Source organism: Crotalus tigris, unplaced genomic scaffold (genome assembly GCF_016545835.1).
Source record: "Crotalus tigris isolate CLP2741 ecotype Arizona unplaced genomic scaffold, ASM1654583v1 scf7180000024470.1849372, whole genome shotgun sequence".
NCBI classification, from domain to species: Eukaryota; Metazoa; Chordata; class Lepidosauria; order Squamata; family Viperidae; genus Crotalus; species Crotalus tigris.
The window spans coordinates 551,114-838,687 of NW_024100641.1; the positions used below are offsets into that span (position 1 = coordinate 551,114).

The 287,574-nt window shown below is 41.3% G+C and overlaps 10 protein-coding genes and 3 long non-coding RNA genes across 27 annotated transcripts; 6 read left to right on the plus strand and 7 right to left on the minus strand.

Moving 5' to 3' along the window:
- Positions 1-8,418: 8,418 nt before the first annotated feature.
- NODAL (nodal growth differentiation factor) lies at positions 8,419-14,151 on the minus strand. The gene is made up of 3 exons (XM_039332964.1): positions 13,848-14,151; positions 9,392-10,212; positions 8,419-8,571 (listed from the first exon to the last, which is right to left on the minus strand). The coding sequence occupies exons 1-3, from the start codon at positions 14,134-14,136 to the stop codon at positions 8,419-8,421; spliced, it is 1,263 nt and encodes a 420-aa protein (XP_039188898.1). The 5' UTR covers positions 14,137-14,151.
- A 5,979-nt stretch (positions 14,152-20,130) lies between these two features.
- Positions 20,131-44,249, plus strand: ASH2L (ASH2 like, histone lysine methyltransferase complex subunit). Of its 6 annotated transcripts, none has more exons than XM_039332972.1 (17): positions 20,131-20,278; positions 22,519-22,588; positions 23,179-23,324; positions 25,312-25,400; positions 26,314-26,408; positions 28,393-28,488; positions 28,717-28,812; positions 29,994-30,069; positions 31,516-31,533; positions 33,550-33,643; positions 35,293-35,510; positions 36,720-36,887; positions 38,257-38,450; positions 39,795-39,887; positions 41,059-41,157; positions 42,611-42,670; positions 44,033-44,249. In XM_039332972.1, exons 1-17 carry the CDS (start codon positions 20,142-20,144, stop codon positions 44,138-44,140), a joined length of 1,857 nt encoding a protein of 618 aa, XP_039188906.1. In that variant the 5' UTR covers positions 20,131-20,141; the 3' UTR covers positions 44,141-44,249. The 6 variants fall into 6 exon arrangements, with proteins under 6 accessions (XP_039188906.1, XP_039188908.1, XP_039188907.1 ...); XM_039332973.1 differs by having other exon boundaries at positions 20,191-20,242; XM_039332975.1 differs by lacking the exon at positions 20,131-20,278 and adding an exon at positions 20,439-22,012.
- A 2,817-nt stretch (positions 44,250-47,066) lies between these two features.
- On the minus strand, positions 47,067-55,634 carry STAR (steroidogenic acute regulatory protein). The gene is made up of 7 exons (XM_039332980.1): positions 55,471-55,634; positions 52,604-52,717; positions 52,347-52,474; positions 51,907-52,065; positions 50,900-51,084; positions 50,292-50,385; positions 47,067-49,190 (listed from the first exon to the last, which is right to left on the minus strand). The coding sequence occupies exons 1-7, from the start codon at positions 55,532-55,534 to the stop codon at positions 49,074-49,076; spliced, it is 861 nt and encodes a 286-aa protein (XP_039188914.1). The 5' UTR covers positions 55,535-55,634; the 3' UTR covers positions 47,067-49,073.
- Positions 55,635-65,335: 9,701 nt separating this feature from the next.
- On the plus strand, positions 65,336-81,339 carry LOC120303442. Its single transcript, XR_005555463.1, has 3 exons — positions 65,336-66,624; positions 66,903-67,008; positions 81,211-81,339. It is a non-coding gene; the product is annotated as an uncharacterized LOC120303442 (long non-coding RNA).
- On the minus strand, positions 74,312-145,851 carry LOC120303440 (G protein-coupled receptor kinase 5-like). The gene is made up of 16 exons (XM_039332979.1): positions 144,865-145,851; positions 107,218-107,313; positions 105,333-105,445; positions 97,497-97,574; positions 96,511-96,611; positions 95,092-95,184; positions 94,915-94,978; positions 85,160-85,300; positions 84,308-84,498; positions 81,419-81,456; positions 80,610-80,699; positions 79,284-79,492; positions 78,281-78,418; positions 76,845-76,982; positions 76,422-76,553; positions 74,312-75,400 (listed from the first exon to the last, which is right to left on the minus strand). Exons 1-16 carry the CDS (start codon positions 144,914-144,916, stop codon positions 75,311-75,313), a joined length of 1,764 nt encoding a protein of 587 aa, XP_039188913.1. The 5' UTR covers positions 144,917-145,851; the 3' UTR covers positions 74,312-75,310.
- Positions 133,218-138,795, plus strand: LOC120303443. 2 transcript variants are annotated; one of them, XR_005555464.1, is made up of 2 exons: positions 133,218-133,283; positions 138,367-138,795. It is a non-coding gene; the product is annotated as an uncharacterized LOC120303443 (long non-coding RNA). The 2 variants fall into 2 exon arrangements; XR_005555465.1 differs by lacking the exon at positions 133,218-133,283 and adding an exon at positions 133,681-135,118.
- A 2,890-nt stretch (positions 145,852-148,741) lies between the features above and the next one.
- On the minus strand, positions 148,742-156,179 carry LSM1 (LSM1 homolog, mRNA degradation associated). The gene is made up of 4 exons (XM_039332992.1): positions 155,268-156,179; positions 153,660-153,728; positions 150,460-150,575; positions 148,742-149,297 (listed from the first exon to the last, which is right to left on the minus strand). The coding sequence occupies exons 1-4, from the start codon at positions 155,311-155,313 to the stop codon at positions 149,127-149,129; spliced, it is 402 nt and encodes a 133-aa protein (XP_039188926.1). The 5' UTR covers positions 155,314-156,179; the 3' UTR covers positions 148,742-149,126.
- Positions 156,180-156,830: 651 nt separating this feature from the next.
- BAG4 (BAG cochaperone 4) lies at positions 156,831-166,176 on the plus strand. 3 transcript variants are annotated; one of them, XM_039332987.1, is made up of 5 exons: positions 156,831-157,388; positions 161,161-161,262; positions 162,145-162,363; positions 163,383-163,625; positions 164,580-166,176. In XM_039332987.1, exons 1-5 carry the CDS (start codon positions 157,239-157,241, stop codon positions 165,066-165,068), a joined length of 1,203 nt encoding a protein of 400 aa, XP_039188921.1. In that variant the 5' UTR covers positions 156,831-157,238; the 3' UTR covers positions 165,069-166,176. The 3 variants fall into 3 exon arrangements, with proteins under 3 accessions (XP_039188921.1, XP_039188920.1, XP_039188922.1); XM_039332986.1 differs by having other exon boundaries at positions 156,899-157,388; positions 162,145-162,399; XM_039332988.1 differs by lacking the exon at positions 156,831-157,388 and adding an exon at positions 157,526-157,775 and having other exon boundaries at positions 162,145-162,399.
- Positions 165,270-200,169, plus strand: DDHD2 (DDHD domain containing 2). Of its 4 annotated transcripts, XM_039332983.1 has the most exons (19): positions 175,097-175,136; positions 176,098-176,188; positions 177,803-178,021; positions 179,422-179,612; positions 181,709-181,798; positions 183,464-183,584; positions 184,308-184,397; positions 187,064-187,196; positions 187,804-188,012; positions 189,052-189,119; positions 190,155-190,277; positions 190,978-191,073; positions 192,377-192,493; positions 193,863-194,018; positions 195,617-195,719; positions 196,474-196,647; positions 197,282-197,444; positions 197,866-197,987; positions 198,753-200,169. In XM_039332983.1, the coding sequence occupies exons 3-18, from the start codon at positions 177,811-177,813 to the stop codon at positions 197,945-197,947; spliced, it is 2,127 nt and encodes a 708-aa protein (XP_039188917.1). In that variant the 5' UTR covers positions 175,097-175,136; positions 176,098-176,188; positions 177,803-177,810; the 3' UTR covers positions 197,948-197,987; positions 198,753-200,169. The 4 variants fall into 4 exon arrangements, with proteins under 4 accessions (XP_039188915.1, XP_039188918.1, XP_039188916.1 ...); XM_039332981.1 differs by lacking the exons at positions 175,097-175,136; positions 176,098-176,188 and adding an exon at positions 165,270-165,407; XM_039332982.1 differs by lacking the exon at positions 176,098-176,188 and having other exon boundaries at positions 175,048-175,136.
- Positions 200,170-201,859: 1,690 nt separating this feature from the next.
- On the minus strand, positions 201,860-210,244 carry PLPP5 (phospholipid phosphatase 5). 3 transcript variants are annotated; one of them, XM_039332990.1, is made up of 7 exons: positions 209,970-210,122; positions 208,742-208,850; positions 207,642-207,732; positions 206,815-206,878; positions 205,298-205,422; positions 203,935-204,105; positions 201,860-202,862 (listed from the first exon to the last, which is right to left on the minus strand). In XM_039332990.1, the coding sequence occupies exons 1-7, from the start codon at positions 210,044-210,046 to the stop codon at positions 202,693-202,695; spliced, it is 807 nt and encodes a 268-aa protein (XP_039188924.1). In that variant the 5' UTR covers positions 210,047-210,122; the 3' UTR covers positions 201,860-202,692. The 3 variants fall into 3 exon arrangements, with proteins under 3 accessions (XP_039188924.1, XP_039188923.1, XP_039188925.1); XM_039332989.1 differs by having other exon boundaries at positions 209,999-210,105; XM_039332991.1 differs by lacking the exons at positions 201,860-202,862; positions 203,935-204,105 and adding an exon at positions 204,118-204,258 and having other exon boundaries at positions 209,999-210,244.
- A 20,257-nt stretch (positions 210,245-230,501) lies between these two features.
- Positions 230,502-243,854, plus strand: LOC120303425 (extensin-like). Its single transcript, XM_039332953.1, has 3 exons — positions 230,502-230,540; positions 233,633-233,732; positions 239,301-243,854. The coding sequence occupies exon 3, from the start codon at positions 239,311-239,313 to the stop codon at positions 241,441-241,443; it is 2,133 nt and encodes a 710-aa protein (XP_039188887.1). The 5' UTR covers positions 230,502-230,540; positions 233,633-233,732; positions 239,301-239,310; the 3' UTR covers positions 241,444-243,854.
- Positions 231,785-233,649, minus strand: LOC120303426. Its single transcript, XR_005555458.1, has 2 exons — positions 233,180-233,649; positions 231,785-232,048 (listed from the first exon to the last, which is right to left on the minus strand). It is a non-coding gene; the product is annotated as an uncharacterized LOC120303426 (long non-coding RNA).
- A 1,815-nt stretch (positions 243,855-245,669) lies between the features above and the next one.
- LOC120303423 (major prion protein-like) lies at positions 245,670-253,636 on the minus strand. 2 transcript variants are annotated; one of them, XM_039332951.1, is made up of 2 exons: positions 253,485-253,636; positions 245,670-248,761 (listed from the first exon to the last, which is right to left on the minus strand). In XM_039332951.1, exon 2 carries the CDS (start codon positions 248,748-248,750, stop codon positions 248,028-248,030), a length of 723 nt encoding a protein of 240 aa, XP_039188885.1. In that variant the 5' UTR covers positions 248,751-248,761; positions 253,485-253,636; the 3' UTR covers positions 245,670-248,027. The 2 variants fall into 2 exon arrangements, with proteins under 2 accessions (XP_039188885.1, XP_039188886.1); XM_039332952.1 differs by lacking the exon at positions 253,485-253,636 and adding an exon at positions 253,281-253,432.
- Between the last annotated feature and the right edge of the window lie 33,938 nt (positions 253,637-287,574).

The following is a 287,574-nucleotide window of genomic DNA, read 5'->3' on the forward strand; positions in this document are numbered from 1 at the left end:
AATAAACATTAATGTTTGAGTTGGTTGAGTTTTATAGTTTTAAAGTGATTTTGTATATATTTTAATTTTTGATTTGAGGGCTGGCCAAGATATGGTTGAAAGATGAGCAGCCATATAAATGTTTTAAATAAATAAATAAACTCGGTTTCCAAGGTGGATCCTGTTTATGGGCGCAACAAATTGAAAAACTGAGACCAAGATGGAACAAACGCTGTTGGTCCCTATAAGATGCAATTCGCTCACTGCTCAGAGGCACTGTTCAATTTCTGCTTGCTGCCTTGAGTGAAAAGTAAAGTACTGTAATAAACTCAAACTGGTTATTAAAAAAACCACATAAACTGATGAACTAAAAATAAACTGAGGTATGTTAGAAAGATCTGACATTTTTGCGATAGATTTCAGTTGCCCTATTCTGATCTGAATCTGAATATTCTGACCTATTCTGAACAATCAGTGGAATGACTTGCCTTCAGAACTTGTGGGTGCTCCAACACTGGAGATTTTTAAGAAGAGATTGGACAACCATTTGTCTGAAATGGTATAGGGTTTCCTGCCTGAGCAGGGGGCTGGACTAGAAGACCTCCAAGATCCCTTCCAGCTCTGTTATTCTCTTGTCTGAGATTCTATAAATCTGCCTTCTGAGACAGATTCTTGGTCCATCTGGAATCTACCATCTCATCCATAGCAAATATCATCTCAGCAATAGGGAATAGCTACGACTGAACCAGGTAGCACTGGGATATGAAACAGACTGTGCTGTTAAATAGGGTTTCTTACGAGTAAGAGTTCCAAACATCTATTTTAGCTGGGTTAGAAGATGAATCTTCCTCCCCTACCCCTTACCAGTATAAATTGGGTAATGCTAACTTGTTCTTGCTGTTGTAGGAGTCAAAACCAAATTAGAAGCTGGAAGGTAAAATGTCCATTTCTTGCCATAACAGACCTCTGGCAAAAGATATTTGTAGATGCTGCTGCAGGTAACACTTGCTTAATATTTATGGTTTACCTGCCCTGAATTTTAAATGTCTAACCTTAGCCAATATAACCTATTTTAACTATGTTGTGATTGCTTCTAAGCTTCGTCAACCTTGCTGTGTTGGAAATACATTGTTGCTGGTAGCAACCAAATCAAATCTCCAGTGTTTTCATTCTGGCAGTAATTGTTGATGCATTTCAAGCATCCAAGCCTAATATGGAGAACCCACAGGTTCGTATGCATAGCAGATGCTTCCATATTATTATCATGCCATATATCACTCATTCTTCTACTTTCTAACTGCATTTGTGTGCCAAATTTGACCATGCTAAGAAAGTGGCAGCAAACATCAGTAACTACTGCAAGGAAGAGCACCATGGAAGAATCTTCTGGTCTTAGCGGCTGTGGTTCCATCAACAAGATCTAGTCATCTGAAGCTGTGGTCATCAGAAGACCTGGACTATTGAAAATATGAAATGTGAGACCAAACTTATTCCATACTCTTATTTTGGATAATCCTTATCCTATACTGAATTCATAAATTGCTACCTTTCCTTCTCTCAGTATAATCTGGGTACTAGGCATGGAATATAAGTTAATATTTTTTTTACGTACCAGATTTTTACATGACATGCAATTGTATTTCTTTAGGAATAATCATCTGCCATATTGTCTACTGATTAGCAATATCTCCAAAATTAATTAATAAAAAGAATTGAGAAACTTTTCTAATTTCTTATGGTTGAAGAGCAGACTAATTTTATCTGCTGCTCTTATTTTCTGTTCTGCCTCCTAAATTTGTAAAATCTCATCTGAGACCCCAAGAGCCAGCAGACATGGTACAACTAAGCAAGATATTACTCAACTATACATTTTAGATTTTTTTTAAAAAAAAACAATCATTTTTAAAAATTGCAATAACAATATATACTCATATATTGATGAAATGAAGAACATTTAATGTAAACAGAAGAGTTTAGTTCAGATCAGGTCTGCTAGTTCAGACAGGGAAAAATCTCAGATATCTAGTTACGTGAGCATGTATATTATGGATGTGTTAAAAACTTAACAGACAGACAGACAGATGATAATATGGCTGCAAAAAGCAAGGAAAAAAAAGACAATTGGATCCCATGGCAAATCAGTTTTTCCCCCAAATTCCTCCCCTAGTCTGGATTCTTTAGATGCTTCAAAATTTTTGAGAAGAGTGGGGCTATACTATTGGAAAGAAACAACAGAGCTGAAAATGCCTCAAGGGAGAAAAGATGCTAACTAGCATTTAATGGTTTGTTCAGCCTTACAGACATTCCTTTCTCTGTGGGTTGATGCAGATTGCTCCCCCTGCTGCATGTGAAAGCAAAAGGGTCCTCTGGCCCTGTAGAGTTAGCAGCCTCTCCTTAGCACAGCCTCCTTTTGAGCCAGGAGGAGTGTCCTCATCTCTATTCAGATGCAAAGATCAAATCTACATTTCAAACATTTGCCCCAGTGCTACGTGTTCCATGCAGCAGAGAACACTTTGCACCAAATCTAGCTGGCTTTTGCCCACGGCATAAATTCATAAATTTAGCTGCCTTTTTTTTATTGATTGGAAAGATTTTCTGACATTAGTTCAAGAGATCAAGGAGATAGAAAGATCCACTGTCTGGATTCCTGCCTTTTCTTAAGCATAACAAAGGGGCTGACTTGACTTGAGTTTGCGGTCAATGTTGGCACAATGGCTATAGAGCTCTGCCAGTCTTGGTTCAAAAACAGACCACGTGTAAGCTAACCCAAGGGGATGTGTGAATCCAGTCAACCAAGCAGGCTAGTATTTTATCTCTCTGCAAAATGTATTAGTTTTTTGGGGGGGGGGTGAAAAAGGAATTTTGTTTGAAGATATAAAGGCACAAAGGAGCCATGTGTCCTAACAGTTAAATTCATAGAAAACCTTCATAGAAGGCTCTTGTGCTCAGTAGCTTTTTTGGCAGTGGTGTGTGTGTGTGTGTGTGTGTGTGTGTGTGTGTGTGTGTGTGTGTGTGTGTGTACAGCTCTGAAGACATTATTCTGTGTTCAATTGGTTCAGAAAGGCATCTTCTGGCAATGCTTAATCCCTAAAAATCAAAAATGAAAGTCACCTTTGAGTAGAGCTTTACTCCTGTTGACTTCATGATATATCCATGTAGTTTTCTTGCTAATCATACAGATGTGGCTTGTTATTTCTTTCTTCCAGATTTTTTTTTTTAGCCACATTCATGATTTTCCTGTAATCTCCCATCCAAGTACTAACCAGCTCTGACTCGTATTAGCATTTTTTTGATATTAGCCAGAGAGAACTAAGTTCAGTGGCTCAGTCTTCAAGAAAGTTGTCAAGTCTTCTTGAGAAGTAAACCTCTGTGTGGACTCTAGCTCTTCGGAACTCAATTGGTGGAGTGTTCTACCAGACAAAATGTATTCCTAGTACAGCTTTCTCCATTCTGGGAGACTTCACAAGCGTGGTAGAAACATAGGCTGTGTTCTCATCTTCCAATAAATGAGGAGGATTGCCCCACGAATCAGAAGATTAAGATCAGTAGGAATAATTCAATATTGTCTTTGAAACATTGGTAGTTTAAGTATGTAGGACATTCTTTAGACCAAGTCAAACTACTGATCATCCTAGTTTGTTACTGTCTACACTGCTTTCCACAATTTTACTGCTCTCTAGTTATATTGACCTACAATGTCCATCATTTCCCCCCCCTCCCCATCAGCATAAGCACCATCTCAAAATTCTAGATAGGATTCTATCCTGGATTGAGTTGGAGATGCTATGGATTGAACCTGGGACTTTCATCTTGGAAAGAATCAGCTTGAACTCCTGAATTATGGCCTCTCAAATCATATGGTTGACCCCCACTTGCTCAGAAAACATGTTTGTACCCAATGGAAACCAACTGGAATTGGCCTGTGTCAACCAACACCACCACCACCTTGAAGATAAAAGGAAACATATGGGCTCCTCCAATCACTGTGATCTACTGGTGTGGCTTAGCTTTTTTTTCCTGGGCTGGCAAGGTGGGTGGCATCACAGCCTGCCTTCTTCTTTAAATCACCGTATCACATATGTCTTTGCCCTTGGTAGATGATGCTTAAGGTGAGGAGGGAGAAGAAAAGTTAGGTTCACTCCTCTCTGAGAATCATTTGGGGCAACAGCTTCTGCAAATGAGTCTCTAGTCACCCTGTAATTGCTGTAGGGTCACAGCAGTGTGAAACTTTGTCTGCATATGAGGCCAGTGCTATTCCTCCAGGTCTGAAGGCTAGCCTCAGGGGTGAGACCCAGACAAGCTTTGTTTATCTACATGGGCAAATGTGGATTGGACGGCAATGATCTCCATACCATTAGAAAAAAATACCACACACACAGACACACACACACACACACACATATCCTTATGCTCAGAAGATGGCCCCTTCCTGCCAAATATTAATCTCCAGAAACCATGTCAAGAAGTTCGGAAGGAGCATCAAGGACGGACCACACAATATTAATTATGTATTATGGGTGGTTGATAAGTTAATACATATTGTCAATACATTTGCACTGATGTATTTATTTGTCTGTACGTTACCTATTGACCTTATTCATACAACACATTTACTCTGGTTACTGAATTAACCCTAACCCAAGTTTATAGAATATATTGAACTATAATAAAACGGGGAGAGTCTGTACAATGCAGTAAAAACGTAACGAAGCTTAAAACTAACCAAACTTAACATATAACATGATTCCTGTTGAGAGGCTTTTCCCTGACTTAGTTAAGTGTGACCTAGGCTTCCCTCAAACATATCCAAAAAACAGCAAGAGATAAAATTTGACATCACAGACTCTGCACTACAAGATTATTCATGAGTACAGTACACTGATCTTGTAAGTTCCATCTGATCTACAGCTAGGAAATTCCATCTTGGATCAAAGCAACTCACCATTAGGACTCAACTGGCTTTCCCTGTCTAGCCGCAAAAAAGAAGGGTGGATTTTGACTCTCTCTACTCCATCCTCATTGATTAACAATCCAGTTATCCAGAAGATTCAGGGACAGTCCCTTTCCACCATCCTCTGAACATGTCTATATTAGGATATTAGGAGTGGGCACTTTCGTAATGCAAAGTTTTTCTTTTCTTGTTTTTTTTCTTTTTTTCATGCAGGGAAAATATTTAGTGGAGCATACTCACTAGGTTTCCTTGGCCAACCGTAGGGATGTGAAGTGACCTTTAATTTACCTTGTTTCTTGTCAGGACAGTTAGCAGTTTAGAAGCATGAATGATCGTTTTCCTCCTCATAATGCAGATTGGATCCCAGTGTCTGAATCGCCACCTTGCAAGATGATAAGAAGACTCCCCTGGGATAGCTGGGATCCTTTTTGCTTAAACAAACATCCATTACACAAAAGACCTCAGACTTGCCATCAAAGGCCATGTCCCAAAGGGAAGAGAAATATACTCTCCATCTTTTCAAGGAGAGTGTAGGGAGAAAGCTGCTTGCCATGCCTGTTTATAAAAGAGTATAAGATCCAGAGGTCCTATTGTCTAGAATGGATTTCTATCATTTGTTATAAGTTCTCTGTTTAAAAAAAAATCCATGTGGAGTTTTTTTTTTGTTCTAATTTGGAAGGCAGGGTGAAGATGTTGCTTGGGTTGTCATTGTAAAAAGTTCTGTTGCAGTTTCTGAGAGATTAAATCTCTAAACAGGGCGGGGAACATGAGACACCATGCAGCACAAGGTCTACCATACTGGATCCTGTACATATGTCTATTCTGAAGAGTGAGAGCTATGGCTACTCTATGGTTTGCTTGTTAATTCTTATCCTACTTTTCCAGGAGAAGTTAATGGGTTTATGTAATACCCTCTCTTCTAGTTTCAGCCCTACCACAATAGCTGCATGGTTTGTTGGGCTGAAAAGGATCTCTGATATATTTCTGGGGTTACAAACTGTCCATCCATCTCTTTACTGTTCTGTGAAAGTTCAAGTGGGAATTGACTTCTAAAATCCACAGATGGATAAGATCTTTGTTAAAATCAAGCAAAAGTAGCACCAGAGGATCTGCAAGCTTCTGAGTTCTCTAGATTTATTGTACACCACCCAGAATCCCTCTAGGAGGGAGACAGGCACTTCATAAATGTGATAAATAAGGAAATAAATACAATTCCTTTTTCCAGCAATATGTTACAGGAGATATTTCTTGGACAATATAATGCAGCAGTCCACCATCATTTTGTCCTTTTTCAAAGGCCAGAGATAGGTGGGGTGGAGAGGTTGAAAATCAGCAGTTCCCAGTCCTAACCCAAAACAATGCAGGAGTGAGGAACGTTTTACTCTTGATAGATATCTAATGCTTCTACAGTATTACCATTGCTGGCTGGAGCTGCTAGAAACATTGGAAAAGGAGGCATGACAGCCTCCCATCTCTCTAATTATAAGTCTGATCAGCAAAGCACAGCTAATGGAGGCATTGTTTGAGAGTTCAAGGATTGCCTGTTGCTGGAGGTTCTGACCTGCTTTCAGAATTCTCCATTCACTGAGTATTCCACTTGTTTCTTTTGTAAATGGAAAGTCAATATTCTATGATTACTGAACACTCTTACACCTGGTTGGTATGTTTTTGGAGAAGGGAGGAATATGTTTGTGTGTGTGTGTGTGTGTATGCTAGCCTTAAAAAAAAAACAACCAAAGGAATGTGAAATAATTATTGGCAAGAGGCTGTGGAAATAACTTTTGGGAGAAAGGGATGGAATGGAATATTCCACAGGAGGACACTGAAGACTGCTGGGTGGACAGGAAGATCTTCAAAATGCAACATTGGGTATCAAGTTTCTCTTGTTCAGCCCAAACCCCATTTGTCCCTCTTTCCTGCCTCTTGCACTGCCAAAATATATTATTATCAAAAAAAAGAAGCAGCTTTTATTTTTCTGCTTGGCATTTATTTTAGAGCAATAATGTCAACGATACAATCTGATGTTTTGTTACTACAGATTCTGTTACTAGCACCAACTACTATACCCTTGGTTATTCCGAATTATTTAAAATACAGCCCATACAACAATCCTGTCCAAATACATATAGTTGATCTAGGCTCTCCTTAATTGTTTCTAACTATCAGGAAACTCCCTCTTAAACAAGTAAGAGTTTTTTGATGTGTCCATTGAAGTGTAAAATCTGCCTCTCGTTTCTCAGAATATGTTTTCAGTCACTTGAAGCAGGGATTGAGAATTTCTTCTGGATTTCTCTCGATCAAGATCTGTCTGTTAGTTTGACTGGGGAAGAAATCAGAGGATGGTTTTGCTCATATCCTTGTTCCCTGTGGCATGTGGCTTCATTAATTTGTAAGCTCTCTGGACACACTTGCTTCCCAAATTATAAAAGTCTCATATGAATGGTGAGGGATTCCCTTGCTGTTTCAATCACATAAAGCTAAAGATTTCTGGAGAGACTATTAAAATAAAAAAAAATAAAAACAAGTACATTCACCCAAAACAACCTTGTAACTAATCAAGTGCAAGAACATCATATTACATCTCCTAAAATGTTACGGAAATTTTATTTTCCTCTAAGGGAAATTTCAAAAGCACGTATTCTCTCTCCTCGGTTCGAAAGAGGTAAAATAGGCAAAATGCAGGGACATATTTTTTCCCCATGCATTGACTCATGCCAACTTTCTGAAAGGATCACTTGCCTAAAGATGAAGCTATAGGACTTCTGCTAGATCAAATGGATTGTCCATGAGATCCAGCATACAAATGATCCCATCGGGTGTTTTTAAAAAGCCCAACAGATAGTTTAAAAAGCCCCCAAACAGAACAAAAACCAATAACCTCCTTGCACACTTATTCCCCAGCAAATGATCCTCAGAATAATATCAGTATGAAGGCATCACAATCTTTAAAGCTTAGGAATCCTTGACTAAAACAACTGCCATATTTGTGACCCAACATGGGAGGATGTAGAACAAATACTGTGTTTTGGGGTTAGAGTTGGGGAATCACAGCTCCATTCTCTGGCAGAATAAGTTCCAGGTATTAAGAGAACCTAGAAAGGTTTCACTAAAATAGACTCTTGGTGTGCTAATAAAGTCTTACATGTTTTCATTGGCCATCCTTATTTAATTTGAACATGCTTTGAATCTAGTTTTCTTGTAAAAATAGAAGTGGTTGATGAAGCTCTCTTGCAGGGTGAGTGTTGCATTTATCTTACTTATCAAATGGCTGAGGCAAGCCCATGCGCCTACTTCAACTCCTGGTCTGGTAAGGATGCTGCAGAGAAGACTTTAGAAGGACAACTTGATCTCTGTGTGCTGAGGAATATACTTCTTGAGGAATGTGCTTCTCCAGCAAAAATTCTTTGGTCCTCTGCCATAAAATATGTACTAATGGGATGTTACTTGCAGAAGGCTCCCATTAGTCAGCCAGCAATAGCCCATAAGCATCAGTTGCAGCCGCATTCTTCAATTACCATGTCTTCATGGTGACGGACCCTTATTCTTCCTTTCTCATGATACAACATGGACAATGGACTTAACCTGATTGGAGCACAGGATGGGCAAGGTACTCGATTAGGCTGATACACCTTCAGCAAGCTCTGTGAAACAGAAGAGGAAATCATGAGCATCATCTGTAAGAGTAAATCCAAGAGAGATCAAGAGGATTTGCTATTATGAACTGGCAGATCCTGATTTCAATAAGAGAATATTTGTAGCTCAGGATTAAAATAAGGGGTCCTTGGTGCTCTCTGAGTTTGGTGGTTTTCTTAATTACCTAAGCTAGGTAACATCATCAGTGCTAATCTGATGATGTTACCTAGTTTGGGTAATGAAAGGTCTCTAAGAAAACAACGAAGCTTAGAGAGCACCAAGCACTCCCTGCCCCCAATCCTGATTTGTCATGATTTCAGAATTGACCAAGACCCTGGGTGGACTCTGATTCACATGAGGAATCACCAACACATTCAGAAGGCTCAGCCATCAAAAGTGGAGTCATATATTCCATTTTAGACAGCTATGCCAATCAAACCAACAACTGCATTTTTATCCAGTATGATCAATGGGAAAGGATGTTTTATTTCTTCCAGCAAACTTTACTTGTTCAATGAATGGTTGTTCTGGCTTTATTTATGCTGAGTGGTGTGGATTGCAGATCTTCAATGACATGTTTTGCATTGAACAAGCTTGAACAAAGCATCCTTAAAATCTGCTTCACAAAGCAACAAGGGGGGCCCTTACTTCTAAAAGTAAAGTGGAACTTCTAAATGTGAATCTATGTTATAAACTAGCATGTGCATAATTTTAGACAAAGGTCACACTACTACTGCTTCGTAAAAGCTTGCTTTTCCAGTTCCTTTCCCAAGAACTGGGGAGTATTACTCTACCAAGCCCCATGGTCTCTCACACACTCCTTCATACCTGAACATAAGCATGATTTGTTGGTTTAAAGGTCTCATCCACAGGTGATGGACATTCTCCTTCACATCGATACGCGTTATACTTCTTGGGATGTACAATCCAACTTCCAAAGCCAGTCTTATCAAAATCCACCATCATATCAACTCTTTTGCATACAAATCTGCCTTCCTCTGCCCATTTGGAGGATTGGAGAGAAGTCAGTTTAATTCTTTGTTTTTGTTTCCTGTTCCTACGATGGCGACGTCCTCCAGATTCTTTAGTAGTGTTGTCAAACAGAACATACTTGGACATCTCTACAGTTTTAATGAGACTTGAACTCTGAGAAGGCTCCATGCGTTCCTTATCTTTGGAGAAGATCACCAGGAGTGCTCTGTCAGGCCCATTGTGGACGAAATGCTTCTTGTCCTCTCTAGAATTATTATGGACACGCTTATCCTGGAAGGCACCAGCTGTTGGGTTACTATTGTCCTCAAATATATTCCCCTCTTCCCACTCTTGCTGTGGGACTTCTGGAATCTCAATGCCTGATGGCATCCCTTGGTGGAGCCAAAAATGTAATAAGCCAGTGATGTTGAAGACTTTCCAGGGTGAATGGTTGAGGGAGAGGCTACTCACAAACGAACCTAAGAACATCCTATCTGTGCAAGTCTGATTCCCATAACATGTGTGGTTGTGGCTGTGATAAATGTGCACAGTGATATTTCTAGTTTGAGAGAAGGTCAGCAGATGAACCCGGAGCTGTGCCAGCCTGATATCATAGTTGCTGGAGATGGAAGTCATGTCAAAGGAGAAGTCCCAGTGATCTCCAAATTGGAATGAAGCTGGAAGACAGCAGAAGGATAGTAATTACAAAATAAAGTTCACACTTTGAAATGTTAGCATCGATTCCAGAACTACTCCAAAAATATCATGTAGGAAGACATTTCAATGAGAAATAAAATCTATGAAGGCAAAAATGTAGTGTTGGAAGAATCTTCGGCTCTGTTCAAATTTGTAATTGGGATACGATTGTATTTATTCACATAATGTCTCCTCTCCTGGATCAAACTTGGGGAAATATTTTTGCTGACTGTTTGCATCCAAAGATGATTGTACGCAGTGCAGTTTGTAAGATCCATACATTCACCAATCTATTCATGCTACTTTTCCTAAAAGTTTTCAGTTCTTAAACTAAGTGACAAATTAGTGGTCAATGAAAAGAGAGTCGCCTGGTGCCTTAACCACTGGATCAAAGCTTCATATCCAAAGCTTCATATTCTCAAAGCTTCATATCCTTCCAATATTCTCATCACTTAATGTTCATCACTGCGGCTCAAGATTTACTGGAGGAGTATGTTAAATGAATACCTTTTGATTGTTAGCACATTTACACAAAACTATAGTTCCAAACCCTGTTTATTGTATGATCCTAGAAAGCCACTTTAGTAGTTAAAACATCAGGGTAGAAAACTAGAGACCTCAAATTCTAGTTCTGCTTTAGGCACAAAGCCAACTGGGTGACCTGGGGCCAGTCACTTTCCGTCAGCCCTAAGAAGGAGGCAATGGCAAATCTCTTCTGAAAAACTTTGCCAAGAAAACCACAGGGACTTGCCCAGGCAATCCTTGAAAAAACACACCTGATTGAACAAAGGGGGGGGGAAGCTAATTATAGTTCATTTATAAATCATGCTTAAGCAAGGACCCAGAATCCTCCTTATTTAAGTTGAGACACTAAGATCAAACAGGTTACTGTGGGACCCAGTGGAATACTTCTCTGCCATCTTCTGCTTCTTAGTTAAACTACAGTCAGGCTAGAAAGATCAGAGCATGTTAATCCATGCTTTTGTCTCGCCAAAAGAGAATGAGGCTTAAATACCAAGGTAAGCATATGGATTCCATGATCATTAATAACAATCAAGGCACTTAGTGTGCATTCTCACTTATTTGGGAATTTAAGACCCATTGCACAAAACAATGCATTCTTAATTTGCTAATTAGCTCTTCTGGTTGGCATCTAAGAGAATGAGCTGCAAATTATGCCTCCAACCTCTGCCCGACACTGGAAAAGTTGCCTAGTAGCCAAGCCATTAACTTTCAACTCAAGTCTTTGCAGAGAGCCACTTTGTTGTAGTGATTAAAGCATCAGGCAAGAAACCAGGATGCTGTGAGTTCTAGTTCTACCTGCTGGGTGACCTTGAGCCAGTCACACTCTCTCAGCCCTAGGAAGGAGACACTAGCAAATCACTTCTGAAAATCCTTGCCAAGAAAATTGTCCAGGACTCAAAACTGACTTGTCCAGGAGTCAAAACTGACTCAAAGACACAAACACACACACACACAGCAGTCTCTGCCTCTCCAAACTCACAATATGGGAATAACAGCAATAGTCTGTTTATGAGGTTGTAACAAGAAGAATAAATAAGATATATAAGACATAAAAGGCAAAATAAATGTGTTTAAAATGCTTTGTGAATTGTTGTGTTTCACAAATAAAGACATTGGTAGCCTGTAATTAAGGCTTACAAGGAAAAAAAACTTTTATAAACAACTAATATTAACCTGGGTCCTGCCAATAGCAGCTCCATACACCTCTGCAAACTACTGCTCACACCCCAATGTCTTCCAGTTTAATGTCTTAATGTCCAATATTGATTAAGTAATTGATTAATTGGGTTGTGGGTGTTCAAAGACCAGATCTCATTAAATGTCAGTGAAATCTGAATTCCACATCCTGGGTTGCTTTGATCATTCCTTCCCACTCCTTGTAACATCCTCGAAAAGCTGTAATCACCTATTGCGAGTTATTTTAAAAACGTTAAAGTGGAAAAGGGATGGAGGGAAAATTCATTATTTTATAGCATCACAGTGGGCTTTGGACTACTGAAGTGAGCAAACAAGAAAGGCCAGAAGAAAGTTAGTCTTTCACACATCTGAGAGAGAGAGAGTTAGAAGCACGAGTCTCTCTCTGTGTTAAGAAATCCCAGGACTAACTGAGTTACATCCAATCAAAAGGATCAAGGGATGGCATGGAGATTGGTCATTGGTCATCTTGATATTCCCCAACTGGAGAACATTACTAAAATAATCATCACCCAGCATCAGTACTCCGTTGTTCATTGAAATTGATGAAAGGGCAGTTATTGCAGTGAATAGCCCTTCCATTAATTGCCATGAAACCCAATAAGATTAATTTATATTTTACGTTTCTAGATCACCCTTCTCCGTCAAGCCACAAAACCAGCTTCGATTTTCTACCAATGAATCCCCCCAATTCATACCACCACATTCTGAGTGGTGCAGGGCTGTGAATATATCTTGCGTGTGGGTTTCCATAAGGGGGTGATACACATGGAACCTGTTCGTGCTATTCCTATGGGCTTCTATAATATTAGGCTAACATGGGTTCGGTTATCAGTAGCCTAGAAACACCCAACACCCAACTACTGTAGCATGAACCAACTTATCAGGCGAAGGAGTTACTTCAAGACAGCCATTCTGCTTTCTGAACCCAGGGTTAGGCTTGAGCATAAGCGCTTTGAAGAATGAGTGTAGAGACACGTGAGAAGGACTCTATCTGTGGAACGTGGAAACCCAGTCATGTTTCTGAAGTGGACTTGCCTGGGCTGTCTTAGAAACGGGCGCATTTGGAAGTCAGTGTCCCCTCCCTTTGAAAGCAGCGAAGGAACCTGCCGATCTGCTCCATTCACTTTCACGTTAGTGTCTCCCACTCGACGCCTGCCTTGGCTCTGGGGAACTATTAGCTGCAACTTTTCAGGACATCCTTCATGAGCTACCTGCATCTATATTGGCTCTCTTTCCCCCCCCTCCCCACAATACACAAAGGAGCAGAGTTTTTCACTTTGGTACCCCATTCCCACCCATGGGTATCTGCAGGATGTCAAAAGGATCTGAAGGATGTGGATTGGTTCTCTTTTGCAGACGGCTGCGGGAGTGGGGTGGGGAGAGAAGTTGGGGTGGGGGCTGCAATCCACAATGAGGAATAGGGGACGGGGGTCTGGAACCTCACAGTCACCGCTATCACCCTTTTCTAAATACAAGCGCAGCCCAGTCCTGTTATCCCAACAATAATAGTAATAATAATAATAAAAGCGTCAATTGCAAAAGGCGGCCTTACTACGAACTGCTTCCATCCTGCGACGATATCTGTAATACCATCAAACATCCACATCTGCCTATCCCAGGTCCTGGGTAAGCACTCCATAGGTAGACAAAATGCCAAATCCAGTCTGAACATCTGGCTGACTGTGCGATGATTAATAATAATAATAATAATAATAATAATAATAATAATAATAATAATAATAATAATGTAAGGACTCGATAGATAGACAAAAATGCCAAATCCAGTCTGAACATCTGGCTGACTGTGTGATGATCCAAAATAATAATAATAATAATAGCAACAACAACAACTTGTTGTTGTTATTAATTAGATAAAGAGAAGCGCGGAACTTACTTCGAGCCACCAGGCTGAGGATGGAGTCGGATTCTTTCAAAGCCGAGGCTTCGGCGGTGGACTGACCCAGGTGGCTGCCGGCAAGCAGGGAACGGTAGAGGTGCAGCATGTATACCGGGTACCTGGGCGCGGCTCTGGGGTGCCGGAGACGGACGCGGGCTGCGGCGGAGGGCTCCCCGGCTCGCTGCGGGAAGAAGCCAGCAACGGCAGGCTGGAAAGTGGCCAACAGGTTGAGGAACGCCAGGGTCAAATAGACCCGCTTCAAGATTGAAGTGAATCTGGAAGACATCTCCGGAGCGGGCTTGGCAGGAGAGCAAGAATCTTCTCTCCTCTCCTTTTACTTTTTTTCCTTTCCCTTCTTTTCCTTTCCTCTCCTCTCCTCTCCTCCTATTTTTCCCCCTTTCCTTTCCTTCTACTTTTTTTCCCTTTCCTTTCCTTTCCCTTCTGTAAAACTTTTTCTTTCTTTCCGTCCTTCTCGCGAGCAACTCCGAGCAACTTCTTCTTCTTCTTCTCCTCCTCCTCCTCCTCCTCTCTCCAGCCTTCGTTCCCGCAACAGCCCGCCGAAAACTGGGCGGTTTTTATACCTGGACTGCCTAATCTTGCCAGCCTTTGATGTCAACAAGCTGTCAGGATTTCGACGTGCTCCACACGCTCCCTATTCTCATGCAACTCTCCCCCCTGCGCTGCGCCCCCCCCCCACCCCGCCCCATCACCAGGAAGGGGTGACGAGAAGCAGCAATTAATTACCCTTCCCCTCCCCATACATCACCCCAAGCGGGATGCGAGCGAGGTGGTTCTTTCACAGTTGCTGGAAAAGAGCCAGGTCTCCGGCGAGTGTCCTTCGCTTCACACGGAGAATCGGATGGGTCCTTGGGGGGGGGGGGGGGGCTGATCTTGTGTTGCCAGAATCGGAAAGCCCGGATCTGAAATGGGAGCCGTTTTGATCCTTTTAATCTCAGGGAAGAGGAGAGTTGATTTAATTCCTGCCCCGGGGAAGAGACCTTTGATCATGTTATGTTATCGATTATTTTTTTTTTTTCATTATTCCCAGTCTATCTAAGCTATCTAGTTTTGCCTGGATTCTTGATATGTACATTTGTGCGCGTCTGCATTCATTCATTTCAGACTTAAAAGTCTCACCTTAACGTGCTTCTTTCTTAAGGGAGTCTTAGACTTTTGCAATAAGAAGAACAAAGAGTTTTCTGGTCGTTTAGGGATTAAACGGTTTATTATCTCAGATGCCTCCCTTTCATCTGATAAAAGTGATGATTAGCCCTTAAGATTAAGCAAGACTTTTTCTTTCTCTCGCCTTCAGAGGAGGTGGCTGCACACTTCTGCTTCCAAAGGCACCCTTCTGATTTCTTGCAACATCAAAGAGTTATTTTAAAGCACAAGCATTATATTTGCTTATCATGGCATTTATGCCTGTGCTTTTTTTGACCTGCTGATTAAATTGCTGGTCTTTGAAGTACTGAAATAATCATTGTGCTGTATTAAACCTGGAAAATGCTATCTTTTTTTGGGGGGGGGGAACCCTACAATTTTTCTAAATGTCACTGGTGTGAAATTCCCAGTCAGGTCTCAGATTGGTTCAGACCAAATTGAGTGAATCCAAAGAATCTACTTGAGTTCTTTCACTGAATGCATATCTGAGACTGTTTATTTGTTGATTTATTTACCTGTATTTATTTTATTGCTTTATATGTTGCTTTCAATCTGGAGGTTCCCATATTTGTCCCTGCAATGGCTAAAATGATCCTGTGACTTTCTATAGCTCTAAGTGGACTTCAGATTGGGTTTTTTTCCTTCCTTCCTTCCTTCCTTCCTTCCTTCCTTCCTTCCTTCCTTCCTTCCTTCCTTCCTTCTTCTCATCCACCTTTATTTCTAGTTCAAGATCACATCAGCTCTTTTTTAACTGAATGGACTTTGCTTGAATAAAAAAATGTAAACAGATTTTTAAAGACCAGTTCATGTTAAAAAGAGCAGCTAACCTGATTTCCTATAACAGAGCACCTGTGGAAAAGACTGCACGTAGTCTGATCTTATGGCCATGACATGTGGACATCATGGCTTCCTTTCTTCTCCCTCCCTCCCTCCCTTCATTTTCCTTCCTTCCTTCTTCTTTCTTTCTTTCCTTCCTTCCTTCCTTCCTTCCTTCCTTCCTTCCTTTCATCTACCTTTTTCTTTTCCTTCTGTCTCTCAACACAACTATTATTTGTATATGTTCTTTTATTTCACCAAATAAGATAAAAATTGGGATTTGGGAAATCTCAGCAGTATTTGTCCTGATCTTCCTCTCCAGATTTCTTATTTCAACTTTTTTTATGGTAGGTTTTTTACTGCCACCAAGTGGTTTTACAATTTTTCTCCCTTTTTCAGCCAAAAATCATTTTCCTGCATATTACTAAATTACTAAGCACTTGTAGTTAATCTGAGTTGATTCAAAACAGGAAAGCACATATTTGTAAGTGCTTTGGATTCTATTCTTCCTTAAATTATCATAATCATACAACTGCAAGGTACTGAAGTTTTGTTATATGGTATTAGACCACAACTATTACCAACCACACATTGAAGCACTGCTATACATAGGATTGTGACTAAATAAACTATGAATACCTTCATCTAATTCTAACTGACAGAAGGACAAGCGTTTAAGATTTACTTATACATTTATTCAATTTATATAGCCGGCCATCTCATACCTATGATCCTGAGCAGCTAATGAAAAATAAAATTGGATTTTAATATATTCAGCTCAAGAAATAGACCAAAGGAAAACTGGTACCTAGTGGTAGAACCATACACTAGTTTTGGTAAATTACCCATAATTTTACAGACACTCACACACACAGTTTTAAACAAGAAAGCAAAGATGAACACAAACTAATATAAAGAAGAAAAAAGAAAAAGAAACTAAAAAAGCGAATAACTGAAATATATTTTTCAGTGATCTGTGCCTATTAACAGCGGCACTATAGTTACTATTTTTAATGAAGCTCCATGTTTGATGAGTTTTCCAATAACAGACCAAGGAGAATCCTGTTAGCCCAGTATTGATTCCCTCCTGTTACTGGAAGGCTGAAGTTTTTATTTTCTCCAAAATGCAAAAAAAGTGATTAGGGTTTGGTTCAAAAGCTGTTGGCAAAAAACTGAGTTGCTTTGCAAGAAAGAAGAGACTGCTGTCCTAAGTGCTGAAAAAGTCAGAAAATCCAAGTTTAATTATTTTAACCAACTTGAGAGAAAATTGAGAAATCTGATGATCATTTTAATCTACATGGAAGCAGGTTGCCATTTTAGCTTTTTACATGGCAGGTTTTCCAGATGTCAGCTAACAGCATTCTTTACCAAGAGCTGTGTGATCCATGATACCAGATCCTAAACCTCCACTATTTCATTTGAGCTGAATATATTTCTAAATTATTAAAAAAATATATGGGCAAAAGTTTTTAACTGCTTTGTTTTAGAACTAGCTGTTATAGTTTCCTGTTTGCTATTACTCAAGTTTTCTTTTGAAGCCTTCTCAAAAGGGTTCTTTGCCTTGAATACAATGTATACCACTTCAAAGTGAAAAGATCAAATTAAATTAAATTGTACAGATAAAATATAAGGGTCAGTCCCTCCTTGTTGCATAATCTGTTTGAGGGTTTTGTTTCAGAAGCACTTCAAGTTTCATTCTGAGCACTTTGAGTCTAAGGAACATGTTTTACACTCAATTATCATACCTTGATCATTTAGTTTGTAAAACAAGCTTGTACTTCAAAAAGTCTTACTATCAGGATTCAAAAGCTGCTGAAAATAATGGGAATTATTTATCAGTAACTTCAAAGAGAAACTTAACATATGAATAATTGGTTTAGTTTTCTTAAAAAAGAAACAGCTAGAGATAGGGAGGCATTTTTAGAAGCCACAGTTTTCAGCTTGAAGAACTGAGGGGAAAATTAATTTCATGAAATGATGCTCAAAGAAAATGCATTTGTAAAATGTATTTTTATAGAGAGAGAATTTACCAACACTATGTTATGTCCTGACAGAGTGCACTAGTGGGTAATATATAGCTCTAAAAGTCTAAAAAAAAGCACATGTTCTTAATAATGTAATATTTTTAAGAATATGAACAAATATATATAATGCAGCCTTCCTAAAAATCTTGCCAAACATTCAAGTCCAAACATTGTACTAGAACTTATGGAAATAGAGTATATGTTTGGGCTGTCTTGACGGGGAAGATTTTTAGGAAGACTGCATTACAAAGTAATTCCATAAAATATGTTCCTGTAACTTGAAATAACTCATCTGCTTTTTTCTTTCCCTCACATAGTTATAGTCTGATTTTTGTGTGTGTGTAAACAAAGGCATTTATTTAGACCCCAGCTCCTCCCTTAAAATGTAAGGTTTTTATTTATTGTTTTTAACATTTTAACATATTAAAGATTTATATGATATTTTAATTGCATGACTGTAAGCCGCCTACAATCTCCTTGGTGAGATGGGCAGCACAGAAGTCTAATAAACAAATAAAATGTATATCTTTGCATTTTTGTAACTATATATGAGACTGAGGTTCTCTGAGATATGTGGATTTTCTGGCCAAATAGAAATAGAATTGCTGTGTAATTTTAATAAACATGTGAAATGATGCAGTGCATATGCAAAGAGTTATAAATGAGTGTTTATGTTCTTAAGGCAGTAAAGTAAATGCATATTTGATGAAAAGACAACTGTGGTTTGCCTGTAAAGTTTTCTTATTTTTTTTTAAAAAAAAATAAAGCGGGAAGTATTTAAAATTGCTAAATATTTTATATTATAATGTATAAGATATGTGTAATAAACAGAGTGTGCTGTTGCAAAGATTTTAAGGTGATGTATCCTTTCTGATTGAATTGCCAAATGTTGCTTTGAAATTGGCTATGGAGTGATTAGTTAATATTGCCTAAGATAGTTAACCATATAGTTAACCATATTCTTCAGCGTGCCTGGCTGAGGAATTCTGGGAGTTGAAGTCCACAAGTCATAAAAGGCCAAGTTTGAAGGCCCCTGTCATAAACAATCCCACCACATACAGAGAATGTCAAATGAAAACAGTGAGAGACCGAAATGCAGTGAATGGGTTCAGCAATAATACATTATAGCATCATAAGCAAATCTAGACAGCATACTAAAAAGCAGAGACATCACCCTGCCAACAAAAGTGCGTATAGTCCAGGCCATGGTTTTCCCAGTTGCAATGTATGGCTGTGAAAGTTGGACCATAAGAAAGGCTGAGCGCCAAAGAATTGAGGCCTTTGAACTATGGTGCTGGAGAAGACTCCTGCGAGTCCCTTGGACTGCAAGACGTTCAAACCGGTCAGTCCTAGAAGAGATCAACCCCGACTGCTCTTTAGAAGGCCAGATCCTGAAGTTGAAACTCAAATACTTTGGCCACCTAATGAGAAGGAAGGACTCCCTGGAGAAAGGCCTAATGCTGGGAAAGATTGAGGGCAATAGAAGAAGGGGACGACGGAGAATGAGAGGGCTGGATGGAGTCACTGAAGCAGTAGGTGTGACCTTAATTGGACTCCAGAAAATGGTAGAGGACAGGAAGACCTGGAGGAATGTTGTCCATGGGGTCGCGATGGGTCGGACACGACTTCGCAATTAACAACAACAAGCATCATAAGGGTAAAGCAACAGATCAAAACTATTTTGGAGTTGAATGGCATCAAGCCAGAAATAAAATAATGACATAAAAATAAAGCATTATTATATATGAAAGGAATAAAGGAAAATATTTATAGCTCGGGATTGAAATGAGGGGTCCTTGGTACTTTCTGAACGTGTGTTTTCTTGCAGACATTTCTTTCCCCAACTAGGTAACATTATCAGTGCTAGTCCTATATATGCCCCATATGATAGTATAATATATGAAACATAGGATAATATGTTACAATAATGCTACAATGCAGTAATGTACTATAGCAATATAATGAATATGCTGCTGCATAATGATAGGATAATTAAGGAAATTAAAAGCTATTGTGTTATTACTGCATAAGATGATCCCAATTCCCTCCCCCCCAATTAGGTTTAAACTAAGAATAGAAGATATTAAGGGAGCTAAAAGTTTATGAAACACTATATAACATTTCCAATACAAGTGTGTTACTTTCAAGTCATCAAAAAAGTGGTATTGCCCCTTTAAGGAAAAAAAAAGTGAAGTTGCCCTTTTAAAAAAAGGGAGTAGGAGAATCAGTGCGAATAGCTCTCGCGAGATTACGCACCAATAATCCCACGAGAGGTGTTTTCTAGTGCAAGATGGCGTCCGCTGGAGTTGGGGCCTCAGCACCGGAGGATGGAGGCGACGGCGAGGCCACACCACCCAGTGTTCCGGAGCCGATGGCTGGGGAAGCTGCGGGGTCAGCTGAGCAGGGGACAGGGGACTCGGAGACCGGGTGAGGGCTGGCGATTATGGCGGGCAAAAAAGAGCGAAATTGGAATCTTCATTTCTATTGGCTAGGAGTCAAAAATAACCAGAGGGCACTCCTATTGGCCGGAGGTTTCGGATCCGCTTGTCATTGGTCGGAGTTTTGACTTTCCGCCCAATGAATTCCGTCCGGCTTCTTTCTCCCCGCCTGTCGAATCCCGGGCTTTGCAGGAAAGCTTTCAATGGCGGGATGTATCGAGCCTGTGCTCCTTCCAGATGTGGAGACTACAGTTCCCAGAATTCCTAGCCAGCTGCAGTTAGGCCGCCGTCTCGTTGAATTTAGGCCTTTTAAGTCTCGGCTGTTGGGTGGTGGCGACTCCCCAGATTCCCAGCCAGCCAAGACCATGCCTTTGAGGACATGCAGACCCAAGACCTCTGTAGAACAGGGGTTGGCTATAGTCAAGCAGCTGCATTCGCCTTTTGCTCCCCTCTGAACTCTCATCTCTATTAATTCCAGTCACCAGACATTTTGGTTTGCTTGCCTCTTGTGTTCGTTGAGCTGCAAACCATGATTTCCGACTAGATATGTTGCATGAGCAGGCATGCAGCATATTAAGTATTTAAACCATGGTTAAACAGATTATGGTGTAGCTTGTTAAATGACAGCAGCTTTGCTGTTTCCTATTCTGGAATCAGGTTTTGATATTTCTCCGGCATTATTTCTTTCTGCTTCTTATATTCCTCTTAAAATATGTGGCTGGTGCTGATTAGACCATAACTTAATTCCCATCCTATATTGTGCACCCACTTCTTATTTAGTGGCTACTTTGGTTGGTGACCATCCACAAATAGGATGGTAACAGAAATTCAGTTTCCTACCAACGTGCAAATTTATGACTCAATCCATGCATCTGACTACAAGAGTGAGTGTGAATGAGACTGCAGCTTGTCTTTGTCAGTCAGATGTTCACCTGTCACTAAATGAGGAATGATTGTAAAACAGGTTGATTCCAGCTCTCTTGTTAAAAAGTATGAGGTTATTAGTGATGGTGCGGGGACATCTTTCTGCTTAAAACCATTGAGAATTGCTTCTGAGCAATTCACTGAGCTAAAAGGAAAAAGTCTAGGATAAAAGACATTGCTTCTCTATTGGCAAATATCAGGTTAGATCTGTTGTAGTTACCTGACTTGAGAAGTGATATAGCCTTTTTAGTGTGGTTTTGATAGCTGTTTTGGATTATAGCTTTCTACTTGGTTAGACATGTAATCTGGTCCTTGGAGAATAGTTGAGAATAGATCCACTGGAGTACATCATAATCTATTCACGTTCTGAGAACCAAACTTAAAACAATCTTTCCAAAGCTAATCTGTATGACAAAATTATGATGGGGATATGATTATACGAATGGTTACTACATATGCTTTAGTGAGAAAAAAAGTGAGATATGATTAAGTAAAAACATGCATATTTGCCAACTAATAGTGTTGCAAATTGAAGTGTCTCTCCCACTGAGCCCTCCTTAACTGCTCGGCATAAATCTAGTGAATAGAATTGCTTGAGGTGACTCAGGCCTTCCTTTTTAGGAATCATTGAAAAAAAATTCTTTTAATGAAGCTATGCTTTGTACAGCTAGAAGATCTACATTTTCCTGAGTCAAGGAAATCTTTGTCAGAGCAGATTCAACCCTGGTATTTCTGGTTAATAGGCTAAGATGATGGATAAATATCGCCCACACCTTCCTGAAACAATATTTGCATAAAGGTAACAAAAAGCCACCAAGATCAGGATTGAAGGAATTGCATAAATGTCTGTATACTTTTTCCCAACAGATTTTTTAAATCCAATCAACTGGAACTGCAAATTAACAATGTTTACTTTTCAAACTGAAAATAAAAATGTGATCACTTCCAATTTCCATACATCTAGTAGAAAGATTTTTTTTAACACACATCAAATTAGCATCCTATAATTTTGTTTTGTTTTCAAGAAAAAGAAAAAGCTATATCTCTAGCTTTTTAACAATAACATTTTATTAAACTATTTGATTACTGCCTGTTGGTAATGGGGGGGAAGGGAGGTTGTTTGCTGTAAATATAAAAGTAAACAGCTGTTTGGAATATTGGGGTAGAACAAAAGCACATAAAACTCCAAGTTCAGTTTAAATTTAAAAATGCTCAGTGCCAGAATCAATAGATTCATTTTGTTAAACAATTAAAATTAATAAAACAAGTTCTAAACCTATAATAATGACTTTTACTGTCTTTCAGGGGTGATGCATCTCTAGCTGATGTCACTGCTACCCTGGAAACAGAATCATCCAGTGGAAAGGATGCCTTGGTGTGTAAACAAAACCTGTTCTGTAGATATAAAGCATGGTTCATGATTGATGTGGGTATGTTTAAAAAAATCTAATAGATGTATGCAAATCGGAAGTGATCGCAATTTTTTTTCAGTTTGAAAAGTAAATGAAGTGTTAATTTGCAATTCAAATTGATTGGATTTAAAAAATCTGTTGGGAAAAAATATATCGATATTTATGCAATTCTTTTCAATCCTCTAAATCAATTTGAAGGTACCTGATTGGATTCCTAAATCAACTTAGGAATTCAGTTTGAAGATATATTTTAATCAGATTGAATATTCAAATCAAAGCTCACATAACTATTCTAAATAAGGCCGACTTGACAAAAATGTAAAAATCAGAATCAAGTGTTGGTTTTGCAGCTGTATTTAGTACCACGATATACGTCCTGGATTGTAATAAAAAATGTGAAACGAGATAGCCTAAAGAAATCTCAGCCATGAAGCTGAGCAGGTGGGGATACAGTGGTTCACCTAGGGAGACAAACATTTCATGCTTACTGGGAGGAAAATATTTTAACTGATCTCGGTGGCTTTTTGTTACCTTTATGCAAATGTTATTGCAGGAAGGTGTGGGTGATGGTTCTGAAGTCATGGATAACCAGACTAGCTCTGTGGATGAGGATAATGGAAGACAACTTGGAGAGATTGAACTGCAATGTGGGATTTGCACCAAGTGGTTCACCGCAGAAACATTTGGGATTGATACCACGTATGTAGTAGTAGCATATTAATAGACTCTCTCTTGATCAGGGACAGAAGTTCAGTAGAGTAATCAAAACATTCTCTCCAATCTTTCCAAAAGAGGGCAGCATATGCTTATATCTGAAGCTGGTTTCAAATAATTGGTGGGTATTAGTTGAATTTGAAACCTCCCTTATTACATAAACAGGGCTTAGTTTCATTAACACTTTATTTAAATAATTATTTACAAAAACAAAAGCCAGATTGTTCACTTTATTTTGTTGTTTAGCAATAGACTATTGGCAATTACTGTATGTAAAAAACAATTACTGTATATAAAAAAATAACAATAGACTATTGGCAATTACTGTTTATAATATAAAAAATAATAAGAATAAAAAATGGTTCCCTATTACATTGCAAGAGATATTTAGTAGAAGAGAAATGATAATACCCGAGTTTTTCAGGTAGCGTTCTTTAATTGCAAGAGCCAACATCAAATGGCTTATGAGCCAGGCTTTCAAAACTTTTTCCAGTTCTTAAACTCTGCCACAAAATATTGGAAGGCTATTTTAAAATGTCAGTTCTGTGATTCAGTTGAATATGCTTAGACTTCATTGTGACTGCTTTGTGATTCTCATGTGCCTGAATTTAGATATCATCCTAAACCATAATCCAATTTGTAAGGCTTTGGCTTAGTGTAAGTCAGATAGTGGTGGATTATTTAATAAATTGTGGTTATGCAGAACATGATGTAACACAATATTATAGTTTTTAAATACAGACACACTTCTCGCTAATAAGCTGTTTCTGGCTGAAGACCTTCCTTTCCTATCTCTGCTGTATTAAGAACACTAAGACCTGTGTATATTAATCAAAGCAGTTGTGCTGTGTAAATTGTAATGCTTAATTGAGGGGTCCCCAATCCCTGGGCCATGGCCCACTACCAGGCCTTGAGTTGTTTGCAAATGGTGGGCTTGTTGCCACTTGTGGAACCATCCCCCCCCCCTCCACAAAGCCGGAATCCCTGGCTTAATTCATTTGGTTTTGACTATGCTTAGCCATTTTAGAACATCCAAGTATTTGCGGGATGAGAATTTACATATTATCCTTTACATTTCCATGAAAGTTTGAGGCTGCTTATTTGCAGCTGTTTCTCTGAAAAGTTTGACAGCCTTGGCTAAAGCTGAGTGGAGAAATGCTGTTTTGCTGGCTCATTGTGAACAAATAATCCTAAAGCTGTAAACATCTATTGAGTTAATCAGCAAAATGATAGGACATTTAATCTTTACAAAAAGAAACCCAAGGGGTTTTTATGAGCTGTCATCTACAGGCCAGTTCTTAGTCCAGTACACATAAAATAAACAGACTGATGTCATGGGTTATACTCTACCTATTTCATGATTTGAAACCATTCTAATCCATCTGTATAGAGCACCTCAGGCAAAACTAGAGCTAAGCAAGGATTGACTTCAGATGTCCCAATAAAGTGAAACCCTGAAAAATCCCTTGTGTCATTTGGTAGTTGGATTTATGATGTTAATAAGGGTGTTTCTCACTGACTCCAAATATGATGGTTGACTTGGAGGCTTTATGTTCAGAGATCTTGACTTTGATGTTCAGATTACAAAAAGGACCCGAACAAACTTATCTGTTTTTGTGCTAATTGTCTCTGTGTATGTCTATTGATGAGGGAGAGAAGCAGTCAGGTGTTAAATTACTAAAGGAGTCAGGTTGTGTGTTTACAGTTTTCCTCTATTATTTGAGAACAGTGGCGTTTGGGATGTATTTAAGCATTTAGTGGGTGAGTTGGCTTTTATTTCCATGTACGTCTTCAGGTTTTTTTTTTAATTAATATTGCCTCCAGGTTTATGCACGAGGCATGGGTGAGTAGGCAAAAGTCTTGCAATATTTTTTTTTGATAAATGGCTTAATCTGCCCAAGTGTTACTTTACTAAGTGTACATTTTTCTTCCATCTGATTTATTGAGAACAACCACTGAATTGTTGTTTCAGATCCTGCCTTCCTTTTATGACTAACTACAGTTTCCATTGCAACATTTGCCATCACAGTGGGAATACATACTTCTTAAGAAAACAAGCAAGTAAGCTGGTAGAAGAATGTTTCTATACCTGTTTTTTTTCCCCGCATTCACTTTTGTTTTTAAGTTATAAACTTCAAGAGATGGAATTATCTGCAGCACTCTTAATCCTTTTATCTCAGGAGTTATTAAGCCATGCACGCTGTATAAAATACCTGAAATTGGCAATATTGCAGCTGAAATTGGCAATATTGCAGAGGCTTCATAGATGCAGAGGAAGCAAAGTCCAGCTTTGTTGGGTCTGTGTTCAAGCTCTGACTGGCCTATTCCCTTCCCTGGCTTTATTGGTTATTCATTTTGGAAAATATTAAGATTTGCAGGCAGTCCTTGCTTAACAACAGTAATTGGGACTGGAGTCAGTTCTGCAGTCCCCATCATTAAATTAATCACCATTGGTTATTAAATGAGGACCACACGTGACTATATCTTATGACATCCTACTAGCATCCACTTTCACTTTACTGTTGGAAGCTGGCAGGAAAGGTCACAAACTGGTCTTGTTTCTGCAGGACTCTGCAGTGGTCAGAAATGCACATGCTGGTTGCTGGGCGTGCGGGTTGTGGATTGTGATAATTTGACTGTAGGGGCACTGTAACGGCCAGCCCTTTGAGGACCAATCATAAGTAGCATTTGTTCAGTTATTACCTGGGGACCACCTATATCACCAAAACCCAAAGGAACATAAAGATTATCGAATTTATCTGATTCAAGATTGTAGCTCTCATGTTAGCTCTATACACAGTCCCAAGATACACAGTTTCATCTCTTTCTCCTTTGCCCATTATTAAACCAATGTTGAAATTTCCTCCATAACATTTTTTTTCACTCACACCTCTCTTAACTCATGATGTTTATTTCAGACCATAAGAGTGTTATTGAAGAAGCTGGTCTCCTTTCTGTGTCTCTTTTCTTAAAGATTTAAAAGAAATGTGTCTTAGTGCCTTGGCAAATCTGACTTGGCAATCGAGGACGCAAGACGAACACCCCAAAACCATGTTCTCAAAAGACAAGGTACGGATCCGTTGTTTCTGCTCTGATCTTGGACCTCTAGAAATCACAGAGGACAATTTTGCTAGCGGTGGTTGAAAGAAACCTACCAGAAATCTCCTATTTATGTGATTAAATATTGCTTTAGTGTTAAAAAATATTTATCTGCTGCTTACCATGGTTGGGCGTCATTCAAAGCCATTTAATAGAATAACTAGTGCAATTTAAAAATATATCCATGGAGCCAATGCAGGAAGTAGTAAGGTCGTTTCTGAGATGAACAAAAGTTTTTTTTTTTTCCTAAAAGTTTGCAAGAGCTAAAATTCTCAGAACCGACTTCAAGAGCACTTTCCTGGTATAGAGCACAGAGAGAAGCCTGATTTGGTAGCAAGGATTCTTGGGATGGTTTAAACTTTTTGCCCTCTGAGAATTGAGTCCGTTGTGCTTTCACACGAATGAGAATAAGCTTTGTACATTTTGTTGAATGTTGAGAATCATTTCAATGCTCCTGAGGAGAGGCCATTTGATCAGCCGTGCTCTCTCATGCCACACATCTCCTCATACAGAAAACTTAAAATTTTCTTCTTGGCAGGAATGTATGTTAGAAAAGCATTCAGTCACATATCCTGCTGTTGATTCAAAATGTGTGTGTGCGTGTGTATGAAAGAATGTGTGATGTAATGGTTAGGAATAAGGAATAATACTTCTCAAAGTAACCTTATTCAAAGGGCTCTAATGAAGAAAAAGATAGAAGGAAGAATGAGAGTCCATTTCTAGGGAAGATGGGTGGCATAAAAAAATTAATATATTAGTTGAATTGTGCTCTGTGAGGAAAGGCAGAGTATACATCAATTAAATCTTGGTGAAATATGTACCTTCTATGTATTTGTCACCCACTCAGAATTCCAGATTATCTCCATGAGTTAAGGAAACTGCCTTTAGCTCTGTCTTAATTGTACCTTGTCTTTTGGGCGGCAAAGCAAAATGATCTTTTAGATCTGTGCATCCATAATAAACTTTACTGTCAATTTAACAGAATAATGTGGAGTGTTGTAGTCCAATTTCCCACTCATCCAGGAAACCCTACACCATTTCAGACAAATGGTTGTTCAATCTCTTCCTAAAAACCTCCAGTGTTGGATCACCCACAACTTCTGCAAATTTCTCCTGAGTTCTAGGTTGGTTCTCTCCTTGATAGGTTTCCATCCGTTGCTTCTTGTCCTGCCTTCAGGTACTTTGGAGAATAGGTTGACCCCCTCTTTTTTCTGGCAGCCCCTTAGATATTGGAACACTGCTATACTATTAGCTCTATTCCTTCCTGTTAAACTAGGCATACCCAGTTCCTGCAATCATTCTTCATATGTTTTAGCTTTCAGTTTGCTTCAGTGCATAAAGCTTAACCCTGTTTATAAATCTCTTATAATAAAAAGTCTAGCTATATCGTAGGTCAGACATGTAAAACACAAGGATGCGGCCCGCGAAGTGGTTTCATGTGGCCTGCGAAGCAATCCTGGAAACAGTGAGGGAACGGGCCCCCTCTGCCTTGGCCCTGGCCCAGGCCAGCCAGGAGCTAATGTACAATTTTATGGTGGCCATCTATGCTGAAATGCATTCAGTCTTAGCTCCATAAGCCTCCCCCCCTGCATGGCCTGAGAGGAACAGCGAGGTTCCTCCAGTGGACCATGCCTTGGCGCTTGCCCTGGTCCCACCCCCTTATGCCAGGGACCCTCAGATCTATCCCACTCCTGCCCAGGCCCCCACAGGCACCCTTGATGCGAACGATGCCACGCCCACCCAGCAGGCCACACCCACTCCATCCACGCCCACCCAGTAGGCCGCATCCACCCTGGCTATACCCACCCACCCCCCTGAGGGCAACCACAATGCTGATGCGGCCCTCAATGAAATTGAGTTTGACGCCCCTGTCGTAGGTGATTGGTTAAACTTGGTAAATTGCCTTGGCTGTGAACTTCCCTGTCATTATTATATTTGATTTTTTTCCCAACAGGATATTATACCCTTTATTGATAAGTACTGGGAATGTATGACAACAAGGCAAAGACCAGGAAAAATGACTTGGCCAAACAATATTGTAAAAACAATGGTAAGTCAAGATGAGCAACGCTGCCATTTTTCTTACTGATCAAATTTGATTACAAATTGAGAGAAAAGCATTGGTGAGTAGACGAGTTAATCCGTTTTGTTTTGTAGTTCTCACTGAACTACAGAAGCTTATATTATTCAATTTTCGACCCTATGACTAGCATTTGATCTTCTCTGAATAAGCAGTTTGAATTGTTTGAATCGATCTTGTTTGAATGCTTCATTCTAGTGTAAAGAAAGAGATGTGTTTTTGGTGAAAGAGCATCCGGATCCAGGTAGCAAAGATCCGGAAGAAGATTACCCCAAATTTGGACTCTTAGACCAGGTATGTCGGTGATACAGAACATCTTCCAGCATGCTGGCAAAATTTCATGGCAGGGTAAATATCAATCATACCAAGTAAGACTTTCAATTTGGACTCTTTCTGAGTGATGGAAGGTTCTAGGAAGTTGGGAAAGTTCCAGTTGGACAAATATAACCCAGAAGATTACAGTTTTGGGGGGAAAAGAGAAAAGTAGCCATTTGAGCAGAAGCAACACCTTTGTTGCTTGCTCCTGGGGAGGAAAGCTATGGCAAATCTAGACAGCATACTAAAAATCAGAGACATCACCCTGCCAACAAAAGTACGTATAGTCAAGGCCATGGTTTTCCCAGTTGCAATGTATGGCTGTGAAAGTTGGACCATAAGAAAGGCTGAGCGCAAAAGAATTGAGGCCTTTGAACTCTTGTGCTGGAGAAGACTCCTGCGAGTCCCTTGGACTGCAAGGCGTTCAAACCAGTCAGTCTTAAAAGAGATCAACCCCGGCTGCTCTTTAGAAGGCCAGATCCTGAAGTTGAAACTCAAATACTTTGGCCACCTAATGAGAAGGAAGGACTCCCTGGAGAAGAGCCTAATGCTGAGAAAGATGGAGGGCAAGAGAAGAATGGGATGGCAGAGAATGAGGTGGCTGAATGGAGTCACTGAAGCTATAGGCGTGAGCTTAAATGGACTCCAGAAGAGGGTAGAGGACAGGAAGGCCTGGAGGAAGGTTGTCCATGGGGTCGCGATGGGTCAGACACGACTTCGCAACTGACAACAACACTTTTGACTGGTAGGGAATTGGACACTAGTCTGGCTTCTCCTGCCAAAATGTCTTTCTCTGAAACCTGGGGTAAGGCAAGCTCACATAGGCTATTTCTTTTCTTCGGGCCAAAGGTTAACCTCTCAAACTGTTGCTGGAAAATTATTTGTCGTTGTTCAGTGATTGGCTCACTAGCAGGATGCTAGTTTTTTGGAATGATTGAAATTGTTTGCACCTAAGAACAGACCATTTTTGTCTGCTGTAGAATTTACTGGGGGGAAATTCCATCACATAGTGGCATTCGTTTCTGAGAGAACAGGAACTCTGAGATATGGGGTTTGTTGGTAGCTTTCAAATCTTAGCTAATTAAACAGTTGGGAATTGGAAAAGCGACTGAATTTTTTTGTTTGCTTGTTTAAAGAAATATCCTTTGCTTTCTTTTTAGGACCTTGCTAATATTGGTCCTGCATATGATAACCAAAAACAGAGCAACACTGTAGCTACTCCCGGAAGTCTAAATGGTAAGTTTGTTTCATATTTTTTTTCCTGAGGTGAGGAAACATGAATTTAAAATTTTCAATCCTCAGACTCTGTAGTTGAACATATTTTCTTTATAAATCCAGATATAATTAAGTTTACATCCACTGTTTATTTTTGTTTTTTGTTTAGGTTTTTTTTTTTTTTGGTTCTTTTTTGTGTGTTCTAGCAGTAAACAATTAAATAAATGGTTAAATTTAGATTGCAGTCTTATGCCCGATAGCTTGAAACTTCCAGTGTATTAAATGGGATAAGCTCCCAGTTAAGTATTCATAAGAATACATCTTTATTGAATTAATTTTAGATTAGAAGCTATGTTAAAGAATTCTTTCCGTATTTTGTTTACATGAAAAGGCATACCATATGTGTACATGGGCCTAAATCTGTGTTATTTATTGTAAGAAACTCTGTGGATTCGTTTTCAGAATTGGAAAATGTAATTTGGCTAATAACACCCCCCCCAAATAAATTATTATTAACAACAACAACAATATAATAAAAACTAGAAAAGAAGTCTGGCAAATTTAAAAATGCAATTTTAAGTTGAAAAAAATATTCCAGTATTTCATTCAAGCTTGTTACTACAGATATTTTTAAAGCATGAATGTGTGGTTGTGCATCTAACTTACTCTCGCTAACTAACTCTATGGAGGTTCTCATTCGTGCAGGTCCTGGTTGTCCCAAAGGTGCTTTTATTCTAAAGGCAACTGGGCTTTCAGATTTTTCTTTAAGACTTTTGGTTTCTCCTCCAAGAACCTTCTTCAGTTCTTGGATGAGAAGCGAAATGTCTGAAAGAAAAATCGGAAAGTCCAGTTGTCGTCCAAACAAAAGCACCTTTGCGAACAGCCCTGTATCCAGAACTCATCTGGAAGTGTGTTTGTGCTTCTAAAGATCCTCTGTTGATTTAAGTGGGACTTGCACAAGAACCTCAAACTTCACCTAACCCCAATCTAAGGGTAATGCAAATAAAGGAGGCTCAATAAAAATCGATTTCTCTTTAATTATTATTGGATTCAGTTGCCATTGCAGATAAGTCCCAGGCAGGGGATAAAAAGGCTGGCTGAGAAATAAAATCTTTCATGGTATCGCTGGAGATTTCATGCTTCCTCAGCAGCTAGAATAAAGACCCCCCAGCACCCTGGAACTGAAGGAGCCTGGTTGTTCCATCTCTCCTCTGCTTAGCCTGTTTTCGTGCGGGCAGTAAGAGCAGGTTAATCCCATTCTCCATTTCTGAGATGGAATCCAAAGAGAAAAGAAACAGAGAATTTCTCAGCCTTTTAAGGAGTTATTAAAGGAATACCCAAGGACTTTGGTTTCTGAATAGACACACAAGGCATTATTGTTTAATTTCCATTTCATGCTAGTGGTGTTTTGTTTTCATGCCATAACTTTCATGTTACAACAATGTGGTGCAACTTCTGTTCTTACAGGTGGAGCCTCTTTGGGAGGTGAATATTTACTTTTCAGCTTCCTAAAACTTAAGTATTGTGTGAAAAGCCTTCTCTCTCCTTTCCTCCCCCCCTCCCCCGTTTTTGTTTCGTTTGGCCAAATTGTCGTAGAAACTAAGTATAATTAATTAATCCCAAGCCTCTCGCATTAACTTGTAAGCGGAACATTTTTAAAAAAATTTATATGAAGCATTTACAGTGGTTAAAAGCCATATTCTCCATTTCATTGATTACACAAAAACTTTGAATTTTTGATCCAATTTAATTGATTGATTTGGTTTCTATGGAAGAGGTTTGGATGCAAGTATGTAGATGTGTAACCTCGCTTCTTCCTGTTTAAAACCTTTCTTGAGCTTTTTGTGTGGCATTAAGCTTGGGTAAGATAAATGTTGGTTTTTATCTTGAGCTAAGGGTAATCCTCGATTTATGGCTAATCACGTAGCAACTGTTTGAAATTATAACAGACCTCCTCCAAGAAGGTACTCCTGTCTTAGTCATAATATTTGGATGATAAAATTCAGTGTCCTCATGTTACCCAGATGTCAGTAGTAAACAGTTCGAGTGTTTATAGTCTGCCGAAGCCCCAGATCAGTTGTTCCATGCTGAAGTTGAAAAGGTTGCTTAAGCCAGTCTGGAAATAGTCCAACTTCATCTGATAAAGAATTTGTTGCCTGGATTTAGGTAGGAAGCCAATGCTCCCGAGATGCAAAGAGAGAGGAGCCATTTATTTATTTATTAAAAAAATAAGCATACCTACCTTGCAATAACAAAAATAAAAATCTGTACAAATAGTCTTCAACTTACAACAGTTTGTTGAGTGACTGTTCGAAGGCCCTGAAAAAAAGTCGATCGTTTTTTCTCACCCCTAGCAACCGTTGCAATAGCTGCATGATCACGAGATCAAAATTGAGACACTGGTTCACATTTATGACGGTTGCAGTGTCCCGGGGCCACGGGATCCCCTTTTCTGACTTTCTGACAAACAGAGTCAATGGGAGGGCCAGATTCAGTTAACCAAACGTGTTGCTAATTTAACAACTGCAGCGGTTCCTTTGACAACTCTGAGGAGAAAGTTTGTAAAATGGGGCAAAATTCACTGATCAACTGTTGCTTAGCAGCAGAAATTTTGGGCCAAGTTGTAGCCATAAGTCGAGGACTATCTGTATTTCAAATTAACTGGTGGTAGTGCAGAAGACGGTACTCCCTTTAAAGGCTGTGTTCGTAAACCACTGGAAATCTGATTTCATGCCTATTACTTTTGATTTCATGCTTATTACTTGCTCTATGCTACTATTGGAAGGCAGCTCTCTGTAGTCCACCAGCACGCTTGTCTCTAGTTGACGAGAAGCCAGGAATCCAGAGCCTGAACAGATCTACCTCTGCTACTCACTAGCTGCACACATCTTTTTACATTCACATCAGTCCTGAATTACTGTTCCTGCTCACATTTGAGTTACACGTTACAGTGGACCCTGCTGTTCAAAATAGCTTTCAGATCCAATAGGTCTGAAGTTTAGATTCTCAGTATTTTCCCAGATTCATTTATTGATGATATATAGACGCATGGGTGCACATATTTAGGAAGCAAGTATGTGGCTAAACTGGAGAGAGAGAGAGAGAGAGAGAGTCACATGGGCAACACAGTAATGTTAATGAATGATGATAAATCAGTTGCCTATTTTGCAGAAAAATCTTGTGCTTTGGTTTTCCTATCTTCTAGACTTTGAGTGGATGGATGCTTGAGCTGGGCTAGCAGCTGTGTGACTAAATGTCTTCTAAGTCTAATTAAGTCTCAGTTAATTATGGTATGGTATGGTTATCTGATTTACTGTCAGACCAGTGACAAACATGATGGTGCTGCTTGTGTCTCGCTGAAAATACTTTTGATTCCCAAGTTAGGACAGGCCAGGAAGGGAACCAAACACACACTGGGTTCAGAGATACTCAAGGGGATTAGGGCCAGCTCCCCAATCATATCAGTAGCTGACACACGTTTGTGGTGTTTCTCTTCCCAAGGGGGTCTTGTGCCAGGAACCAGTGGGAAAGGAAGGGGGGCCAAACGCAAACAGCAAGAGGGAGGAACTACAGGAACAGCCAAGAAAACGCGGAGGTAAGTCCTAAGAATTTGGTGGATAAGGAAAAGGTGGAAAAGGAGAATAATTCATATCCTTCTGTGTGCAGGTAAGTCCTGACTTGCAACCATTTGTTTAGTGGCTGTTCAGAGTTACAAGAGCGCTGAAAAAAAGCCGTCTTGCGACCATATTCCACATTTATGACCATTGGCAGCCTCCCTTGGGTCATGTGATCAAAGTTCAGTGGCAGCTGGATCATAATTATGGCTGCAGGGTCCCTGGATCATGTGGTCACCTTTGGTGGTGTTCTGACAAACAAAGTCGCTTAACAACTATGGCAAGAAAGGTGGTAACATGGGACAAAACTGAGCAACAAAAATTTTGGGCTCCATTGGGGTTGGAAGTTGAGGATTACCTATATCAGTGATGACGAACCTTTTAGAGACCGAGTGCCCAAAAACCGGCCCAGCCCCGCTCTGCCCACCCGCAGGGCCACTCACCACAGATCGCCCAGGCAGCCTTGCAGTGCCATGGTGGCCACGCCCTCCACCCATACCCCGCATCTGCACATGATGGGGCGCGAGGGCAGGGTCTTGCCCCTGCTGTCCGGCTGCCATGTGTTTGGCTGCGCTGCTCCGCGTGGGGGAGCCTGGGGGAGCCTCTCCGGGCAGGGTGTTGGTGAGGACGGGGTTGCGGGGGGAAGCGGGGCTGGGGCAACGGCACGCGTCCCCACAGAGAGGGCTCCGAGTGCCACCTCTGGCACGCCTCCCATAGGTTCGCCACCACTGACCTATATTGTTATGCATTTATTGCCTTTCTGCATAGTGTTTCTACCACGGGGGAATCACTTAGCGCAGGTTTTTCAAACTTGGCAACTTTCAGGTGTGCAGACGTAAACTTGCCCAGTTTGAAAACCACTGAGTTAGCTCGCAGTCCAGAATATCAATGTACACTTTCCTTGACTCATTTGTAAACTGTGTTGATGTGGAGAAAAGATGACCATAGAAATGAAAGAGCAGGCATCTGAGGGACTTTCCAGCAGGCGTGTACCTGTCTGAGCAGAAGGTTTAGCAAGAGGAGGTTTTCTTACAGCTGCTGTCAGAGACCTGTTTAGGCTGTCTGTCTGCCACTCCTCACATGGGTTGGCAGCAGACTAAGGCAAGCGCTGCCTTGTGAGTTTTGATCAGCCCTTCCATTTCAAGGGAAAATATTGAGACTCTCCTCCTCTTGATCTGTACTACTTCGTTGCTGCTGTATCGTGTTTTTATTATTTCTGCTTTATCGTAGATCAGGGGTAGGCCACCTTGGCCCTTTTATGACTCATGGATTTCAACTCCCAGAATTCCTGAGCCAGCATGGGGGCACTATGGCTCCTTCATGACTCGTGGACTTCAACTCCCAGAATTCCTGAGCCAGCCATGCTGAGGGGAAAGGGAGGGGTTTCCAAGCTGACCCATGCTGGCTCAGGAATTCTGGGAGTTGAAGTCCATGAGTCATAAAAGAGCCGAGGTTGCCTACCCCTGCCTTAGATACTTGGCCACATTGTGGTACACCTAGAAGGGAAGGAATAAATTAAAATTACGATGGTGAACAAGACTGATGAATCGAAAGGATCTATTCCTCTCTCTTTCATTGCTCGGAAGGCTGAGAGAGATCTGCCCCTGACTGATGCCTTTTGCTTCCACAGTGATCCTTTGTTCTCTGCTCAGCGTCTTCCACCCCATGGCTATCCGCTGGAGCACCCTTTTAATAAGGATGGGTACCGTTACATTTTGGCGGAGCCGGACCCCCATGCTCCTGACCCAGAGAAGTTGGAGCTAGATTGCTGGGCGGGAAAGCCTATCCCTGGAGATCTCTACAGAGCCTGCCTCTACGAACGGGTCCTCCTAGCTCTGCATGACCGAGGTACCAAGCCGCTCGATCTCACTGGACATTCCCCGCACTCGGGGAACTAAGAAGCCGTTAACTATGCAAAACTAGATTCTTAAAAGCGAGGCTGTTTTGAAAAAAAAAGGAAAGGAAAGCCAGCCCTTTGAAAGTTGTGTCACAGATTTTGGCAATGTGATCTTGGGATTTCAGTAAAAAGAGTAGGCAGATCACAGAGCTCTACCCCCAAGGGAGCGTAAGATAAGATGATCTTATATGTGAAATTGTATGGAAAAGTCATGGGGAAAGAAAAGGAAAAACAGCAAATGGATCATCACAGGAATTCAGGAAAGTACCATATTTTCCGGCGTATAAGATGACCCCCAACTTTGGCGCCGAGTCGCATGCCTAGAAAGTCATCTTATACGTCGGAAACTACCGTTATTTCCGGCGTATAAGACGACTCGGCGTGTAAGACGACCCCCAACTTCGGCACCGATTTCAATGCTTTCGAAAGTCGTCTTATATGCCAGAAAGTACGGTATGTATGTTTGGAGATGGTATTTTAAAATCGCAAAGCAATGTATAATTAAAAAATACCTTGGAGTGATGGCTGTAATTAATGGATATGTTTGTACTTAAAAAAAATATCCATAGTTTAATTCCTGGCATTTCCAGGGAATAATAATAATAACAACAATAACAACAACAACAACAACAACTTTGGTATCTTGAAGAGTAGCAGAGTTCTAGAGAGCCATTGCAATGGCAGGAAGATCAGTCTGGAAATTTCCTCCAAATAAAATAATCCAGTACATTTTGTTTTGCCTCGTGTAGGATAGATTGCAAAAATATGCATTTCTTCTTTATATCGGAACATTTTCTGACTGATGCCATTGACTTTCTAAGAATCATCCCTTGGAACAAAAGGAGACTGCCAGAGTAGTCTAATGCGTCGTATTTGGAGTCAGGATTTGTCAGCGATGGCTAATCAGCTAATTGGCCAACTGAAAAGATCAGTGTGATAAAAATAAGAACTAGAAGTTCCCATCGTACGTTGTTGGCTGCCAATCAAAATACACTGTGGTGTATTAAACAAATTGGGCCAGGAATGTGTGATAACAGCAGAGAGGCGAGCGGTGATACTTTGAGACTTTCTGTTTCTGGGGTTTGCTTCATTTCTTCCTGAATTCACTCACACAGTGGTTTATCTTTTTTTTTTTTGCTTTCTCCCACCCCTTGCTGCAGCTCCTCAGTTGAAGATCTCAGATGACAGGCTGACAGTCATTGGGGAGAAAGGCTACTCGATGGTACGAGCCTCCCATGGGGTGCGAAAGGGAGCTTGGTATTTTGAAATATCCGTGGATGAGATGCCACCTGATACGGCTGCGAGACTTGGGTGGTCTCAGCCTTTAGGTAAGCCTGCTGCTCCTCCTTTCATTAGTTTGCGACCTGTCCCTTTCTTCCATTGAGGACCTCATGGTAGGTTGCAGGCATTGGGCAAAGGGGCTTTGTCACAGGCCCTTTCTCCTTATCCATAGAACATAGAATCATTTCACAGTGGCCTAGAGGTAGAGTTCTCACCTCACAATCAGGAGGCTGTGAGTTTGATCCTAGTTAGCGGCAGATATTTCTCTGGGCACTATGAAATTGTCTGCTGCGAACACCGCAGAGGTGTCAGGAAGGGCATCCAGCCAGTAAATGCTCAGCTCCTTTCAGTTGCCCCGACTCTACCCCGATGCAAGGGATTACATAGAACAATGATGGCGAACCTTTTAGAGACTGAGTGCCCCAAAACTGGCCCCGCCCCAGCTCCACCCCCTGCCCCGCCCCCACCCCTCCTGTCCGCAGGGCCACTCACCGCCTCCAGGGCCTGCTGCAGATCACCCAGGCAGCCCAGCAGCGCCATGGCGGTCACACCCTCTGCCCGTGCCCTGCAGCATCAACTGCGCGATGGGGCGTGAGGGCAGAGTCTTGTCTACGCTGCCTGGCTGCCATGTCCTTGGCTGTGCTGCTCCGCGTGGGCCACGCTCGGGGGCGACTCTCCTCCAGGGGGGCTGCTGGTGAGGAGGGGGTTACAGGGTAGGCAAGGCTGGGGCAATGGCACGTGTGCCCACAGAGAGGTCTCCGAGTGCCGCCTCTGGCACCTGTGCCATAGGTTTGCCACCACAGACATAGAACATAGAATCATAGGGCTGGAAAGATCTCAGAAGTTTTCTAGTCCAACTCCCTGCTCGAGACCTTATACCAGGGGTAGGCAACCTTGGCTCTTTTATGACTCGTGGACTCCAACTCCCAGAATTCCTGAGGCAGCATGGCTCAGCTTGGAAACCTCTCCCTTTTCCCTCAGCATGGCTGGCTCAGGAATTCCAGGAGTTGAAGTCCACGAGTCATAAAAGAGCCAAGGTTGCCTACCCTTGCCTTATACCATCCCAATCAAATGGTTGTCCAGTCTGTTTTTGAAAATCTCCAGTGATGGAGCACTCACAGCTCCCAGGAGACAAGTTTGTTCCATTGATTAATTGTTCTCACTGTCAGAAAATTCCCCCTTATTTCTAAGTTGGATCTCTCTTTAACAGGCTTCCCCCCCCCTCCCCTCCATTACTTCTTGTCCTGCCCTCAGATGCTTCGGAAAACAAGCCGACCCCCTCTTCTCTATGACAGCCCCTCAAGACAGTCCCCCCTTCCTAATCCTTCACCTACCCACCCCCAGATAACATTTTGAAGTATCGAGTAAACAAATGCAATCAGGTATTTGACAAACACAACGTTTGGTTTTCTACAGGAAACCTTCAAGCTCCCCTGGGCTACGACAAATTCAGTTACTCCTGGCGTAGCAAGAAAGGGACCAAGTTCCACCAGTCCATCGGCAAACACTACTCATCCGGTTACGGCCAGGGGGATGTGCTCGGTTTTTATATCAGCCTTCCTGAAGACACAGAAACAGCCAAATCCCTGCCAGATACCTACAAAGACAAGGTGGGTCTTCTAATTCAGCCTCGTTTTAATAGAGGTGGCTGGGCGTTTTCCGTAGGATGCCATAAGGACTCTGGAATTCCTCACTGGAATTCTAGAATAAACTGGGAAACTAACAGGGCAGCATGTCTTAGGATTGTAAGTTATATAAGAGAACTGGCATAGGTACTTTAAGTATGTGTAACTTAAGAAGCCTGTGTACCTAGGCAGCTAAGTATTTATTTAATTTATATCCCACCTTTGTTATTCCCAAGGTGGCAAACCTATCTAAACTGCCTTCCTCTTAGTGTCCAGATGACAGCCATTCTGAGGTGACTTGGCCCGCGAAGAGAGTGCCTGGCCCAAGGTCACCCAGCCAGCGTTCATGCCTAAGGCAGGCCTAGAACTCACAGTCTCCTGGTTTCTAGTTTGGTGCCTTAATCACTAGACCAGTGGTTCTCAACCTGTGGGTCGGGACCCCATTTGGGGTCGAACGACCATTTCACGGGGGCCGCCAAACAATGCAGTCCGCCATTTTTTCCCCCCTTTTCCTTAGCTGTGCTACTCCCTTTTATTCTATTGGCTTTTGAAAGCCAATAGAGCAGACTCTCTTGAATAGAGTCTAATTCTATTGGCTTTCAAAAGCCAACAGGAATTGTCCAGGCTGTCTCTGCCCTGCTGAGCCCGCCAATAGTCCCATTCTGCAAACGGTGCTGCACCAGTTGAGTAGTCCTCGACTTACGACCGGTTGAGTAGTCCTCGACTTACGACCGGTTGGGGGGTCGCGGCATTAAAAAGGTTGAGAACCACTGCACTAGACCAAGAAGTGGGTTTCTTCATGCCTGGTGCAGGAATCAAAACTTGGCCATCCCTGACAAATATCTTCTTGGATATGGAGCTCTCTCTTCAGTCTGCAACAAACACTGCAAAAAAAGAGAGGTTTTATATTGTTTTCATTAATCTAGGAAGGATTGATCAGAAGACTGCATTGTAAATAAATAGCAAGCAGGAATGGAACCAAGGGCTGCCGGTTTTGTGGTTTTGTTTAAAATATATTTCTATCTTGACTTTTCAGGATGCAGATCTTTGCAGTGTACCTTAAAGTACAGCTCATATTTGCAGCCCTTGATATTTGATAGTTGCCCATGTTCTTTTCTTTTGCCCACTGCAATCCGTGAAGGTTTTTACTCTTGCTGACGGTGGTGGCTTTGGTTTACGGACAGCAAGGAACAAATCCCTTGCTGAATTGTTGAATTAATCAGTTGAAGTCGCATTTGTGTCCGATAATCGGCAGTTGCGTTTCTGTCTCACCATTGTTTTACAAATGAATTTCTGGCTTTGATGTCTTCTCCCCTGTGCCCTCCTTAGGCTTTGATCAAGTTCAAAAGCTACTTGTACTTTGAAGAGAAGGACTTTGTGGATAAAGCTGAAAAAGGTTTGAAGCAAGCTCTGGGAAGCCAGGTAAGTTGGCCTTTAGCAGCCGAAATTGGGCTGCTAAAAAGAATTGTATGTCATAGGATTGGAAGAGGCCTTTTGCAGCTTTGGGTCTAATACACTGCCTTGTTGCAGAAATTCAAAATAACCCCCCTCACATACACACACACACACACACCAAAAAAGGAAAAAGAAAAAAAGGTGCTCTGGGTCATTCAGTGAGATCTCATTTGGAGACCATACTAAAATAGGAGAGAGAAATTGGAGCTGTTCAGAAATGACTAAGCTGCAAATCCTGAGAGTTCCAGCTAGTGTGGAGGAATATGGGAAGGCCAGTGATCTATCAGGAGAACTGCACATTCCTCCTTTCTGCCTTAAATCACAGTGCAAATTTATGAAAGGCATCTGTAAAAAGCCTGTATCAGAGTCAAGTTGCGGCTGGATGGAGTCTCCCCATAAGATTTTTGTTTTGTCCCTCTGTTCAAGACCATGGCGAAGAGATTGTATATTTTCACTCAGATATCCTCAACAAGGGCTGTTATTAGACTAAAAAAATGGTAATTTCTGTGGACAGCCTGTCAAGAGCTTTTCCCCTTAGAAATGCTGTTTGAAAATATACTGTTCAAAACTTTGCTTGGGTGTTTTATATGATGTGTAATTTAGTTTTGAAACGTTTGTGGGTTTTCTTTTCTCCTCTGGCCCTCCCCCCCTCCCTGTGTCTATTACAAGAGCTTAAATGTTTCTCTGATTATTTTAAATGAACTTTGGGAAAGCTGAGGATCCGGAATAGTACTTCAGCCGCAGAAAGAGCTTTTGTCAGCTGCATTTTGGAGATGCCATAAAGTTGCCCGTTGCACCTCTCTAGTCTTGGCAAACTCTTAAGAAAGTTTTCTTAAGAATTCTAGTCTAAGCAAACTCCTAAGAAAAGTTTTCTTAAGAACACCAAAAATGGTGTTTCCATTTTTATAGAATGCAAAGAGTCAAATCTTGTGGTTCATTTATCGCTTGGATGCTGTGCAGAAGCTCTCCTTTGCATTTTTCAGGAGACCACAGGGTGTAACTCAAAGGGCCTATATGCTGTGTGCCATTATAGCACAACAAGTGGAAGAAAGGGCATTTTGCAGGTCAAACTGAAATCTCCCCAAGATTATAGTCACGCTCTGCTCTTTGTGGTGATAAATGCTTGTCGTCTTTTTAGATAATCTTCTATAAGAACGGCACCAGTCAAGGAGTTGCATACAAAGACGTTTTTGAAGGTGTTTATTTCCCTGCAGTATCTCTGTACAAAGGCTGCACGGTATGTAGAAGCTGTGGGGCACAGCTCTTTCCAATGTGGGGGCTTTGGGGCTTTGATATGCTGGGTGAAGGCTTGACTTTGAAAGCAGGCTCATCCTAGCCCAAGGATTGTGGGTCAGTGACACATCTGTTGATGCCAGATTGTGCCTGCCCCCAACCTCCCCAGTTCCTATCTGCTTGCAGAGGGTTAGTCGATGGGAGGTCATCTCCTCTGCCTGCTCATCATGGGACTGAAAAGACCACAATAGCCCAATTTGAATTAAGCATGGGAGCAAAGGGTGAGCGCATTGGGAGAAATACTTGCCTAAGTCAGCCTTGCATTTATCAACAACAGCCCAGGAGCCGTCTGAGGTCGAGAGAGCTCAGACTGGCATGTAGACTAAGGGGAGAAAAATAGATAACAGTTTCTCCTCTGCAAATTTATCTGGCTAATAGGAGAAAGAAAGGGGGAAGGGAATTTCTTTTCGGCATGTGCAGAAATGCACATTTCTGGAGGAAGGCTGTTAATACGATTTGTCACCAGAAACCTTTTTACAGCTAGTCCTTGACGTTGTTGTTGTTAGTTGCGAAGTCGTGTCCGACCCATCGCAACCCCAATGGACAATGTTCCTCCAGGTCTCCCTGTCCTCTACCATCTTGTAAGTCCTTGACTTACAACAGTTCATTTAGTCAGCATTCTAAATTACAACAGCACTGGAAAAAGTGACTTATGACCATTTGCCCCACAATTGTGACCTTTGCGGCACCCCCCCCCCCATGGTTATGTGATTTACCTTAGGATGCTTGATAACTGGTTCACGTTTACGACGGTCGCAGCGTCCCAGGTCATGTGATTCCCCCCCCCCTTTTGCGACCTTCCTGACGATCAAAGTCAATGGGAAAGCCAGGTTCACTTAGTAATTTAATTACTAATTTAATAAATGCAGTGATTCACTTAGCAAATGTGGCCCAAAAAACTTGTAAAATGGAGCAAAACTTCCTTAACAAATGTCTCACTTAACAACATAAATTTTGGGCTCAGTTGTGGTCATATGTCAAGGACTGCCTGCAATAGTTAAGAAAAAAAGCTTACATTTTATTAGGCTGATAACTGAAAAGAGAGTTTGCTTGCAACAAACAGAAATAGGAGTGTCTGACTTTTATACCATTTTTTATAGTTGTGGAAAAATTTGCAGCACAGTAACTTTTTTTCTGTAATTCTTTACAAAAAAAAAATCCCTGTAAAGCTACATGTAGATCTCCTCACCCCCCCTTCTTTTTTTTTAAACTTGATCCTTTTAAAAAGAAATTGTTTTATTTGGGGTAAAATTGTCCCTCAGTCTTTTCCATTATAATTTTCCAGCTGCATTTTTTTTCTCCCAATAACACCCGTTGAAATATTGCAGGCACAGGAGGCAGTACTGAGCAATGCAATAATTGTAAATAAGCAAAAATAAATCTTTCCTCTTCCATAGGTTTCTATCAACTTTGGACCCTATTTCAAATATCCGCCAAGAGATATTAGTTATCGCCCGGTAAGCAAGCCCATGATCAGAATGATGTGTGACTTTTGATGTAATCCAAGGTTTTATATGCAAGTAATCCGTAACATTTTCCATGTAAATGAAAGCCTCACTTTCATTGGGCCAAATTAATTCTGTTTCTAGTAGGAATAACACATGCACATTGCCCCCTGTATAAAATTATACAGATAAAGAAATAAGTTTGCCAATCTAGTTATGCAATGACCATGTATAGCTCCTGAAGGTTGTGTTCAGTTGGCTAGGCATTTATCCTGACAGCAAGAATTCCTCTCTTTTTTTAAAAAAAAGAAAATGCTAAAAATTCACACCAATTGCTAAATTGTCTGGCTGCCTATTGTCTCACTCACAGCATTCAGACATGCTGTTTTAGCCTTGGACAAAAATAGCTGTGGATATGATTTGATTTCCAATTTAAAGGAAGAACAAGCCCTATTCCACTCTATGACTGTTTTTTTCTCGAGCTGTAATTGACAGTAAAAAGACATTCTCCCTCTTCACATACTTAATTTGTAAGCTAATGCATAAGCTTGAAATGTAATCAAACACCCTTCCGTATTCCTTTTGTTATTTCAAGAACAGGCCAAATGAGACTTCTGTACTAAAATTCTCTGTATTTTGCAACCAGAAATTGTTAAGTTAAACCATTTCTGCTGATAGTAAGTTAGGCACTAAAAGCATCGCTAAGCAATGTAGCAATTCCATCAACTTAGAGGGCACAATCTAATAGGCACAATCCATGTTCTTCTAGCTCTTTTTCTGCAGAGATGAAAAATCACTTTGTTTTTTAAAAGGAAATTTAGATATGTAGGGCTATGCAGGAGCTATCAGATTAGAATCAGCTTTGCAAAAGGCCCTGCAATATATTGCCGATGTGTTATGATTACTGAGTGCACAACTCTTTCAAAATGCCTTTGTCCTTCCACCAGGAAATGGGTTATAAAGGAGCCAGGGTGGCATAGTGGTTAGAATGTAGTATTGCAGGCTAACTCTGCTCACTGCCAGCAGTTCGATGCTGACTGGCTCAGGGTTGACTCAGCTTTCCAACCTTGCGAGGTTGGTCAAATGAGGACTCAGATTGTTGGGGGCCATATTGCTGACATTGTAAACCTCCCAGAGAGTGCTGTAAAGGGCCATGAAGCGGTATATAAGTCAAAGTGCTATTGCTATTAACAGGGTCCCCGCTCTCTCATCCTTTGAAATCATGTCAAGAATTGCACTGATTGGCTGACTCTTAATATTCTGTTGCAGAATGTTATTCGTCTATTATTTAAAGTGCGCAGATGCAAACTAAATTTTAATTGCTTCGTACGTACTAAATCAAAGCAACTCACCCTTTCTTCTCCTCTTCTGCAGGTCAGTGACATGGGCTGGGTCGCCGTAGTAGAACACACGCTGGCAGACGTCCTGTATCACGTGGAAACAGAAGTGGACGGGAGACGTAGTCCACCTTGGGAGCCTTAAAAGACGCGGTGTATTTATTTTTTATTTTTTACAAAAAGAAAAAAAAATAACACGCTTGGTGGTGGCAGAGCGGGAAAAGTAATAAATGTCTCTTTTTTAAGTTTCTAGATTTGTGCAGCTCTTCGGTCTTCCTTTTCATTATTATTATTTTTTAAAATTTTTCCTCCTACAGGCAGAGCAAGCAGTAAAGTCAGTGAGAAATAAAGAGTTTCTTCAAGATAAGCAGAAAATATACTTCTTTCCAAAATGACTCCTAAGAGAAAATGGAGCTTTCTCCCCCACCCCCACAAAAGGTAAAATTGACCTTTTCCAGGTCAAGATCTAGGGATATCCTGCACTGCGGTTGATAACAGAAAGATGCAAACTCTACTGTTATCTTTTTCACCTCTGTCTTTGAAATGCATTAAGGGGAAAAAGTAGGTACGAAAACTAAATAACAGAGAAGTTAAGGAATGATCAATTTAGTCTGTTTTCCATTAAGCAAAAAGAAGGACTACAGTTGACTTTTTAGCAGTATTCCAATATTTGAGGGGTTGGCACAAAGAAGAAGCACCAGAGGGCAGGACAAGAAACAATAGATGGAAACTAATCAAGGAGAGAAGCAGTGTGGAATTAAGGAGAAACTTCCCAACAGTGAGGACAATTAACCAGTAAAACAGCTTGTCTTCAGAAATTGTGGGTGCTCCATCACTGGAGGCTTTTAAAAAGAGACTAGACAGCCACTTGTGTGGAATGGTATAGGGTCTCCTAGAAGACCTCTAAGGTCCCTCTAGCTCTGTTTTGCATGTATGTATGTAAGACAACAATGTCTTGATGGGACAAACCCCGATACATTTATTACTGCACATTTTTTTTTATATCACAGTGCATTGGTAATTTTTAGTTTCAGTTTTAGTAAAGAAACAAAACAAAAAACGACTAAGTTAAAAGCAAATAGATTGAAAAAAAAAAGAATAAAAATATGGGACTGCATTCACCCATAGAGAAAGGTAATTTGGGGGAGGGGAAAAATATTGCTAATTTAGCTAATAAATTGTGGACAGTTTTGATTATTTTTCTTGGCAGGGTTTTTAAAGTTCTTTAATTGGGTTAAATTTTTCAACCAAAGCAGTTTTCTACACTTGAAATTGAGAGCATATTTACAAATATGTATTTTACTTTTCCTGTGTTTTGCAAGAACAAACCTGGCAGCTAGCAACAGGGGGTTGAATTAATCTTTTAATTGCCCCTGTTTGGGGTTTGGAAATGACAATAACGCCTATCCAAAAGGTTTATTGTGAGAGCTTGTGGACTGATTTGTTTCAAATTTCAAAAACGTAGAGATAATTGAACACACCAGATTGAACACACCCACACCAGGGTGGGTGGATAGGCAGGCAGGCAGGCAGGCAGGCATAATTTTATTAAACTTAATATAAAATACAAATGAAAATAATGAACAGGGAAATGGTTAAAGGGAAAAAGGAAGAAAAAAGATGTAGTGGGAAAGAAAAAAAGTGATTTCCAGTAAGTTATATAGTAGAGTTATAATCTCTGCTTTTTACTTCTGTATAGTTAGTGAGTACAAACTATAACAACAATCTATTTGGATCATCAAAATCCAAAGTCAAAAGTTTCATTTTCTTCTCTTTTGAACAGGAAGCCTAGAAGCAGTTTCCAAGTGAAGACAGAGCTAGATATATTTTTCTCCTTAAATCAAATAGTTAACTTCGCCATCTTTGCCATTTCTATCACTTTTTTTTCTATTCCCTTTGGTTTTTAAAGTGAAATTTAAGCAGATAGTGCTCTTTTGAACAAAGCACACCACAACATACTTTATTTTTTTAATTTTTTATTCATACAGCGTAAATTCACGAAATTATAACCACAGAGCGGCTGCTTTGTTAGATCTAAAGCACTAATTTAATTTGTATATACCTTTGTGTTGTTCAGATCACAGAAAGTACTTTTTCACGTATGTTAAAATGCATACAGGTGGTCCACAACTTACAACAGTTCATTTAGTGACCGTTTAAAGTTACAGCGCTGAAAAAAGTGACTTGTCACATCCCCGTGGTCACATAGTCAAAATTCAGACACTTGGCCACTGACTCGTACTTACGACGGTTGCAGCGTCCCGGGGTCACGTTGATCCCCTTTTGCGACCTTCTGACAAGCAAAGTCAATGGGGAAGCTAGATTCACTTAACAGCTGCGTTACTAACTTAACAGCTGCAACGATCCACGTAACAACCGTGGCAAGAACGGTCGTAAAATGGGGCAAAGCACCCTTAATACATGTCTCAGTTAGCAACAGAAATTTTGGGGCTCAATTGCGGTCGTAAGTCGAGGACTCCCTGGAACTATGTGTTAGTACGCCAGATTCTCCACACATCTCAGACTAGGTTGGTTGGTAGATTGAAGTAATGGAAGCTATGAATCGGAAACATTTCGCAAATCTTAATTAGAATAAATAATTAAATAAAACGCCTTTGCAAACGAGAGGGAGGGAAAATAAATATTGACAGACTGGATTTTGTAGATGGCTGTGGGAAAGTCTTCCTGGTTTGAATTAACCTTGCTAGTGACCCCTGAGGTAAATGAAGTGACATGAGACACGCCTTCTTAACACTTCAAACACAGGTTTTTGACCATTTAACTAACATTTATCCTTTTCTTCTCTCCAACAAGGCGAGTAAAGACCAATCTCTGATGTAAATGTTTGTTATGGGGACAGATTTGCCATTGGTGATAATTTGGCGAGGAGAGGGGCAACATATGGAGGGAATTAGAATAAAGTCATTATTTGGTCTGCTACAGATGCTGAATTAGATTTGGAATGGTTGGTAATAAACGATAGCACAATTATGGTTTTCTAATAACACCCCCTCTGCCCAAAAATCCCCCAAGCAAAATCCTATTTGCTATTGAAATAGTGCAGAACAGACTTTTTTTTTTTTCCAGATTCGTTGCAAGCAGAGACTTAAGCTTCTGCAATACATTACAAGGGCAGAATAAGCGGAGTTCCGTAGCAAGTAAACAGCAGTGTTGCAAATCCTTGAAACTGACTTTGTTTTCTATTGTGAAATTTTGGAGGGCATAATTGTTACATGGCTTTTAAAACTTAAGCTACCATCAGCTCTGATGTTTATTATTATCAGACAAGGACTATCTGCCAGTTTTGGTTGATCTGGGGGGAAAAACAAGTAACTTTTCACCCTTCCCTTTAGACTAAAGCTCAGACAAAATTGAGTAGCATGTTTGAAAAGCCTAGGACGGAATTGGCATCAAGAGTTAACAACAGTGTGCATGTATTCCAGTGTTTTTTCAAACTCCATGCAGTCTGACAAATTCTGGGAATCGAAGTCCACATAGCCTAAAGTTGCCAAGTTTAAAAAATACTGGTCTATCTTACTTGCCAAGGATGGGTGAATTATCTTCATGCTAATCTTTGGAACTTCCCATTTTATCCGTCTTCAAAGAAGAAAATAGGAAAAGGTGGGAAACAATATCTGATTGATTTCTTGGCCCTTCAAAGGGCAGCAAACAAATCAGGCAGAAGATGGAAGGGATGGGAAAGATCTACTCTCCAACAATAATTAGGCAGTGACCATAATTTAATACTATGCATAGTTTCTCTTCCCACGGCACACTTAAACTGAATTCATGAAGACTTAATGTTCTGTGAAAATATGAAAAGAACATTAGTTGACCAGATCAACTAATGGAGTTAGATTTAAAGTCAGCTTAAATAAAGCCAATATTGCAGAATTCAATTAACTCCACTTAAGTGTACAGTATCATAGGAACTAGTGACCCTTGAATTAATCTTTACCTTGTCCTAGATTTAGGAGCCATTCCATAGTAGTCAAAAATAGAAAAAAGAGACAGGTTGGGCTCCTGTCAGATCTTCCATTGGTAGTGATATCCTGGCATGGAAATAGGAAGTTGCAAATGATGGGGGAGGATATGACAGCTGCCTCTGTAGCAGCTTTGGGGGGGGGGGGTTGTAAAAAAACGGCTGCCAAGCTGGGATGAGTCAAGATATTAAGAGAAGGTGATGGCCAGCATCTTTTAACTAAGGCATCACTCTGGACATGATACTTTTCCCTATAAAAGTATTTTGGAACAGCCTTACTGCAAGTCAGACTGTCTGCCTAGTTACTTGTTGGCATAATTCTCCAAATCCTGCAAAGCTTTCTCATCTCTTGGTTCCTGTCAGTTGCTTAAAATGAAGAGGTTACAGATCAAACCTGGCATGTAGCCAAGATAGATTAACCCACTCCAAGCACACTGCATAATAAACCCGGCATAGAGAGTCCGTGCAGTATGGTCCAGGTGGAACAGTAATCTGTTCATCAAAGATGCTGGCTTTTTCCTCTTTTAGTCTTAAACTCTAGTTGTGTCCTATTGTAGCCTATCACTTAGCCAGGGGTGTCAAACTTAGCCAGGGGTGTCAAACACAGGCAGGATGCGTCATGTCGAAACCGCACTCACCCCATTGCTGGCAGTGAGGAAAAAGTCACGACACGTTGCGACACATCACGAGACTTTGCGAGTTTGACACCCCTGACTTAAGACTCAGGCAGCCTTCTCAGTATAGTTTACCTTGCGTTATGCATTTCAGAATTTAGAAGACGCAACTCCTTGCCCATCAAGCAATAGCTAGCCTTTTGAGTCCCAGCAAACTGCCACCATTGATATCACTTGGTATCACCTTCAGCGCCTGCTACCTGAGGCGGGTATCTTATTCTGCCAGAGCCCTGAACACAAACTTTGTGCACCTCTTTCTAAGGAAAGGCTCTTAAACCTAAGGATGTAACATAAACAGGAGAGAAGAGTGAAGTTCAAGAGTGGTGTTCATCAATTCTCTGGGATACAGTCTTCAGTCAGTGATTCGTTAGTGGGCTGAAGTCAGACCATCATTCAGGAAAAATTTGCCAGGAGGGAAAATTTTAGTATCTGAGGGCTTGCGCAGATGTAGATTTGGTCAAACGATTCCGGAGGTGGTTAGCAAAATCCATTTGGGTTTGAGAAAGAACTTGGTTGATTAGTGTCTTTGGAAGCCATCCCTGGAATTAAAAAAAAAGGGGGGGGGGGATGTTAAACCAGGTTGCTCTGCAGTTAGAAATAGACTCAAGCTCCATGTCAAGAAAAAGAAACTTAGTAGTTCAACAGCTTCTGTAGAGCTACAATTTGGGGAGTGAACCTATAAATTTCATAACTTTATTAAGCCTGCATTAAGGACTTTTGTGTTTCTGGCCTGAAATTTGTCATTGACTTAACAATTCGTTTAGTGACCGTTCAAAGCTACAACGGCACTGGAAAATGTGATTTACGACTATCTTTCACAGTTACGACCTCTGCAGTGTCCCATGATCACGTGATCAAAATTCAGATGCTTGGCAGCTGGTTCGTGCTTACGACCGTTGTGGTGTCCCAAAGTCACTTCATTCCCTTCTGCACCCTTCTGACAAGCAAAGTCAATGGGGAAGCCAGAGTCACTTAACCAGGTTACTAACTTATCAGTTGCAGGGATTCACTTCACAACTGAGGCAATAAAAGATAAAAGGGACCAAAACTCACTTAACAAATGTTTCACTTAACAACAGAAATTTGGGGCTCAGTTGTCGTAAGTTGAGGACTACCTGTACTAATAAGTTTTAGCTATGAAAATAGAAGGGGAGTTTATTTCTTATCCAATTCTCCATGCAGATATTTAATCAAATTGTGAATCCATATATCTTTGTACTTGGTGATTCTCTTGTTAGTGGAGATGTTGACATTGTTCACAGTTGCAAATAAGAACAAACTTTTGGCACTTTTTTTTTCCCCAAGGGAAGAATTTTTTATTTTTTTTAAAAAATCAAAAGTATAATATTTACACAAAAGGAAAACTCATCTCCTCCTATTCCCAATAACTCATTTTAAAATGGGACAGTTGCAGATAGAGGGCTTTATATATAATCTTCCTTATTCCTTTTAATGATGATGGGGGGGGGGGAGAGGGAACTACCATCCGTTCAGGATTAACTTTCTTGTAGACAATACAAATATCCCCATTTAAGCTGTGCACTGCTGTAACACCACAAGCCATTGTAAGATGGCATGGAAGTGTTTTTGTAAAAGTAATGGGTCACCACGATTCAACCTGGTTTGTCCTATATCTTTACCTTTAAATCAATGCTGAGAAGCCAGGTTAACTTGGTTTGTGAGGGATTTCCTAGAACTGGATGAAGAACCATGCATGTGGGACCATTTTCCGCTCTGCGGAAAAGAAAGAAAACAAGTTACCCAAGAACGACAAGGAATAACCCCGCCACAGTTCAATTCTTTCTTTGCTTACACTCAACAGACAGAATCTTGCCAGACTAAACTCTTACTACTACCATCCTAATAGATATATACCCAGAGAGATTCTAGGGAGTGGCTATTCTAACTCTCTTCCTTTGTCTTTGATCCAGCTCTGGTCTGTGTTGCCTCTTGTTTTGGCTCCCACCTCCTCCTCTGAATGTTCTCCCTCCACATCACCTCTCCTTCCATTGATACCATCAATATGTTATAGCATATTTTAGCACATCAGCTGAAGAGAAGACATCTCATTAGTAACCATATTGTTACTAAGTTTGAGTCTTCGTAATAGGATGGCCTTTCTTACCCTGATGCTCTCTAGATGTCCTGTATTTTTTCAGGATTGCTGAGGAGGATTCTGATACAAGGACCTAGAGTTGGGGATCTGTTCTGTAACTGAACTATGTAGCTTAGTAAAGGCAAGGGGTACCTGATAACTCCTTTTTGTTCTGGCATGGCGGTGTAGGTGGTTGACATGCCTGCTAAGAGGCATGTAGAACCACGCCGTTTGGAACACCGGACGCTGACAAAGTCTCGTGGACCAATTACGTTGCCAGGAGTTGGCGCTGAGGTCTCATGAGTGATCACGGTATCTTTGCCAATCTTCTGGAGAATCTATGAAAAGATGGCTATTTTAATAACAGCAACAACAACATTACATTTGCCTATCCCAAGTCCTTGGGAAGGACTTAAGTGGATAAAAATGCCGAATCTAATCTGAACATCTGGCTGATTGTGCAACGGACCATTAAAAAAGACAAAGCGAAATTTTTATGGAGAAAGAAAGTTGGTGCATTTCAAAAATATAGAATGATTTCAGCTTTGGGTAACAGGTTAAAGAGTCAACGCCACGGAAGAGGCAATAAATGTATACTTTCATCTGTAGAGAAGGAGACACTACAAGCAAGTTTCTCTTGCCTACATTTGGGAGCTGTTTGTTTGCGTACCCCAAAACTAACTCAGAAACGGGGGCATCTCTGACTACACACAATCAAAATAGTGGAGGAACCTTTCCCACAAAATAGTGAGAGATAGAACACATCGAAAGAGTGTAGAGTAACTAATGTTCAGCTCAACCCATAGCTGTTGGCAAATTTTATTTTTGCACTTTCCCTTGCTCATGTTACAAGTAGAACTTATTGTACATCAGGGTTTTGAACTTGAGATTCTCCAGATGTTGCTGAACTACAGTCTCCTGCCACTACAATCCAAGCCTCTGTGGTCAAGAATGAAAGATGCCCAGAATTATGGGGAACGGAATCTCCCAATCCCCACTGAATATTCTCCAGCAATTTAACTCTGGGTATCATTTTTCTTTATTACTATTCTCTCTGAAGAATAATTTTGCTTCTAAAAGTTTTGAAAGGGCCACGTGCTTAATAATCCTTGCAATTTTTCTTCCTTTCCAAAAAGGGTCTCTACCTGCAGAAGCCTTACCTTGATTTCTTTAACATTCGGATTCCAGTCTCCCATCTGTTCCATCTTTTCCACTAACTCCTCATAGACACAATCTAGGGGTTGATCAACTACTACTTCAAGCTGGAAAACCTTCCCTACGTCAGGCAACACTTTGCTCAAGACTTTGTCACCATTGCCCTGTAGGAATAAACAATTTAATTGGTAGGTATTAATGGGATACACAGGCATCCCTAGCTTACTACTATTATAGGCTGTACACAGGGTCATCCTTGAAGCCCCAAGTTCCTCTGGCTCAGCTAAGAGACCTAATTAAGTTGTACTTAACAGATTTCTGTTGCTGCTCATAATGCTACAGCCAGCCATTTCTTACTCCGTTTCAACATTTCTACTTTACAGCAACCTAAAATTTGTCACTATCTCTTAATCATAGTCTCCTCTTGGAGAACTGTTAAGCGTACCATCACCGCCTCAGTTTTCCAGCCGCTTTTATCGCCAAGAATATTCAGAGACTTCTGGATAGCTTCCTCTCCTTGCTTGATGTAGGATATCTCCATGTCACTGAAAGGGTTCTCCTCCAGCCTCGAACCTGCACAATTGAATTAGATTTTAAGAAATAGAAATCAAAGAAATCACAATCTTCTGTCATCACTGCCAGCACACTCAAAACAGGGAGGTGCTTTCTGGAAAGAAAAAAAGGCAATTCTATTCTACTTGCCTAGAAGAGAACTCCTTCTGTGTACATTGTTGATCCACTGGGTAGGGCCAAGCCTGGAAAATGCAACTTTCTTCAGTTCCTGGACAATGGCTACGGCTGCTTGCCTCTTCAAACCTAAGAGGAAGAAGTCCCAGCATTTGTCAACGCTGCTAATATTGAATATTCTTGCTTTGACAATATATGCAGAACTGTCTGGTATTTTTAGAGTTAAATCAGGTGACAGTGAGAGGGGAGGCGAATATAAGGAAAGCCCTATAAGGAAAGCCCGGGGGAAAAAGAAACAGAAGTAAATCTTTGCCCTCCAAGTTAATTGGAAGATGTGAATCACGACCCCAAAATGGACGAAGGGAAATGCCTGGAATGTTATGTGCAAAGGAAGGGAAATTCAGATCTTAGCATTTCCACCATGCCGTGCTGACATCTCTGTAACACTAATAAAGGCTTTTTAGGTTAAAAAAATGCCTGAAGGTTCTTTGAAGTGTTTCGTTAACCAGACACATGGCAGCATTATTGGGGGGTGGGGGAAGGAATTCTCCACTGAATTCTTCACCCCCTTCCGGAGTCTACAAAAAAACAAAAACAAAAAAAACCATCCTGGTATCCTGTAAATGTGTTGAGATTACAACACTTACCCTCCCCAGCCAGTACAGCTTCAGGGATGGGCAATGTGTGCTGTTGGTTGCACGTCTGTAGAGGGCAACCACAAAAAGCTTTGATTTTGAATATGGAGGAATTTATTCCTGCACTGAAGAGCAGAAGATTCTGTGCCTCTACTTGCAGAAAATCCATCGGCTTCTTCCTGCTTCCAAGAAAGGCTGTTTGCACTTTAAACTAATCGTCTGCACATTTATTTGGATAAAAGTTCATCAGTAACTTGATATTCATTCTTCTGCTTGTTTGTTTGTTTATTTTGAAATAGTAATACAGTATAAGGAGAAGTCCATACAATTTTTCTGTCTTCTGTGTTTGCAGAAGGTTTAAATTGGTTATTAAATTAGTCTTCAGCATGGTAGGATTGTTGTTCAATGCACAACTAAACAGGCTTAGTTCCATAACGGGCCATAAAAGTTTCCCACCTCTGATCGAGATAATATACAGCTGAGTACATAATGGTTAACACCGAAAAGAAAATGAATGCACCATGGTTAGGAAGAGGCACTTGAGTTGCTGAAAAAGGCATGGAAGAGTATGTTCAGATGAAACAGCCCCCTGCTGAAGCTTAGCAGATTTGGTCAGTGCCCAGATAGGAGTCTGCTTTGAAATCCTTCATTGATGTCATCCTGAGATTCAGGATGGATGAAAGGTGGAATATAAACATTCCAGATGAATACCGTATATGCCGGCGTACAAGGTGACCCGGCGTATAAGACGACCCCCGTCTTTATTGCCGAGCTGCATTCCTAGAACGTCGTCTTATACGCCGGAAACTACCAGTATTTCCGGCGTATAAGACGACTCGGCGTATAAGACGACCCCTGTCTTTGGCGCTGATTTTAGCGCTCGCGGAAGTTGCCTTATACGCCGGCATATACGGTACATCAACAAACACAGTTGCCTTAAGTACAGCATTTCTCATTCCTGTTTTTGAGCCATTCTTTGGCTCCTGGTAGTTCTTATGTGCCATATTTGACCAATTGTAGGGAAAGAAGGAAGGCATTTTTCTAAAATACAAATCAGCGGTAATTGCAAGACTAGCTAGAGGCTTAGAAGGAGATAGAGTTGGTTTTTCACCGTCCTCAATAGTCCTACAATATTTTCCCTTCCAAGCTGCTGATAGCCTCAGAAGGAGAGACTGCTTCTTGGCACTACCGTTGACATAAGTGGCAGTCCTCAGCACCTGACTTTGGAAAAGCCTTGCCATACTAATCACTAAATCCACTGATAGCGAAAGCAGAACTGGTCTCTCAGTGGTTGTTGTAAGGGCGGAGGAAAAAGAAAGAAATAAAACGTTTCACTGCCAATGCACAAATTTTAGGGTATTAATAGGCGGGAAGTGTTTGCCCTCAACAACATCACGCAAGGTAGAAAGTAACAGCTGACACTTTTCTCCACTAGAAAACCTGTTTCTGAATAATGCAGAACCACTATAGTCGTGTGCATCTGAGGGGCTATTGTAAGTAAAGGTGCTGACTTAGTGGCAACATGGTCTGAATTGGCAAAATATTTTTCTGTTACTCAATTTACACATAGCCTTGTTGCAGTTCACCTTGTGTCCAAAACATAACACCTGGACTATGATAAATTGGCAGCCAGAAGAATGCAAACAGTATTCCCCATCATATTCATTCTCTCTTATTTTCTCTCCTTGCACTCCAGTTCACCTCCACTCCAGCTGGATCCTAACAATCTCCCAAACTAATTTGAAAAGGGAAATACTTTATGCTCTTGCTTACAGCATGTTTCTGTCTGTGCTACTGCTTGATAGAACAATGCACAAAGGTAATCCCAGGAACTAACAGATTAGCATTTCAACTCCGCCAGGAAATCTTTGCAGGCTGCAGGAACCCATGCTGCCCATCTGGGAAAAAAAAAACTAGCCTTCCATCAACTTTCCATCTTTGAATTTTATCTATTAGCTGGGCACAAACACCTATCGATTTGGCTTGATCTGTACTGATTTCCAAAGCAAAAAAGAGTATGGGTGCTTCATTATGGCTCAGGAATAAAGCATTAGTTTTGGTTGGAGAAAAGATCGGGATCAATCATCTCAGCCTAAGTGTCTTCCAAAGAGCTATTAAACTTGAACTGTCCGCCTGAACCATTCCAAAAAACCTATCCTGAATTTGGCTACTCTGACTTCAACCACAGCCTCAAATATTGTCTCTAGTCTTCTCTTGCCATTCAAGAGTTACGTGATGCCTCCTTACCTGTCATGTTGTGCAAGTGTCTGTAGGAAATGCCGGCGCAAAGCTTGAATGTTGCTGGCAGCATCACGAGAGTCTTTCAAAGTCTCAAAGGAGTCCCCGATTTGGATTGCTACTCCTTGTGTCTTTGAGCTCCGGGAGTATGGTTGTCACTGGAGGCTCTGCTGGTCTCCACCCTTAAATACAGCTGATGAACGATACTATTTTGTCAGCTGTGAGATAAGGAAAGACATCACTTACAGTAAGCTGGCTGACACCAAGGCCAATCTCGTCCTCTCTCGAGTTGGGGGGGGGGAGGTAGGGACAAGTGGCAGGCATTGAAATTGCAAGGAAAGCTCCACCCAAGGAAAGGTTCCACAATCCCCAAAGGGTTTTAAGCCAGCTTATCTTCTTTTGAAGATTGCCAGATGTTTTCCAGCCAGGTTGTGCTTCAAATCAGTCCTACCAACCAAAGCTTTTTCTTTTTTCAGCAAAAATCCACTTTGGGTGCTTCTATGAAGGTGTAACAGGTTGAGGAATGGAGTATAGTGATCGGTAACTAATTCAGGACCAGAGTAAACAGAGGCAACGAATTAAATTCCTGTGCCAGATGCAGTTCACTATCTAGAGGTGTCAGTCCAGTTAAAATTCAGATTAGGTAAATTGCAAGAGTCCTTCCATTAAAAAAATAGGATGATTCTGTTATTCCATGTATCGATGTGTTTTTGTTATTTAAAAACAGTATACCCCAAGTTTATAAAGTGATCCAGGACAAATAAAACATTGTCAGAAAAATAAGTATAACCGTGATGAAAAAAAATGTAATAAGAATGGAGAGACACATCAAAGAGCTGGCAGGACCTTGAAGATCATTATGTTCCATTCCTTGCTCAGTGTAAGATTTGCAGAAAAAATTAAAAAGAACCAAACAGAGGCCATTAATGATTAAAAAGCAGGAATGAAAAATCCGAGAACACGCTGAAATTGAACAGCAATTAGCCCTAAGCATCTAGAGGCCTTCGACGGAGACCAATGTATAAATGTCTCAAATCCTTATCATTATTTACAGAACAGAAACACAACCCGAATACAATGCTGATGCAACAGAGAATTATTCTGTGCCATCTCTCAAATATCTGGAATGTTTTTGATCAGTTTCCCTTAGTCATTAGATGTGGCTTTCAGGAGAAAATCAGCATTATTGAAAAACCTTTCTGTGACACAATTTAAAAGGGCAGCCTTCTTAAAAAATAAATAACAGAACACCTTAGTGGGATGAAACTTTGTGTTTATAATGCACTTCCTGATTTACTCTGTATCATCTGCTACGATGATCATCTGCTCATATGATAAGAGGACAGGAATGATTAAGGTAAGATCCTTCACTTTTCTATTACTGTTCTATGAGTTACTCTGCCACAGAAGCAGGCAGTTCCTATCAGGCCTTAGAAGATACTGTACCAAATGCTAAGGAGACTCAGTCCTGCTTAAAATCTCAGACCAAAACAAAACAAAACAAGATATTCCAGAAGAAGTCAGTCAGTGGGAAATTATAGCCAGTTTTATGACTATCATCCAGGACTGAACTCAATTTAAGGGAGCCTTTTACTTTATTCTATTTAAAATCATCAAGTAAACTTATAGTTTCATCAATTCGTAGGAAGAAGACAAAGGCAAATCATTTCTGCAAGAAAACTGCATGGACTTGTTGTCATGTCAAGACTGATTCAAGTCTTCAAAGAATCAAGACGGACTCAAAGGCACAAATATTTTAATCCTTCTCATCCCTAGTGCCCCCTGGCTGGACACCAGAAAGGATGACCCCGGGATGACCATGACAGATCTGAAGGAGGTGGTGCAAGATGGAGGGATATGGAGAGTGCTGATCCATATAGTGGTCAAGGGTCAGACACAACTGAACAGCTGACAAAGATGATGACGTAGAGCAGGGGTCTTCAAACTTGGCTCTTTTATGACTTGTGGACTTCAACTCCCAGAATTCTTCAGCCAGCATGCCTGACATAGAGCACTGTTTAAGAGGTTGGATTGAGACCAGGAAGTCAAATTCAAGAGTTTCTTGACCATGACCTGATAAGACCAGTCCCTAGCTTCATCTGAGCTACTTTATAGAGATTACTCCTGGGAAGATAAATGAGAGAAACTCCAGTGACACCATTTTGAGTTTTCAAGAGAAAAGACAACACGTACACATGATTAAAAAAAAAAATACTGACAAAGTTTAAAAAAAAATAACACCATGGCTATGACTCTTTCATGAGGCTTTGTGGAAAGTACTCTAACTGTATCACCACTGAATTCTAGTTGTGTGCCTAATACAAATGAATTGGAAGAAAAGTCTCTTGGAGATGATATATTGCAAACTTTCTCTCTGGATGGTATGTCCAGTTCTGTGATGGCTTTGTTTTAGTTCCCTCTTAAACCTCTGTAGGCAAAGAGGGCAGTGTGGTAAATGTGTCATGCACATTGCATCACTTTATTATACTGTTCCTGGTTTTGTTTAGGTAAATATGGCACTGGGGCAATTGTGCAATCTGTATTTTTTGTAATGTTTGTCTATAGTTGCGTTGTGTCCTTTTTCTAACACGCTGGTCTTCAGGGATGGCCAAACCATGATGGCTTTCAATGATAATGGAGACAATAATTGCGGGGCAGCTAAGCCAGGAGGTGTTGACTCCAGGTCTTAAGGAATAGACTATTCTGTCAGAATTATATTAAACATTTAGAAATGGTCCTTCAAAACAATACATGTTTGAGTTCAATATGTATCTCCCTTGTGAAGAGTTTAAATGCCAATGCTGTAAGTCTTTCCCCTCCCAAACCACAAAGTAGTTAAAATGCTTTAGCCTAGCTTGTTTAGTAACTTGGTCTGTATTGTTAGCTATGATTCAGACTGCCTTGCAAACCCCAGAATATTTGGTTAAATGGCGAAGAAGTATGGTGGGTGCAGGGAGACACACTCCTTCTTTGACAGTAAAGAAGGGAAGGGAATGCTATTGATGGGACAGAAGAGATAATCACATTTTCCCAAAGTGTGGATATCGGATAAAATATGATTTCCCAGCAAGGAGAGCCTGTCTGGATCTCCTTGACCTTCATTTTATTTAAGTGAAAATAAAACGCATAGACATTACAAAATCCAGAGAGACGTTAAATTACGAAAAACCCATATTAAGTCTGAGAGGCAGAGTGTTTCAAATGCAGATGGTGTGACTTGCCCTGCAGCATACCTTGACCTTGTTTAGGCAGGGGATAACTTCCATGAAAAATGTTAGAAGATGGTCCACAAAGTGGTGGGAGAGGAACGGAGGGTGCAGGTGTTGAAGCAAGTATGGATTTTAGAGGGATTCCTTCCTAAATGAAAGAAGAAACACCAGCCATCTCTGAAAACTCTTCATCTCTTCTATCTGTGAAACCAGCTGCATTATCGTTCTCAAAGGGGGGGGGGGATGCCGTGCAGGAGATGATAACAGTCAAGGATAAGCTGACATTTCCTAGTGAGTTACAACTGTAGGGATGCTCTTTCCCAAAAGCCAGTCGATCGGCAGTTACTTCCTTTGACGTCAGCTTGCGTGCTCTTTTGCTGGAGTGCTGACCTTCCAGGTTACTGTTGCAAGAAGGCAAGAAAAGGGGGATTTCTGTTGAAGGCTGACAGCTTTGCTTTTTCTACAAGGCAGAATCTGGGCCCAGGAGCAAAGCCATCATCGAGTGGTTAAAGATCCATCCTAGGCATTTTCCTGGCTATTTCCGTCCATGTTATATGTACTTATTAATGAATGGGAGTGCTGCTTTTTCTGATATAAATCTCCTCCTCCTCCTCCTTGCACCCAGCATGTATTCCAGCACACACCATCTGTAGTAAAGGAAATATAGATAAATTTCCATTGCTTGCTTATGTCAAAGATACTTTGATGTAAAATTTAGTTTCACTATAGAGCAGTGGTTCTCAACCTTTTTAATGCCGCGACCCCCAACCGGTCGTAAGTCGAGGACTACTCAACCGGTCATAAGTCGAGGACTAGTCAACTGGTGCAGCACCGTTTGCAGAATGGGACTTTTGGCGGGCTCAGCAGGGCAGAGACAGCCTGGACAATTCCTGTTGGCTTTTGAAAGCCAATAGAATTAGACTCTATTCAAGAGAGTCTGCTCTATTGGCTTTCAAAAGCCAATAGAATAAAAGGGAGTAGCACAGCCAAGGAAAAGGGGGAAAAAAATGGCAGACTGCGTTGTTTGGCGACCCCCGTGAAATGGTCGTTCGACCCCAAATGGGGTCCCGACCCACAGGTTGAGAACCACAGCTATAGAGCTTGTTGTCATCAGATCTGGGGAAGGCATCCGTTTCTAGGCTGATCCAATCACAGAACCAAGAACTGGATTCAGTAAGCCGTTGTTCTATCAGGCTGGACTCTTCTGATGTCCGATTCTGGGGTGGAGATAAATGCGGAGCAAGTCAACCATATAGTTGATTTTAATTTATTTGAAAATAATTGTCATAGCAGAGATAAGGGGGTCTTAAAGTTCATTTCATCTAGTATGCCTTGTTCATACATAAAACCCACTGTTTTTTCTTCCCTTGTAAATAACCTTACAGCATCTACTTAAAAAAAAAACCTACAGAAATTAAAAATTCTTTTAGGGCATTTTCTTTCTCCTCTAGGTAATGGAGAACATGTAATCACAGCCAGATGCCTATTCAATGTTTTAGACTGTAACACCCATTATCCTCAACGTTGGCCAAACTAATTGAGTTTTAGTCCCATATTCACTGAAAGATCCAGGCTGTCAAGTGTTTATTTGTGGGCTCAGGAAATACTTAGTTCAGTGCCAGGAACTTTGGAACTTTACTGAAAAGTGTAAAGGATACCCACCTACCCCCATAGAAACTGTTATTCAGCTCAAATCAGGATTTCACATGGTCAAATTAATCTTTTTCTTTTAATTGAAGGAAACAAAATGAATCAGTTCAAGAACATTCTCAATGGTTATGTCAGCATTTTGGGTTTCCTTTGTATATTCCTGGTTATTGAGTCATTGACTTCAGCGTGGCCAAAAATAGAAAAAGAAATAAATAAATCAACATAAAATATAATGAAACTTCAAAGGGCCCAAGGACAGAGCAATATTTTATTCTTGCACTGTGTCTCAAAACAGAGAAAGCAGTGGAGGGAGGGAGGGAGGGAGGGAGGGAGGGAGGAAGGAAGGAAGGAAGGAAGGAAGGAGGAAGGAAGGAAGGAAAGAAGGAATGCATGCTGTAAGCCCCTTATATCCAGGGAATGAAGGAAAGAGCCCTGGATGCTACACTCACATGTTTGAGCTGGGCCATTTAATACATCATTACTCAGCACCAATTATTGCTTTCTTGGATCCTTTCTTTTGATATGCTCTTCCTTTTGACTCAGGGAGTTAATCATTTTCAAACTTGCACTGTTAGTCAATAAAAGACAAGTCCTTGATGTGTAACCAATGGAATTTTCCCATATGAAATTGTTAAATGTCTATAATGGTTATGATATCATTTGTTGCAATGTACTTGGGTAACAAATGTTTTGAGATGAGATTGATATGAGTGGACTGGGTAGAATATGCTACTGCAACAAAGAAACATTTGTCCTGTTCCCATCTTGCTTTTTTGATGTGAGGACAGCTTATAAATTAATTTTAATCATTAGAACAATCATGAGCATCAGACACAAGATTAATTTATTTGACTGTGTTGATTGGGAAAAAAGTCTGATTTGCCACTAATTTGGAATTTCTTGATTCAGGAATGTACATCTGTTTATATATATAGATTTGAAAAAGAGAATGCCTTGATTACAGAGTTGGCTACAAAGGATTTGTCTTGTACAAAGGCTCGGTCTGTTAGGGAAAGCAATAAAAAAAATCAAAAGTAAGTTTTAAAATGGATTTTTGAAAGAGGACTTTAATGAGGTTTTTCATGTTAAAAGAAAGGGCAGGCTATCATGCTACCTTCCCAGCAGAGAAAGTAAAATGAATAGTTTTATACAGCTTCAAAAATCTGTTCCCAGCTTTATTTGTCTACTTTAAAAGATGTAAAAATCTTTCTATAGTTCAGTTTGACTCTAATGCCAGGCAGGGTGCAGAAAAAAGTATTTCTCTTCACTTCTTCTCTGAGCCTTGTTAAACTGGAGATGCAGGAAATTTCCCCTGCAATCTTCTGCCATCTTCTACAACCAGTGCATGGACTAATCGATGCCATTCTTCCTTTGCACCTTTCTCAAAATCGAGTCTGCCTGGTGAATGATGCTCTCCACTTTAATTTTGAGCATCCTGGCTTCTTCACTGCCTAAAACCATTTAACCAGCTTCTCCTGCCTTTTGCAGCCTTCTGCACCAAGGACACCATATCAAAAGCAAACCTCATTTTCTTAATATCCTGCCAGGTCTTTAAGGGAGTCAGAAAAAGAAAAGAGCTAGAATTTGTTCAGGTAGGTGGACGGAGATCAAACATTGGAGCCGGCTGATAAAAAGTCATTCCATTCCATCAGCTATAGAAGCAAATTGCAAGGACAGCTGCTGGAGCTTCTTGTACTATCAGTTTGATAGCAAGATCTGTTAAGATGAACTCAAAGCTTTTGGCAGGAGTGAGAGAATGTACAATTCCAGCTGTGCAGATGTGGAAAGATGCAAATGTTGTTCAAGGCTTGGGCATTCCTTGACCCATCATGCATATAATCAGGAATGGACCAAGGCCATAAAAGGCCTCTAGAGCTTGCAAGTTGCAATGGATCCCCTACTAACTCGGAACTTAATATTTGTAGTATTCTCTTGTGTGCAACAAAGAACTTTAAAGCCATAGCTATACATTATGATTAGATTTACACATCACATGATAACATGGTTATTTAATCATGGTTTATTGAATGAGCTACAGTGTCAGGGTTCCCACTTGTTGCTAAGCCATAATGGGATTTGGAAAACGTTCATCCAATAGATTGTGTGAATCTAATTTTAAAGACCAGGAAGCAACAGAATATTTAACTCACACATTCTTACTGAGTATAGTTCTAAACAAGTTCCAAAAGAAAGCAACAATAATTACCAAAAGCTGAAACCAGCTAAAATAATGGAAGATGGCAACACATACTTAGTACGTGATTTTAAAATGCAGAGGGAAACAGAATAAACCCCAGCTTGGATCAGAACATTCATAATGCTAATGGCAGAGATTGTTCTAAAGTTGCTCTCTTCCATCTCAGGGCCCTTGAGATGCTTTGAATGTCATAATCCCCAACTAGCATGCTTACAATGGACTGTGGGATTTGAAACTCAAAATGTCTGAATGGCACCAGAACGAACAAGGTTAATTTACTCTTTGTATGTAATAACATGTGAAGGAAGAACCTCCCTTGTAGAACGGAAGATGTACAATGGAAAAGATGATCTAAGAAGATCATCCATATATTAAACACTGAATATTCCAGTATCTCCTGTCTTGCTTTTCTTTGGCTGAGGACATGTTGCTTGATGTGTCTTGTGCTATAGTTCTTATAGATTTTCTTCTCAAATTCCCTCAGTAGCCCTCTAGGTTTAAGTCCTCTAGGCAAGAAGCATAAAACTGTGTGTGTTTTTTTTTAAAAAAAACAACTAAATGCTGTATCTGAAAGATGGAAAATTTTGATCTGGCCTGCAGGAATCTGATCAGACTTTCTAGCATTTGATAGTTTCCCTCTCTTGTTTTATAGTGTCTGTGGATTTCTCTTGAACAGTTGGGGAAAGGAGGGAAGGACAGAGAAGTCTTCTGTTTGGCCAAGGATGTGGGGCTGCCTGAAGAGTGGAAGAGAAAGAAGGGAACAGAATGGATCAGATTCATGAATTGGATAACATAAATTGCTGAAATGAGTTTAGAAGAATTACAAATTATAGCTGAGACAAGTTGGGGCAAGCACTTTCCCCTCCGAACATCCCCTGGAGTTCAAATTGATGGCAGCTAAATAACTTTCTTGGCAAATGAGATGAGTCTAACTACTATACATCCCATTTAATAGCTGATTTTTTTTCTGATTTCAGCTAGATCCAGAGAAAGTAATGCTTTATTAGAGTCATTAACCAGTGAAAGAAAACTATGAGACAGCAAATAAACATTAAAATTCCAAAACTGTAAAACTGGCTTGTTGAAGATACAACGTATTTTCCAAATAGTCAAACCAAACATAGCTGCCTTAACAAGTAGGAAATTAAATTACTCTAGTTCAGTGGTTCTCAACCTGTGGGTCGGGACCCCATTTGGGGTCGAACGACCATTTCACGGGGGTCGCCAAACAACACAGTCCGCCCTTTTTTTTCCCTTTTCCTTAGCTGTGCTACTCCCTTTTATTCTATTGGCTTTTGAAAGCCAATAGAATAGACTCTCTTGAATAGAGTCTAATTCTGTTGGCTTTCAAAAACCAATAGGAATTGTCCAGGCTGTCTCTGCCCTGCTGAGCCCGCCAAAAGTCCCATTCTGCAAACGGTGCTGCACCAGTTGAGTAGTCCTTGACTTACAACCGGTTGGGGGTCGCAGCATTAAAAAGGTTGAGAACCACTGCTCTAGTTGGAGAGTAACTATTGTAAATAAAATGGATCTGGTGACCAGGAAATCTGACTAGATGGGGAATTAATAAATGCAGCTGGGCATCTTTATGAGAAGAGCAATATAACAAATGTGAGTTAATGTCTCAAGAACTCTCCCCCACCATTATTTCTACCTGCCCAGCCTGATCCATCAGGAGTGTCAACTAGTAGGGCCCAAGAGAAGACCTTTTTCTGCCCTGGTATCTATCCTGGGGAACATCATTCCATCTTAGATTAAGCTAACCTTGCTGACCTTGCACAAGGCCTGAAAAAATTGGTTTTCTGCCCAGTGTGATAAAGCCTATCTCTTGGGTTTGTTGTGCTGGACATCTATATGAAAGAACTAAATCAATATAAAATCCTTCACAGAAGTAAAGTAGGCACCCTCAAAACCAGCTTTTGGGAGGACAGGAAGGAAGGAAGGAAGGAAGGAAGGAAGGAAGGAAGGAAGGAAGGAAGGAAGGAAGGAAGGAAGGAAGGAAGAGGGAAGGTGTCGCTGGTGACTAAGGATTATGGGAGCTGTGGCTCCTTGCCTAGAAAACATGAGGTTGACAAAAACTATGCAAGGGCCTCAGCATATTGTGCTCGCTGTACCAATGACCTTCAAAGCCATCATAACAGCACTGAAGGAAAATTTAGCATGTCCCAATGGACCGGGCGGGTCATTCGCCTTGACTGAGCAGTCCAAGGCTGTGTTAATTTAATAAACCAACAAATAAATAAAACTGTGATCAAGCAACAACAGCCCCCCCCCCCGCTTTACAGCCACACCTATATCCATAAAGCTTCCTTGTTTACAAAGAAGTAAACTGTATAAGAGTTGAATGGGAAGCAGCACAACTCTGGATGAACTTGCTTGGGAATAGACGCGTTTCTTCTGTCCTTTTGTGACCATAACTCATTTATATAATTTAATGATCTATATAGTTTCATGTATATTGTTTTAATAAATAGAGCTAAAGCATAGCTTTATTTTTGTATATCTTTTATTGTTATGTTTACATCTGCTGCAGATCGCCTAGGCAGCCCAGCAGCATCAACTGCATGATGGAATGTGAGAACAGAGTGTGGCTGCCATATGCTGTCTATGCTGCCTGGCTGCCATGTCCTTGGCTGCGCTGCTCCGTGTGGGCCACACTCAGGGGCGACTCTCCTTCAGGGGGGCTGCTGGAGAGGAGGGGGTCACGGGGGAGGCAAGGCTGAGGCAACGGCACGTGTGCTCACAGAGAGGGCTCCAAGGGCTGCCTCTGGCACCCGTGCCACAGGTTCGCCACCACTGACCTATACCCTCACTTCTTTGTAGGTTTATGTTTTATTTTAAAACTTTATAATTTATTTGATCTTATTTTAATGATTCTTCCACTATTTTAAAAAAACTTTTGCAAATGAAGATGAGGGTGATTCAAAAATCCTTCCATGTTTTTTTTTTTTTTGCCATTTAAGCAGGCTGGACAACAGGAACCAATAAATCTTGGCCTACTAGACAATTTGGCCTTGGCTGAAGATCTGCCTACTATTAAGAAGAAATGCTTGACCAAAACATTGGGAAATCCGAAAGCAAGATAAGTCATTTTGGGGTCCTTGAGCAGACACGGCTGGGTTGTGGAAGGCTGGTTTATCAATAAAATGTGGAACTCTCATTCCAAAATAGGTTGACTAGCCACTTCCATGCTAATTGCATGCATACATACATACTCATGTATTCATGAAATAAAAAGATAAAAATCCAAACAGTGAAAATTTTAAAAAGGTCTCCATCTGGCACCAGTGAGAATATAAAGGAGGCATCTGAGAAGAACATTCTACCAACTGACTCTGCTGCTCTGTCAGTCCTTTGGTCCTTCCTCTCACCTCAGACTATGAATTTAGTGAAAGAAGAATTCAGATAAAGGTCTTTGGATATGCAAAGATATCCAGTCTGATCCTGGAACCCAAAACATGCAGAGCATTTCAGATTTGTGGCAAAGGGACTCCAAGGACAGGACTTTCTCTTCACCCAGGAGAAGACACTCTGGCCCACAGGAATCCCTGCTGGAAACCTTGGGATTGCTGCTGCAGATAAAATATCCCAAAGACACATTTCTTTCAAGATTGCAGAAATGTAGGTCGCTCCAGGCCATGGTCTTAAAGGAGCTATTTCCCCGAGTTCCTTCAAACATTTCATAGTTATTTCAATCTGTATTACATAGCAGCTCATTATACCGCACCAGTCTATGACTGTGTTGAATCTACAATATCTATTTGTATCTCCTTGTGTATATCTTTCACCCCAAGTCTCTGAAACTCTAAAGAAATCAATGTCATTAAAAGAGACCATCACCTTTAGATCACTTTGACCGTCAATGACTTCACATAGACAAATCAACAAATTCTTAATGTGGTTTGCCATGGCTTTTTTTCAAGATTATTTTTTTGTTGTTGTTCCCAGTAGAGTCTACACTGATATTCCTTGGAGGTGTCTCATCCCATTATTCATTATTCCTGACCCGGTTTGACTCCAAGCTGAGATAAACTCAGCCAAATGCTGCCATCTGCCGTTCCAGTCTTCATACAGGTCCAATCAAAGAAGGCACTGAAATAATTAACTGTATGCTAATTTTTATTTTCATTTATCTGTTCAACAGCCAAGATAAATTTATTTTTCTAAAGTAGCAAAATTTTGCTATATTATGCAATATCTTGGCCCACCAAGGGTTGCCAATAGTTATTGTTGTTGGGGGGTTAACTTTGCTTTTTCCATTCTTTCTCCATGTTGTTAGGAGTTAATTTTGCTTTCTCCATTCTGTTGAGCATACTTATATTGGTCAATAACGTTTCTGTTTATCTAAAAAAAATAATACATTTTCTTCATTATATCTGTCTCAGGATAGAACATCTTCCCTGCCCAATGAGATCAAAGTAAAGTGAATGAGGATCCTTCAAAAGGCTTTTCCATAATTAAGCCAGAATATAAGTTGCACACAGCTTACCTGTGAGTATCTACTCATCAGCTTAAAAAGCTGGTCCTTGACATTTCTGCTTGAAGTGAATTTTATTAAATTCAATGCCATTAGTTCCATACATAGAATAATAAACTAGTTACACATGTTTTATATCTCCTTTCTTTTCTTCGGATAAGGCAATCTTTGGAAACATTTGTTCCTGTAGAATCTTTAGATAAACATGCTTATAGGTACTCATTTAAATGGCCAACTAACTTCAGTGAACTTATTCCTTAGCTCATTAACCTTGAATTTCTTAAACAGAATTGAACTCAGGCAGAAAGAGACAGTGAAGACAGCTGTTGCAACTTTGCCACAGTTTCTGAAAAAGAACCTTCCCCTTTTCTGATCCATTATTCTAATTTCCTGAATTTATTTCTAAGATGTAAGCAAGTACATCAGGAAAAAAAAATACTTTTTTTGCTTCACCTTGCATATTTTAGAACTTTATCAAGGCTAAGTTCACTCATCTATCTTGACTCTGCTCCTAGCCTTAAAGTAAATATTAAATTCTTGAGGTCCTTTAGGGAATGCCCTAAACTGCAGATAATTAGCTATCTTTTATCATTTTTACTACTGTCAGGCTGGCCTTGTCCTTAAATCACAGTAGCAGTGGTAACAGTGGTTAATTTTAGGCTGTATTCTTTTTTTAAACATTTTATTAGTTTTCTGAGTTTACAGTTCGTAAGTGCTTAGTAAACAACATGTTGTCTGGGTCCATTTGTTTTACATAACAACACATATTAAATTCCTAGTCTCTACCCCGTTTTTCTAGCCATTGATAAAATACATCCCATACTTGAAAATATTCTGTGTCTTCCTTTTCTCTAATCTTCAGTGGAACCTCCAAGAGACATATAGGGATGGTTTTCTCCTGTTTGGAGTCTCATCAAACATATAACTTCATACACAAGAACACAATAGAGCAGCTATACATCTCTCCAGTTTGAAAGCTTAAGAAAGAAAGATAGACTTATACTCCATTCTAAAGACAGACTGTATATATTTTTTTCCCTGAAACAGTACAGAGGACAATACTGTATACTGTCTTCTCAAGTTCAGTAGCCCGTGAGTTCAATCCCTATTAGAAGAATTCAGTCTCATAAACAGATCTGGAACTATGTACATCTGATAAATCTTAAGCAGGTTGAAACCAGGGATGTACTCTGCCTCCTAGTGATCCATATACAGTAAGTAAAAATCTTATGCTTCTCAGTAACCAGATACTATACAGAACTTCCACTGGCTGCTGCATATATCGATGTTATAAAAAAACAAAAGCATGTTTAACCTTCAGAACATTAGGGTTTTAAGTAATGAATATGGGTATTACTTCATTACCATCCCTTTTTAAGTGTATGTGTCAGTCATGTTTGACTCCTGGTAACTGCTTGGGCAATTCTTTCAGTTTTCTTGGCAAGATTTGTCAGTATCTTCATGACCCAAAATTACCTAGCTGGTTTTCAAGGTTAAGGCAGGACTAGAATTCACTCCCCGACTGCTCTTTAGAAGGCCAGATCCTGAAGTTGAAACTCAAATACTTTGGCCACCTAATGAGAAGGAAGGACTCACTGAAGAAGAGCCTAATGCTGGGAAAGATTGAGGGCAATAGAAGAAGGGGACGACAGAGAAAGAGGTGGCTGGATGGAGTCACTGAAGCAGTAGGCGTGAACTTAAATGGACTCCAGAAGATGGTAGAGGACAGGAAGACCTGGAGGAACGTTGTTCATGGGGTCGCGACGGGTCGGACACGACTTCGCAATTAACAACAACAACAACAAAGAACTCACTCGAACTCCTGGTGATTGGCCCAAAGTCACACAATCATCTTTCATGCTTAAGGCAGGACTAGAACTCACCATCTCCCAGTCTTTAGTCTGGTGCCTTAACCACTAGATCAAACTGGCTTTCTTGGGTAAATTCAGAGAATGCAACTCTTTTTGGTGGAGATTTGGTGTATATGTTTATTCAGTGCAGATTACACACAGCCCTGGGAATAAGTAACAAGAAAAAAACAGCAACCGTAGTACATATATACTGTATGAAATTTTAAAATTGGGAAGAGAAGAAATCCCAGTTGACTGACCGAGATAATTTTCCCCCCTCTCCGCTCTGGTTTCCTTAGACTGGAATAGGGACTTTATATTAGAATAAGCTTTGATTCCTTTCTCTCCTCCCACCTCCCTCCATATACCCAATAATAATAATAATAATAACAATAATAAAAAATACCCCCAATGCATCAGGGGCACTTTTCCAAACATGGCTTGGCTTGCAGCTTTTTTCAAGTTTAAAAATGTACATCCAAACATTCAACATACAAATATTTACAAATGTACAAAATAAAAACCCGAGAGGTCAGCCCAAATGCTGCAGGATCAGAAATGAACAGTGTAAAAAAAGGAGAAAGAAATAAAAAGCCAGCGTTAAACCAACTCCAACAACCCTGATGTACAAAGAAAAGGCAGATACAAAAAAGTCTAAGGGTCTGAAGTCAAAAGGGTCACTAGACCCACAAATATTTCCTCCTTTTGTGCTTCCCAGACTGAGAAGGCAATAATTCCTTAATATTCTGCTTACAGTCCTTTCACGTTTTTTCCTATTTGGTTCACTTGGATGAACCAATCTATGTGATCCTCACATAGATGAGGATCACCCATCACACTAGGCCATTGTACAGCCACAGCTTATTAAATAAGCTACACCTGGCTGCAAACACAGCTTACAGTAAAACTCCAAACCAGCCAGCCGTTTTATGGCTTGGCGTGATGTGCGAATCACAATTTCAGAAAATAAGATTTTATTCTCTCTTTCTGATTTTGGCAGAAAGTTGTATTTTGTTTCACCCATTCCTTGTCTGTAGCTACGTGTACATGAGAAAGAGGTCTACAATAAAGTATGTGATGGGGATTGACCTAAGGGATTTTTAGGCAGAAGGCTCACAATATGTGACCATTTTTGTTCAGGTACAGCCCAGCAGCAGCTGACCTATTTTAGACCAAACCTGTAGTTGATTTAATAGACTGAATTAACATTAAATGATATAAACACTGTTCATTGGATGACCTATGATCTATAGAATCATTTCCCTTTCTATTAGTTAAATTTTTGGAAGAATACTAGGAGTCAATATGTCAAGAGATTCTACTATTTCGATTAGCAGGATCTCCAAAATCTTGTGCAATGCGTAAGATTGGCATTAATCCTGAGATAGCCTTTCCTTCTACTAGAGCAGTGGTTCTCAACCTGTGGGTCGGGACCCCATTTGGGGTCGAACGACCATTTCACGGGGGTCGCCAAACAACGCAGTCTGCCATTTTTTCCCCTTTTCCTTAGCTGTGCTACTCCCTTTTATTCTATTGGCTTTTGAAAGCCAATAGAATAGACTCTCTTGAATAGAGTCTAATTCTATTGGCTTTCAAAAGCCAATAGGAATTGTCCAGGCTGTCTCTGCCCTGCTGAGCCTGCCAAAAGTCCCATTCTGCAAACGGTGCTGCACCAGTTGAGTAGTCCTCGACTTACGACCGGTTGAGTAGTCCTCGACTTATGACCGGTTGGGGGTCGCGGCATTAAAAAGGTTGAGAACCACTGTACAAGAGGGCAGCGGGCAACCTACAGGTAGTCCTCTACTTACATCCATTTGGCAACTGTTCAAAGGTAAAACAAGCACTGAAAAAAGTAACCTACAACTGATCCGACTAAGAAGAGTTGCAACATCCCTACAATCATCTGATCAAAATTCAAGCGTTTGGCAACCGGCATGTATTTATGACAGCTGTAGCATCCTGGGGTCACGGGGGTCACCACTTGGGACCTTCCCAGCCAACTTCCAAGGACTAAACTCCAGGGGAAGCCGGATTGGCTTAAGAACTGTGGCAAAGAATGTTGTACAATTGGGCATGACTCATTCAAGAACCACTTTGCTAAGCAATGGAAGATTGAGGACTACTTGTCCAAAGCCATTTGGGCAATAGAATCTTATCCACCTCTTTAAGAAGGGGAGCAGGCATGGATGAGATCATTATTAGAGTATCATGTCTGCCTGAAGATGCTGGATTTGGACTGGCCTTCCTTCATGTGGAAAAGCTATATGCATGTCTTTTAGTATGAGCACCACGCACCCTGCCTCAAGTATACTGTCAACACATGGCAGAGAGGATAAGCTATTTAATCAGAGCAGAAAGAAAGATCAACGATATCTAATCTAGCCTCTCCCATTATGGTAGACCTTCCTGCTTTAGACTGCTGATAAAGGCTCAACAGTTAATTGGTTACCCCTTGGGGTATTCCATTGTACCTTTTCCCCAAATACTTGCCCAATCTGGCATGGAACCTGCCCATAGATCTTTACAACAACCTGAGCAATTTTCTGCCTGATCTGTTAATATTAGAGCAGAGGTTCTTTCTAGAACCTCTGTTCTTGATTTCGTCAAAGCAATCCAAATCCATTTATTCTTAGAAAAGTAGGGTCCACATCTTCTGCTTGGAACTTCTTTGGATTGGTTCACACAATCCTCCTAAGAAACCAACCCAATCTTTTTCAGGAGGCAGCTACGGATCCATCAGCCCACATATGAAATTTGCTCAGGGGAGGGAGGCACCGCTTAATTTCTGGAGCTGAATTATATATTAAGAAAAAGAAATGGAGGGAGAGTCGGCTTTTGCACAAAAATGGAAGGTGGAAAGAAAGCTTGGTCCTGTTTGCTGCTGTGTGTTTTCTCTAGGCAAAGCCACCCACCCACCTGTGCGGTTCCGTCTCTTTGCAATCATCTGTTGCTTGACCTTTTAGAGAAATGGCATTAGACAGGCACCTGGAAAAAAAGCAAGCAACTTGGGGGGGGGGGGCAGATGTAGCACTTATGTTTTTGGAAGGGCCCTAGTGGGCAGAGGACGGATGCAAAGTGGGTGTGTGGGCCCTATGCCAGGATTTTATGCCTATTTATTTTTTGTACTAACATAAGACTGTTTTGTTTAAAACAAGAGCTCATTCTACAGATTTAGTTAGGGGCAACTGAAGTTAGAGAAGGCACTGAGATTCCAAAAAAGTAAAAGTAAAGGAGTGGAAAAATGCCAATAGCTCAGGAAGTTCAGTTGTTTACCTTGGGCATTAAGAGAAGTCTTTATTTCCTTGATCACGATCCATATCTGTGCAGTTTTTAAACAATCGCGTCCAGAGACAAAGACTGCAATTTCTTCCTAGTTCTACTATGTTTACCATACAGTTTAATAAAAGCCAGGCATCCATCCAAAATATCAGCAGGGTGACATTTGCACAGGAGGAAGGCCCCAAGCTCTCCCCTATCTCTCTAGCCTCAAAGAGCCTCTGGTCTTCCTTAAAGAGTTGAGCCTCCAGAAATCAAACTTTCTAGATGGGGCTTGCCAAAACTTGGGATTTAATGAACAGATGAGCTTCATTCTTTGGGCCAAGCTGCTCAGTGGGGCTCAGCTTGTCAAGGGTGGGCCCGAATTTTCACACCTGCCGCTGGAGGACCAGAGGGCAATTCCTATGCTGAAGTCTGACTGCTGAGAAACCAGCTTGCAGAGTTTCCCTGATATTTCACCCAGAAAGTCCTTCCTATTCCAAGGACATCTCTGCCTATTTAAAAAAGAAAGTACCAGACTGAGAGCAAGTCTTTCCCTCAGCAGGTCATGCAACAGCCAAGTGATAAGATAAGACAGAAGGAATTCTGAGTAAAAATAGACCTATCTCCCCCCGACCTTAGCAACATGTGATGGCCTTGGCAGATTTAGAGCCAACCCCTTGCAAATTACTTTGGAAGGGAGAGCCTCAGAATTTGGGAAGCTCCCTGTGGTTATCTTAGAACGGATGCATTGTTTTGGTCTCAGCCTGAGCCACAGAAAAGAGCCACAGTGAAAGAGCATCACACAGTGGCAACTTGAAGAGAAAGCAGCAACTTTGCCCACAGATCCAGTATCCTATCCTTTAGAGCAGGGGTCTTCAAACTTGGCAACTTTAAGATTCGTGGACTTCAACTCCAAGAATTCCTCAGCCAGCCAGAGCTGGGAGTTGAAGTCCACGAGTCTTAACGTTGCCAAGTTTGAAGACCCCCTGCTTCAGAGCTTCCTATGATCATAAATACAAATGGCACAATTTTAAAAGAAGTGAAGATGGGAAACAGAGTCAAACTGGAGCGCTAAAGTAGGTATATTATAAGCTAAAGAAAATCTAGCCCTATTTAGAAGTAGAAAACCTATAGTTGTTAAAAATGACAATTTCCAGCAGGGCCACCTAGGAAGGGCTAAAGTAAGAGATGCTGAGAATTGTGCTTCGCCAGCCTCTGGAGAGCTAAAGGTACCTGAACTTCCACGCTGTTTTTCAACACAGGGACCTGTTTCCGGCTTTGGGTTTGGAGAAACGTGGGAACAAGGTTCCCTATAGTGAGTCTTCTACTTCCTCTCCTCTGTTGTCTTTTCCCCTTCTCTTGCTTCTTTTCTAAGTCCAGAGAGAAAGGCTCTCCCCATTCATTTCTCTCTACATCATCCTTTCTATCATTTTCAAAGAAAAGAAGCAACGGGGATTTCCAATTATTTAGCAATAGCAGCAACCAAATGACCCTTTTTCCCTGAAATGAAGCACATTAGGGCAGGGGTCCCCAACCCCTGGTCGGTGAACCGGCATCGGGCTGTGACGTGCCAGAAACAGGGCCACAGTCATCTCCCCACAGAACCAGTCCCTGGTGCCCAAAAAGTTGGGGGCCACTGCATGAGGGTAATCAAAATCGGCCTTTTGAAGACAGCACTGTGACCTCAAATTCCATTTCTTTTCTGAAAATACCCTTCCTTTTTGCTAAGCTTTTGGCTCCAATTGGTTGGTTTCATTGACTTTTGTATCAGTCCTGCCCCAGCCTAGAGGAAAAATTAAAATAGACCCAATGCACTTGAGTCTTGTACTTGGGGTAGAGGACTTTCTTTGAAAGCAGAAATCCAGAATATTACAGTTTAAAACTTTAACCCAATCTTTATTCTGCTTTTCTACTTGCAGAGAAGTTTTATTTTCTAACGCAGAGGAGTGTTTTAAAAGACAATTGTCCACCTGCAGCCTGGTCTTTCCATTATCATCCCATTTGGATGTTGATCTTTTGGGAACCAATCAGATGAAATCATCTGGTTCCATCGTACTTGCGCATATGATCGCAGTCAGGCTAGACCCTGCATCTGCTTTCGTTCATCAGGATCCAACTAGGCAGGGTGAGAAAAAGGAAAGGTCATGTGAGGATGGGGGAAATACAAAGGCATAAAGGAAAAGAAATAAAATAAACAAGTAGACAGGCCTATGGAAACAATTGTAATAAAAGCTAAAATATGTAGGATTTTAAAAATACATCTTCAACACTGCAGGTTGAGGTCAAAGCCAGGGTTTGGGAACACTGAAAGACTTTCTGCAGGCTGAGATATCATCCATCTCTCTGTCTTTTCCTATATTGAGTGCCTCTAAAGCAGCGTTCTGCACCTGGGGATTTCCACGCTTCCTGGATTCCAGTTGACCCTGCCCAACCATCTGGTCTAAAGGCTGTATTGCTAAGGGATGACAGGTGCTGGGCAGTCCAGCGCAGGCTAGAGGATGATCAGCCAAGAAAGAATGTCCTAAAAGAAAGACAATCAATTGTTCTTCAACTTTCTTTGTCTTCTTTGTCTTTCCAATGGCCCCAGGCTCTAGAACTGATGGTGAGGGTGGGAGAGATCCTTGGAAAAAAACCCTGAATGAACTCCAAGGAGTTAGAAGTTCCATACACATCCACACACAAACCAACACACATTTATCCGTGAGTCTCTGGAAATGCCAATGCGAGAGTGGGGAGTCTTTCTTATCATCCCCATTGCAACTGTGTCCAAGCTGTGTGTTTTCTTATTCTCTCCAGTTGAAGGCTCCAGCCCTCACCTCTGCCATCTCCAGATATCATTGGTGGTTCTTTCTGTTTTTAAATCCTTCCTTCTCGGGTACCTCTCCCCAGTTGATCTCCCAGGAAAGCTGGGTCAGGAGGTGATGAGACAAACAGAACGGGGAGAGCCGTCGATGCTCCCTGTGCAGTCAAAGTACAGAAAGATGAAGGAAGACCCTGTCAACGAGTAGCAGCCAAGGTTCTGAACAAGAAGAGTCTCCGTGTCCCCAATCCACATCAGCACCAGGAGGGGGCAAAGGTCTTCTGGCCCATTGGAAGGCTGTGGTCCTTCAGTTCCCAGCAGTCACAGAGCCTGGCCCAAGACGGGGACTCCCACGTGTCAGCCTAAGGCAATCCTGAGAAGGCAAAGGAGGAGGCCTAGTTCCAGAGGTCAGGAGGGGGCCTGTGCCATGGACCAAGCTGGCGAGGGGGCTGCCGACAAGTTGGAATGTACACTGGTGCTGATGGTGAAGTCACTTGGCTATCGGGAAAAATGAAGAGAGGGAAAAAGGTGAGTGTGGAGAGGAAAAGTCTGCTATTTAGCATGACTAACAGGCAAGCTCTCTCTCATTGTTTGTTCTTGGAGAGGCCAGCAATAAAACCCAAGGCTTTATCTGTGCCATGCAGTTGCTCAACCACAGAGCTACGGATCTGCCACCATTCTTCAAGCAGAAGAATCCAAAGACTTAAGGAACCCAAGAAGCTGCTTAATTCAGTTTTGGGCCACTGTTCCAGAATTCCCCCACCACAACAACTTCTGGACATGTACGGACTTCAACTTCAAGGATTCCCCATCCAGCCTGCAATTGCTGAGGATTGATGGAGTTACGGCATAAATCTGGAAGATGCCCTGGTTGGAAAACAATGATTTAGACAGTGTTTCTCAACCTTGACAATTTTAAGGCATGTGGACCAACTCCCAGAATGCCACAGCCAGCAATGCTGGCTGTGGAATTCTGGGAGTTGAAGTCCACATGCCTTAAAATTGCCAAGGTTGAGAAGCACTGATTTAGACTAATATTGACCAGGCTGACTGGCAACAGCTTTCCACAGTTTCAGGAAAGATAGAACCCCAGAGATCTAACTTGGAAACTCCTGCAGTGCTTTATCATTGAGCCACATAACATTCCTCCAGTCTCCTGTCTCCAGCAGAGGTCCTATATTCCAGGCTTCTCCAATCTGAGTGATTTCCAAATGTGGGACTTCATTGCCCAGAATTCTTCAGCCAGCATGGCCATTGCTGAGAGTTCCAGGAATTGAGGTCCCCACATCTGGTGGGTGGCCAGTTTGGAGAAGACCCATATGCGTGTTTACCTGGAAGTATATCCATTCAAAAATAAACTTCTGACACACAAAGTGCATAAAGAATATCTTGAAGCTGAAGGTACAACACTGCTGCATTGCTTACTCAGGTTAAGTCGTACTGAAGAACATTAAGTATGGGGTTGGCAGCTGCAAGGATATATAGCAAAAAAAGGGGGGGGAACAAGATTGGATCTTACGTTACGCCGGAAGAGCCGTTGCAGGAGGGTACGCTTGGGTGGGTCAGGGAGTTGCTTCCAGTCCAGATCCGGGGATCGGGTGCCATTTGGTCCAAAGATGTTGAGATCCTTAAAGCATTCTGTCTCAATCATCTAGATAAAAAAAAGAAGTTACGTTGGTAAGAACGGTGGGGAAACAAGAGTGCTATATAATAAAATCCTTAAAACAGCTGGACAGCATGGACATTTGGGACAACTGACTCCCAGCTCTAGTGCCTCCTTAGATCAAGAGGCTTTGCCAATGATCTTCTCTTAGTTTAGAGGTGGTGTTCAACTACTATACCTCAGTCTCTTCCCTGATTTGCACAGAGTCCCTCCACGAGGGAGATGGGCAGTTTTTAAATTTGATCGATAAATAAATATTTGCAAATGTCCATTCCTTACCTCGTTCTGCCAGGGGATTGGGACACAACCGGTGGCAAATTTGGCATAGAAGTCATTGTCGGTTTGGTCTAAGTTGACGCCCTTCACAGTGGAGAATTGTTCAATGTCCAGTACGTCCTTACAGTACACAGCCCGAGGCTAAGGGAAAGACAAGGATTCCAGTAAGTTTGTCATCTCTAGGACCTACATATCCAGATGTGCAAGTCATGTGCAAGAAGAGACGGATCTATTCCCTTTGAAAGCCAAAGGAAGGACTGGGACTAAGAAGCTGAAATTAAAAGACAGACGATTCAGAATGACCATTAAGAATAGTTTCCTGAAGATAATAATAAATAAGCCATGGCAGAATAATAGTGGAGGATTCTCCTTTAAAAGGGGTGGGGGAGGGGGGGCTGGAGGGCCACATGTTGGGGATGGTTTTATAAATTCATGACCTCAACTGTGAGTTGAACCAGAAAACTATAAGGTCCCTTCTAGCTCAGTTCATGATGCTAAATCTAACTAAAAATGCCTACAGTGGATACTGAGGAATCCTATAAGATAATTTCTATTCTTTTATTTAGTTTATTTGGGACAGATTTGGAATTGTAGGGGGGAGGAGCTGGTGAGGATGATGGATAAAATATGTGGACACCAATACTATGTCAAAAAGCAGAAGAAATCTGACATGATCAGGGTGAGGAAGAGGGATATGATATTACCCTTTCAAGATCTGAAGGATTCCCATAAAGATGATAGCAAAGAGGAGATCTCCATTACTGGAGAGAAAAAGAAGACAACTAAAAGCCTGAAGTATCACAGATTTGACAGGTCATGGTCCAAAGTTACAAGAAACTTCCTGCCTCCTTTTCATTTTGAAGCAAACTAGAATTTGCTACATTTGGGGCACCAAACTGTGAATCCACAATTGTCAAAAACCAGGGGATTCTCCTTTGCTGAAGCAGGAAACTCAGAAACAACCTAAAATAGATTTAACCTTAATTTAGAAGAAAAAAAAATCTCAATACAGAATAACAACAGCAACAACAACTGGAGAAAGAGGAAAGCTTTGGCACTGGCTTAACGCCTCACCCCTGCAGATAATATACGGTATTTGCTCATTTATTTGTCTATCTGTCTCCTTGACTGCTCTTTAGAAGGCCAGATCCTGAAATGGAAACTCAAGTACTTTGGCCACCTAATGAGAAGGAAGGACTCCCTGGAGAAGAGCCTGATGCTGGGAAAGATGGAGGGCAAGAGAAGAAGGGGATGACAGAGGATGAGGTGGCTGGATGGAGTCACTGAAGCAATAGGCGTAAGCTTAAATGGACTCCAGAAGATGGTAGAGGACAGGAAGGCCTGAAGGGACATTGTCCATGGGGTCGCGATGGGTCGGACATGACTTCGCAACTAACAACAACTCCTTGAGTTCCTCCCTCTTATTTGTAAGAACTTACATCTGGCACAAAGGAGGGCTTCATAATGCCAGCTTCCAGTCGCTTGAAATTGATTGTCCTGAAGAATGGGTGCTGCCTCACCTGGACGGCCCCCTCACCTTTGCTTCCAAGCCGCTGTTTGGCGTCTTTAGTTAGGAGCTGAAGAGGGGAGGGGGAGAAAAAAAAGAACTTCTTGTAAGTAAAGCCTGTGACAATGCTGAACTCAGAACTTTGTAAAGCAGACTTTGTAAACCAAGCCCAAGTTGGCTGTTTCTGCCATGGAACGTAAACCAAGTTGGTTCTCAAACCCACTTGAGTCCAAAATATTTGGTCCTGTAAATACAACTTCTTATAATGAAAAGAAAGTGTCCGTGCAGAAGAAAAAGGACCCATCCACTTTATCAGTCTTTTTTTTTAAAAAAAAATATATGATCAATGTCAACTTGATTTTAAAAATTGAACCAATAGAAATGAAATAATGGGGACTCCATTAAGGTCTAAACATGCATTACAACAATAGCATGTCATGGCTGTGATCAGAAGCACCCCTTGCTGCTTCTCTTAATGTAAAATAATTATTTATACTATTGCTTTTGAAAACCCCTGCAAAGTGGGAATCTGGTATGCTTATGTGAGTAACATTTGGGACTGCTTGACTAAATACACTCTATCCAACCGAGCCCAACCATACACACTTGTGCACCTGTATATACACACATGGACACAAGTTATTTATGCCCAGTTAAGCAGCTTTGCCTGGCCGATCTTGGCTGATCACAAAACTCTTAGCTGGTCCTTACTTGACAGACCAAGCAGAATTCAACTGAGAAGCTGAAACAATATCCCAGCAGAAGACAATGGCAAACTACTTTTTGATAGTGCCAAAACGGGTTCATGTAGTCACCCAGAGGTGATCTCAGCTCCAGGGATGTAGGATTCTCCATCTGATACTACAGACTCATGGCAAAGATTCCTGCTTATTTTCTGACTTTCTCTTCTTTGTCATCTTTCTCTCATCACTCACCGACTTGCAGATGGCTTTGGCATCTTCAGAGAACTTGTCTGAATACTGTTCGTGGTCTTCCTGAACCCGCTTTTCCACCTCTTCTCTCTTCACCCGTTCCTTGCGGGCCCGGAATGGTGACTGGCCCTCAATCATCTCATAGATGAGGCAGCCAAGCCCCCACCAGTCTGGGCTGAAGGAGTAGCGCTCATTGTTAATTACTTCAGGAGCTGGGGAGAGGAGGAGAAAGGTGGAGAGAGCACAGAGACAATAATTTCACGTAAAGCACTTGATCAGGTGGCAAATTATGAGAAAGAATCTTCTCTAATTTGCTTCTTATAAGGGGAAGGAATTAAATGTGTTGCTTTTTTAGGAGTGACTGGTTGCAAAAGTGATACAGGATTTGACCTGGTTAGTTCCTGAATGAGAGAATGTCTAGGTTTGTAGTCTTAATTGGAAAGCTTAAAAAAAGGCAGTAACAAACCATTTCTGGATTGATAAGATTTTGTTGGACTCTTCCCCTTATTTTACTTATAAATGGCCTATACATGCATAACAACAGAACCAGCAATAATAATACAGGCAGTCCTTGATATACAACCATATGTTTAGCAACCATTCAAGTAGCACTAGCAATAGCACTTAGACTTATATACAGCTTCACTTAGACTTATATACCGCTTTATAGCCCTCTCTAAGCAGTTTACAGAGTCAGCCTATTGTCCCCAGCAATCTGAGTCCTCATTTTACCGACCTCGGAAGGATGGAAGGCTGAGTCAACCTTGAGCTGGTCAGGATCGAACGCCTGGACTGAGCCGTGAGCCTGCAATACCACATTCTAACCACTGTGCCATCTTGGCTCAAAGTTACAACAGCACTGAAAAAAGTGACTTGCAGCTGGTCCTCACACATACAACTGTTGTAGCATCCCCACAAGTCACGTGATCAAAATTTGGGCACTTGGCAACCTTTCCAGCCAGCTTCTGACAAAGTCAATGGGGGGGAACCTGGATTTGTTTAACGACCACAAGATTCACTTAAAAACTGCACTGACTTGCTTAACAACCATGGAAAAAAAGTTTGTAAAATCGGGCATGACTGATTTAATAGCTGCCTTACTTAGCAACAGAAATTCTGGCCCCAATTGTGGCTGCAAGTCAAGGACCAACTTGCAGTGATAGAAATTTGATTTTCAGTCTAAAATAGCTCCTCTGCCCCTGTTTTAAAGTACCATGTCCTCTCAGCCTGTGTGGTTGGACAGACCCCAAAAGAAGGTCCACGGATTGAGCCAGCTTTCTCCTTGAGTCAGCAGTATAACAAGACCTGGAGCAATTCTCCAACACATACCCATATAGCCCACAGTTCCTACACGGCCACGGATGGTGTCACCTTCGGGGATCTTAATGGCCAGCCCCAGATCTGAGATCCGTATATGCCCTAGATAGAAGAAGGGAGAAGGGGATCATAGAGGATATGAAATTACGATGGGGATCCTGTGATCTTTCATGATGGATACAGCTCTGAGAAAGGCAGAAGTGGCCGAAATTCTAATCTTCACAAAAATGTGTCTGCGTTGTTGTAGAGGCACTAAAGTTCAACAAGAATAGAATAGAATAGAATAGAATATAGAATGGAAAATAGAATAGAATAGAATAGAATAGAATAGAATAGAATAGAATAGAATAGAATAGAATAGAATAGAATAGTTGAAAGGGACCTTGGAGATCTCCTAATCCAACCCCCTACTCAGGCAGGAAACCCTATGCCATTTCAGACAAATGGTTGTACAATCTCTGCTTAAAAACCTCCAGTGTTGGAGCATTCACAACTTCTGGAGGTAAGTGGTTCCACTGGTTAATTGTTCTAAATGTCAAGAAATTTCTCCTTAGTTCTAGGTTGCTTCTCTCCTTGATCAATTTCTATCCGTTACTTCTTGTCTTGCCTACAGGTGCTTTTGAGAAGAGCTTGACTCCCTCTTCTTTGTGGCAGCCCCTGAGATATTGGAAGACTGCTATCATGTCCCCCCCCCCTCGTCCTTCTTTTCATTAAAGATTATTCAAATGAAGGAAGATCTGTGACCTCTGACATTTGTAGATAAAAGTGATTCTGAAAGTCTATAACAGGAACAATTCAAACATGTGACCTGTGGCACTCACCATCATCATCCAGGAGACTGTTCTCTGGCTTCAGGTCCCTGCAGGGGAGATAGACACACAATCCAGGATAAGAACCAGGTAACCAGTTTGAAAATCAGTTTGGTCTAGCAGTTAAGGCACCAGCCTAGAAACTGGGAGATTGTGAGTTCAAATCCAGCCTTAGTCATGAACAACAGCCAGATAACTTTGGGCCAATCACTAGGAGACCCTGTGTCCTAGTCCCCCCCCCCCCGAGGCACGAAAGCCAGGTGGATGATCTTGGGCCAGTCGCCCTCTCTCAGCCCAATTCACATCAAAGAGTTGTGGGAAAAACAGGAGGAAAAAGGAACATTAAATATGTTCTCCACCTTGTTAAAAAAAATAACAAAGGCAGGATACAAATAAAAATAAAGAAATTAACTGGGAAGGGGGCTTCCAGAACACTTGAAGCTTACAAACATAACAGACGGTTTGATTTTTGTCTAGGCACCTTCCAGTAAAATTACTTCCAAATATACCTCTCTCTCATCTTTCAAAGCCCAGAGGACTAGCTTCTAACTGGGACAGTCCTTTTCCTTTTTCAGTTGTTTTTAATAGCCTTCCTTGGGACATTTCCTGGTGGTTTGCTCGCTTCGTGGTAACGTTTATCTCGAAAAAAGCTTTCCTCAGACTAGTGTTCTTTTAGAGGTGTTTGATTACAACGCCTTCAACTCTCCTGCAAGTATGGTCATGTTGATTCAAACTTCACTTAAGCTAGAGTGCGGTTAGTCTGATGCCGTATTGCTGAATAAACATGGTTAAGAAACCATGGCATAATACAATGGCTAAATCCATGAAAGGAATGTTTGCACATGTACAGACAGGTAGCTGCCAAGAATCATCCACATGTCCTTTTCCCTTTTCTTCCCTTTACACGACTAGAAAAGAACCCAGAATTTACAACACCACTTGTCTGGTTGGCTACTATGTGCAAATCTGAAATAATTCTTTAAAATAGATTCCTGTCAATTATTAGATAAGTCAAGTCACATATACTGGCTGATTTTGCTGGCTTGTTCAAGAAGACAGAATATATTTTAAGTTAGAATGATCTTGTCTAATAATACTCAGGAATTCCCTTAATTCTTTGCCAGGGACTACATGAAAATGAGGCTCCTTAATTTCCACATTTGAATTAATTTGTATTTATTTTTGTATTTGTACTATAATGCAATGCACGTTACTGTATGCATTGCATGATAGTACTTTTCAGATTTTATTGTTTTATCGCAGTAAAGTGCTATGGGATTTTTTAAAGAAATGAATATCTTTTAATAAGGGAATATAAATAATGCAATACAATTTTTTTCCCATTTGCTAAACACTTTCTGGTCATTTTCGTTCCATTTGGGACCAGATGAGTTGTGCACATTATTGAAGATAGGTTTTAGGCAAATCAAAGCATGATTTTATTATACTACTATTTGTCTACTCTAAAATAAAGCAATTTATGATGTTAAAAAAATGGGCGAGGGTGTTCTAATGCACTGGTTTTTTTAATGAATGTATGCGCCCCTTGGACTGCAAGGCGTTCAAACCGGTCAGTCCTAGAGGAGATCAACCCTGACTGCTCTTTAGAAGGCCAGATCCTGAAGTGGAAACTCAAATACTTTGGCCACCTAATGAGAAGGAAGGACTCCCTGGAGAAGAGCCTAATGCTGGGAAAGATGGAGGGCAACAGAAGAAGAGAATGAGGTGGCTGGATGGAGTCACCGAAGCAGTAGGCGTGAGCTTAAATGGACTCCAGAAGATGGTAGAGGACAGGAAGGCCTGGAGGAACGTTGTCCGTGGGGTCGTGATGTGTTGGACACGACTTCGCAACTAACAACAACAACAACAATACACACTATATTGCCAATGACAATCACTAGGAGACCGCAAGTTCTAGTCCCACCTTAGAGGGACTCACAAGAGAGGCTCTTGCTGTAGATCAAATATAGAGCAATAACACAATATTTCTAGATCGTATGTTTGTACTTCCCCTTTACAAGGAAGACGAAAGGCCAGGGAACACTCATGGCTCCTGTGTCTTGGCACCGTAGAGACACAAGAGGGAGCTAGTAGTAAACTTGGGAGAATCCCAATTTATGTAGAAATAAAAAATATACTTAGAGAGAAAGGTTAATAGAGTGTGTTTCTCCCAAACAGACCAATTAGAATGCAGAACACTCATGGGTGTGGAATGCTAGCTGCTGGAGAAGGGGGGGGGGGGTTATGAAGAAGAGGAAGGGAGGAGTGGAAATGGAAGGTTTTGGGTTTTTTTGAAAGAGGTTGTGATTGTCTACTAAGCTCAGTGATCAGAAGCACCACCCTCTACAGCATTCTGTTGCAGTTTTCACCGATGAATGTTATCCAGCACTAAGTCTGAGTATTACAAAGCGATCTGGGAAAGCTTTGAATCTCAAAGAGAGAGATGATCACTATTACGAAGGTGCTTTCAAAGGTATACAGATGGACACTTGATTTCAAATCTATGAAGATTCATTTGGTCAGTGACCTCAAATGACAGGCGGGCGACTGTTATGCAGTGAGTGCTACTTTAAATCTCAGAGGGGTAAAGGACCATGCTGGGATGTGGCATTCCAAAGGGTTATAGAGACAACTGGATCCTTTTGTCTAATCCATTATGGTTTAACACATCTCTCCCTCTGAAATTGTTGGTTACAACTCCTAAAGAATCCACATGGAGTGTGCCAGGTAGAGTGACGTTGGCTTAGCAGTTGATTCCCTCTGCCATTTGATAACTCAAGATTTAATCAGATGAAGGATGATGATCACTTCTCCATCATGCCAACTGTGTAACAAGGGAGACTTTACCATAGCCCTTTTTCTACCTTCTTGGAAACAGGAAATAACTCCATCCCCTCTCACCTGTAAATAATGCCCTCTCGGTGCAAATGTTCAAGACCACAGCAAATCTCTGCAGCGTAGAAGGTGACACGCTCATTGTCAAAACCCGGGTTGCCCATGTTGTAGATGTGAAACTTCAGGTCACCTCCATTCATGATTGTGAGGACCAGGCACAGAGCATCCTTTGTTTCATAGGCATAAGCCAAACTGACCTGTTGACACAGATGAAAAGAAGGAGCAGTTGACTCCAGATATACTCCAGAATTCTGCTTCTACAGTGTCCAGCTATCCAGAAACACATAAATAGCAATCATCTTCCGCCTGTTTACCCCCTTCCACAAACATATGACATTCAATAGTTTAGGAATACAGTGAACTGCATTATTTTCTTATTTAATAGAGCTGTGCATGCTTTGAGAATGAATCTGTTGATGTCTTCCAGAATGCAAGTTCAAGCTAGTCTGTTACTCATTAAAGCAGCCACAATTTTTTTTTCTTTCAGATGAGTGAAGTCTGAAAAAATGATAGGGCTACTTTAAAAGTCACACGGGTCAAGTAATTTCTAGGAACTGGAAGTGTTATTTGGGTACAACATGATTTGCCCAATTAGATCTGGAGAAGATACATGTTAAAACTGGTCTGAGCTGCCCTAAAACATACTTGCTATTATTGCTTTTGAATTGAAGAAGCTTCATTTAATTATCAAGGTCAAAAACTGCAGCTAACCAACCAGGTCGAATCTGATACTGTGAAATTCCCCTCAGAATGCAGAGCCAAATAGCATTAGCAAACAGAAGTCTTTTGATATTTCAGTCTTCTAAAGGCCAAATCCCAAATGGAGTTGTCAACAGCACAGCCAGGACTTTTGCTCACCACAAATCGGCTGTTGACCTTCTCCAAGATCTGCTTCTCATTCAGAGCCATCGCCTCCCCTTTCCGCTTTTTGATGCGCTTCTTCTCCAGCTTTTTGCAAGCGTACATCTTCCCTGTAGCACGCACTTGGCATGCACAAACCTAAAGGCAAGAAAAGGTGGGATTGTCAGGGGCACATTTACTGGTTGCTAGTGACACTACAGTAGTGTTACTGATGGAAGCCCTACTCTTTTAAAGGTACCAACAAATTCGGAGTGCTTGGGTATGGTTAGGAGGGCACTGATTTTTCTAGCCTGCCCTATCTATGTTTCCTGGTAAAATACATGGGAAAATCCCATTGGAGGAAAATTCCCCTTAGGGTTAGGTCACCACGAACTCCTAGAGCAAAATGGACGTCACCAACAAATTTGGAGTGCTTGGGTATGGTTAGGAGGGCACTGACTTTTCTAGCCTGCCCTATCTATGTTTCCTGGTAAAATACATGGGAAAATCCCTTGGAGGAAAATTCCACTTAGGGTTAGGGTTAGGTCACCATGAACTCCTAGAGCAAAATGGATGTCACCAACAAATTCGGAGTGCTTGGGTATGGTTAGGAGGGCACTGACCTTTCTAACCTGCCCTATCTATGTTTCCTGGTAAAATACATGGGAAAATCCCATTGGAGAAAAATTCCACTTAGGGTTAGGGTTAGGTCACCATGAACTCCTAGAGCAAAATGGATGTCACCAACAAATTCGGAGTGCTTGGGTATGGTTAGGAGGGCACTGACTTTTCTAGCCTGCCCTATCTATGTTTCCTGGTAAAATACATGGGAAAATCCCATTGGAGGAAAATTCCACTTAGGGTTAGGGTTAGGTCACCATGAACTCCTAGAGCAAAATGGACATCACCAACAAATTCGGAGTGCTTGGGTATGGTTAGGAGGGCACTGACGTTTCTAGCCTGCCCTATCTATGTTTCCTGGTAAAATACATGGGAAAATCCCTTGGAGGAAAATTCCACTTAGGGTTAGGGTTAGGTCACCATGAACTCCTAGAGCAAAATGGATGTCACCAACAAATTCGGAGTGCTTGGGTATGGTTAGGAGGGCACTGACTTTTCTAGCCTGCCCTATCTATGTTTCCTGGTAAAATACATGGGAAAATCCCATTGGAGAAAAATTCCACTTAGGGTTAGGGTTAGGTCACCATGAACTCCTAGAGCAAAATGGATGTCACCAACAAATTCGGAGTGCTTGGTATGGTTAGGAGGGCACTGACTTTTCTAGCCTGCCCTATCTATGTTTCCTGGTAAAATACATGGGAAAATCCCATTGGAGGAAAATTCCACTTAGGGTTAGGGTTAGGTCATCATGAACTTCTAGAGCAAAATGGACACTGCCAACAAATTCGGAGTGCTTTGGTATGGTTAGGAGGGCACTGACTTTTCTAGCCTGCCCTATCTATGTTTCCTGGTAAAATACATGGGAAAATCCCATTGGAGGAATATTCTACTTAGGGTTAGGGTTAGTCACCATGAACTCCTAGAGCAAAATGGTGTCACCAACAAATTCGGGTGCTTGGGTATGGTTAGGAGGGCACTGACTTTTCTAGCCTCCCTATCATATGTTTCTGGTAAAATACATGGAAAATCCCATTGGAGGAAAATTCCACTTAGGTTAGGGTTAGGTCACATGAACTCCTAGAGCAAAATGGAACACTGCCAAAAATTCAGAGTGCTTGGGTATGGTTAGGAGGGCACTGACTTTTCTAGCCTGCCCTATCTATGTTTCCTGGTAAATACATGGGAAAATCCCATTGGAGGAAAATTCCACTTAGGGTTAGGGTTAGGTCACCATGAACTCCTAAGCAAAATGGAGTCACCAACAAATTCGAGTGCTTGGGTATGGTTAGGAGGGCACTGACTTTTCTAGCCTGCCCTATCTATGTTTCCTGGTAAAATACATGGGAAAATCCCATTGGAGGAAAATTCCACTTAGGGTTAGGGTTAGGTCACCATGAACTCCTAGAGCAAAATGGACATCACCAACAAATTCGGAGTGCTTGGGTATGGTTAGGAGGGCACTGACTTTTCTAGCCTGCCCTATCTATGTTTCCTGGTAAAATACATGGGAAAATCCCATTGGAGGAAAATTCCACTTAGGGTTAGGGTTAGATCACCATGAACTCCTAGAGCAAAATGGATGTCACCAACAAATTCGGAGTGCTTGGGTATGGATAGGAGGGCACATTTTATTCTTGCATTTTGACATTTCCTCTTTACTCAAAGTTATAGAGTATACAATAATACTGATAATAATAATAATAGCAACAACAACAACAACTGGAGCACCACTTGAACATCATTGGCATTGACAAATTCGCCATTAGTCAATTGCAAAAGGCGGCCTTACTAGGAACTGCTTCCATCCTGCGATGATATCTGTAATATCATCAAACATCCACATCTGCCTATCCCAGATCCTGGGTAAGGACTTGATAGGTAGACAAAAATGCCAAATCCAGTCTGAACATCTGGCTGACTGTGCGATGATCAATAATAATTAATAATACTTAATGTCATTGTGAGTTACACAATGACAATAAAGATATTCTATTCTATTCTATTCTATTCTATTCTATTCTATTCTATTCTATTCTATTCTATTCTATTCTATTCTATTCTAAAGCTCTTCCTCATTGCTAAGTGAAAATCCCAAGTCTTCCTTAAAGGTATAATAATGACTTCAGAATCTGGCATGTAGTCCAGAGGTTCTCTAAACATCAGATCAGAATCATCAAAGATCTCGCTTTCCCTATCAAAATTCCCCTTCAGCCAAGCTACTTATTATACATAAACACAATGGTTGCTTGCCTTGATAATTACGTAAAAAACACTTGAAGATATATATATCTTCATGAAAACAGCTTTAGATAAGCAAGAAGGCAAAGCAGGACAGGACAAAGTTATCTCTCTTTGATCTAGCATAGATAACTCCTCAAGAGATCTTGAAGGCATTTTTTTGACTAGAGGGCAACATCTGAAGGATGAAAGCTGAGATCCATTCCCACCAGCCAGTCAGAGCTGAAGGAGCTTCTCAGATGATAAGCCAAACCTCTTCAAAGAAAAGCAAGGAAGTCCAGTCAGTCGCCTTTTGAAAAGCACCTTTGGGACAATCATGATCTGGATGACTGAGAATCTCCATAGACAATTCATGCTCACGAATTGGTCACCTACATCTATCCTGGTCTGAAACAGCTTCTGCACATGCAACAGTGAGCCTGTCACGCTCACTGCTAGGAACTGCTATGACGATTCGACAGGCAATAATAGAAGGGTGATAGGTAGGCACAGCAGACACATTAGTCTGATTCGTTTTGATGAAAACCTAACCCGTACGCGTTTCAGAAACCTAGACCCAAAATGCAGCCCACTTAAATGATACAATTTCTACCTTCCAAATATGTCTTCATCTGTTCATAATTCAAACAATGCCTCCCTCCCAAAAGCAGACAGATTTGGAAAAGGGGCGTTGTCTTACCTGAACGCCTTTTCTCAGCAGGATGATGTAGAGTCCAAATGGATGGGTTCTATGACGGCCTTCCTGCCTGGCAGACTGGGTAAAAACTTCGGCCACACCCCTTCCTTTGGGCGTGACCCCAGTTTTGACTTAGGCGAGAAACTTTGTTGGAATTAACCTTGCAGCTCTTTATTATATCTTTATTATAACCCTGCCTAGACCTATCCTCTGGGTGGGCTTGGACTCTACATCATCCTGCTGAGAAAAGGCGTTCAGGTAAGACAACGCCCCTTCTCCAGCAGGATGGCTGTAGAGTCCAAATGGATGGGACATACCAAAGCCCTCATGTCCCCCTGGGAGGGAATGTCTAGGCTACCGAACTCTGAGCAGATACGACTTGTTGAAGAACTCTTCTGCCAAAAGCCGCGTCTGCTGCTGCTAGGGAGTCTAAACGGTAATGTCGAATAAAAACCGAAGGTGAGGACCAGGTTGCGGCCCTGCAAATCTCTTCCACCGGAGCTTGCGTTAGCCACGCCGCAGATGTAGCTGCGCTCCGAGTTGAGTGAGCAGTCACCTGAGTGGGTGCTGGCAAATCCTGTGAGACGTAGGCCTGCGCTATGCAGGCTCTGATCCACCTGCCTATGGTGGAAGGAGATACCTTCTTTCCCATAGTTGCTGGTTGAAAGGACACAAATAATGCTTCAGTCTTTCGGAAAGCCGAGGTGCGTTTCACGTAGAAACACAGCGCTCTCCGCACGTCCAGCTTGTGCCATCTGTGTTCTAGTCTATGTTTGGGTCTTGGACAGAAATCAGGAAGCGAAAGTTCCTGAGATCTGTGAAAGATGCTATTTACCTTCGGAATGAAGGTCGGGTCTGGTCTAAGAACGACCCTGTCTTTGAAAAAGGTACACAGATCCTTCCTTACTGACAGTGCTGCTAGTTCTGAGATTCTTCTTGCTGAAGTAATTGCCACAAGGAAAGCTACCTTCAGTGATAGGTGATGGAGTGAGCATGTTTCAAGAGGTTCGAAGGGTGCTGATGTCAAGGCTAGAAGGACCTTAGGCAGGTTCCAGGACGGGTACCTGTGTATGACTGGGGGCTTTGTGTTAGATGCCCCTTTTAAAAAGGCATTAATAGCTGGATGCTGTGCTAGGGAAGTTAAGTTGTCGCAGGAGAGTACAGTTGAGAGGGCCGATATCTGTCTGCGGATAGTATTGACTGACAGGCCCTTATTAAGACCCTCCAGTAGGTAATCTAGGATATTGGGAATAGATACTGCGGTCGGGTCTAGGTGAAGCGAAGCGCACCACCTACAAAATCCCTTCCACGTAGCGTCATAAATCCTATTAGTGGACGCTCTTCGTGATGCCTGTATGATCGATATCACCCCTGCAGAATAAGATTGTTTAGTTAAGCTTTGCCGCTCAAATGCCAAGCGGCTAGTTGTAGCCACTGGGGATCTGGGTGTACAAGCTTGCCCTGACTGAGTTTTACCTTGTCCGGGGGGATCCTCCACGGAGGTGATATCGAAAGGTCCACGAGGTCGGCAAACCACGGGCGCCGTGGCCAGTGAGGGGCAATGCAGACCATTTCTGCGCCCTCCAGGATCATCTTGCGTATGGTTGCCGGTATTAATGGCAGTGGTGGGAAGGCGTACAGGAGTTGCGCCGGCCACCGGCACCTGAGAGCATCCGTTCCCTCCGATCCCGGGGACGGGAATCTGGAGAAGAACCTGGGGAGCTGTGTGTTCTTGTGGTTGGCAAATAGATCTAGGTGCGGTTGTCCGAACCTCCGGGAGATCTCCTCGAAGAGAGCCGGGTCCAGACGCCATTCCGACTGGTCCACCTTGGCTCTGCTCAGGGAGTCTGCCTGGGTGTTTGTCTCCCCTGAGATGTGTTCCGCTCTGATGGAACTCACATTGGCTTCTGCCCACCGAGCCAGAGCCAATGCTTCCTTCATTAGTTCCACTGATTTCGTTCCTCCCTCCTTGTTTACATGCGCCTTGGCTGCTACATTGTCTGTAAGCACGAGGACGTGCCTCCTCGTTACTAGGTGTGAGAAATGACGGAGGGCCAGGTGTATGGCCCGGAGCTCTAGCCAGTTGATGCTGTGTGACAGGTCCTTCTGACCCCACTGGCCCTGTGCTATCTGGGTCCCCAGATGGGCTCCCCATCCGAACAGGCTCGCATCTGTCGTGAGCGTGACCCTGTTCGGTTCCCTGAATATGCTCCCCTTGAGTGTCATGGGGGATAGCCACCATTTTAGTGATTTCATCACCTGTGCTGGTACCGGCACTCTCCTGCTGGAGGTGCTGAGGTTCCTCCTCTGGTAGGGTAGGAGGAACCACTGCAACTCCCTCGAGTGGAGCCTTGCCCATGGGATGATGCCCATGCAAGATATCATCTTCCCCAGGAGCTTCGAGAGTTGTAGCAAGGGCACTCTCCTGATCTTTTGAATTTGGTGGATTAGCTTGGATATGCTGATCAGTCGCTCCTGGGAAAGGAATACCCTGCACTGTGACGTGTCTATCACCGCGCCCAGGTGTTGCAGTCTCCTTGAGGGAATGAGGTGGCTCTTGTTTAGATTGACCGAGAATCCGTGCCCCTGTAGGGTTCGGATCGTGGTCTTGAGATCTGCCCTTGCTTGTTCCTGAGATCTGGACTGAATCAAGATGTCGTCCAGATAAAACTGTACGCGAACCGGCATCAGCCTGAGATGGGCTGCTATTACAGCTAGGATTTTGGTAAATACCCTTGGTGCTGAAGATAGTCCGAAGGGTAAGGCCCTGTATTGGTAATGCCGGCCCGCGTAGGTAAATCTGAGGAATTTCCGGTAGCTGGGATGGATGGGAATGTGTAGGTACGCCTCTGTGAGATCTATTGAGGATAATAGATCGTCTTCCCTGACGCTGGCTAGGATGGACTTCAATGAGTGCATCTTGAACTTCCTGTACTTTATGAAATGATTCAGGCCCTTCAGGTCCAATATTGCTCTCCACCCTCCTGATGTCTTTGGAATAACGAAGAGGATGGAATAAAATCCTCTTCCCTCCTCTTCCTTTGGTACCCTCTCTATGGCTTGAATTGACAGGAGGTGAGCTATGGCCGAAGTTATCAGCCTCGTCTTGTGTACCTTTCTGGAGATGGGGCATCTGATGAACCGGCTTGGTGGGGGAGAACAAAAGTCTAAGGTCAGGCCATGCCTGATCGTTTCCAAGACCCAGGCGTCGGTGGTGGTCTGCTCCCAGACCTCGATGAAGTTTCCTAACCGACCCCCGATGGGAGTGTCCTGTTTGGCGTCACTTGGTACGCTTAAAGGATCTGCCTCCCGCTCCCCTATATGGGCGTCTGGACTGGAACTGGCCTCTGGCTCCCGGGCTTTGGCGATCCTGGGTTCGATCCTGTCTCGGATAGAAGGATCGTGAGCCTCTGGGCCAGTCCCAGGATTGCCCTGATCGAAAGGGCTGTCTCCATTCCCAGGGGCTTCCTGGGCGGGAGCCCTGTCTCCGGAAGTCCTGACTGCCTCTCCTGTCTAACTTCTTTGATGGATGCACTAGGATTTTTTTCTTGTCTCTGCCTTCGCTGACGTGTGGGTCCAGAATGGAACCAAACAGGGCTTCTCCACTGTATTTGGACGTCGAAAGACGCCATTTGGACCTCAGGTCTGTCTTCCAATTTTTGAGCCACAGTAGCCTTCGCGAGGCCACTGTGGCCGCAATGGACCTTGCCGCATACTTTGTTGCGTACAGTGAAGCGTCAGACACGAATTGAGAGGCCGCGAGGAGCTTGGCCAATGTTTGGTGTACTCTGACCTGGTCTGGAGGCACCGTGCCTTGCAGTTCCCTCAGCCACATGATACTGGCCCTCGCGAAGAATGATGATGAAGTGGCTGCTCTGGCCGCCCAGGCTGCGGCCATATGGGAACGCCGGAGGGAGTGTTCAAATTTCTTCTCCTCAGGTCTCAAGACCTCCGCCATGTCTCCTGGAATCGCGGAGGTAGAAAATAATGAGATCAAGGGGTTATCTACAGTGGGAACCTCTAACATGTTAGAGAAGGAGGGAGATAGGTTGAAAAGCTTTCTTTCCGCGCTGTTAGGTGCCGGTGGGCTCGCAAGTGAGGACCATTGTTCCTCCAGCGTGGTCATAAAGACCTCCGCACATGGGATGTACTTATCCTGTGGAACCTTTTTGGCAAATAGAGGATTGGCCTCCTTGCTTGTTGAGGGCTTCTCATCCTGTACTGATGTTAGGTTGACTGTGGAAACTGCCTTTATCAGGAGTGATTTTAGGAGCGCTGGGTTAAAGAGGCCAGAGCTTGTCGCCTGCTCAGGTGCGGTCTCCTCGTCCTCCGAGAGGGGCATGTCTGACATGTCCAGGTCTACTGAGTCACCCTCTCCCAATTGAGAGGAAGTTTCAGAGATGCTGGTAGGGGGCGGCCTAGCCCGTCCCTTACGGGGTGTGTGAAAGGCCACTTGCCCCTTAGAAGCCATGAACTGGGAGAATGCATCCTGCATGAATGCATGAAATTGTGCCGACCATATGTTCTCCTGCGCCTTGTCGTTGGGGTGAGGCGCTGGAGTGTGGTCGGGTGAAGAAGCTGGTGAGGAGGGATTGGAGGAATCTAACTGTTCAGTTTCCCCAGGAGGAGACCAAGTCTTGAGCACTTCCTCGGCAGTAGGTTCTGTGCTGGGTGCCACCCCTGGGACAGGGGAAACCAAATTTGTCCCATTGACATTGGTTCTCTGTGCTCTGCTAATTTGCCTTTCTAAAGCCAAATGTCTCCTCAAAGCCTCTCGCTCAGCCGTTTTGGACTGTCCCTTCTGAGAAAGGTGCTTTGTTTTAGCTTTCTTCTTCCCCCCCACCTCTGATTCAGAAGATCTGCGTTTTTGTTGTTGCTGTGGGGGGGACAATTGAGGGACCTGTGTGACTGAATACGAGACATTGTCTGCCATTGTGCCAGACACCCCGAGTAGGCAATGCCTGGAAAGGGGGAATGAGATACGCAGATCAGATGCAGATGCTTGGGGCTGTGCCCTCTTCTGCCTATACAAACAATGGCCGGACAGACAGGAATCTTTGGACAGAAGATCCTGCAAGGCAGTGACTAAAGGTCACTATAGGAACAGTTAGGAAAAGAAAAAATATTCCTCCTCACCTCCTCACCTAGTCCAGACAAAAGTACAGTTTATATCTCTCTCTCCCCCGGTCTGTGGCTGTGGTAGCAGACCACGCTCAGAACTGATAGAGGTTCTAATCTTTTATTCCTCTTCCTTCCTCTTGCCCAAGTGTCTTAATGTAAAGGAAAAAAGCGGCGGCTAAACTGCTTGTTTAAAATGGCGAATGGGAGGAAGCCCCGCCTCCCAATAGTAGCCGGATGAGCCACGAGGCTCCAACAATGGCGGGTCTTTAATAGCCAGCAATAGGGTAATTAACCGGCTTGAATGGCTCTTTTGTCCTTAAGGGGGCTGTGCCTCTCCGCTGGGGGAGAAAAAACGGCGCTGAGGCTCTGCCGGTCGGTTTGGGCGCGCTGCGCTTCTCGCGCCGCTCAGCTGATCAGCGCTCTGTTTTCCCGCGCCGCTCAGCTGTTTGGCGCTGAACGGCGCCTCAGCTCCTCCGCCGGACCGAGTGGCCTCCGTGCCACTCAGCTGCCCGGCGGGTGGTCCGGGAAATGTCCCCGCGCCAAACAGCTGTTTGGCGGGATCCGCGGAAGATCCACTGACCGGCCCGAGCCCCCCTGGCTAACCGCCCTGGCGATCCTCTCACCACTCCGACGATCCTGGCTGGGAGGCGTCGGTGTTCTATTCCTCTGCCCGGGATCCCTGCCTGCTGCAAAAAGGGGAGGAAAAAAAAAAAAAAACTGGAAGAGGATATTCTTTTCTTTGTGAAAACTCTTCTTTCCTAAGAGCTGCTTCTCGCACTTCTACCAGGCTTCGAGACTGAGTCAAAACTGGGGTCACGCCCAAAGGAAGGGGTGTGGCCGAAGTTTTTACCCAGTCTGCCAGGCAGGAAGGCCGTCATAGAACCCATCCATTTGGACTCTACAGCCATCCTGCTGGAGAACTGCTAATTATGTTTGAGGAAGTTTGTGGACTGATACAGAAGAAAGCTAAAATAGGCTTTAAAAAAAACCACACCTGAGCAAATCTGGCAAATTCACCCATCCCTAGTTAGAACTGAAGCCAAAGAGACAATCATAGTGAATTTGAGATTACAGGAATCCAAAGCTACTTCTGACCCCAGTTCAAGCTGTCACCTACCTCTCCGAAGCCTCCTTTGCCCAGAATCCGGTATTGCCTGAAGGTGTCTTTGGTCACGGATTGCCTAAAGATATTAAGAAGATCACATTGCATCACTGAAGACCCATTCTTATCAGCAACAGCTCAGCGAATGAGTGGGGTTTCTTGCATTCCAGCTACTCAAGGTTATTGTCTTACCTCTCGAGGTATTTCCACTGGAGGAATCTGTCAAAATACATACTGTCCTGGTAATTTGTGAAAGGGGCACCACTCAGGTATTCGTGCAGGCGCCTAGGAGATAAGAGGAATTGAAAGTGGGTGTTTTTCCCCCCTATGATTTACGAAGGAAACTTCTTTGTGGGCTCCCAAAGTGATGAATATTGGATGCTCTCCACTGCAGTGTTTCTCAGCCGTGGTGACTTTAAGATGCATGGACTTCAACTCCCAGAATTCTCCAAACAGTGTGCTACCTAAGGAATTCTAGGAGTGGAAGTCCAAACATCTTAAAGTTGTCAAAGTTGAGAAACACTGCTATATATAAGACCAATGGGTTTGGGGGTTTTTTTTGGCTTTAAAGCTACGTCTGCCCATGATGGTCCACCTTGGAATTCATTGGCGAGAAATACAGTTCAGCCTTGATTGGTGATCAAATGCAAGATGCATCACTTAGCCAGGTTCATTCATCCCTAAGCCAAAATAAGGTTTGTTTGAGATTGATAGCAGGATTATGGACAATTGTCATGGTGTGTAAACCATGATTTATTCCCTAGTGTGACATATGGATTCAATAAGCTATGATTTATGCATGGCTAAATAAACTTTTGTTTGATGCAAAATGCCATTTAGAAAATTATTGAATTAACTGGCTACAAATTGGTTAACAAACAAAAAAAATCAGCTTTCTTCTGTCCGATGCCTTCATGTAGCTGAGGAATAGGTAATTAGCAAAAACTACACTAAGTAATTTTCTTTGAGTTCATTGTAAAAGGAATGAATTCAGCCTCCCATTCAGCTCATACACACCTTTCCTTCACTGGGTACACATTTAAAAAAAAAAGAGTTTGAGAATTATTGGCTCTTTTATATGACACACTAAGCCCCAAATCATTTCAATATAGCATTTGTGCAAACTCAGCCTGTGTGGTTATGAATTATTGTAGTGTATGAACCCAGAAAACTGGACAGCGTTCAGTATGGTTAACTATGAGTAAGTGTGTCGCATGAGCGTATTAGCCACATCTAGCCACATTATTTGAACCCAACAAATTGTGGTTATTTTAATTACCATCTGACTTTAAAACAAGCCAACGTCAACCATGATTGATGCAGCTATCTTCTTTAGAGCAAATTATGGATAAGGTAACCATGTTTTATCCCAATGTTCTACGACTGGGCACCCTCCACTCATACATTTCAACTCCCATAATTCTCAGCAATGGTCACTTGGGTTGGAACTCTGCGGTTGGTCTACACATCTGGAAGGGTTCCTAGTTTGGGGAAGATTGGTTTATCATGCAACAAATGGGACTTCTATGCATCTATGCATACAAGCTTGTCCTGACCAGAAACCACCCCCTTGCCCTTCTCGCTTATAGATCTCTAGGGTGCAGTACTTACTGTACACAGCTGCCAAAGAGGTCCCTGCAAGGGCTTCTCTGCAGGTCTTCTATGCACTGGTTCACAAGAAGTTCACCAATTTCTGCCATATAGCCCAGGGACTAAACTCATACACATAAAAAGAAGGAAACCAGCCATAAACAAATGCTTAATAATTCTTAATGCCGGTGAACCCTCTGGCACATTAGATTTCAATTCAGTGGGGTCCTTGGTGGTGCTCTGATGATGTCACCTAGTTTAGTAATTTGCACTTGGTGCTTCTTGGTTTAAAGGATTAGCCGGTGACATCACATTGCCAAGGGGACGCACAGTTGGTGGCTCCTTTCATGCCCCCAGCTGGAGCAAAAGATGAGAGCTCACCCCACCCCGTGGCAGCACTTGGGTCTCAAACACAGGTTTGCTAACATCCAGCCCAGAGTCCCAACCACATGAGCCATCATGCTCCTTAGTTTAGTAATGAAATGTCTGTAAGAAGACCACCAAGCTCAGAGAACACGAAGAACTCTACAGCTGACCCCTGAGTTACAAATATTCTCTTCTGTCAGTAGATTTCAATTCTTATTCTTCTCTGCCCTTCACTCTCTACTTTGACTCCTCCTTGGGGTAAAATAAACACTTCCTAAATGCTTCTGAAGTCTCTGCTCTCGGTTCATAGAGCAGCCTTCTCCAGTTAGTCGTATTCCGTTGGCTAGAAGAAGGGCAGTTAGAATTTAGCCAACTAATTGGGGAAGTTTCTTCTGGATTACTCAGTGTTTGGACTCTTAAAATCAGGGATACTCTAAAAGCCAGGATCACATCCTTTGAAATGATCCTGGCACTTTTACCCAATCTGGCTGGAAGAAGAAAAATGGGGCAATCCCAGAGAAAGGAAACGTAGGTTCCTACAGATTCTAGCATTTGTTAGCTACACTTCTGGAATTCGAACCACCTTTTCACAAGGACCCTATCAATCTTCACCTTTCATATTCTGAAGATGATATACTGACCTCCTTGTTGAAAAACTGCCGCATGATCTCTTCTCCCATTTCCTTGCGCTTCTCATCTGGAGAAAGCTCATATTCTGCCTGGGAAACAAGAAAAGAGGGTCACCAAAACAAGAAGCTCCACCTGAAAAGGACATTATCCTGGAGGCCAAAGAGGACATCTATCCCACACATCTAGGGAAGCACTTCTTGGTTCCATCAGGTTTTTTTGTTTTGTTTTGTTTTGTTTTGTCAAGCCTGTATGTTTCTCCTCATTCTTTGCTGGCTCACAAACCACATGGCTCAAAGCTAGATCACCCACTCGGTCCTTGAGGTCTTTCAGTTTTTTCCTTTCATTTTTAAAAGGTCAAGTTGCTCTTCACAGAGAAGAACCTGGAGTGACCTCTGTCCTGATATAAAGTTGTGCGTTAACAGATGAAACATTGATGCCTTTCCTTCTTGCTGGTTTCCAGAATTGCCACATTTCCTGAGTTGTGATGTTTTCAGGTGCAGTTCTGGAGAAATGTTTTTTTTTTTCTGTTTTGCATTTAAATAACCGGCTTGTTGGCCAGCCACAGTCGTCAAGAAATTCCACACCCACAGATGTGTATTATTGCATCAGCTATGTGAATGGGCTTCTCTATTTCTTCCCCTTGCCCTCTGGTTGCAGCGCTCTTGCAGACAAAGGAAATGGACTGTTTCTTGATTAACTTGAGAAGAAGCCAGCACCTCTCCTTTTTCTCTGAGCTCAAACAGAAGTCATCAAGTACTAACTGATTAGAGAACTAGTAAAGAACAAAACATGACACGAGTTACTGTTGTGAATTTAAGGCTGCTTTATACTGACAGTGTTCACATTGTGCCCACTGAGGTACGGCTTATCCAAGGGGCTTAGAAGGTTGTGAGAATCAGCCTATTTCTCAGACTTCTGGGTGGGCCAACATCTACTCTTAGCAGCAATTGTCAGAGTCAGATGATGGACAATTGACCAATATTCTCATTTTATCAAATGCAAGTATGGATTGGTATATTTATATATGGAACAGGAGAAATTTTTTTTGGCATCTTTACAAATAGGTGTATTTTGTATGCTTCCTGGAATGGGTCAAACTGCAAGCATTTTTTTTATTTTCAATAGTGAAAAATAGTTCTAGGTTTGCTTTTCTCTAGTATCACATTGTTTCAGTGTCTTTTTCCTTAATATGTTGACCTAACTGCATATACATGGAGATGACACAATGGACTGAAAACAGCTCTCTTTTGGCACAAGTTGTCCTATATCAAGGATATAAGCAACTTTGGGGATATTGTGCACCAGATGCCAGATGAGATTTTCACAGCCCTGGTTGACTTCAGGGTATGAGCAAATAACAGATGGGAAAGCATAAATACTAGAGATTTTTCCTGGGGGAAAGGGGATGTTTATAGCTCACTAATCAACAAGATGCCTGGAACTATGGATGGAACACATTTTCGCGACTGGTTCACAATGACAACTGTGATGAAACGCATGCGGATGTTGCTAAATTGGTTTACTTGTATAAATACAAGTAAATATAAATCGGTGACTTGAATGTCACCAATTTTCCATACTTATTTGTGCTAGAGTCTCAGGGGGAGGATGCGGCTTGGTCTAAAATAAACAGAAAAGACAAAAATACAAAGTAGTTGGATCAAACTTCTACTAGGATGTTCTACTGACTACCAAGACTAGCCTATGATCTTAAGACTTCTTGATCTCTTCCATCCAAATACTAACCAGATCTCATCCTGCTTAGTTTTTCAAGCTCAGCAAAGATGGGTTAGGTCCTTAAGCATCCAAGGCATCTGAAGTTGCTAAGGAATGAACACCCTACATCCTCCAAGACCAAGCATGGCCTCAAGAATGGACCTTTACTATTTCCTCAGCCTGACTCTGAAATAGTCATATTGCAAATGTCTGGGAATTTCAAGAAACACGTCCTCATCTAGCTCAGAGCTGATCCAGGACAAGACTGAAGAGTGACCAGGAACTGTGGACATCCTAGCAGGCTCACATCCCACTCAAAACAGTAGGCAAAGTGACTATGTTCTGTTAGGCTGGATTGTGGGATTTAAACGTGGGGGAAAATAAGGAACTTGAGGTTCTCATGATAGAATGGTAAAGTATTATAATCTGTGCACCGATGCTACTGTATGAATGAAGAAATGCTTCGTACTCAACCCTACCAAGAACTAAGCGAGGATTTTTGCATCTCCCAGTGTGGACTTATAAAGGGAACTCCTGGAACTGAAACCTGAAGCCAAAAGTGTGGTCCTGCATTCAACTCTGCTTCTGGATTCAAGCTTAAAGTCCCTGTCTGTGATTCCCTTTAGCCCCTCCCCCCACATTCTTTTGGTCTCTCTCGTGTCCCCTCCCTCCCTTTCCTGGCTTATTTCCACAGGACCACAAGCTGTTTGCCTGACAGTGGAGAAGAGCACACATTGCTGCTATTAAAAAGTCTGACCCACAGATTCCCTCCCCATTGTTTTGGAACAGGGTTTGCTGCTAAGCAACCAAAGAGAAACAAGACTCCTCATCTCACCCCAATAGTGGGGGGAGGGGGGGAGAGGCAGGTAAATTGGCCAAGCATGCAGCAGACGGAACCCATTTCAGCAGACCATGGCGACAACGTCAAGTATGAAAGTGCTTTCAACCGTGGGAGAAAGGAGGTGGACCTCAAGTGGCCAATCAAAACAGGTGGATACAGGTGAATTTTTTCCCCCTCTGCCTTTAATAAATTGCCCTAACGTCCCTCCAACGTTCTTAAAAACAGGAAGATCCAAATTAGAAGGTCCATGTCACTGGGATGACTTGCAGGTCATTGCTATTCTCAAGGCTCAAGTGACATCTGTGTTTTTGTTGCTGGACAGGCTGCTGGGCCATGGTCATGAGAAACGAATGGGAAAGCATGTCCAACAATTCCCTAGAGAAGTAGCTGGATGATCACCATTTACATGGGTGCTTGAGGAATGCTCCTCCATATTGCTACTGTACAAGACTCTCAGCTGTTGGAGAAGCAGGAGAAGAAACTTGGGTCTGGGGAGGCTTTGAGGAAGGGAGAAGAATGGAAAAAGCCAAAGACTGAGTGGTTAAACACCTTGTGCTGTTGAGTCACAAATTAATCATGGGATAATGATTTGCTAGAAGACCCCCAAATCTGCCACAGATTTGCTAGAAGACCCCCAAATCTGCATACACAAGGTAACTTGATGATGGATGAAGCCTGGCCAGTGAATGAACACATACAAAAACAAAACAAAACAAAACAAAAACAGCAGGAAGTACAAGGAGATGGATCTATCAGCCCACCCATCAAATTAATTATTTTTAACCTGCTCCCCTTCCCCAGGGCACAAATTAAAAGAGCAATGACACACTTCTGACATAAAATAACATTCCGTCATCATCATTAAAGAAAGGAATTGGAAACAGCAGCAGATAAAAGCTAAAATCTGATGAAAAGCTAAAACACCCTATCATGGCATTAAATTTATTAACTAAGAACACATTGAAACTGCCTTCAGGAAGGCCATAAACGATGGAGCACCAATGATTTTTGGGCAAGCTATAAACAATGCCTCTGACATCCTATTACAGGTGTATCTGGATACAGACCGGAGCCTCCATTGATGAGGCTTCTTCTAGCAGCACCCAGCTATTCTGCCAGTTTTATTTTCTTAACTGCAATGGCTTCAAATTTATAAGTCCAGTGCATTATGGGTTAAATGCAAAAACACAATGGCAGATGTCAAAATAAAGATGGCAATCTCTGTTAACATGACAAGTCTTTGTGCTATTGGATGTTGAGATGGGAGGCATCTAAGATGGCATCCTGTTAAATCCACCACCAACTTCAGACTTAGCACTGCTCTCTATAAACATAGTGAGTTCATACAGTGTGATTTGTTTGGTTTAAGATTATCATGCTTTGTTGTTGTTAGCTGCGAAGTCGTGTCCGACCCATCGCGACCCCATGGACAACGTTCCTCCAGGCCTTCCTGTCCTCTACCATCTTCTGGAGTCCATTGAAGCTCACGCCTACTGCTTCAATGACTCCATTCAGCCACCTCCTTCTCTGTCGTCCCCTTCTTCTCTTGCTCTCCATCTTTCCCAGCATCAGGCTCTTCTCCAGTGAGTCCTTCCTTCTTATTAGGTGGCCAAAGTACTTGAGATTCAACTTCAGGATCTGGCCTTCTAAAGAGCAGTCAGAGCTGCCTAAAAATAATGTATTTAGACTATGATCCACGGATCTGCAATATATGTACATTCAGCCAGTTGCGACTTATTCAAGAAACCATGACTAAAGGACAATGGGTGAGCCCAGATAGCAATTTTCAGATGTGAGATGGACAAATGAAAAAAAAGAAGCATGTTGCAGTTGGAAGGCTTTTTTTCTGAAGCAATTCTAAACCCAGTAAAATTCTAAACCCAGTAAAACCATTTCTGCAATACTCAACTATTATATTAAATCAGTCTGAAGATATTTTGGTCTTATTCAGATTGCTCACTATTGGATAAGAATCTAACCTTGCACTTATATTGGATAAGAATCTAACCTTGCTTCTTGGATGAGAAGTGAACCAACTTCTTCCTCAAAAAACAAAAACAGTCCCGTTGCCTTTGAAAAAACACCTTTGAGACCGTTTTCCATAGACATTTTGCCTTGCACTAATACATATCAGATGATTCCCTATTGTTTGTTGAAAAAAACTCCAGCAAAGCGAATTGAATAATCCTATTCTGCACTTCTAACTACTGAAAATGCCGGTAAGAAATGGTAAAGCTGACTGCAGAGTGCTATGCTGCAAAAGTTTTCTGAGACCATAATTTTAGTCCTAGTTAGACCACTGAAAAAGTTAGCTTGGGGTAGTGGTTAAGGCACCAGGCTAGAAACCAAGAAATTGTTGCCTACTCTTGTGTTAGGCATGAAGCCAGCTGAGTGAGCTTGGGCCAGTCACTCGCTTTCCACCCAAGGAAGAAGACAATGGCAAACTACTTCTGAAATCTGGCCAAGAAAACTACAAGAGCCGAGGTGGCGCAGCAGTTAGAGTGCAGTACTGCAGGCCCCTTTAGCTGACTGTGTTCAGCAGGTCAGCGGTTCAAATCTCACCGGCTCAAGGTTGACTCAGCCTTCCATCCTTCCGGGGTAGGTAAAATGAGGACCCAGATTGTTGGGGGCAATGTAAATATATATATATATATATATATATACACATTGCTTACTGGTGTACACCGCTTAGAGAGTGCTTGCACTTAAGTGGTATATAAGTCTCATAAATAAATAAATAAATGGACGTGTCCAGGTAGTTGTCAGGAATCAACTCTGATTCAAAGGTGCTGAAAGAAACCTAAGGGGCAAAGAAAAAGCTCTACCTGCTGTAAACAATATTAAGGTTGTTCGTTTGGCATGATAAAGCAACCAGATTGTTGAGTTTGGAGATAAAGGTGTCACCTAGAATCTCTAAAAGCAGCCCAATTCCATTATAGCAACCATAGCATTTTAACATTTGGTACCTGGAAGTTCTTACTTTCCCCTGCCTTTTTTGTCTATTTCTCCAGCTCTGTATGGAGGGTTTTTTAGACCACAATTCTGAGAGCTTTCCAACTTTTGCTATTATATAAGCTATTCTGGTAGCTTTTCATGCTATAAAGGTTGATTAAACACACACACACAAACACACACAAAACCAGGGACAGATTTCTTGGGATTGTAGCTGTATCCATTTCTATTAACCTGGAAACAAGAATGGGAAAAAACAGGGTGCTGAACTCTGAAAAATGAAAAGCATAAATCCTTCCGGATCCTTCAACACGCCTCTTAAAGCATTTGATGCTCACCAGTTTTAATTTCCTTGAGAAAAGATCCCCAGGCCCGGTCAAGTTCCTGAACCGAATTTAAATAAACAATGACTTTTTATCACTCAGCCTTCTGCTGGCTGAAAGAGTCCAAAACTTACAGAGGGATTGGTTTCCAAGCATGTGTTTCCCATTTTGCAGCCAGCTGACCAGATCGGCATTCCTGTCACTCACATCCAACAAGCTTATGAAAATAAGAAAAAGGTTCAACAAGCTGCCTTCCATTCAGAGGAAAGGAGAGGGAGAGAGGAGAACAACTTGAATTGCATAAACAGTTTGGTAATGAGAAACACAGAGTCTTTTATGAGGCTGATGTTCCTTCTTCAAAAGCATCTGAAAAGGCTTCCTGGCCCAGGAGCCAAAAAGGATCAATTTCTGATTGTAAATTTGCTTTAGTTCAGGAGAGACTGGAAGAAGGAACTTGAGAGAGGAAAATGCATGGAAGAAACCCTAAGCTATGATTTGTTCTGCCTGAGGTTAAGATGCTTTCAGGCTGAGCAAAATTTTCAAAAGAAAGACAGGAGTGGGGGTGGCAGCCCACAAAAACACCAGGATAGTATTTCAGATGAAGCACTGACTTTTAAATTACACGTCATCCCAATGGCATTTTTTTGCACCGTTGACTTTAGAGTGGGTTGAAAAAAAAACACACCCGCCTTTCTGATCTTCTCCCAGAGGTCACTCGGCAAGAATTTGGGATTTTTTCCCCCCCCCCCACCGTCCCCTCTTTAAAAAAAAAAAAAGTTGTCTTCCCTCTACAAGAAAATCAAGAAGGCAGTACTGACAGGAAGAAGGTTCGTAAAAGACACAGAAAATTAAAAATGTCGGCGTCAGAATTTTGGCGAGCAGAATATCTCAAAAGAATGACTGATTTTGTCCTTCCTCTTTAAGTTCCAAAGCTTACTTTGGAACTAAAAAGTTATAAATACATATCCCTATCTAGGAAGGGATTTCCCACAGAGAAGTTATTAAAGCAGCCGTGTGAATAAAGTCATGAAAGTTATTAACTTGTTTGCTAACTAGTTGGGAGAAGATGGATGGGAAATTCCAAGCCCTCCATAAGAGACCACCTCCTCTCTATGATGGGCAGAGATGAAAGATATTTTTTTTCCCTTGAAGTTCCTCAAATATAAGACCATAGGCTTCAGATAGAAGCTTGGGGTAGTAAGTGAAAGATTTAAGAATAAACGAGGTTGTAGAATATTTTTTATAGGTACGCCAGAGTGTGCACTATGTGGTTTACCTTGATATGTGTATGTGCTTGTGATGTGGGTGTTTTCTGAGTGTCACTGCCATAGCTTCTGGGAAACAGATATTCTGAAGTCTTGTGGGAGTGCCAATACATGTTTTGGCACCTCAGTTCCATCCCAGTCTTCTTACTAAGCTTTTTTATTATTATTTCATCATTTTGCCTGGTGATAAACAGCCACACTGGCTCATGCAGGCCTGGACATGAATAGCTTCTTAGGTGACAGCCATTTTACCATGAGAAACACCCATGATGGATTCTCCAGCTTCCAGCTGGTTTCAAAGGATGAAGGATCAAGCTGAAGCAAACTCTCCAGAGTGCTTGGGAAGGACCTTTGTCCTCACACGTGCCACTAAATCCCACTTTTTTTCAGTGGAGACCCCTAAGATCAAACCCACAACCAACTGCATGTAAGGCAGGTATTTTGCAGCCAGCTAAACCATTCCTGATTGGAGGAGGAAAGCAAATGAACATTATTTATTTAATTAAACAGCAGGTCCACCTAGCTCAATGTGGCATTTGATGTCAAGGATCCTTTCCTGTCACTCTTCCAGACTCGAAGTAACCAAGGATTCCATCAACTTTGCTGCTGAGTTATGACATTTCATCATCAATCTATTGCCTTCCAAAGTTTGGAGATACTTTAAATAGGAGTTGTCAAAAGGGATCTCGTTGTCCCTTAAGGACTGACAGAGCAGAGCCAGACACACTTCAGAAACTGTGTTCGCCTTACCACAGCATCCAGGAAGTGGATACACCGTAAGAGTTCCAGCCGGGTCTCACAAAACTGTCGAAAAAGCAGTCGGCCGATGGGTTGCTTGTCACACAAGCTGCTGTAATCTCGTTCTACAAAGGAAGACATGGAGAAGGAATTACTGTCACTTGCAAGTAGACAGTTCTGGGCCATGGGCCTCTCAAGGGGTGACCTTCTTACTTCAAATGCAGCCAATTGGAATGGTATTTTTTTAAAGCCGGGGTGTCTGACTTTGGCAACTTGAAGACTCGTGGACTTCATCTGCCAGAATTTCCCAGCCAGCATGGTTGTAAATATTTGTAGCTAAAAATGCACACAATTCCCCAAAGAAGAGGGCTATTTTTAGATTTCAGATCAGATCATAGTTCATGAGATTTGGATTTGGATTTGCTTTGCTCTGAAGCCAGAATTATCTGAATGTCTCTCAAACAATGAAACCAAGTCTTGTTATGAGTTTGAAGTCCATGGTGTGTGCTAATTCAGACATGATTTTAAACCACAGTGTGCTTAACACTGGTTATTAAAATAAGCAATAACTCTAACCCATTAATTATGTTTTCAAAATGACAATGGCTGGACTCATTCTATAAGCACATAACGACAAGCCACATTATTGTTTTTAGTGTGATGTGTGAATACAGATGATGATGCTGGAGATTATCATTACACACCTGAATTCTGAGCATATGAAAGTAGAAAAGAAACTCTAAATCCTACTTTGCCTGTTCAGCTACAAAACTGTTCAGCTTTGGGATGATGCCTTAGCTCAGTGGTTCTCAACCTTTCTAATGCCGTGACCCCATAATACAGTTCCCCATGTTGTGGTAACCCCCAAGTGGGTGTGGCCACCAATAAGAGGGAGTAGGACAGCTAGGGAAAAGGGAAAAAAATGGTGGATAGAGTGGTTTGGCGACCCCCGTGAAATGGTCATTCGACCCCAAATGGGGTCCCGACCCACAGGTTGAGAACCACTGCCTTAGCTGATCCCGAAACACCAATTCTTCAAGCAATCGCATCAAACAAAGAGGACATTTTTCAGGACATTTCAAAGTCCTGAAAAATAAAACCTGGATTCTCACAACTTGCTTTTCAGGTACTGAGAAGCCAGTTCTTTTTTGCACTTAGGTGCTCATGGTGCCTTCCATATCTGGTTATCACAATCACGTCCTGCCCATCTGCCTTTGCCCAACTCCTTTGCATTCCCCATTTCACAAACTTTCCCTCAGACTCTCTTGCAAACATACTTTCAAGTAGTAGGAACATGTTCTCATTTGCATCCCAGCATGTTCTTTCTGGGAACAAACTGAAGTATGAGAAGATGGGGGCAGACACAAGAATCTCTAATAGTCTGCAAGGACCTGGGAGAACAGTAAGCTTACTTAAAGTCAGAGATCAGGCCACACAACCACCAAGGATATTAAATTACTCTTTATGTTGATTCACTTTAAAAAAAAAAAAAAAGCTCACAGACGTTGTTGGAAAGAGATGACTTGAAGATGATTCGATGCATAAAAATCACACAATAAGCATGATGGAAGTCATTTCCAACTTCCCTCTGATGATCAGTATAGTACGGCAGTTATGTGTTGCATTAGGAGTGGGAAGACCTCTCCCCCTTCAGTCATTAAGTCACAACGACCTTAGTCCAGTAGTTCTCTGTTGTTATCCCACTTTTATTTTTCAAGTTCAAAGCCTGGCACCTTTTTGCGTGGGGTCATTTACAGGTCAACCTATGTCCAGATGTTCAGCAACCCATTTGGCTTTCCATTGGGAATTGATGATATATGAAATCCTACTTTGATGAGGCAAGGGAAGCTATGCTCATTACCAAGAGCCGACTGGTTCCGTCTCATGCTGCACTTACCCAACCCTTTCCGCAGCTCATCGCATTGGCTGATGTGGGGGAACTTAAGGATCTCTCTCCATTTCTTGCTCCTTCCTTTCCGTTTTCCTCCACCTCCTGCGAATCAGAGAGAGGAGAGAGAAGGAGAGAATGATGAACGTGAATAATACAATGACTTATCATGGGTTGATTTTCTGACTCTGTTTTATCTTCCTTTTAGGACGGCCAGGATGATGTTGATTCCCTTTGATTCGTGCAGTGCAGCACAATACCAACCTTAGCAGTCAATCCCATCCATCCTAAATGAGAAGAACATCTTGGCGTGATTTTTTGCTCAGCAGAGTGCTATTATTTAACCTAGTTATAATGGATCAAAGATTATTTCTTATCATGACGCTTGGGATTGTGCAATGATCTCTTTAGAATTTGCAACCTCCCTTGTATTCCCATGGATCAATTAAACCCAAAGGAAAATGGTTGCACAAAAATAACCTAAGGGTGAAGTAAAAAACAAAACAAAACAAAAACGTCTTCCTCGATGGAAGAAAACCTTCAAAAAACCGAAACTCTATGATTAAATGCAAAGCAAAGACTGACTGCGAGTGTCAGACAGCAACCCAGAGAATTCAAAGAAGCAAGTTACATTATCTGACACATTTCAACAAATCTGTTTGTCAGGTGCAATAACCACAAGCTCCTTTAAAGTATTTTTACTGACACATACAAGGTGGCCTGGACAGACTAAACAGGACTTGGCATCTGCCAGGTTTTTTTTTTTTTTTTTAATTGGCATGAGGCTGATTCGTAGAAACACCCAGCTCTCTGCAATTTACAGCTCTTTGTAGGTCTACTTTCAAACAAGGGGTAGGCAGTCTGTATTCTCTTCCCAGATTTTATCTAGCTGAATAGGCTAATACGGTGTTTTCCACCTTGGCAGGACATTTAAGATGGGTGGACTTCAATTCCCAGAATTCCATTAGCCATGGAAATTTGCACAAACGAGATTTGGAGAGCAACAGGCATCAAGTATGTGCAACTATCTGAATTACGGATGAGGGGAAGAGTTTCTCTTCAGACCTTCCCATGAAAGGGTCCTGGAACTGGATAAATGGCAATTTCAAGCAGAGATGACGTGTTAATTCCCACTGCTTTGCAATATATTATTTCTCCTTGGTTTAAAATAATGCCCGAGTCAGGCTTATGATGTGGCATGATCTCAAAAGTGATGAACTATATAGTCGAGCTATTGTTCCACCTCCAGAGGCTGCTTCACCATGGAAACTGGAGTGCACTTATAGTTCTGAGTGCTTGAATGAGAACATAAGTGCTTTACTGGATGAGATCAAGGTCTTCATGGTCCAGCATTCTTGGTCAGAATCCCAGGGACCAGAAAATACTAGACCAGCCTTCCCCAACTGGTATCCTCCTTGTAGATGGCTCCAACATACTTAAAAGACACCAAATAGTCATTAGATCATTTGTGAGAAGAAAACCGCAGGGGTCCATCTTGAACCTATGGCTTGCTAATATAACCTACTCTTCACCTCTTGCTTGTCTCTACGCTGCTTGTCAACATTCCTCTCTACTTCCGTAACAAGTTAAAGCTTTTATATTTTTGTCCTTCTGTATCAGCAGACTTCCAGCCTATTGTGGATAGCTAGGCAGCACTCTGCACAATACAGAAATAGAAGATTGTATCTCACTGTATAGGTTGTCCTGACAGATTCTGCATGAGATGACATTTCCCATTGCACAGACACGGTTCCACTTGGAAGAGAAGTTAAAACAAGCCTGGTCTCTGAAATACTCCTTCAAGGAGTGTCTTAATCAAGTTAACCCCAACTAACGAACACAAGGAGGAAGAGTTTAGGTATCCCAAGCATTTAATACATATTATCTTGATCTACTTATAATAACTAAGACTATGTAAGGCATTTGAAAAGGGCGCTTGCTGTGAGTGTTGGCATGAGTGAAACAATCTACCCCCAAATATTCAAGTAGCCATATTTTTAGGAAGGCTCAACAAGGCTTCTCTGATTGTCCAGAAGTGCAAGTCCACGCACAGTTAACTTCTTTTTGGATTGCTGGCAAAAACAAAGCAACAATTCCTGTAAACTTTTACATAGACAACCAATAAAATCCTTTGAAATGTTTAATTGTTTGCAAAGAATGCAGCTGCTTTAACAAATTGAGGAAGGGTGCTTTTATTTTCACTAATGCAGTTAGGAAAGTACTCTCATATTTTACAAGGAAGATTCCCTCTATATCAGTGGTTCTCAACCTTTTTAATGCCGTGACCCCCAACCGGTCGTAAGCCGAGGACTACTCAACTGGTGCAGCACCGTTTGCAGAATGGGACTTTTGGCGGGCTCAGCAGGGCAGAGACAGCCTGGACAATTCCTATTGGCTTTGAAAGCCAATAGAATTAGACTCTATTCAAGAGAGTCTATTCTATTGGCTTTCAAAAGCCAATAGAATAAAAGGGAGTAGCACAGCTAAGGAAAAGGGGAAAAAAATGGCGGACTGCGTTGGTTGGCGACCCCGTGAAATGGTCGTTCGACCCCAAATGGGGTCCCGACCCACAGGTTGAGAACCACTGCTCTATATTGTCGTGGTGGCTGAGGCCATGGCTCAGGTTGCTAAACTGAGTAATTCTGATTCACAAGTAAGAGGGGAATCAAGAATCTTCATCAGCTTCCTGCCTAAGCAGGGGGTTGGATTTGAAGACCTCCAAAGTTCCTTCCAACTCTATTTTGTTATTCTGACATAAATCTAATGAAACAAATATGGATTGGAAAGCTCATTACCCAGCTCCTACTGGATTCTTTGGTGAGATCTTCTTTTTTTCTGCTTCTTATATTTCAAAGCAATTTCAGGGATCAAAATGCTCATCATCGTCTAATCATCTAATATGCTGTTAGCCTTCAATAAGATCAGATCAGATAAAAATTGGGAGAGAAATATTGGTAGACTTTCCTTGCATAAATAAATATGCCTTAGTTTGAGGCTAGAAGAGTATGGCTGGATCCTCACATATTCATAAATGATGGTCTGTTGAGTAAATCACCCTAAATGATTTACAGATCCCACTATACTATAAACCATACTTTTCAGACTACACTGGCTGGCTTTCCACAACACAATCAACACACTCAACATCTGTGTCCTTGCAGATGATGACTGCAATTCCCAGCAGCTTTAGAAGGAAGAGTTGGAGTACTTCAATGACATCTGGAGGGCCACTGGTTGCCAACTGTCTGCTAAGAGCCAAGGTGGCACAGCAGTTAGGGTGCAGTACTGCAGGCCACTTTAGCTGACTGTGTTCAGCAGGTCAGCGGTTCAAATCTCACCGGCTCAAGGTTGACTCAGCCTTCCATCCTTCCGGGGTAGGTAAAATGAGGACCCAGATTGTTGGGGGCAATGTAAATATATATATACATTGCTTACTGGTGTACACCACTTAGAGAGTGCTCGCACTTAAAGCGGTATATAAGTCTCATAAATAAAATAAAATAAAAATAAATAAACCCACGCCAAACAAATTCTATCGTGACCTAGCACAATGGGTGAGCCAACGCCAATGAGAGCCCAATGTATGGCATGGCTGAAAATGAAATAACCCTGTTCTCATGCAACTGACACGGTACACTAGGACTCATCCTTATCTCTCTCAGCCTCACAGTTGTGATGACAAAAAGGGAATAGGAAACCACGTATGCTACCATGAGACTCCTAGACAAAAGGACGGACCCAAATGAAATAAATAAGAGAGGAAGGAAACACAAACCACTTAAGTGCTTGTTCTTCTAATGACAGCTGCTTCAGGAACTACCTTCTAAACTTTTCTCAGGGTTTTCAAGGCTCCAGGAGGGGCTGCTCCATTCCTGCTCTTGTAATAAATCTTTTCCCTTTCATAAAGGATGTCCCTTCAGTAACCTTGCTGGACCAATTCCAAGAGCTGAAGAACTTCACTTTCAGAGCCGATTCTTGGAGCTGAAGACCAAAGGTGGTTCCCACTTCCGCCATGGACAATGCGTCCCTCCTCTGGTCTCACCCATTAATGGCCAACAAGCTTCCTTATCTCATCGGCTGCCGTCGGGAGACTCCCGTCTTGTCCAAGACAATGCTCTTGCATGGACAATGCAGACGCCTGAAGTTTAGGAAATTCCCCGGAACGACAGTCCACCCACAGCATGAAGCCACCACTTTCTCTTTCTTACAAAACATTCACATACATCCTACACATAGTCCTCAATGTACAGCCACAGCTGACTCCCAAATTTCTGTTGCTAAGCGAGGCAGTTGTTGTGTCTCATGTTATGACCATTTGCCACAGTTGTTAAGCAAAACCCTGCAGTCATTAAGTGAATCTGGCCTCCCCCATTGACTTTGCTTGTGTGCAAGCTGGCTGGGAAGGTTATAAATGGTGATCACATGACCCTGGGACAGGGCAACGGTCATAAATATATGCCAGCTGCCAAGTGCCCAAATTTCAAATTTCAAATTAATTAAATGCAAATAATCTGATCGTTCTTTGTGCATTTGGTAATGTTGCCTTCTGTCATGATAAACATTGCACTAAGAAAGCACATTTTGGAATAGTTTTGCATCCAACATTTTTGGCAACTGCGTGTGGAACCTTTCCTTTATGGATTAGAGTTGATTATAAATCTTATCAGTCAATGTGTGTGAAAGCTTAGCCAACAGTTTGCTATTTACTCTATTACCGTGACTTCGAATCTAATTGCTGTTGTTCCTCCATTTGCAAAATAAATTAGCTTGACTTTATGTAATTTCATCCAGTGGAATTCAAGCACCCCTAGTTAATTGCAACACTCTGTTTGCTCGGCTGCATTGCAAGAATACAATAGGAAAAAAAAATCCCAAAGTTTTTCTAGGTAGTGAAAATAATGTTATTGTTAGTCCCTTCCTTCTCTTGTGAAAATTAGAGCGTTCTTTATAAAATACATCATAGATACAAAACCACAAATCAAACTAGCAGGTGCCCCTTTAGACTGTCAAACATGGATACCAAACCTTTTGTACATCCAGTCATATTAAAACCTTGGCTCAGCCTCAACATTGGACAGCATGTTTTAGGTCCTGTAATAACCTTCTTCCATCTGCTCTGCTAGATGGCAAATCCAATAATAGACCATGCCTTGGTAGACAAGTAATCGTTGAAACTATTAGATGTGTCCTCTTATTTGTTTGGAACATATTTCATCACTCTTAATGCATCTTCCTGGGCATTCAAACAGTTGTTAGATTTCTACCTTTTCACACAAAAACAACTTGAAACTTTGTGCTTACAGAATCCGTTGGGATATTTTTGTTGCAAACGGGATAATATATTTTATAGTACTTAAAAATAGGAACACGATTACTTTAATGCTAAATTTTATTACAGCGGGAAGGTTGCTGATTGGGCAATATTGGAAGAAGGATTCCTTGCCTACCATAGAAGAATGGTTCCTTAAAGTTTCTTATTTATCAGAAATGGCAAAAATTTCGGCTTATCTGAAAGACCGTTCACAAGAGAGAGATATCTCGGTGTGGAAAAGATGGGTAAATTTTGTACAGAATAAATATGGGATCAGGAAGTATTATTTAGCTTTTGAATAATTTATAGTTTAAAATGGGTATGGTTGGATTTGTAGTTTCTACGTATTGGAGTTAAAGTACTTTAAATTTTTTGGATGTATGTATAATGGATTGATGTTCATTTAATTTGTATGGTTTTTTTTTTTTGTTTCTCTAACCCTGTATTCAGCTCTGGGAAGGAGGGGGGAGGGTTATGGGGTGGGAGGGGGGTATTTTATTGTAAAAAGTTTATAAAATTTTCAGTAAAAAAAAATAAGAACACGAGACTGACGAGAGGTGAGAGAACCCAATGAAAATCATATTCACCTTTATTTTGGGAACGGAAAGGGTTTTAAACAATGTTAGGCAAACTGAGCCCCCCCCCCCCCACAGATATTTGTATCTCTCCAAGAAGGGATAAATTCATTCCCCAGATTGTGGCCAACATCTGGGAGTGACAGATTCTTTGCTTTTAGTCATCTGAAATAGATATCAATGCTGATATCTTTATGGCTGTTATCTTTAAGGAGTAACACTCAACATATTTTAAAAGCCTACTGCTATGTGTTTAATATCACCTGCTCTTGCAGCAAAACTAAGAGTTAAATTCCATTTTCAGATAATTAAAAAAAAAGAGAGAGAAGAGGGCAAGAAAAATAGCCATCAGATCCACATGCTGAGAATTATCACTCATATCTGTTCCCAGGAGAGAATCAACTTGCAGGCTGACAAGATCTTCCGCACCTCTTCCTCCTGCTTTTATTAGGACTCCAACACCCATCAGCCACAACCAGGCCCAAAAGACTGATACTTGGGTTGCCAGGTGCGGAAGATCAGACAACAGCTTCATTGTGTTTCAGTCTATTTATTAGAGCACCAGAATGGAACAGAACATAGCAATCTGTCTGCACTGAAAAAAATTGCTAATTACCTCTTCCAAAGCAATGTTGGAAGTTATGATTCTGGAACCTCCGCCAGAATCACCTGGTTTATTTTGCCAAGAAGGGATATTCAACGCAGAGGATTCAGTAGCTCTGCTGAGGGACACCTCAAACTGGAAATGCCTGAATACTGGATTTGTTTATATATATATATTGCTCCTAGAAGCACAAAGCCGAAAACACCAGCCTGAAGATGAGGAATGAGACTTCGTCGAAACGTCGCCAAGACACTTCCAATTTGACGCGGGAGAAAACCCGAATAACCAAAGATCTACATATATAATATATATATATATCAGCTGATCAACCAGGGCCGGCAGCGCGATCTAGGAGCCACGTGCGGACAGCTACCGAACCCATTTAAACCAGCTTGTCAAAACGATCTCTCAGCCCTGAAGATGTTGGGGAGTTTTCCCAACGAAAGCTTGGCACCTTTTAAATATAGTGAAATACTTTTAATAAAGTATTTTTACTTTTAATTCTCCCAGTGATCGCGCATCTGCACTAGCTATTCAGCGATTTCTATGCTTAGGAGCAGGGTTATATGTTGTGAGGTGTGGTTTTTTCGTGTGTGTATATTTAATCATTATATACCATCCAGAAACACCTGTGTGAGAAAGTAGGGAAGATTTTTACTCTGCTGGTCATTGTTGACTATGGGATGGTGGTGGTGTTCCTCTGTGTTTCAAGGCCATTGAGACAGCGCTGTCCAAAGACATTTCCATGGTCATCTGGCCAGCATGACATCATGGAGCTTTGTTACCTTCCCACCAAAGTGGTTCCTATTCATCTACTTGCATTTTGTATGCTTTTGAACTGCTAGGCTGGCAGGAGCTGGAGTGAGGACGGGAGCTCACCCTATCATGTGGAGCTCAGATCTTGTACCTGGACTGCTGGCTTTCCAGCCAACGAATCTAGTGTCTTAACCGCTGAGCCACCATGCTACCCACCTATGTGAGAGGTGACCAATTTATTTGGGTGGCTAAACAAACAAACAAACAAATAAATAAAACTGTGACCCTTCAGAAATTTTGGAACCCAGACTCGCATAGGTTAGCAACAGTGTAATGACCAACAATCAGGATTCACAGAAAGTCATTACACTTGGTTTCCTGTGTAGAGTCATCTGCTTTGCTGTTTCCTTTTCCTCCTCCCCCTCCATCTTAATCTTCTTCTACTTTCCCTGTATGGCTTCTAGCTTAGTATCTTGATGTAGTCAGATGTACTTAAATTGTCAAGGCTAGATATGGAAGCACCTGTATTTATTCCTCTGTTCCCACAAACAGGCTTGGGTTAGCCACCTTGAAATCTTCTGTTAGTTAAGCCAAACAAGTCACTGGTCCATAGGCGGAATATATGCAGGGAGGCCGAATTTGCTATTAACCATTCCAAAGGAGCACTGAACAGTCTTAGGGCATCCGAATGGGAATATAATCTCCAGAATTTCTTGATTCTCTCTTGTCCTAGCAAAGAGCAAAATACTCATTGGTTTTGGCCTTTGGGGAAAGTGAAGCCCCAGACCTCAAAACAGACCTCAAAATCCAGACCTCTGGATTTTCAGAATGTTGCAAAAAAACAAAGCAACCAACCCCTCAAGTATAATATTCAGGATTGGGTGTGAGAGAAGGGATGGAAATCCCTGGATCTTTTAAACTTAGAATTATTCAAAAGATTCAGAGGCTCTAGTTACCACTTATGCCTGATAAAAGTGCTTTTTTCCTTCACTTTTTTTGGCGGGTGGTGGTGATGGTGAGGAGTCTGTTGGGGAATGTGTGTGTGCAGATGGGAGATGTATGGATTTGATTTTCTTCCCTTGCTCCCCCTCCTGTTCCCCTCCCTTCACAGCCTAAATGCTTCACTTATGAAGTAATCCCTGTGGAGATATGACATCAGCACTCCTGTGGACAGCTCAGAGCCGGTGGCTGGCCAGGCAGAACTTCTTCTGTTGAACATTTCCCATCCAAGAGAAAGCGCCTTATGATGTCAAGGTAAGCCAAGCAGGAAATGCCGACCCCACGAAATACACATGGCTCCATCACCCCACCGATAGGGTCTGAGAGCAGCACAGCTCTTCACAAAACTTGTGGAGAGTCCTTGTAATTCGGAGCCCTCCAGGGACTAGGCCGGGCAAAGGCTTCCTGTTGGAATCAATTCACTTCCTCTTCTATGAATTAGCTGAGCATCAAGAGTTGGAATGGGCTCCTTTCAGTAAATACGCAGGACAGTCCTACGCGCCTCTGCCTGTTCTGTCTCACTAAAAGCTACTGCATCTCACACCAATGCAGAGTATCCACTGGAATGCTGGATTCAGAAGGAATGCATTAGTCTTGGGAAGGGGTCTCAAACTTGGCCACTTTAAGACTTGTGAAACCACTTCTGGTTCACTACTTTAGTGGACTCCCCAAAGACAGGTAATTAGGGCTTGTAAATCATGGCTTATCTCTCCACCTGCTGTGCATATCCAGATACCATGCATTCTTTCCTGGGTTGTCTTGATTGGCTAAAAGGGGCTATCATTTTTTTTGCTTTTTTGGAAGCAAACCATGTCCAGGATCATTCTCATTCTCTTTTGATCCTGGCCCTCTTGAAAGAAAGCCAGTTAGTCATCAGCGTAAATAGGATAAAGATTTCCAGCTGCAGTTTGGATTAAATCAAGCCTCCTTTGCCAGATGAAATTGAAAACAACCCACTACGTCAGTTTTGCAGTGATGAAAAAAAAAAAAGAAAGAAGAAAAATCTAAGACCAGCCAAAAAGCGCTTGGAAGCCTCCCATCACCGTATTTTCCAACCTGTAAAGGAGTAACACGAGCTAAAAGGATTTGGCTGGAAAATCCCAGTCTTTGGCTTTCTTAACTCTACTTACGCATGGCAAGGTTGTTCAATGGACGTTTGGACTTCCTCTTCCTAGCTCGCAACAATAGCTGGACCCAGGCTTGCCAACTTTTTAAGAGCTCTTCTCCTCCCCCAAGTCTTACCACCACCACCCATCTCCTCAAGGTCCCTTCCGCCCCTCCGCTTTAATAGAAGCCTGATAAGGATCTTATTAAGAACTATTCTTACCTCATGTCTGTCGTCAGCAAGAATTCTTGATAAGAACATAGACGTCTGGACATTCTTTTACATATTTCAAATTGAGGTTTTTTTTTTTTTTTTTTTTTAAAAGGGTGGGAAGGGTGGGCAGGGTGATCTCTGCCAGGTTCCATTTCCTCTTTCTGTTCCTTGTATTGATTTTTTTTGGGGGGGGGACACAATTTCAGAGTAACACAGGGCTAACCCAGAGGAAGACATAGTCATCAACAGATGCTAGTGGTAGGGATCAATATGTTCATTGTGTTGACAATTGTATACGCTGAAATAAACAGACCTCAATATGGGGTTTAGCAGACTGTATGGACTGAGCTACTACTGCGTCTGATTGAGTACGCTGGATGAACCCACGGTGCTTTTTCAACCAATTACAACTAAGCAAATTGCAAAAAAACCCAAAACCCATTTCAATAGCTCATCAAATTTTTATTAGTTTATCAGGTTATAAAATGCAAAGGAAAATGTAAATAATGGGAAACTAGGAGAGAAAAAAGGGAAGAGGAGAAAGTGTAAGGTAAAAGAGGAAAAAAGAAGAAAAGCATTGAAATCTGACTCTTTTTAGCATAGTAGAATAAGATAATAACATTACAGCCTCAGCGTTTTACTTTTATTATTATTACAGTAATAATAATAATAATAATAATAATAATAATAGTAGTAGTAGTAGTAGTAGTAGTAGTAGTAGTAGTAGTAGTAGTAATATGCTGAGACTCTAGAAAGAGTACAGAGAAGAGCAACAAAGACGATTAGGGGACTGGAGGCTAAAACACATCACGAATGGTTGCTGGAATTGAGTATGTCTAGTTTAACGAACAGAAGGACGAGGGGGGACAGGATAGCAGTCTTCCAGTATCTCAGGGGCTGCCCCAAAGAAGAGGGAGTCAAGGCAGGACAAGAAGCAACGGATGGAAACTAATCAAGGAGAGAAGCAACCTAGAACTAAGGAGAAACTTCCTGACAGAACAATTAACCAGTTGAACAACCTGCCTCCAGAAGCAGTAAATGCTCCAACACTGGACGTTTTTAAGAAGAGACTGGACAGACATTTGTCCGAAATTGTGTAGGGTTTCTTGCCTGAGCAGGGGGTTGGACTCAATGACCTCCAAGGTTCCTTCCAACTTTATTATTATTATTATTATTATTATTATTATTATTATTATTATTATTATTGTTGTTGTTGTTGTTGTTGTTGTTGTTGTTGTTGTTGTTGTTGTTATATACACTAGCCATTTCTATAACAACAAAAACTTTTATATGAAAGTAGTCCTTGACTTATGACTGAGCCCAAAATTTCTGTTGCTAAGGGAGACATGTGTTAAATAAAATTTTGCTCCATTTAACAACCTTTATTGCCATAGTTATTAAGTGGATCAGTGCAGTTGTTAAGCTATTGACATGGCTGTTAACTGAATTTGGCTTCCCCATTGACTTTGCATGTCAGGAGGTCACAAAAGGGAATTATATCATCCCGGAAGATTGCAACCATCTAAATTTGAGTCAGTTGTCCAAGCATTTGAATTTTGATCATGGGGCTACTGTAGCGGTCCTAGGTGTGAAAAACGCCCATAAATCCCTTTTTTCAATGTTGCTGTGATCACTTTGACCGTCACGAAATGAATTGTACCAAGTCAGAATATCTGTACATCCGCTCAGTCCTGTCTAGTGCAAATGGAGTATTTTCCAATATCTCTAGTAGGAAGAACTCTTTCTGTCAGTATGATTTGATGATAATACAGTTTTTCACCTATAGCGTATTGCATCTTTTCCCAATTTCACACCTTCCTGGTGTGTAGTTATACACACTTCCAATGTCCTTGGCTGCAGAATTGTAAGAAATATAGCAGGACAGGGAAATCTGTTGTTTTGCTTTAGCATCCAGAAAATATTATCAAGCTGCCTGGTATATCATTAACTTATTCTAACCTGGCTAACAGGATTGAGAAGTAACTGATGAAAAAGACTTTCTTGGCTGGAGAGGCTGAAAACTGAGATCAACCACGGGGGTTAATACAGGGAGTCCTTGACTTATGACCACAACTGAGTCCAAAATTGCTGTTGCTAAGCCAGGGGTCTTCAAACTTAGCTCTTTTATGACTGGTGGACTTCAACGCCCAGAATTCCTCAGCTAGCATGTCTGGCTGAGGAATTCTGGGAGTTGAAGTCCACCAGTCATAAAAGGACCACATTTGAAGACACCCCCGTGCTAAGCGAATTTTGTTAAGTGAATTTCGCCCTATATTACGACCTTTCTTGACACAAGAGGTTAAGTGAGACACTGCAGTTGTTAAGTTAGCAACATGGTTGTTAAGTGAATCTGGATTCCCCACTGACTTTGCTTTGCAGATGCTTTGCAGAAGGTTGCAAAAAGTAACTGCATGATCCCGGGACCGTAAAGATGAATCAGTTGTCAAGCATCTGAATTTTGACGATGGGGATGCTGTAACAGGTGTAAATGTGAAAAATGACCATGCCACTTTTTTTCAGTGCTGGTGTAACTTCAAGCAGTCCTTAAATGCACTGTGGAAAGTTGAAGACTACCTTACTAGGTTGAGAACTCAAATACTGTTGGCCAATCTGGGTTTTAACCCATTAAAGTTGGGAGATCCCTGTTGAGAATAAGCGGTCTCTAGGTTTTTGCACTGATGTCTATACATAATACTGCAGATTAACTTCCTCATCCCCATTCAAACTGTCAAAAGCAGTGAATAGAAGCCAAGGCTTCTATTGATTATGATTAATGTAACAATTAAACCCAACTGAGGAAGCGGCTCACAGGTGGACCACCGCAGATAATTTTAACCCCTGTTTCTTTTTCTACATCAATTCTTCATTTATCACTATACTGTTCCCTGTGAACCTTGGCCAACTGCCGAAAGGGTAAACACAACAGCAATGCCACGGTACATCGCTGAGGTCCTACAGTTTAGCTAGGTTGGAATAATAATAACAGAACCCTTGATAAAGAGCTAGAAACTTCAAAAGCTGAATTTACAACATTGTTGTTTCTGACAAGGAAGTTAAAAATGGAATGATAACAAGCAAAAAGGATCTGTGTATGACTCTTTACGTCTCTCCTCATGCCTTGGAGCAAAGCAGATTAATGGTCTGTGTCAATGGCCTGCTGGGGACGTCAATGCTAACACCCACATTTAGTTCTTGGCAGAGGAATAGTTGTGGAAGTTCCCTGGCTCCCTTCCCAGTGATAAAGCAGCGTTATCAGTGATCAATGCTGCAGTTAATTTGGCAAACTCAAAGAAGGAAGGAAGGAAGGAAGGAAGGAAGGAAGGAAGGAAGGAAGGAAGGAAGGAAGGAAGGAAGGAAGGAAGGAAGGAAGGAAGGAAGGAAGGAAAGAGAAGGATTTCCACACACCTCTTGAGTTAGCGCTGCCCAAACAAATGAAAAGGCAGAACTACTATATAGAACTTTCTCCCTGATATTTCATTAAAGGAATAAAAGGCTGATCTGCTGCCACCATTTTGGCCTTCCAAAAGGCCTTGAAGACATGGCTATGTTAACTAGCCTAATGGGGACGTGGCACGTCGGAGGTGACTTAATGGAATAGAAAACACCCCAGTTCCTCCTGGTGCTCTCTTTGCTCCCTCCATCTCCATCCTGCTTAGTTTTAAATTTAATTTAATTCTTAAATTTAAGATCTTTATCATCCAACCTTGACGATGCGAAAGCTTTCAGGTTGGGAAGAACAGGGATTGCATATTCCTACTTCCAAGTGCTGCCAATGCCTCCTGCCTACGAGAAGGCTAAAGTCAAAACCCAGAGAGACCCACATTACTCATGTCTCTCCCACTCGGGTGTCCCCTTGCTATTACTCTTCATATTTGGGATGCCAAGAAGGGCAGGAGTGGGCTCCATGGGCAGCAGCTCCGAGGTGAACAGCAACAAAAGCCTTAAAAAGCCTTAAAAAGAGATATAGTCATGTTTTCATCCCTGCAAAGAATGTTATGTACAGTCTAAGTTTAAACCAGAGTTTCATAACCTGGCCAACTTTAAGAGGCATGGACTTCAACTCCCAGAATTCCCCAGCCAGTCATGTTTGCCAAAGGAATGCAAACTGAGAAACTAGTTTAAACCATTCTGTCATCAATTTTGTCCTAGTTCAGAATGTTCACTTACCAGTGTAATTGGCATATCATGTTTATTATGCTGTGTTGAATGTAAACTCAGCCACGAGACTTGATCAATAAACCACACCTACCTTTATGGGTTTATAAGCTCATTTGGAATTGTAAAAGACTGTTGTTGGCACTCTCATAAAGTGACTGCAATGGAGGATGCGACTAATTAAAAAATATTCATATGCTAGTAAATGAACCAAGCAATGGGCTTCATCGCTGCTATTTTATTTTCAAATAATGTCCATGTATCTAGTGGAAATTCTCAGGGTTCCATTTGTCATACAACATGCTAACTCCCCATTCGTGTTTCTAAATTGAACAAAATTAAATAAAAAATATAGGGCAAGGATTTTGGTAGATGCCAAGAATTGTGTCAAAAGGCAAAACTGTCACCCCTGGGTGCCATGCTGAGGATCAAGGGTGAAATGTAATCTAGAGAGAGAGACCAGATCTAAAGAAAAAAAACTATTGGGTAAGCCAAGGAATAATTCAAATTTCAATAAGCTCTCTCGGACCATTTATTCATGGCTGTGTTCCCACAATGCATTCAAGGCTGCTGAATTATTATCTTAGTACCATTATCATGCTGTGCTATAAAACACTACATACAAATCACAGTGGTTCAATCCCACATTACAGCTTTCAGCAATGCATCTATCCAGAGCTCAAACAGGCACACACAGAATTAAATATTTGTAACATAGTGGGAGACTCGCATGGAAAGGTTAATGGATGTGTCTTCATCACCGGTCATTAATTAAAGGGAAAAGAACACCAGTTATAAACACCTGAAAGGGGAAAAAGATTAAATATGTTTGTCCTTTTAGAGCCTGCACCTCTTTGACAAAGTTTCACATGGTTACGTCCGTGCTGTTAGGAGTACAGCCCGATCAACTCAAAGCACCTCCTCACTGTTCAGAAACTCAGCTTCAATTTTCTATGATTCAACAAGGATCAATGGGTCTCTTCCAGAGAGGCACCTGCCGTATGTTCCATTTTTGTCCTTTGATTTTTAAGAATTAGTTTTTAAACCTTCCTGGAATAGACACTTCAATAGCAGCTTCATAGATTTCCCCCCCCCCCATATACAGCAATTGTATTATTTGCACAATTAAAACAAATAAAACAAATCCATAGCATTAGTAATAATGAGCCAAAGTATTAGTAATCATGAGATGTAAGCCTATAGAACACGTAAAAAAAAAAAATCACCTAGTGCTACTATTTAATCATGTCTCCTGTTTACTATTCTCTGTTTTTCCTCTGCCGAATTTGACTGTTAGTTCTTTCTAGGCAGTGACCCATCCACTAATTCCCTAACAAGAAGGGGAAAAAAGTGTTTATGTGTCCCTATTTCTCTGTTTCCCACTGTAGATCTGGCTTCATCATCTCTTTTAAAGTGCTCAAATAATATTTGAAAAGTAAATGGAAACCTATTCCTACCTTAAGAATTCTATACGGTGCAAACCCAGCATAGTATATAGCAGTGGTGGCGAACCTATGGCATGCGTGCCAGAGACAGAACTCGGAGCCCTCTCTGTGGGCACACGCGCCGTCGCCCCAGCCCCGCCTCCCCCTCCTCACCAGCAGCCCCCCTAGAGGAGAGTCGGCCCCCCTGGGCAGTGCAGCCAAGAACATAGCCAGGAACCAGAGACAAGACTCCACCCTTGTGCCCCATAGTGTGCAGATGATGCTGCGGAGTGTGGGCGGAGGGCGTGGCTGCCATGGCGCTGCAGGGCTGCCTGGGTGATCTGCGGTGGGCCATGGAGGCAGTGCGTGGCCCTGTGGGTGGGCGGGGCAGGGGTGGGCAGCGGCAGAGCAGGCAGGGCGGGAGGTGGAGTGGGGGCGAGGGGCGGGTTTTGGGCACTCGGTCTCTAAAAGGTTCGCCATCACTGGTATATAGAATAACAGGGTTGGAAGGATCTTGGAGTCCCTGTTTGAAAAGGACACCCTATACCATTTGGGACAAATAGTTGTCCAATCTCTTCTTGAAAATCTCTAGTGATAGAGCACCCACAACTTCTGGAGACAAGCCGTCCCACAAATTAATTGTTCTCACTGACAGGAAATTTATTCTTAGTTCTAGGCTGGATTTCTCTTTAATGATCTTCCATTCCATTCCATTCCATTACCCATTACTTCTTGTCCTGTCCTCAGGTGCTTTGGAGAATAGGTCAACCCCTCTCTTCTTTGTGACACTCAAATCCTGGAAGATCACACCTAAGGCACTAGGTTTTATTCCACAAAACATGCTCGAATTCACCATCTCTTTGCACAAAGTATATGCCTAATTACAGCCTTAACTACTTATGATTCTCGGACTATACTACCCATTTTGGGATAGAAAACTTTCCTGTGGCTGAACAACCAATCAGGTGGATTTTCCTGCAGTTTTTAATATTAATATAACAACAACAACAACAACGATAATCCATGTTAAAAACATCTAGGGCTTGAATGAGCATTGCATCTCAGCATTCAAGTGAATTTGAACTTGTTGTGCTGGCCTTGCAGAAACAGCTGCATTGTTAGCTATATGGAACACCCAAGGAAATGATCCCAGACCATTTCCTCTCTTTTGCCACATAATCACACTTTTCCGATGAATATTCATTTTGACATTCTACCAGGAAAGACCCATCTGCTTGTCAAGTTTTTTGCTTCATTCGAGCCACAAAGTGATAGGAAACCTGCCTAATATCACACACAGGCACACACACATACACACACACAGAGAGGCTATCTTGCATTCTGATTTGCCAATCAGCTATTGATCTTTCAGTTTAAATTTCACTACTTCCCGCAGGGTGGTAAAAGGACAGCAGACAGAAAGTCAATGGCCCAAAAGTCTTCCAACGGGTACCATAAAATGATGAAAATATCTCTCTGGAGGAACATCTTTCTATGTACTGGCTTATTTATTCATGTATTCTTTCAGATCACCTGTGAAATAGATATTCTTCAGTCACTTAGCCAAGGAAAATTAAGGAAAATCCTCTCCCCCCTTTATCATTCCCTCTGGATTGGATTAAAGGAAAATATCGTCCTATATGAGAAGATGCTGACACATCTTCTTGTGAGTGTAAATAGCTACAGAATTCTCGGACGAGGTGGACCACAACTCCTGATCATCTCTATGTCGGCTGTGGCTGATGGTAGCTGGAACCCAAAATACCAAGAGGGTGTTGCCTTGCCCGCCTGTGTAACTTCTAAATCTGGGACCATGTATCACCCTAAGCAATGTTTTGATTGAATTGCAATTTCTTAGATAAACTTGCTTTAGAAAGTCCCATCTGCTTTGGAGTTCAAAAATCTAGATGATCGCTAGATGGGAGCAAAATGATATAGAAAAGCTAAGTTGGTGGTTGAACATTTTCTCCCAGTCATGGTCCCAAGTCCTACAAATTTAGCTCTACAATCCCATCCAGGGAACCCTCCCTTCTAAATATCGGATGTGCCCCTTGTCTTCCATTGGATGGACCAAATAGGTTAATAGGAATAACATCCTACGATTACCTGTTAATAGCATATTCTTTTGTTATTCCAAATTCTTTAATCGTTCTTGAAAAAACATAGGGCTACCCAAGAGAGGGAAATGGTATGATGCTCTTCTCGAGTGAAAATAGGAAGCTTTGAAGACCAGAAGCCTTGCCAGCTGGAGACCACGATAAGGCAATGCAACTGGCACCTATGCCAGGCTTCCAAGCTGCCACAACTGATAAGATTCAGAAAAGGAGTTCAGACTATCCTGCCAGGCAGTGGGCATTTAAAATGGCCCTGCTTAAAAATGGATGGTCTGCATGCTCAGGAACGACCAAATGTTATTTATGATATTTCTTTCTGTCCCTATTCTACTCTCACATCTGAAACTTCCCCATCATGGGTAGAATTCTACCCCTCAATTTATATATTCATTATTTTATTTAAAAAGTGGATATGGCTGTCCATCTAACCCATGGATTTTTGTTTGGTCGTATGGGCACATCTGAATGCTGTTGTGCCAGATCAAGTTTCGACTCCAACAGCAATGTCACATTCGAAGTCAAGATGATAAACAATATGAAGAAGCAACCTTATCGTGATTGGGGGTAACCATGCCAAGCCTTTTTCTTCAAAAGAGAGAGGGTGAAACGATAAAAAAATCTCACAACTTGGTTTCCTGCCAATTTAAGTCTATATTTTATGCAGATTGTTTTTGCACACAGTGTGAGGAAACTGTTTCAATAAGCTGTGTGATTTAGTTGTTCTCTCTCTTCCCTTTTCAAACCTTTATTTCAGCTATTAACCTAGAGGTGCGCAACATGTAGCCCTTCATGTAATATTGGAAAAAAGGTCTCTTGGTCTTTCCCCAAGAGCCATGATGACTAGGGCCATTCATTGCTCCTCTTGTTCTATTTCCTAACATCCTCAATATGTGACATCAGAATAGCACAAGTCAAATAGACAGGCCGAATTGAATGATATCTATAAATCAATCTGCAAAAGCTGGACTTGCTTCCGTGCTCTGATGAGTTCTGTGCAGACACACTATTTTTGAATGGATTCCTAAGTCCAAATTGATTGAATTAAAAAAAAAATCCATATCAAGCTGATGATCCAAACTGATTCAAAACTCCAAATTAATTGGTTTAAAATTCTAGCTCTGACTATCAGTGAGGATTTGTGATGAACTAGATGTTTCTGAAAGAGTTGAGATAGCATAGTAATGAGATCAGCAACCAGCCAGTGAATTTTGGCCAATGAAACCTCTCTGGAAAAAGGAGAGATTGTGAGATTGCCCATTTGTATTCCGGAGAGCTGCTTATCATGAATAAACTGCAGGAACTGAGCTGTTTGTGGTCAACTTGTGAGTCAAGCAGCTGGGAGTTGAAGGATTCCAACCAAGCTCACAGCTGTAATGTAGTCTTTATGGACATAAAGTTCATCAAGCCTCATTTATAATCTTTTTCGGAAACTGTTTTTTAAAAAAACTATTAGAAACCTTCACAACGGCAATACCGGTTAAGTTTCCTTCAATCCTTAATGAAAGAAGCTTTAATTGCAATTTTGACTAAGGGGTCAGATGGAATTGAAATAAGATTTTTAAAAATACATTAAAAGAATCCCTCTTCTTTGTGGCAGCCCCTGAGATATTGGAAGACTGCTATCATGTCACCCCTCGTCCTTCTCTTCATTAGACTAGACATGCCCAATTCCAGCAACTGTTCCTTGTATGTTTTAGCCTTCAGTCCCTCGATCATCTTTGTTGCTGTTCTCTGTACTCTTTCTAGAGTCTCAACATCTTGAGCAAAATAGTTTAACATTGGATGTACTGAAGGATATTTGTGAACAATGGAACCAGAAGTTAATTTTAAAAGTGTCTTCTATTAAAGATGGACTGTGCTTAAAAAATGTTATGGAACAGGTTTAACAAGACAAGACTGGAACTGGCTCAAAAGTGGTTTTAAAAATGATAGGCTACAAGTATGATATGGAAAAAGATGCTACACTGGATATACAAAGAAACCTGGGTGATGTCATCATAATTAAAAGCGGAGATGCAAATAACACTCATTAAATACAAAATATCTGTTTCACTGGGGATTAAGGATTGCAGGAAGTTTCAATCTGGGACAAATATATAGTCATAAAACTACAAATAGTTAGTGAGGCTATAGCCCAGTTCCCAAATGACAACACTGTCAAAAATCTTCTTTGCCTTACTTTTGACCTCAATGTGAAGACAAAGCTGTTGTGAAGGATTATGGGTCAAGTTATCTGTCATTCATATAACATAAATCACATGATAATACATCTTTTTATCTTTCCTATAACTTTAAGCCATTCTCTCCTGGTGCAAACGTCTCCCAGGCCTGGGATTGCCAGCCTAGCCGCTTGTCAAAACATACAATTGACAACTCAAGAGAAGGAGACGATTCAACTAGCCTGTCCTCAATTCCCATAACCCAACTGGTTGCTCCAATAATTAAAGTAAATTAAAGAGGAATGTCGGGCAGGCAGTTAGCCATGTTTGCATCAAAGGAGAGGATGGAAACCATCTTCCCTCATCTCCCATTTTGCTTGAGCAGTGTTTTTTTAGACCAGTCATTCAGTTGCTCCAGTTCTAAAAGGTATGACTAATATACAGTCAAAAGTCTAGTCCTTCAGTTTTGAGAAAGGGATTTTAACCAGTGAAACGTGTCTGTTTGTCAACCTCATCCTCAGCTTTTAAACTACTTTTGACTTGCTCAGCTTTCCTTATTGTTAAAGGGTGGAGGACAACAATATTACTGTTATTTCCTGTTACACATCTCTCTAGCAATCTACAGCCTCCCTGGCTGATTAAAAAAAAGCCTCATTGAAAGAATTCCCCTACAGAGTTTCACTTTGGGATATACCTGTTCCCTGGTGAGGTTTTCATTTGGGATTTAACTGAGGCATGGGAAGCCAGGATTGTTACAGAACATTAGAGAATGGTGCAGTGTGAGGCAGGAGACCCTTGAGAATCTTATCATATGAAAACAGAAGTCAGAGTGATGTGGTGGTTAAAGAGCTGTGGACTAGGACTAGCAGAACTAGGTTCAGCTTCATCTGTGCCCTAAAAACCATGGGGTGTTTTGGGGGTCAGTCGCTTGTTCTCGGTCCAACCCATCTCACAACATGGTTGTCAGTGGCAGATGGCAATACTAAATTGGTTGCCTCATCTTCAAGAGGGAAGCCAAGATATAAAGCCAATGAATAAATGATTTGGGGAATTAACATTGTTATGGAAGAGTAAGCAAGAGGAAGGTAAGAGTAAGGAAAAAAAAAAAGATTAAAGGCACGATAGGAGAAGGAGAAAAGGAAGCCTCGCTGAAACTACTTTGCATCAACAGCACCATTCACTGGGCACTTTTCCATCTTTGCCAGCCATCCTTGTATCCATCAGACCCCGCTTCACTTTTTTTGCCTTTTGTTCTTCAAGAATCAACAATGCTGTTAATTAAAAACATTTATTTTCAACCAATTAGGATATCCCTGGAGAAAAAAAAAAAATAGAGAAGCGTTTGAGGCAGGGACAATTATGGCCTTAATGATACAGACAAGGAAAAAGACATAAAGGGCTTGGTTGCACCTTCTAGGCCAGACATGTCAAACACAAGGCCCGGGGGCCGGATGTGGCTCGTGAAGTGGCTTCATGTAGCCTGCGAAGCCATCCTGGAAACAGTGAGGGAACGGCCCCCCACTGCCTTGGCCCTGGCCCAGGCCAGCCAGGAGCCAATGTACAATTTTGTGGTGGCCATCTTGGCACTTGCCCCAGTGGACCATGCCTTGGCACTTGCCCGGGACCCACCCCTTTCTGCCAGAGACCCTCAGATCTGTCCCACTCTTGCCCAGGCCCCCCATAGGCACCTTTGACGTGAATGATGTAGAACTGGCCACGTCCACCCAGTAGGCCACACCCACTCCATCCACGCCCACCCATTAGGCTGCACCCACTCTGGCCACATCTACCCGCCCCCTCCCCCCAGGGCAACCATAATGCTGATGCGGCCCTCAGTGAAATTGAGTTTGACACCCCTGTTCTAGGCCATCATAAGAAGGGAGCAGAAGCTGTTCATTCATGACCCTCCCTCTCTGTGCCAGCTCATTGCTTGAGTCTCTGCATCATTTAAACAGCTTTCTTTAAAGGAGGAATGCATTACATCCCTTTCCACCACAGGTGACTCATGAAAGCAGACAGGCTGCTGAATGCCAAATAAAACTCTTCTCTCCAGGAAGGTGCAGCAAGAGCATCCTCACTCTCACGCACCAAATGGCAAGACATTAGCCTTCTTCCATCTGTTTCTTCCTCGACATATCCACCAGCAGAAGGGGAGCTCTCTGCCTGTGCTGAGTACAGCACATCTGTACACTCAGGACCGGCTTGGGTGAAAGGGACCAGAAGACAGGAAATGCTACAGGGAGACCAACCCTTCCTGCATTATCATCTTCCTTTTCTCACACCCTTCCACCCAAACCCCAAAGGTTCCAACCCCTATGGTGCAACTCCTGAGAGATGTTTAGAGTACATCAGGGGTGGCCAAAAGGGAGCCCTTCTCCCCCCAAAATAGGTGGGGAGCCATTAATGAAGCATTTTGGCTAGAGGAATTGGATTTTTCTCATGATTTCCCCCGAGTTGGGGGAAAAAAAGTAAGGAGAGGGGGGAACGGCTGGAAGGAGAAGGAAAGGGGCACCCATGTTCTCTCTTGGTTCTGTCTCTGGTCCATGCTGCTGTATGTTCCCTTTAAAGATTAGAACCTTCTGATTGAAAAAAACCAAAAAACAAATCCTAGTTTAGTAAACTGAGAATTCTCCCCTGTTCAGTCCCCCCTGAGAATGGCAGTCTGTGATATTTGAACATTGCCCTTTACTGAGTGATGGTTTCCATATGGTCTGAAGAGCAGCTGTCCTACATCTTGAGAACGAGCATCAGTCTTTTCATGTGTCCTCTGGCCTTTCAGGACAATACCTTGGCAGGCAGTATTAAGCAGTAATGCCCTCATGCAGGATGCTTGACTCTAGAAGCTGCATTGTTTGCTATCAGAACAATAAGCAATAGGAAACCTAGGAGTTGTATGCAAGGCAACGAACCCTATTTTTCTGATCCGTGACTCTCCCTTGATCATTCTTGGTCAAACTCAAGGGGAAGGTCTCCCACCATTTGTAGGCATGAAACATAAAAACCGTCTGAAAAAGCTATAAACAGAACAGAGCAGAATAACAAAGTTGGAAGGGACCTTGGAGGTCTTCTAGTCCAACCCCCTGCACAAACAGAAGACCCTATACTATTCCAGGCAAGTGGCTATCCAGTCTCTTCTTAAAAGCCTCCAGCGATGGAACATTCACAACTTCTGAAGGCAAGTCGTTCCACTGGTTAATTGTTCTCACTGTTAGGAAATTTCTCCCTAGTTCTATGGTAGGCTGCTTCTCTCCTTGATTATTTTCCATATCATCTCTTAAACAACCAGAGAACAGGGTTTCTAAGACTGTTCCCAGGTAAGTCAACTTTAGTTTTCAAAAGAAAAGAAAAGGAGGATATCTGTCTATGTGCCAAAGGATGTTACTTCCTCTTGGGGAAGTACATAATCCAAATGCAAATAAGAAAGGAGACATAAATAGACTTTGAACAGAGAGAGAGAGAGAGAGAGAGAGAGAGAGAGAGAGAGAGAGAGAGAGAGAGAGAGAGAAGAGAAGAGATTGGCGGTGCAAGTCTGTGTCTATGTCTAGATTTTCCACATCTTTGATTGAAAGAAAACCAGAGTTAAGACAGATATCTGCCAATTTTTCTTCCTTTTTTTTAACGTAAAGGAATTATTTTAAGTAATACATCATCGTTTTGCTGCAAGTAAAACTTTCTATTCCACCATCTCAAAAATCTACCACCTCATTCTATTATGTGTGTAATCCAAAGACTAAGATCCAAGCAAGATAAGATGAGCTTCCACAGCTATGTTTGCCCAGCACACTGAAACACAAAGTTGTCGCCCATATTTTACTTACAGTGTTGAGTTCTTCTCACCTAGTCTGCATGGTTAGCTTATAGTTCAGCAACTTGGGTCACAATTACAGGGATAATAGTTTTGTGTGATACACTAGTCCTTTTCTTGAGGTGGGGGTAATACAATTACTAGAAAGTCAAACTAGAGCCATTCACTTATTAGAGATTTATAGGGTCAACCAATCGGTACTTGGCTGGCGGAGGTATCAGGAATGAAGACAGGGTTTATATTGTCACAAAAGTCACCGGGAGATACTACAGTATACAGAATAAGAGAGCTGGAAAGGGTCTCGGGGGGTCTTCTAGTCCAACCTCCCACTCAAGCACGTGACCCTATACTATTCTGGACAAATGGCTGTCCAGTCTCTTCTTAATAACCTCCAGTGATGGAGCATCCCCGACTTCTGGAAATAAATCATATTTAAATAAATCATAAGGGAGGAAAAGACATAAAATTTCTTTTTAATAAAGTAAGTTCAAATCCCAACATACCCCTGGGAGACTTCAGATTAGTTATGAGTGTGAAATAAGCATATGAAAGGAAGAACATTGAATTCCTGTACAATCCTACATGCCTGGCAAGCCCCAGGTCGGAGAAAACTATATAAAACCATCATGTAATACATTATTATTCTCAATGGCCTGTTGTGCGATGCGCTATCTTCAGCCAAAATGGAGTTGACTGATGACAAAACTTCTAAACAAGCCAACAAATTCACCGATTGTGTTTGGTTGATTTATGTAACCTGGAATCGCATATATTCATAGTTAGGGTTCTATGTCTTTGGTCATTTGTTACTCGGTTGACTCAGGTTTAACGTTTGGCATGCTTGTTTGAACCCCGCCATTTTTCTAGGCACCTACATGGGGATAGTGAAAAGATGGTAAGGGCTGAATTTCTAAAATGGTCTCCTAAATTTGTGGCACAGGTGAGGTCTAAGCCAGAGGTTATTTGGATTTTGTATCTTTGAGGTCTTTCTAGTTTCATCCTGGTTTTACAATTCATTTCTACAATAGGCTCTTTTCATCTCATATCACATTGATTTCCCCTCTTCCACCCATGCCACCCAACATCACCCCCTTGATTGCTAGCAAATGCAGAAGCACTGCTAACAGGTACCAGATGCTATAGTGCATAATTATTTTTAAGCATGATTCTTCTAGAGATAGAATTAGCTATCACAAATGTTGAACACCACACCGTTGTTCTACATTTCCACGCAGGCACCCAGCTATAGGTGGTAGGTCACATTACAACAGTCTCTGTACAGACATTCCCAATAAAATATAGCGCGTACCATCTGTGGGCACACCATCTCCTGATCAATGCTTTCCAAATGTTCTGATCTTGCATAATTTCAGGTGCTGGCAGTGTGCTAAGACAGTGTTCCATTTCTCTTTCATTGAAAACAGACACACACATGCTCAATCGAGTTACATGCCTCACACAGATTTTTCACAGGCCGCCACAATAGAGTAGTTGAAGGTACTCCTGCAGGCAGAATGCATTTATGAAGACAAATGAGACAGCGCTAATTAACTAGCAAAATTAAATCTAGAACATCAGAGGGTCTCCTTTCCCTTAAATGATATACTGGAGTGAACTTTGAAAGAATACAACTCTTCATGCTGACTTGAATAGCATTTCACTGTTGACGATGGAGGGGGGGGAGGAAGCAGAATATGTGGAATAAAAATCGGATTAGGGATGGATCCTCGTGGAGAAAATCTATGAGTTGTTAGCAGGAGTCGAAAACAACTTGACAGCACCTAATTACTCAAGAAGCTATAGCAAGAAGACATTAGGCACAGAGGACACTTGCAATTACAATTAAGTTTATGAGGTTAGATTCCTTGTTGTGAGTCTATTTATTTGCTTATCTGGATCAGTCAAACAGAGGCAGCTTTCTAGAAGCTCAGGCAAAGTTCTGTCTAAGACAGTGGTTCTCAACCTTTTTAATGCCGCGACCCCCAACCGGCTGTAAGTCGAGGACTACTCAACCGGTCGTAAGTCGAGGACTACTCAACTGGTGCAGCACTGTTTGCAGAATGGGACTTTTGGCGGGCTCAGCAGGGCAGAGACAGCCTGGACAATTCCTATTGGCTTTTGAAAGCCAATAGAATTAGACTCTATTCAAGAGAGTCTATTCTATTGGCTTTCAAAAGCCAATAGAATAAAAGGGAGTAGCACAGCTAAGGAAAAGGGGGAAAAAATGGCGGACTGCGTTGTTTGGCGACCCCCGTGAAATGGTCGTTCGACCCCAAATGGGGTCCCGACCCACAGGTTGAGAACCACTGGTCTAAGAGCTACTATAGGATGCATCTATAGGGATAAGGAACATGTTGCTGGGCTACAAGCATCTCCAACCAGCACTGTCAAGGATGAAGAGTGCTTGGCTAACAAGATGACAAGCCTTAATTCTTCCCATCCATCGAAGTGAATGGGAAACAATAGACATCCTAACTTAACTGAACTGAAAACTTTGGCTTGCAAAGTGTAGGTTTTGCTTCTGAGCCACAGTTTCCTCCTCTCAGTTGTTGGGTGCGCTCCCTGGATGTTCTAGGAATGAATCCCATTCCCCAGGAAACACAGTAGTACTTGTGGGTTTTGTCAGCTGTTCCTCCCTACTCCAAAGCTCGTCTCCTTTTCCTGTGTCAACCTGTACTAAGCACCACATTCCTGCTCTGCTCTGGCACACCGCCATCCCCATTACCTCTACGCTCTGCCCTGCAGCTAAAGCAGCAGGTTTGACTAGATGGAGAAGGGGGGGGGGGGGAGGACGATCGAGGCTTCAGGAAACGAGAACACACAGGATGAAGAAGGAAGCTTTCTGATGTTAAGCGGTAAGGAGAACCATATTCATAATATATGGAGGCTTTCCGGCTGAAAGCAGCCCTCCATCCCCAGTAGCTAGAGGGGAGCGCCATCCACTACTCTAGAAGACAGGGTTTAAAAATATAAAACTGTACCCAAGAAATAATTCAAAGCTTCAATGATACAATTATTTTCATAGTTAAAAACAAAGTGTTCGGCAAGCCATAACTACATTACTGCTTCCACCATATTAGAATAATAGAATAACAGAGTTGGAAGGGACCTTGCAGGTCATTTAGTCAACTCCCACCTACACAGGAGACCCTACACTAGGGGTCTTCAAACGTGGCCCTTTTATGACTTGTGGACTTCCACTCCCAGAATTCCTCATGCAGCGTGCCTGGCTGAGGAATTCTGGGGGTTGAAGTCCATAAGTCATAAAAGGGTCAAGTTTGAAGACCCCTGCCCTATACCATTTCTGATAGAGGGCAGTCCACTCTCTTCTTGACAGCCTCCAGCGATGAAGCTCCCACAACTTCTTTTATATGTGTGCTTGTATAGCTTACAACTGGCCAAAAAGCCTCCCTCCCTCCACCTCAATTTTTGGACCCAATTCGATTAATTTAATCCATTTAATTCCAGGGGAGCAGCCTCAGCCTGGTTGTGGGGAAGAGAAATTGTTTTTTTTTAAAAAAGGAAAAAAAAATGTGACCTTTCCAGTACTGGCAAGGTGGTTTCAGACAACATCTGCATGAGGAATAGAGGATACATTGATTTAACTAACCAACCAACTAAAGATACGCCCAGTAACTTCTCAAAAATGAAAATGTTATGTTTAAAACGGGGATGTGATTTTTATCAGAGCTGGGGAAAACTAGCTTCAGTGGCTTAGGGTTTCTAGCAATTGTTGACTCAATAGATTTAGAGACGGTCCTGAACCCTTGTTTTAATGGTTTATGATTAATATAGCTAGTCCTTGACTTACAACAGTTCATTTGGTGACCGTTCGAAGTTACAGTGGCAGTGAGAAAAGGGACTGATGACCATTTTTCACACTTAGGAACATTGCAGTATTGTGATTTACATTCAGATGCTTGGCAACTGACTTGTATTTATGACGGTCAAGGTCACGTGTCACATCATCCCCTTCTGACGAGCAAAGTCAATGGGGAAGGCAGATTCACTTAACAACCGTGTTACTAATTTAACCACTGCAGTGATTCACTTAACAAATGTGGCCAGAAAAGTTCGTAAAATGGGGCAAAAACTCACTTAACACATTTCTCCCTTAGCAACATACATTTTGGGCTCAACTGCGATCGTAAGTCAAGGACCACCGTATAGTCACTGCACAAAGTCACTGCACGTTTTGCAAAGCTAGTACCTGTAGTTTGTAGAGAGTATTTTTGTTCAGCGTGGAGTTGTAGGCAGGCAACCTGTACTTCTTCAGATGTTGCTGAATCCACAGCTTCCAGCTTCCAAGAAATCAGGGTCTAACTAACGAGAGCCTGGAAAATGGTTGTTCAGCAACATCTGAGCACCACAGGTTACGTAGCCTTGCTGAAAAGAGCTTGGCTGAATTTCCTAAATTCCCAACATGGCTTTATGGTTTAAGGCTGTCTGCACATTGCACATAGCTAGGTAACACACTTATTTTTTTTTTCTTCAAACAATTGACCGCCTTCTGTCAACATGAAGGAGCAATTCCTTGTTTGTATTTGCTGTACTATAAATTGACTTTTTCCTCCCACCCTTCCAGGGTTTAATGGACTCTTTGCCCTGGACTTTCTCAACCTCAAAGCTGTTCAATGGTTGTTTGTTGACACAACGTACATGCCTGTCCTGAGAAAGTTTGGTTCTCAAGGTAACTCCTTCACCCTGGCTGTGCATGTAACTCATAATCAATTCTGGCTTAGTCAACAAGCCATGGCTTTATGCAGAGTGTGAACTAGGTTATAAAACTGTTCATTGACCTTGTGCTCTTGCTCTTCCATCAAGTTGCAGCCTATGAAGTCAACTTGAGTTAACCACGGTTTGCATTCAGGCAGAAAGCAAATCTCTCAGTTTCATTCTTGCAACCAAGAGACAGGAGGGAGAAGAAGAATATTAACCTGCCTAGATTAGCTTTATGCAACACTAGCCCATACATTGCAGCCATTTCTCTATATGTTTCAGAATACAAGTTCCTTTGATTGACTCAGATAGACAGTAACTGGGAATGTTGGTCAATGGAGTTGCCCCAAATATCTAGAGATGTCATTTTTACCTCTGCTTTAGCATCATGTCTGAATAAGGTCTACTTTTTAAACCAGGAATGAGCAGCAGTTTGCAGACAATGTCATGCTTTAAAAATATAAAGGCTGTGCAGGCCACACAGGATATTATTGATGATATCATGTGATCAATGATGTCCAAATAAATTATAGGAATTGGAAGGACTGGGAGTGGGCTAAAGGACTAATGTATCTCAGGAAGAAAAAGAGAGCAATGATCATTTTAGGTTTACATATGGACTCTGCATGCAGCTTAGATAGCCTTGTCTTAAATCCTGCTTCTTTGTAATGTATCTATGTTATTATTTTAAAAAATGCTGCTTTGGAGAGCTCAGTCACACAGGCAGATTCAGTTTAATTCTCTCCTATGTAATATTCACACCAACAGAAGCTCCTTTCTTGGGGGGGGGGGGAAGCATCTTTGCGGACATGGTTTGGTTTTTTTTAATCAGCTTCACAGCAGGAAACACAAATCTTCTTTTTCACACAGCGCTGATAATCCTGTAGCCCATAGACATATTTTTAAGAGAACATGAAGTTCAGTCCATAGCTGATAGGAAGATTCACAAAAGGAAATTGTGTCTGTAAACAGACTAACCCATCCCCCCCCTTTTAACATCATTAAATTTAGAGCTTCTTTTAAAAAAAAAATAGGAGAGATGGACAAGAGATTTTTTCAGTTGAATATAAAACTTTATTCTCCCCAAATTCATGAAATTGCGCTTACAAAACATCAGAGTTGTGAAAGACCCAAGCAGGAAGTAGATACAACGATGTCACTCACTTAACAAACTCTACAATTACAGCAAATCATTTGGAACTAGAAAACTTTGATGAGCAGAAAAGATGAATAGAAAGGAAATTGGTTTTAACTGTTTTGTCGCTTTAGAACTGGAAGCTGCCCACAGTCATTTGGTTGAGATGGGTTGCCGTAGAAATTAAATAAATAAATAAAATCCCAAAGGCTCTGTAGAGTCTTTGTTTAGACCCACAGAGTTGTCCACATGTACAACTGAGACCTTGATATACTGTACATACCAACTTCTACAATCTGGGTGTCTCTACTTTTATTGACTTCAATTCCTGGAATTCTTAGCAATGTCTAAACTGGCTAAAAAAAATCTAGAACTTCACACCTGCACATATGCATCCAGAATGGGGAAGGCTAATATATAGATCTTTATATTTGAACCTATTCTGTGAGTCACCATAATTCCAACTATATAAACTATGTTTTGTAGAGGACTTGTTTCAACCAACTATTGCAGAAAAACCTTTGAATGTTGCCTCAACTCTCTGCAGAAACTATTCCTCTGAACTGAAGCTAGATTTATGCCTAGGCTAGATGCACACTGAGGAGTAGAAAGACCCATTCAAACTTTAGGATTCACCCATGCTGATCATTCGTTTTATTTTCACTGATTCCACAAACCTGAAATTAAGGGACGAAAAATCTGGAATGGCAGAAAGAAAGAAAGAAAGAAAGAAAGAAAGAAAGAAAGAAAGAAAGAAAGAAAGAAAGAAAGAAAGAAAGAAAGAAAGAAAGAAAGAAAGAAAGAGATTCTATAATTTCACCCAAGAGCAAGGAGTCTGTGAACTAAGGAAGCATATGTGCTATTATCTCTGTTCAGTTTTCCTGACATCAGTTAAATTCCATGGAGGACACATGATGAACCTTTCCTGTGGGACTTTTTAAAACCTAATCTGGCAACAAATGTATTTATAATAATTTTACTAAAAAAGTTATTCTGAGAAACCAGGTCATCCCCTTTTGGCCTATCAAAAATTTACTTTGCAGAAAAATATAATTCTTCCCTACTCATTAAGAATAAAGTTGCCCTCTATTTCCCTTTTGTATTTGGTTAATCTGGAAAGAAGGAAAAACAAGCATAGATGGGGTTCTAAGTCTATTCTTTTCTATTCTATTCTCTTCTCTTCTATTCCATTCCATTCTTCTTCTTCCTGTTTCTATTCTATTCTATTCTATTCTATTCTATTCTATTCTATTCTATTCTATTCTATTCTATTCCATTCCATTCCATTCCATTCCATTCCAGTTGCACATGCTAGTAGCCAGGCATCTAAATTGTGATCATGTTTCTGTGGGGATGCTGCAAGGCTTGTAAGTGTGAAGACCACTTACCACTTAAGTGTCAGTCACCTTTTTCAGTACCACTGTAATTAATTCTGAATGATCGCTAAACGAATGGTTGTAAGTCAAGGCCTACCTGTAATTTGTTCCCAAGTCTAGGTGATGGACTTCCTGGTTTTACTGAAAAACACAATTTCTCTACCCTATGGCTCTCTAAGTAGATTTATAAATCCTTCACTTCTGAAGTGAACAAACTTTAGTTTACTGATCTATAATTTGGTTGTCAGACAGATCTGTTGTTTTAGCAACAACGAGCCCATTTTGGCTGATCTTGATATATTAAGCACGATTAGTCCAGTCAATATTGGATAATACTCAGATGAACTGAGAATTCTAGTGTTGTTAGGTAGGTGAAGGGATTGGAAAAAAAATTCTTGGAAAGGGGTATAGCAAATCACTTCCACAACTCTGATGGATGCAGTTAATAAGACTTAACCAAGAACGGGTGACATCTTTACCTTTGCGTTACATTGTAAAATTGTCCCCTCTTTGTTTTAATCTGGATATTTAGTGTCCTGTACACTTTCTCCAAAATAAGGAAAGATAGAGATTGGAGTTTTAAAATGGCATCCTAGCTGCACATTTTACATTTGATTAAAAGAAACACTGTTTAAAGTCAGCTATTGTTCCAAACAGGAAAATTATTTTCATGTGATTACTGTTTTTTTTTTTTACTTCTCCATAAAGGCCTTTAATCAATTAACTGACCAATTAACTGATTAATGGAGCATTGCAAGACGACAATCCAGGCAACACTGGGTGCAACAAGCAGATGGTAAATATGAAAAACTGCCTTAGAAAAAAGAATCACACTGACAAAGAGCTTGAACGAAAATCTGGAACTTTGTTGCTATATATGTTGACAGTGGTGAGAATCTTAAATACACAAAGATGGAAAGATACATTCATTCCCACAATGGAAGCTTGGATGGTAAAGGTGATGGAATTAGCAGAGATTAGTTAAAGAAAAGAATTTATCTAGTTTTGTTTCTGCTTGGAAACTTCTGGACTTTTTGCTTGAAACTGAAAAAAATGAAACTTTGATTCAAATGATTCCATTATTGTAAGAAGTGACTTACATGCTATGAAACATAAAGCAAAAGGTTGAGGTTGCAATTGTTATTTTGTATTTTACAGAAATCTTTACTCCACCCCTTCTTTCTTTACATTTTTTTTCCTTCTTTCTCTCCGTTTTCTAACTTTTGTTTCTTTTTTCTTATAACTTAATAAATGAACTATGCACTGTTTTGAATCAAACAAACAAAATGCAATGCCTTTTAGGATACAGCCAACTTGCTCTAAAATGCCCCAGACTGCAGGACTGCTTTGGGTTTCAGTTGCCCAAAAGAGCTTTGGCCTGTTTAAGAGACAAAAGAGAACCAACAGAGAAAAATACAAAGAGGAACGTAGGCTGGAAAGAATCACAGAGAAGACACATTTTAGGAGATTCTAAAGCAACTTCAGACTGAGGTAGAAAAAATGAAGCCTCTTTTGCTAGAGAAGAAAACTTGGGTGACAATTGAAAAGATTATCAGAGAAATTCCTTTTGTGCTTAGAATTGTAATAGCAACTTCAACATAAAATAATTCATTAAAGTCCCCAATAGTTTTTAAGCCCATCTAGAAAAAGCTTTCAAAGAATTCCATGTTCGGTTCCAGCAATGCTTGGTTCTCATTAGGAATGCATCTACCTTCTAGATTTTTTAAAAAAAGTTAGTTTCCATTTGTTTAGGCAATTTTCACTGTGTAAAGTAATTCCATCTTAAAGCCAGACCTTTTATAAGGTTTTTTTTTTTAAAAAAAGTATTTGACCGCATCTACTCATTAAGGCAACAATAAAATTTCTTTCTATATTTCACTCCATCACTTAGGAGATTAAGAATGTATACAAAATTTGGTATATTGGCCCTCCTCAATTATCCTTCCAAGATGCCTATGAAGCAAGATTAACTTGAGAGACAGTCTAGTGCAGGGGTAGGCAACCTTGGCTCTTTTATGAATCATGGACTTCAACTCCCAGAATTCCTGAGCCAGCATAGCTGTCTCAGGAATTCTGGAGTTCAAGTCCATGAGTCATAAAAGAGCCAAGGTTGCCTACCCCTGGACTAGTGTCACCCAGATATAGATTATCAGTGATAATCTGAATTTGTTTTTTCTTGGATAAAGTCCAACATAGTCCACTATACTAGAACAGCTTTCTTAAGTTACATACATCTAAACTTAGAAGACCAAACCAGATGGAACCACCATTCCTGAGGCAACAACATAGCTCAACATAGTTCTTCATTAAGATGGGCTTACAGCAGTGTTTCTCAACCTTGACAATTTTAAGGCATGTGGACTTCAACTCCCAGAATTCCACAGCCAGCATTGCTGGCTGTGGAATTCTGGGAGTTGAAGTCCACATGCCTTAAAATTGTCAAGGTTGAGAAACACTGGCTTACAGCATGGAAGTACACTACATACATCAAAAATCATTTCTTTTCCCCCCTCTCCAATGATCTGGGTTATAACTTTTATGGTCGTACTGTCTGAGGCAGGTGGAAATCCTAGAATATCTAGAAGACATCACACTGGAGAACGTTGGTCTAGACCAGGGGTGGGGAACGATGGCCTTTTTATGACTTGTGGACTTCAACTCTCAGAATTCTGGGAGTTGAAGTCCACAAGTCATATAAGGGTCATCGTTCCCCACCCCTGGTCTAGACCAACATAGACATCTTCCAGATATCTGGGCTTCATGTTGTAGAATTCCCTAGTCAACATGGCCATCAGAAACAAAGTTTAGGTTCCCAACTTATTCCGACTTCTCCTGTCTCTTTGAGGGGTCTAGTTTCATCCAGACAAAGCTAATCATTGCTTGCTTTACACACATAACATTAAACTAGGGTTTGTTTTGTCTAATTAGGGTTCACTGGAACCTTTAGGCCACAAGTCACAATTTACATCTATGAATTGAAGATCATGGCTGGTTAGCCTGGCCTGTTCCTACAGCTGTATTAGCAATGATGGTTTACGATTTGCTTCTATATTCTGCCCAGGCCTCTGACAATTTACAGACGTGCATAGCAGTGACTAAAAATAGATGGAAAACAAAACCCACAACAGTCTCAAAAAACGTTGCTAATTTGGCTTGTTGAACCAATCGTGATTTTAAAAAATTCGAGTTTCTCCTCCTGTACATCTAATAGGCATAATAGAGATTCTTCCTTTCTAGCCTGCCCAAAAATTGCTAGGGAAAATTGAGAATGATTGTAACTGGCTAGTACTTTAAGTTATGGAATTGCATATTTTGTAATCATTGTTCTCATCATCCATTTTATTCCGAGGCATTTTAAAATGTACACAGTGTGCTCTAAGCTAATGTATATTCAGACAAACAGCCTCATTGTTATAAATGCCCTTAACAGACATGATGGAAACAGCATGCATCCTGCAGACATGTAATGCAAATGTTTTTTTTAAGCATGGAGGTATATATATATATATATATATATATATATATATATATATATATATACACACACACACACCTCCATACACACACACACATACACACATACACACATACACACACACACACACACACACATCCATGAAGCCTTGAACAATAGAATCCACTTGTCTGATTAAGGAACGTGGATCTGGAATGCATATCAGTGCCACAAAATGAAGCACAGGTACAAAAAAGACCACATATCACTTATATATGATGAAAACATCACATTTAAATTGTAAGTGGGGGCAATTTCCATCTGAAAATCTTCCAGGGTTGAGGAGGAGCAGAGATCAAATATGCCTCCATAATGTCAACCACTCAACAAAACTCATCATTCCCAGGCTGACTTACAACATTTATACAATTACAAAGGGCTTAGGAATTCAGCAACTGTGTATGTGCATTTTTCTTTTTAACAACAAAAAAAAGGGTATGTGAGGACAACAGCATTTCGTCACTGAATTGTGTCTTCCTGTGCTGCTCATTCAAACCTCTTTTCTTATCCTCTTGTAGAACCAGGAATTGAGTGAAGGAGTTCCTAATTTTTCTTGAGAAGGCCTGACTGCCCCATCCACTCATCCAGTAGGGAGGGGTCTCCAACCCCCGGTCCGTGGACCAGTACCGGGCCACGGCATGCCAGCAACCAGGCCGCCCAAACAAGCAAAGCCCCATCTGCGTGATGCAGGCAGCACACAAAACCACACACCCTCCAGTCCACGGAAAAACCACGGAACCGGTCCCTGGTGCCCAAAAGGTTGGGGACCTCTGCAGTATAATTTTACAGAAAATTATAGCAAAGGACCTGGTTCTCGACTTATAACCGTTCATTTACTGACTGTTCAAAGCTACAGTGGCACTGAAAGAAGTAATTTATGACCGTTTTTCACACTTACGACCATTGCTAGCATCCCTGTGGTCACGCGATCAAAATTCGGATGCTTGGCAACTGGTCGAGATTTATGATAGGTTGCAGTGTCCCCGGATCATGTGATCACCTTTTGCAACCTTCTGACAAATCAACGAAGTAGCCAGATTCATTTAACAACCAGGTGACTAATTTAACTGCCAGGATTCCGCTTAACAACTACGATCATAAAATGGGGCAAAATTCACTTAGCCGTCTCACTTAGCAGCCAAAATTTGGGGCTCAATTGTCATATGTTGAGGACGACTTGTATATCTGCCTTTGTAGTATCTTGCCAGAGCACCTCTGAATTAAAGCTTGTAAATGAAAAGCCCCATGTTAGGGTGGTTGATTAACCTTGGCAACTTTCAAGACCTATGGCCTTGAACTCCCAGAATTCCTCAGCCAGCATTCTGGGTGGGGAATTCTGGGCGTTGAGGTCCACAGATCTTAAAAGTGGCTAAGGTTGGACACCCCTGCCCTATACCAGGTATTTTTCTGTGGTCTCTTCGCTTTTTCTGCCCCCATCAATAAAGGCCCCCATCCTTTGCCCTGAAGCAGTGATGGCAAACCTCTTAGAAACCGAGTGCCCAAACTGCAACCCAAAACCCACTGATGCATGGTTGGGTGCTGGGTGTGTGTGGCCAATTGCTGGGTGTGCCTGCGGTGGTAACGCAGACTGGGTGGGACTAAAAAGTTCAATCAATCAATTCCAACTTGGCAAGATCTTCCCCCCACCCCAGAAGTTGAAATTGACTGATTGATTGAACCTTTTTTTTTTTTTGCACATGGCCTAAAGCAAAAAGGTTTTATAAAACCCAGCTGAAGCCCTAGGACTGGGGTGATGGCGCGCGTGCCCACAGAGAGGGCTCTGAGTGCCGCCTCTGGCACCCATGCCATAGGTTCGTCACCACTGCCCTAAAGCTTTGTGACCTTGCTGAAAAACAACTGCAGGAACCTTGAAGACACAGCTTAGGCTTTCCCTTCTAAAAGCCACCCTGTGTGATTGACTCATTCACATAAACAGCAATGCAGTCTTGACACCTAATGGCATCTGAGATTCCCACCCCTAACAGCCAGCGTTGGAGATACACACAGAGTAGTTTTGTCTATACTGAACTGAAGCATGCCACTGTTTATTTGGCGTTTGCAGAGTCGCTGAGAAAGTAACAGTTGAACATGACTCTACTGATCTGCGTAAAGCAGAGATATCGCAACACACCATGGAAATGTAACACATGTGACATCCCAGTCTTGGCCACACACAGGAATTGAGCTCAGCTCTGAACAAGATACTGTAGGCTTCTTTATTCCCATCTACTTAAACAAGATAACAGATACAATTGATACTTAGAGTAAAAAAAATAAATTTTAGAACACTGTTCTATGGAATGTTTGGTGCTCTCTACGTTTGGTGGTTTGCCTGCTTCATGACTTGTCTAGGTAACGCCAGCACACTGCTGATGTTAGCAAGCTGGGTAATGAAATGTCTATAAGAAAATTACTAAAATCAGCGAATACCAAAGACTCCAACTTTGAGCCACATATATTCTCTTCGATTGAAACAAACAATTTTGTAGCCTTCAATTTGCTGATCTTTGCAGCATTCCAAGTAGGCAAATCCCCTTCTCATTGGTAGAATAAAGGCCAAGCATTATGTGCATAAATGGATGAATTGGGATTTAAATCCAGAGGCAAATTCAACATTCTATCCACTATGCTTAATTTAAAACAGGTTAAAAAAATAATAACAAAGAAAGGACAATAGGTATAAAAGTCTTGCTCTTTGATTTTATGGCTTATAAATAGGCGATGGTATCACCACTGCTATCATTAAAGTCATGCTCTTACACATTTTATTTGTTCCCCACCTCGCCACAAAGCAATTCTTGGTAGCATTTTGCCAGGGCATCTCTGTCAAGTAAGCCTGCCAATCTAAAAAGGATGTATTTTCAAATGAATATGTTTAAGAACCTGTTAGTCAGTTAAAATCTCACCTACAGAACACAGGAACTAACTTTAAGGTTTTTAATCCACTGTACTTTTCAAAAATATGGACTGCATGTATCCTTTCGATTTAAACCTCAACGTAACTTTGTAAGATATCCGTAAATGTGATTAAGAGGTTTGGTCGATCACCTGCCCCCAGGTCTAGACCTGTCACACTAAAGTACCCCACCACCAGCCCACATCTCTGGATCCATTCTTTTGGCTGCACTTTAATGACAGAACAGAATAAAATAACAAGAGTTGGAAGGGACTTTGGAGGTCTTCTAGTCCAACCCCTTGTTCAGGCAGGAAACCTATACTCTTTCAGACAAAGATATATATATATAGGGTGAGAATTATGGTTGAAAGGTTTACGCAAGTCATCAGTCTTACTGGGTGAGGATGGACTCTACCTCTCTGCCTTTAAGAGGAGCCAATCTTGCAGGAGTGTTGTGAAAATAAAAACCTCAGGAGATTGTGACTGAAGAGTGGTGTAAATTCCAGCACAGCCACACACAATGCTTTCTTTTTTTTAAAAAAAATAATAATGCAAGGATTCCATAAATTATTCCTTTCCCTTAAACACATTTGCAGGATGCAGCTCCATCCAGAGACTGTAGTGCCGGCCAAAAGCTCAACTCCCCCCCCCCCCTACTCCAATTGCAGCGATGCTCGTCGGAAAGCGCCACCGGCTCCTTCCTTCCCTCCCTCTCTCTCTTTCTCTCCCTTCCCACCCTCCACCCCCAACCCCCCACATGCCGCTGCTTCCCTTCGGCTGCCAGACCCTCTCTTACCTTCTCTGGCTTTCAGTAAAACGGTGTTGGCTACGATGTTCTCCAGCTCCATGGTGCTCCAGCTTGGAAGATGCTGTGCGATGCGACACAATCCCGAAGAGGGGGTGGGGGGGAAGAGGAGCGAGGAGAGAAGGGAGGCGAGCCGGACAAGAAAATCAAGCCGCTCGAGGGGAGAAGCGACCGTTTCCTCGCAGCCCTCTTCGAAAGGCTAGCGCCGTCTCCAGATGTTTTTTTGTTTTACAAAAAGAGGCCGCCAGCATCCTAGTCCTCAAGGTATCGCATCCCTCCAGCGCTGGCTCTCTCTCTCTCTCTCTCTTTCTCGGCGTCTCGCCAAGAGGATCGAAGTAAGATCCGGCAGGGCGTGAGGGGGAAGCAGGATCCTCTCCACCCCCACCCCCCAACCACCACCTTGGGAAGAACCACCGCAATGCAATCCAGACGGAGAGAAATCCGCTTAGCCGCGCTCCTTCGTTTCCCCCCCCCGCCCCCCTCCGCCAGCCTACCCACGGCTTTCCGGCGCCGGTGAAGCTCTTCGCCTGGGGCGGGCGGAGGGGGTCAGCAGCAGCGCTGAGAAAAAAAGAGGGGAAAAAAGCCCCCCTCCCCTTACCCTCCTGCCCAGCCAAACATGCCCGGGGGAGGGAGCAGGGGGTAAAAATTAATAACAATCTAAATTAATTGATAATAATCTAAAGCTCAGCCCCCGGGAGATGTGCAGGCGGAATTGGGGGCGCGCGGTCCTTCTTTGCGCCCCCCGCCCAAGAAATACCGATCGGTGGGGAGGGGGGGGTTGGGGTTTTTTTTTTTCCCCCAAAAGGGGAAATCGAGTGAAAAAAGGGAATTCTTCACGCCGACGCGGAGCGGAGGGAAAAAGGAGGGGAGGGAAAAGCGAAGGAAAGAAAGAAAGAAAGGAAGGAAGACCGCTGGAAGCTTTCTGTCCCAGCAGGAAATAGCATGGATACTAGAAAGAGCCCGTAGCGATCAAACTGGCTACAAAACGTTCCAAGAGGGCGGGGCTCCCGGGCTGGTGACGTCGCCGCCCCACGGGGGAGGGCTCCGATGTGTCAACGTTCGAAAGAGTTATGTAATCGCCTCGGTCCCACCTTTAAAAAAAAAAAAGATTCTCGCGTGCATGCCGGGAAATGTAGTTTTGGCCGGGAAGCGCTTGAAAGCAAAAGCTGGCTCTCTAGTGCAGGGGTCTTCAAACTTCGCCCTTTGGTAACTGGTGGACTTCAAACTCCCAGAATTCCTTTGGTAACTGGTGGACCTCAAACTCCCAGAATTCCTTTGGTAACTGGTGGACCTCAAACTCCCAGAATTCCTCAGCCAGGCAGGCTGGCTGAGGAATTCTGGGAGTTGAAGTCCATGAGTCATAACAGGGCCGAGTTTGAAGACCCCCCTGCTCTAGTGCCTACAACAGGAATGCTGAGGAATTGAAGTCCACAAGTCTTAAAAGATGCCAAGGTTGAGGACCCCTGGCCTACACAACGCACACCCTCAAGCTTACAACGGTCTGTAAACTGAATGTCAGAAAGCCCCCATAACTTTGGTTTTAATCGTGCACAGAAGGGTCTTCCCATTTAGGCCAGGGGTCCCCAACCTGTGGGCCGTGGCCCATTACCAGGATGTGGCCTATTTGCAACCTGGCCATGTGAGTGGCGGGCTGGCACACGTACATCCCCACTTGGTTAGTGGTGCCTCAAATCCTGCATAGGTGGTCCTCGGCATACGACCACACCTGAGAACCAAAATTTCTGTTAAGTGAGATGTTTGTTCTGCACCATTTTACGACCTTTCCTGCCGTAGTTGTTAAGTGAATCGCTGCACTTGATAAAGTTAGTAACGCAATTGTTAAGGGAATCCAGCTTGCCAGAAGATTGCAAAAGGGGATTACGTGACCTTGGGACACAGCAAAGGTGATAAGTATGAACCGGTTGCCAAGTAGCTGAATTTTGATCACATGACCATGGGGATGCTGCAAAGGTCGTTAACTGTGAAAAATGGTCATCAGTCGCTTTTTTTCAGTGCCGCTGTAACTTTGAACATTCACTAAATGCATTACACTCTTGAGAAGCAGAGAAGGAAACCAAGCTAACGGAGAAGTGCACAATGTGCAAGACAAAAACCAGGATTTGGGGAAATGGATGCATTCTGCCCCCGCTGTATGCAGAATTGTCCAAATACGGTATCATTGTGTTATTTTAGATTATCTGGTTTTTTAGGTTGGGCTCAGAGACAAATAAATCTATAGCTACCCTACAGGTTAAAACAGTGGCCTGAGGCCTGTGGCCACAGGGAATCTTTTCACTATATACCAAGTCAGAATGAGAGGTTTCCAGGCTGCTTGATTTCCCCCTGTGGATTTTCTTTTTTTAACCTGCGGATGTATCACAGGCAAAAGTAGGCAGTCCTCCACACTGGCAGCTTATGTATTATTCATTTATCTTTTCCCGTTCCATTCAGAGGGCATTCAAGGCTATTAGCCCTCAGCTAAATTAGACTAAATTGAGAGAACGCTACAAGCCCACTGCTTGGCTGTAAAAATCTGTGAAAAGAAAAAGGTTTTTTCCTCCTATCTCAATCCCAAAAGATCTTTTGCCATCACTATTGCCATGTGGGCAACGTCTTGACCACTGCTTAAAGAAAACTACGATGCATTTTGCTTCCCAAAGACCTTATTCGTTCTCAAGCTACTTCTGCAGATTAATTATGACTAGTTTTCAGAAACCGAAAACCACACCTTTCAAGTAGACATTCGTTGCTTGCTGCACCAAGTAACAGACTGCAAGGAGACGTGTCCATTTTCCCAAATAAAATCAATGTTTGGCTCTTGCTGAAATCTCTGCATGATAGCAGTCTTCTGATATTTGAGGGGCTGTCACAGAGAAGAGAGGGTGACCTATTCTCTAAAGCACCTGAGGGCAGGACAAGAAGTAACAGATGGAAGTTTATCAAGAAGAGATTCAACCTAGAACTAAGGAGAAATTTCCTGACACTGAGAACAATTAATCAGCGGAATAGCTTTCCTCCAGAAGTTGTGGATGCTCCATCATTGGAGGTTTCCAAGAAGAGATTGGACCACCGTTTGCCTGAAATAGTATAGGTTTCCTACTTGAGCAAGGGGGTGGATTAGAAGACCTCCAAGGCCCTATTCTGCAATCTTACAAATAACATTCAGACAAATAACCTTCAGATCAACAATCAAGTAAAGCAATACCCCAATCAAGAAATTGCAAAAGAGCCATTACTAAACAGCCCAACCAAAGCATCCCTTAGACCGCCCCACACAGACAGGCAAGACACCAGAATATAAACCGACAGCAAACAACACTCCTTACTAGCACTGATGATGTTACCTTGTTAGGCTAATGAAACATCTGGAAGAAAACAAGCTCACAGAGCACCAAGCATCCCTCAGCAATAGGAGAGTATCTGTAGCTCAGGGTTTAACTATGGAATTCTGGGTGCTACACCTAAGCTTGGTTTTTGCTTGCAGATGTTACATCTTCATCAGTGATATTACCTGGTCTGGAGCTGAAACATCTGCAAGCTAACAACCAAGCTCAGAAACCACCAAGAACTTCACAAACAAGAATAACTCAGCTGTTCTGGTCAAACCTTCTCCCTGTTTGAGGGTTTTAAAGTCTCCATCAGCCCAGTTCAGAAGAGAAAAGTATTTTTTTTTTGTCATTTCTTTGTCCCCCCCTAGACCAGGGGTGGGGAACCTTGGCTCTTTTATGACTTGTGGACTTCAACTCCTGGCTGGCTCAGGAATTCTGTGAGTTGAAGTCCACAAGTCATAAAAGAGCCAAAGTTTCCCACCCCTGCCCTAGACAATTGTCCTGGTGACTAAAAAAGAAAAAAAAAGACAAATTCTCAGTACTGCTTCCACCTTGGCTTATAGTAGTGTTTGGAATCACCTTTTATTTACAGGTTAGAGAGTGTTCCTTCCCCACTTCTTCCATAAGTCATCCCTGCGTTACAAAAAACAAACAAAATGTCCTAAACCAGCATTCTCTTTTACAGCTGCTTCATTCATGCTGGATTATATTTAATCTTCAAAAATAATGATTTTGGGGGTGTGTGTGTGTGAAACGGGAAGAACTAGAGTTTAAGTCACGGTGATCCAACTGTTTTTTGCCCTTGAGGGTGGAGGGGGGGGGAGGAATCTGAAATAATAATAATAATAAAAAAATAGTTGTCCATCGCTTGGGCACTTCAGTACACAGTCTCCTCAATCTTTGGGAGACAGTTCAGATAAATATTTAGTATTCGTCTAGTGTATCAGCCCTTGGAACGGAGAGGCCGCGCTCTTTCAGTGCTTGCGTTTTTAACTTGTCCGATTCTTGCTTCGTTTGCTGCTCTACCCGTTGAACTTCCAAGATTTCCTCTATTGAGACTTGCTGCAAAGGGGTGTCACTTTCCTTTTCTAGGTCCTGCAATTAAAAAAAAAGCATCAATATTTCAGGGCTGGTAATTGGGAAGAAACAGCAATTTCTTCTGAAACACAAAACACATATGCCAGGAACAGGAATAGAACAGAACAGAATACAGTAGAACAGAATAGAATAACAGAGTTGGAAGGGACCTTGGAGGTCATCTAGTCCAACCCCTGTTCAGGCAGGAAACCTTATACCATTTCAGACAAATGGTTGTCCAATCTCTTCTTAAAAACTTCCAATGTTGGAGCATTCACAACTTCCGGAGGCAAGTTGTTCCACTGATTAGTTGTAAATTTCTTCTTAATTCTAGGTTTGTACAGGTATGTTCAGCGCCTCTATTCTATTCCACCTTATCAAACAATTCTCAATTAAAAATGCACCAAAAGATACCATTTTTAAGATAAGATAACCTTTGTTGTCATTTTTTTTATTGTGGGCACAACGGCACACATCAAAAATGAAATTTAATTGCCCGCTCTCAAAGTGAAACACAGCGAAACACATACATGACATACATTCTTATTCTTTATTTATCATACAAGAAAGAATAAGAATAAAGAAAAAAGTGTGTTTGTGGGAGGGGTGATGACTCAGTGGTTAAAGACACTGAGTTTGTTAGCTGGAGAGCTGACAGTCCGGGTTTGACACCTGAGCTCCACGCAACAGGATGAGCTCCCGTCCTCGCCTCAGCTCCTGCCCACCTAGTTGTTCAAAAGCATGTAAATGCAAGTAGATAATTAGGTACCACTTTGGTGGGAAGGTAACAGTCTTCTGTGCACCTTTGGCACATAACCGTCCTGGCCACATGACCACAGAAACTGTCTTTGGACAACTCTGGCTCCCTCAACCAAGAAACGGAGATAAGCACCGTGCCCTAGAATTTGACACGACCGACAGGAAAACCTTTACTTTTTTAAAGAATAAAAAAAAAATCCTTAAAAATCCTTCCCCAATCTTGTGGTCTCTCCAGAGGAATTAACCTACAAGTGCCCGTAATCCCAATTTAGATGAGCTAATGTCAATTAAGAAGGAAGTTGTACCAACATTTCTCAAACATGGCAACTTTAAGATGTAAGAATTTCAACTCCCAGAATTCTGCTCCAAGAGGCCCGCAGAAATCTGCATTATTTGAAAAAAAAAAAAGTTGGTGACTTACAATTTCTCCCAGGAGTACAACATTCTCGCCTCTGACTACGAAGATGCCGCGAGGGATGTCACCATACTTTTTGCCCACGTGAATGCGCTCCACTGTTTGGTGCAAAACCAGATTTGCTGCAGGTCCACGGAGAAGGAAGGAAACAAAGATGGAAACAGTGATGAAATGTGTGGCTGCTTGTAAAAGAAGAGTTTGCAGCCTTCCCCCTTTGCATTTCTGTGCAACTGCATTCTAAAGAGGTAACGAAATACTCCTACGGTAATTAGCAAATATTTCCCCTTTGTTGTCTTAGCATTCGAAACATTATTTCGATTTAGCACTTGTGGGACCCCTTTCTCTTCTTCCAACATGTAAGCAATGAATCTTCACCTTATTTTATTCATCCATGCACAATGAGATAATTTACACTGCTTCGTAGTTCTTTTTGCAAATGTTAACGGTCTTTCATTTTGATTTTGGTATGTCCTTAAAAGACACAACACTGTCATATACGTAACTTAGATTGCCAGCAAAGGAGAATATTTGTAGCTCAGGGTTGACATTAGGGGTCCTTTTTGTTCTTGGGAGCTTGGTTGTTTTCTTTCATTACTTAACTAGGTGACATCATCAGTGTCTAACAAAAAAAACCCCAACCAAGCTCAGAGAGTGTGTTTGCACATTTCTCAAGATCACAGTTCCCTTAACTACCGTTTGTTAAATAATCCACAGTTCATACAACACTCTAAGTCATAAACAAAATAGCTGGAGTCTATTCAATCAAACAAAATAGGTGGAGTGTTCTATTCTAAGTCATGGAACAAAATAGCTGAAGCGACATTCCATGTTAAGTCAGAATTAAAAATTCTCCATTAGCACCATTTGTGAATCCAAGAGTACACACCTCCAGCATTCAGCTGTGGTGATCTGAGAACAATCCGTTGTTTTTTTTAACAAGCCCCATTTTGCAAAAGCTTCCCAGCTTGGTAATCAGGAGATTATAGGATCAAGAAAGTAAATGTGGCCATTTACAAGTAAAGTCTTAGCAAAGAATGGTTCATTTGGAGAGATGTGCCATAAGGAAGCATATACCCTTGGTAGTCCTTGTGTAGCTACTGACTCATTTAGCAACTGTTCACGCTTAAGATGAAAAAGTAACTTTACAACCACCCTCTGCATTAATGACCTTTTTAGATCTGTAAAGGAAAGGAAAGCTGAAGGAAGATAAGCACAGTTACAGTTGCACAGAGTGCTTGTTTGACTGAATGACTAAGTTGCAGATCCAGCTGCCTATTTCTCTATGCTTTCCCATTGAGTAGTCGTCTTTGTTCGGACAGTCGTATGTATAGCAAATTCAAAAGCTCAGTTGACATCCCTTATTGTCCCATCAGGAAGTCTATGTACAGAGGTATGCAAATCCAAACTCAGTCTGGCATGTAACACAAACTCATCTGCTAGCCAAAGATGTGCAGGGTTTTCATGCATGTAATTAAACATACTGAGAACTGAACAATGTTTCCCATTCTTTCAGCCCACTTACAAAATTGACTCACCTAAAAACGAATCAGCATCATCATCTTCCAGGCTGGATGGAGGGGAGGGGGGGGGGCTTGCTGTCCTATACGGCAATCCCGTTTGTTCTAGTCCATTTTCAAACTCAGTATTTCTTTTAGCAGCTTTTCATCCTACACCCAATTTTGTCCTATTCTAATCAGTTGTTAGACAATTATCCTGCTTAACGGATGTATGAATTAAAATCCCATGTCTCTGTATATAATTTCTTTCCAACTTTCTGCAGCACAGGAGAGAAAAATTAAAATGGAGAGAAAGAATGACAAGGGCCAATTGGGCCTCTGCCAAAAATGCAGACTTCTGAACTAAATCAGTTAGGTCGATCCCGGCTCTTGTTATTTTTGTTCAATTCTTAGTATACCGAAACTAGCCTAAGCTCTAAAATAGTTGTATACAACACTGGGGATTTTATGTGAGTTGGTATTCTAAGCCTGTTTTTCTTTTTACAGATGTTTCCCATCTGCACAAAGAAAAACAAGCTTGATAAACAGCCCCACAGCAATGCACTTCTAATCTAAGAACAGAAACTACTTTTTTGATTCGTACAATCAGATTGTCCAAGTTCAAGTGAAGCTCTCTAAACCCAATTAGAGGTATGCCTAAGTCTTGATCTTCTGTAGTATTTGCTACCCTCTAGCGGTACAGCAGAGTTCAGCAGCAAACTGGACTTTTATGTAATCCTGTACAGTACTGAAAGCCTGAATTAACAGCTAACAGCTGAAAACCAAACTCTGTGGCAAAGCTGAATTTTAGTAGCACAATGTCAGGCCAGGTACCGATTTTAAAGGGGAGAAGACTGCTTCTCAAAAGTCACTCTTGCTTTTGAAAATAAATTTATTTGCTGCTGCGTTCCAGTGAGATGGTATTTTGGGATGTTCACTATTGAGCAAAAAAGGCTATTGGAACACGGTTCTCTTCCCCCAGTTCACACTAATCCACTGCTATATTAATCAGTTTTGGATACTCAGATTTCTGACTGATCTTTCTGGTCAACTGATGGTTTAGAACAGTACATACTGCATGAAAACTAAGCTTGGGAGAGCCTGGGATGACTTCTGAACCATAGCTTTTCCCCAGAGGCCACAGAACAAAATTCTACAGGGTTATTGAGGAAAAAAAGATATGAGGAATGAATTCCATGTACACTGCTTGAATTCCTGCAGCAAAGGCAGAATAACAATTTATTTGCTGCCAAACCTGTTTTGAAGGTACCCTAAGAATCTTCAAGACTCATTTATCTTGATTTTAATCCAGGAAACTCTTCATTTTCTCCTTTGAGTCGGTTTTGATGTCTGGGGTCTGCATGGACAAATCCTTGCAGGTTTCTTGGCAATTTTTTTGCAAGTGGTTTCCCAATGCCTCCTTCCTAGGACTAAGAGAAACCCCAACTGGGTTAGCGTCTAAGATAGGACTAAAACTGACATTGTCCAGTATCCTGGTATCAACACCATTACAGCAAACTGACTCTATATAGGTATACTCTGTCAGTAATGTGCTATTAAGTATATTCAGAGTAAAGTGCCACACTTTTTTTTTTTCCTGGTTCTTTCCTCAATACTTTTTTTTTCTTCCCAACTCCTAGCTTTGGCAAAGTACTAGATGCACAAAGGACCACCCAAGAGTACATAAATGGAAAGATAAAGGTGGCATACCAAACTGATCAATGCTGCGTAAATATCCAATCAGTGTTCTGCCATCTCTAAGGAGAACCAAGTGTTTCTCTGGAGAGGGGGAAAAAAAAGAAAAATCACATTAATTTGCAAAAACCAAGCCTTTTAGAGAGTTGAATCAGCTTTTCTACAGTTCTGAAGGTCTATAAGCCTTGGAGTTTTCCAAAATATATTAGTTATGTGTCTTTGTTTTCTACAAAAATGCTTATCACTTAGGTTTGCTATTTGGAATCATAAAGAATGATCACATTCATTGTAAAAGCACAGAAGTGCAGGGATCCAATTAGCCTCTTTGGATTTGATTTTTATTGCTTGGATTTGCTTTTTCTTCCTCAATCACTCTAAGTTAATTGAAAACTCCCCAGTTCACACCAGGTTAAAAGGCTGGGTTTTACAGTGATAGCAATCTGCCATATTCTGTGCTTATAACACATAAACTATGGTTTACTCAGCTCAGAGTTCCGGGGTTCTTTTGCAAAGTGTAGTATAAAGTTACCATATGGACTGCATATATACAACATACTAGTCTTAAAATATAGATCAGGGGGTCCCCAACCCTGGTCTGTGGAACAGTACCAGTCCGTGGCATGCCAGCAACTGGAATGCACAAACAAGCAAAGCCCCATCCACGGGATGCAGGCAGCACACAAAACCACACACCCTCCGATCTGTGGAAAAACCTCTCTCCACGGAACCGGTCCCTGGTGCCCAAAAGGTTGGGGACCTCTGATATAGATGGCTATTTTGTGGTTCAGGTAATTATATAAGAAATGTATCTAAAGTGTGGTTATCTTTTGGCCAGCACCGGAAAAATAAATTACCTGTAAAAGCCATTCAGAAATATATCATTTAAGGAAGCCATCATGCAAAATATCAGACTAGTGTAAAACAGGGTTGCCTGATTGATATTTCAGTGTCTCTTGTAGGTACGTAGGTAGGTAGTAGGTAGGTAGGTAGTAAGTTTAGGCTTCAACCCTTCCAGTAGCTTTGAAACTATGGCTTATAACTTAGGGCGTTGTGCAAAACTCCCCAAGTGTAGCTTATCCCATTAACAATGATTACAATTAACTTGCTCGGGGGCCCACAGAAAGGCAGGTTAAAACCTTCACAAGCCATTTCCAAGGCGGAAATTAAAAAAAAAACAACAACAACAACCCAGGAAGATAGTGCCAAGAGATCCTCCACACACCCTCCAAAACAGAAAGGAGTCCTATTACAATACGGAACGCTCGCCAGCCGCAAATCCTTCAAACCGAAGAAACGTAGCTTTCCACCCCTCTCTTTTGGGGAGGGGGGGTCTCTTTCCTTTTTTCAACCCCTTAGTATTCATGGCCCAACCCCAGCCTGCTGCGGCCATGCAAGCATGCATGCATGCATGCCAGCATGGTTGCAGGGCAGCGGCAATTAAACCAGTGCCATGCCATTTCCTAAAGCAAAGGCATTTATCTAGAGGAGGGAGATGGAAAGAAAGCTGGTCTGAAACCGAGGAGGAAGAAAAAGAGGAGGAGGAGACCTGTTTGCTTGTAAGGAGCCACCCGCCAGGCGCAAAGGGACCCCGCGCAGAGCCGCGACGCCCAGCGCGCTACTCACTGTCGATGTCTTGGATGAGGCTGGCCGTGCCCGGCATGTAATTCATTTTTCCCCCGGACGCAGCGGAAGCTGCGCTTCCCGCATCGGCCCTGGGAGAAGCGGAACCTGCTCTTGGCCTCTCCCCGCCCGGTCCGGAAGCACAAGCTCCGGCGGGGCGGGGAGACAAAAAGGAACCCGTGCCCGGCGGCGGGTTGGTGCGCAGCGGAGTTCCCAGGAGAGAGGCTGGCGCCGCCGGCCTCGACCCTTAAATAAGCGGCCAGGGAAGGGCGGAGGGGTCGGGAGCGGCCGCGCCCGGCTGGCTGGCTGGCTGGAGCGCAATCAAGGGCGGGGATCGGGAAGGCAACTGAGCTGCGCCCGCCGGCCATAAGGAACCTGGACCATCCGTTTTGAATGCATAGAGGGTTGCGCGAGATGGGAACCATAGTAAAGCTGGCCCACGTTCGCTTAGGGTAGCTGGTTCATAAACCACCAGCTCCGGGAGTTGGGCTTGGCTGCAGCGGGGCCAGCAAAGCACGTGCAAACCTGGTTTGCTGTGGGAAGCCTGCTATGTTCTGGTCTGTAGTAAGTGGGAGTCCAGCTAATGTATTTTATTCAATAAACCATCATTAATGATCTATGATCCCTGTTACAAAATTATGATCTAGCAGTAAGCTTGCAGGATCCTAACTCAGCCTGAAGATCACTGGGTAACCTTGGATTATTATTGCACATTAATTTTATCCATTTGCTCTTATATTACTCTACTCCAGGTGATTGCCTGGACTAGTACCTACAGTTTTCTTGGCATGATTTCTCACAAGGAGTTTTGTCTCCTTTCTAAGGCTGAGAAAAAGGAGCTGGCCCAAGGTCATCTAGCTGGCTTTGAGTCTAAGGTGGGACCTGAACTAATAATCTCCCAGTAATCTGCCTTAAAATTACATTAAACTGGCTCTATTGTTTTTATTCTCACTTTTTCAATAATATTAAGAGTACTAAGAATTCTTATTTAAAATAGTGTTTTATATTACACTATTATGTTAATAATCCTAGCTTTCAGGTATCGTTTGTATCTGATAGATTGTATTATTATTGCTAAATGCTTGTGATATTTATACTGGTCTATCACTGATGTAAAGATATGTACAGTTTGCTACTCATTTTAAGGATAAAATAGAAGGTGAAAAACATGCAAATATTTGTATATCATTTGTTCTAGTGTGGTTGACTTTGTTAAGACTGAGAAAACCCTGACTGTAAATGCAGTTTTTCTAACCTTTTCCCTTCCAGATATATATGTAATGGTCAAAATGGCTTCAAATACCACTGCAAACTCCGTTAGCTGAACACATGCTGAATTTCCTTAACATGTACAGTAGAGACAATCTATATTTTAAACCTATTTAAAAGAAAGTAGTAACTATTCCTGGGCATAACATCCCTTTCAAACTTCTCTTCTGAGTTACGCAACCTTATTTAATTTCTGTTTTATCCCCAGTCTTGTTTTGATGGGGACCCTCCATTGGCCCTCCAGATTTGTTATTAAATTTGTGGAATAAACTATGCTCCACCCATGACAATATTCCTCTTTCAAAATAAAGTTTGAAGGCAAATTCTGCTATGTAAAATGAATAACAAGTGACGAGAGAGAGAGAGAGAGAGAGAGAGAGAGAGACTAAACAAAATCCCAATTCCTTTTTTTTTCCCCGGCGCTTTAAGAGTTAATTGAAAGTTTTCTTTAAACCAGGCTTGCTGATTGGATATCGTTTTCCGTGACGTTGGGGAGCGGTCCTCGCTTATTGACGTCAGCAGCAGCATTGAATTCCTTTAGGTTAGCAAAACCGTACCGCTTCTCCCTACATCCGGGAATATCGTAAACAGCCAATCGAAGCCGAAGAGGGGGGTTGTTCATTGTGATTGGTCGCCTGGTGCGCAGGCGCATTGATTTACAAAGGGGGGGGAAATAAATAAATAAATGCTAATTGAGGGTCCGTAATGGCGGCGGCGCTGAGGAGGCTACGCGGAACGGAAGTGGAACGAGTTCGGCCTGAGCCGGAGCCTCCGCCGCCACCGTGGGGCACGGCACCCTTTAGGTGTGGCCAACACCGCGGCAGTGGGCAGAGACCTGTTCACGGCGGCTCCCAGGTAACGGCCCCATTCATACTCTTTTATTTTTTTTCCCTCTTCCAGTTATTAACGCTATAGTACGTAATTGACCCCCTCAGGCCACCGTCGGCGTCTCCTTTGCCCTAACCCCCCCCCCGAGGTGCTACCACGTGCTTCTAGTCTGTTGCGTCTACTTTGAGAAGGAAGTGAGACGAAGCCAGCCCAGTTTGCTCATCTCGTTATTCCTCCCCTCCGCATTTTGGTTTTTTTTTTAAATGACTGTTTAGCTAACTCTGGCTGATGCATTCCTCCTCCCGCACCGAGTGCACGCACGCCGGAGCTGAGCCATAACCAAACCTTCCCTTGGTTTGGCTAAGAAAAAAACAGGGAAAAATACTTCCGAGTTGGCTAGAAGTTAAGAAAATGGTAAGTCCTGTAGGAAATGTCATCATCTTGTTCCTATCTAGAATTTGTCGTCCTTGACTGTCCCCTCTGCCCCCACCCCCCCACCCCAGGAAAACCGTACAGGTTTTAATTCTTGAAAAATGGAGCCCAGGGACTCGGGAAATGTTCTTGGAGGATGCTTTTTTTTTTTTTCTATATTGGAAAAAGACTTGCTGGCCAACACATTCAACGTTTAGAGGAGGGAGGCACCGCTGCATAAATCTGGGGGAAAGCCATAAAATAAACCAACTCCGTTTTGTTTAGTCTTTTAGGGCTGTGTACAGTAAAACACTCCATGCTCTCTCTAACAGTTCTGTGTCATGAAGGTAGGCTCTGAGAAATTATTAAGTGCCTTAAATGTTTTGTATTCCTAGAAGGTTCTTTCATTGATGGTTATGTTGCATGGCAAATAGAGCTTATTTCCAAAGCTTGGGTTTGATTAGCTGGCTCCTTTTTAGAGTAGTTGTTTTTCTGTTTTTTGAACTTGAGTCATAGTCTTCAAAATATTGAAGCACATTCAAATAGGGTTTTAAAAAGTAGTAGTTCATAGTGGTAGTATTGTGTAAAAGACACTGTTTTGAAGCAAATGTTTTTAGTTCATTATACCCTAGCTTTTTCCCAGCTTAAAAATTGAGAGTGTAACTATAAAGGATTTACAAAAGAGGGATAAAGATTCTAATTGAACAACAAAGAAATCCTAAGTCTAAACTGTGAACACTTATCTAATATACTTTAACACCTAGAAAATTCTTAACAACAATGAGGGATATGATCTGAATTTCTATTTCTTGGAGATTAGTTTTAATACAAACAACTGGCAGGAGATGTGCCACCAATTAGAGATGAGATAGCCTTAAGCATCAGTTAGTGAAACTAGTGAATGTAATAGAGCAATACAATGTTATTACTATAATTCTTGACACCTTATTTTAATGTTGGAATAGAAATAACTTTAATGTGTTTTAAAAATCAATATTTTGTCTTATTATTAACTTCTTCTGGGAAAGCATTTTAGTCTCTGAAATTTTAAGAACTAAATAAGTATGCTTCCAGTTAAACCACATTGAGGAGAGATGACAAACTATACTTGCATTCTGTAAATTCTTGGACAGTTTGACAGGCTGTGAATAAGAGTTTCAGGCAAAGTTTTTAATTAGCTTGATTGCTGAAGAGAGTTAAGATAAAGCCTGCTTTTTGTTAGTCACTCCTGGCAGCCGTTCAGTAAATAGTAAGCCTAAGTGTAAAAGGAAAGGTGTTCCCCAGGTGATTATTAAATAAAACATACATAGGTTTACCAATGTTATTTTTAGTGCATCACAAATACCAACAGATATTAAAAATGTAAATACATAATGATTCCAAATTGTGTTTTGATATCACTTTATAGCTCAATCAGTGAAATAGGTCCTGAGAGACTTTGTTTGCTACTGATGGTTAAAGATTACCAGTGCAAAATATCTAAGTTTAAACAGTTCATTAAGAAGCCTCATAAACTATAAGGTGGAAATTATATTGGTTAAAGAAAAATGGATAGGAGCTGACATTGTTTTCCTTGAGGAAAGTAGGATGGTACTTTTATAAACCTGTATTTATAATTCTTGATATTTTGTGCAGCATCTTAACTCTTCCATTTCTAAAAAATACGGGTCAGTCTCAACATCTATGAGAGTAAATGGAGATCCACAAAGTTTATGCAGTAGTAATTTGGTTGGTCTTTCAAAGGGCACCTCTTTTTTTAGAGGATTTAGTGTTACTATCTGAATCACTGTTATATACAAGTAGTCCTCGATTTACAACAGTTCATTTAGCGACTGTTCAAACATTGTTTTTCACACTTACGACCATTGCAGCATCCCCATGGTCACATGATCAAAATTCAGATGCCTGGCAACTGGTTCATATTTATGACGACTCCAGGGGATCAGTTTTTGAGGCCTTCTTTCAAGCAAAGTCAATGGGGAAGCCAGATTCACTTAACAACCATGTTACTAACTTAAGAAATGCAATGGTTCACTTAACAGCTGTGGCACGAAAGTCATAAAGTGGGCCAAAACTCGCTTAACAAATGTTTCACTTAGCAACTTAAATTTTGGGCTGAATTGTGATTGTAACTCAAGGACTATCTGTAATTGAAATAAAGATACCGTAAGTGACTTATTTGAATCATAAATGCATTTTAGATGATCATACTTAGGGTACACTTAAACCAGTGTTTCTCAACCTTGACAATTTTAAGGCATGTGGACTTCAACAATGCTGGCTGTGGAATTCTGGGAGTTGAAGTCCACATGCCTTAAAATTGTCAAGGTTGAGAAACACTGGCTTAAACATTTCTAAGTTTGTGTTTAGGTATTGTTTGGATACATATTGATTATTCTGATATGTTCCTTATTTATACCTCTTGTCATTTAAAAATTACAGATTTTCTAGTTGTTGCTTGGAAGAAAGCATTGTTTTATAATCACTATTTCCAGATCATTCCTGTCAGATTATTATAATATCCTTACATGAATGTAGTATGTAGACATTTACCTAACACCACAAGTTACTAATTCTTTGTGTATTGTAATGATCACCCGACAGATGAGATAAGCTTTAAGATGTTGTAAAGCATTTCAGAAATGTAATACGGGAAGTCCTGTAGAGCAGAGGACTTCATTCACCTGTTCTCTGATTCTCTCACCCACCCAACCCCTTCCAGGATTTGATTTTTACAGGTAAAATTGGGATTTGTTATTAATCATGGCAGTGCACATTCATATAAATATAAATGGTCTTGCATTATGAAAAAGGAAGTCCTGCTCTTTCCATTCCCTGATATAAGCTTGAAAAGACTGGAAGGCTTCTATTCTACAATGTGCTCATCCAATTTTTGCCCGTGGTTGTGAGTCTTAAGGTATCATCAATAAAACAAAGACTTCCTTGCCTGCCTGCCAGTCACCACTTGAAACATATATATATTCTTAAACTGTTCCATGTTTATTAAAATGACGTCATACTCAAGTTATGCATTTATTAGAATTGTTAAAGCACATAGCAACACCTAGTGGATTTTGTTGGACCTCGATTGTGCCTCATTTAACTTGGCTGGAATTCTGGAATACACGGGCTGCAAACTACACTGTGGAGGCAGCAGCAACAACAAGCTACAACAAATGTACAAGCAGCAAATGTTGCTGAATTTAGCTTGGTAGCCATAGATTAACAAGAAGATTGTCTCTGACCCAATAACATTCTGTTGAACTTCCTTTTTGATGGTTTGACATTGACCTCGATTGCAAAAGTTAGCTTTAAAACGATTCTAGAAATACTCTAGGATTTGAGCCTAATCACTTGCAGAAATTGAATGTATTGGTTCTTCCTGTAGGAACAGCCTCCTTATTCTGGGTATGCCCCCAACTACTGGAATTCATCTCCAAGAGCTTCCTATTCAAATCCATATCCTGTTGGATCAGAGCTTCAAGGCCAGGTAGAGTAAAAGGAATAATGTACTGCATCTTGTCTCGACATGGTTTCTTGTAAAATAATTAAACTTCTGGTTTGAGAGTCGGTAGTATATAACAAGATTTTAAAAAAGGATCAAATTAAGTAATGCAGCATGTAAATTTTCAGAGGGTTTCTGCTGTGTAACGTCATTCTGTGAGAATTTAGTTGTCATCTGGGCACAAAATTTAAGAAGCTATCTTAGCACCTGAAATTTCACCGTGAATGACAGTTTGTAAAATCTATTCTAGATTGCTTATTAGCCTGTCATCGTGGTTCACAGGACTTCTTGTTCTATGTAAATCAGTTTCTTTTATAATAGAAGTATCAGTGATCTTAATATCTTCCCAACTGGGTCATTTTGTTTTATTATTACCAGAAACAAGCAAACAGTAATAAATAGAACAGCTTCTTTTGCTATGGAATCCTTGGTGCTTTCTGAGCTTGGTTGATTGCTTGCAAACATTTCATTACCAACTAAACAACATCAGTGCAAGCGAGTGTGGAATTTGTTCTCTGTTTATATATAGTAGCTTCTCTTCTGGCAAAGTGGAGGTGTGGTTTTCTCCTTGATCAGGGTATTGTTTTCTGCTTGATTGTCTGGTGTTAATCTCTCCTTATCTGGGTGTTGACTGCTGGCAGTGGATATGTTCTAGTTTGTTTTTTTCCCCCTTCTTAGCTGTTTCACAAGCAACATTCTATCTATATTGTCTGTAACTAAAAGTTGAAGAGCCAAAATAATCATAATAGATGTCATTTTGTTTACTGAGGCTGCTTAAGCAAATAATTCTGGAACTGTCTTTGAATAAGAATTCTTGTCTTTAAGCTAGGCTAGCTGGCTCAAGTGGTTTCTCTTTTTGTCCTCCAGGGAATTGACTCTTCCTACACAAATGGTGTCTATGGACCTTCATACCCAACTCCTGGGGCAGGGCCACCATATCCCAGCCTCCCACAATCAAACACATACTATTCTTCAGAGCACCCTCCTGCCACTTACTCCACAGAATCTTCTAGCATATATAGAACTCCATCACCAGCATCCAACTGGAATTATCCTCCTCCGGACTATCCAACTGAAGGCTCCATGGTGAGGAGGCAGGTAGCAGGATACTCCCCTCCACAAGTAAATATCTGATATGAATCATTATTTTGTTTTTTTGTGTGTGTGTGTTTGGTTAGCTTAAGACAACAAACACACCTTCCTGCCTCCTAGTCTCTCCCCAACAACAAACCTATAAGAGTGACTGGCAAAAGTCACCCATCTGGCTTTCCTGCCTAAATGAGGCCTGGCATTTTTTTCTTGGTTTCTAGGCCATATTATTTTATCCGTTTCAATTACTGCCTCCCCCTTTTTTAAAGGAGAGATGTAGAGACAACAAATCGAAAAGGAGCATTCAAATACCGAAAGATGCTCAGCACACGTGGTGCTGAGAAGCATCTACTGTAAAGTGCTGGCATGTGTTCTGATCATGAGAATAAGGAAATGGGAGGACAAACCATTGCCTACTCAGCTGTATGACACCCCGCATGGATGGGCCATAATCCAGTGGTTCTCAACCTTTTTAATGCCGCAACCCCCCCAACCGGTCGTAAGTCGAGGACTACTCAACCGGTCGTAAGTTGAGGACTACTCAACTGGTGCAGCACCATTTGCAGAATGGGACTTTTGGCGGGCTCAGCAGGGCAGAGACAGCCTGGACAATTCCTATTGGCTTTTGAAAGCCAATAAAATTAGACTCTATTCAAAAGAGTCTATTCTACTGGCTTTCAAAAGCCAATAGAATAAAAAGGAGTAGCACAGCTAAGGAAAAGGGGAAAAAAATGGCGGACTGCGTTGTTTGGCGACCCCCTTGAAATGGTCGTTCGACCCCAAATGGGGTCCTGACCCACAGGTTGAGAATCACTGCCATAATCGGATGTGTTCGTGCTTCAAAAGGACCAGGCCTTTTGAAGCACGAACACATAAGGGGAATATTGTTTTTCTATTGAAGTATTAATTAGTGCCATGGAAACACTGCTACCAGAAATGTCTTTTAATGTTTTATTAAGTGAGGAGTTTTCCTGGGGTGATTAAAGAAAGTGTCTCTATCCCCCCTTTTTCTGCAGGGCCCAGGCTTTCCGCTCCCACCCTATCCATACAGGGATTGCAATCCTAGCGTTCCACAGCAGAGGCCGCCCCCTCCTCAACCAGGACTTCAAGACGCAACTTGGCAGACCCCTGGTGTTTATGGAATACAGCCTCCCTATGGTTGGCCCCCTCCGCCAGCAGGGCAAGGGAACCAGTATGTTGCAGAATCTTGGCCTAGCAATGATGTGTCTGCTCTACACCCCCCAAATAACAATCCAAAGGTATGTGTTGTTTTTTTTAAATACACAAGGAGTTTATCTCTTTCTGGTGGATTATTAATTCAAGATCAGTAACTCCCTTCTTTTCATCTGCTTTAGGATTTGTGCCCTACAAGTATATCATAGGAAGAACCCCATTAGATGCAACACCTTTCTGAGTTAATATTCAACAAATATTGATATAGAAATATTTTGCCAAGAGCATTTGGGCAAAATACTGGAGAAGTCTTGTTTGATCATAGTTGAAATGCTTTGATATTGCAGAAATCGGTAACAATAAAATTTAAGTTTTAAAAAGAAACCTAGTTGGAAAAGTAATTGGGGATGCTCATCTTTGATAGATTTAAAACTTGCAAAACTTCAGCGTAGTAGCTGTTCGGCTTACATGTTCATCTACAGCTTCATTGCTGTTTCCAGTTGACAATTTTGTATGTGTGTGAGGAAGGAAGCACTTAGCCTAGTGAGCTCTTACAGTCTTGTTTTTGGGAAACTGTTTACTATGCTATAGTAAGTATGCTTATATGTAAGGGTATAGGTTTATACATATGTTGTATATAGTATGTTTTAAATGTGTGTTATGTATGTGTACACTTTGAGAGGAAGCAACTAAGTTTCATTTTTTTAATGTGCCATTGTGCCCACAGGAAAAAATGACAATAATTGTTATCTAATCTAATCTATAGAACCCATAAAAAGGTCACCTAGGTTTTAGGCTATTGAATCATGGCACATTGTGATGTCATTCTGACAGGTTCAAAGTTCAGGGCCTATCCACAGTACTAGAGCCTTTTTGCGCTGACATCTTGAGCATGAAGATCCTACAGATATGCAGAGAGGCAGGCTGGCAACACTGGCCACCTAAGGCAACATTGGCCACCTTTTGCAGCATTTTCGAGACAGGGTGGGGGGGAAATGGAATTGATAGAGTTGTTGAAATTGCTTTTTTTTCTGATTTAGGACTCTTTTAGCCAAATGGATCAAGGAATTAACCAACATGGTTATCTTCCTGAAGCCAACAGTTTGCCTTCTGGGACCACGAATGACTACAATCCAGCACAAGTTGATGTTAAGCCATCTGCTTCTAACCCCAAAGTGCAGTATAGTGCACAGCCCCAGCTGTATGATAATGTACATAGGAAACCGTCTGTAATTAACAGTGGATCGGCTTCTCAAACAAACGTACAGCCTCCAACAAATGTGCAGCCTGGAATACAGAAGATTGCACAAGTTATGGAGGGAATTGAACTGTTGGAAGAAGAAGTGGATGAATTTGTGGGTAAAAAGACAGACAAGGACTTCTGCTTACTGGAAGAAATGCTGACCAAGAAGTTGTTGGAACTGGACTCTGTAGAGACAGGTGGCCAGGACAACGTGCGCCAGGCAAGGAAAGAGGCAGTTTACCGAATCCAAGCTGCACTGGAAGAACTGGAAAGGAAGGGTCTTTAATATGAATGGCAGTCTTAAAATCCAGTCCTGAAGTTATGACAGCTCTCTGGCTTTTCTCTTGACTTCCAAAGCAATAAGTGGGGATGTGCATTTTGACTTTAGAATAACAAGCATGGCAAGCTTGATCTGATTTAACAAAGGGGTCAGATCTAGAATCTACTACGTTGCTTCGCCCGTTCAGTGAATAAAAAGGGATGAAAGGCTGGCCCTTGTTATTGTAAGGGTTTTGTTGCATAGTTTTTCCAGCTACAAGAAAGCAATCATTTGGCAAAAAGAGAAAAATCAGAAAATCTTCTGGACCATCAAGGATTTCAATGAGTTATCTGTCGTATTTGAAAGGTAGAAAAATATATATATATATCTTAAGTTGCAATGCAGCACCAGTAAAGCCATGATTTCAGGCTCTTTAGCTACTCTTTCTGTGCATTATTTATAGATTCTTCCTGTTTGTCATATAAATTGTGTAATATCTTTTGGGATATAATATGTTTAAGTGCAACCATGCTGATAAGCCATGCATCACTAGGGCAACCAAAACCCAGGCATTTTTCTATGTTATTTCTCCTTTATCCCTCATTATGCAAGTATAATTCACATTTAAAAAAAAAAAGATGGGATAAGAAGGAACCTAAAAGATGCTTGAATGGCTGGCACTTTTAACGAATAAACTGATTATAAAGATTTGGGCCAGAAGAATTTGGTGATAAATGCTTAGTTGTAATGTAGACTTTATATGTTACAGTTGCTTATATTCTGGTTTAATCTGTTGCAGCTGATTTGGAATAATAATCTCCCATACCTGTGGAGGTCAAGTAAGGCTACTATCATGAATTACCAGCTCTTCGCAGTGTGTCCCTGGTTCAAAAAAAAAAAAAAAAAAACCTCAAATATATCTTTTAGGGTTTTAAAAACAGGTATTTATTGCAAGACTTTTTAAAGAAGAGCACTGCATAAAACAGCTAAAATAATAAATATTAGAAGTGTTTTAGTGACAACAACATACAATATATAAAAGTTTGTAAACCACTTTGGAAGTCTTTCTGGTTGAAAAGCAGGGTATAGATGCTTTAAATAAAAAGACTACATAAGGATACAGAAAACTGTTAAATATGGTATTGTACTTCCTGGTTTTTTTGTGCCCTAGTGCTCTGAGTATCAGTAGCAAGAATTGATTAGCTGTAACATTAGCTATTGACTTTCCTTCCATAAATTTCAAAAGCCTAGTTGATACTGTTTGTCGCCATATATGTTCAGTGAACTCAAACTTCCAAATGTTACATTAGCTGATAGTTTAAGGTTTGTTTGTTTTTTTTAAAAAATATTGCATGGTCTTTTTCTGCTGTAAATCTGAAATCTTTATAAACTTTATAAAATCAGGATGGGAATATGCTATAAAGGTAATACAGTTCAGCAATGAATAAAATGACCAAGAAGTTGTTGGAACTGGACTCTGCAGAGACAAGGTGGCCAGGACAATACGCCAAGCAAGGAAAGAGGCAGCCAAATCAAACATCTGGGCAACAATTCTATTGTTAAACTATTGGATAAGAATGCCACATGTTCTCTGTGTCTCCATGGTAGGAAAGAAATCTTCATGGAAAATTCTTGTTCTGTTTTCTTATTTTTACTTGTTCCAGTACTACTTGTGTGAAAAGCTTTTCCATGGTATAGAAACCATCATTTAATTCGTGTGATGGTTGTAATCAGGTTTGTTCTTATTCTCAACACATCCAAGGAAATTCCAGTTAAGTTTTGTTCTGTGATTATTTGCATCAGTTCTCGGGTGAAGACCAGTCTTTGAGGCTTTCATGTGACACTAAAAGACAAGTGGGAAAACACTGTAAAATAAGAGACAGCAGAACTGCGATTCATCTAAGCTGGCAATGTTAGGTTGTGTGTATATGCTGCTAAAAATCCCACAATGTGGGACCAGGAAGAATAATAGTCCCACCCAGAGTTTGGAACCTGGCATTTTCCTTCAGCTGAACCTGCCTAACAGCATTGTTGGAATAAATTAGGAAAGTGTGTTTGAATGTAGTCTGGAGTTTCCGGAAGGAGAGGCTGCTTTGCAGAAGGTAAAAAGACAGCAGAATGTCTGGCAGGCAGAAAGATGGCAAGCACAGACCCTCCCTAACAATTCCCAGAGTATATAGTTATGCAGATAGTAGTTTTAGTCTCAAGATTGATGTCAGACTGCACAAAACAAGAATGACACGTGGATGTATTTCTGAGTAGTTGTATTGTTGTTTGCCTATAGACCGAATCTTCTGGACTAAAATGACTATCTGCATAATTAGAGATATACTCTATGAACTGCAAGGAAGGGTCCATCCTTGCCTTCTTCCTGCCTACTAGACATTGTAAGCTCCACTGCCTCCTTGCCCACTGAGAAAGCCTTTACCACCTCGACCCCAGACTACGTTCAATCATAGGAACAATAGAGGTTGTAGATAAGTGTAGATAAGTACTGTACGTTTCATTATCTTGCATCACTTTGCAGTTGAATATTGTCTGAAGGAACTTGAGATTTATCTTTCTACTGCAAAATAATGAATGAACTTGTAAACTCTACTTTTTCTTCATCTTAATGTTTAAAAGAATTGGGTTTTAAACAATTTAATGTCAGGCATTCAGAAATGAAACTGAATAAGGTCAAGATATACTTTCTAATCTCTTTTCCCACTTCATGTTTGCTGGAGATAAGCAGAATGCATATCTTATATCTTTCATTTGTAAAACAGCATATTTTCTATTACTGCCGTTCTTAATCCAAATCATAGCGTGCATGTAATGATAACTAATTATGGTTTATTTGTAGAGTATTTCAGCTAGCAAAATGCAGTATCTATCATATGGAATTTGCTCAGTGAAGTGATTACCTTGATTACAAACTTTTTGTTCTTTTATTTTTTTGTGATCTCCCCCCTGGCACAAGGATCAATCCATACAAACTCCCTCTGCCAGTTGGCAGTTTAACTAACACAATTTTTGAGAGTGACTTGTGTTTGGGGAGCTAATGGAGACATCTGAGAATTTGTAGTGCAATCTATTTGGAAGAGAAACTTCCTGACAGTTAGAACAATTAACCAGTGGAACAACCTGCCTCCAGAAGCGGTGAATGCTCCAACACTGGAAGTTTTTAAGAAGAGACTGAACAGCCATTTGTCTGAAATAGTGTAGGGTTTCCTGCCTGAGTAGGGGGTTGGACTCGATGACCTCCAAGGTCCCTTCCAACTTTTATTATTATTATTATTGATCATCGAACAGTCAGCCAGATGTTCAGACTGGATTTGGCATTTTGTCTACCTATCGAGTCCTTACCCAGGACCTGGGATAGGCAGATGTGGATGTTTGATGGTATTACAGGTATCGTCGCAGGATGGAAGCAGTTCCTATAAGGCCGCCTTTTGCAATTGACTAATAGCGAATTTGTCAATGCCAATGGTGTTCAAGTGGTGCTCCAGTTGTTTTGGGATTGCACCCAAGGAGCCTATTACTATTGGTACTACCCTTGCTTGCTTTTGCCACAGTCTTTCTATTTCTATTTGGAGGTCTTTGTATTTTGTTATCTTCTCCAGTTCTTTCTCTTCTATTCTGCTGTCTCCAGGCACTGCCACGTCCACTATCCAGACTTTTTTGTCTTTCTTATCGACAATTGTTAAGTCTGGGTTGTTATGTTGCAGGTGCTTGTCTGTTTGAATTCTGAAGTCCCAGAGTAGTTTAATTTTATCATTTTCTATGACATCATCATCATCATTATTATTATTATTATTATTATTATTATTATTATTATTATTATTATTATTATTTATCATCTGATATGTATGTACAACATTAATTGGGCCGTGCAGTCTAGTTTTCTGACAAAATGGGTCTGGAGGCTACATGCAGCACCCTGATGTTTCATCCCTTACATAAGATTGTGGCCTGAGGGCTATGGATTTAAAAGGCTGAGAAAGCTTTACATTTAAAATCTCATACATATTAGCGCTGCGTGAGATTTCTTTATGGATTTCATGACCAGCGTACTTTAAAAACATGCAAGTCCTGTCATGTTTTCAGATAAAGTATATTCACCAAAGTGAAGGATACTGTATAATTTGACAACACGTAAGCTTTTTGAGAAGCCTAGCATGAAGGACATTTGTCCTAAGTGGAGAGTTGCTGTAAAGTTGCAGCAATGACTCATTCAAGTCTCTATGTCCCAATCATTTAATTTATTTCACTGCTTTCTGAGCTTAGTTAAACTGTTCTCGTTCTTTACTTGCTGTGTTTTATATATGGCATAGTTTTGGGTCTTTAAAATTCTGAAAAAATCCTGCCCTTTTTTGTGTTTATAATTTAAACAGCTTCAGAATGTTTTAATAGCTGCCCAGGTAATGGCTGCATGCAACTAATTATACAGTATTGAGAAATGTAGTAAAAAAATGGGTGACTAAATTGTCATATGAAAGGAGCATCTGTAATTGCCAAAATTTTTTAAGTTTTCTGATTTGCTTGTTCGTCCCCTCAACAACAAGACAAATAATGCCAAAACCTGGTTTGTAACGGACGTGCTTTAGCATATTTAATATAGATAGTTCTCAACTTGCATTCATTCATTTAACAACTGTTCAAAGTTAACAACGGCATTGCGCTGACCAAAAGTGACTTACAATCTGTCCTTGCACTTAAGATTGTTGCAGCGTTGCATGATCGTGTGATCCAAATTCAGGGGCTGGGCAACGGGCATGTATTTATGAGAGTTGCAGCGTCCTAGGATCACGTGATTGTGTTAGGATGCTTCTGACAAGCAAAGACAACGAAGGAAGTTGAATTTGCTTCATGACTGCGGGAACGACCCCAGTAAAAAAAAAACAAAAAAAACATAGCAAAATTGGACATAGCTCATTAGCAACTATATCGTTTAGTGACAGACATTCCGGTCTCATTATAGTACAATTTGTAAAGTGAGGACTATCTGTACTTGGAACGGGTGCCATTTGGATTATATTATAAGATTAGCATTTATTAGTGATGTTGTAATGGAAGTACCAGCCCAAGGCTAGGCTGCTTAATTGGAATGGAAATTGCCACAGAATACCAATACAGACGGCTAATTTGGGATGTCGGGCCATTTCCATACTGCTTCCTGGTTAAATGTATTCATGGTATCATCTGAAATGGAGTCTCGTTTTAGGAGTCATAACTTTAGACAGATTGTGGTCCTCGACTTAAAAGCAGTTCATTTAGTGACTGTCCAAAGTTACAGCGGCACTGCAAAAAGTGACTTAGGATTTGTTTTTCACACTTAGGACCGCTGCAGCATCCCCCACGGTCACGTGATCAAAATGTGGATGCTTGGCAACCGACTCATATTTATGACGGCTGCAATGTCCCAGGATCACGTGATCACCTTTTGCAACCTTCTTATAAGCAAAGTCAGTGGGGAAGCCAGCTTTACTTCACTTTACTAGCTTAAAACAATTGCCGTGATTCACTTAGCAACTGTGGCAAGAAAGGTTGTAAAATGGGGCAAATTCACTTAATCGGTGTGTCGCTTAGCAACAGAAATGTTGGGCTTAATTGTGGTCGTAAGTTGAGGACTCCCTATGTATAATGTCCTAACAGTAATGCAATGTGGTGGTATAGTGAAAAGGTCTTATATTCATTCATTGGTTGCTGATCTTTAGCTTTATAAGTAAAGCCCGAAGCTCACTTGCTGCATCAAATCTAAGATAGCCCAAGGATTTACACCCATCTTATGAAGATGTGGCTATATATCTCCAGGCTGCAGCAAATGGAAGCTGCAGTTTCTACTTCATACACTGTGCCTTCTCTGGAGGTGTGTGGTGCACTGACGCAAGGTGTTTTTCATAATGCTGTTGCTCACTGTCCCTGCCATTCAATTAATCTGTGCAGGAAGTGAACATGCTCCTGGTTAAAAGCCATGCTGTGAATCCTTTGGACGCTAATGCTGGTGAATGACAAAATTGCATGCAGAGTCCAGCACCCTGGGGATGTTTCCATAAAACTGTGGTCCAGAAATACATTTGTATAACCTGAATGGGGAATCTGACCTAGATGCTATAGAATGGCAGTTCCTGCATAATTCTGTACGATGCTGGGGCAATGATGCTTGTGTATTTGAAGGACATTTGAAGGACACCAGCTAAAAGAAGGTTGCCTTCGATCATACTTCCTTTCTAGAGATCAGTAAACATGATGAAGTAATTATGGTGCTGGACAAGAAGGGTTCAACTCCACCCCTAGACGCAGAAACTCACAGGGTGATGTTAATCTCTAGTTGATAGATCTCTCTCTCAAGAGTCTGCGATCTGAAAAATATAGAGCAACATACAGTGTATGGATTAAGAATTAAACCAACCACTGTTGTCCTTACCAAATGACTCGACCTGGAATTACCGCTGAAGATGATGACTGCTTTGAAAACTGGATGGTGATTAAATTTTCCGAAATGCACCTGGCATATCGGTTCTTCACTTTCGATATTTGTTTGCAGTCTCTGGTGGCAATATTTTTCTTCAGTGCAACTCATCTAAGGGAGCTACCTATATAGGCCCATCTGAGAAGACCAGGGAACACAGAGACTTTTAGACTTTGGATGTAAATGGTTTTATGCCTCTCTCTCTTCAGATAGTAGTGTGTATTCACAGTCATTAAAAAGATACAACCCAACCTTTGGGCATGTGACTTGGGTTTGAGTCTCAAAGTCCTGTCCTGATGGCAGAAGTGTTAGTCAGAAAAATTACGGAGGGGCGAGTTAAACTGCTGAAGGCTACCAGAATGGCTGGCAGTCTTGGGTTTTTCATCTTTTATAACTCTTACATAGAATTTGTGGATGGTGGAGAAAGACCAGCCCAGTAATCTGCCATTACAATACTGCTTTCTGGTCTAAAGGTCTCCACTTCTCTTTATGTTGCCAAATTCTGTTATGCTACTAGTAAAACAAGATTTAAGTTGCCTATTCCCATCCGTCAATGTTATTGTAGAGTTACTATACCTAACTTGAACAATATTAAATACGGATGGATAAATCAGTTTATTTTATTTCTATCTTAGAATTTTAACTTTCTGTCTTAATTTCTAGCCAGTTTTCTGCTTTTTTTTAGTTCTATGCATAGTTTTCAGTGATATAAATAGAGTAATATTTTGTGTTATTCTGCTAGCTTGTGTTTTATGTTTGGTCTTCCTTTTTTAACTTTTAAACAGTTTGTTAATTTAACAGAACAGAACAGAATAAGAGAGTTGGAAGGGGTCTTGGAGGCTTCTAGTTCAACCCTCCACTCAGGCAGGAAACCCTATACCATTTCAGACAAATGGCTGTCCAGTCTCTTCTTAAAAACTTCCAGTGTTGGAGCATTCACCACTTCTGGAGGCAAGTAGTTCCACTGATTAATTGTTCTAACTGTCAGGAAATTTATCCTTAGTTCTAGGTTGCTTCTCTCTTTGGTTAGTTTCCATCTGTTGCTTCTTGTCCTGCCCTCGGGTGCTTTGGAGAATAGCTTGGCTCCCTCTTCCTATGGCAACCCCTGAGATATTGGAACACTGCTATCATGTCCCCCCTCGTCCTCCTCTTTATTAAACTAGACAAACCCAATTCCAGCAACTGTTCCTTATATGTTTTAGCCTCCAGTCCCCTAATTATCTTTGTTGCTCTTCTCCGCACTCTTTTTGTTTGTTCTATACTGTTTTTGACCAAAATAAAGTTTGATTGACTGGCAAAAGTCTGTCTTGGAGGACCATCCTCCACACTTTATTTATACCTGTAAGAGGATCCTCTCAATATTTCAGTGTATTAAACACGTTGCATGTTATAAGTATGTTGTGTATGGAGCGTCACATGTTCATATCCTAAATGTAAAACTTGATCAATTTCTATATTTTTGATGCCATTCACTGCTTTTACCGTTAAGATGTATAAAAGCTAAAACTATCTGCCTCCTGTAATAAGCTGCTTATAAATGTCTGTCAAGCTGTAATCTAGAAATTAAGGACTTCATTCTCCATTATCCCTGACCAACATGGGCAAAATAAGCAATGGAGAGCATTGTAGTCCAAGAGCACCAGGCTACATTCTTCTGCTACAGGCAACCCATAATTCAGATTGTTTCCTGAGAAACAATTCCTATTTTTAGAAGTGTTGCTCTTACAGCCAATTATGTATTGTACAACTGTTTCATGCTTAGCTATGAGGTGGGTGACTGATTTGCACTAGTCACAAAACATTCTTTTTTCTAAAATACAGTAGGCTTTAGGCATTAGGGAGAAAAGCAACTCATTGTGCAAAACTCTCAGTCAACAGTTTTATGGTATGTGAAGGGTCAGCAGGCTTCTGGGTGTAACTATTTGTTAAACGGACAGGCCTATTCTTGGAGTCTACCAGCCAAGCTACAGGGCGTTTCCCCTTGCTATAAACTGTTGCTTTTAAAATTCTCCCCCAGAAATGGTACTCAATTCTTGGCAATTTTATCAGGATTGATCCCTGGTCTTTGGAGCTTCGTCATTGCAATCCCTGGCGATGAAGCTCCTATTTCTACTCCATTCTGCCCCATTTTAAAAACAATCTTTTATTAGGGGCTCTTCCCTGACATTTAAAAAAAATATACAAAGGAAAGGTGAATGTCTATGGAGATTCTCAGTCATCCAGGTCATGGTTGTCCCAAAAGTGCTTTTTTTTTTTTTTTTAAAGGCAACTGGAGTTTCTTGGTTTTTTTTTTATTTAAGACGTTTCGCTTCTCATCCAAGAAGCTTCTTCAGTTCTGAACTGAAGTCAGAACTGAAGAAGCTTCTTGGATGAGAAGCAAAAGTTCCAAATTCAGTTCAGAACTGAAGAACCTTCTTGGATGAGAAGCCAACTGCTTCAAGGAAAAACAAAAACCCCAGTTGCCTTTAAAAAAAAAACAGCCACCAATTTTGGGAGAAAAGCAGAGTTAGTAGTTTGCTTATTTTCATGCTCTGTCTTGTAACTGGCATGGCATTTAACTCTTGCCTTTTTTTGGAGGGGGGAGCTCAGGGGGGCCCACCTCATGGGCCCTGAGAGCGGGGCTGTGTGGGGTAGAGGACCGGAGCCCAGGTCTTCCCCACCTGCTCAGGTTTGGATTTGCAAGGCTGGGAGGAGATAAATGGGGATGAGGGCAGGGAGACCCCAGGAGAAAAGGGGCTCTCGTCGGCTGCCCAACTGCTTCCATTTCTTTACTGAAAAGTCGCAGGCATCCAGTAGGCAAAGGCTGGGTTGTAGACGTGACCACTGGACAAGCTCCTCAGAAGCTGGTGGACCAGATGCGGCAGACAAAGAAGGACCGTAATGGAGTCTGCAACCTGGATGGGACCCTAGGACTGGCTCTGGCCCCTGCAAAGCGCTGTGTTTTGAAGAGCACCCGAAGAAGCTTGTCTGAAATGGTATATAGGGCAGGGGTCCACAAGCGTGGCAACTTTAAGACTTGTGGACCTCAACTCCCAGAATTCCTCAGCCAGCAAAGCTAGCTGAGGAATTCTGGGAGTTGAAGTCCATAAGTCTTAAAAGTTGCCATGCATGAGGACCCCTGGTATAGGGTTTCCTGCTTGAGCAGAGGGTTGGCCTAGGTCAGGGGTAGGCAACCTCGCCTCTTTTATGACTCATGGACTTCCAACTCCCAGAATTCCTGAGTCAGTTAGGCTGACTCAGGAATTCTGGGAGTTGAAGTCCATGAGTCATAAAAGCCGAGGTTGCCTACCCCTGGTCTAGATGACCTTTAAGGTCCCCTCCAACTCTATTATTATTTTTATTATTATTAAACGTGTTGACCCCCCCCTCCTCCTGGCCCCCTAGCCTGCTCTCCCCTCGCCGGGGGAAGGTGCCCAGGAGCGGCACCAGCACAGCTCAGCACACCCGCCGCCCGTCCTTTGTCGGGGAAACTGGCCCGAGTCCCCGCCCCTTTCCTGCGGCCACGCCTTCTGGGGGCGGTCCCGTGGCCCCGCGTTCGCCCCGCCCACCCACCCTCAACCGCCGCCGCGCCTGTCAGTAGCCGCGGCGGCCGTGGCGGTGAGGAGACGGCGGGGCCTGCTGCTCGGGCTCTCGCGAGCCGGGTGAGGCGGCGGGGAAGACGCTTTGAACCGGGGCCAGGAGGCTAGTCTGGCGCTGGAGAGAAAAACAAAAGACTGGAGGGGGTGGTGGGTGGGAAGAAGAGGGGGGGGGAAGTTATACCTTCTCCGGGTCGGCGCTTTCAGACGTTCGCGGGGATGCGTGTCGAAAGGGATGCGGCGCTCCTCCGACAGGCAGGGGCAGGTCACGTGGGGTAGCGACCTTGAAGGATGGGGTGAAGGTCCCGGGAGATGCTGGTTAGGGGCGAAATGCTGAGTAAAGGAGGTCCTTCTGTGTTTATATGTGGGTTTTGTGTGTGTGTGTGTGTGTGTGTGTGTGTGTGTGTGTGTGTTTTGTACAAAACCATCCAGCTCTTCCCCGGGACCATTCCACGGATTCCTTTGATTTTCCTTGCGGTTTCCCGGCTGTCTTATGAATGCCGTCCTGCCTGTCAACGGTTGCCCAGGCGGAAAGGAGATGCCTCTGGGTTTACTCAGCCTAGTAATTGGCATGGCATTGAACTCTTGCCTTTTTGGGGGGAGGGGAGCTCAGGGGGGCCCATCTGGAGACCCCAACCCTCCTCGTGGGCCCTGAGAGCGGGGCTGTGTGGAGCAGAGGACCCGAACCCAGGTCTTCCCCACCTGCCCAGGTTTGGATTTGCAAGGCTGGGAAGGAGACCAATGGGGATGGGGGCAGCGAGACCCCTGGAGAATAGAGGCTGCCCAGCTGCTTCCATTCCTTTACTGGAAAGTCACGGGCATCCAGTAGGCAAAGGCTGGGTTGTAGGCGGTGAACCTCTGGGAGAAGCTGCTCAAAAGCTTGCTGATCGGATGGGGGAGAGAAAAAAAGGGGCCGTGTTTAGGTGCCAGGGAAGATGGGCAGTGAGGCCTTGAATGGGGCATTGGTACCATCAACAATGGTTGGGAGTGGGCACCTGCCAATGTGACAGAAGGACGTTTCTTCCAGCTCCTTCTCCGGGCTGAATCCATCACATTGTGTGCTGCTGCTGCTGCTGTTGCTGAGCACAAGGTCTTTGATGGAGCTGGGAGCAAGAATTGTAAATGTCCACCTTTTCCGTGTTTATCCTCATTTATTATGGGGCTGTTGCCAGTGAAAGCCTATCCTTGAATGGGGCTGGGAAATTGGTCTTTCACTTACCTTATGTTGCAAACTGTAAATTTGTCGATTACATGAAGGATCCTCTAGGTTAGCCTAGTGTGTGTCAATCACATCTTGTGATTTCATAAAGACCTGGAGTTTCACAGATATTTGGGTACTGTATTAATGCTGGAGGTCTTGCTGTAAATGCTATAGAGATATGGGTGATGAAGTCCCAAAAAAGCTGGAGGGCCCTGCAGAAATAACATTATTTAATTTAAGCACATCTGTAGTGGCAAAAGATAAAAAAAATGAATTAGACAGTTGCATAGTTAGAAAAGTAACGTTTCCAAAAATGTGATGCAGTGAGTACTATGTCCCTTTTTAAAAAAGAATACACATTTTGGAAAATGTATAAAAAAATTTTAGAAAAAAAATAAAATCTGTCCACTCCTGAATTCCTAATAGCTTTACAGGGTTAGCTACTTTGTTACTTTATAAAGTATGTGATGTGTAATTGAGTTGCTTCCCAAAGTTGTTTGTTATATAAACTTTGAACTTTAAAAGTTTGGGTTATTTGTAATTTTTTTGTTACAAATGAAGTTATAAGTTTCTAAATTCTAAAGCATGTAGTATCTTTTTAATTTTGTTTCTTCAGAGAAGCAGGCAAAAATTGAACAGAGGACATAAGAAAATTAACACTAATCTTTAATTTTCAAAAAAACAAGCAGACAAAGTATGAAAGTTGCATTTTTTGGCACATGAACCATTGTTCAATCAGATCAGTGTTGCTTGACTCCAAATAAACTAAAATTCAATTTAATCAAATGTTCTTTGTTCAACTTTATTCTTTTTATGGGCACTGGGGTAATTGTGGAACCCTTAGTTATTAAACTTTAAAATGTTCCTCATTGAGGGAAATATATTAAGATGTGTAATTCACATGCAAGTGAAATATATAGAGTTGATTATCAAAGTCATTTTTGGTTGAATGGTTGCTAAGCCTAAAGTGTTCTTCCATGTTCTTATAAAACACAATTTAGATGCTGATCTTGTGCATATCTGAAAGTACAATCTAGTGAACTCAGGAGCAACTTTTTTGTGTAGGATTGCATGATTAGCTTAGTTTCAATAAAGGTGTGTGAATTAGACTCTGGTACAACCAGCTGAGCTAAAATTTGCTCATTCCAGCCTTGCTCAGTAATAAGGTTGTCCATATCTATATTTGTAGATGGTTCCAGAGCAGCGTTTCTCAACCTTGACAATTTTAAGGCATGTGGACTTCAACTCCCAGAATTCTGTAGAATTCTGGGAATTGAAGTCCACATGCCTCAAAATTGTCAAGGTTGAGAAACACTGTTCCAGAGGCTTTTTAAAAAGTGAGTCATTTGCAGTTGCTGTTGGTTCATTTGCAGCTACTTGGTATTATTTCTTTCCCATTTTTGAAAAAAAAACCCCACTATTGCCCTTTTCACAAAAAGTAAATCATAGATTTTTACTGAGGAAAATATGAATTAAGTTTTTAACATTATATTTTCTTGGCTTGTTTGCTTTATTTTCACGTTTGTACCAGGCGGTGCAATGTCCACAACAGAGCAACAATCAACAGAGGCCTCTCCATCTTCTAATTCAAATTCATCCACTTACTATGAAGCCGTAGAAGCAGAAGCAGCTAATAAATACGAACCAGTTTCTCCTCACTGGTTTTACTACAGGACAGGAGATTCCAGAGAGAAATGGATTCCCTTCAGCGGACAAGATTCAGAGAAGTTGGAAACAGCTTATCAGTCTAGTAAGTAAAAATATGATGCCCCCAAAAGAAGGGGGGGGGATTTTTAATTGTGGCTGTTGCATTTTAATTGTGGCTGTTGCAGAGTGATCCAGTTTTGGTCACCACGATGTAAAAAAGATGTTGAGACTCTAGAAAGAGTACAGAGAAGAGCAACAAAGATGATTAGGGGACTGGAGGCTAAAACATATAAGGAACGGTTGCGAGAATTGGGTATGTCTAGTTTAACGAAGAGAAGGACAATGGGGGACATGATAGCAGTATTCCAATATCTCAGGGGCTGCCATAAAGAAGAGGGAATTAAGCTATTTTCCAAAGCACCTGAAGGCAGGACAAGAAGCAACGGGTGGAAACTAATCAAGGAGAGAAGCAACCTAGAACTAAGGAGAACCTTCCTGACAGTGAGAACAATTAATCAGTGGAACAGCCTGCCTCCAGAAGCAGTAAATGCTCCAACACTGGAAGTTTTTAAGAAGAGACTGGACAGCCACTTGTCCGAAATGGTGTAGGGTTTCCTGCCCGAGCAGGGGGTTGGACTAGATGACCTCCAAGGTCCCTTCCAACTTTACTACTACTATTATTATTATATGATTTGATTTGGGGGAAATATCTAAATCAAAAGCCTAATTTTCTTCTGTTGAGAAACTCTTGTCTAGGCAGGAAAGAGTCAAGCGGGGAACTAACCTTGAGTCCTCGCGCAGTCACAAAAGGCATAAGCCTGACCTTTCCCAAATTCCATGAATCTTTATGTGGTTGTTCCCAGGGGAAGCCAAGTAGTCTGGAGAGATTCTTGTAGTATAGGTAGAACACAATAAAGTTGCTGACTTGGACCTTTCACGAGTGGATCTGGTGGCTTGCCTCTGACACTTCAGCTTTACCCAGTGTGGCCAGTTATCACGAGTGATGGCAACTAAAGTCCACCAACAGCTGGAGACTGTATCTTCTCTCCCCTGTGCATAGTCCATGTCTATACTGTATCACAAATGCATCAAAATAAATGAACCCCAGTTATGAGCTATAGATATTCATAGGCTAGATCAGCCGTCATTTAAACTGGAAATCTACGATATATTGTATATAAAATTAAGAGTTTCCAGGGCATAAAGAAAGGTGGAGATGAATAGACTAATCCAATTATAGGCCAAAATGGAGGGAGAGACAAGACATCTGCCACTTGCCTTCTGTTCTAGTTTTTGTAAATATTATCCAGTGTATTTACATTTTCCATCCATCTAGATAATGTGTCTTCTAAAAAAATAATAATAGGTTTGACAACTGTATGAATTTTGGCTTAGAGGTCCTCCACACACCCATGTTTTTGTGTTCAGTTTCAGCTTTTTCCTTTTAGCAAAGCCCTATTGATAGTACGCAGCTAGTTTCATGCTAGCCCTTGTGTTCTGTAGGCAAGCATTGCAAAGAGCTGATTGTGCCAACTGAAGGGGGCCGGTATGATGTCCACTTAAAGGAGAGGGTGCGCTATGCTGTATACTGGGAAGAAGCTGAATCAGAAGTAAGACGCTGTACTTGGTTTTATAAGGGCGACAAAGACAACAGATATATTCCATATCCTGAAAACTTCAGTGAACAGTTAGAGGTAATGTTGATAAGAACATGAGTTATATTCTTGACTGCATCATTTTTATTTCTGGCAAATCTTTCTGATTTCCTTGGGAATGCCCTTCACACTTTCCTGGGAGCTGATCATGGGGGAACATTATGACCAGGATCTCTTATGTAATTTGAAAATATAAATATGAAATTTCCATTAGAGTCATGTGTGGGCTAGTTCTCATTGTGATACCTTCCCAGTGTAAATTCATCCTACCACACGTTCTCACTTCCCTGAAAAGAAAATAACATTTGTTCCACAGATCAAATGGTAACAGCTGTCATGTCTGTTTATTTTGTTAAGTGAGGTACCAATAGCATTTAGACTTATATACCACTTTATAGTGCTTTACAGCCCTCTCTAGGTGGTTTACAGAGTCAGCATATTGCTTCCAACAATCTGGGTCCTCATTTTACTGACTTTGGAAGGATGGAAATCTGAGTCAACCTTGAGCTGATCAGTATTGAATTCCTAGCTGTGGGCAGAGTGAGCCTCCAATACTGCTTTCTAACCACTGCGCCACATGGCTCTCTAGTGGGCAAATAACTGGGCATCAATAAATCAACAAAAGTGCTACCCTAAACCAAATCAGGATCCCTCCAAGGACTGTTCTTTTAAATTCTAAAATATTTTAGTAACTTTTTGGTTTTGGAGGCCTCATTCATGAATCAGCTGTTTTGGATCTAATTTAGTCCTTGGTCATTCAGCTCTTTTTGATCCAAAGGGCACTCAGGAGGCCCTTTCAAATTGAAATATTAGGATTGTATGAGAGCTGCCTTTTGAGCAATTCTGTCCATCATCTTGAAGCAGTTGGATCCTCTTGCTTAGTTATTGGTAGCTTTCCTTCTCTTTGTTTCATGACCAAGGGGATTTGGCATTATCTGCAAATGCCAATTTTTTTTAAAAAAACAGTCTTGACTTTGCAAGATACTTTGCCCTTCTGCTTTGCTTTTTAGAACCTAACATATGCTAACCATCACACTGCAAGGAACAATATGTGGCTTACTTGATAGGCCTGTCTATCTGAGGGTGGCTCATATTATAATTTCTTGCTGTATTATGTTCTTTGAGTACTTTTTTTCCTTACAAAGTAGCTGCTTCATTCTGGATATTTGTTTGGAAGAAAGGACAAGTCTACCCAAGTCCTTTGAGAGGGAAATGACATTTTAGGACAAATTCATTGTGGTGAATTTAATTGAGAACTGTAGGTAACATTAAGAGATACACATTTTTCTCCATTAATCCTCATCTAGTTGTGTATTATTCCTAGACACTAATTGTATTCTGGATGAGCATTATAGTTTCAGAAATGCTTATATTACCTCCATCAGCTGAGTTCGAACAGAAACATTTGTGTGATTGTAGGCAGTAAATTTTGTAGGATGTTCCAGCTGGAAACTGAAAGATGTAAATCTGACTAGTGGATTCTGATATCTAATAATATGAAGCTGAACCAAAAAGCTTAAGTCTTATATTTTGGGACTCAAAATATAAATTGCTTCCAAAATAATTAAGGTAGAATCAATCCATTTGAAATAGTTAATCTCTACAAACCAAAAAATAAGTAATAATTTCCAGAAAATTTTCTTGATTAATGAAGAAGAATATCTTGTTATGTCTAACCATTCATATGGTGGAAAACATGCAGCAATTTGTTCTTTCTTTTTTTTTAACTGTAGCTGTAGTCTTGAAACATACACCAAACCTTATTAGAGAGCATTGCAATGGAAAACAAGGCTTCCTTTCCTTTCCTTTCCTTTCCTTTCCTTTCCTTTCCTTTCCTTTCCTTTCCTTTCCTTTCCTTTCCTTTCCTTTCCTTTCCTTTCCTTCCCTTCCCATTCCATTCCCATTTCCAGTCCAGTCCAGTCCAGTCCAGTCCAGTGTCTCTGCAGATGTCTTCTGTTTGACTTGTGAATGTGGAGAGAATGATATGAAAGTCATTTGGGACACTTTGGGCTTTATATAATTATTTAGAGTAGTCAACTCTGAGTAAAATTTACACAGAGTTAGATTTTTATAATGTAAAAGTAAAAAAAAATACGTTGACTCTCAAAAGTACTTTGTTTTGGCTTCCTTTGAAGGACACTTATATGATTTGTGTGACCTTAGACGAATGGAAGAAGAAATTGGAATCTCCAAATAGAGAAGTAATCATATTACATAACCCAAAGGTATGGTAAAGTTGATGGTTTCTTTTTCCTAAGAAACATGTTGCTTCTTCTTAATAATTTGAATTGTGTTAAGGAAACTTTTGAAAGTTTCCTTAATACAACATAAGCTTTTGTGTGTCCAAGGAATATCTCTGGGGTGGGAGGGGAGAATTTTCATCTGCATAGGCCAAGAGATATTTTATTTCCTTTAGGAAGCATCTCTTAATGGCCTGCGATGTTGCCCAAGGTCATCAGGTTTTCCAGTCGCAGTTAACAAGTTTAGAAATGCATGTTAGAATTACATCCAGCTGTTTATAGAGGTATTGTAAGAAAAGCACGAGGAAAGAGTTTTATGTATTCAGACTTCAGCTCTTGAAGGAGGTCTTTCGTGAGCTCTTGTACATGCTACGTTAACTTCAAATTAAATTAAATTAAATTTTTAAAAAAATGTGTGATAAATTGGAGTGAAACGATACCTCGCCCAGCATATATACTGTATATTTCCTTATATTTTCCTTATCTTGAATTGAGGATATTGATCAGTGAGAACTATCATGTGGGGCATCTAAAAAGGTTAAATCATGGCAACTGGGTGAAAATTTATTAAATGGAGACATTTTGTTACTCATCCAAGTAACTTCTTCAGTCAAAATGAAAAATTTTTGGGTAGGCAGAGTTAGAGTCGTTGGCATGTATAGCTCAGACAGCGCATCTGAGTGCCAAAATAACACGCCCCATTTTATATGTAAAATATAAATGAAGACTCAATCATCCAGGCCAAAATTATCTAAAAAGGTTAAATCATGAAGAACTTACTTGGAAGAGTAATGAAACATCTCTGTTTTAATAAATTCTGGTCCAGTTGCCACGATTTAACCTTTTTAGATCCTTTTGGCCTGGATGATTGAGTTTTCATTTACATTTTACATATAATATGGGGCGTGTTAGGAGAGGATAAAAACGCTGCATTTTTAAATGTTAACTTGGTTGTCAAAATGTCTTGCAAGATTCTAGGGAAAAAGTTGGCAACTTTCAGCACTCAGATGTGCTGTCTGAGCTACATTCCTGACAGCTATAATTCCTCCCATCCCCAGGAATATGACCAATTGGGAGACATAATAGGAAATGTAGTTCAGCAACATCTGGATTGCTATAGGTTGACTATCCTGGTAGGTTTGAGGGGGAGCAAAGGATGCTTTTTCTCCTAAGGATCCTCAGGTCAGCTGAGGTTGCTTTTTTCCCAAGCGCTGAGGTTGGTTTCCATTAAACTTTGAGCTTTTTTGATTGTGACTCAATGACTGTGGAATGCTGTGGCTCTCTTTCCATTGCTCTTTGCTCTCATTTTGGAGACCAGCAAAAATGTGTATTTTTAACAATGCCAGGCTTTGGGAAATGACTGGGAAGCAGAAGTTCTGCTACTGTTTTTAAATGGATTTAAGAAATATTTGAATAAATGTCGCTGTTTCATAACCCGCCTTTGGCACATTCTTCCCTCAAAGCACAGCATAATCAGTAGCAGGAGGCTGAAAGCTGCCGCATGATTGGTGTCTGTGTGGCCTTTAGGGTTTTCTTTAGCTTCTTTGCTTAGTTAACAAAGATCTTTATTAGTGTTTGTCTCCATTTTGTTATCAGATTAGGCGATCTGATTTGCTTTAACCCATTTGCTTTTCTTTTTTTTCTTTCAAGTTAATGGTACATTACCAACCGGTAGCAGTCACAGATGATTGGGGTGTGAGTCCTGCAGAACAAGGCCGGCCAAGGACGGTGAAGAGAGGAGTGGACAATATATCTGTTGAAATCTGTCATGGTGGATAATTATTTTCATTTTTGGAACACACTGTTCAGGGATTGCTCAGGGATTATTTCTCAACACAGATTAGAAGCACGAGACTAAAACATTAAGAAAGTATTATGTATTTTTAGAAAATTGTTCTGAGCAAGATTTTTAAGGGTAAAGAGAAGAGAGCAGAGGAAAGTAACAGGAACAGCAGAATCTATATAACTTTTTATTTTTAGACTGTCTTATGTCAAAGTATATTTTACCCATGTAGTATGGCTGTTTTACTATTATCCTTCTCATCTTTATACTACCTTCTCTTCTTGGTATCATCATTATTATGATTATTATTCTGTTGTTCTGCATGTATACTTAGAGCTTCAGAACCAGAGACAAATTCCTTGTGTGTCCAATCACATTTGGCCAAATGAAGCTATTCTATTATTCTATTCTATTCTATTCTATTCTATTCTATTCTATTCTATTCTATTCTATTCTATTCTATTCTATTCTATTCTATTCTAATTTTATATTCCATTCCATTCTATTCTATTCTATTCCACTCCTCTCCTCTCCGCTCCGCTGTAAAAATAATATCAATTAGAATAAGCTTGAATATTTAGTTGTTTAATTTAATGTTTAATTTAGCTCCAGCATTTTTAATTTGCAAAAAGCCAAGACACTCCAGGTATAATAAGATTTGGTATCTTTTGGGAAACAGCACTCTGAGTAGGATTTGGTTCTTTGTTTCAGGGGAACCAACACAAATTGATCATTTAGTTTTTGTTGTTCATGGGATTGGACCAGCTTGTGATATTCGATTCCGGAGTATCGTTCAATGTGGTAAGTACAAAGAAGAAACATTGCTGGTTCTGCATCCCAAAAAAGGAATTGGTATGTGTTGTGGGGACAGATATTACTATCATGACCTTCCTTACCATATAAAGCCAGATTTCTCCAAATTAGTCCTCCTGTACAAGTGAATGCTATGTTGTTTGCAGACCTGAATTACTAATACAGATGACTCTCAACTTATGATCACAACTGGAGTCAGGATTTCCATTGTTGAGAGACTTGCATCCAGTTTTGCCATCTTTTTGGCCATGGTTCTTAAGCAAATCACCGCAGTTCTTAAGTGAATCACACAGTCATTAAACAAATCCAGTGTCCCTCTCACTGATTCTGCTCATTGGAAGCCAGCTAGGAAGGTGACATTACCCCAAGCATAAATACATGCCAGTTGTCAAGCATCTGAATTTTGATCATATGATGATGGGAATGCTGCACTATTCATAAGTGCAAGGGCTTTTCGTACGTCATTTTTTTCCCCCAGTCATCCTGCTCCATGGAGTAGACAGAAGGCCACCTGAAGAGACTAGAAGCATTTGAAATGTGGATTTACAGGTGGCTGTTACGTATAAGCTGGGTTGACAAGATCAGAAATGAGGAGGGGATCAGCCGCCTGGGAAAGCCAAGGGAAATCATCAAAACAATTAAAAAATGAAAATTAGAATATATCGGACATGTGATGCGACACCCAGAAAAATACGGCATACTCCATTTCATCCTCCAGGGAAAGATTGAAGACAAATGAGGTCCAGGCAGAAGAAGAACATTGTGGCTTCAAAATCTAAGGGAATGGTTTGGTCAAAACTCAGCAGCACTTTTTCGTGCGGCTGCTGATAAAAACAGGATCGCCAACGTCCAATAACTGATATGGCACAAGAAGAAGAAGTGGTGGTGTAACTTTGAACAATCACCAAAATAAGTTGAGGACTACCTGTACATACCTACTAATATATACCAATGTTTTTTAGTTGCGTTTATTCCACAATAATTAAAGCTTCAGCATTGTTATCACCTTCATCATAATCTACTTGATGAGAGATAATGTTAGGAAACCCATTTATTTCTAGTTGATGTTGCAATTATCTGGAGATGAGCCAAATTTCAAAGCAAGATATGCCCAAATCATAGTGGTCACTCCTTATTATGGAGCCTTCAATTACATGGGATTCTTTTGTTGGAAATTATTTGGGAATTAGTTTTACAGCATCTCTAAAATACATTTTACTATGACATAAAGATTGCATTTCTGTTGACTGTGATCCATGAAAGTTTATGGTGCAAGATATGCAAAAATACAAATTACACTGTGTTAAGAGAAGCATCAGTAAATCTTGATTAGTATTGTAGGAAGTGGGACTTGAGCAACAAGATCCTTTGCAGTGCCAGGTTCTCCAAAGTAATGTTTACATAATACTTTATCACATAAATTTTAAATGAAGAAGTGGTTGAAGCAATTGCTTGGACTTTCCCCTTTTTCACAATGAATCTAGCATTTTAGTGAGTTTCAAGCCCATCTTGCATAAAATGGTCCCAGTGCAATGATTGCATAAAATGGATTGCATAAAATGGTTTGGAGAGACAACTACATTAGTGAAGTAACCTTGTTATAGAAACTGGCTGTGCAGTAACATGACAATAATGTGGCTTCTAAGGTGGACTTCTTAGAAGTCTTCTAAGAAAATGTGTCTGTGGAAATGCTAAATTTCCAGAATCATAACTGGAGAGAAGAACAAGAATTAGACAATTGCTGCTACTGCTAGGACTAACAACTTGTGTTTTTAATAAATATGTAAGTGTTATAAACTGCTTACTGAGCCAGTTTGATGTAGTGGTTTATGAGAACCAGATAGGAATTGTTGAATTCTAGTCCTGCCTTAGGCACAAAGCCAGCTGATGGACTTGGGCCCAGTTCTTGTCTCTCAACCCAAAGGAGAAGAAGACAAGAGCAAACTATTTTCAAAAACTGCTACTAAGAAAGGGCATTACTAGGCATTTCTATGTGGTCATCAGGAGTCAACATTGATTTGAAGGCACAGTTTTCACAAACACTTAAGGACTACAGTAGATGAAATACAGAGAAGACGTGTCTCTGCATTTACTGCGTTTCTTCCCCCTAAAAATAAACTGGAACAATCTGGTAGAGAAACCAGGAGACTGTGACTTCTAGTCCCACCTTAGGTGTGAAAGCTAGCTGGGTGACTTTGGACCAGTCACTCTTGTCTCAACCCAACCCACCTCTGTGGTTGTTGTTGTGCCTTGAGTTACTTGTAATCAGGTGGGATAAAAATATAATAAACAAACAGTGTTGAGAAAGAGGAATTGTTCCCTTATTCCTGTTCTTTTTCCCCATTTGAGTCTACTTCCAGTCTTCCCAGGAAATTGAATTTTCCTTCCCCATTGTTAAGTGTGCAGTAATAGCTACTTTGATTCAAAACAGTTTCTTCTTCTTCTTCTTCTTCTTCTTCTTCTTCTTCTTCTTCTTCTTCTTCTTCTTCTTCTTCTTCTTCTTCTTCTTCTTCTTCTTCTTCTTCTTCTTCTTCTTCTTCTTCTTCTTCTTCTTCTTCTTCTTCTTCTTCTTCTTCCTCCTCCTCCTCCTCCTCCTCCTCCTCCTCCTCCTCCTCCTCCTCCTCCTCCTCCTCCTCCTCCTTCTTCTTCTTCAGTCAACGACTTCCGCAGTGTTTCCTTGAACATGATCTCAACCCATTTCAAGAAGGCTCAGGAACAACAACAAATTGGTCGAGTTGAATTTATTCCAGTGAACTGGCACAGTACTTTACATACAGGAGTAGATGTGTAAGTGCATTTTGCAATGCTTCAAGGAAATCTGTACGGGGTGATGACAGCCTGAGATCTACAGAGATATTTTTCATTTCATAAAACGCTACAATTTTAACTGACAAGAGGAGGCAGTCTGCATTTTAGACTTTTGGGGACTCTATACAATGTATAGAAAATAGATAAAATATATACTTAGATCTGCTTTCCTTAGTCCCAAAATTTTGGTATAGTACCTCACTCTTCCAGATCTGCTATGTCAGATCTCACCCAAGCCAAGCCAAGCCAAGCCACAAATCATCCTTTCCTTGATAAGGATTGTACAGTAGATATAGACATTACAAACATTTAATTTGCAAGTCAATTCTCACTGTGTTTTCTTGGGAGTTCATTGAATTCAGTTGGATTTATTGGTTAATAAAACCAATCAAAAGAGTACTTCAGTATTTTTATTAGTTTTATTTTGATCCAGCTTTTGTAGTGAAGCCTCCTTATGCTGACAAAAAAACAACAACTTAGTGGCAGAACGTAGAAGTTGGAACGCTAAGAGGAAAAATGACAGTGGTCAGTGGGAATGGTTGAAATCACTGTTCCTTCTAAACGTCCTTCTCTGCTTTGCTTACAGAAATTTGGAGAGAATCACTTTGCCAAGCATCAACCGCTTACGTCACTTCATCAACGATACCATCCTGGATGTGTTTTTCTACAACAGCTCTACCTACTGTCAAACCATTGTGGATACGGTTGCATCAGAAATGAACCGGATCTACCTGCTCTTTTTGGAGAGAAATCCTGATTTCAAAGGAGGTGTCTCCATAGCTGGCCATAGCTTAGGTATAATTATTTTTCATACTTTAATGCAAAGCTTATCAGCATACAGTATGTTATTTACAATATAATGTACTAAAAATGTTCTGGACTCTTAGATCAACATAGAAAAATTTTTTTCCAGAGAGAGCACAATACATGCATGATAATCTTAAATTAATTTACAGTTGTAACATCTACAAATCACAGGATAAAGGAGATTTAAAACCAGATACATCATTTTAATCAAGCAGTAATGATCTTGAGCAATTCATAACAAAAGTCCTTGTCTTGCATTCAGACGACCCCAAATTCAGTCTTTGATCTCTCTAGGTAGGACTAGAAAAAAAAAATGTGGCTGGAAACCCCAGGTGACTGCCTCTAGGCAATCTAGTCAAGTGTGGTCTTATTTTGGTGTAAGGACTTCTGAAATCATTTCATTTGGGTTACTTTGAGGTAAGATGGGCAGCCTATACATTTTATAAATCAATAAATGAAATTTGGGAATGAGCTCTATAGTTATTCAGATATATGGGACAGGACAAACCGGGCCACCTATTACCTATTCAATTTAAAATCGGTATTGAAACTAGATCTTTGGGTTCTTGGGATGCAGCATCTCCTGGGTTTTTCTGACTTTTCAGAATGTAATTTTGTATGCATTTTTTTCGCCACTTGATTAAACATTTGCAGGGCTGGGAGGTTTGTTCCTCTCCTTGTATTTTCATGAAGTAGTAGGCGATATACTGATAATACATTTCTGTATAGCAAAAATAATAATAATAGAACATAAACTTCTGAAGGGAATTTGTTTTCTCTTTGGTACAAAATTTAAAAAAAATAACTTGATTCCCACGGTATAGATTTTTTTTAAAAAAAATCTAGTTTCCTCCATTTGTTCTACTTTTCAAATTGTAAAATCAATAATTTCTCCATTATTGTTTTTTTTAAACTAACAAGAATTGTGAATTTATATTTTATCTGAGAAGGTTGAAACCTTTGGTAATCCTGACACCCCATATTTGTGATTTTCCTCTAAGACCTGCTCATGATGTTATTTTCTTAGGGTCCCTTATATTATTTGATCTTCTCACAAATCAGAAATGCACATTTGATGAGCAAGAAAAAAAAGAGGTACATGTTTACATGTTATTCTGTTGTTTCAGTTCGGGACAAGCCCGAGTTAATTGATATTTTCACGCTGCGCTTTCATTTAGCCAAGATAATTTTCTAATCTTCAGAAATACCGTCAGTTAGTTCTGAGAGAAGAAGCATACATAGTATGGCTTTTGCTAAACTTAGTTGTTCCCTAGTTTTGAGTTAGGTGCTAATCCTTATAGATTCCCAAGGTTGGGATGGGATGGGAATATTCTAAGCAAATTTTTGGATTTAAAAATTCCACTGAGAGAGGATTACAGCAAATACAGTAAAAAAAATTCTCATTGATTGTGAGGAAGCTTATAGTCTCTATAAGGCGATACAGGATTTCAGCTATCAATAAGTGTTTTGTTATCTCTCTGTAGGAAGGTTAAATAAATCCTTAACTGTTTTGTTTAATGAAATTACAGGACATTTAAACTGTTTCTTTGGGCTTGATTATATTTGAATGTAGTGCTTTTAGCGTTTTATTGTTTTAAAATGTTTTTAGTATTTTTAATTGTATTATATTTTTTTAATTGTAAGCCACCCAGAGTCATTGACTGTGGTTGGCTACTATATATGTTTAGTTAAACCCACTGAAACAATGGACTTTTAAAGCTAGTACAGATTGACATGCTCCATTGATTTCAGTGGTGGTGCTCCAAGCTATGAACTTTGATTTAAGCATGTATTTGTTTGTTGATTTGTGTTCAATTCTGTCCAATTCTTAGAGACTGCCTGGATAAGTCCTTGCAGTTTTCTTGGCAAGGTGGTTTACCACTGCCTAAGTAACTGGCCCCAGGTCACACACCTGGTTTTCTGCCTAAGGGGGGGACTAGAACTCAAACGTCTCCTGTTTTTTAGCCTGAGGCCTTAACCACTATACCAAAGAGGTTCTACAACCCAACATTAGGAGAATCATTTGTAAAATTCTACAATTTTATTGTTTATTTCAGTGATAACATTTGCATACATCCTAAACTGAAGCAAACCAGGAGCCTTAAAAACTTCCTAATTCACTTTTCACAGGGATTACCAAGACTAGCAATGGATCAGGAAATCAACAAATCTATGAAGGACATCTTAGCAGAACTTGATCTTTCTGAATATTATGCTGTGTTTGAGAAGGAAAAAGTGGACAGTCGAGCATTGGTAAATGAAACCGGGGTTGCTTCTGTTACCTAAAACATGGATGCTGCTGGCTTTCATATATCTGTCTTCAGCATGGCCTCTTAAGGCAAATGAACTTTAGGCCAATAATATCAGGGGCCGGTAGATATGGATGAGCAATTTCTTTTCCATTGAAATTTTGTTTGGATCTACTTGGAGATCATCATCTGGGATAGTTCATGTTCGGATTAGATACTTCTTTGGCAAGGAATAACATCCTACTTTTCCTATTTATTTACATTACTTCTGTCTTTCTTTAGAATGCCAACTGCATATACCAGAATGTCCCAATCTTATAGTCAAGGACACGGTTATTTAAAACACACACACCATGCTGTGCTAGAATATTTGAGAAGCACTTCATTATTCTCATCCTTAACTCTTTTGCAGCGTGGCATTTTGAAGTCATTGCCTCTTGGGCAACCGGACTTAGTCTGTGAACTAGGAATTGCTTATGGATTGTGACTTGGGTGTCACCTTTTCTCCAGTGCTTCCTGCTTCTGGGCTTTGCAAGCTCCTTTTGTTTTGCTTGGATCAGTATGTCGGTTTTTACAAAGCTGAATTGTCTCTTGAAATTAGTGAGCTGTGTAGAAGCAGCCTAAGCCCCGCCCCTTTTCCTCTTCCTTTCTATATCCTGTTCGTACTAGAACTGTGTTTCTGAGTGTGGAATTTTTATGTGCAGGCCCTGTGCACGGACAAGGAGCTTAAAGAGATGGGGATCCCCTTGGGACCCAGAATCAGGATCCTGCACTATTTAAGGAAGAGAAGCAACTACCAGGTATGCCTTGTGTAAGCCTTTGAACCACTGAAACGTGCATCTTCGGGGACACAGCCATGAAGTTATGCTTTGGAACCTAGTTATGCTGTATTAATTTCATCACCTAAATCAAAAGGAATACTTTGTCATTGTTCTCTCATTTTTTGCTTTCTTGGCTCTCCCTTGGAATTAGAAAAAAAAATCTGTGTTTTCCATTAGCTACAGCAGTACTCGCCTGACGACTGGTCACTTAGTGACTGTTTGAAGTTACAATGGACCTCCCTGGGGATACTTATCATCTGGTTCTGAACTTTTGACCGTCACCCTCTTTGCTCATGGGACTGCACGTTGGGCACTTGGCAGCCAGCCCACATCCATGGCTGACTGCAGTGTTCCGCAATCATGTGATTCCATTTTGCAGTGATTTTCCCTGAAACCAGCAATAACTTCTGGTTTTCAGCGAAAGTGGTCCCTAGCAAGCCATTGATTTGCTTAACAACTGGTGCAAAGAAGGTCATAAAATCAAGTCGATCATGTGGTGACCGATTTTACGACTATCATGACTTACAACCTTGATGGGCAGGCTCCATTATGGTCATAAATTGAGGATTATCTGTATAAATGCAGTTATGAGGCCACTACCGTACCCCCATAGAGGTCTTGTATATAATTACATGGATTGTATGTATATGCTTGCTTCTCTTCTACCATGTGTTCACCCTATGCTAAATAAATAAAACTCCCCATTGGATAGTATTTCACAGCCATTTCGGTTAAGGATGTGACCGTCCATAGATTTTCTAAATTGCCTGTCAATACTACCTAATTGACAGCCATCACCACCAGCAAATTACATAGTTGCCAAATGAGCTCTTCTTGATGAAGATTTTCCATGCTTCTTGGAATCATGCTTGAACCCTTTTCACTCCTGATGCATTTTCCCATTGGAGTCACACGACTTTCAGCTGCGTCTCCGGATGAAAGTGTTTCACATGGCCCAAGAGTGTTGATCTTGATGGAGCCTTTGCATCCGTTTAACCTTTTATTTATTCCTTTTGGTTTTTCTCATTTGATAATGAGGTTGTGGCAAAATATAAACCTTCTAAAGCCTTTAATATGTTCTAGGCAGAAGAATTCATAATATAATACAAAAAATTGTGCAGTCCTTCTTATCACGAAGTACACAGTGTTCACTCTACAGACAACCGTAGTAGCATTCCACTAAAAAGTTTTTATAAAATGGATCCTCCTTCTGTTGAGGTAGCACATGTTTGAAAGCAACTGCAGAAGATTTTTATTATCATCATTATTATTTTCTTTGTAGGTTTTGAGACAAACCTCTGGAGCTGCTGAGGAAGGTGGAGATGCCAACCAGGGAACATCTGCAATGCCCATATGTGCAGAAACCAGTTGTAGAATTCCGGGTGTTATAACAGGGCAGGTAACTTTAATAGACAACAGCTATTAATGATTTGCTTAATGACCATGGCAAATTTTTTTTCTAAAATTGGTGCTACTCCCATAACAACTGTGCTCATAAGTCGAAGACTACCTATAGTGCATCAACAAAATATTGATAATAAAAAAAAATTCTATACTTTTTTTTCAGAAAGTCATGCAGGCAAAAATATTATATTTATATAGATTATGTTTAAATGCTTTGTTCTGACTCCGGCTAATTGGGCCAAGATCTGAATCCAGACCGTATTATCTCATATCAGATCCTTCATTGGGCTGGTGCAGAAGTATCACACTAAATGCTTGTCCTTTGCTATCTCTGTTTACATTCCTTCATAGTTGCTTGTTGATGACCTCCAGCGTTTATGGGCTGCTGAATTCCACAGCTCATTATGCAAATGCACAGGCTACAAAATATTTTCCTGTTTCAGAAAATCCTGGATGTAGCTTGGAGGACTGTCTGAAAACTCCTACAGACAAGGTCTGAAGCCTGTAGAGCAGTGGTTCTCAACCTGTGGGTCGGGACCCCATTTGGGGTCGAACAACCATTTCACGGGGGTCGCCAAACAACACAGTCCGCCATTTTTTTCCATCTTTTCCTTAGCTGTGCTACTCCCTTTTATTCTATTGGCTTTTGAAAGCCAATAGAACAGACTCTCTTGAATAGAGTCTAATTCTATTGGCTTTCAAAAGACAATAGGAATTGTCCAGGCTGTCTCTGCCCTGCTTAGACCGCCAAAAGTCCCATTCTGCAAACGGTGCTGCAAGTTGTCTGCAGCGAAGGTGAGCTGTCTGGAAATTTCCACCCCTCCCTGCTGAGCAACTACTAAAAATGTAAGGCCAGGGGTGGGAGATGGGAGGCCAGTGGGCGCAGGGAGGATTGTTGGCATGCGTGGGGTCCGGCTGGTGCCTTACCTCCCTTGGGCTGGGCCAGGTGGTGGCTCAGCCAGTGGTCGGCCTACTCCGTCTCTGCCGCTTGCCAGCTATGCCTCGGCCGGCGCAGGGGGCGGCACCATGCATGTGCGGCGCTCCTGGGCAGGGAAAGTCCTCGACTTATGACCGGTTGGGTAGTCCTCAACTTCCGACCGGTTGGGTAGTCCTCGACTTACGACCGGTTGGGGGTCGCGGCATTAAAAAGGTTGAGAACCTCTGCTGTAGATAGTTCTGTCCTGAAGGGAAGATGCCCTGGAAAGATAAACTTGTTTGCCTTTTTTTGTTGTTGTTTTTTTTAGCAGCATGTTTCTGTTTCGATTTTACATTATGGACGTTTGTAATTTTCATGAGTCCCACAGGCAGGCAGAATGGAATTGCTTGTTCCCTGTAAACCGTCAATTCTATTTGCATTCCATCAGGTCTCTGCAAACTACCCTCAGCTTATCTACAATCCACAGATTTTTTTTGCTTTTGGCTCACCCATTGGGATGTTTCTCACTGTACGAGGTGTGAATAGGATTGATCCAACTTACACCCTGCCCACCTGCAAAGGCTTCTTCAATATCTTTCATCCCGTAAGTCTGAGTATCTTTTCTTGTTCCTTTGTCCAAGGAGTACAAAGAGAAAATTACAGTCGGCTGCACTGCAGTGCAAATGGATCATGGCTAACTTGATTCAAGTCCTGCTGAAATAGATGGGACTCAGATAACGGTTAGTTGGCACTGGCTCCAGTTCTTCGTATTGTCAACTGGATGGCAGATAGCTGCGTAATATCGAATAAGATCTGATGAGAAATCAACAAATCGGCCAGCCTTAGAAGAAAAAAAAAACAAATAAAAGAAAACCAAGAATCATAACAAAGAGATGGAATGTAGATACACCGAGGTTCTGTGACATTCGGCTTATAGACACATATCCATCAAATTCTGGCCTGTTCAAAAGTATGTAACATTTGGAAATAATTAAAATCTTGAATCCAATCTGTAAATTATGCAGCTTCTAAATTAGAAAACCTTAACGCACCCTTTCTGGAGATAATCTCATCCTGTATTGGGGCTTAGTTAACCATCCATGGTCCATGTTTCCCTTACATTAGAAATAGGACAGAGCAGTGTGGAGAGAAAAGCTTACCTCTCCTAATCATTTGCTACTTTTCAGTCATGGGTGGGGGTATTGATTTCTGAAGACTTATCTGTTAATTGAGAATGCATAAGCCTTGCTGTTTGCTCAAAATGTCCTCTGAGCAGCTTAATGAAAAGTGCAGCTCAATATAAAACAAACACGGTAATAATACCCAGATGTAAAAACCCAAACAGTAGAGAAGTAAAAACCCAATAGAAGCCAAACAGAAAAAGATCTGCAATTTAAACCAATGTCCTCGTTTTCTCCATTTCCCTTAAAAAAAAAAATCAGTGTAGAAGACAGAAAGTTAAGCTTCTTTAGGTAGGGATTGTTATTATCGTGGTGTCAAGATAATACAGGTAGTCCTCATTTAGTGACAGCTTTCTACAGTGACTGTTCATAATTATGATGGTGGCAAAAAAGTAACTTTGCCACCAGTCCTCACATTTACAGCCTTTGCAGTCTGTAAAGCAAAAAGAAAATTGAAGTACAATATTAAGCACAGTTGTGGTTTCACTTGGCAAACACTTTGCTTAATAAAAATTTGCCAAGTCTGGTTGCTAAACAAGGACAACTTTCAAGATTGTGGGATGAAAAGTTTTCTTCTTGTAACAATGTGAAGTCAACTCTGGGAAGATGAATACTGCTGAGAGATAATCAGAAAAAAAAATGGAAACATGCAGAAACATCTTGAAAACAATCTCTTTTAAGTTCTCCAAATGAAAGAGAGAGAAAAACGAAACCAAACACAAGAAAAAAATAGAACAAATTAAAAGAAACAAAATTGCTCTTAAAATGAATTTCAGAAGCAAATTATGTGTCAGAATTTGATACTAAACTGCAAAGAGGACCCACAAAGCCACACGTGATCTGCAGGTTTCCCACTCCTTCAAAAATAAATAAAATGTAATAATTGTTTATTTAATTGTGGCATTAATTTCTTAATTACTTTTTTTTGCCTTTTTTAAAATGGTTTGCATGCTTCCTTTGGGATTAAAGGTACTATAGAGAATGGATGGGCTGTAATGAATACAAACCTTTTCTTTTGTAGTTTGATCCAGTAGCATACAGGATTGAGCCCATGATTGTTCCTGATGTGGAATTTGAACCCATGCTGCTTCCTCACCACAAAGGCCGAAAAAGGATGCACTTAGGTAAAAAAGAAAAGAAAAACCAGCCAAAAAAGCATTGTTTCTTCTCCATCTTATGCATCTAAATTTCATTTTTGATGTGTGCCATTGTGCCCATAGTAAAAAAATGACAAAAAAGATTATCTTATCTTATCATCTTATCTTAAATATATCATGAGTGATCTTCAGTGGGACTCCAACTATAGCTTTGCGTGTGATGGTATATGTCCTGATATACCTGCAGTATCCACGTGAGAATTAGGGATATGGGTGAAGCAGGATGGATGGCAGGTAACTTTTCACATCCACCCTAGAATGCTTCTTCCGGTGCCCCATGGGTGCACATGCACGAAGTCACTTTCTCAGAATTTTCCTTATAATTTATGAAGGAATGCTTGCAAAGATATGCATACTGGCTGGGGAATTCTGGGAGTTGAAGTCCACACATCTTTAAAGTTGCCAGGGTTGAGCAGCACGGATTTAGCATGACAGGCTTTTTCAGTAGCAAACAAGTCTAGAACCTGGCCCAACCAGCTGATTGCAGAGAATATAAATCCTTTCCATTCCCCACCAGTTAGTTAGAATTGAAGAAGCTTCTTGGATGAGAAGCAAATCAGTCCAGTTGTCTTTAAAATAAAAGCACCTTTGGGACAACCATTACCTGGATGAATGAGAACCTCCAAAGACATCAGTCTAAAACCTGCATTTAAGTTGCACATCCATGTGATCGTGGGTTTTTTTTTTCCTAGTTTTGAATTTTTTTCCTTTATTTTTCCAGAATTGAAGGAAGGCCTCACTCGGATGAGCATGGACCTGAAAAATAACTTGTTGGGCTCCCTGAGGACCGCTTGGCAGTCCTTCACCAGAACCTCATTGCCCGCTGTGGAGGCAGGAGCCACCGGAGATGTGGAACAGGAATCGGAAGCTGAAACCAGCATGGAAAAGCAACCTGGTTGGTTTAAACTGTGATTTGCACACTCAAGAGAGTTTGGTTACCTTTGGTGCATGCAAAGGAAAATATTTTGTGTTGCTTTGCAGCTGTTCTTGCCTTCGGCTTCCCATTTACAAAACTCCCGTTGCAATAAAGGTTTGGGGTAAATAGTGCAAAATGAATTTGTTGATACAGTGGGTTATATTTGAGAGATTATGAGTTTCCTAAGGGTCTCCTTGGCATCAGGTGGGGCTCCTTCTGCTCTATTGAGTGAAAAGAGAACTAATGGCCCAAGGATTGCGTTGTGCAATTTCCAGGTCTGGGCATGGAGCACTGTAATTGCCCTCTAGGTACTTGTGGCTAAGAGTTGCCACTTCTTTTTAGTGTTGTCTGAAGGAAGGGCTTTCTAGAATATTGGCAACTTTAAGACTTGTGGACATCAGCTCCTAGGATTCTGGCTGAGGAGTTCAACTCCCATGGCTGGCTGAGGAATTCTGAGAGTTGACAAGTCTTAAACGTTGCCAAGATTGGAGACCCCTATAAGACCGAGCTGCCACCGTTGCCTCAGGCAGGAAAATTAAGGCTGAACTTAGCTTAAGTGGCCAGTTCACTGGTTGCAAGTGTGTTGATTTAGCTTTCTTCCATATAAATACAGAGGAGAAACCAGAGGAACCAACCACGTCAGCAAAAGAGGATCCACCTCCAATTAATGTGGGGCTGCTGAATGGGGGCCATCGCATTGACTACGTGCTTCAGGAGAAACCCATTGAAAGCTTTAACGAGTATTTATTTGCACTGCAAGGCCATTTATGCTACTGGTAAGCTCTGCCTAGGGGGCTAATCCTGATCTGGTGCCCAATAGTTTTTCTGGATGGGGGCTGTCACCAAACATCCTTGACCAAGGAACATCTGGGAAGGTCCCTGTCTTCCATTAAGTGTGCAGCTTTGGGAAGGACACACACAGAGCCAGGAAGGAAGGAGAGAAATCAGCCTAGCCATCTAGATCAGCCAACTGAACCCTTCCTGCTAGGTTGCCTTTTCACCTGACGTGTCACGCAAGGTGGCAGTTGAAGAAGACTGTATTGTCTTTCATCTTCTCCATCGTTCCTGTTCTTCTCCAAGAGGCTTGTGACTATGTATCTTCTCCTTTGTATTGTATTGTATTTTTGCCAGGGTGTAATCAATCACGAATAGCTAGTCTTTCTTTCTCTTTTCCCTTTTTTCTATCCCTCCTTCTAGGGAGTCAGAGGACACAATATTATTGTTGTTGAAAGAGATTTATCAAACCAAGGGCATCAGCATGGATCAGCCCCTCTTGTAGAGCCAAGCTGACCATCTGCACAACTCTGGATACCAAATATGTGAGTCTATTTGTTTTTCTGATTTGAGCCCAGTTGACTCTGGCTGTTCTGTCCCAGCCTACGCGAGTTCTTGTTATGCTCACCAGGAGAAACCCCTCTTCCAAGAAACAGGAAGAAACCGCAAGAAAAAAACCAACCCCTTTCATTCTCACAGACCTGAGTCAATGTCCAAGGCAAACAAACACAGTTCACAGATCCTCAACACGAACGGTTGCCTTCGGCAACCAGCACCTCCCACACCTTCCCTTTTATAATTTAGCCAAGGCGTGGCTTCCTAGTGCCTTCTCCTTTGCCTTTGGAACTGCCCCATTGCATTCCTCTGTCCTACTTGCTTTTCTTGCCTGCGCCTTCGTGCATCTGGGATTTGTTCCAGCTGTTCTTCATCACTGTCCAACTCAGGTTCCCAGCACAGCTGTGTCTCAGACTGAGCGCGAGTAGAGGGGCTAGGCTCCTTGTCCGACTGTAAGTCTTGGAGGTCCTCAGAGCCATTCTCTGACCCTGATGTCACTCCAGGCCCCTCCTCCTCCTCCTCTGATTCCTCAGACTCAGCTGCCGGATCCACAGGCTGGCAAGGAATCACAACACTGGCTACCTTTTGAGAAAAAGACAAAAAGCAACAGATGATTTAGAAATTTTCCTCCTGGGTATCTTTTATCCCTTCCATAATGTTTTCCTTGAATCAGATCATCTCCAAGATCTGTTGCCTTCAATGAAAAGCTAACCTAATATGGCTGACGCACTATGTTGTTTCATTATGTTTTACAGATGCCCTGTGTCATCTTCCTCTTCTTTTGTCCGATATGCCCAGCATGCTTCTTCCTCACAGTCTGGAACTCTGGAAAATTCAGTATCCTATTCAGGGATGGTAGTGAGCATCGAGATCCTGTCCGATTCCTGGTATATGCAGGCCCTTGTGAATTAACCGATCTGCATTTTCTGCCTACAGCCAGTGTGTCTTTAGATCTGGTGCAACACCAGTTGTGTCCCCTTCAGTTTATGCACTAGTCAAGACTTGAAATTGGTGCTAGAATTTCACATCTTGTCTCCATTAGAAAAACCTCAAGATGGGCAGTGAAGGACTTTTGACTTATAGAAGCACTTCTTCTGAGGCCACACTGAGTGTTAGATGTTAGACTGTTTGTGGGGATTTCATTTTTGTTTTGTGTTATCTTATTCCTGCTGCTGATTAACCCAAGAAAGGGCTCAAGGCCAGAGCAAAAAAGCTGGGCATTCTTCTCTGAAATGATTATGGCAGTCAGGATGATCATGCCAGCAACAGCAATCTATCGTTTTACTTTTCTAAAGCAGGGAAAGTATAAAATTACTTACCTGGGAAGGAATTTGCAAAGCTTGTAAATTCCTCTCCATGTGTGGTTATAATGTAAACACTGTTGTAGAATCTATGTGTTTACATTTGGATGTGGGAGGTGCCAAACTTCATAGAGCAGCAGCAGCTTGATTTGCTGTTGTTTCAATGCATGCAACCAGGTCCTTGAAAGCATCTGAAGAATGAGGTCATATCCTAGAAACCACTGCCCACATAGTAATTGGACAGTAGATTGTTTTTTCAGGCACCAGATGAGGCGAACTCTATACCAGCAATTTTACCCGGGAACTCAGGGTGATTGGCTGACCATTTGGACAGTCAATTCGCATTGCTGGTTAGTCTTCCAGAACGTAAACTGAATGCATGGCTCAACATAATCTTGGCTGGTTAGTTGTGGAACACACCTGTGATTTCATGGTGTTATGTATGTTGGGCCCTGCAATTGTTGCATGACTTGTTTTGTCACAAAGTGGTCAGTTGCTTTTCTCATACCGCACATTTACAAAACGTTGTAGTCTCCACAACTGTCCTTCTCTTTTCAAGAAAGCCTTGACCAAGGAAGCCGCAAGCAGCAGGTTTACAAGTGGGATGTGATAACACTACACTCTGTTCACTTTGTGTATTCTTATTTTGTGCCAGAGACTTAGTTGTTCTCCTTGTTGTGTTTGCACTGTCATTGCATCATTGAATTTTCCAGCCCCTTGTGCTATACTTGTGGCTGAACAGAATGTCATTTGACATGGCCAAATTCTCAATTGGAGTATCAATAGGAAGTCAAGCAGTTGGAAGTTAATGCACTTTGTAAAATATTACCTATTTTTTTTAAAAAAAAAGTTATTTAACTTTTTTCCAATAGCTGTCTGCCTTTGGTGAATTTATTGATCTTTGCAAAGGAGAATCTCAACAGACCGTTAGGCCTCTTTATCTGTCATTCTTATTAGCACAGTTGCTAAATCATTAGGATTGACGACTTATACAGTAATCTTAGTGATCTGAAGTGGTTTCATCTTGTTAAGGCAGTAAGATCATCATCCATAGACTGGCTGTTCATCAGGTGTTCAAATGAGATTTAAGGATGTGTAGGATTCATCTCACAATGCAAGCACATTTACCTTAAAAAATACCTGAGTGCTGTTGTGCTGCACAAATTCTGTAAAGTTTTGCAATTGTTATATCTATCTATGGTAGAAAAATGTTTCACCCTAGACTGTGTCTACTAGCATTCTGCTGTATGGTATAAATAGTATAAAAAACCAAGAATCATAATTTCTGATCTTAGAATGGCAATATCCTATGAAAACATCTGCATCCAATGACCCCAAGATTAAAAACGTACGTGGGTAAGGACATGGATAAACTGAACTTTGGGTCTTTTTCCAGCTAAGGAAATATCTTTGAAAAATGGGAGCATGCTATAGTAAGATAAATGCACAAAACTGCAAGCTGAGAACTAGTTGAGAGACCCAAGAGGTAACAAATTAGTTCTGAGCTATAAAACATTCCACCACAATCAACCAAATGTATTGTGGTACGAGTATCGGTGGGAACTAAGTAGACTTTTTTAAAAAAATGCTTCCTTTTAGGAAAGTTCTTACCTATTTATCTTTAACCAGGAGGGGAAAATGGTTAAAGACGCTGAGCTTGTCAGCTGGAGAGCTGACAATTCAGGTTCCAGACCTGAGCCCCGTGCAACAGCTCCCCAGCTCCTGCTCATCTAGCAGTTCAAAAGCATGCAAATGCAAGTAGATTAATGGGAAGATAACAGCGTTCAGTGCCACATGACCATAGACCAGTGGTTCTCAACCTTTTTAATGCCGCGACCCCCCAACCGGTCGTAAGTCGAGGACTACTCAACCGGTCGTAAGTCGAGGACTACTCAACTGGTGCAGCACCGTTTGCAGAATGGGACTTTTGGCAGGCTCAGCAGGGCAGAGACAGCCTGGACGATTCCTATTGGCTTTTGAAAGCCAATAGAATTAGATCTATTCAAGAGAGTCTATTTTATTGGCTTTCAAAAGCCAATAGAATAAAAGGGAGTAGCACAGCTAAGGAAAAGGGGGAAAAAATGGCGGACTGCGTTGTTTGGCGACCCCCGTGAAATGGTCGTTCGACCGCAAATGGGGTCCCGACCCACAGGTGGAGAACCACTGCCATAGACCAACTCTTTGGACAACTCTGGCTCCCTCAACCAAGAAACGGAGATAAGCACCGTACCCTAGAATCAGACACAACCGACAGGGAAATCTTTAGTTTTAGTGGTTTAGGAACAGCAGTGGTGCGAAGCCATCGTTTTAACTCATCCAAAATCCCCCTAAAAGAAGCAAGGCTAAAAATGGAAGTGTGTAATGGCTAATGTGCTTTGAGCCATCACGCTGTTTTGAATCAATATCCATTTGCACTGCTGAGGATCAAGCTTTTTGCAGAGCGATGCAACGGCAGAGGATGCGAAACTAAAAATATTGCCATAAATATACAGAAAAAGTATGCCCAAGCCTTGAGTGAGCTGCAAGAACACGCTGCAAAACAAATAATTATGCAATTAATATAATTAGTTTCCTAGATTTAATTTTGACTCCTTAAATATTACACTGCAGTGGCAAATGTTGGAGAGAACCTTTGTAAGTATTCTTAAGAGGTAGCAGAAAAACAGACAAATGCATGGGTCTGGATTGAGGATTCTACCTTTATACCTGTTTCAATGCATGTCAATCTCCTTGGTGAATGGTTGAGCTACTGGTCTGTTTTAAGCAAACAAACAAACAAAAAGGCTGGGGTTTTGTTGCACAAAATGACTGAATCCTGAAAGAGTATACTTCATCAACACCATCACCCCATGCAGAGTTTTGTGGAGAAAACAACTAAAATTGTACCCATCTATCTTTGGACGGACAGGAATGGACCCTGGGCATCCTGGGAAAAGATGCCTGACCTCTCCTGTGGTACATACGTCAAGACTATACGTGAGCTGAGATCATGTGACGTCAGTTTATAGATATTTAAACTCAAGAGCGACGCCTGGCATTACAATGAGGGAATGGACCAAACTCCTTTTGTTGCTCTATTTTAATTGGATGTGGAATGGTTCGATGTTGCCAGACATGAATTGGCCTCCAAAAATAATAATAATAAATCAACCCAAACTGTGCAATTTTTTCTTCCTGGAAAAAAACTTGCTCTCTTGGCCACATCTGCGTGATGAAGGGGAAGAAGTAAAGGCCCTGAGTTTCAATCAGGCTGCTATACGTCAAACACTGATGGCTCTCCCCCTACCACCTCCTCCCGTCTGGCCTTTGAGCAAAGCAGAACATGGATGATTTAAGCTCTCTTTTCCCCGCTCGAGTCTGCAAATACAGAGAAAGGAAACCCCCGAGTCCTCCTTCATACATCTAGGTTGAAGCCAGAAACTGTCAGCTTTTGCCTCTCTGGAGAAGATAGCCTGGATCCTTGCTGCAGTGGCTGGTGGCATTTGGGGTCCGTCAGAGGAGGGTAATGCTGTCTGTAGCAGAGATATGCGAAGGTGAATCCCATTCCAGAGCCAACCAGCACATCTTAAAAGGAACAAAAGAATACGAGGATCAATATACAAACGCATCATCTGGATATCAACCCAAGTTAAGTTCTGGTAGCCAAGCAATAGTCTTAATTTTGCGCAGGGGCCATGCCACCAAGGAAGGCAGAGCTGGTTGGGATTTTTCCCAGTGCTAAGAGGCTGGCTGATTTGGTTTTGAAATTGATTTATCCTCTTTTAGCATTTGGGCGGTGTGGTGGCTCGGCTGTTAAAGACGCTGGGCTTGTCAGCTGGAAAACCGGCAGCCTAAGTTCAAGACCCGAGCGCCACGCGACAGGGTGAGCTCCCGTCCTCGCCCCACCTCCTGCCCATCTAGCAGTTCAAAAGTAGGCAAATGTGAGTCGATAAATAAGTGCCACTTAGGTGGGAAAGGAACAGCACTCCATGGGGTCATGCTGGCCACCTGGCTGCAAGAATGTCTTTGGACGGTGCTGACTCAATGGCCTTGAAACTGGGATAAGCACTCCCTCCTATAGTTGGCAACGACTAGCAGAATAAAATCCACAGGGAACTCCTTTTAGGGTTTACATGCTACTCCCACCTCAAAACAGCCATCAAATAACAATTTGGGCCATTAGGATTTGCAGTGAAATTTGCCTATCGTTACAACGGGCGGGGGACGGGGGGGGGGGAGAAAGTGGCCTGAGTTGAGGAGGAGTTTTGGCCGAGAGGGAGGATTCCACTCCCTCCGTTCCTTTCTGTAGATCAGTGTTGTACAAACTAAGACTCCAAAGCCCTCGACACCTCCACTGAAGCCCAGGCTTCGAAAACAGTTTTAGCACATGGCGGAAAGGGAAAGTTATTAGATGCCCCACTGGAGAAGAGCCCTGTGATTCTTATTCCATTTGAATTAAATGGAAATGTATGGAGTTTGTTTTGTCCGTCCATTCCTTGCAAGGTTCCTGCCATCATGAAACCCAAAAACATGGTTCTCGGCCCAAATATAAGCAGTGTTCCTCTTTGGGTTTTTGACCAACGGGGGCAATGAAACAAGACTTGTATGTAGTAGAGAAATAATCCTTCCCACACACACATACACGCTTTTCCCTCACCTTGCCAGTGATGTTTGTAATCGCACGTGCGGGACAAGGCAATGAGCATGGCGACAAAGAGGGGTCCCAAGAAGGCGCAGAGGCGCCAGGATTGGCCTCGACCACCAGGTGCAAAGCAATGCAGCTTCCCTGCAATGTAGAAGGCGCCAAAAGCAAGCCCGGCAAAGGCAACTGGAAAGCAGAAAAGATCCCTGTGAGATTCAACAATACTAACGGCCATCACCATCTGTAGCTCGAAATACAAGGGATCCCAAGGAAGAAATCACCCTCTTTCTCAGAAGAAATGTGGAATAGACACAGTTGTGGGAGAACGAGTGGCAGAACCTGGGGGCGGAATTAAAAGAGGGATCAGCCTAGAATCCCTACATAGTCACAAACTAAACCTAGCCTCCCTTGAATTCTGTTGATCCTTATCTAGCTCCTAGCAGGTGCTAACCATTCATTGAGGAGATTCCTATGCATACCCATGATTAGCAATAAATCTGTTTAATTGGACCTTCCCATGTGTCCCGCCTGACAACAATGCTGTGAAGAACAACCCTGTACAAAAAAAAAGTTACATCCTTTCAGCTACTCCCAGGTGAGGCTATACTGCTCCCAATCAAGCGAACAAAAACATTAACATAAATTAAAAAGAAAAGGATGGGAGTTGAACACAGTAATGGAAGGAAATGAGAGATTTATCAATTTTATAGTGGGTAAATTGCAATTAGATCCAATATCTTCTCACCACAATAGATATAGTGCACTATTCTGTTGTTGAAATATTTTGCAATTAAGAGGATTTATCAGTTCTATTCTCCGGGGATGACAGATTGGGCAAATCCTTGAATAGGACTGATTGTTTTAATGTTAGTATCAGAGCACTTAAATGGAATAGAGTGTTTTGTTCTTTTATGCAACTACAGAAGGAAAGGAAAATATCTCCTGAATTAAAATACAATTTACTGTCAGATCAGACAAACAGGACTACAACCATGGTTGCTTTTCAACATTAATGGAATTAAAGAAGGGGGAAACCATATATAGCCCTACCAATGTTGGAACGTGCCCTCCATCCTTGCTTGGCTAGCCTAAATGGAATATGTGTTTGTGTGTGTACATACTGTGTGTTTGTGTACTGTGTGTATCTCCTTTATTTATAAAGCACTTTGGGTTTGGTTAGAAAAACCCATACACAGTAAAAGATGCCACTGCTCATTTTTTTTAAAAAAAGCTGAATCTAAAATCAAACAAAAAAGTTACTTCTCTCTATGAATTAAAAAAAAAACCAGGCAGGAATTGTATGGTCTTTTCCAAGCAAAGAAGCTGAACAGAATTCAGAAAGATTTTCTTTGCCTGCAGTACTTAAGACTGAACTCACAGGAGGAATGTCCACTAGGGAAGCTCTTGCGCCCTTCAATCACAACTTGTGCATCTCCTGTGCACAAGAACTGATGGGTTGCCCGTCCATCTGGAAAGCAGCGGTAGAAGAAATCTGGCCGAGGCCTAGAGGAAGAGAGAAGCTGTCAAAGCTGACATTTACTTTATCCCCCACCCTGAACTCCCCCCTATGAGGGGGACAGTTGACTGAAGAGAAGTGTAGGTCAAGGTGGACAAGAAGAGCTGAGGCAAAAGAGCCAGCCCGAATCTCCAACTCTGCTACGACAACTGGAGACTCTATTGTGATGTCTACAAATATCTTGCTCCACTCCAATGGCTTCCTACTCCACCCACGTTTATACTCTTGAGATTTTCTCTCTGTTCTCTTCAGAGCTTCTGGCGTAGACGTGACTCTCCCAAAATATTACCCTTCACAATAAATTAGTAAGGGGACGACTGACTTAAGGTCTCACAGTGAGGTCTATGGATGGTCCAACATCATAACCAGAGCATTGGTAGCTATCAAGACTGCAAAAACAGGTCAGCCAGATACTCCTGTACTCTCCACTTGGAATAATGCTTGGTGGCCTCCTAAAGGACAAGGACTCCATGCCATCCCTTCCTCTGTGTGGAAGAAGGGAAATATTTTCTCTACCAGCGGCCCTTTTTTTTTAAGCGTGAAAGAAGTGGGTGGGAATAGGGTTTAGGGCAGTGGTGGCGAACCTATTGCACGGGTGCCAGAGGCAGCACTCAGAGCCCTCTCTGTGCACATGCGCGCCATCACCTCAGTCCTAGGCCTTCAGCTGGGTTTTATAAAACCTTTTCGCTTTAGGCCTCTGCCGCCATGTGCAAAAAAAAAAAAAAAAAGAGGTTCAATCAGTCAATTTCAACTTCTCGCGGGAAAAAAAAAGATCTTGCAAAGTTGGAATTGATTGAACTTTTTAGTCCCACCCAGTCTGCCGTTACCACTGCAGCCACGCCCACCCAATGGGCCACACCCACCCAATGGGCCACACCCACCCAGCACCCGACAATGCTTAAGTGGGTTTTGGGTTGCAGTTTGGTCACTCGGTCTCTAAAAGGTTCGCCATCACTGGTTTAGGGCGAGGAGAGGAGAAGGTAACCTCATACGCTGGATAGGAAAGCTCCATAGCTCTAGGTATCCACTGTTACCTTAGCCTGGGTCACAGAAAGGAAAAACTAAGGAGCGGTGGAGCGAAGACTGCTGCTTCTGATCCAAGATGGGATGGAGAGGCCAAGAGAAGTGAAATGATACTTTTCGACATACTCGTTGGATGGCCCTTTTGAAAAGAAACGCAAGGGAATATTTCTGCTGTTTCTTACCTAACATTACAGGAAGGGTTCAAACACTGAATAGTTAACTCTTTCGTACTGCAACCCGGCTTCTTCCACTTCGTCTCTGGCCCTCTCACTTTCTCAGAAGGTCAACTCTGCCTAATAGCAGTCAGAGGGGGAAATGGCAGTCTTTTCTCTAGAAATACCGAATGAGAACCTTACCTGCCCACAGCCAGCTTCACAGCATTGGTGAAAATACCATTCAGACCCAGGGCCAGGCTAACAGCTGCACCAAAGAAAAACAAAGAAAGCAATTCCAGATTAGATCCCCGTGATGGACAAGGGGAAGAGCTGGACAGAGATGCAAGTATGAGCATCTTTAAAGCAATTCGGCTCAATGGGTCTCAACAGTCCATTAGTTGGCATGTCCTACCAGCAGGTGTGGTAAGAAAACTGTGCAATCACAGTTTTTACTGAAACTTTCTCTTTTCCTTTCCTTTCCTTTTCTTTCTCTTTTTTTCTTTCTCTTTCCTTTCTTTCAATTTTTTCTTTCCTTCCTTCTCTTCCTTCTCTTTCTCTTTTCTTTTAATTCTTTCTTTCCTTCCTTTTCTTTCTTTCTTTCTCTTTTTTCTTTTCTTTCTTTCCTTTTCTTTTAATTCTTTCTCTTTCCTTCCTTCTCTTTCTCTTTCTTTTTTCTTTTCTTTCTTTCCTTCCTTCTTTCTCTTTCTTTTTTCTTTTCTTTCTTTCCTTCCTCTTTCTTTCTTTCTCTTTCCTTTTTTCCTTCCTTCCTTCCTTCCTTCCTTCCTTCCTTCCTTCCTTCCTTCCTTCCTTCCTTCCTTCCTTTCTTTCTTTCCCATCTCCCTCAAAGAGGGATGGATGCAGATGGAATCCTGGTTTCCTGTTCCAAACATTAAGGTGACCACAAACTTCTCATCTCTTCCCTACTAGGCAGAGAGAACTCATTTGGCATGATGAACTTGCTGCCTTATTCAGCAATTTCATGCAACCCCCCAATTTTCTGCAAACGTCCTCCCCCTCCCCGTGCTCACCTAAGCATGCTTCCCTGGTATCTTCTTTACCAGCCTTCATGAAGAATTTGGCCAGGAAAATCAAGACCAAAGGAGACACAAAGGAAATGAACTGCAAGAAGAGGATCAAGATTCAAATCAGTGCTACGCTCATGAAAGCAAAACGAAGCTACAGAAAGGATTAAAAAAAAAGACGGGGATTGTTTCTTAGCTTTAAAATGTACTACCTTTTACAGAGCAGAGGCTAAATTTAGCTCTCTGGATGCCTGCTGGAGATTATGCTAAAATAGCAGTGTTCAGAAAAATGGGTATTTCTGCCCAAAACGAAAATGAGAGCAAGCAATGTGCATAGGTCTTCATTTGGACCAGTGTTTTTCAAGCTTGGCAAATTTAAGATGTATGGACTACAATTCCCAGAATTCAAACAATTCTGGGAGCTGAAGTCCAACTATGTTAAAGCTGTCAAGTTGAAAAACAACAATTTAGACTTACGACACCCAGATGGACAAAAATAAACCATGCCCAAAACACATAACGTGTGTTGGAAATTTTTAGCCTCCCCCGCAGACTTTGGTGAGGTCATTTTTACCAGGACTGTCAAACTGCCGGCCCGCGGGCTGGTTGCATCATGCGAAGGCCGCGTTTACCCCAGCTCCAGCAATGCGAAAAAGTTGCGATACGTCACGTGATGCAGTGAATTTGACACCCCTGATTTATACCATTCTGTTTTCCCTTATTCTGTCCAGAGAATTGTTGCTGTTTTTCTTTACGGTCTGCTTCTGTTTGACCGGCCATTGTTTATCTTTTTGCTAGAAACAGAAATGCTTCTGAAAGGGGTTAAAAATCACCTGTCTTGCTCTGAAACAGCAAAGATTTGACTACCTGGACGCGTGCAGCCACATGTTCTGAAGCAGACAGTGGCAGTCCTTTCAAAGCATGGAATAGAGGTTTTTAACTGTATCAAAGAAGATTCTATCTTAATATCGTGGTGTCGTGGAATATCGTGGTGTCCCATAATGTGGACTGGGCAGCTCCAGCCCCTGAGTAAAGTTCTGGGCTTAATCTAAGCCAAGAAATACGCATGCAATAAAAGTTGAAGGGAGAGTGGACAAAACACTTACAAACATAGATTTGGTGGGCACGTGGTCCGACTCTATGTAGGGGTTTTTGTAGAGCCACATTTCTTCAGGCTGTATGACTCGTTGGAAAGGGGGCAGCACTTCAGTGACCCTTAAAGAAAGTAGGATCGGAAAATCTTTGGTTCCGCAAGGATTACGGGCTGCTTTCCGTAGCAATTTACAGGATCGCATTGCCATTTTTGTTACATGTGATCGCACATCCTTGGTACATGGATGCAATATAGTACCCTTTCCCGCTGTGTTTGTAAACATACGTTTGTCTAGCCCTGGGCTGTAAGAAACTGTCATTCTAATTCTATGCACTACAGTACAGCCTGCCATCCCCGTTTAGCTACCTTTAAACCTTAATCCCCCCCCCCAGGGCAAAAATAAAGACTCATAATAATCAAGGTTATAATCCAAAAGACAGCATGCAAAGGAAAAGGGAGAATGGCGGTTCTTATGACCAGGCAGAATAAACCACAACTGATCTCTCCCTGTTCAAATCCAACTGGGTCTCTTTAAGATATGCCTATATATAGAAATTGCAAGGTGGGTATGGCTGTCTTTGACAGCGATTGGAATTTTTCTTCCAGGCATTTGCAATCCAGGCACTTCCTGAAATTCTTTGGCCTATCCAACCATTGTTGTCGACTGCATGTCCCTGAGACTAACTGCAAAACACCCTATGCTATCTAGTTCTAAGGGCCACATTAGCAATATAAACCCTCTGCTGGTGGGAATTCTGAAACTGAAGGGCCTTAACATCTGGTGGGCTTTTGGCCAGAAGCTCCCCCACTGATCCTCCCCTCCTTCGCTCTCCCCCCCCCCCCTTGCAGGCTCTGAAAGAACAGGCCAGTATCCATCAGCAGCCTACGTATCTCCGCGGGATGCCCAGCCCGACGCACAGCAGCGCGAGATGCCACCAAACGCTGCAGGTGCGTCCTTTCTTTTGGAGGACATTGCAATCCGGCTCAGGCCAATTCCCAACAACGCCAACGCCCGCCCGCTGAAAAGCTACGTAACTTCTTTGCAAAACTCCGGGCTGGGGGAGGTGGGTGAAAGAGGGGTGGGTGGGTGGAGGGAGAGACCGAAGGCTGCCCACACCGGCATTCGGGTGAAGGCGTGGGAACGGGAACCGTGCCCAAGAAGAGGAAGAGAAACGCCCCTTCCCCTTTTCTCCTCCGGCCTCGCGACCCACCCAGCCCCCCTCCCACTCCTCGACACTCACAAGAAGAGACCCAGCAGCAACGCGCGCACCCCCACTTCCAGCAGCAGGGCCAGCCCCGCCCGCGGGACCGGCCACATCCTTCGCTCAGGCTGCGGCGGCGGCGGCGCGCGCTCTCTCGCTCGCGCCCCGGGGAGGAAAGAAGGGCGGAGACTCGGTCGCCTTTTCTCTCCACCCTCCCTCTTCCACCCACCCCACTCCACCCCACCCCACTTCCAGGGGCGGGCAGCGGAGTCAAAGCGAAGTGAGTCATGCATGCCGGCCGAAGGGGCAGAAGCAAAGCGCAGGCGGCGCTCTTGGTGCGCTTCCTGGCATTAACCCGGCTTGGGGAGGGCGGAGGAAAGGGCCGAGAGAGCCGGAACTGTAAGCCCAGAGATGCTTTTTTTTTTCAGGAGGCGACGGGGGGGGGGGCTTTTTTTTTTTGCTTGCCTTGGAAGACGTTTCGCTTCTCATCCAAGCGGCTTCTTCAGCTCTGGATGTTGTTGGTGGTGTGTGTGTGTGTGGGGGGGTGTGTGGGGGAAATAGAAGGATTGATACTCCTTGCAGACAGCTGTTCGTTTGCATTCTTTTAGCCAGTCGTTAATGCTACCTGGAGGCTTATTTGGTAGCATTAGCCAGCAGCAGTGGTGGGATTCAGCCAGTTTGCACCACTTCAGCAGAACCGGTAGCTAATTTTTTTTTTTTTTTGTTGCCCAGGCAGGCCCAGAATGGACTTCCAGAAGCGGCAGGCACACCGAGAACCGGTTGTTTGCATATTTGAATCCCACCGCTGTTAGCCACTCTCTGAAACAGTGGTTCTCAACCTTTCTAATGCCGCGACCCCATAATACAGTTCCCTATGTTGTGGTGACCCCCAACCACTTATACATCACCGGGTGCCAGTGGCGTGGCCAAAGAAAAGGGGGGAAAAATGGCGGATAGCCTTGTTTGGCGATCCCCGTGAAATGGTCGTTCGACCCCAAATGGGGTCCCGACCCACAGGTTGAGAACCACTGCTCTAAAAGCATGCAAATGACCAGCGGTCTGCAAGGAGTATAAATCCTTCCATTTTCCCCACCATCCAGTCAGAGCTGAAGAAGCTTCTTGGATGAGAAGCGAAACGTTTTCAAAGAAAAACAAGGTCCAGTTGCCTCCTGAAAAAGACTTTTTGGGATAACTATGAACTGGAGAACTGAGAATCTCCATAGATATTCCGGAACTGTCAGTGATCCGGAGAGCCTGAGTGTCGATAAAGGGATATTTGTAGCTCAGGGTTGAAATGAGGGCTCCTTGGTGTTCTCTGGGCTTGGTGGTTTTCTTGCAGCATTTCATTACTATTACCTTTCTCGTCTTTCCTATTATCTATTTTTCCTCAGCTTCTTATGACAAAAACTTTGTTGTCTGTATCATAACGATTTATGTTGATTGCTTTTATTTAGGGTCCTATTATGATTTGTGTCAATTGCTTATTCAGTATCCTATGACCATCACAGAGTATTGTGCCTTATGATTTATGATGATTGTATTTTAGGATTATGATCCTGATTTATCACTTGTTGCTTGCATGTACACTGAGAGCTTATGTACCGGAGACGAATTCCTTGTGTGTCCAATCAGGCTTGGCCAATACAAATTCTATTCTATTCTTTACCAAAGTAGATAACATCATCAGTAGGCCATGAAACATCTGCAAGAAAACCACCAAGCTCAGAGAGCACCAAGGACCCCTCAGAGGCGAGTGTGGACAATGGGCTGAGCCATCCACCTCTGCACCCCCCTCACTGCCACCTAATCAACCAAGATGAATCTTAGCCAAACTTGTCGGCCAAAGCCATCTGCTGCTTAGCCAGCTTGTGTGTGAATGCAATCGTGGTTTTGCAAAGAGTTATGGAGATTGTGACCTTCCCAAAAGGGGCTTTATTTGAACGAGTTTGTTTATATCTGTTGAAGGAAAAATCTTCATCAGGGTCCAGTCCAAGCTGGGAATAAACAACATGCTTTAGAAAGAAGGTTGTAGTTTGTTGAAGAGGGGAGCCAGACAGAAAAGATGGCTCTGGAAAAAAGAGAGAGCACATGTAGTAGGGAGTGGGTTTTTATACCTTCTTGTGCTTTTGTTTGGAGTTGTTCCTGTGTCGTGAGCTTTGACCTGAATCTGTGTGTGCCTTTATGGTATTCTGATGGTGATGGGTTAATCCTATTATGTCCTGTCTTAGAGTTTGGGTGGGATATGTAGATTTTAAGGGTCTTTGTTTTCCTGATCTCTTCAGCTTCTAGCTGGAGGGCTCCAACCTTCCTGAATGGATTATTACATCTGCATTTCTAAAAGTTGGTTTCTGCTGAGTTGTCTGGCGTGTGTGTGTGTGTGTGTGTGTGTGTGTGTGTGTGTGTGTGTGTAGAGGTTTCTGCCTTTTTAAAGATCTCCATTATTCCTTTGGGGAAATATATTCTGCCTTTTTAATATTCCCAAAATATTTCTTTCTCTGGGTTGTTCCCACATATCTATATCATCTATTCCAATACAAGAGACAGTTTGTAGCTGGGTGATGAACGGTGGAGTTCTTGGTGACCTCTGAGCTTAATTGTTGGCTTGCAGACGCTTCATTACCTTACTAGGTAACGTCAGTGCGAGCGAGTGTGGGGTTTGCGATAATGAAATAACTGAACAACTCCATAGGTGTACAGGTACTCCTCAGCTTACAACAGTTCATTTAGTGACCGTTCAAATTCACAACGGCACTAAAAAAAAAGACCATTTTTCACTCTTAACAACCTTTGCAGCGTCCCCACGGTTGTGTGATCAAAATTCAGATGCTTGGGAACTGGTTCACCTTTATGATGGTCGCTGTGTCCCAAGGTCACGTGATCCCCTTTTGCGACCTTTTGACTAGCAAAATCAACGGGGAAGCCAGATTCACTTAACAGCCTTGTTACTAACTTATCAACTGCAGTGTTTCACTTAACAACTGGGACAAGAAAGATTGCAAAATGGGGTAAAACTCACTTAGCAAATGTCTCACGTAACAAGTAGAAATTTTGGGTTCAATTGTGGTCGTAAGCCGAGGATTACCTATATACATTAGTAGCCTCTCGTTGATAAATCCGTGGTTAACCAGAATAAGACGACCAGAAGTGGGTGGCAACAATCTGTTGACCACTAGGTGGCCCTACTGACATTGTATAAAGCAGGGGTTCTCAACCTTGGCAACTTTAAGACTTGTGAACTCCAACTCCTGTCTACATTTTCCCTTTTTTTTTTTAAAGGCAGGCACTGGAAACTGAATGGCATTAGTAATATTTGCTTTAATTCGCATATATACAAGCTGAGCAAAGCTAGAGTCACAGATTGAACATTCCAACAGGGAACAAAATCTGTTTTTTTTTTTTTTACATCAGACCTAATAAATCATCCTGCATAGTAAAATTCTCCCAAGCTCAGTTGTCTATATTTGGATTCACATAATATATTAACACCGTTTTTTATTTCTTCCTTGGGCTACCATGTGCTGTGAACTCGATCCATTATGATTTGAAAATTATGGTTTAGAACAATGTATTAACCCAGCCTATTCAATAAATCATAACTAAATCATAGCTAAGCATAACACGGAAATTACATTGCTAGCCAATAACATAATGTACAAACAACCGTAGCTCAGTGTTTTTAAACTTCTTAGATCCAAAAACAAACCAATCTATCAAAGAATGAGCGTCCCCAGAAAATAGGAATAAAATTTCCAGCTTTTCCAAGAAGAAGAGAGAAATACCAGATCTGTTACACTGTGGTGCTGCATGTGCCAATTATAACAAGTTTTAAAGGCATTAAAAATTGCAATCATACTACTAGCAATACATCTCTAAGCTGGAATAGATGCACTGTTTGCCCTTAAATCCTAACTTAACTATCTCCCCCATTATGTAACCAAATGAGAAGTTAAAGTTAACTACTGCAAAATAATTAAATTTAGCTCTTAAATTCAAACATTCCTCCATTGGGTGGTTCTTTGCTCAAAGGACCCAACTGGAGGCTGTAGTTTCTTTTTTCTCTCATCTTGGGAAAGGAATCATTTGTCAACTAGATTACTTCTGTAGATCACCAATTATCCATGGACTTCTGAATGAGAAACAGTAGACAACTTTCTTAGCTAAGTGCTGGAAGAAGGGATTCTTTCAGTCATGTTCTTTTTTTAGTTGATAATTACTGCTTTCAAATTGTTGGCATCTGGTTTTACATTCAAATTTTAAAAAATATACCCCATAACATCACTGTTATAACATACAGACCATTATGGGGTCCTTGGTGCTCTCTGAGCTTGGTTGTTTTCTTGCAGATGTTTCATTATTAAGCTAGGTAACATGATGATGATGTTACCTAGCTTAGTAAATGAAACATCTGCAAGAGAGCCACCAAGCTCAGAGAGCACCAAGGACCCCACAGTGCAATCCTGAGCTACAAATATTCTCTTACATCAATATCCAGACCTCTGCTTTTCAAGTACAATGAATGAAGATGATGATGAATGAGGAGATCGTTGGTAGAAAGTGGAGCCCATGCCAAACAACTCAAAGTGTTTGCTTGTGTCTTCTTTGTGGTGTATCTAATGGATGCTATTCTACTGGTTACTTAAGAGATAATGGCTCAGTTAATGGGAAGGAAAGTTCTAGCCAACAATCAGACTCTGATCAGTAAGAGAAGATTAATTTGTACATTTGTCAATAAGGTCATTCTACTCTGATGGATGGAAAATGAAGAATTAGATTTTCCATTACTGACATGAAAAACCTCTAAGCAAATATTTAGTGAGGCACCTGGAAATAACAGATCCACTTATGGACAATTTGTAGGAGAGGGTTTAAAATGGATGTTTCTTTTGCATGGCCAAATTGTAGTCCATGAGGACTCCTCTACTCCCTGATGGTTGCTAATATTTATTGTAAGCTGAGGTGATACATTGCACTAAGTCAGACTTTTTTTTATAGCTACTATTTATTGATTGCATCACAATTGATTGGATTTGCATAACACAGTGAGCCAAAAACAGCTAATCCCAAGATGATCAATCATAACCTGCCCAAGTTAATCAAGTATTGTGGTCTACAAGTTGAGAATTATGGTCTGTTTCTCTCCTTTGGATTCGAAAGCAAAGTTTGGTTTGTATTCATGGCAGATGACTCATGCCACATTTGGCTGTGGTAGTTAAACTAACCCATGGCCCTATATAGATACTACAATATTTTATATCCAAAAGATTAAGGTCAACCTTGGCCTGATCTCAAACAGCAGAGTAAGACCTGGTTGGGATTTGGAGAGGAGAATCAGAGCTGTAGGCTGGTCTGGGAATTTAATGTAAAAAAGATGTTGAGACTCTAGAAAGAGTGCAGAGAAGAGCAACAAAGATGATTAGGGGACTGGAGGCTAAAATATACAAGGAACGGTTGCTGGAATTGGGCATGTCTAGTTTAACAAAGAGAAGGACGAGGGGGGACATGATAGCAGTGTTCCAATATCTCAGGGGCTGCCACAAAGAAGAGGGAGTCAAGCTATTCTCCAAAGTGCCTGAAGGCAGGACAAGAAGCAACGGATGGAAACTAACCAAAGAGAGAAGCAATCTAGAACTAAGGAGAAACTTCCTGACAGAACAATTAACCAGTGGAACAACCTGCCTCCAGAAGCTGTGAATGCTCCAACACTGGAAGTTTTTAAGAAGAGACTGGACAACAATTTGTCTGAAATGATGTAGAGTTTCCTGCCTGAGCAGGGGTTGGACTAGATGACCTCCAAGGTCCCTTCCAACATCATCATCATAATAATAATAATAATAATAATAATAATAATAATAATAATATAACACCCCAGACTTAACAATTGTCAATAAGAAAGACAAAAAAGTCTGGATAGTGGATGTGGCAGTGCCTGGAGACAGCAGAATAGACGAGAAAGAACTGGAGAAGATAACAAAATACAAAACCTACAAATAGAAATAGAAAGACTGTGGCAAAAGCAAGCAAGGATAATACCAATAGTCATAGGCTCCTTGGATGCAATCCCAAAACAACTGGAGCACCACTTGAACACCATTGGCATTGACAAATTCGCTATTAGTTAATTGCAAAAGGTGGCCTTACTAGGAACTGCTTCCATCCTGCGACGATATCTGTAATACCATCAAACATCCACATCTGCCTATCCCAGGTCCTGGGTAAGGACTCGATAGGTAGACAAAATGCCAAATCCAGTCTGAACATCTGGCTGACTGTGCGGTGATCCATAATAATAATAATAATAATAATAATAATAATAATAATAATAATAATAATAATAATAATACCCAGGTCCTGGGTAAGGACTCGATAGGTAGACAAAATGCCAAATCCAGTCTGAACATCTGGCTGACTGTGTGATGATCGATAATAATAATAAATAAAAAAAGAATACCCTGCTATAAAGCATTGGCAAGTCACTTGTGGTTTTGTGGTCAAGAAAATTATAGAAATATGTTCCCATGCCCTGAAGAAAGGATAACTAAAAGGAAGAAGTCTTCCATTTTTAAAGATCCAAAAGTTAAGGCCAATGAAAAGAACATGACTGAGAAGTAAGACAGACGTCTATACAGTAGTTTTTTTTAAAAAACTGAGCGGGTTGTTTTCAGGATTCCCCTCTTTTATCCCAAAACAGACCAATTTCTGGATCAGATGAAAAAATTCTGAGCCTTCCCAATTTCTTATCATTCAAGACAAAAAGGAAAAAAAAAATACGATCGCTCGGCAAAGGATTACAATCCAATGCTTTGCAATATGAAGTATTGCAATATAATACAATACTTTGTAAGGCTTGGCAAGCATTACAATGCCAAGCTTATCTTTTGTGTTCCCAGTGCATTTCTAATGCGCATGGAATTGTATTTGGAGATTAAAACAAAAACCTGCAATCTCTTTTCTCGTACAAGATGACTCTAGGAGGTACGTTGGAAAAAATATATCGGTTGTTATGATGGAAATGAAAACAATTAGAAGCAGAAGATGGTTTTCTTTAGGGGTGTTTTTTCTTTATTGATAGCTAACAGGCTATGGGAAGAGCTTCTGTTCACATATAAAAAGCTAATGAATAAACATAGGGTTTATGAGAGCATCATTATTATTCAATATCATTCTTAATTTCACTGGACCCGAGGAGACTATCCCATCTTGGTTCAAAATAGCGATATAGAGATTTTATTTTACAGATAGAGCAAAACTGTCCCATGTCTTGTTTTGTACAAACTCAGTCGCAGTAAAAAAATATGTTGTCATTTATAAATTAGTGTGGCGTTCAAACCTTCCGACTGGCTTCATTCAATAAGCCATGAATAAAATAACTTCATATGAGTTATGAGTCCAGCTACTCACCCGTAGTTTATGTTTGCTATTTACTGTTTTACTGTTTTTTTTATCTTAGTAAGTTATTTTTTAAGCCACCTAGACTAGAGCCATTTGTTTGAGATCGGCATATAAAGATGACTGAGCTGTTCCTAATCATCCAGAAATCTATGAGTACAGTAGATCCCAATCTGCTTTCCTGCAGTAGTTTCTCTAAGCTGCTTCTAAAATCCTACCATTTGTGCACGGGCATCAATTGCTATTCCCAGAGATCTCATTTGCACAACTAATGCTGAGTGATGCAAATGATGTAATAATCATCATGAGTGCAATTAGTATAATGCACATGATGGCATTTGTCTGTCTTCTTCCCCTGATATACATTTCCTTACAACAGAAGAAGAAAATCTTTAAAGTGATCAATGACCAATTCATAATGAAATTTAATAATATAAATTACCTCTGTATCTATCTATCTATCTATCTATCTATCTATCTATCTATCTATCTATCTATCTATCTATTTCTATCATCAATCTATTGCCATTATTATTTTCATAAATATTACATTGTATTGTATTGTACCTAAATAAATATGGCAAATATTAATTGTAGACTAACTAGACCTATCTATATGTTGGCTATAGTGTTTGCACATGACACAGCAAGATATACTTAGGATAATAGAACTGAACATATCTATAAATCAAATAAAAAGTATAAGGTTGAGATGACTTTGAAAATTATTTGAACATGGGGATTATCCAAATACGTATCAGCATAAATTTGCAATATAATAAAACATGGTTAATAGTTTCAGAGGTGCCAAGAAAGAGAAATATTTCAACTGTTATTCCAGAGTGACCCTGATTGACAAAGCTCAAAGGCTGGTTAAAGACCACCTTGATCTTTCTGATCTCAGTTAAACGATGGTTCTCTATCATTTACACATTACCTTCATTGTGCATTTATAGCACACAGTTTTTCTCCATTGCGAGGAGCAGAATGGGGAAGCTGATGGTTGAATGAAGATTGGAAATGCCTGCACATAATTGACTAATTGTTTCCCTATCCCTAGAAATTCAAGCATGGGGAAGAAAGATTTTCTACCTGCAGATCATCTTGTTGGTTTTCATAGGACTTTCCCCCCATACACTACTTTGAGCTAAGAATGGAATAAGCCACAAGGCTTGCCATTAGAATTTGAATGAAGTAACAGGCACTACTAACATTTGAAGATCCTGGGCATGGCTGGCTGCACGATTCATTGGCACACAAGTGGTTGATCACGAGCCACATCACCCTCTTGTTGCGATCACTTGCATTCTTCCCGTTGGGCAGGCTCAAGTTGCTCGAAGTGATGATGAAGTCAACACATTCCTCAGTTCGAGTTTCGCTGGTCTCATTCAGCCCGCGGGACAAAGAACAGTTGGGGTAGAAAACTCCATTGGGAAACTGCTTTGCATTCTCCCTGTAAAAAATGGTGTCATTGGCCTCCAGAGTCATGATGTCAATCATTTCACTGCCATAGCAAAGATTTCTCGGCGGGATGGAAGTTTTGGTGACATTTTTGGCAAACTTCTTCCACTGCCTTCTGCGTGAGCCCCTCCTCACAGTGACACCAGCATTGCTGCAGAAAATTGCAAAGAGGAGAGCAACCAAGAGATTTTTCCACATTGCGAAATCTTTGAAAAGAAAAAAAAAGAGAAGCACTTTGGATACGGCAACAGGTAATAGAAGATTTTCAAGATCCAAATTTAATCTGATATCCAAATATTGCACAAGTAGCAGTACTGAAAAAGTTTGGAAACCATTGCAATTATAAGGATTCACCAGGTAGTTTAATTCTTGTTCTGACTGCTAAGGAAAAAGGAACTTCCTTTGGCACATAAGAGCCAACAGGAACTCCATTTTAATTTAAGGTTCACATCCAAATAGATTCTTCTGCACTACCCAGCCTGGTTCAAATTAAAACCTCTTTACATCTTAGCCATAAGAAAACCTAGTTTGTGTGTGTGTGTGTGTGTCAAGCTCTAAAAGCCATGAAAGACACCTTGTGATTTTTTTTCCTTGTCCCCCACCCATAGACAGAAATCTTACTAAATGAAAGCATGCTAACCACTCCTTAAGGCACATACTCTGGGAACTATTAAGGAGGAGCTGTGTTCACCCTCTGTCTCTCACACAAACTATCTGAACTGAGTTGTCTCTTGCTCCTTTGGAATGCACCCCCCCCTTTGGAATCCAGACTACATTGTCTCCCAGTCTGTCTGTGAAAGGGGGAGTGAGACAGAATGGCAAGTAACAGCAAAAGACATAGGTGAAATTTTGCATTTTTTTATTCTAAAATAATAACAGAAAAAAGAAAAGGAACAAAACACACACATAATTACGACACAAATACATGCATTCTCAATAGAACAGAAAACCTTTTTTTTAAAAAGGTGAAAAAAGAGCCAAAACATAAGATCCTGTTAAAACCATGACACCAACAGCTACGAATCTACATATACTTATCTAATGTAAATATTATCCAAGGGCATAGATATTTATTTCTAATACAGTTATATAAGCTACTGTATTTTGTAGAAATGAGTTCCATGTTTCATTATACTTCTCCATACAAAGTCTAAGTCTATATAGGCAATCTGCTCCTAGATCATAAGTCAATCTGTTCTTCAATCAACTTAGTGAACGGGACCATATATTTATCTTTTCAGTGCTGCAATGTCAGTCTTTTGGCCATAGTAGGGCTCCAGAGAATCCATTTTTACAGTGTCCACTTATCATATTCCATCTACTAGGCGTGCAGTTCAAGATAATATCCTTTGACATCTTTAGCTTTTGTCACACAACCATATTTATATAGTCCAGCACTTTCCCCCAAAACTTAGTAAATATTAGACGTTGTAAAAATGTCTTTTCAAGAGGTTTCTCAGCATTTTGTGAAGATTACGTGTAGCTCTTGATGAAACTTGATACATTGTGCCTTCATCTGAAGATGCCAACCACAGTTGCCAGCAACATATCAGGATATCTGTCGTCTAGATCATGGTCGCGAAACACTGAAGTTCAGGACTGTCCAACAGATACCAGCCATGAAAACCTACCCCAATTTCACTATTTTATATACTTCTATCTTTTTCAGTTGGACATTCATTTTTTACACTTTATCCCTTGAATTGTTTGCTTAAAAATTATCTCAAAGGTAGAAGCATTATAACCTGAAGAACGGAGTCTAAAAAGAGACCACGTCTTTTCCTGGAACAAACTAGCAGACACATTGAAGCAAAACAGCTAAAAATGGATTCTTATGTAATGTGTAAAGAACTGAAGACACTTGTGGAAACTTTTCCATCCATTAATAGATTTGCTGTGCTGGACTCTCAGTCTTTACCTACAGTTCTAACGGATTCTGCACAATCTCTTCCACTGGATGAGTTAGAAGAAAGCTCTCTACAGCACCTTTGGAAACTTACCTTGGAGGTATGTTTTAAATGCATTCTTTTTACAGCAAAAACAGTTATTTCTTTTCTTTGAGAAGCTTGATTGCTTTGAAAAGCTGATTGGCATCCTGGGAGACAGTCTTTGTAAGGATTCATTTGATTCTCCAGATAATTTTATTAGTTTGATTCTGGCTAGGCTCCCTTATGGTGTAACAAATCCTTCAACAAAAGCTCCTAAAGTGCACACAACCCACCAGCTAGAACGGATAGCTCTATTCATACTATCTGGGGAATGAAAAACAATTGTAGTCCAAAATATCCAGAGAGGAAGGCTGCTACAGTGCTGCTTAAGCACTGCAAAGACTGAATACGTTTGGGAGTAGCTTACCTCTCAGTAGGATTTATTCCTGGTAAGCTTCTCTGAAGATGTGGTCTTTGGAAAGGCAAGTTTCTCTGTATGCTTGAGGATGGATTCTCTCTTGAAATTTATAATGGCGGTGGGGTACTTTAAATACCAAGTACAGCCAATCAGATATCTCAGAGGACCTGCCATCTCTCACCTCTGCGGTCACCATTTGCGATGCATTTGTTAGTTGCATTTTTTTTTTCTAGAGGGATGTTCTGATTCAGTGGGAAAAAAGCCCCAACAGCCCACCACAGGCTCCAGGCAGAAGCTGTGCTTTTAGTGATAATTTTGTTTGCAAAGAGAACAAAGTGCATCCCTTAACATTAGTTTTAAAACTAGGAGCACATGATCATTACTTGGGAGTATCTAAAGATCTTTTATCTTTGTATAAAAGATGCTCTGAATAGAGTTCTAGCAAAGTCTGATACAATATGATGTCAGCCCCAACAAGACTAAGAAATCAATGCTGTATATATCGGGATCTTTACTGTAACAGCTATCATGACAAAAACGCCGGGACACTCAGCCACATCTCTCATTAAGCTGGAAACTTCAGCAAGCATATGTCTGTTGTTATGGAAATGTTTTCCTCGGTAAATAAAATGGAATAAAACTAAAGCCGTCATTCTTCCAGTTGAATTATAGTGAAGAAAAGAGATGCAGATAGACATTTTGGTACCAATCAATTGTTTTATGTTTTTATAGAAAGGATATTTTCAAAGAAGTGATATATATCCCTTTACATATATGGTTCTGGAAAAATGGCAGCGGAAGACTGTTGAAGACATAGCAGGAATACGATACATCCTGGCGATCTAAAAAATAAACCTGCATTTTAAAAAATGCCAACAGAAGGAAGAGAGACAAATCCATTTTACTGATGGTTGATGAATTTCTTTTCCGCATGCAAGGTTCAGTCCATCATTTAAACTACAGTACCTTAATATTCCCAGGATCAGTCCAGGTGGAGATTCGTTGCAGTAAGGTGCCTCCTTCCGTTATATATTCAAGATGGACAGTATTTAATATTTATTTGCTATATATATGTAGAGATGTGGGTCTATACATATGTTGTACATAGTATGTTTAGGTTTGTGTCATGTATGTGTTTCACTTTGAGAGCGGGCAACTAAATTTCATTTTTGATGTGTGCCATTGTGCCCACAGTAAAAAAATGGCAATAAAGGTTATCTTATTTAATCTTTTTAAAAGGTATCGCATTCAACTTTATCCTCAGAAGCTAATAGTGAAAGCTAGAGGCTCCTGAGCCATCTGCTCTTCGTCAAAAGACTAGGAATTACTCATCAAAATATCTGATTTCCAAATCCATTTAGCAGAATGATAATCTGTTTCAAAGGCTGCTCTCATCTGTTTCGTTTTCCAAGATAAGCCATAGGTGATATTGACATTGAACACGCTCCATCTACTCCAGTACCTGCTTAACATTAGACATCTGGATAAATATATGGGGCCGCAAACCTCTACTAGGTATCTGATGCAGTTGCCCCAATAAACTTATTTCTATGATGATTACTATTGTGTCTTTGCTGGGATGAAGTTGGTGGTTGTTACAAGGTCAAATTGAAATCATGTCCATAACTGTAATTTGTGTTCTGTTCCTCAGATTGGACAGAGAAGAAAAAAGAGAAAATTTGAACTGGTGGTGGATAGGAAGTACATCTTCATTTTTGCAAAGCGTGGTTGTTTGGAAAAAGTGACTGATTTCATACTGAGATGGAATCAGATGCTCTTTTTTTAATGCACTAGATGGGAAGATTCAGTTGTATCCAGAACAGACAATCCCACAGAAATCAAAGACACGGGAAATGTAGGACTGTGGGTTATGAGTAGTAGAGCTATCTTGCCAGCCTAAAAATACAGATAGTTCTCGATTTAGGACTGCAACTGAGCCCAAGATTTATGTTGCTAAACCAGAGGGTTGTTAAGTGAGTTTTGTCCCATTTTATGACCTTTCTTGTCACATCTGTTAAGTGAATAATGCAGTTGTTAAGTTAGCAATAACTTTGCTTGTCCGAAGGTCACAAAAGATGATCGCGTGACTCCGGGGACAATGCAACGTTCATAAAAATTGCCCAGCATCCAAATTTTGATCATGCAACCCTGGGGATATTTCAATGGTAGTAAGTGTGAAAAATAGCCATAAGTTATTTTTTTTTAGTGTTGTTGCAATTTTAAATGGTCATTGAATGAATGGTTGTAAATTGAGAATTACCTCTATGAAGGAGAAACATCTTTTGGAGAGAGTGGGTTTAAATAAGTATTTTCATTCGAACACTTGCAAGTCCTGTGCTTTTGAGAATTTGACTATATATCCCTTTCCACGAGCATTTTGATTCTCTAAGGAAGGTTCAGATCTCTGTAAGAGAAAAGTAGCTTTTGTCAATTTATCAAACCCCCCCCCCCCAGCAGTCATGTTGTCTTAGGATATTGGAAGTTCTAGTCTGGTACAACTGATGGGCTTCAAGCAGTGGTGGGATTCAGCTGGTTCGCACCAGTTCGGCAGAACCGGTAGCTAATTTTTTGTTGCCCAGGTCCAGAACAGACTTCCAGAAGCGGCATCCACGCAGAAAACCGGTTGTTCACATATTTGAATCCCACCACTGGCTTCAAGGTGAACATGGCAACAGTCAGGAGTTTGGGTTCAAGCTTAAGTGCAATGTTTTAAAATCAGTTAAGGATGCTGAGCCTGGATAATTTGGGGCTATAATTCACTCTTAATCTTTTAGTACTTTTACTAACATTCTACTTTTCAGATTAGTTTGTAAGGTGAAAACGAATAACTCAAGCATTCCCCTTCACTGCTGTAACCACATGGTAACTATGTCATGAACCTTATCCATCCTTGTCTTCTTCTTTGGAAGCAAAACAATCTGAAAGCAATTTCTTTTCTATGAGATTGAAAATAGGATATAGATATATAAAACCGTGTTTGACTCCTGAAGACGATTATTTCCAAGATAAACAATGCGAATAGTGTCTGAGCAATTATGCTCTGGGAGCCGTGGTGTCCAAAGTTTATTATGCGTTTGATTTGATTGTGAAAATTGAGTTGATCTTGCCATTAGGATGGAGTGAGATATTAAGTTGGAAAATCATTGTGTAGGTAGTGTTCTAGGCCAGAGGCCCTCAACCTTCTAGACACCAGGGACCGGTGCTGTGGAGAGAGTTTTTTTCCACGGACCGGAGGGGGCATGGTTACGTGTGTTGCCTGCATCCCATGGATGGGGCTTTGCTTGTTTGTGCGGCCCAGTTGTTGGCATGCTGTGGCCCGATGCCGGTCCACAGTATGGGGGTTGGGGACCCCTGTTCTAGGCAATGCTCCTTGATTGAAGGCAGCTCTTGACTTCCCAGAATCAAAATGGGTTTTTGACAGATGAGCTAAAACTTTTGCATCCTTAAAAACGGGGACCACAGGCAAATGGGTTTTTTGTTTTTGCTTTTTCTCAGCACTCAATCCCTCTCATTTCCTAATCCAGTTAGTAGAATGTGGTCTAGCCCTTTAATGGCAAATGCAGTTATAAACAACTGTCTGTTGTTTACACCAAACATGCCACACCTACTTTTAGGGAAGAAAGCTGAATTTGAGGAAGCTCACACTTCAGAAGGAGACAGGTGAAAAAACTGACTCCAGTCAAATCAAATCAAACGAACTGGAGGTGGCTATTAGATTGATAACAAACCCCACTCTCCCTCTGCTTCCCCCCTGCCCATCTTTTAATCTCATATTACTGTATTTTCATTGTTTATTTCATTGTTTATTTTGTTGTTTCACTATGTTGCTACTGTTAACATTTTTCTTTTCATTCCTCGATTTTTACTGTGCCAAGTCACCTAGAGTAGCCCCATGGTGAGATACCTGGCACATAAATTTAACTAATAATAAAAATAAGCAAAGACAGTACCAATAGTAATAGGCACCTTGGGTGCAATCCCAAAACAATTGGAGCATCACTTGAACACTATTGGCATTGACAAATTCACCATCAAACAATTGCAAAAGGCAGCTTTTTAGAATATACTACCATGATATCCTAACACCATCAAAGATCCATATCTGCCTCTCCCATATCCTTGGAAAAACTCAATAGGTAGACAAAAATGCCAAATCCAGTCTGAACATCTGGCTGATTGTGCAATGAATCATAATAATAAAAATTATTGCTGTAGGCTTTTCACATTACATTAGAATACTCAAGAATTATTATATCTTGAGTAATTGCCTTGGATCAGGCAATGTGTAAATTGCAAGGCAATTTCTATGGATTCAGGAGTTTGCAGGGACTTGTTAATTTTCTTTGGGAGTGGTAGGAATTAATTAAACCTTTTCTTCTTTTGAAGATATCATCAAATATATACACTGTGAATATTTATAGGGTGAAGAAATATATACCGTATTGGCTAGAGGCCCAGTTTTGTTTCTGAACTTGAATGTGCGGGTTTAGTATTTGGAGGGGCCTTGTACCACTGTTGACATATACGGCAGAATAAGTGAAACCAACCATGCCCCTGATTTGTTTGCACTCTGACTTCAAAGAGGAAAAGAGACAATGGATTGGGGGAGACAAATGAGGCAAAGATTACAAATGCCAAATATGAACAAGATCTTGTTATGCTAGTTGCGTTGGCAATCCATCTAAGCAGTATGGGACAGCTGCATTGAGAGAGCTAGCGTCAGGCTAGAAATCAGAAAACTATAATAATAATAATGATAAAGTTGGAAGGGACCTTGGAGGTCACCTAGTTCAACCCTCTGCTCAGGCAGGAAGCCCTATACTATTTCGGACAAATGGCTGTCCAGTTTCTTCTTAAAAACTTCCAGTGTTGGAGCATTCACCACTTCTGGAGGCAGGTTGTTCCATTGGTTAATTGTTCTAACTGTCAGGAAGTTTCTCCTTAGTTCTAGGTTGCTTCTCTCTTTGGTTAGTTTCCATCCGTTGCTTCTTGTCCTGCCTTCAGGTGCTTTGGAAAATAGCTTGACTCCCTCTTCTTTGTGGCAGCCCCTGAGATATTGGAACACTGCTATCATGTCCCCCCTTATCCTTCTCTTCGTTAAACTAGACATACCTAATTCCAGCAACCGTTCCTTATATGCTTTAGCCTCCAGTCCCCTAATCATCTTTGTTGCTCTTCTCTGTACTCTGTCTAGAGCAGTGGTTCTCAACCTGTGGGTCGGGACCCCATTTGGGGTCAAACGACCATTTCACGGGGGTCGCCAAACAACGCAGTCCGCCATTTTTTCCCCTTTTCCTTAGCTGTGCTACTCCCTTTTATTCTATTGGCTTTTGAAAGCCAATAGAATAGACTCTCTTGAATAGAGTCTAATTCTATTGGCTTTCAAAAGCCAATAGGAATTGTCCAGGCTGTCTCTGCCCTGCTGAGCCCGCCAAAAGTCCCATTCTGCAAACGGTGCTGCACCAGTTGAGTAGTCTTCAACCTCCGACCGGTTGAGTAGTCCTCAACTTACAACCAGTTGGGGGTCGCAGCATTAAAAAGGTTGAGAACCACTGTTCTAGAGTCTCAACATCTTTTTTATATCGTGGTGACTAAAACTGGATGCCGTATTCCAAGAGTGGCCTTACCAAGGCATTGTAAAGTGGTATTAATACTTCACGTGATCTTGATTCTATCCCTCTGTTAATGCAGCCCAGCACTGTGTTGGCTTTTTTGGCAGCTGCAGCACACGGCTGGCTCATATTTAAATGATTGTCCACTAGGACTCTGAGATCCCTCTCACAGTTACTACTATTGAGCAAGGTACCCCCATACTATACCTGTACATTTGGTTTTTCTTGCCTAAATGTAAGTTCTAGTTCCTGTGAGAGGTAGAACTAGACTGTCAGTTCTAGTTTCACCTTAGGCACAAAGCCAGGTTGATGACCCTGGGCCAGTCACACTCTTTCCACCTCAGGTAGGAGGTAATGGCAAACTACTTCTGAAAAACCTGGGTAAGAAAACTGCTGGGACTTGTCCAGGCAGTTGCCAGGAATCAACAAAAGCACCCTCCCCTAAAAGATACAACGATGTGAAGATTTGCATTTTTAGAATGATTTAGAAGGAGGAGCAACTCTGGCACCTGTGACCTTTGGTACCATAGGACAGTGCCAACCTAGTCATGGCCTAAAGCTGGCCCTGACCATGGCTAAAATTTATGTTGGGATCATGGAAATTTTAGTTCAATATTTCTGGAGAATCCCAAGGTTCCTTCTGGTATCCAGCATCAGTGATACAACTTGTTTAAAAACTGGTGTGTATAGTAAATGTGTGCATGGGCTTGGACTTCTATCCTGATGGAGGTCAATTATTCACTTTCTTGTAGAATCAGATGACAGATTCCTAATATATTACCCTGTCCATGACACCCTATATATAACAGGTCTATAATAGGGTTCACTTATTGGCATTTGGTGCCATACATTAAGTCTGCCTAGGCATCCACACATAATCTTCCATAGCCAATAAGGATATGTATGTCCATTGCTTCTCTGGCATCTCTTTCCTGAGAGCATGGCAACTAAGTAAGAATCAACACCCTGTTTTGATGCGCTGTGGAGAGCCCTAAAAGAAAACCTTTCACACATTCACTCAGGGGACCAATCCTTAATCCTAAACCTAACCCTTTATTGCAAAATCTAATCCTTACCTAGAGTTCTACCCTTTAACACAGGTGTCTCCAACCCCCAGTCTGTGGACCAGTACTGGGCTGTGGCATGCCAGCAACCGGTCCACACAAACAAGCAAAGCCCCATCTGTGGGATGCAGGCAGCGCACAAAACCATGCACCTCTCTCCACGGAAGCGGTCCCTGGTGCCCAAAAGGTTGGGGACCTCTGATTTAATGGTTTAATCAAAACCGTGGCTCTTCATTCCAGGCCTACCTGAAACAAACAATCCAGAGACACAATAGAACAAGAGTGGAGGTGAACCTGAGACCCACAACAGAAAAAGAACCACAACTCCCACCCACACTTAACCCCTCTTGGCTTCAGTGAGATAGTGTAAATGTACTTACCACTGAGGTGGTCTCACCCGAAGCTTCTGCTCAATCCAGAGAAATATCCCATGATCCAGTCACGAACCATCCTCAAAGTATCAACGTATTTTGCTACTTGTAGTAAAGCAGAGTTTAACTCTGCTGTTCAAAGATCCAACAGGATTGATTGTTGTATTTTCAGTTTTGGCCACAAGAACGTGGTTCTTTCTCTCACGAAGGCAATAGGCTAACTTGCTAGGCACAAGCAGGCTGTACAGCACATAGTTTATTTCTCTAATTAACACCTTTCAACTCCTACTGCTGCCTATCATATATTGCATAATAATTATGTTGACTCTGCTAATTTAACAGAAAGTAACCTTGTAATGGAAGTCCTGGAAGATTTCCAGTCTACTTCAATAACACTATTCTTCACTGGAACTGCACAAGGGTATAAGCAATTGTTATTGTGCAATATCCTATTCTGGTTATATAGCTTGGCTCCGAATCCACCACATCCAGCTTTTGGGATATCTCTGGCCTGATAAAACCCAGTGCACAGCCGTGCTAGATTAAAATGTGTGTACCACAAAAACAGATCTTAATGTCAGGGGTTGGTTGGGGAGAGTAGCAGTAAAACTAATGGAATTCGAGTAAATAAGTAGCATAAAAGCTAATTAGAATTTTACAGAAGAATGGAAAGATAAATAATGGTTATCTCATTCTAATTCCTTCCAGATTTACAACAATCTCTGCTATGTGGAGAACTTGGAATACAGCATTACTTACTGTATCATGGGACCTGGGAAAAGAGGCATATTAAAACTATTCATTTGAGACCTGTGTAAGTTATTTCAAGATCATGCAGTACATCAAGGTGGGGAATCTGTGTTCCTCAAGTGGTTAAGGAATATAACTTTCAACTTCCATCATCCCCAACCATAATAGTATAAGGCAATAAAGTTGGTTTTGTGAAAAGTAGCTGCAGTTAGGCAGAAACACTTTGCACCCCATTTTCCCCATACACTCATTCATTAACTCACAACTCTGCTCACAAGCATCCGAGCCAATGTTGCAGCTGCTTCTGATAGCTGAGCCACACCCTGATGTTTTCAAGGACACGCTGATGTTCAGAGGCAGCGTCATCTTCCCTACCCACAGCTTACTAAAGTAAATGCTAAGACAGAGTGGAAAAAGTGGTTATAAGGAAAAGGAGATAAGCAAATGGCATAGAAATGGGGAAGTAGAGGTGATGTCTGAAGATTAACGGCTATTTTTTTAAAACAATATTTTATTAAGTTTTATAAAACTTAATAGGATCAATATAGGTATTGGGATTCGGGGTGGGGTTCAGGGATAGGGTTGGGGTAGGGGAGGGTACAACAATCAGTTTATTTTAAAACATGGGAAAACTTTTACCAATGGTTACCAAAACAAGTTAGTGAGAAATGATTGTGAAATTTAATAAGATGAATGAAATTTACTGATTAATCGATATGTTTTATGATCAGTGTTATTTTTCTTGACTATAGCTATTTATTATCATACTAACTATTCTCATTGAATATCTGTATCCGGACAATAGTCTGCTTGCTAAACTTGGAAATGATACTAACGGCTAATTTAAGCAGGAAAGAGGGCTATCATTCAACTGCCAGGACCACAAGCTTCCTTCTTCTGTAATATATTCAAGATGGACAGTGTTTAATATTTATTTGTTATGTATATGTAGGGGTGTGGGTCTATATATATGTTGTATATAGTATGTTTAGGTGTGTGTCATGTATGTGTTCACTTTGAGAGTGGGCAACTAAATTTCATTTTTGATGTGTGCTGTTGTGCCACAGTAAAAAAAAATAACAATAAAGCTCTGTCTGTATGTCTCTCTCTCTCTCTGTCTATCATCTATCTATCTGTCTGTCTGTCTGTCTGTCTGTCTGTCTATCTATCTCTCTATCTCTCTATCTCTATCATCAATCTATCTCTATCTCTCTATCTCTATCTCTATATCCAGTGCTTTTTTTGTAAAAAAAAAAAAAAAGGTGTTGGAACTCACACATGTCATACAACCTGCCTTGCCTACCCTACAAGGTTCCATCCAAAAAAGGTGCCGGAACTCCGTTCTGGATGTTCTATGACAAAAAAAGCCCTATCTATATCTATGCCTATGCCTATATCTATCTATCTATCTATCTATCTATCTATCTATCTATCTATCTATCTATCTATCTATCTATCTATCTATCTATCTATCTATCTATCTATCTATCTATCATCTGCTATGGTGAGCAGCAAATCATGGTGTGAATCCTGCTTGGAGTTTTGCCAGAAGCTTGAGAGAAACCTGAAAAGGAATTGAAATGGCACCTCCTCCCAACTAGTGAAAGAACAACAAAAAAGGTAACGAAGTTTGGAAATTAAAACTCAGGGGTTTTTTTTTCCCCAAGAAAGAAAAGTTGGATGTTCCCAGCAACCATTTTCTTTCCTCCACTTTTCTGCAATTCAATATAGTTAATATTAATTTGCACATTGCTTTATTTCCAATGTATTTTTCATACAGTAACTAATATCTGCCCAGCTCACTCTGTGATTGCTATTTCTCAGATTTGCCAAGGAACAGAAAGAGAATTTGGATATGAAACGGAATGTTTTCTGGGAATGCTTCCAACATCAAAAGCAATATGTTAATTTGCTAAGGGGCATTTTGCCAACAGGTTCCTCAGCCAGCCCAAGACAATAAACACAAATTAGAAGTGCCCCTCAATGGTGGCAGAAATAGGATTACACAGTACAAAAGCTCCACAAATAATCTTCCTCACAGCTTCTCATGTCTTCTTTGTTAAGTGAATCCCTGCACTTCTTAAATCAGGGGTGTCAAACTGCCGGCCCATGGGCCGGATGCATCATACCATGCTGGCAATGCAAAAAAAAGTCACGATATGTTGCGACATGTCATTTCACATGTCATGTGACATTGCAAGTTTGACACTCCTGTCTTAAATGAATCACACAGTCCTTAAACACATCTGTCTTTCCTCATTCATTCTGCTTGTTGGAAACTAGCTGGGAAGGTTGCAAACAGCAAACCTGTGACTCTGTAGCATTGCAACTGTCCTAAGTACATGCTACTTGTCAAGTGCCCAAATTTTGATCCTGTGGCTATGCTGCAATGGTTTTAAATGTGACGACCATGTGTAAGTCACTTTTTCCACTGCTGTTGTAAGTTCAGTCGTTAAACGAATGGCTGCAAGTCAAGGACTTCCTGTATAGAGCACATAGATTAATTCAATAACCAGAGTGCCTTGTGTAAATATAGCCAACATCTTTGGGTTAACGAAATCAGGTCTTCATGTGAAAATACCAAGTAGCACAGACATAATTTGGGAATAACTGCTTCTATACCTTTTTGACTGTGAATCGCAGTCCAGGTTTTTCCATGTGTCTTAAAACATAGGACTCCATTGTACCGAAAACACCACTTGAAAACGCTCCTGGTTTTGCGACCTCTGAAAAAGGTTATTTATCTTGTTCAACTCTTGTCAGTCACCCATCCTTTATTACAGTCAATGAGCAGTATTCCATGTAGAGAAGCACAAAGGTTAAAAATATACCAGATAAAATAAAACAGAATGCAACCAAGATGGTGACGGGTCTGGAGAATTTTATTATGAGGAAAGATGGCCTTTTGGAATTTTTAGTCCCAAAAGAGAAGAATTGGAAGGGGACAGGTTGAGAATTACAAAATAGTCCATGGGTTGAATAAAGTGGAGGTGCTACTTTACCTTCCACAAAATTAGTTAGACGTTGTCCAGAGGAATGGCCCTTAGCCTTGACGTTAGCATGGCTGTCTCTGAAGACCATCTGCAGAGAGATTAGTGGGCTTCCTTGTGCAGTTCGTTGTGAGGCTCCTGTGAGAACAGATTGTTGGATAAAATGAGCCAGGGGTCCAAGGCAACAAACCACTGCTTATGTGAGACAAAAGTGGAAATAAAATAAAATAAAATAATACAGGTAGTCCTTGACTTAACGCCCACAAGTTAGACATTTGTTAACTGAGTTTTGCCCCCTTCTACAGTTTTTTTTAATTTTTTTAATTTTTTATTGTGTACAAAGGAAAAAAAAGATTAAAAACATTGAACATGATAAATCGTCTTTGACATACATCTCCGTCTTGTCAGTTCATATTGTACAATAATTACATATGATATATCTATATACAACTGTACATTCCTAGTCTCTATCTTAACTTATATCTTTGCTGTTGACCCCCATTTTTTTTCCTCCATTTATAAAATTTATTCCAGATTCAATAAAATTCTGTTTCTTCCTGATTTTTTAATCTTTTTGTTATCTTGTCTAGTTCTGCGCAATACATAATTTTCTTTATTAGTGCTTCCTCACTCAGTGCTTCCATTGCTTTCCACTTTTGAGCAAATAGTATCCTTGCCGCCGTTACCACGTGTATGATTAAATATGTGTCACCTTTATTTACATTTTCCCCTAATATTCCTAATAGTAATGTCTCAGGTTTGTATTGAATGTTTTGCCTAGTCATTCCCAGACCATAAGCCAATACACCTGTGCTTCTCTACATGTCCACCATACATGAAAAAATGTGCCCTTTTCTTTTTTGCACTTCCAGCACATAGGGGAGTATCCGTTATACATTTTGCTTGCCACAGTTGTTAAGTGAATCACTGCAATTGCTAAGTAAGCAACAGGGTTGTTAAGTGAATCTGGCTTCCCCATTGACCTTGCTTGTCAGAAGGTCGCAAAACCTGATCACGTGTCCCCAGGAACACGGTGACCATCACAAGTACATGCCAGCCGCCAAGCGTCCAAATTTTGATCACGTAATAGTGGGGATGCTGCAAGTGTGGAAAAATGGTAATAAATCGCTTTCAATGAAGGCAAATTACTTTTTTCAGTGCCGTTGTAAGTTCGAACGGTCACTAAATGAACTTTTGAAAGTCGGGGACCACCTGCAATAACATGATTGGATGAGGCTAAGGGAGGTGGCAGCAACTGAATGAGCTTACCTCAATTTTGTAGAAGAGAGCCCTCATCTTCTTTTCTGACCCTTGCAGAGTGGATTTTAGCTGCTGTTTCTGAATAGATTGTGTTGGTTATCAGCTCCTTTTACGAACCCTCCTCCTAGATTTTCCTGAAGCTTAGAGTCAGATCCTAGAAATACAGTAAAAGGCCAAATGCCCTTTGTTGAAAAATGGTCACTTTCTTTCTTGTGCTGAATGAAAACCTCTCCTTTCCACTTTGTGTGTCAAACTCAGAAGCAAGGCTGGAAGTCTTGGCTAGGTGCCCAGGACTGTTAAAACATTTCCTGCCCTTTCTGGGAACAGCTTTGTAGAATGTGTCATTTCTTAATCCATTCATTAGAATACAGGGTTGGTTCGGAGGCTGTTTTTCAAATGGCGTAGATTCTGGTATAAACAACAGGCCATAACAGGCACTGAACATGCTCCACCTACCGTTAGTCACAGCATCTGGAGATTTGCAGAGCTGAAAAAGCACACGAGCAGCGTCTTTGAGAAGAGAGAGCTCCGGATAGCCCTTCTTCAATTTGTCGACACAAGGGTAAGTTTCTCTCATTGATTCCTGAAATGCGTAAATGCGCGCACAGCAACCATGTTAGAGAAGCCACGGGTTTCCTATCTAGGTTAAAAATGCCTCTGCCTGAAGAGAAACCTTGTTTGCTGGGAAGGAGTACATTTCCATTCACGTTATGCAACTCTTAAAGTGATAAACTGCCTGGTGGAGCACAGATGATTTTACGGGATCCAGATGAATTCTGGAGGCAATTTTTTTTTTCCACTCAGAGGACAAGCGTGGAGGAGAGAAGCGGTGGAAGCATCTGAAACGTCTGCTGAGAGTGCTGTGCAGTTAAGGGCGATCAGAACAGGCACTTCTATTAAAAAAAGGCATTGTGGGTGTCTTTAATCTGGCCTATTTTCTTGACTAGCAGTTGCTATATTTTGGAATTCCCCAGCACAGAGAAGCAGAGTGTGTTTTGATAGAGAAAAGCAGGATGTTCTGCTGGCCCAGCACATTTGCTGTAGTGTCTTTTTGATAGAGTAAAACTCCTCTTAAATGAAAAGCAAATGGAGGGAGAAAAGAATTGCAACTTCAGAAGTAGTTCTGGGTGGGATGCAGACATGTTCTTAAAATGTGTGTGTGTGTGTGTGTGTGTGTGTGTGTGTGTGTTTACAAACCTGCCTGCCAAGATGCTTCTAAATGTTGGGGAAAAAGGGAGCACCTCCTCCCCATTTATATATCAGTAGTTTCAGGGGGGAGACAATGTTTTGACTGGGTTGATGGAACATAGAATAACAGGGTTGGAAAAGACCTTAGAGATCTTCTAGTCCAACCCTATATCATTCCAAAGTGAAAGAAAAGTTGGCAATTAGTTTGCATGATTTGGCACAGTGCTACGATCAGCAACTCTATGAGGCATGAAATGGATGCCTGCATTTATCAATAGATCTATAGTTTGGGCCAATTCCACTGCAGATGTTCTTATTTTCTACCTAGTTGTTCTGCCCATTAATTATGAGGTGATGAAAATTGGAGCAAGTTGGTAGCACCTTCTTGCTTTATTGCATTATTGCTATTGTTCTACATTACTAAATAATTCTGTTTCTGACAAGTGTGCGTGATACAAGGTGGTAAAGTCGAGCCCATTTTGAGGTATGTTCCCTACCATGTACTAGCCACACCCATGGATGACTATGTTATATAGCATTATTTTTACAAATCCTTGGTAGATCCTCTTCTCTTTCAAATGAATTGTTGTCATTTTAAGAACGGGTTGGTAGGAACTTAAAGCCACAAATTAAACCGACAATATGAAAAAACCAATTGATGCACTAATACTGTGCTGATCTGTAGCACCTATGGGAGGTTAAAAGCAATGCCAGAAAGCAACAGGATATGATGAGCCCAAACGACTTTTGTCGGTGGGATTCCCCTTCCCAGCCCCAATCACTTAAATGGTTTCTTCTCTTGTTGTGAAATATTTTGGTAGAAATAATGAATTTAAACATGGTCTGGCACTCATGAAAAGATTCCACGAGACAGCACGTACCCTTTTTATCCTCTTTGCGGTGTGCTGGGAGATAATTTTTAGGAAACCAAATTTAGAACTCTTAGCCAGTAACGAACCTCATGACGTGTTTTTATTCCATTTATTCTGCAAAAAATGTAAAGAGGTTTCTGGATGCTAAAAAAAAGGATGAGGGGAAGAGAGTGCCCTTAGTTCTCCCCAAAATTTGGGTTTGATCACAAAGAACTATAGAGCATAGAATAATATGGTTGAAAGCCCCTTGGAGGTCATCTAGTCTAGGGCTTTTCAACCTTTTCACCCATTGTACCACTTTTAGGATATGGCAACATCCGAGTACCACCAGACGCCTAGCAAGGTGTCAAAAACTTGATGACCCAAAAAAAAAAGGAAAAAAGTGATAAAATACAGGTAGTCCTCAACTTACAACAGTTTGCTTAGTGACTGTTTGAAGTTACAATGGCACTGAAAAAAATGCCCCCCAAGGCACAGCCGAGCAAGACACCTGCCTGCCCACCTGGCAGCGCTCTTCCTCCTGTCCGAGGTTTTCATTGTTGTGAGCATTTCTGTTGAGGATTGGCAGCGAGGGTGGAGTGTGGAGTGTTTGATTTTTATTCCCCCCGTCTGCTGGGTGGTTGCAGCAGGTTTTGGTCACTTCACATGACCCTGGGACACTGTGACCATCATAAATATGAATCAGTTGCCAAGCATCTGAATGTAAATCACAAGACCCTGGAGATGCTGCAACATTCCAGCTGATCCGCACTTCTTCTGAGCTCAGCAGAAGTACCAGGATCAGTGTTGAGCTCCAGCTGGAGCCTGGCACTGATCCTGACACTTCCACTGAGCCCTGACAGCCCCAAAGAAGCGCTGATCCTGGCGCTTCCGCTGAGCCATGACAGCCCTGCAGCTCCAGCCATCTCTTGCTCAGGCTCGTGCGGTGCTGTCACTGGTTCAGCTCATTCCCCTCCCCCGCTACCACTTTTCTAGGATGGTCGCGTACCATCTGCCAGGTGCCAATGTACCACAGGTGGTACCCATACCAATGGTTGAAAAGCCTTGTTTTAGTCCAACTGCCTGCTTATGGCAGGAGATCCTACACCATTCCAGACAAATTGCTGTTCAGTCTCTTCTCGAAAACCTCCAGTGAGAGGCAAGCTGTTCCACTGATTAATTGTTCTCGCTATCAGGAAATTTATCCTTAAATCTAGGTTGGATCGCTCTTTAATAATCTTCCACCCATTACTTCCTACCCTGTCCTCAGATGCTGTGATAGTCTCTCCCTAATCCTTCTCCAGAAGTGGTGAATGCTCCAACACTGGAAGTTTTTAAGAAGAGACTGGACAGCCATTTGTCTGAAATGGTATAGGGTTTCCTGCCTGAGCAGGGGGTTGGACTAGATGACCTCCAAGGTCCCTTCCAACTTTATTATTATTATTATTATTATTATTATTATTGACATATCTTGTTCCCCCAATCATTCATCATATGGCTTTGTATATCAGTGTAAGCTCTGTGCAGGTTATGAAAAAAATTATTTGCTTTAATTGTCATTAGAGGAGTAGGAAACATATTTTAAAATAAATACTCTAATAGTCTCCCCCTCCCTTTCTTCATAGAATCCCTAGGCAACCATTTATAGATCCTAGAAATTTATAGTGTCAGATTGTTTGAAAGTTTTCCTAAAATGTCCTTTCTGAATATATAAAATATTTATAAAATATTCACTTAGGGTAACACTTTTCATTTTCCAATTCAGTTACTCAAGTTTAATATTCAAAGATACTATTTCAGGGATTGGGTTAAGGAAAACAGAAGAAACGGTAAAATTTTCCGAATATGATGGCCAGAACTTCATGTTACAGTTACATTAATAAAAAATTTATACCTAAGGAGCAGAGCTGACTTTCTGGATTAATTTTCCTTCACTTTGCACTTTGTACCATATCATTAGAATGTTCTTAATTTTTTTTAATGCTTGCAATACACTTGCCTACATGTTTTATTGGCAAAGACATCCCGCCCAAAAGTTGCAAAATAAATGTGTCACAGCGAAAGAACATGACTTTGTACTTAAAAAGAAGAAAGAAAATTCATTTATTGCTCAAGTTGTGCGATGTAAAGTGTAACATCCCTTCTTCCAGCAGTTTATTTTTCTAGTGAAGCAGTTATGGGAATGAAACGCTGAGTTGAGAGGCTTAAAAGAAAACAAAGAAACAAAAAAATATACTAAAACTGTTTACGTAACACATATAAAGGTTAAGCAAAACAATAATTTTTCCTAAGCTGTTGCTCTTGATTGATCATTTTGATCTGTGAATGAGATGTTCTTTTCTGGAATATTTAAGTTCATTTAGCTGTTTGAATACTTTCCTCCTTCCTTTTCCCTTTCCCCTTTCCTTTCCTTTCCTTCTATACCAGGGGTAGGCAACCTTGGCTCTTTTATGACTGGTGGACTTCAACTCCCAGAATTCCTGAGCCAGCCTAGCTCAGCTTGGAAACCTCTCCCTTTCCCCTCAGCATGGCTGGCTCCGGAATTCTGGGATTTGAAGTCCACGAGTCATAAAAGAGCTGAGGTTGCCTACCCCTGTTCTGTACTGTTATGTCTTCCAGGAGTTCAAAGAGAAGCTTGCAATGGAATAATATACTGTAAACGTACTTACATAAACATATGCACAAGAAGCAAGTCTTTAAAACAGTGAATTCAGAATTAAAACATGCACAGTAAAAAGAAAGCAGTATAAGTAGCTGTATTAAGTAAACAAAGACTGTTTAATGAGCATCTGCGCACATGTATGCTATGCATTATGGCATTGTATTATAATACAGATGGGGTCTTCTGGTTAAGTTGACACAAAGCAGTCTGTTTCACCATCCTCCCGATTCCTTCCAGAGCTCAGAGCAAAATACAGGAGTCAGGTTAACAGAGAATACGCAGTTGTGGCTGAATATAAATGTTGTACAAGAGCCAAAGCTCCAAGTTTACCGGAGTTCAGATTTAGCAGGATCACTGAGTACACTTGTTGTTGCTTCACAAATTGTGAATTTAATCTAGTTCAATGTCATCATCTTTTCCGGTGAGTTTCATTATTGTCCCTCAAGGCATGGAGACTGGCAATGCGTGGAAATGATTATTGCCCCAAATATCAGCTGTTATAAAATGGGTGATAGGTAGGTGAGGAAAATACAAGGGGTTTTTTTGGGGGGGTGGGGGAAAGTAGGTAGACCACATTTGTTGTGTCTTCTGTGAGTGAGAGAGAAAAATCACTCTGATGGGAAATAAAGACCATGTTGGCCCACCATCTGGTATAGTCTTCTCCATTATGATCAAATGTTGTGTATTCAATTTGCATATTTGTTTTGCATCAATTTATCTTATTTCTGCTCTGTGGCTCTTCCTCTTGAGATGTGCAAGTGACAACCCAAGTAAAGAGATCAAGAAAGAAGGCTTTCATTTGGGTCTAACAAACAAAGATAGAGGCAGGATGCAAATTGGACCCTTTTGGGCAATAAAGACTCAAAATCAGTTCTCTCTAGATATCGTGGAGTGAAGTTCGGGCATTTGGAAATGATTCCAGAATCTTAAGTAGTTAAGGACGATAATGGGAAGTCTTTGTGAAAAGGACAATTCCTATTTCTGACTTCTCTTACTGCTGTCCAAGCACATAAATATAAAAAGGCTTCCTTTTGCGTTTTTTTTAAAAACCATTAGTCCGTTGTAGAAAAAAACAGGATATGAAGCAAGCCTATTTTTTTTTACCAAATCTACTGAAAAGCCAGCTCCAGGAATTGCTTCCCCCCCTTCTCTTCTTCCCAAAGGTTTCTCAAATTTTCAAATGTCTTCTCCATTCTAAATCTATCTTATCGTTTCCTTGCCAAAGCAAATTGGTTAAGGAGGACAAGAAGCTTCACAATCTCTTTTCACTCTCTGCCTTGATTGTGGAGAGGCTCCACAATCTCTAGAAGCTCTCTGCCTTGAATAATTTGGGGGGGGGGGAAACACCGCTGTCTTTGACAAATTTGTATCACTTGTGTCATACTTGCATTTCTCTCAAACTGGATGTCTTCCCCGTTTTATCTTGCAGAGTCGTCACCATGGGAAAGTTCCTGTTGACCTGCTCAATCGTGATTCTCTTCATTTTGCTTCAGACGGAGGAGATTGTCTCCATTTCTAGAAAAGGAAGCGGTAGACTAAGCAGCAGCAGCAGCCGGAAGTCAAGTCGACCTAGCAGACCTGTCAAGCCTGCAGAGAAACCCAGAAGACCCGTCCACTCTGAGAAGAAGCCTGATAATCCTGCAAGGCGTCCTCCGAGCCACCCAATCCCTCCTCCATATAATCCTGCATATCCACCCCATAATCCCGCCATCCCACAAAATCCAGGACGCCTTCCACTTTATCCTGTCAACCCTCAAAATCCTGCCCACCCCCCAAATTACCCTGTTAACCCAAGGAATCCCCCTCCATACAACCCTGCCCATCCCCCAAATAATCCTGTTAATCCAGGGAATCCCCCACCATACAACCCTGCCCATCCCCCAAATAATCCTGTTAATCCAGGGAATCCCCCTCCATACAACCCTGCCCATCCCCCAAATAATCCTGTTAATCCAGGGAATCCCCCTCCATACAACCCTGCCCATCCCCCAAATAATCCTGTTAATCCAGGGAATCCCCCTCCATACAACCCTGCCCATCCCCCAAATAATCCTGTTAATCCAGGGAATCCCCCTCCATACAACCCTGCCCATCCCCCAAATCCTGTTAATCCAGGGAATCCCCCTCCATACAACCCTGCCCATCTCCCAAATTACCCTGTTAATCCAGGAAATCCCCCTCCATACAACCCTGCCCATCCCCCAAATTACCCTGTTAATCCAGGGAATCCTCCTCCATACAACCCTGCCCATCCCCCAAATTACCCTGTTAATCCAGGGAATCCCCCTCCATATAACCCTGCCCATCCCCCAAATTACCCTGTTAATCCAGGGAATCCTCCTCCATACAACCCTGCCCATCGCCCAAATAATCCTGTTAATCCAGGGAATCCTCCTCCATACAACCCTGCCTACCCACATCCGGTTAACCCCCAAAACCCAGCACATCCTCCCCCATATCCGGTCAACCCTCAAAATCCAAGACATCCTCCCCCCTATCCGATCAACCCTCAAAATCCTGGGTATTTCCCACACCAACCGTATAACCCCCAAAATCCTCAATGGAACCACTATAATCCCAAGATCTGGAAGCCCAAGCAGCCCAAGACTAAGATGAAGCATGTGGCTGGAGCGGCAGTTGCAGGTGCAGCAGCAGGAGCTCTTGGAGGCTACTTTCTGGGACGTGCCATGTCTAATCTGCATTTTCGCTTTAACAACCCGAACGAGGAGCGCTGGTGGTACGAAAATCGCCATCGTTATTCGGATCGCGTGTACTATCCCCAGTACATCGAGCCTGTTCCACAAGATATCTTTGTGAGAGACTGTGTGAATGTCACAGTGAAAGAATATGTCGAGCCCACTGGGAATAAAACAGAGGACGAGATGGAAGCCAAGGTGGTGACGCACGTGGTCAGGGAAATGTGCATCGAGCAGTATCGTACTTTCTCCAGCTCCCAAGGAGGAGGCAGTTCCAGGCCTCACGGTGGCAACCCAGCGGACCCGAAGCCAAAGGGTGATGAAGTGAAATATATTGTGGGGGAACCTGTTGTGGAAGATCCTGAGAGCTACATCTTAGGCAGCCCCATAGCCAAGATGTATTTTCGTTTTAATGACAGTGAGGAGGAACGATGGTGGAGTGAAAACCGCCACCGTTTTGCCACCCATGTTTACCACCCAAACACTAGCCAGCCAGTTTCAAGGGAGGCTTTCTTGAGTGAGTGTGTAAACGTCACTGTAGGAGAGTACGTGAAGCCCATTGGAAACCAAACCGAGGATGAATTGGAAGCCAGAGTGGTCACACAGCTTGCCAATGAAAAATGCATGGAGATGTATCCCCGCTTCACTGGTCTCACAACGGGAGGCAGCTACTATAATCATAAACCAGAGACTACACTGGAGTTCAAACGTGAGTTCAAATATCAAGAAGGAGCAGCTCCCGGAGGAGCCAGTGGACACACTCTCCCTAACAATGCTGTGTCTGATTTGCATGTCTCCTTTGAAAATGTTTTGCTCCTTGTTCATCCTTTTGCAGCTTCAGTCCTTTCCTTAATCACTCCTTTCCTGATCTTCTAAGGGCTACGCTTCCTAAGTCTCTATCATGGTTGCTGTTCACTTATCAGAGGTCTGGAAGATCTCTCTCTCCCCAGCAAGAATTTAGTTGTGGTTTTATGCTTTTCTGGAGACTGCATCAGTTCAGTACAATGGGGTAAAGAGATGCAATACATGTGATACCTATGAATGAATTCCAATTGCCATCAATCAATCAAAAGTGATTCCTTTTTTTGTATTGACTGTCAAGTCTAATTTAAGGTGGAGACAGTGGATAATTCCCTCCATTCCTGTTGCCTAGATCCCTCAGTGGGACCTGCTCAGTTTTTTCAGGAAATATTTTAACAGTTCAAATGATAGTAGAAGTTGCTTTTGAGATGGATGGATGGATGGAAAGAAGGGAAGGAAGGAAGGAAGGAAGGAGACTTCTGGAGTTATTTAAATGAATACATCAAGATTTGAATTGAAGATTCTATTCAGACACACGTCAAGTCCAACCTTGGAACCAAATTGACTTTCTGAACAGTTGGGATCGAGCAACTGAATAGGTTTGGATGTGGGCTTTTTTTGACTATCTCCAAAATAGCTTTCCTCTAATGGGAGCTGATAATTCCAACACGTATCTGATTAATCAACCATTTTTGCTGAGTGGTGAAAGCTGTCACACACCTCATAACAGAGGCAGGCAACATTTGGTGGCAAACATGATTTACAACGTCGGGTCTGACGCCTGCAAACTTGCTGCTGAAGAAAACCGTGCCATCTGGATAGGCTGCAAATGTTGAGCTGAACACTTTTTTGAAAACTTTCTTTTAAAATTATGATATACTTTTATTAGAGCATTTCCCACAGGTTCCTATCTCACTATGGTGGAAAGCTGAACTATCCCTTTTCAGCAATTGTGGAGGGGATGGGGGGTGGGGTTCAAGAGTTGCAGAAAGAAGACTTGAAGTCACTTGTGGCCCTGGGGCAGCAGGGCCCCCTGCCTGATAAACTGTTTTTGTGCCTTCTTTGTTTAAACTGTTATCCCTACCCTTAAATATGACTGGGAAGTTTCGTCCAATCATTAGTAATTTGTAGGCTGAGAATACTGTTTGGAAGCCACATGGTGCCATGTTGTTTTCCATTCTTTGGTTTCCTTGACCTCTTAATGAATGCCTGGGTGGGTTTAAAATCTAGTTGTCTATGGAGATTTTCAATCATCCAGGTTATGGTTGTCTACAAGGTCCTTTTTTTTTTTTCCCCCAAAAGGCAACTGGACTTTCTTGTTTTCTTCTTTAAAAACATTTCACTTCTCATCCAAGAAGCTTTTTTTCAGTTCTTATACAAGAAGCTCCTTGGATGAGAAGCAAAATGTTTTCAAAGGAAAAAAAACAAGGAAGTTTAGTTGCCTTTTGAAAAAAAAAAAAAGCACATTTGGAGTTAAACTCTAATTCTATCTTTAGGATTGTTTTTTTTTTCCCATGCTGTGATAGTTGTCACAAATCAGAAGTGGAAAGAGACTTGGCTTGGATTGAAATTATGCCACAATTGAGTTAGTTACAATGGGGCATCAATCCAACAAATGCATAAATATGTAAATAAATAAATTTGGGTTCTTAAGATGACATCAGGACTATGTGCTTCTTCCCTTGAAACAAAGGATGTGGTTGGATTTATTCCATTTTCCTTCCAGCCCTGTGATTCTCAAAGGGAGTCTCTTTGAGAAAAGAAATGCTGTATAATTAGCTTGGCTTAAATTCTGAAGATGGATTCCCATCATGAAAAACTGTCTTCTTTAAATATGATACAAAGAATTTTTTTTTACCAACCCTTGATAAGCAATGTGTTGATAAACACTGCTTGGACCTTCTTGCTTGACTTCTCAGTGGGTGTGGTTAAGCTAGTAAGACTAGTGAGCAAGCACAAAGCTTCTTTTATCTCTGAATTTGGATCTTGCCTCAATTCATCGGAAAAAGGTCAGAAACATAAATTTCAAGTTAGGTTTAGCATCTGTTTTGTTAAAGAAATAAGAAATCCTGAAGGCTAGTTGGGATATAACACAGTGTTTGTGTTTCTGTTTAATTTTCCTTCTTTGTGTAATGGAAGGAGCTGTGCAAGAACACCTGGGAAGTCTATTTGAGCATCAGTGTTACGAACAAAAAGCTAGAATTTTAAACTATTTTGGTTATTCATTACACTCTAACACGCTCTGTATGATACATAGTGCTCAGATTTTATTTCCATGTAGAATGTTGATTGCCTAATGTTCCAACACAAAATTTATTTGAAGATTACTTGTTAAGTGCTTTGACTTGCTAATCTCCATTTACTCTTCTCATCCTTTCTGCTAAACTGCCAAATAAAACTGTGGCCTATATAACACCAAAATAGATCTGTTGGCCTTGTATTTGGTCCTTGTTTGCAAAGCCACTGTCAACGCTGCTAACATCGGATGTTTTACATTGACAACAGATGGAAATGTAGCCGTCTTTTTACCTTTCACTTTTAGAGTTAGATGATGCTGGGGAAGGGATATGAATGAGAGTCTAGCTAGACGTAACAACACTAAACTTAGCATGAGAATCAAGGTTATTGAGCCCAGAGCTGATAAAGAATTGGTGGGCTGGAGAACTGGAGAGGAAGCCCGCTTCAAGCTAATTGGGGAATGTGATTTATGACAGTTAATTGGAGGAGGGAATTGTGCTTTGATACTATGTGCCCAGGGGAGGGGAATTCAGTTTTTGGCTTCGATTATGTAGTGCTGATATTATGCTACTCGAATAAAAGATTCTTTAAGGTAAAACAATGCCTCAAAGTTCTTTTGAAGAGTTTCATCTGTCGGAACCATGACAGCCACTGCAATAGTAAGAAGGGAGTTGGGTTATCCCCTCAAACCCTTACATTCTCTGATTATGTAAGTATGATTAAGTAAGTTGTGTAGAGTGACTATTTTTTCACACCATGCTAAAGTAACATGCATTGATTTAATTTTGGATTACTGTGACTAGCATCCTACGTGCAAGCTTCATAGTATCTTAAAATTGTAAGAATGCTTGGTCTTCTGTGTTTTTTTATGTGTGTGTCTGTGTGTGTGAGAGAGGGGGAGGGAGGGAGGGAGAGAGAGAGGGAGGGAGGGAGAGAGCTTGTATTACATTCATATTACATTCAGTCTGGTTTGGAAGCCTCACTGCTTCAGACAGGAAGGCGGTGCAGAGAGTGGCAAGGATGGCTGAAAAGATCATTGGCAGTTCCCTCCCTCCCATCCAGGACATAGCACAGAAGCATTGCTTGAGCAGGGTCCATAAGATCATCTGGGACACTACACATCCTCTTCACAACCTGTTTTCTTTATTACCTTCTGGGAGGAGGCTTCGTGGTATCCGTAGCAAAACATCCAGATTCAGCCATAGTTTCATTCCATACAGCATTAACCTTGTGAACTCTCAAGCTTCCTCCTTCCGTTATATATTCAAGATGGACAGTATTTAATATTTATTTGCTATGTATGTGTAGGGGTGTGGGTCTATACATATGTTGTACATAGTATGTTTAGCTGTGTGTCATGTATGTGTTCCACTTTGAGAACGGGCAACTAAATTTCATTTTTGATGTGTGCCGTCGTGCCCACAGTAAAAAAATGACAATAAAGGTTATCTGATCTTATTTTCCCATACATTTCTGATATATACATATAGACATCTTTATTAGCAAAAGTTGATAGGACTTGATCCAGGGGCTTAACAGTGAAATGGGCAATGTTTACATTTAACAAATAAATAAGTGAGTAAGTAAAACAGCCATAAATCATGTGTATCCTTTTTAAAGAGTGTTCTGGCTTAGTATGGTGTCCGGACCAAGTGCATGCACAATAAAAGGGCACGTTATCCAAGACCGATCTAAATTATTTGAGAAGAAAAAGAAACCCCCTCCAAGCAATTTTCCTCAGAAACAAAAGTGCTGTATACATATTGGTTAAATCTTATAATTATTGTACACCCTATTGAAATAATTATCTATCCCTTTAAATGGCAGTTTAAAAATCTATTTCTATTATTTGCTTTCTTTTCCTAAAACCAAAGTCCAGCTTCCCAGATGATTCATTCCACTTAATAACAAAGCTGGACCCATTTAGTCACTTGTGCCCTAAACTGGATCCAGAATCTTGGATTTTGTTCTGTGACATCTGATATCTGGGGAAAGGTTATTTTTGTATATGTGCACAAACAACATACTTGTACAGTTTGGAATGATTTGACATAGTCCAAATGTTTATTTTTTTGTATTTTATTGTTAACTTTATATCAAACATTTAATTTAAAAAAAGCATTTACAAATCAAAATGAAGCCCATGCAAAGCTACAGAGTTACAAAATACCCTGATGACAACAGATATGTCACTTCAAAATCCATCATTTTCCCCTTCTCCACAATTCAGGTTTTTTTTGGGGGGGGGGCTGTTATATTAAAACAACAATATTTAAATTTGGCCTTTACAACAACCTGGCAAAATATTCATATGATGTCATGGTTCCGACTAATGAAACCCTTCAAAGAACTTCCAGACATTTATACCAGATAAACTCAGTAGGTGAAGAACATATCCCATTATATTTTTACCACACTTACAATTTTATATTTGGTATAAGCACAGTGTCAATCAGTAAGTCTTTTTTTTTTAAAGTACCTTTTATAAATACCAGAGGCTGATAGTATTAGGACAGACAAAATTATTATAACCCAAAGTGCAATTTTCAATTAGGTCTTAAAATTCAATAATTATGGCATCTTCAAACTAGCTAAATTCCAGTGGCTGTTGTGTTTCTAGACATAATATTCTAAAGCTTGCTGTATACAGTGGAGAAATAACAAACATACAAACTTTGCTAACAAAAACATTTGGACAAACACCCCCCCCCCCCACCCTGTGACTCTGGTAGAGGCCATGTCAGATTTTGCATCCCAACCCTCAAGTAAATACATAAAACAATAAGAAAGCAAAAGCAAGCTGTGGAAAAAGCAAAGTGTTTGTAGCAATCATGTTTCAAGAATAATGCTAATGTAGTTAAAGTGATGCCAGATGTCAAACATGGTTCTGTAAAATCAGTTCAGAAGCCCAACAATAGGCTCTTGTTCTCAAAGTTCATTAGAAGACCATCCATGAACTTATTCTGGCCTTTAGTTGAAGATAAAGGGGACCACTCCTTCTTGCTTAATAGACTGGGATGGTATGAGGTCTCCTGCCTCAAGCAAGGGGCTGGACAAGACGTCCCTTCTAGCCCCATGATGCATGTTTTATGTTCTAACTAGCAATATTAGGGCCTGCTGAGACACCAGCACTGATGACATATTTCCCCACTTCCAAAAGTGTTCCGTGAATTAGCAGCACTTTTGGGTTCTCCAGTTGTTCCAGAGACAATTCTAAATTCCAGTTTCTTTCTGAATATTTCTCTGACTCTCCAAAGAAGCCAGAAGTCCTAGAAGTGAAAGTTATTCCCAAAGTTTTGCAGAGTTAAAACCTTCAAATTCCTAGTGATTTTGTGGTCCAAGGAACTATTGGATGCTACCTTACTCCTGACGTTGAACTGAATCATTAATATTAAACTTTCTGATCAGCTTGTCCCATTTGAATCAGAACAATTATCACTTACGAGGAGAGAAGTTGAAGTCCTCTCTGGCAGATGACTATATCTTTCATATTCTCAGTCTACTTATAAGGGATATTTTTCGTCATACCCTTGGACTCTGAAATACCACTGTGGCAATGAAAAGTTTTCAATAGCTTTAGATTTCTGGAAATCATTTCAGAAATTATTTCTTAACAGAAATGATATTTCAATCTGCTCATTCACATTCCAAAAACTGAGTTATAATTTTAAGTTTTTTCTGCTCTTATTAAAGTATTTCCACCATGGTATTTTTGTTTCAAGGCTACAGTACTCGGCCTCAGCAAGATCAATCACATGCTGTGTATCGGCAACAATTGTGCTTCATAGGCCATAAGTTTATTCTTACATGTGGAATAGCCTTCAAAATGTCCATGTGTGAATCAGTCATGGTGGACGGGCCACTCAAGAGCTCCAAGGCTATCGTACAACTCTAGTTGCCAAAGCCCTTTAAAAAAATGCAAATCTTTCCTTGTGAAGACATAGTTGGTCTTTTAGGGTGCCAGACTTTGTGATAATACAAAATGATTGCTGCATTACATATGAAAACAAAAAAGTTTTCTAGCAAGGTGCAATATAGTGGCAGCTGGCCAAAAATTACTTGCCCGTTCTTATGTATGTTACTATATTGTGTGCAAGCGCAGGCTGAATGGTCAATATTTGAGAATGGAGTGAGATTTCTAGCAGGGTGGGTTTGTTATAAAGTGATCTTATGTCCCTCCTTTCCCCACCCAAAAATGTTTTGCAGCTAAAGACAGAATCACAGTGGTTATGAAGGGACCATGGTGTGCTCAGAAGAAGCCAGTATGTTCAAGAATACTTAGGAGATAGAACAATTCTTACACACACCCATTAAAAATTGCACATACAGGAATGTAATCTCCCAGCAGGTGTATACTTTTTTTATAGAGGTCCCTTCTCCACACTGCTAGCTCAACAAGAGAGAATCTTCAGGAAAACAACTCAGTGTATCAGGAAACATAAGATCAGGGTGACCATTACAAGCACAGAAGGGTTGGCAAGCAGCGAAGCAACCCCTGACATCAACTTGTACTGCTCCGTGCACATCTGGTGTACCACCTGGGTCACCACCTTTCTCTCCATCTCATCTGCTGTCTTGTTCCCACTGGGCTCCACGTACTCGGTCACGGTGACATTCGTGCAGTCTCTCACGAAGATGTCCCTTGAAACTGGTTGGTCATACTTTGGGTAGTAAACTTGATCGGAGTAGCGGTCACGGTTTTGATACCACCACTGCTGCTCAGAAGGATTGCTAAACATAAACGGCACGTTGGACATGGCACGGCCTAAGAGGTAACCACCCAGTGCACCTGCCGCAACTCCGGCCACAGCTGCTCCTGCCACGTGCTTCATCTTGGGCTTGGGTGGTTTGGGCTTCCAGGGCTTGCCATATTGGCTGCCTCCATAGCCACCTCCATAGCCACCTCCATAGCCACCTCCATAGCCTCCTCCGTAGCCTCCTCCATGCCCAGGATAAGGTTGAGGGTAACCGCCTTGTGGATAGTTAGGTCTGTTTGGAGGATGTTGCTGGGGGTAACCAGGTGGGCGCTGGCCCCCGGTATTCCAGCCACCCCCAGGTTTAGGCTTCTTCTTGGAAAGAGAGGGTTCCATTTGGAGTAGGAGCAGGAGAAGTAAAATCCAACTGGTCCCAAGTGATTTCCTCATTGTTGCTTATTCTACATACCAAACAAAACAAGAATTGCTAGTTAAGCGAAGAACAGTTTGGAGTTTAGGTCCTCTGAAATTAAGGAGACCTGTCCATACCTTCCATTTGAGCCCACACCAGATGTTGAGCTGCCGAAGGATGGGGAATCAAGTTTAAAGACTCTGCATTTATCTGTAGAGCTTGCATATCACAAGTAAATCTTTGGGCTTCAGTGATTATTCAAACACAGATTGTACAAATCTTCAGATCAGTGTAGATCACTGTGGAGGTCCCACATAATATTACTCAACTCTGCATGTTTATCTTATTAGCCGCATATATAGTATGCTTGGAAAGCATAGGGGAAAAAAAAAACATTAGACCATGACATGAAGTTGAAATAACAAGTTTTTGCTGAGCTCCTAAACCTTGAACATGAAGACACAACAAAGAGATGCTTTGATATGTGTTGTTTTTAACTTTGTGAGGGAGCACAAGAGAAAAGGATGCGCAAGCAATTCCTTTGTCCTTGAGGTATCTGGTCTCCTAGGAAACCAGCCTTTCTCACAGGCCAAGAACGAGGCCTAGGAACTTTCCTAGTTATCTCTTCGATAACAGTGCCATTAAGCCTTACCATTTTCAAGCAAAACAACTACTGCGCCCTTCCCCAGGCTTTTGATGATCCAATGGAATCAAGAGCTGTTATTGAGGCCTTTTCAATAGAGCTGTTCTGAATTGACAGCCCATCTGGTAAAATCTCTTTGATGGATACATTTGACCTAGTTTTATTTTTTTAAAAATGCACACCATTTGTGATTGCAGAATAATAATTTCAGCCCGGAAGTTGACTTTACCAAGGATTGGGGAAGGTTCTCTAGGAATCTTAACAAAAGGACAGGGACTAAATTTGCCAACGAGAATTTCTATGCGTCTGTAGAATGATAGAAACAAAGCAATTCAGTTGGGGCCGCAAGTCTATAGCTTTTGCTGGAGAGCAGAGCTTGCTTTTCCTCATGCAACAGTTTTATTTATTCCTTGCTACACCTGCAATGAAGACAGCTCCTCACTGATTAGATCAGGGGTAGTCAATCTTGGCTCTTTTATGACTCGTGAACTTCAACTCCCAGAATTCCTGAGCCAGCTAAGCTAAGCTGGCTCAGGAATTCTGGGAATTGAAGTCCACGAGTCATAAAAGAGCCAAGGTTGACTACCCCTGGACTAGATCATTGTGGTGCTTTGTGTGCATAGCGAGAGGCAGTATGATTGTAAAACTGGATGTTTTATGTCAGCTTTTTATATTTCTTGCTGATCTGGAATGATCTGTTTTTCTGTTTAAGGCACTCTGGCATTTTAAGAACTATTGTGGTAAAATGCTTTGTATACCACACCCTCCCCGGTAGTGCCCCATGCTTATTGCTTGTAGAAGTGAGCTCAGTGCTCCCTGCCTTACATGGTTCCATAGGGACTGTACAACCAGCAAGGGATTTAGGCTGACAGCGAGCTAAATTATCTCAGAAATGAATCCCTAGTTTGGAAAATTCACAAATGCAGACCTTGCAATCTAACCCAAGGTGGCAAAATGGAACAAAGATAATAAGTCAGCTAGAAGTCACATTCTTTTCACGCTTCCCGCGTTACTTGGCTAGGAAAATCCACCCATCCCTTAAGAAGGCACAAAACAATTGCGGTCCTCGTTACCAGTCTCTGTTCTGTCTCTGTTGCATCTGTTCTGAGTCACTGTGGAATGGGGTACTTCTACTGCGTTGGTTTTCCCCTCAGGCTCTCTGACTGTCTCCTGTCAATTGTCACCAGCCTGGAGGATCCACCAGTCAGAGCAGCAGAAATGGGTGAGTTTCATTCCCAGCCTCTTCCTGTCTCATTTGTCTATCCTACTTGGGCATTTCCCAAGTTAAAGTAGAAGAAACATGAGGGAAGAAACAACCCCAGGGAGGAGGTAGGCAGACCCCCGTCATGACTAAAATTAGCCAGATTGTTTGGCTTCCACCATGGGGAATCAGCAAACTGAAGCTGACTAGTTTGGAAGCTGAGTCATGGTGACTGGATTTCTTTTCCTGTTGGTTCAAAATGTTTCTCTGCTTATCCAAGTAGCTTTTTCAGTCTGAGCAAGTTGATTGAGGGTCTTCTATATGTGTCCTCCAGGGACCCCAACCAATTTGCTCAGACTGAAAAGGCTACTTGCATAAGCAACAAAATGTTTCTAATCAACAGGAAAAGAAAAGAAGTCCAGAAGAAGGTCGCATTTAAAGTCTTGGGGCACAGACTTCCATAGAATCCTAGAGCTGGAACGTCTAGTCCAGGGATAGGCAACCTCGACTCTTTTATGACTCATGGACTTCAACTCCCAGAATTCCTGAATCAGCTATGCTATGCTGACTCAGGAATTCTGGGAATTGAAGTCCACGAGTCATAAAAGAACCGAGGTTGCCTACCTCTGGTCTAGTCCAATCCCCTGCTCAAGGTAGGAGACCGTATTCCATGCTGGACAAATGGTTGCCCAATCTTTTCTTGGGCACTTACAATGCTGGGAGACAAGCCATTTCATTGGCTAATCATTCTCACTGTCAGGAAATTCATCCTTATTTCCAGGGTGCACCTCCCTCTTATGAGTCTCTGTGCATTGCTTCTTGTCCTACGCTCAGGCGCGATGGAGAATAAATTGCCACCCACTTCCCCGTGACAGCCCTTCAAGTATTGAAAGACTGCTATTAGGTCTCCCTTAAGCCTGCTCTTCGTTAGACGAAACATGTCTAGTTCATCATGGGGTTTAGCCTCCAGAACCCTTATTATCTTTGGTGATCTTATTTCTTCTCTCAGATAAGACCTCCTCCAGGTTCTTTACTGGTATTGCTTTGGATGCCCCTGCTAAGTCCAGTGAGGCTGATGGCTACAAGCAAGATGGCCTTTTTGGCTAGAAGACCCACTTAAGAAAAGCCTATTGTGAATATAAAATGCTGCTATCTTAATGGTGCCAAGTTAAAACTCTTTCTTTGGCTCTAACATCTGCAATCAGCTTGTTTTCCTGTTCCTGTTCTATGCTGGGAGAGCAGATGTTGGTTTGACACCGCTCAATGTTATTGATTAACTTTCATTGTTTTGCATTTTGTTTCGGGAGGGGGGGTGTTCGTGTGATCCACCCAGTGGATTCGGAGCACAGGGTGGAGTCAAAGTACAATAATAAATTAGGAAAAGAAGTGATCCAGATAATAACAATACAGGTAATCCTCAACTTACAACAGGACCCAACATTTCTTTGCTAAGCAAGGTAGTTGATAAGTGAGTTTTGCCCCATTTTATTTTCTTTTTTTGCCACAGATGTTAGGCAAACTACTGCAGCTCACAAGTGAGTCATGTGGTTGGTGAACCTGGCTCCCCCCCCACTTGACTTTGCTTGTCGGAAGCTAGCTGGGAAAATTAGAAATGGTGATCACATGGCCCTGGCAACTGTCATAAATACATGCCTGTTTCCAAGCATCCAAATTTTGATCACGTGACTGTGAGGATGCTGCACTGATTGTAAGTGTGAAAATCGGTCAACAAGTCACTTTTTTCAGTGTGATTTTAACCTTCAATGGTCACTAAGTCAATGGCTATAAGTCAAGGATTGCCTGTACATGGAAAGGGTGCCTATTTCTGACCTAGAGAGAGAGTGAAACATCTGCTAGCAAACAACTAAGCTCTAAGCTACATCTATTATTATCTTTTTATTAATACTAGAGGAATAAATTGTAAGATTTGAGAAAAGGCAGCTTCCTGGGGTCCTGAAACATCAATCAAACGAGTCTGAAGACCCAAGGGGCAGAATACTGCAATAAATTTGGGATTTTATCTAACATCTCTTTTTTTTTTTTTAAAAAAAAAATACTCTGGAACTCCAGAAGATGCAGTAAAATAAGCATCTTAAATTATTAAGGGCCAGGAGTGGGAGAGGGAAAGGTTACAAATGCAGCTTAGAGATGCTGAGGAAGAAAATGGGTATAAAATTACTCGTGATATAAAAATGGAAGAAGAAAAATAAATGAAATTTCCATCCCTTCGAATTCAGCGCAGCTGATCAAACCTGGACAGAACAAGAGAAACCTTTCACACCAGGAAGATTTAAAGCAAGAAACTCCGCAATACAAGATGCAGCCAGGTGAGCTGCCAATATTTTTAAAAGGGGAACAGATAAAGGCTAGCAGGATTTGGCCGAGTAGGATGAGCAGGGGAAGTGAGAATACCTTAGAATTTTCTTGAATTCCGCTGCTAACGTCGATTAGAGTTGGGGGGGGGGGCAGAGGAAGCTGATCATGGGAAGAGGCTTTTCCACGCGGAGGTGAAGTCACCCTAGTCTCTCCACCGTGCCCAGCTCCCTCCTCCTCCTCGCCTCCCCGGCCTTCTGGGGTTCTCCCCCGCGGCTTGGGTCCAAGAAAGACGCGACAGGCGACTGAAGTCACCACCGCTTGGCCAAGCTGGGGGTGGGCATTGGGGAAGGCGATCTCTCAGACTCTCCCCGCCCCCGCTTTCTTCCTCAGATCGACCCCTTGACTCACGCTCTCCTCCGTGTCTCGCCGACCTAGGCAACGTTGGCTTCAGCTGGGCTGGGTTCCATCCACCGTTGGGTGGGTCGAAGCCAAGCGCGGTTGGGTCAACCGCACCAGGTCGAGCCCTCCACCATCGGAGTCGGCGTCTCTCTCTCTCTCTCTCTCTCTCTCCCTCTCCCCCCCCCCCCCATCAGCCTCGTCCCCTTTGCTTACCCCGATTCCTGCTCTCACCCGCCTCCGTCTCCTCCCGAGGTCCTGGAGCTGGGAGATGCAATGCGACCGGGCCAGCTACCAAGGCAGCGTCTCCCGAGGGCGTTTGCAGTGCCGAGTGTCGCTGCTGCGCGCGGTCCAGGCGACGCTTTTCTCCAGCGAGGAGGAGGAGGAGAAGGAGGAGCGCTCCGCCGCAGCTCCTGGTTGCGTAGCCCGCTCAGCTCTGAGCCGGCAGGAGAGATGGACACAACACCTGCACAGTACTTGGCCAGCTCGTGACGTCAGCGGCGGTTCTAAATAACAACACCCCCCCCCCCGGCCATCTGTTTATGCTTCCACTAATTGGAAGGCGGCAGAGAGGCAGCCGGTGGAGGTCGGTGGCTCCCTTGCTGTGTGCGCTCCTGCAATGGTTCCCCCCTTCGAGGTAGGCCAGCCAAGAAGCCGAGCAATAAACGCCAGCTCTGTCTTGACTGAAAAGTGACCTTAATAGCGTCTTGTAAGTTGGAAAGTACCCCCTCCTGATGATGTTACCAGTTTGGGTAATAGAATATTAGAAGAGCGAAGTTGGAAGGGACCTTGGAGGTCTTCTAGTCCACCCAACCTTTTGGGCCCCAGGTTTGACCAGAGTTTTTTTCTGCCGACCCGGAGGGGATGTGGTTTTGTGTGCTGTCTGCATGTGGCGCATGGGGCTTTGCTTGTTTGTGCGGCCCAGTTGCTGGCATGCTGCAGCCTGGTACCAGTCCATGGAGTGGGGGCTGGGGACTAGGGACCCCTGTTCTAGACCAACCCCCTGCTCAGGCAGGAAACCCTATACCATTTCAGACAAATGGCTGTCCAATCTCTTCTTAAAAACCCTCCAATGTTGGACCACCCACAACTTCTGGAGGCAAGTCGTTCCACTGATTAAGTGTTCTCACCGTCAGGAAATTTCTCTTTAGTTTTAGATTGGGTCTCTCCTTGATTAAGTTTCCATCCATTGCAAGGAAATAACCAAGCTCAGAGAGCACCAAGGACCCCTCATTTCAACCTTGAGTTATTAGTACCCATCCCTCACTTTACTCTCCTGTAAACCAGGAGAGTTTGTTTGCTCCACTCTCCTTCCACCTGTGGACTCAAAATTTTATTTATTAGATCAAGGTCTAGTCTGCAATTCTTCCTTTTTCCCAAGGTCATTCTCACATACCAATATATGTAAATATGGGTCAAGGGATATGTGTACAAGCTACTCTTGGCTGGACTCACAGCACAGTAAGTCAGGTTGTACTTGCTTGAGTTTTGACTTGGATGGTGTGCTAAACCAGCCTTTCTTGTCTGTCAATTGTAATTTAATGCTCGGAATGTTGTGTGAATCTTGCCAGTGATGTTTTACAAGTAGTCCTCAACTTAAAACTACAATGGAGCACAAAATTCCTGTTGCTAAATGAAATAGTTGTAAAGTGAAATTTGGCCCATTGTACAACCGTGCTGCCACAGTTTTTAAGTAAATAACTGCAGTTGTTAAATTAGTAACATGGTTGTTAAGTCAGTATTGACTTTGCTTATCAGAAAGTCACAAAAGGGGATCACTTGACCCTAAACATCGTAACTATGAGCCAGTTGCCAAGTATCCAAATATAGACCAACAATTGTATTGTGAAAATAGTTTTAAGCTGCTTTTTTCAGTTCTGTTGTGACGGTCAGTAAATGAACTGTTGTAAGTGTATTCCATGCTGGCATTGCTAACAAACCATAGTTTAATTTGAAGGCTGAATGAGGCCTATAATTTTGATTGGTGTAGTTGATGATAGAAATTGCCTATTTTCTCAATGATACTTTATTCATTCGGGTCTTAAAAGCTTTTAAGAGGCCAGTATTAGCTTGTGCTGGAACTTGGTACCAGCCAAGACTGAAGTAAAAAGCAAAATCAAAGATCTGGGTGTGTCTCTGTTTCCAACAAGCTAGGCAGATTCCAGCAGTTTCCCACACATCTCTTCTTTGCCTGCCAGAGTTGGAACAACACTGTATTTATTTAGAGCTGGAAGCTTGACTGGAGAGCTATGGAGCTTCACTATGCATGCCCTGTCTGGAGAGTTGCTGTGGAATGCCATGTTGTTATCTAAAGGCTTTCTGGGCCATAGAAAAGCTGAACTCACCCTCTGGGTTTAAGGAGACCAGTTTTAATCAATGCTATGAGAAGGTGAGAGGATTAAAAGCCTTTGGCCAAACTGGGGATAAGAAAAATATCCAGCACTAGGATCTCCTTGGAGGAAAGGCAAGGTAACAATAACAAAGGCCCTGTAATGGTTCCATTAATCACAGGAATTTTCTTCAGATAACAAGAATCTTAAGGAAGTGACACATGGTTGGGAAATCGTTAATAATACTTAAGGTAAAAACTTGATAACAGTTAGAATGGCTGGAATGGCCTGGAACAATTTTTTCCAATCTGTATTTTAAAAAATAAAAATTTGTAGGTGTGTATTTTGCTTTCCTTTGATATCCAAGAAGGATCAAGACCTGGATCCTTTCACTTTGCACAGTGAGATGGTAGTCCAGTTTACTCAACCCCTGCAGAATGCTACCACATGGAGGAAATATTTATTTATTTGAACTCTAATATTTTAGTGCTCCTTTGTTTCTTTAAGACAGCGGTTCTCAACCTGTGGGTCGCGACGTATTGTGATTTTTTTGCCATTGCCGGCAATGGGGTGAGCACAGTTTTGTTATGATGCATCCGGCCGGAGGGCCGGCATTTTGACACCCCTGTCTTAGGGCAATGTGTTGACATCTCAGTCAAGAGCCCTCTAGTCCCCAAAACCCATGGTTAACAACAGCAACCCTTTCTCGCAAAACTGGATGAAAATGTAATCCAATCTGTTAAACATCTACACCCTGCCAGAACAAATATCTCTCACCTGGCTGGCTAGAAGTTATCTTCATTCAATTTGCCTTTATAGTTCAATCAAATTTAAACTGGGAAACCTGGACCAGATGGGTGCGCTCATTTCCAGAGAAAACCTGTGTGTTCAGCAACCTTAAAGACATTCACATCATGTATAGCCAAGTTGGAGTCCTGGTGTTTGTAGAGAAAATAGGAAAAAGGTCAACCACAGAAACCTCTCCAAGGTCCTGATGGGAGCTAATAATGGCAATAAAAACAAAGATGTGGGAAATTTCAGAGAAGTGAGGATCTTTTCTTAGGGAGTCGTTACATTTTTATCACCGCAGAACACTTGCCTATTGATGGAGGGAACTTCCAAGAAAATAATTACAGGGAAATTGTGAGTAATAGACTGAAGGAACCTTGGCTAACCATCCCAAGTGCTTGGTTAGGTTTCAGTTTTCTTTCCAAGCATGGTTAAGTGCTAGAGTTGATAATGGAAATATTTAGCCAGCAATTGGCAGAGGGTAAATTGATATGTGCAGGTCTGTAAATGGTAGGAGCTATGACTCAAGATGGAACACCTGTTTGGGCATGTAGAAAATCCCAAATTCAATTATGGTACCTCCAAGGTGGGATGATCAAACACCTGCCCCAAATCCAGGGAAATTGTGGCCAATCTGTGTTGACAATCAAAAATTTGCATGCATGTTTGCAAGAGTTTAGCAAGTCAGGTCAAGTTTAATGATGTCAAGTCAAATAAAAGTTGATTGTTGCAGCCAAAGGCTAGCCAGGAAATTAGTAAGAATTTCTACAAGTTTAACAAGAACCACAGTCCTTTGAAGATAACAACTCACCTACATTAGTTGGTAAAAAATGTAAACTTAGGAAGAGGAAGGCAAAACAGGAAGAGATTTGGGCAAGAAAGAATATATCTAAGAAGTGAGACTTGGGAAGAAAATAATTGTTTACTCTCATGAAACCAGAATTGAAGCTCTAGAAGCCATGGAAGAGCAAAGTGAAACACGTAGAGCTGAAGAGCAACTCAACAAAAACAATTTTAAAATAATAAATCTACCTATATCTGTAAAGAAAGACTTCTATTACTTCATATGGAATAATATTTTTAGGATGTGATTTCATTACTACCTGATTTTAAGCTTAAAATATAAGAGTGCTGCTGCAGCTAACCAAGCAAGCCAAGATTAAAAGAACTCATAGCTTAACATGATGGATAAGAACAACTCTATCTCTTCCATACGTCATCTCCTCTTTCTTGTTAACTATGAGCCAGATATTTGTTAGGCCTTCATTATGCACAAAGGCATTTCAGAATAGCCTACATATCAAAAGCTATTCCACAAATGAAAATAAGCTTCTTAAGAGTTAAATGAATCTGCATTTAGGTCAAGGAGCACTGATGCAATAAAAAGCTGATGGATGACTGTTGCTATGGGAACTGGCTTTGTGATGGCATGTACTACAAGAAGCCTGGAGGTGGGACTTCCTAGTGTCCAGAAATAATCTATCTGGGAATGCTTTCTCACTTGGAAATTCCTGGTATTCAGAGTGACATGTGTATTGTGTTCTGGATTTATCGTGACCTACTTACATTGGCTTATGCAATAGCAAACAATTGCCACTTCTATTGCAAAATACGAATAAGCAGCCACAGCATATTTAGGAGGAGACAGCATGTATTCTGCTTGTACAAAGTGGCTCTTTGAGCATTGCTTATGCTACAGTTCTGATTTGTGCTGTATGAATCAACACAACAATTGAGTCCTTCTTATTGCCTGACTGAACATGTCATGTGAGCGTTTTCCTGGAAAAGACAGTTAGAGTAATCTATGGGGGCTCTCTCTTTTTTATTAGCATGAATAATGATATGGATTTTTTTAAAGGATTTAATTTGAGTGCCCATGGATATTGGGATACCATACAGTATTAGCTATGTGATATTCCTACTTTTTAGAAAAGCCGCATTGCTTAAAAACAAATCTGAAGGCAAAGCAAACAAACAGGGCAGGTACAGATTTCAAGGGATAGTTAGGACTGCAGAAAAAAAACATGTTGCAACTAGCCTGCCTTCCAAGTGTGATAGACACACATTTCTTATGTGTCTGTCACACTTGGCCAATAAAATAGTCCAGACATGTCAAACATAAGGCCCGGGGGCCGGATGCGGCCCACAAAGTGGTTTCATGTAGCCCACAAAGCCATCCTGGAAACAGTGAGGGACCGGCCCCCGCTGCCTTGGACCTGGCCCAGGCCAGCTGGGAGCCAATATACAATTTTGTGGTGGCCATCTATGCTGAAACACATTCAGTCTTAGCTCCATAAGCCTCCCCCCGCATGGCCTGAGAGGAGCAGCGAGGCTCCTCCAGTGGACCATGCCTTGGTGCTTGCCCTGGTCCCACCCCCTTCTGCCAGAGACCCTCAGATCTATCCCACTCCTGCCCAGGCCCCCATAGGCACCCTTGACGCGAATGATGTAAAGCTGGCCACACCCACCCATTAGGCTGCACCCACCCTGGCCACACCCACCCGACCCCCCTGAGGGCAACCGCAATGCTGATGCAACCCTCAATGAAATTGAGTTTGACACCTCTGAAATAGTCAGTCGTCAGTCAGTCAAGTCAGTCAGTCAGTCAGCCAGCCTGCATGCCCACCCACCCATCCATCCTCCACCCATCCATCCATCCATCCATCCATCCATCCATCCATCCATCCATCCACCCAATACATGCCAAAACCAGAGAGGCATTTTTTCCCTTGTGCCATCACTCTGCTGAACACCCAATTCCCACAGCATGTCTAAGTATATTTACTCATGTAGTATGGCTATATTACTATTATCCTCTCATCTGTTCCACTACCTTCTCTTATTGATATTGTTATTATGTCTAGTTTAATGAAGAAAAGGATAAGAGGGGACATGATAGCAGTGTTCCAATATCTCAGGGGCTGCCACAAAGAAGAGGGAGTCAAGCTATTCTCCAAGGCACCTGAAGGCAGGACAAGAAGCAACGGGTGGAAACTAATCAAGGAGAGAAGCAACCTAGAATTAAGGAGAAAGTTCCTGACAGTTAGAACAATTAACCAGTGGAACAACCTGCCTCCAGAAGCGGTGAATGCTCCAACACTGGAAGTTTTTAAGAAGAGACTGGACAGCCATTGGTCTGAAATGGTATAGGGTTTCTTGCCTGAGCAGGGGGTTGGACTAGATGACCTCGAAAATCCCTTCCAACTTTACTATTATTATTATTCTGGATGTTGTTCTTTCCAGAACTGGTGCATTTGTTTTAGATATCCTCTTCTTGTTGGACTTGATCTGTAGTAACAGATCATTATTTCTTTGTTTTCAATCACTGTGTATCTGCGACGGGTAGACACCTTTTCTTCCAGTAGTTCTGCAGCTGCTGGCCCTGGTTGCTCAGCCAACAGTCCTGAGTCCTGTAACCCATTTTTCACCAGATATCCAGGAACTCCAATATCTAGCGCAGACCTTGTTAACCCGGGCGACATCCGAGCCGGTATGGCATTCTGAAATTTACGTCTCACCATATTTTTTATGGGAGAGACACTCTTTGTCTGACTCCTCTGATGAGACCTGTCCAATATGGTTGAACCTCTGGTATAGCTCTCATCTTCCTCAGAGTATACAGGCCCCACAACCACGTCAAGGTAGTGCCTCACTGGGGGGTTATTATTATTATTATTACTATTTCTTTGTTATTTTGCATGTACACTGAGAGTTTCTGCACCAGAGACAAATTCCTTGTGTGTCTAATCACAATTGCCCAATAGAGTATTCTACTCTATTCTATAGAGACTTTTCCCAAGTCAGGGATATGAACTAAATCTTTGCTTTTTTTTTTTTTGAAGATCCTCCTCATGGTAACATTTTGGGAGAAACAAGTCACAAAAGGAAAGGTTTATTTTCATAGGAAAGTTGCATTTGCACAAACACACTTTGGGCTGGTTCAGTACAAGGCTATTTTTTCCTCTGGAATAAAAAGACCAGTGTTATAAATAGAGCTTTTTCTCAACTGCAGTATGTAATTGGCCCTTTAGAACACCAGAGTATTGTGTACACTAGCTACATTTTTGTTTTAAAAAAGTGCTGCAGTTGTTTTTTAATTTGATTCTCAAATTTAGCAACTTTCAGATGTGTGGATTTCAACTTCCAAGCCAGCATGAGAAAGTTAATTTTCAAGATGCCAAGTTTGAAAACGTTGTTTCAAACAATCCTCTTTTTTTCTTCTAATCCATATGAAATAGAGACTGTTTGCCAAGTCTTGGATTAAGTGCTAAGTTTAACACTTAGGCTCTTGATTTAAGAGGCTATGGAAATTCACACCACCTCTGGAAGCATCACTGGTGTTAATGGACTATTAGGTACTATATTCTAATTGGATCTCCAAATTGTCTAGTTTGGTGTGTAAAAATACACAGTTGGATTAATTCTATAAACTATAGCATTCAAGAGACAATTAAAAAGGTAGAAAGGAAACAAAATGTCCAGAACATCTTCACCAGCAAGCACCAAACAAATAAACAGAGACTGACAACAGAATTACTACTAAACAAGCAATCAAGAAACCATCATCTCAGATAATCAAATAGTAAACAACAGCCTAATTGAAACATTACCAAAAGGATAACAGTTCTCCTACCAAGACCTATAAGGCAAGCCACTGTATATAAACAAAGAGCAAACTTTACTCCCTTCTAGCATTGGTGATGTAACCTACTCGGGCAGGGTTAGGCAACCTTGGCTCTTTTATGACTCTTGGACTAGCTCAGGAATTCTGGGAGTTGAGGTCCACGAGTCATAAAAGAGCCAAAGTTGCCTATTCCTGTACTTGGGTAATGGAAGGTCTGCAAGAAAACAACCAAGCTCAGAGATTCCACTGTTCAATCCTGAACTACAAATATTCTCTCCTATTGGTATCCTGTAAACTATTGTGTGAATGTAGATTGTCACAATTTTCATTTCCTCCAAGCAATGATAGAGTCATCACTATGAACCGTGATGGCCCAGTGGTTAGAATGCAGTACTGCAGAATGCTACTTCTGCTGATTGCCAGCTGCCAGCAGTTTGGCATTTCGAGTCTCACTGGCTCAGGGTTGACTCAGCAATCCATTCTTCTGAGGTCAGTGAAATGAGGACTCAGGTTATTGGGGACAATATGCTGACTCTGTAAATTGCTTCAGAGAGAGCTGTAAAGCACTGTGAAGCGGTATATAAGTCTAAGTGCTATTGCTATCTATCTATCTGTCCGTCCATCCATCCATCCATCCATCCATCCATCCATCCATCTATCTATCTATCTATCTATCTATCTATCTATCTATCTATCTATCTATCATCTATCTATTATCTGTCACGTCTGTCTGTCTGTCTGTCTGTCTGTCTGTCTGTCTGTCTATCTATCTATCTATCTATCTATCTATCTATCTATCTATCTATCTAGTATCTATCATGTCTGTCTGTCTGTCTGTCTGTCTGTCTAACTAACTAACTAACTAACTAACTAACTAACTAACTAACTAACTAACTAACTAACTAACTAACTGAATCTAAAGGAGGACCCAGATTGTTACGGGCCATAGGCTGACTCTGTAAACCGCTTAGAGAAGGCTGTAAAACACCATGAAGCAGTATATAAGTAAGTGCTATTGCTATTGCTATCATTTGAGATAGGTTGCATGTAAATCCTGTGAATAAATAAAAGATAGATTTATTTATATAGAGAGAGAAGGTCCAGAAAAAATGACCAAGGGGTTGGCATTTTTTTCTCTCTGAGAAAAGATTACACTGTTGGGAACATTTCGATAAACAATGTGGTTAAGGAGAAAAGAGATAGAGTTGTACAATGAAGGTATGCATGAAGTGTTTATGGAGTATTTTATCTTTCTCTTAATGCCAGCACAAATGGTAATTTAATTGATTATATTGAATGCATAGCTGTCTGGTGTTTGAGCTGGTGCGGTGCCAAAGTTTCTAACTCTGAAATGCTCTCAGTTTGAAACAGTAATTTCAGATACTGACTGGAAATATTCTGATGTTCTTTTGACTTTTCTGGAACTCCAAACATCTGTTTCACGTTCGAAAGATATGTTGAAAGAGGGCAGCTTGAGCTAGAGTTGAATGGGCAGAACAGCATTCAAATATTTTCCAGTAAAGTTGGAACAGAGTGTTTCAAAACCAGACATTTTCAATCTGAAGTAATAAATAAATACATTAAAATCGAAATAATAATAAATGAATAAATAAAAAAGAAAACCAAAATAAACAAAAAACTCAAAAGGCAGACGTCTTCGATGGATCCCTGGGTCTTTTTTCTGCTATCAGTCTTTTATATTTCTGTGCTGCTAAATGTGCAGGGCTTCGGGTTCAAAGACAAAAAACTGCTCCAGGGATGCAGAGGTGCACATGTAGTTTAGGTAATCCTTGACTTATGACTGTCTGTTCAGCAACCATTCGAAATTGCAATGGCCCTCAATGAAAGGATTTATGACCTCCGCCTGAAGCATGGCGGGAAATGGAGCATAGTTATCTCGGGGTGGGTGGGGGCCCTGGGAGACCAGGACAGGCCCTGTGTGAGCTAGGGAGATGCGGCAATGCAGGCCTGGGCCTGCAGGAAACATCCCAGGGCCTCACTCACCCCCGAGGCACCCCATTCTTCGCTTAACGACTGCATCAAGGAGAGGAAGGATTGGGGTCATTAAGTGAGGCAATCAGGTAGGCACCACGCTTAACATGACTTGAACTGCAATGGTCAGGATCCATTATGGCTATAAGTTGAGGACTACCTGTATCCAGTTAGTAATTCCTGAAACAAAGTACTTGTTTTTTTTCCCCAGGAAAGGTTTCAGCTACTGTAAGGAGCTGAGAGCAGATGCAATGTGAATTCTCTTACACCACGGGTGTCAAACTCGCCACGTCATGTGACGTGTCGCGACGTATCGCGACTCTTTTTGCATTGCTGGCAATGGGGGTGGGCGCGACTTTGGTATGATGAAACCGGCCCGCGGGCTGGCAGTTTGACACCCCTGTCCTACATGCTCCGAAGCCCCCCTTTTTTCCATTAGAATCTGAAGTACAGCCTTATTGGTCAGACAATTTAGAAAGCACTACACTCTTCAAAGATATTTTCTGATCGTATTTCTGCTGCAATACTGACATCTGTAGACAAATCTAGGAATTTCCAATTACATTCCTCTCTCCCAGATTGGAGGCTGAAATGATGAGCTCCTTAGGTCTTTGATGGTGCAGAGAAGATGTATGTGGTAGGAATTCTTCCTCTGTGCTTCAAGCATGTTTTCCCTTCCCAGTTTATTTTGAGGAAAGGAACTGCCGGTACTATAGAATGTGGCCAGCGTTAGGGTCACACTGTTATGTTTCTCCTCAAAACTATAATTGAGCCCAGTTGTAAATTGTGATAGCCCTAAAGAGGATCCCCAGGTGACCATGCCTCATTTTATGACCTTTTTTTGTGATGGTCATTAAAAGTGAAAGCAGAAGGGCTGGATGTCAGAACTTTGCATCCAGATCATAAGCTGTGTTTTATAGGTTTTGTCGTAAGTTTGAACGGTCACTAAGCAACCAGTTGTAAGTCGAGGACTATCTGTACTACTACTACTACTACTACATTATTTTACTAGCTATCTATGGAATGAATATCAAGTCCTAAATGGACATTTTTTCATGTAATTTCCATTCCCTACTTCTAAGGGCTTGTGGTCATCCTATGAGCAGAAGGTCACGATCTTTTAAAATGAAAACCTTAGAAAAGCCCTAGCCTTCTCAGCAGCATTGTGTTTGTGTACCTCACACCAGAGGCAACACAATTAATAAAATCAAATAAAAAAATAGAAGCAGGATGGCCTGTAGATGTCACTGTTGCCCTGGATTTCAAGAACCCAGTCCCCCCCCCAAAAAGAGAGAAGGGCAGAAATTCAATCATTCTGATAAATTTAAGCAGCACATCAGGTGGCTAATCTTGGGGTAATACCCTGCTGAGAGATGTTGTAGATGCTTTAAAAAAACAGAAAAGAATGTAATATATGATTGAAACATAAGATGCTTTTTTTTGGTTCTGCAAGCACGTAGGATACAGTCTAGAACACTCTTTCAGGATGTCTATGGAGATTCTTAGTCATCCAGGTCATAGTTATCCCAAAGGTGCCTTTTCATGAGGCAACTGGACTTTCTTGTTTTTCTTTGAGGATGTTTTGCTTCTTATCCAAGAAGGTGGCCTCAATGACTCTCTAAAAGAATGCAATGACCAGTTTTCTGCAAGGAGTATAAACCCTTTTATTCCTCCACCATCCAGTCAGAATTGAAAAAGCTTGTTGGATGAGAAGCAAAATGTTTTCAAAGAAAAACAAAGTCCAGTTGCCTCATAAAAAAGCACTTTGGGGACTGTTTCAGGATCAAGTTCAAACCCATCACCATTAAAACCATTGGCTGATAAATAAATTCTAAGCCTATGTCTACCATTTCTGGTCTGTGTTGGGATAATCATTATGTGTTCACAATTCTGGGGCAGTCTCCAGAGGTGATCAGCATCTAACTGACTTCTGGGTTTGGAAGCTTTGCAGATTACATTTGGTTAATAATTCACTGGGAGATCTTCAGGAAATACCTGAAGGCCTTGAACTAGAGAAGGGAATCAATCAATCTGGAAGAAGATGAAAGTAAGCCATTTTTGAATTGTTGCTAATATATGTGCATGTTTGTGTGGTTACCACGAACTGGGGGTATCTTCAAGTGGCTCAATAAACTAAAAGACTTTCAAGAATCCTTTAATTTCTTTGATTTCTAGTCTACCTTTTCTGAAGAGCTCGAAAAAGAATCAATAACTCTTTGACCTCCAATTTTCTTTAAAATTGATTAGAATAGATAGATAGATAGATAGATAGATAGACAGACAGACAGACAGATAGATAATAGACAATAGATAGATGGTTATAGTCTCAAAGGTGCTTTTTCTTTTCTTCTGAGTTGAAGATGCTTCTTGGATGAGAAGCGAAACGTCTTCAAAGAAAAACAAGAAAATCCAGTTGCACCTTGAAAAAGCACCTTTGAGACAACCATGACCTGGATGACTGAGAATCTCCATAGACATATCGATAGTTATAGAAAGAAAAAAGCCACAAGCATATAGTTAATTAACATGCCATGTCTACATCAACTTCTAAAACAAGGAATTTAAATCCAGAGACGCTCTGGTGCCATTCTCTGTACCTCACTCTTGGCATGAACACGTTTCATGATTGGGCAAAGTATCTCAACACTAAGGAGCTTTGAAAAGAAAATGTCATGAGCACCACCCACATCTTGCTTGCAAAATGTCAACAGAAATCAAGGGAATCATTTCAAATGCAAGCAAACTGTTGAAAGTGAACATCCCTGCTGTTTAATCTGAAAAAAAAAACAAGTTCTTTTACTGTTGTCGTGGGGGTGATCAGGGATCTATAGCAGGAGCAACAATAACAAAACACCCCTTCTTCCTCTGTATAACTCAGTGAACAAAGGAATACATATTCTCAGCAGGTTTCCTAAATAACATTTGCTTTTACATTGCTGTCTGGATTGTCAGCTCCTGAGGAACGGCTTTCCAATGCTTTGTCTAGATTAAAATGGCAGAGTGGAGGCAAAGCCCTTGTCACTGGAGTTTGCATGAATGTCATGAGCGAAAGAGAGAGAGTCACTGGGCAATACTTTTAACATTTGGCTTCCTTGACTTTTTACTTTGTGCACCAACCAAAATTACATTCTGGCTTCACTGGAATAAAAATTGTAATATTTCTACATCTGTCATTCTGAAGCCTGCAAGCTTGGCCTATGTCAGGAGGGAGATTGGGAAATTACAGCTTTTGTGCTTTCCAAACTGGTAGAGGCATGTGTTTCGTTTGTCCTTTAATATTTGATTCAAGCTGGCCCGGCTAATATTGCTACTCCCTAATGTGTTCCTTAACTCAGGGTCCCCAACCCCCAGTCCGTGGACCGGCACTGGTCCGCAGCATGCCAAAAACTGGTCCGCAAAAACAAGCAAAGCCCCATCTGCGGGATGCAGGCAGTACATGAAACCGTGCCCCCTGTGGTCCACAGAAAAACCTCTCTCCATGGAACCGGTTCCTGGTGCTCAAAAGGTTGGGGACCTCTGCCTTAACTAATGCACCCCCATTTTGTATTGATTTTGAACTGCCAACTTCATGGTTAAAACACACAGTCTAATGCAACCTTGGTGACTTTAAGATGGGTGGACTTCAACTCCCAGAATCCCCCAGGTTTAATTATTCCCTGCTTTTTATTGTAAAGGTAAAAGTTTCCCCTTTCAAGTTGTGTCCGATTCTAGGAATAGTGCTCCTACTGTTTCTTAGCTGAGGGAGCCAGCATTGTCCGAAGACATTTCTGTGGTCATGTGGCCAGCATGACTACATGCCAAAGCCTCTGGAACGTTGTTACTAAAGTGGTATCTATTTATCTACTCACATTTGTGTGCTTTCAAACTGCTAGTGGGCAGGGTCTGGGGAAAGAACAGGAGCTCACACCATTGTGCAGCACTTGGGTTTCAAACTTGGGCTGTCAGCTTTCCAGCTGACAAGCCCAACGTCTTTAACTGCTGAGCCATCATGTGGTTATTTTACTTTTTATTGTCTGATTAGGAGTTCTGGAGAATTCAAAAGCTAGCATAACTTTTAATGCAGTTTTGACTGACCTACCTAAAGGTAAACTGTGCAATCATTTACTTCCATCCAGTGGACAAATATTACTATAATGCTACAAAATATAGATAATATTTTGAGTATTGGGGCTATGTTTTGGGGATCGTTTCAATCTCCCTGGACTGCAACAGATAAGTTGGTGATGATGAGAGGGACCATGACATTCAGCTAATTATTATTAAGAATGAGTGTTGTGAAAAGGAAGTGTTGAGTGATTAGGGTGTCATGGTTCATTATGAAGTGTTCTTGGAGTTGCACAAATGGATTTAAAGTCTGCATCTGGCCCAGTTGTCTATCTTGGTATAAGGAGACATCTAATGAATCCAACTCAAATCTCTCTTGGATTTGGTTAAACTAGAGATTATGATGTCGTCATTTTGATGTGTGTTCAATCCTTGCCCCCATAGGCATTCAGCTCCAGATACAAATCTGGCAACCATTGTCTTGCAAAATGGCCACAAGACAACATGCACAAATGCATTTCTTGACACTAAATTTATGCTGAACCTTCAGAAGGGAATCTGAATCTCTTAGAGGTATTTTATGACCTTTCTGTGAATATTTGATTTTCATTAAAAAGGTTCTCTCATCCACGGATGGCTATCGGACACGTCCAAGTATTTGTTACCTCTATACAGTAAAAAACGAGTTTGAGATTTCTTTTCATGATATTCTCATTGGAAATAGCAGTATTATAATGTTTGTCTAACCAAGAATGTCTTTTGAATAAATGGCAACCCATCATTCTGGTTCTGTTGGCAAACAAACTTTCCAATTAATTTTAGTTTATGTTACAAACCAGAACAATACTCAAATATTTGGTTTATCAGTCCCTTCTGCCCATTGCAATTAAAATACAAATTCAATGGACACTTCACTAAACTAGTTTAGCAGTTGTTGTTCTAAGTTCCTACAGTATGTGAACATTTTGCTAGGAATAATACACCCCAGTTAAAGAACAATCCTGTACCTGAATCAATGTTTGCTCAGCTTGTGATTCTCCTTTTCTCATACCTACTATAAGTATTTTTATTCTATTCTTCATGCTTCTAATAGAAGGATTTTACATTGGTATAATTTGATACCTTGCCCTCAGTGGCTTCTACAGGTAGGTATCACAACGTATGTAGTTTGATCTAGTGGTGAAGGCATCAGGCTAGAAACCGGGAGACTTTGAGTTCTAGTCGGTGGTGGGATTCAAATATATGAACAACCGGTTCTCTGCGTGGATGCCACTTCCAGAAGTCCATTCTGGGCCTGGGCAACAAAAAATTAGCTACCGGTTCTGCCAAACTGGTGCGAACTGGCTGAATCCCACCACTGGTGCTAGTCCCTCCTTCGGTATGAACGGTGGCTCAGTGACTTTGGACCAGTCTCTCTCTCTCTCCATTTCAGACAAATGGCTGTCCAATCTCTTAAAAACTCCAGTGATGGAGCACCTACAACTTCCGGAAGTACAGTAAGCTGTTCCACTGATTAATTGTTCTCACTGTCAGGAAATTTCTCCTTAATTTTAGGTTAGTTCCAAAATTAGTAATCTTAATTCTAAGGTTCCAAAATTAGTAATCTTTATGCAGAGAACAAAAGTGATTAATTACAATGAATTATTTAAGTTAAACATTATTAAACAAAATCACTGAGCAAACTACAGATAATCATTGGCTTATGACTAATGGCTTGGTGACTGTTCAAAGTTATGACAAACCTCCCTAGAGTTACTTAACGACCAAGTTTTTTTAAATCTATATTTTTATTTTATTCAAGCAAGGTTAAAAGACAAAGTACAAAACTCCAAACAAAAAATCCCATAGAAAACAAAAGACAAAAAAGTTCAATAAAGGCTAGAGGAAGAGATGAAAGCGCAAAACAAACCTTTACCTCTGATAACCCAAAAATAAGAGTTGCCTTGAATTACATATTTTAAAAAGGTAGGGTATAAATCTAACCCCATTCCCCCTTTTTATTGAGTTATTTCAGACCTTTCTCTCAGCTTTAGTTTTTCGAATTATAACAATATGTCTTCAAGAATGCCTGAGTGTTAACTCAGGTTAACTCTAGAGATTAAAAATAAAACTGAAACAGAGTATTATGAAATTTGGAAAAATTTGTACGATTGGTTAGAGATAAGGAGGATCGCTGAGATGATTATCGATTGACTAGTTGATATTATAAGGACTTCTTATTAGTAGCTATATTAGGACACAACTGAATGATATGTAAACATAACGTTGACGATTGAAAGATGGTTTATCAAAAAATTTACAGATGTTATATGCACAGTCTGTTATACTCTGTCCTGTTATAGAATGTATTTTAAGTTTCTGTTTTTCTTTCTGTAACATAAGGTAATACTAATAGCACTGTTGAAGCCAGGGAGGTTGAATCATGTCTATTTTTGTTTTTAAAATGTGCATTTAATAAAATTTGAAAAAAAAAAGAATGCCTGAATATTAGGAGGAGGAGATCTTGCAGGCTTCTGATTTTTATCTCCTTAAATAATCTATATCCTGGCACGAGATATGGTGAATTTGACACATATCTGTTCTGGTACCCAAAATGCATTGGCGAAAAAGAAGGAGATGTCATGCAGATGAGCCATTGCTGAGATTCTCAAAAGAAAAGACCTCTATCTCCTGTCTGGCTTCCAGACCTCAGCGGGATGGCAGTTCTGTAACCCCATTCTGGCAGAACTTCTGAGAGTTGAGCTCTCCTGCAGGCTTGGCAAGGGAGCAGCAGCCAAACAATTTTTTTTATAGTGCCAATATTTGATTACACATCAGTCCGATAAGAGCATCTCTAGCCACTGCATTGATTAAACTGCTGGCAGATTTGACTAAGGGAAAGCCAAGAGGGAAAAAATCCAGCCATGCAAATTAGGTTCCCAAATGTCACGTAACTTCGGATAAGAGGAATGGAGGAGCAGAATTAATTTGGATTCACACAGATTGCATCTGGCTGGGAACCAAGGAGGCCACGCCTTTATTCTTTTTCCCTCTTAGCATTTCCATCGCTAACTTCAGAAACTGACCTACCAGAAAAGGGGAGAAAAATGCCCACCTTATTCTCATCGGCAGATGCCAAAGCTGAAACACACAGTAGCTGCAAAGATCTTGGTGATTATCCTTATGTTACACAAATCCTGTTTTACCTTTAACCATCTAAAAGAAGGGAGGGAGGAAGAAAAGAGGGATGGGAAGAATGTCCCTTCCTCAACATAGAACAATAGAGTTGGAAGGGATCTTAGAGGTCTTCTAGTCCAACCCCATTTGAGCAGAAGACCCTACAGCATTTCAGACAAATGATTGTCCAGTCTTTTTTTGAAAGGCTCCAGTGATGGAGCACCCACAACTTCTGAAGGCAAGCTGTTCCATTGGTTGATTGCTCTCACCATTAGGAAATTTCTCCTTAGTTCTAGGTGGCTTTTATTCTTGGTTAGTTTCCATCAATTATTTGTCATCTTTTTGGGGCCCTTTGGAAAGTAGTTTGACCTCCTGCTATCATGTCTTCCCTGGTCCTTCTTTTCATGAGTGCAAAAGAATGGAGGCCTTTGAACTATGGTGCTAGAGAAGACTCCTGCAAGTCCCCTGGATCAAACTGGTCAGTCCTAGAGGAGATCAACTCTGACTGCTCTTTAGAAGGCCAGATGCTGAAGTTGAAACTCAAGTACTTTGGCCACCTAATGAGAAAGAAGGATTCCCTGGAGAAGAGCCTAATGCTGGGAAAGATGGAGGGCAAGAGAAGAATGGGACGACAGAGGATGAGGTGGCTGGATGGAATCACTGAAGCAGTAGGCATGAACTTAAATGGACTCCAGAAAATGGTAGAGGACAGGAAGGCCTGGAGGAACATTGTCCATGGGGTCGCGATGGGTTGGACATGACTTCGCAACTAACAACAAGATATACCAAATTCCTGTAAGTGTTCTTTGTATGTTTTAGCCTCCAACCCCCTAATCTTTCTTGTTGATCTTCTCTGCATTCTTTCCTATACTAAGAAAAGTTTTCCTTCGAAATTGGATAAGGAACTGAACATTGAAGGGCTAAGAGACTTTTGATTAATCCAATGCAAAGATCAAAGGGCACAGTGATTGTTCATTCTTTCAGTTCCTATGTTTCTTACTTCAAAATCTTCTGGGTCCCCATTTTCCCCTGCAAAGTGGAAGAACGCTCGACAAATGGAACTTTCAGCACAATTGTGACTGGCAATCTTAAGTGCAACTACCTGGAGACCCACCAAATGCCATCTGGCTCTAAAGCAATTAAAGCTTTGTGGATTTACAGTGTTCTAATCAATACTTCCACTTTCCATGGAGATTTTACATTTCCTGTGTTTGCTGACAGCTTGTCCTTGTCAAACCTTAACAAGGAGAACCTTTGATTGGCTACGAGCAATGGATTTTACCATTCTCCATTCATCATTGCTCTCTATTTCTCAGATGGGAGAATATGCCCCAGGCCACAGAAGGCAAGAGTTTGTGGAGGATGTAGTAAGTGCCAAAGTGAGTTGCGCCAGATGGTCAAAAAGCTGCAGAACTCCATTATTTTGGTATCACTATCCCTGTTGCAATAGGGCTGTGCAAAACTTCAAACCAGTGCTTTGTATCAATCACAGCTTCACACAAAGCCCTCCTTAGGTGCTGTTCCACCAAGGAGCCACCCTCCCAAACTTCACTTTCTATCTCCTCCTGGCAACTAACCAATAAAGGCATTGAAGCATCTTGATAAGGTGAACTGCATCATCATTGCAACTCAAGACAGGCAAACTATGTTGCCTCCATGATGTAAAGCCTCTCAAAAGAAGAAGGAGCAACTATCATGCACAGACCTATTTGCGAATATCCTTGGTCAGGTCAGCTGTATTCGAGATGCTTTTTGCAGCCACTGAGGATGAAGGAGGCCTTTTGACAGTTGGTTCCTATACAGCATTCTTCTATTTCCTCTCCTGCATTTGAGAATCCAACTCTTCTCTCAACCATCACTTGTCCTATACAAATGGAGCCAGGCAAAGAGTTCCAAACTGACCAGGGTTACATTGATATAATTGGTAATGTGATCTATTGCTAATGGTGTTGGATCAGGAGTGGGGAGATCAGATTCTAGTCCTCCCACCACACTGGCTAGGTGATTTTAGATCAGTCATTCTCTCCTCCTAAGCAAATCCACAAGATGAGGGGTGTCAAAGTGCTGGCCTGCTGGCCGGTTGCATCATACGGAGGCTGGGCTCCCCCCAGCTCAGGCAATGAGAAAAAAGTCACGACACATCACGTGACACAGTGAGTTTGACATCTGTGCACTAGATTGGGGGGGAAATAGGAAAAGACAGTACTAGAAGATGGAAGATAGGGCTGGAAGGCTGGGATTACAGGGTCATAAAAAGGGAATTCAAACTATTAGCAATTGCAAAGCTTGGCGTTGCATTATGGATCTGTTGGCATAATTATTGGCCAAGGAACTATATACTAAGCTTCCCATGTCATATGGGAAGAAGAAAACAAGAGAAGAATTCTACATTGAAATTAGCTTAGGGACAGAACCCACTGAGAGCTTTTCTATTTGCATATGAACAAATGCCCATTGACAATACTGTCACTATATTAAAATTGTTTGTTCAAAAAGGGTTACCTTCCAGGAATTGGATTTAACTAATATGAAACTAGGCAGGTAGGGGAATTAACCCACTTCCAGCTAATTGATTTCCTATTAACCTGCCACAGGTGCCTTTGTTTGCTTTAATGCCTAAATATTAAGTTGGCATGTTAATCGATGGTGAGGAGTGTAATTACATTTTTATTGCACCTTTAATTTTGAGTTAATTATAATCTCACTTGACTAGCGGCTCATAAATATTAACACTCAAAATGTGGCCTTTTAATCATTTGAACATTTGGCTGTGATAACTTTAATAAGCTGACTCTGAATGTTTATCTGAACTTGCAAAGAAATCTTTGAAAGGGTCTAACAGTCAAGTAAATTGTATTTTGCCATTAGTTTTTTTTTCTAGTTTATTGTGCAGGATCTGGTGGTTAAATTGAGGGCGATTCAAGTTAATTAAATAGAATTAATAGGAAAAAATGAGAGAGGAGAAGAGGAATCCTTCAAAATTCCCTCAGTTAAATGCATAGTATGATGAAACCCAGATATGAGAAATTTAGATTCAAATTACCATCTGTTGGATGCTTTCAGAAACTATTCCCCCTTTGCAAGGTCTGCCTTGTCAGGGTACAGTAACTTAATTGCATAGAAGAGAGAATGAAGGCACAAAGAACTATTTACAGGTCAGAAAACTGGTCAAAAACTGATGAAATTGTAAGGATGCTCTCTGAGCTTGGTTATTTTTTGCAGATGTCTGATTACTCAACTAGGTGACATCATCAGTGCACTAGAGGTGTTACTAGGTCATAGTTACCTAGTCCAGTGTTTCTCAACCTTGACAATTTTAAGGCATGTGGACTTCAACTCCCAGAATTTCACAGCCAGCATTGCTGGCTGTGGAATTCTGGGAGTTGAAGTCCACATGCCTTAAAATTGTCAAGGTTGAGAAACACTGACCTAGTCAGATAATAAAACATCTGCAAGAAACCAAGCCCAGAGAGCATCAAAGAGCCCAAAATTCATCACTGAGCTACAAATATTCTCTTCTCTTGGTAAGATGAAATTCATCAAAACTAAAATAGAAGCTTACATCTATTGCAAAGTACAAAAAGTAACATACTCGTATAAGATCTAGGAATCTTGACCTGCAAACAAAATCCAAAAAGGAAAAAAAAAAGCTAGAATCGAATGGATCACAAACTGAATATGAATCAACGTGTCACAGCTATTCAAAACTTTTCTATTATCCTTTTTTGTCCAGTTTTTGGTACCGGATTTAAAGAAAGAGATTGAGATACCAGAGAACATCTAGAGAAGAACGATCAGGACGGAGAAGAATCTCAAAATACATATGAGAAATAAAGTTGAAATTAAATTGGGGGAGGGAGAAGGTTCATCTTGTCCATCATTTCATGCGAGCTCAAAATAATGACCCTTTTAGGTGGCAGGAAATAAAGTGCACCCAGTTAACTGGTCCATCACCCAGAGCAGAAAGCAGTGATAAAGACGATGTTGTCTTGGAGGGATTAAAGTGGCATATTCCAGTGATGGCAAACCTTTTAGAGATCGAGTGCCCAAACTGTAACCCAAAACCCACTTATACATCGTCGGGTGCTGGGTGGGTGTGGCCCATTGCTGGGTGTGGCCCATTGCTGGGTGTGGCTCATTGGCTGGATATGGCCCTTTGAGTGAGTGTGGCCAATTGGGTGGATGTGGCTGCGGTGGTAACGGCAGACTGGGTGGGACTAAAAAGTTCAATCAATCAATTCCAACTTTGCAAGATCTTTTTTTTCCCTGCGAGAAGTTGAAATTGACTGATTGATTGAACTTTTTTTTTTTTTTTTGCACATGGCGGAGGCCTAAAGTGAAAAGGTTTTATAAAACCCAGCTGAAGGCCTAGGACTGGGGCGACGGTGCGCGTGCCCACAGAGAGGGCTCTGAGTGCCGCCTCTGGCACCCGTGCCATAGGTTCGCCACCACTGGCATATTCAATACGCGATTACACACATGTCTGTGCTTTAAAAAATGATAAATTAGCTTTGTCCATGATCCCAGTTGTCCTTCCTTGTAGATCTTCTTGCTAAATTCATGATGATGCTAGAAGCGAAGGGACAGCGAATATGATGTTGATGCAGAGGTATTCTCCACACCACACTTGAGAAGATCTAGGACTCATCTCTCCCTAACTCCTAACTTTGAAATCTGTTTCCAAACTTGTTAACTGCCATTATCTCTTTGTTAGCAACTGGAAAATCTTGAAGCAAACAGAAAAAACTAATTCCAAGTTATTTAAAATCTAATTATTTTACTAGAGATTTCATCTAGGTTTTCAAAGACAGAAAAAATATATATGCCAGCTATTAACTGTGTTTTAATAGCTGAGAAGTGTTTTTAAAAGCCTTTTATGGTTATTTAAACAATAATTTAATTTTTAATTAGGCTTCTTGACCTAATTGCCAAGGAAAGATACCTCTGAGTCATAAAAATGTTGCTGGTGTTGTTGCACTTTGATAAAACTTGTAATGAATTTCTCAACATGGTAGTATGTTATATTGTATAAATGCCTCTGTTCTGTCTCATTAGGTTTAAAACAATATATTTTTTCAATTAGAGCTGAACAAAGGATAACACTTGCTTTAGGAAGCAAGACTGAATCCCGAAAATGGTAATTTGTTATTATTTTAGCTCTGACAGATTCAGTGTTAATTTGGTGTTTATTCAACTTCTATTGTGCATACATTAAATATCTGTCTTACCAACAAATTAATTCAGAGGGTTCCCCCCCCAATAGATGTATTGTTGCCTTTTATGGATAATTCCTATGACTTATCTCCATGTTTTTCCTATTTATGTATATCTGATTTCTCACGACCAGACAACTGAATTATTACCTCCAATTGAACAACCGAATTATTACTTCCAATTGAACAACCATAGTTTGATTCTCATAGCTAAATAAAAACCAAACCAACAGTATTGAGGCTTGTTTAATATAATATGTGAATGGTAAGAAATAACTTTAGTTTCTTAAGAAGCACCTTGAGATCCATTCTCTTAGCCTGTCTGATAAAGAAGCAAGATGGATCAGCATAAAGCTCTCCAATAAAAGCAGATCCTAGCAAATTGGTGAAGAAGCTGGCACGTGAGCAGAAATCAAGAAGTGTCCTATTTATGAATAAGATTCTTTTCAAATATAGAACATTTCAGAAGGCTGGCAATTGGGTGCGAACTCAAACTTTAAAAACTTCACTTCCAAGTCCTAAATACATTCTCTGTTAACCTTGGAATAGGAAGTAAAATACAAAGTTGGTTCACATTTAAAATAGACTTTTAAGAAATGTTAACAGAATATTAATAAGGAGCACAGTTGAAGCAGGTATGGCATTTATTCCTTTCCGAGTCTCCTTATTTTCATTTTCTTGTTCTTATTCAGAAACTATTTTGCAGGAATTGGGTACGTCTAGTTTGATGAAAAGAAGGACTAGGCGGGTGACATGATAGCAATGTTCCAATATTTCAGGGGCTGCCACAAAGAAGAGGGATTCAACTTTTTCTCCAAAGCACCTGAAGGGAGGACAAGAAGCAATGGATGGAGACTAATCAAGGAGAGAACCAACCTAGAACTAAGGAGAAATTTCCTGACAGTAAGAACTATAAACCAATGAAACATCTTGCCTTCAATAATTGTGGGTGCTCCACCACTGGAGTCTTTTAAAAAGATACTGGACAACCATTTGTCTGAAATGGTATAGGGTCTCCTGCTTGAGCAGGGGGTTGAGCTAGAAGACCCCCATGATCTCTTCCAACTGTTATTCTGTTAAACTGATGTAAGACTGTAGATTGCCCACTCCTAATTTAAAAGAAGAGAGGTATCTTCCTTGAATTGCACCTCAAAAGATTTTGCTGCTGATTAAGATTCTTCATTACGCATGCAGTCTAGCAATACCTATAAGCTAAACGTTCTTAAAATGAATTTCTGAGTTCAGAGTTCACAAATCTCCATAAAACACCTGTACGAGCATCTCAAACCTGGGGATTCTTCTTTAATTGTAACTTTCTTCTGGTTCCCTCTAGTGACCAACATTCAAAGTCACTCCTTATCATGTTTTGTTTCCCATGGGAAACAATCTGTTTCCCATGGGAAGAATCATGATACTTTCCTTGATATGCGCTGATGTGTCTATAATCTCCCTCCTTCCTTAAAAAAATACAACACTTCATACAAGAGAGAGAGAGAGAGAGTCTGCAGATCCATTTAATTCTACCTTCTATAACAACAGCTGGACCCTTTCCGTTCCTCCTCGCTGCATTACATGTACTTTGATTTAAAATGTCCCGATTGAATCTGAGTTCCTTTCTCTTACCATTCCTACGTTGTTTTCAATCCTAGAAAGATCAATAACCCATTAGCCTCATTACAAAAGGCTCCAGAACTTAGAAAAAGGGATGGCTATGGTCCTCGCCATTTCCATTTGAAGAAACTTTGGTTAATAAGATATACAAAGTTTATCTGTGAATACATCAAAATGGATCCAGTAGTTATTTTTACTTTCTTTTCCAATGGATCATTATGGACTGCCCATCACCAACTCATTTTAAAATGACCCAGGTTGTAGAAAGAGTGGGTGGGGAAGTATGATAGAAGGAGACAGAGAAATCTTGCCTCTGGATTCGGTGCTGATTCTCTGTGGCTTTTGATTACGGGCTTTCTTCTGAGCAAGAGTGGCTTTTTTAAATGTTGATTTTATCTCCCTAATGGATGTTTTTGCTTGGGTTTGTTCTGCAAGCAGCTGCCAGATTTTGGTCGCCAGCAATACATGAAGCATGTTTTCCCTTGGGGGGAGACGGTAGGATGAGGGAAAATCAAAGAGTGCATTAAAAGATGACATTTCAGTTAACATCTGCAATAGCTCACATTTAATTACTGGGAGAACAGTGCTGCGGCCCTAAATAACAGCAAAGCAGAGTTTGTATCAGGCCTGTCTTAGCTTGGGTGTTTAGAAAAGAAAGACCCACAGCTCCATTTGTAGCGAAAGGTATACTGTTACTAAAACCAAGTGATTACAGCATAAGCAAAGCCAGATCTGAATATTCCCATCTAAACCTAGTGATTTCCCTTTCTTTTGGGCCCTTTCCCCTTGGTCATTTCATTAATGTTCAATAGTACTCAAACTAGGTATTTTGGTAACAGTTGTAAAGTTTGGTGCCTCTTTGGTGGCCATTTGCATTCCATTCTCACACCTGTGTCCTTGAATCTTTCAACTGTTGTCATCTTCTCTCCAGTCGACCCCTCTGTTTCCTGTCATCCCCCCTTCCCACGTTCCCCTACTTCCCTCTCCCTTCTTTTATGGTAGGATGCCATCATAGCGAAGCATGGCCAAAGCGGTGTGATGGCAGATCTGACAGTTCATTTGTTTATATCAAGGACAATTAGAGAAGCGGAGCATAACTTAGCATATTCATTGTGGAACAAATTTTTGGGACTAATACACAGAAGTAAACAATTGCCATGCTTTTACATTAGTACACTATCATTTGGGTTCAGTTGTTTTGCTACAAATGGATAGATCCCAAGTCATTTAGAACAGGGTGCCTATCTTTTTTTCAGTCTAAAACCCAATTTCACGGTCTTAAGGATAAAACTAAATTAGTGAACTTGATTGATACCAGCCGCACCATCACCCCCCCCCAAAAGCTAAATAGGGCTGGAGTGACAGGATTCCATCAGCGGCAAGAGATTTACAGGAAAGCAACGTAGAAAATATAAGTCAGAAGCTTCAGCTTAATGACCATGTGTGAGACGCAGAAGACAGCATGTCCATTATAGAGGGAAGATTATAGAAAAGAGGGTCCTGTCTTTTAATTAAGAGGAGATATAAGTTTGGAATTAGGCTTGTGTTGCTCAGTGACTCTCAAATGCTTGCAATGGTTACTGCTTCTGAGTTACAATCAGGGTTTAGTTCTTAGCAGGAGAAGTCCTTAGGAAGCTTCAACCAACTTTGGAGAACCTGAGCTACAGCTTTTTAGTGCTTGAAAGAAAAACTGTCAGGAAATTGCAGAGCTGCAAGCTACACTAGAAAGCTTAAAATAAGGATTTCCACAAGAATCCTACATGGTTGCCTTCTCTGTTTTCAGGGCGAAGAAAGGGAAATAGTAGCAGCAGCAGCATCCTCTAGCTCTACCTCTTCTGAAGACATCAGCTGAACGTCCTTGTTCCTGGGGGAATTTTTTTAAAAAGAATTTCAAACCATCTGAAAATGGTAAGGAAAAACAATACCAACAACGCCATAAGCCTCTTTTTCTTGTGAAGGAAACTATTGAGAAACTCTAAGGCAGTTCTTTGGTTAATTCTAAGAACACGAATTGGTATCCATCCATTTTACTCTATGACCAGGTAGAAAAGAATAGAAAGCATAATTATGGAAGAATGGAAGAGCCTGAATTAATTAGGCCATTTGCATGTTTTATCTTGCTATAAGCCACTCAGAATCCCTTTGAATCGCAAGGTGGGTGGCAAATGAATTTGAAAATAATAATACAATGCAAAATCCAGCCTGAACATCTGGCTGACTGTGCTACGAACCATAATATCATTTTAGAATAATTTCTTTATATACAGATATAGAACTGTGTATGTTTTAGTGTCTCTGGTGGCTCCTTAATGTACCGTATGTAATTTTGGTTAGAATGTCAAATTTTTGCCTATTGGTAAACCAGTAAACCAGCCTCCCTCCCTCCCTCCCTCCCTCCCTCCCTCCCTCCCTCCCTCCCTTCCTTCCTTCCTTCCTTCCTTCCTTCCTTCCTTCCTTCCTTCCTTCCTTCCTTCCTTCCTTCCTTCCATATAGCTTGTTAAAATAGCAATCATTGCCTTGATATTATTTCTATATTGAATACAATGGTCCTGCAAAGCTGTTTTTCAGCACTAGATGGCACTAAGGGACTAACTGATCAAGTTTATCCCCCCCCAATTTGTTAAGGAAAATGTAATTTATAGGCAGTGGGAGAAACCTTTTTTGGGGGAAGAAAGTGTGTAGTGTCTTTAGTGTGGGAAAAGAATGAACTGAACCTCATCCAGTGAGAGGTGTATATATTTGTGGATAATCTGCAAACAGAAAAAAGTAAAATATTTTTTTCATGGAACTGGTGGTGTGGATGAAGACGTTCATGGAAAATAATCATGTTGAGATAAAAAGCAAAGCAAATAAAACACACCCCGTGATTGTAAGGTTGTAGCCGCCAACTTGACTTTTTGTCACTCATGAGGACAACCCTGAAACCAAACCCCTACATCTCTGAAAGTGGAGAGCTGACTCTCCAAGATGCCATACTGCAAGTTCTCTCAAAAACCTAAACACCTGCCACCCTCCCCCAAAAGTCAAGACAGGTGGCAAATTCTGCATCTAAGACTGAGGATCTGGCTTTCAAAGTTAAAATCTCACACTTTTCATTTTAGGAGGAATCGAGCCAAATGGCTCTTGTTTAGTCTGAATAGAATAGAATAGAATAGAATAGAATAGAGCTGGAAGGGACCTTGGAGGTCTTCCAGTCCAGCCCCCTGCTCAAGCAGAACAATCTATACCATCTCAGACAGGTGGTTGCCCAGTCTCTTTTTAAAAAACTTCCAGTGATGGAGCATCAATTTGTTGCCTGTTGGTTATTATCTCATGACTAAAAAATGCCACCATTCCTTTTTTTTTTTTTAATCGAGAAGAATTTTAGAATCTAACTCTAATCCTCCTCACACCATGGCTTGGTAAAGATCTGTTGGGCTTGTGTAGATTAAATAATTGGGCAGTCTATATAGGTAGACCCTTTGAGCTGGACATAATGTCTGTACTTTGTTTTGGGTATAGCTACCTCCATTTATTGCTGGGGCGATTTGCTCTGAGATCCAGGCTCTAGTAGAAAGCAAGGAGAGAGATTTCTTTGCCCAAGTTGACGGAACTATCTTTCCTCCTCTGGGTGTAGATGGCCAGCTGAAGGGCTGAAAGGACGCTGCACAGCAGCTCTGATGTGGTGTATCTGAGATGCTTCCTAAGAGAAGGTGTTGCTTGTTTTTAGAAACCAGATCAAATCGGCCCTGGGAACCTCAGTATAACTGACAAAGATCTAGCCTCCATTTGCATAACCATTTTCTCAAGTATGACAAGCTTGCCGCATTTGAGATGGCTTTTAGCAGGCCTGAGCAAGGATCCCTGCTGAATTTAACATCTGGCTGCTTCCTAATTTGTTCATCCAGTGTGAAACTCTTAGTGAGCTGGACTCTGATTTAGCACTCTTCATGGCCACGCACATCCAAATGATTGCTCTCCTAGCTGTTTTGAAACAGCTCTGTGACATCAATCTGAAAAAATGCACACCCCTTTCAGAGGCTTTAAGGTTCCAAGTCAGAGAAAACATTTTGTGCTCTTTCATTCTGAACCAGCAGAGTTGATGCTTTGTTTATTTTCTGCACCTATATACTGTATGATTCTTACTCTGGCATAAAACATGCCTTCTCCGATGCCCTTGAGCAAAATTGGGAATGTTCCTTAATGAGTTGGCTGCATCCTGTGCAGAAGCAATCTAGTGAATGACATGGCCTCTCTGGGTTGGTGTTTAGGCAGGGTACAGTTAGAGAAGACCTTAGCTTATTTTCCAAGAAGAATCAAGCTGTAATTAATACCTTACAGTTTAAACTAGTGCTGTGCAAAGAAATCCTGCATTTGTTTTTCCTGGCACTCGTCATTTCATTTAACAGAAAAGAAACTTGTACAGAAACCTACTTCACAGTTTCTACTATTCTGACAGCTTGTAGAGATCTCTTCCTGCAATCTCTGAACACTGGGATCTTGATATCTGCTACAGCTAATGCTCTGAATTCAGCCAGCTAAAGGGCATAACATAAGAAAGGCTGAGCGCCAAAGAATTGAGGCCTTTGAATTATGACGCTGGAGAAGACTCCTGCGAGTCCCCTGGACTGCAAGGTGATCAAACCGGTCAGTCCTAGAGGAGATCAACCCTGACTTTAGAAGGCCAGATTTTGAAGTTGAAACTCAAGTACTTTGGCCACCTAATGAGAAGGAAGGACTCACTGGAGAAGAGTCTGATGCTGGGAAAGATGGAGGGCAAGAGAAGAAGGGGATGACAGAGAATGAGGTGGCTGGATGGAGTCACTAAAGCAGTAGGCGTGAGCTTAAATGGACTCCAGAAGATGATAGAGGACAGGAAGGCCTGGAGGAACGTTGTCCATGGGGTCACGATGGGTCGGACACGACTTTATAACTAACAACAACAACAACAAAAGGGCATAAGTCTGTGACTTTGATTCCTAGCAGAGGGGCCAGAAGCCCATAGAATAACATCTGGCTTCCCATGTCTGAAAAATCTCATTAAAGGCCTCACTTGGTGCCTTGTGGTGGCCAAGGTCTAAGTGAAAGACTTCCACCATGTTCCTCAATGTTTCAATATTTCTTTTAAATTAATCTTGGAGGAATTTGGAAGCTTGCTTATTTACCGTTTGGAGGGTTCATTGACCAACACCCAAAGGTGCTTTTCTAAAAGGGCTGTCTTGTTTTTTTTTTTCTCCTTTGAAACTGTTTTGCTTCTCATCCAAGAAGCTTTTTCAGTTTTAACTAACTGGTAGGGAATGGAAGGAGAGCTAACAAACAACCCTCTGAGGGCTAATGACCAGATAACTACAAATATAAATCTTTCTATTTCCCCACCAGTCAGTGAGAACTGAAGAAGCTTCTTGGATGAGAAGCGAAAAGTTTTCAAAGAAAAAATCCTAAAAAGTCCAGTTGCCTTTTGGGAAAAAACATCTTTGGGACAACCATGACCTGGATGACTGAGAATCTCAACAGACATTGACTAGTACTGTTGTGTTTTTGTTTGGCATGCATCTGTCAACCATTCTTTTGGTATTGATTTTGGTCTTGTGATTTGAGAGAAGCAAGACTCTGACCACTACATCAAACTGGCACCTTTAACCTGTTTCTGAATATAATGAAGTAGAGTCAAGGTCCCTCTACCATTAAGAAGCCCTTTCCCTTTGAAACTGAAGGAATGGCTTGCTTGTTTATATGTTTGAATTTTCACCCCCATTGATTTAAATACGGTGTGGAAAAGAGACAAGCCACCTTAAACACATCCAGGAAAGAACGTGCTTCTATCACATTCCTAATGATAGAATTTAAAAAATGCTCAAAAGGTATTAGGGAGATAAATCCTATTAAATCCATTTTTAAAAATAAAATAAAATCTTAGCATCACTTCTCACTTCAATCCTTTTCTGAAATTGGTTTCAATTTGAAAGATTATTCCAGGATAATTGGAATGTTCCTCTGATTCAATCATCTTCTGTTGGTTTTATGCCCATGCCCATGAAGTTTTCTCACCAACAATATTCCCCTTTTACAACTCTGTAATCCCTTAATTGGGGTAGAGTTGGGGCGACTATATGGAGCTGGGCGTTTACTGGCCGGATGCCCTTTTTTAATTTTTTTTCATCAACATATGTTAATTTTTCCAATCAACAAGTTGCCTGGAGTTTGCTATGCTAATACATGTTCAATTCCTAATCCTTCATTCTCTTCTCTAACCAAGAATAAAATAAATTCCAAATTTGATAGTAGTCTGTATCTTCTTTATCTTTCAATCTCATAGTTAATCTGTCCATCTCTGCACATTCCAATATTTTCCTGATTATTTCTTCCTCTGATGGCAGTCCTTCATTCTTCCAGTATTGTGCAAGAATTATTCTCGCTGCTGTAGTGATGTGTAAACTTAAATATAGTTTCTGCTTATTAGTCTTTTCAGGCATAATGCCTAGTAAAAAAAATTCAGGTTTAAAATCCACTTGTTCGCCCAATATTTTTTCTAACCACATATGTATATTTTTCCAATAGGCTTTTGCCTTACCACATGTCCACCAAATATGGTAATACGTGCCTATGTTATATTTACATTTACAACATCTATCTGACATATTTTAAAACATTTTTTGCTAATCTTGCTGGTGGAAGGTGCCAGCCGGATGCTCTTCCTGACACCATGCAGAGTTCATAGCAGATATTTTTTCTTTGCACCCTACGAGAGAAACATCTGCTGCTACCTAGGACTGAACTGTCAATGTTCTGAATGGGAGGTGAGCATCTTCACCACTAGGCCTCCACAATAATAAGGAAATGAATGTTAATTCTATAGTTTAGCCTCCAGTCCTGATATTTATTGCTAGTCACCCATTCAAATTCTGATCAGGCTTAACTCTGCTCAGTTTCTAAGCAAAGATAAACTTATCTAGGGATTATATTTAGATATACCTAAAATAAATTCCCATGATCTTTTCCAAAGCCATCACTTCTTCACAGCAAGAATTATTTATTGTTCACCAGCAATTCCTGATTATTCCTCCCTTGGTATTCTATGGGGGGGGGGAGGGAAATACAGTTTTCTTTCATCGACAAGAATTGTTTAATTCTTTGAACGTCTTCAGGTCTAGGAATTCAGATGCTTTATTGCAACAGCAAATTCTCTGCCACTTACACAACAACTTCCTGATCTGATTAATTTATAGGAATAGCAGAGTAAGGATTAAGTAGCTCCTGCTCAGTCATCTTCCATCTGAAGCTCAGCTTGCTAAGTGGTCTTTTCTCTAGCAGTAGAAAGCAATGCTATTAGTGATTTATAATACGCATCCTTTTTTTTTTTTTTTTTGCTTTTTGCAACCATTGGGGTGGCAATCACACCCCTTTCCAGTGCACACAATTAGGGAGAATCTTGTTAATCACCAATTAGCAGCCATTCCCTACTGAGATCCTGGAGGGAGAGAAACAAGCTTGCAGTTGTTTTTTTTTTAATTTTTTTTTTAAAGTAAATTTTTCCCCATTAGACAGGAGCAGTATATTAAAGGGAGCAGCGGGAGCCAAATACCACCCACCTATCTCCCATGTAAGTTTTAATTATAGCTCTAGATTTGCCCAAGATAAGTAATCAGTCTCTCCATTAAGATGCCTCTTTTCTGCAACAAAAAAAAATTGGTCTCTGAGGAGGAAAGGCATGGAGTTGGTGAGTAGCTCTAGCTCTGATGCCTGGCATGTTTCATTTCAGTCCATTGAGAAGGAGCTGCCAAATTAAACCGGCACTCGTAAAAGTAAAGCAGGAAGGGAAAACCTTGCCCAAAAGCAAAATCAAACACAGAAGAAGTATTCCCAGGGTACAGTTGGGGTAGGAAGGTAACTCAGTTGAAGTGGTATTGGAGGAAAATGCAAGTGCCTCCACCCAACAGCACTTCCCATGAGGACTGTTGTCAGCTAGATTGACAATCAGTTATTGAACCCAGCACATCCTTTGGTATCAAGGGTGAAGATTTGATGGAGTGAATTGGTTTCCCTCTAAGAATTAGGAAATTCTCCAAAGGAGGCACAAACAGTTGCCAGTGGAGATTTATGTTTTCTCTCATCCAGGTCTCAATAATGAATTACGAACCAACATTCTCCAAGACCCAGGAGATGAACACTACAGATGAAATCCCATTTGACATTGCAACTCAAATCAATCTCTTGTCTCCCCCAACCTAGTCCCAAAGTTCCTGGTTCTATCCACTTATCATCTCTCCAAAAAGGCTAAGATATCCACTTTTCCTCCAAGCCAGGGGTGTCAAACTTCCAGCACACGGGACAGATACGTCATGACAAAACTGTGCCCACCCCATTGCCGGCAATGGGGAAAAAGCTCCGATATGTCACGCGATGTCATGTGACGTTGCGAGTTTGACATATCTGCTCTAAGCTATAATGGATTTTGCATAATGTGTTGGGTGAACCCAGATTGAGTGGTGCTTTAAAAAAAATTCCTTGCTAAGCTGATCTAGCTGATAAACTATGGTCAAAGTCTAACTTATTCATGAATCCAACTGTGCTTCTACTCTGTAATTAAGATTCTGCCTTCTGTCTTCTTTTCTTGATGTAACTGCTTTGTAGTTGCTTCTGCCTCATGTCCTTGAAAGCAACTCATCTCTTTCTCTGTGCTCAGTCCCTTCTGGCAAATAAGAAATAAAAATGGGGAGAAATGAAATAATTTTCACTATGCCACCTCCTGCCTGAACAGCATCAATGTGTTAAAAGATTGTGTTAAATGTGTGTAAAGATTAAACTCTCTTTCTCTCCCCCCTTCTTTTCCAATCCACTCTTGGAAAGATAGACACATTCTTACAAGAGATAAAGAAAATTAAACTTTTTTAAAAAAAAGACAATTGAGTCAGATTTAAAACTTCCCTTTAACTTAGACATTTATATGCAACCATTGCCTGTTGAAGAGGAAAATGGCAGAGTTCTTCAACTCAGCTACTTCCAGATGAATTAAAGAGGAAAAATGCACCTAAAACAAGATGCAGCTTAGAGTCAGACCACAAGATGGCGATAGTTTAGCATGAATTATTAACTTGCCATGCAGATCAGGCATTTTATCAAGGCAAAAACATTGACTTGAAGACTGTAAAGCTGTATCTGTGAGCACAGTCCAAGATAAACAATAGCTTTGGAAATTCCCAGGTTCTACAGAGATGCAAACCCAACAGACAAGAGAACTTATTTAACACACATGTACGGAATAAAACAAGTCCAATGTCCAACACAGATTCCTAGTTAAAATATTTGCATATTTTTATAGAAATAACCTGATGCTTGAAGCAAGGATTTCTGCTCCTTTTTCCTAGACCTACCGCAACTTCTTTGGATAATTCTAATATTTATAATAATGGCTAGGGAGAGTGGCTTGGTGGCCTAGAGATGAAGATGCTTGCATCTCACTTGACAGGTTGAGAATTCAATCCTAGGCAATGACAGATATTTCTTTGTCGGGGTGCAAAGAGGAAATATCTGCTGCAAACTCCACATAGGCATCAGGAAGGGCATCCGGCCAGTAAATGCTCAGCTACATTCAGTCACCTTGACCCTACCTGAGGCAAGGGATTACAGGGTCATAAAAAGAAAAAAAAATGGCTAAGGAAATGATGCACCAGCTCAGCAATATCAGCTTCATGCTTCTTATCTGTGGAATTTCTCCTTTTGTCTTTTTAGTAGAAGTAAGGTGATCAACCGTTCTCCTTTAGGGAGGACAGTCCTCCTTTTGTAAGTTCTGTCCTCCCTCAAAAAGTGTCCTCCTTTGTGTCTTCCTTTTCGATATTTGAAGACTAATCTGCAGGGCTTTTTTTCCCCCTCATAGAACGCTCAGAACGGCGTTCCGGCACCTTTTTTTGATGTTTTTTTTTTCAACTTTTGCATGAGCTGTGCTACTCTCGCTATTGGCTTTCGAAAGCCAATAGGAATTGCTGCTGAGCGTGCCGAAACACCCGGCTGGCAAACTTTGCACATCCAAGTTGTCTGTATTATTGTTGCAATGAATAAAATGTTTCTTTTATTTACGATATTTTTTTCTTCAATTTATTTGTGTCCTCCTTTTCGTTGTAAAAAAGTTGGTCACCTTAGTAGAAGCAACCCTTTTCTTATCTGGAAGGGAAGAGGTTGACGGAATCTCCTAACTCCATACCATAGGTTATGGGTTATGGATTCAAACTCAGATACTGACCGACATTTAGGGAGACTGTAAATACTGGCCAGCTATTCCCAACAGCAATTCTCTTGTTAATTGCACACCTGCAGTTGCTAGCAGAGTGAAAGTCGAAACAAATCCACTGTACTATGCCATAACTCTAGTTTCTAGAGCAACGAGAGCTTCACTGGCTAAGCAATGGGTCATCCATATTTCTCTAGATGAAACATTTCATTTGCTTTTGGTTCTAACTTCAGTTGCTCTAATATAGCTCTTTCTGTCTGTTTTTCCTTCTGCGACAAGGGAGAATTTTTCCAAAGTGATTCAACCAAGGTCTTCACTGAGGTTAATTCAGGACAAAATCCCA

Excerpts from the sequence above, each read along its gene's own strand:
- PLPP5 (XM_039332990.1), bottom strand. The coding sequence starts at position 210,046 with ATGTGGCCGGTCCCGCGGGCGGGGCTGGCCCTGCTGCTGGAAGTGGGG. Across the intron at positions 208,851-209,969 it reads TTGCTGCTGGGTCTCTTCTT|GGTCACTGAAGTGCTGCCCC; the intron begins GTGAGTGTCGAG and ends ACTTTCTTTAAG. Across the intron at positions 207,733-208,741 it reads TGCCCACCAAATCTATGTTT|TTCATTTCCTTTGTGTCTCC; the intron begins GTAAGTGTTTTG and ends CTCTTCTTGCAG.
- BAG4 (XM_039332986.1), top strand. The coding sequence starts at position 157,239 with ATGGCGGCGGCGCTGAGGAGGCTACGCGGAACGGAAGTGGAACGAGTT. Across the intron at positions 157,389-161,160 it reads CTGTTCACGGCGGCTCCCAG|GAACAGCCTCCTTATTCTGG; the intron begins GTAACGGCCCCA and ends TTCTTCCTGTAG. Across the intron at positions 161,263-162,144 it reads GATCAGAGCTTCAAGGCCAG|GGAATTGACTCTTCCTACAC; the intron begins GTAGAGTAAAAG and ends TTTGTCCTCCAG.
- ASH2L (XM_039332972.1), top strand. The coding sequence starts at position 20,142 with ATGGCGTCCGCTGGAGTTGGGGCCTCAGCACCGGAGGATGGAGGCGAC. Across the intron at positions 20,279-22,518 it reads ACAGGGGACTCGGAGACCGG|GGGTGATGCATCTCTAGCTG; the intron begins GTGAGGGCTGGC and ends ACTGTCTTTCAG. Across the intron at positions 39,888-41,058 it reads AGCAAGCTCTGGGAAGCCAG|ATAATCTTCTATAAGAACGG; the intron begins GTAAGTTGGCCT and ends TCGTCTTTTTAG.
- DDHD2 (XM_039332981.1), top strand. The coding sequence starts at position 165,383 with ATGAGTTATCTGTCGTATTTGAAAG. Across the intron at positions 179,613-181,708 it reads ACTTCAGTGAACAGTTAGAG|GACACTTATATGATTTGTGT; the intron begins GTAATGTTGATA and ends CTTCCTTTGAAG. Across the intron at positions 196,648-197,281 it reads CAGCATGGAAAAGCAACCTG|AGGAGAAACCAGAGGAACCA; the intron begins GTTGGTTTAAAC and ends ATATAAATACAG.
- STAR (XM_039332980.1), bottom strand. The coding sequence starts at position 55,534 with ATGCTGCCAGCAACATTCAAGCTTTGCGCCGGCATTTCCTACAGACAC. Across the intron at positions 52,475-52,603 it reads CAGAAGGAGTTCTCTTCTAG|GTTCGAGGCTGGAGGAGAAC; the intron begins GCAAGTAGAATA and ends TCAATTGTGCAG. Across the intron at positions 50,386-50,899 it reads GAACAAAAAGGAGTTATCAG|AGCGGAAAATGGTCCCACAT; the intron begins GTACCCCTTGCC and ends TCTTTTCCGCAG.
- LOC120303440 (XM_039332979.1), bottom strand. The coding sequence starts at position 144,916 with ATGGAGCTGGAGAACATCGTAGCCAACACCGTTTTACTGAAAGCCAGA. Across the intron at positions 96,612-97,496 it reads GGCAGTTTTTCAACAAGGAG|TCCCTGGGCTATATGGCAGA; the intron begins GTCAGTATATCA and ends GTATGAGTTTAG. Across the intron at positions 81,457-84,307 it reads CGAGAGGGCATTATTTACAG|GGACCTGAAGCCAGAGAACA; the intron begins GTGAGAGGGGAT and ends TCTCCCCTGCAG.
- LSM1 (XM_039332992.1), bottom strand. The coding sequence starts at position 155,313 with ATGAATTACATGCCGGGCACGGCCAGCCTCATCCAAGACATCGACA. Across the intron at positions 153,729-155,267 it reads CCTCATCCAAGACATCGACA|AGAAACACTTGGTTCTCCTT; the intron begins GTGAGTAGCGCG and ends CCCCCTCTCCAG. Across the intron at positions 149,298-150,459 it reads TTGTACTCCTGGGAGAAATT|GACCTAGAAAAGGAAAGTGA; the intron begins GTAAGTCACCAA and ends TTTTAATTGCAG.
- NODAL (XM_039332964.1), bottom strand. The coding sequence starts at position 14,136 with ATGTCTTCCAGATTCACTTCAATCTTGAAGCGGGTCTATTTGACCCTG. Across the intron at positions 10,213-13,847 it reads CCTCAGCCTGGTGGCTCGAA|CTTCATTCCAATTTGGAGAT; the intron begins GTAAGTTCCGCG and ends GCTGTCTTCCAG. Across the intron at positions 8,572-9,391 it reads CAAATCATGCTTATGTTCAG|AGCTTGCTGAAGGTGTATCA; the intron begins GTATGAAGGAGT and ends TCTGTTTCACAG.
- LOC120303425 (XM_039332953.1), top strand. The coding sequence starts at position 239,311 with ATGGGAAAGTTCCTGTTGACCTGCTCAATCGTGATTCTCTTCATTTTG.
- LOC120303423 (XM_039332951.1), bottom strand. The coding sequence starts at position 248,750 with ATGAGGAAATCACTTGGGACCAGTTGGATTTTACTTCTCCTGCTCCTA.